The following is a 288,358-nucleotide window of genomic DNA, read 5'->3' as shown; positions in this document are numbered from 1 at the left end:
CCCACTTGGTTCTCCAAATTTCGTTCTTCTATGTTGAAGCGTTCGTTTCCAGTAACAGTTTCCATTCTGGCATTTCACTCTGTTTTCTCCTATATTGATAGATGTATTTGGAACTCTAAATCAAACACAGTTTGTGCTAGCTTCTTGAAACTTGACACAGTAAAGCAGTTTCACATTCTAACTCTATGTTTTGTTTCCTTTTCTTGTAGCCCTAAGCAGTGACGGGCGAGAAACACTTTCATTGAAAGGGGTTGCAAGCTTCCAAAAATTACTAGTCTCCAGAAATCTCAGCAAATATATTTTCACCCAAACTGGATGATACTTTCAGGTAATGATCAGTACACTTGGCCCACTTGGTTCTCCATATTTCGTTCTTCTATGTTGAAGCGTTCGTTTACACTAACAGTTTCCACTCTGGCATTTCACTCTGTTTTCTCCTATATTGATAGATGTATTTGGAACTCTAAATCAAACACGGTTTGTGCTAGCTTCTTGAAACTTGACACAGTAAAGCAGTTTCACAATCTAACTCTATGTTTTGTTTCTTTTTCATGTAGCCCTAAGCAGTGACTGGCGAGAAACACTTTCATTGAAAGGGGTTGCAAGCTTCCAAAAATTACGAGTCTCCAGAAATCTCAGCAAATATTTTTTCACCCAAACTGCATGATACTTTCAGGTAATGATCAGTACACTAAGCCCACTTGGTTCCCCAAATTTCGTTCTTCTATGTTGAATCGTTCGTTTCCAGTAACAGTTTGAATTTTTGCGTTTCACTCTGTTTTCTCCTATATTGATAGATGTATTTGGAACTCTAAATCAAACACGGTTTGTGCTAGCTTCTTGAAACTTGACACAGTAAAGCAGTTTCACATTGTAACTCTATGTTTTGTTTCCTTTTCATGTAGCTTTAAGCAGTGACTGGCGAGAAACACCTTCATTGAAAGGGGTTGCAAGCTTCCAAAAATCATGAGTCTCCAGAAATCTCAGCAAATATTTTTTCACCCAAACTGGATGATACTTTCAGGTAATGATCAGTACACTTGGCCCACTTGGTTCTCCATATTTCGTTCATCTATGTTGAAGCGTTCGTTTACAGTAACAGTTTCCACTCTGGCATTACACTCTGTTTTCTCCTATATTGATAGATGTATTTGGAACTCTAAATCAAACACGGTTTGTGCTAGCTTCTTGAAACTTGACACAGTAATGCAGTTTCACATTCTAACAATATGTTTTGTTTCCTTTTCATGTAGCCCTAAGCAGTGACTGGCGAGAAACACTTTCATTGAAAGGGGTTGCAAGCTTCCAAAAATTACGAGTCTCCAGAAATCTCAGCAAATATTTTTTCACCCAAGCTGCATGATACTTTCAGGTAATGATCAGTACACTAAGCCCACGTGGTTCCCCAAATTTCGTTCTTCTATGTTGAAGCGTTCGTTTCCAGTAACAGTTTCCATTCTGGCATTTCACTCTGTTTTCTCCTATATTGATAGATGTATTTGGAACTCTAAATCAAACACGGTTTGTGCTAGCTTCTTGAAACTTGACACAGTAAAGCAGTTTCACATTCTAAATCTATGTTTTGTTTCTTTTTCATGTAGCCCTAAGCAGTGACTGGCGAGAAACAGTTTCATTGAAAGGGGTTGCAAGCTTCCAAAAATTACGAGTCTCCAGAAATCTCAGCAAATATTTTTTCACCCAAACTGCATGATACTTTCAGGTAATGATCAGTACACTAAGCCCACTTGGTTCCCCAAATTTCGTTCTTCTATGTTGAAGCGTTCGTTTCCAGTAACAGTTTGAATTTTTGCGTTTCACTCTGTTTTCTCCTATATTGATAGATGTATTTGGAACTCTAAATCAAACATGGTTTGTGCTAGCTTCTTGAAACTTGACACAGTAAAGCAGTTTCACATTCTAACTCTATGTTTTGTTTCCTTTTCATGTAGCCCTAAGCAGTGACTGGCGAGAAACACTTTCATTGAAAGGGGTTGCAAGCTTCCAAAAATTACGAGTCTCCAGAAATCTCAGCAAATATTTTTTCACCCAAACTAGATGATACTTTCAGGTAATGATCAGTACACTAAGCCCTCTTGGTTCCCAAAATTTCTTTCTTCTATGTTGAAGCGTTCGTTTCCAGTAACAGTTTGAATTTTGTCGTTTCACTCTGTTTTCTCCTATATTGATAGATGTATTTGGAACTCTAAATCAAACACGGTTTGTGCTAGCTTCTTGAAACTTGACACAGTAAAGCAGTTTCACATTCTAACTCTATGTTTTGTTTCCTTTTCATGTAGCTTTAAGCAGTGACTGGCGAGAAACACTTTCATTGAAAGGGGTTGCAAGCTTCCAAAAATTACGAGTCTCCAGAAATCTCAGCAAATATTTTTTCACCCAAACTGGATGATACTTTCAGGTAATGATCAGTACACTAAGCCCACTTGGTTCTCCAAATTTCATTCTTCTATGTTGAAGCGTTCGTTTCCAGTAACAGTTTCCATTCTGGCATTTCACTCTGTTTTCTCCTATATTGATAGATGTATTTGGAACTCTAAATCAAACACGGTTTGTGCTAGCTTCTTGAAACTTGACACAGTAAAGCAGTTTCACATTCTAACTCTATGTTTTGTTTCCTTTTCTTGTAGCCCTAAGCAGTGACTGGCGAGAAACACTTTCATTGAAAGGGGTTGCAAGCTTCCAAAAATTACTAGTCTCCAAAAATCTCAGCAAATATATTTTCACCCATACTGGATGATACTTTCAGGTAATGATCAGTACACTTGGCCCACTTGGTTCTCCATATTTCGTTCTTCTATGTTGAAGCGTTCGTTTACACTAACAGTTTCCACTCTGGCATTTCACTCTGTTTTCTCCTATATTGATAGATGTATTTGGAACTCTAAATCAAACACGGTTTGTGCTAGCTTCTTGAAACTTGACACAGTAAAGCAGTTTCACATTCTAACTCTATGTTTTGTTTCTTTTTCATGTAGCCCTAAGCAGTGACTGGCGAGAAACACTTTCATTGAAAGGGGTTGCAAGCTACCAAAAATTACGAGTCTCCAGAAATCTCAGCAAATATTTTTTCACCCAAACTGCATGATACTTTCAGGTAATGATCAGTACACTAAGCCCACTTGGTTCCCCAAATTTCGTTCTTCTATGTTGAAGCGTTCGTTTCCAGTAACAGTTTGAATTTTTGTGTTTCACTCTGTTTTCTCCTATATTGATAGATGTATTTGGAACTCTAAATCAAACACGGTTTGTGCTAGCTTCTTGAAACTTGACACAGTAAAGCAGTTTCACATTCTAACAATATGTTTTGTTTCCTTTTCATGTAGCCCTAAGCAGTGACTGGCGAGAAACACTTTCATTGAAAGGGGTTGCAAGCTTCCAAAAATTACGAGTCTCCAGAAATCTCAGCAAATATTTTTTCACCCAAGCTGCATGATACTTTCAGGTAATGATCAGTACACTAAGCCCACTGGTTCCCCAAATTTCGTTCTTCTATGTTGAAGCGTTCGTTTCCAGTAACATTTAGAATTTTGGCGTTTCACTCTGTTTTCTCCTATATTGATAGATGTATTTGGAACTCTAAATCAAACACGGTTTGTGCTAGCTTCTTGAAACTTGACACAGTAAAGCAGTTTCACATTCTAACTCTAAGTTTTGTTTCCTTTTCATGTAGCCCTAAGCAGTGACTGGCGAGAAACACTTTCATTGAAAGGGGTTGCAAGCTTCCAAAAATTACGAGTCTCCAGAAATCTCAGCAAATATTTTTTCACCCAAACTGGATGATACTTTCAGGTAATGATCAGTACACTAAGCCCACTTGGTTCTCCAAATTTCGTTCTTCTATGTTGAAGCGTTCGTTTCCAGTAATAGTTTGAATTTTGTCGTTTCACTCTGTTTTCTCCTATATTGATAGATGTATTTGGAACACTAAATCAAACACGGTTTGTGCTAGCTTCTTGAAACTTGACACAGTAAAGCAGTTTCACATTCTAACTCTATGTTTTGTTTCCTTTTCATGTAGCTTTAAGCAGTGACTGGCAAGAAACACCTTCATTGAAAGGGGTTGCAAGCTTCCAAAAATCACGAGTCTTCAGAAATCTCAGCAAATATTTTTTCACCCAAACTGGATGATACTTTCAGGTAATGATCAGTACACTTGGCCCACTTGGTTCTCCATATTTCGTTCTTCTATGTTGAAGCGTTCGTTTACAGTAACAGTTTCCACTCTGGCATTACACTCTGTTTTCTCCTATATTGATAGATGTATTTGGAACTCTAAATCAAACACGGTTTGTGCTAGCTTCTTGAAACTTGACACAGTAATGCAGTTTCACATTCTAACAATATGTTTTGTTTCCTTTTCATGTAGCCCTAAGCAGTGACTGGCGAGAAACACTTTCATTGAAAGGGGTTGCAAGCTTCCAAAAATTACGAGTCTCCAGAAATCTCAGCAAATATTTTTTTCACCCAAACTGGATGATACTTTCAGGTAATGATCAGTACACTAAGCCCACTTGGTTCCCCAAATTTCGTTCTTCTATGTTGAAGCGTTCGTTTCCAGTAACAGTTTGAATTTTGTCGTTTCACTCTGTTTTCTCCTATATTGATAGATGTATTTGGAACACTAAATCAAACACGGTTTGTGCTAGCTTCTTGAAACTTGACACAGTAAAGCAGTTTCACATTCTAACTCTATGTTTTGTTTCCTTTTCATGTAGCTTTAAGCAGTGACTGGCGAGAAACACCTTCATTGAAAGGGGTTGCAAGCTTCCAAAAATCACGAGTCTCCAGAAATCTCAGCAAATATTTTTTCACCCAAACTGGATGATTCTTTCAGGTAATGATCAGTACACTTGGCCCACTTGGTTCTCCATATTTCGTTCTTCTATGTTGAAGCGTTCGTTTACAGTAACAGTTTCCACTCTGGCATTACACTCTGTTTTCTCCTATATTGATAGATGTATTTGGAACTCTAAATCAAACACGGTTTGTGCTAGCTTCTTGAAACTTGACACAGTAATGCAGTTTCACATTCTAACAATATGTTTTGTTTCCTTTTCATGTAGCCCTAAGCAGTGACTGGCGAGAAACACTTTCATTTAAAGGGGTTGCAAGCTTCCAAAAATTACGAGTCTCCAGAAATCTCAGCAAATATTTTTTCACCCAAACTGGATGATACTTTCAGGTAATGATCAGTACACTTGGCCCACTTGGTTCTCCATATTTCGTTGTTCTATGTTGAAGCGTTCGTTTCCACTAACAGTTTCCACTCTGGCATTTCACTCTGTTTTCTCCTATATTGATAGATGTATTTGGAACTCTAAATCAAACACGGTTTGTGCTAGCTTCTTGAAACTTGACACAGTAAAGCAGTTTCACATTGTAACTCTATGTTTTGTTTCCTTTTCATGTAGCTTTAAGCAGTGACTGGCGAGAAACACTTTCATTGAAAGGGGTTGCAAGCTTCCAAAAATTACGAGTCTCCAGAAATCTCAGCAAATATTTTTTCACCCAAACTGGATGATACTTTCAGGTAATGATCAGTACACTAAGCCCACTTGGTTCTCCAAATTTCATTCTTCTATGTTGAAGCGTTCGTTTCCAGTAACAGTTTCCATTCTGGCATTTCACTCTGTTTTCTCCTATATTGATAGATGTATTTGGAACTCTAAATCAAACACGGTTTGTGCTAGCTTCTTGAAACTTGACACAGTAAAGCAGTTTCACATTCTAACTCTATGTTTTGTTTCCTTTTCATGTAGCTTTAAGCAGTGACTGGCGAGAAACACTTTCATTGAAAGGGGTTGCAAGCTTCCAAAAATTACGAGTCTCCAGAAATCTCAGCAAATATTTTTTCACCCAAACTGGATGATACTTTCAGGTAATGATTAGTACACTAAGCCCACTTGGTTCTCCAAATTTCGTTCTTCTATGTTGAAGCGTTCATTTCTAGTAACAATTTGAATTTTGTCGTTTCACTCTGTTTTCTCCTATATTGATAGATGTATTTGGAACTCTAAATCAAACACGGTTTGTGCTAGCTTCTTGAAACTTGACACAGTAAAGCAGTTTCACATTCTAACTCTATGTTTTGTTTCCTTTTCATGTAGCCCTAAGCAGTGACTGGCGAGAAACACTTTCATTGAAAGGGGTTGCAAGCTTCCAAAAATTACGAGTCTTCAGAAATCTCAGCAAATATTTTTTCACCCAAACTAGATGATACTTTCAGGTAATGATCAGTACACTAAGCCCTCTTGGTTCCCCAAATTTCGATCTTCTATGTTGAAGCGTTCGTTTCCAGTAACAGTTTGAATTTTTGCGTTTCACTCTGTTTTCTCCTATATTGATAGATGTATTTGGAACTCTAAATCAAACACGGTTTGTGCTAGCTTCTTGAAACTTGACACAGTAAAGCAGTTTCAGATTCTAACTCTATGTTTTGTTTCCTTTTCATGTAGCTTTAAGCAGTGACTGGCGAGAAACACTTTCATTGAAAGGGGTTGCAAGCTTCCAAAAATTACGAGTCTCCAGAAATCTCAGCAAATATTTTTTCACCCAAACTGGATGATACTTTCAGGTAATGATCAGTACACTAAGCCCACTTGGTTCTCCAAATTTCATTCTTCTATGTTGAAGCGTTCGTTTCCAGTAACAGTTTCCATTCTGGCATTTCACTCTGTTTTCTCCTATATTGATAGATGTATTTGGAACTCTAAATCAAACACGGTTTGTGCTAGCTTCTTGAAACTTGACACAGTAAAGCAGTTTCACATTGTAACTCTATGTTTTGTTTCCTTTTCATGTAGCTTTAAGCAGTGACTGGCGAGAAACACTTTCATTGAAAGGGGTTGCAAGCTTCCAAAAATTACGAGTCTCCAGAAATCTCAGCAAATATTTTTTCACCCAAACTGGATGATACTTTCAGGTAATGATCAGTACACTAAGCCCACTTGGATCCCCAAATTTCGTTCTTCTATGTTGAAGCGTTCGTTTCCAGTAACAGTTTGAATTTTGTCGTTTCACTCTGTTTTCTCCTATATTGATAGATGTATTTGGAACACTAAATCAAACACGGTTTGTGCTAGCTTCTTGAAACTTGACACAGTAAAGCAGTTTCACATTCTAACTCTATGTTTTGTTTCCTTTTCATGTAGCCCTAAGCAGTGACTGGCGAGAAACACTTTCATTGAAAGGGGTTGCAAGCTTCCAAAAATTACGAGTCTCCAGAAATCTCAGCAAATATTTTTTCACCCAAACTGGATGATAGTTTCAGGTAATGATCAGAACACTAAGCCCACTTGGTTCTCCAAATTTCGTTCTTCTATGTTGAAGCGTTCGTTTCCAGTAATAGTTTCCTTTCTGGCATTTCACTCTGTTTTCTCCTATATTGATAGATGTATTTGGAACTCTAAATCAAACACAGTTTGTGCTAGCTTCTTGAAACTTGACACAGTAAAGCAGTTTCACATTCTAACTCTATGTTTTGTTTCCTTTTCTTGTAGCCCTAAGCAGTGACGGGCGAGAAACACTTTCATTGAAAGGGGTTGCAAGCTTCCAAAAATTACTAGTCTCCAGAAATCTCAGCAAATATATTTTCACCCAAACTGGATGATACTTTCAGGTAATGATCAGTACACTTGGCCCACTTGGTTCTCCATATTTCGTTCTTCTATGTTGAAGCGTTCGTTTACAGTAACAGTTTCCACTCTGGCATTACACTCTGTTTTCTCCTATATTGATAGATGTATTTGGAACTCTAAATCAAACACGGTTTGTGCTAGCTTCTTGAAACTTGACACAGTAATGCAGTTTCACATTCTAACAATATGTTTTGTTTCCTTTTCATGTAGCCCTAAGCAGTGACTGGCGAGAAACACTTTCATTGAAAGGGGTTGCAAGCTTCCAAAAATTACGAGTCTCCAGAAATCTCAGCAAATATTTTTTTCACCCAAACTGGATGATACTTTCAGGTAATGATCAGTACACTAAGCCCACTTGGTTCCCCAAATTTCGTTCTTCTATGTTGAAGCGTTCGTTTCCAGTAACAGTTTGAATTTTGTCGTTTCACTCTGTTTTCTCCTATATTGATAGATGTATTTGGAACACTAAATCAAACACGGTTTGTGCTAGCTTCTTGAAACTTGACACAGTAAAGCAGTTTCACATTCTAACTCTATGTTTTGTTTCCTTTTCATGTAGCTTTAAGCAGTGACTGGCGAGAAACACCTTCATTGAAAGGGGTTGCAAGCTTCCAAAAATCACGAGTCTCCAGAAATCTCAGCAAATATTTTTTCACCCAAACTGGATGATACTTTCAGGTAATGATCAGTACACTTGGCCCACTTGGTTCTCCATATTTCGTTCTTCTATGTTGAAGCGTTCGTTTACAGTAACAGTTTCCACTCTGGCATTACACTCTGTTTTCTCCTATATTGATAGATGTATTTGGAACTCTAAATCAAACACGGTTTGTGCTAGCTTCTTGAAACTTGACACAGTAATGCAGTTTCACATTCTAACAATATGTTTTGTTTCCTTTTCATGTAGCCCTAAGCAGTGACTGGCGAGAAACACTTTCATTTAAAGGGGTTGCAAGCTTCCAAAAATTACGAGTCTCCAGAAATCTCAGCAAATATTTTTTCACCCAAACTGGATGATACTTTCAGGTAATGATCAGTACACTTGGCCCACTTGGTTCTCCATATTTCGTTGTTCTATGTTGAAGCGTTCGTTTCCACTAACAGTTTCCACTCTGGCATTTCACTCTGTTTTCTCCTATATTGATAGATGTATTTGGAACTCTAAATCAAACACGGTTTGTGCTAGCTTCTTGAAACTTGACACAGTAAAGCAGTTTCACATTGTAACTCTATGTTTTGTTTCCTTTTCATGTAGCTTTAAGCAGTGACTGGCGAGAAACACTTTCATTGAAAGGGGTTGCAAGCTTCCAAAAATTACGAGTCTCCAGAAATCTCAGCAAATATTTTTTCACCCAAACTGGATGATACTTTCAGGTAATGATCAGTACACTAAGCCCACTTGGTTCTCCAAATTTCATTCTTCTATGTTGAAGCGTTCGTTTCCAGTAACAGTTTCCATTCTGGCATTTCACTCTGTTTTCTCCTATATTGATAGATGTATTTGGAACTCTAAATCAAACACGGTTTGTGCTAGCTTCTTGAAACTTGACACAGTAAAGCAGTTTCACATTCTAACTCTATGTTTTGTTTCCTTTTCATGTAGCTTTAAGCAGTGACTGGCGAGAAACACTTTCATTGAAAGGGGTTGCAAGCTTCCAAAAATTACGAGTCTCCAGAAATCTCAGCAAATATTTTTTCACCCAAACTGGATGATACTTTCAGGTAATGATTAGTACACTAAGCCCACTTGGTTCTCCAAATTTCGTTCTTCTATGTTGAAGCGTTCATTTCTAGTAACAATTTGAATTTTGTCGTTTCACTCTGTTTTCTCCTATATTGATAGATGTATTTGGAACTCTAAATCAAACACGGTTTGTGCTAGCTTCTTGAAACTTGACACAGTAAAGCAGTTTCACATTCTAACTCTATGTTTTGTTTCCTTTTCATGTAGCCCTAAGCAGTGACTGGCGAGAAACACTTTCATTGAAAGGGGTTGCAAGCTTCCAAAAATTACGAGTCTTCAGAAATCTCAGCAAATATTTTTTCACCCAAACTAGATGATACTTTCAGGTAATGATCAGTACACTAAGCCCTCTTGGTTCCCCAAATTTCGATCTTCTATGTTGAAGCGTTCGTTTCCAGTAACAGTTTGAATTTTGTCGTTTTACTCTGTTTTCTCCTATATTGATAGATGTATTTGGAACTCTAAATCAAACACGGTTTGTGCTAGCTTCTTGAAACTTGACACAGTAAAGCAGTTTCACATTCTAACTCTATGTTTTGTTTCCTTTTCATGTAGCTTTAAGCAGTGACTGGCGAGAAACACTTTCATTGAAAGGGGTTGCAAGCTTCCAAAAATTACGAGTCTCCAGAAATCTCAGCAAATATTTTTTCACCCAAACTGGATGATAGTTTCAGGTAATGATCAGAACACTAAGCCCACTTGGTTCTCCAAATTTCGTTCTTCTATGTTGAAGCGTTCGTTTCCAGTAATAGTTTCATTTCTGGCATTTCACTCTGTTTTCTCCTATATTGATAGATGTATTTGGAACTCTAAATCAAACACAGTTTGTGCTAGCTTCTTGAAACTTGACACAGTAAAGCAGTTTCACATTCTAACTCTATGTTTTGTTTCCTTTTCTTGTAGCCCAAAGCAGTGACGGGCGAGAAACACTTTCATTGAAAGGGGTTGCAAGCTTCCAAAAATTACTAGTCTCCAGAAATCTCAGCAAATATATTTTCACCCAAACTGGATGATACTTTCAGGTAATGATCAGTACACTTGGCCCACTTGGTTCTCCATATTTCGTTCTTCTATGTTGAAGCGTTCGTTTACACTAACAGTTTCCATTCTGGCATTTCACTCTGTTTTCTCCTATATTGATAGATGTATTTGGAACTCTAAATCAAACACGGTTTGTGCTAGCTTCTTGAAACTTGACACAGTAAAGCAGTTTCACATTCTAACTCTATGTTTTGTTTCTTTTTCATGTAGCCCTAAGCAGTGACTGGCGAGAAACACTTTCATTGAAAGGGGTTGCAAGCTTCCAAAAATTACGAGTCTCCAGAAATCGCAGCAAATATTTTTTCACCCAAACTGCATGATACTTTCAGGTAATGATCAGTACACTAAGCCCACTTGGTTCCCCAAATTTCGTTCTTCTATGTTGAAGTGTTCGTTTCCAGTAACAGTTTGAATTTTTGCGTTTCACTCTGTTTTCTCCTATATTGATAGATGTATTTGGAACTCTAAATCAAACACGGTTTGTGCTATCTTCTTGAAACTTGACACAGTAAAGCAGTTTCACATTCTAACTCTATGTTTTGTTTCCTTTTCATGTAGCCCTAAGCAGTGACTGGCGAGAAACACTTTCATTGAAAGGGGTTGCAAGCTTCCAAAAATTACGAGTCTTCAGAAATCTCAGCAAATATTTTTTCACCCAAACTAGATGATACTTTCAGGTAATGATCAGTACACTAAGCCCTCTTGGTTCCCCAAATTTCGTTCTTCTATGTTGAAGCGTTCGTTTCCACTAACAGTTTCCACTCTGGCATTTCACTCTGTTTTCTCCTATATTGATAGATGTATTTGGAACTCTAAATCAAACACGGTTTGTGCTAGCTTCTTGAAACTTGACACAGTAAAGCTGTTTCACATTGTAACTCTATGTTTTGTTTCCTTTTCATGTAGCTTTAAGCAGTGACTGGCGAGAAACACTTTCATTGAAAGGGGTTGCAAGCTTCCAAAAATTACGAGTCTCCAGAAATCTCAGCAAATATTTTTTCACCCAAACTGGATGATACTTTCAGGTAATGATCAGTACACTAAGCCCACTTGGTTCTCCAAATTTCATTCTTCTATGTTGAAGCGTTCGTTTCCAGTAACAGTTTCCATTCTGGCATTTCACTCTGTTTTCTCCTATATTGATAGATGTATTTGGAACTCTAAATCAAACACGGTTTGTGCTAGCTTCTTGAAACTTGACACAGTAAAGCAGTTTCACATTCTAACTCTATGTTTTGTTTCCTTTTCTAGTAGCCCTAAGCAGTGACTGGCGAGAAACACTTTCATTGAAAGGGGTTGCAAGCTTCCAAAAATTACGAGTCTCCAGAAATCTCAGCAAATATTTTTTCACCCAAACTGGATGATACTTTCAGGTAATGATCAGTACACTAAGCCCACTTGGTTCCCCAAATTTCGTTCTTCTATGTTGAAGCGTTCGTTTCCAGTAACAGTTTGAATTTTGTCGTTTCACTCTGTTTTCTCCTATATTGATAGATGTATTTGGAACACTAAATCAAACACGGTTTGTGCTAGCTTCTTGAAACTTGACACAGTAAAGCAGTTTCACATTCTAACTCTATGTTTTGTTTCCTTTTCATGTAGCTTTAAGCAGTGACTGGCGAGAAACACCTTCATTGAAAGGGGTTGCAAGCTTCCAAAAATCACGAGTCTCCAGAAATCCCAGCAAATATTTTTTCACCCAAACTGGATGATACTTTCAGGTAATGATCAGTACACTTGGCCCACTTGGTTCTCCATATTTCATTCTTCTATGTTGAAGCGTTCGTTTACAGTAACAGTTTCCACTCTGGCATTACACTCTGTTTTCTCCTATATTGATAGATGTATTTGGAACTCTAAATCAAACACGGTTTGTGCTAGCTTCTTGAAACTTGACACAGTAATGCAGTTTCACATTCTAACAATATGTTTTGTTTCCTTTTCATGTAGCCCTAAGCAGTGACTGGCGAGAAACACTTTCATTGAAAGGGGTTGCAAGCTTCCAAAAATTACGAGTCTCCAGAAATCTCAGCAAATATTTTTTCACCCAAGCTGCATGATACTTTCAGGTAATGATCAGTACACTAAGCCCACTTGGTTCCCCAAATTTCGTTCTTCTATGTTGAAGCGTTCGTTTCCAGTAACAGTTAGAATTTTGGCGTTTCACTCTGTTTTCTCCTATATTGATAGATGTATTTGGAACTCTAAATCAAACACGGTTTGTGCTAGCTTCTTGAAACTTGACACAGTAAAGCAGTTTCACATTCTAACTCTATGTTTTGTTTCCTTTTCATGTAGCTTTAAGCAGTGACTGGCGAGAAACACCTTCATTGAAAGGGGTTGCAAGCTTCCAAAAATCACGAGTCTCCAGAAATCTCAGCAAATATTTTTTCACCCAAACTGGATGATACTTTCAGGTAATGATCAGTACACTTGGCCCACTTGGTTCTCCATATTTCGTTCTTCTATGTTGAAGCGTTCGTTTACAGTAACAGTTTCCACTCTGGCATTACACTCTGTTTTCTCCTATATTGATAGATGTATTTGGAACTCTAAATCAAACACGGTTTGTGCTAGCTTCTTGAAACTTGACACAGTAATGCAGTTTCACATTCTAACAATATGTTTTGTTTCCTTTTCATGTAGCCCTAAGCAGTGACTGGCGAGAAACACTTTCATTGAAAGGGGTTGCAAGCTTCCAAAAATTACGAGTCTCCAGAAATCTCAGCAAATATTTTTTCACCCAAGCTGCATGATACTTTCAGGTAATGATCAGTACACTAAGCCCACTTGGATCCCCAAATTTCGTTCTTCTATGTTGAAGCGTTCGTTTCCAGTAACAGTTAGAATTTTGGCGTTTCACTCTGTTTTCTCCTATATTGATAGATGTATTTGGAACTCTAAATCAAACACGGTTTGTGCTAGCTTCTTGAAACTTGACACAGTAAAGCAGTTTCACATTCTAACTCTATTTTTTGATTCCTTTTCATGTAGCCCTAAGCAGTGACTGGCGAGAAACACTTTCATTGAAAGGGGTTGCAAGCTTCCAAAAATTACGAGTCTCCAGAAATCTCAGCAAATATTTTTTCACCCAAACTGGATGATAGTTTCAGGTAATGATCAGAACACTAAGCCCACTTGGTTCTCCAAATTTCGTTCTTCTATGTTGAAGCGTTCGTTTCCAGTAACAGTTTCCATTCTGGCATTTCACTCTGTTTTCTCCTATATTGATAGATGTATTTGGAACTCTAAATCAAACACGGTTTGTGCTAGCTTCTTGAAACTTGACACAGTAAAGCAGTTTCACATTCTAACTCTATGTTTTGTTTCTTTTTCATGTAGCCCTAAGCAGTGACTGGCGAGAAACACTTTCATTGAAAGGGGTTGCAAGCTTCCAAAAATTACGAGTCTCCAGAAATCTCAGCAAATATTTTTTCACCCAAACTGCATGATACTTTCAGGTAATGATCAGTACATTAAGCCCACTTGGTTCCCCAAATTTCGTTCTTCTATGTTGAAGCGTTCGTTTCCAGTAACAGTTTGAATTTTTGCGTTTCACTCTGTTTTCTCCTATATTGATAGATGTATTTGGAACTCTAAATCAAACACGGTTTGTGCTAGCTTCTTGAAACTTGACACAGTAAAGCAGTTTCACATTCTAACTCTATGTTTTGTTTCCTTTTCATGTAGCCCTAAGCAGTGACTGGCGAGAAACACTTTCATTGAAAGGGGTTGCAAGCTTCCAAAAATTACGAGTCTCCAGAAATCTCAGCAAATATTTTTTCACCCAAACTAGATGATACTTTCAGGTAATGATCAGTACACTAAGCCCTCTTGGTTCCCCAAATTTCGTTCTTCTATGTTGAAGCGTTCGTTTCCAGTAACAGTTTGAATTTTGTCGTTTCACTCTGTTTTCTCCTATATTGATAGATGTATTTGGAACTCTAAATCAAACACGGTTTGTGCTAGCTTCTTGAAACTTGACACAGTAAAGCAGTTTCACATTGTAACTCTATGTTTTGTTTCCTTTTCATGTAGCTTTAAGCAGTGACTGGCGAGAAACACTTTCATTGAAAGGGGTTGCAAGCTTCCAAAAATTACGAGTCTCCAGAAATCTCAGCAAATATTTTTTCACCCAAACTGGATGATACTTTCAGGTAATGATCAGTACACTAAGCCCACTTGGTTCTCCAAATTTCATTCTTCTATGTTGATGCATTCGTTTCCAGTAACAGTTTCCATTCTGGCATTTCACTCTGTTTTCTCCTATATTGATAGATGTATTTGGAACTCTAAATCAAACACGGTTTGTGCTAGCTTCTTGAAACTTGACACAGTAAAGCAGTTTCACATTCTAACTCTATGTTTTGTTTCCTTTTCATGTAGCCCTAAGCAGTGACTGGCGAGAAACACTTTCATTGAAAGGGGTTGCAAGCTTCCAAAAATTACGAGTCTCCAGAAATCTCAGCAAATATTTTTTCACCCAAACTGGATGATACTTTCAGGTAATGATCAGTACATTAAGCCCACTTGGTTCCCCAAATTTCGTTCTTCTATGTTGAAGCATTCGTTTCCAGTAACAGTTTGAATTTTGTCGTTTCACTCTGTTTTCTCCTATATTGATAGATGTATTTGGAACACTAAATCAAACACGGTTTGTGCTAGCTTCTTGAAACTTGACACAGTAAAGCAGTTTCACATTCTAACTCTATGTTTTGTTTCCTTTTCATGTAGCTTTAAGCAGTGACTGGCGAGAAACACCTTCATTGAAAGGGGTTGCAAGCTTCCAAAAATCACGAGTCTCCAGAAATCTCAGCAAATATTTTTTCACCCAAACTGGATGATACTTTCAGGTAATGATCAGTACACTTGGCCCACTTGGTTCTCCATATTTCGTTCATCTATGTTGAAGCGTTCGTTTACAGTAACAGTTTCCACTCTGGCATTACACTCTCTTTTCTCCTATATTGATGGATGTATTTGGAACTCTAAATCAAACACGGTTTGTGCTAGCTTCTTGAAACTTCACACAGTAATGCAGTTTCACATTCTAACAATATGTTTTGTTTCCTTTTCATGTAGCCCTAAGCAGTGACTGGCGAGAAACACTTTCATTGAAAGGGGTTGCAAGCTTCCAAAAATTACGAGTCTCCAGAAATCTCAGCAAATATTTTTTCACCCAAGCTGCATGATACTTTCAGGTAATGATCAGTACACTAAGCCCACGTGGTTCCCCAAATTTCGTTCTTCTGTGTTGAAGCGTTCGTTTCCAGTAACAGTTTCCATTCTGGCATTTCACTCTGTTTTCTCCTATATTGATAGATGTATTTGGAACTCTAAATCAAACACGGTTTGTGCTAGCTTCTTGAAACTTGACACAGTAAAGCAGTTTCACATTCTAAATCTATGTTTTGTTTCTTTTTCATGTAGCCCTAAGCAGTGACTGGCGAGAAACAGTTTCATTGAAAGGGGTTGCAAGCTTCCAAAAATTACGAGTCTCCAGAAATCTCAGCAAATATTTTTTCACCCAAACTGCATGATACTTTCAGGTAATGATCAGTACACTAAGCCCACTTGGTTCCCCAAATTTCGTTCTTCTATGTTGAAGCGTTCGTTTCCAGTAACAGTTTGAATTTTTGCGTTTCACTCTGTTTTCTCCTATATTGATAGATGTATTTGGAACTCTAAATCAAACATGGTTTGTGCTAGCTTCTTGAAACTTGACACAGTAAACCAGTTTCACATTCTAACTCTATGTTTTGTTTCCTTTTCATGTAGCCCTAAGCAGTGACTGGCGAGAAACACTTTCATTGAAAGGGGTTGCAAGCTTCCAAAAATTACGAGTCTCCAGAAATCTCAGCAAATATTTTTTCACCCAAACTAGATGATACTTTCAGGTAATGATCAGTACACTAAGCCCTCTTGGTTCCCCAAATTTCTTTCTTCTATGTTGAAGCGTTCGTTTCCAGTAACAGTTTGAATTTTGTCGTTTCACTCTGTTTTCTCCTATATTGATAGATGTATTTGGAACTCTAAATCAAACACGGTTTGTGCTAGCTTCTTGAAACTTGACACAGTAAAGCAGTTTCACATTGTAACTCTATGTTTTGTTTCCTTTTCATGTAGCTTTAAGCAGTGACTGGCGAGAAACACTTTCATTGAAAGGGGTTGCAAGCTTCCAAAAATTACGAGTCTCCAGAAATCTCAGCAAATATTTTTTCACCCAAACTGGATGATACTTTCAGGTAATGATCAGTACACTAAGCCCACTTGGTTCTCCAAATTTCATTATTCTATGTTGAAGCGTTCGTTTCCAGTAACAGTTTCCATTCTGGCATTTCACTCTGTTTTCTCCTATATTGATAGATGTATTTGGAACTCTAAATCAAACACGGTTTGTGCTAGCTTCTTGAAACTTGACACAGTAAAGCAGTTTCACATTCTAACTCTATGTTTTGTTTCCTTTTCATGTAGCCCTAAGCAGTGACTGGCGAGAAACACTTTCATTGAAAGGGGTTGCAAGCTTCCAAAAATTACGAGTCTCCAGAAATCTCAGCAAATATTTTTTCACCCAAACTGGATGATACTTTCAGGTAATGATCAGTACACTAAGCCCACTTGGTTCCCCAAATTTCGTTCTTCTATGTTGAAGCGTTCGTTTCCAGTAACAGTTTGAATTTTGTCGTTTCACTCTGTTTTCTCCTATATTGATAGATGTATTTGGAACTCTAAATCAAACACGGTTTGTGCTAGCTTCTTGAAACTTGACACACTAATGCAGTTTCACATTCTAACAATATGTTTTGTTTCGTTTTCATGTAGCCCTAAGCAGTGACTGGCGAGAAACACTTTCATTGAAAGGGGTTGCAAGCTTCCAAAAATTACGAGTCTCCAGAAATCTCAGCAAATATTTTTTCACCCAAACTGGATGATACTTTCAGGTAATGATCAGTACACTAAGCCCACTTGGTTCCCCAAATTTCGTTCTTCTATGTTGAAGCGTTCGTTTCTAGTAACAATTTGAATTTTGTCGTTTCACTCTGTTTTCTCCTATATTGATAGATGTATTTGGAACTCTAAATCAAACACGGTTTGTGCTAGCTTCTTGAAACTTGACACAGTAAAGCAGTTTCACATTCTAACTCTATGTTTTGTTTCCTTTTCATGTAGCCCTAAGCAGTGACTGGCGAGAAACACTTTCATTGAAAGGGGTTGCAAGCTTCCAAAAATTACGAGTCTCCAGAAATCTCAGCAAATATTTTTTCACCCAAACTGGATGATAGTTTCAGGTAATGATCAGAACACTAAGCCCACTTGGTTCTCCAAATTTCGTTCTTCTATGTTGAAGCGTTCGTTTCCAGTAACAGTTTCCATTCTGGCATTTCACTCTGTTTTCTCCTATATTGATAGATGTATTTGGAACTCTAAATCAAACACAGTTTGTGCTAGCTTCTTGAAACTTGACACAGTAAAGCAGTTTCACATTCTAACTCTATGTTTTGTTTCCTTTTCTTGTAGCCCTAAGCAGTGACGGGCGAGAAACACTTTCATTGAAAGGGGTTGCAAGCTTCCAAAAATTACTAGTCTCCAGAAATCTCAGCAAATATATTTTCACCCAAACTGGATGATACTTTCAGGTAATGATCAGTACACTTGGCCCACTTGGTTCTCCATATTTCGTTCTTCTATGTTGAAGCGTTCGTTTACACTAACAGTTTCCACTCTGGCATTTCACTCTGTTTTCTCCTATATTGATAGATGTATTTGGAACTCTAAATCAAACACGGTTTGTGCTAGCTTCTTGAAACTTGACACAGTAAAGCAGTTTCACAATCTAACTCTATGTTTTGTTTCTTTTTCATGTAGCCCTAAGCAGTGACTGGCGAGAAACACTTTCATTGAAAGGGGTTGCAAGCTTCCAAAAATTACGAGTCTCCAGAAATCTCAGCAAATATTTTTTCACCCAAACTGCATGATACTTTCAGGTAATGATCAGTACACTAAGCCCACTTGGTTCCCCAAATTTCGTTCTTCTATGTTGAAGCGTTCGTTTCCAGTAATAGTTTGAATTTTGTCGTTTCACTCTGTTTTCTCCTATATTGATAGATGTATTTGGAACACTAAATCAAACACGGTTTGTGCTAGCTTCTTGAAACTTGACACAGTAAAGCAGTTTCACATTCTAACTCTATGTTTTGTTTCCTTTTCATGTAGCTTTAAGCAGTGACTGGCGAGAAACACCTTCATTGAAAGGGGTTGCAAGCTTCCAAAAATCACGAGTCTTCAGAAATCTCAGCAAATATTTTTTCACCCAAACTGGATGATACTTTCAGGTAATGATCAGTACACTTGGCCCACTTGGTTCTCCATATTTCGTTCTTCTATGTTGAAGCGTTCGTTTACAGTAACAGTTTCCACTCTGGCATTACACTCTGTTTTCTCCTATATTGATAGATGTATTTGGAACTCTAAATCAAACACGGTTTGTGCTAGCTTCTTGAAACTTGACACAGTAATGCAGTTTCACATTCTAACAATATGTTTTGTTTCCTTTTCATGTAGCCCTAAGCAGTGACTGGCGAGAAACACTTTCATTGAAAGGGGTTGCAAGCTTCCAAAAATTACGAGTCTCCAGAAATCTCAGCAAATATTTTTTTCACCCAAACTGGATGATACTTTCAGGTAATGATCAGTACACTAAGCCCACTTGGTTCCCCAAATTTCGTTCTTCTATGTTGAAGCGTTCGTTTCCAGTAACAGTTTGAATTTTGTCGTTTCACTCTGTTTTCTCCTATATTGATAGATGTATTTGGAACACTAAATCAAACACGGTTTGTGCTAGCTTCTTGAAACTTGACACAGTAAAGCAGTTTCACATTCTAACTCTATGTTTTGTTTCCTTTTCATGTAGCTTTAAGCAGTGACTGGCGAGAAACACCTTCATTGAAAGGTGTTGCAAGCTTCCAAAAATCACGAGTCTCCAGAAATCTCAGCAAATATTTTTTCACCCAAACTGGATGATACTTTCAGGTAATGATCAGTACACTTGGCCCACTTGGTTCTCCATATTTCGTTCTTCTATGTTGAAGCGTTCGTTTACAGTAACAGTTTCCACTCTGGCATTACACTCTGTTTTCTCCTATATTGATAGATGTATTTGGAACTCTAAATCAAACACGGTTTGTGCTAGCTTCTTGAAACTTGACACAGTAATGCAGTTTCACATTCTAACAATATGTTTTGTTTCCTTTTCATGTAGCCCTAAGCAGTGACTGGCGAGAAACACTTTCATTTAAAGGGGTTGCAAGCTTCCAAAAATTACGAGTCTCCAGAAATCTCAGCAAATATTTTTTCACCCAAACTGGATGATACTTTCAGGTAATGATCAGTACACTTGGCCCACTTGGTTCTCCATATTTCGTTCTTCTATGTTGAAGCGTTCGTTTCCACTAACAGTTTCCACTCTGGCATTTCACTCTGTTTTCTCCTATATTGATAGATGTATTTGGAACTCTAAATCAAACACGGTTTGTGCTAGCTTCTTGAAACTTGACACAGTAAAGCAGTTTCACATTGTAACTCTATGTTTTGTTTCCTTTTCATGTAGCTTTAAGCAGTGACTGGCGAGAAACACTTTCATTGAAAGGGGTTGCAAGCTTCCAAAAATTACGAGTCTCCAGAAATCTCAGCAAATATTTTTTCACCCAAACTGGATGATACTTTCAGGTAATGATCAGTACACTAAGCTCACTTGGTTCTCCAAATTTCATTCTTCTATGTTGAAGCGTTCGTTTCCAGTAACAGTTTCCATTCTGGCATTTCACTCTGTTTTCTCCTATATTGATAGATGTATTTGGAACTCTAAATCAAACACGGTTTGTGCTAGCTTCTTGAAACTTGACACAGTAAAGCAGTTTCACATTCTAACTCTATGTTTTGTTTCCTTTTCATGTAGCTTTAAGCAGTGACTGGCGAGAAACACTTTCATTGAAAGGGGTTGCAAGCTTCCAAAAATTACGAGTCTCCAGAAATCTGAGCAAATATTTTTTCACCCAAACTGCATGATACTTTCAGGTAATGATCAGTACACTAAGCCCACTTGGTTCCCCAAATTTCGTTCTTCTATGTTGAAGCGTTCGTTTCCAGTAACAGTTTGAATTTTTGCGTTTCACTCTGTTTTCTCCTATATTGATAGATGTATTTGGAACTCTAAATCAAACACGGTTTGTGCTAGCTTCTTGAAACTTGACACAGTAAAGCAGTTTCACATTCTAACTCTATGTTTTGTTTCCTTTTCATGTAGCCCTAAGCAGTGACTGGCGAGAAACACTTTCATTGAAAGGGGTTGCAAGCTTCCAAAAATTACGAGTCTTCAGAAATCTCAGCAAATATTTTTTCACCCAAACTAGATGATACTTTCAGGTAATGATCAGTACACTAAGCCCTCTTGGTTCCCCAAATTTCGATCTTCTATGTTGAAGCGTTCGTTTCCAGTAACAGTTTGAATTTTGTCGTTTCACTCTGTGTTCTCCTATATTGATAGATGTATTTGGAACTCTAAATCAAACACGGTTTGTGCTAGCTTCTTGAAACTTGACACAGTAAAGCAGTTTCACATTCTAACTCTATGTTTTGTTTCCTTTTCATGTAGCTTTAAGCAGTGACTGGCGAGAAACACTTTCATTGAAAGGGGTTGCAAGCTTCCAAAAATTACGAGTCTCCAGAAATCTCAGCAAATATTTTTTCACCCAAACTGGATGATACTTTCAGGTAATGATTAGTACACTAAGCCCACTTGGTTCTCCAAATTTCGTTCTTCTATGTTGAAGCGTTCATTTCTAGTAACAATTTGAATTTTGTCGTTTCACTCTGTTTTCTCCTATATTGATAGATGTATTTGGAACTCTAAATCAAACACGGTTTGTGCTAGCTTCTTGAAACTTGACACAGTAAAGCAGTTTCACATTCTAACTCTATGTTTTGTTTCCTTTTCTTGTAGCCCTAAGCAGTGACGGGCGAGAAACACTTTCATTGAAAGGGGTTGCAAGCTTCCAAAAATTACGAGTCTCCAGAAATCTCAGCAAATATTTTTTCACCCAAACTGGATGATACTTTCAGGTAATGATCAGTACACTAAGCCCACTTGGTTCCCCAAATTTCGTTCTTCTATGTTGAAGCGTTCGTTTCCAGTAACAGTTTGAATTTTGTCGTTTCACTCTGTTTTCTCCTATATTGATAGATGTATTTGGAACACTAAATCAAACACGGTTTGTGCTAGCTTCTTGAAACTTGACACAGTAAAGCAGTTTCACATTCTAACTCTATGTTTTGTTTCCTTTTCATGTAGCCCTAAGCAGTGACTGGCGACAAACACTTTCATTGAAAGGGGTTGCAAGCTTCCAAAAATTACGAGTCTCCAGAAATCTCAGCAAATATTTTTTCACCCAAACTGGATGATAGTTTCAGGTAATGATCAGAACACTAAGCCCACTTGGTTCTCCAAATTTCTTTCTTCTATGTTGAAGCGTTCGTTTCCAGTAATAGTTTGAATTTTGTCGTTTCACTCTGTTTTCTCCTATATTGATAGATGTATTTGGAACACTAAATCAAACACGGTTTGTGCTAGCTTCTTGAAACTTGACACAGTAAAGCAGTTTCACATTCTAACTCTATGTTTTGTTTCCTTTTCATGTAGCTTTAAGCAGTGACTGGCGAGAAACACCTTCATTGAAAGGGGTTGCAAGCTTCCAAAAATCACGAGTCTTCAGAAATCTCAGCAAATATTTTTTCACCCAAACTGGATGATACTTTCAGGTAATGATCAGTACACTTGGCCCACTTGGTTCTCCATATTTCGTTCTTCTATGTTGAAGCGTTCGTTTACAGTAACAGTTTCCACGCTGGCATTACACTCTGTTATCTCCTATATTGATAGATGTATTTGGAACTCTAAATCAAACACGGTTTGTGCTAGCTTCTTGAAACTTGACACAGTAAAGCAGTTTCACATTCTAACTCTATGTTTTGTTTCCTTTTCATGTAGCCCTAAGCAGTGACTGGCGAGAAACACTTTCATTGAAAGGGGTTGCAAGCTTCCAAAAATTACGAGTCTCCAGAAATCTCAGCAAATATTTTTTCACCCAAACTGGATGATAGTTTCAGGTAATGATCAGAACACTAAGCCCACTTGGTTCTCCAAATTTCGTTCTTCTATGTTGAAGCGTTCGTTTCCAGTAATAGTTTGAATTTTGTCGTTTCACTCTGTTTTCTCCTATATTGATAGATGTATTTGGAACACTAAATCAAACACGGTTTGTGCTAGCTTCTTGAAACTTGACACAGTAAAGCAGTTTCACATTCTAACTCTATGTTTTGTTTCCTTTTCATGTAGCCCTAAGCAGTGACTGGCGAGAAACACTTTCATTGAAAGGGGTTGCAAGCTTCCAAAAATTACGAGTCTCCAGAAATCTCAGCAAATATTTTTTCACCCAAACTGGATGATACTTTCAGGTAATGATCAGTACACTAAGCCCACTTGGTTCCCCAAATTTCGTTCTTCTATGTTGAAGCGTTCGTTTCCAGTAACAGTTTGAATTTTGTCGTTTCACTCTGTTTTCTCCTATATTGATAGATGTATTTGGAACACTAAATCAAACACGGTTTGTGCTAGCTTCTTGAAACTTGACACAGTAAAGCAGTTTCACATTCTAACTCTATGTTTTGTTTCCTTTTCATGTAGCCCTAAGCAGTGACTGGCGAGAAACACTTTCATTGAAAGGGGTTGCAAGCTTCCAAAAATTACGAGTCTCCAGAAATCTCAGCAAATATTTTTTCACCCAAACTGGATGATAGTTTCAGGTAATGATCAGAACACTAAGCCCACTTGGTTCTCCACATTTCGTTCTTCTATGTTGAAGCGTTCGTTTCCAGTAATAGTTTCCTTTCTGGCATTTCACTCTGTTTTCTCCTATATTGATAGATGTATTTGGAACTCTAAATCAAACACAGTTTGTGCTAGCTTCTTGAAACTTGACACAGTAAAGCAGTTTCACATTCTAACTCTATGTTTTGTTTCCTTTTCTTGTAGCCCTAAGCAGTGACGGGCGAGAAACACTTTCATTGAAAGGGGTTGCAAGCTTCCAAAAATTACTAGTCTCCAGAAATCTCAGCAAATATATTTTCACCCAAACTGGATGATACTTTCAGGTAATGATCAGTACACTTGGCCCACTTGGTTCTCCATATTTCGTTCTTCTATGTTGAAGCGTTCGTTTACACTAACAGTTTCCATTCTGGCATTTCACTCTGTTTTCTCCTATATTGATAGATGTATTTGGAACTCTAAATCAAACACGGTTTGTGCTAGCTTCTTGAAACTTGACACAGTAAAGCAGTTTCACATTCTAACTCTATGTTTTGTTTCTTTTTCATGTAGCCCTAAGCAGTGACTGGCGAGAAACACTTTCATTGAAAGGGGTTGCAAGCTTCCAAAAATTACGAGTCTCCAGAAATCGCAGCAAATATTTTTTCACCCAAACTGCATGATACTTTCAGGTAATGATCAGTACACTAAGCCCACTTGGTTCCCCAAATTTCGTTCTTCTATGTTGAAGTGTTCGTTTCCAGTAACAGTTTGAATTTTTGCGTTTCACTCTGTTTTCTCCTATATTGATAGATGTATTTGGAACTCTAAATCAAACACGGTTCGTGCTATCTTCTTGAAACTTGACACAGTAAAGCAGTTTCACATTCTAACTCTATGTTTTGTTTCCTTTTCATGTAGCCCTAAGCAGTGACTGGCGAGAAACACTTTCATTGAAAGGGGTTGCAAGCTTCCAAAAATTACGAGTCTTCAGAAATCTCAGCAAATATTTTTTCACCCAAACTAGATGATACTTTCAGGTAATGATCAGTACACTAAGCCCTCTTGGTTCCCCAAATTTCGATCTTCTATGTTGAAGCGTTCGTTTCCAGTAACAGTTTGAATTTTGTCGTTTCACTCTGTTTTCTCCTATATTGATAGATGTATTTGGAACTCTAAATCAAACACGGTTTGTGCTAGCTTCTTGAAACTTGACACAGTAAAGCAGTTTCACATTCTAACTCTATGTTTTGTTTCCTTTTCATGTAGCTTTAAGCAGTGACTGGCGAGAAACACTTTCATTGAAAGGGGTTGCAAGCTTCCAAAAATTACGAGTCTCCAGAAATCTCAGCAAATATTTTTTCACCCAAACTGGATGATACTTTCAGGTAATGATCAGTACACTAAGCCCACTTGGTTCTCCAAATTTCATTCTTCTATGTTGAAGCGTTCGTTTCCAGTAACAGTTTCCATTCTGGCATTTCACTCTGTTTTCTCCTATATTGATAGATGTATTTGGAACTCTAAATCAAACACGGTTTGTGCTAGCTTCTTGAAACTTGACACAGTAAAGCAGTTTCACATTCTAACTCTATGTTTTGTTTCCTTTTCATGTAGCCCTAAGCAGTGACTGGCGAGAAACACTTTCATTGAAAGGGGTTGCAAGCTTCCAAAAATTACGAGTCTCCAGAAATCTCAGCAAATATTTTTTCACCCAAACTGGATGATACTTTCAGGTAATGATCAGTACACTAAGCCCACTTGGTTCCCCAAATTTCGTTCTTCTATGTTGAAGCGTTCGTTTCCAGTAACAGTTTGAATTTTGTCGTTTCACTCTGTTTTCTCCTATATTGATAGATGTATTTGGAACACTAAATCAAACACGGTTTGTGCTAGCTTCTTGAAACTTGACACAGTAAAGCAGTTTCACATTCTAACTCTATGTTTTGTTTCCTTTTCATGTAGCCCTAAGCAGTGACTGGCGAGAAACACTTTCATTGAAAGGGGTTGCAAGCTTCCAAAAATTACGAGTCTCCAGAAATCTCAGCAAATATTTTTTCACCCAAATTGGATGATAGTTTCAGGTAATGATCAGAACACTAAGCCCACTTGGTTCTCCAAATTTCGTTCTTCTATGTTGAAGCGTTCGTTTCCAGTAATAGTTTCCTTTCTGGCATTTCACTCTGTTTTCTCCTATATTGATAGATGTATTTGGAACTCTAAATCAAACACAGTTTGTGCTAGCTTCTTGAAACTTGACACAGTAAAGCAGTTTCACATTCTAACTCTATGTTTTGTTTCCTTTTCTTGTAGCCCTAAGCAGTGATGGGCGAGAAACACTTTCATTAAAAGGGGTTGCAAGCTTCCAAAAATTACTAGTCTCCAGAAATCTCAGCAAATATATTTTCACCCAAACTGGATGATACTTTCAGGTAATGATCAGTACACTTGGCCCACTTGGTTCTCCATATTTCGTTCTTCTATGTTGAAGCGTTCGTTTACACTAACAGTTTCCATTCTGGCATTTCACTCTGTTTTCTCCTATATTGATAGATGTATTTGGAACTCTAAATCAAACACGGTTTGTGCTAGCTTCTTGAAACTTGACACAGTAAAGCAGTTTCACATTCTAACTCTATGTTTTGTTTCTTTTTCATGTAGCCCTAAGCAGTGACTGGCGAGAAACACTTTCATTGAAAGGGGTTGCAAGCTTCCAAAAATTACGAGTCTCCAGAAATCGCAGCAAATATTTTTTCACCCAAACTGCATGATACTTTCAGGTAATGATCAGTACACTAAGCCCACTTGGTTCCCCAAATTTCGTTCTTCTATGTTGAAGTGTTCGTTTCCAGTAACAGTTTGAATTTTTGCGTTTCACTCTGTTTTCTCCTATATTGATAGATGTATTTGGAACTCTAAATCAAACACGGTTTGTGCTATCTTCTTGAAACTTGACACAGTAAAGCAGTTTCACATTCTAACTCTATGTTTTGTTTCCTTTTCATGTAGCCCTAAGCAGTGACTGGCGAGAAACACTTTCATTGAAAGGGGTTGCAAGCTTCCAAAAATTACGAGTCTTCAGAAATCTGAGCAAATATTTTTTCACCCAAACTAGATGATACTTTCAGGTAATGATCAGTACACTAAGCCCTCTTGGTTCCCCAAATTTCGTTCTTCTATGTTGAAGCGTTCGTTTCCACTAACAGTTTCCACTCTGGCATTTCACTCTGTTTTCTCCTATATTGATAGATGTATTTGGAACTCTAAATCAAACACGGTTTGTGCTAGCTTCTTGAAACTTGACACAGTAAAGCAGTTTCACATTGTAACTCTATGTTTTGTTTCCTTTTCATGTAGCTTTAAGCAGTGACTGGCAAGAAACACTTTCATTGAAAGGGGTTGCAAGCTTCCAAAAATTACGAGTCTCCAGAAATCTCAGCAAATATTTTTTCACCCAAACTGGATGATACTTTCAGGTAATGATCAGTACACTAAGCCCACTTGGTTCTCCAAATTTCATTCTTCTATGTTGAAGCGTTCGTTTCCAGTAACAGTTTCCATTCTGGCAATTCACTCTGTTTTCTCCTATATTGATAGATGTATTTGGAACTCTAAATCAAACACGGTTTGTGCTAGCTTCTTGAAACTTGACACAGTAAAGCAGTTTCACATTCTAACTCTAAGTTTTGTTTCCTTTTCATGTAGCCCTAAGCAGTGACTGGCGAGAAACACCTTCATTGAAAGGGGTTGCAAGCTTCCAAAAATTACGAGTCTCCAGAAATCTCAGCAAATATTTTTTCACCCAAACTGGATGATACTTTCAGGTAATGATCAGTACACTAAGCCCACTTGGTTCTCCAAATTTTCGTTCTTCTATGTTGAAGCGTTCGTTTCCAGTAACAGTTTGAATTTTGTCGTTTCACTCTGTTTTCTCCTATATTGATAGATGTATTTGGAACACTAAATCAAACACGGTTTGTGCTAGCTTCTTGAAACTTGACACAGTAAAGCAGTTTCACATTCTAACTCTATGTTTTGTTTCCTTTTCATGTAGCTTTAAGCAGTGACTGTCGAGAAACACCTTCATTGAAAGGGGTTGCAAGCTTCCAAAAATCACGAGTCTCCAGAAATCTCAGCAAATATTTTTTCACCCAAACTGGATGATACTTTCAGGTAATGATCAGTACACTTGGCCCACTTGGTTCTCCATATTTCGTTCTTCTATGTTGAAGCGTTCGTTTACAGTAACTGTTTCCACTCTGGCATTACACTCTGTTTTCTCCTATATTGATAGATGTATTTGGAACTCTAAATCAAACACGGTTTGTGCTAGCTTCTTGAAACTTGACACAGTAATGCAGTTTCACATTCTAACAATATGTTTTGTTTCCTTTTCATGTAGCCCTAAGCAGTGACTGGCGAGAAACACTTTCATTGAAAGGGGTTGCAAGCTTCCAAAAATTACGAGTCTCCAGAAATCTCAGCAAATATTTTTTCACCCAAGCTGCATGATACTTTCAGGTAATGATCAGTACACTAAGCCCACTTGGATCCCCAAATTTCGTTCTTCTATGTTGAAGCGTTCGTTTCCAGTAACAGTTAGAATTTTGGCGTTTCACTCTGTTTTCTCCTATATTGATAGATGTATTTGGAACTCTAAATCAAACACGGTTTGTGCTAGCTTCTTGAAACTTGACACAGTAAAGCAGTTTCACATTCTAACTCTATGTTTTGATTCCTTTTCATGTAGCCCTAAGCAGTGACTGGCGAGAAACACTTTCATTGAAAGGGGTTGCAAGCTTCCAAAAATTACGAGTCTCCAGAAATCTCAGCAAATATTTTTTCACCCAAACTGGATGATAGTTTCAGGTAATGATCAGAACACTAAGCCCACTTGGTTCTCCAAATTTCGTTCTTCTATGTTGAAGCGTTCGTTTCCAGTAACAGTTTCCATTCTGGCATTTCACTCTGTTTTCTCCTATATTGATAGATGTATTTGGAACTCTAAATCAAACACGGTTTGTGCTAGCTTCTTGAAACTTGACACAGTAAAGCAGTTTCACATTCTAACTCTATGTTTTGTTTCTTTTTCATGTAGCCCTAAGCAGTGACTGGCGAGAAACACTTTCATTGAAAGGGGTTGCAAGCTTCCAAAAATTACGAGTCTCCAGAAATCTCAGCAAATATTTTTTCACCCAAACTGCATGATACTTTCAGGTAATGATCAGTACATTAAGCCCACTTGGTTCCCCAAATTTCGTTCTTCTATGTTGAAGCGTTCGTTTCCAGTAACAGTTTGAATTTTTGCGTTTCACTCTGTTTTCTCCTATATTGATAGATGTATTTGGAACTCTAAATCAAACACGGTTTGTGCTAGCTTCTTGAAACTTGACACAGTAAAGCAGTTTCACATTCTAACTCTATGTTTTGTTTCCTTTTCATGTAGCCCTAAGCAGTGACTGGCGAGAAACACTTTCATTGAAAGGGGTTGCAAGCTTCCAAAAATTACGAGTCTCCAGAAATCTCAGCAAATATTTTTTCACCCAAACTAGATGATACTTTCAGGTAATGATCAGTACACTAAGCCCTCTTGGTTCCCCAAATTTCGTTCTTCTATGTTGAAGCGTTCGTTTCCAGTAACAGTTTGAATTTTGTCGTTTCACTCTGTTTTCTCCTATATTGATAGATGTATTTGGAACACTAAATCAAACACGGTTTGTGCTAGCTTCTTGAAACTTGACACAGTAAAGCAGTTTCACATTGTAACTCTATGTTTTGTTTCCTTTTCATGTAGCTTTAAGCAGTGACTGGCGAGAAACACTTTCATTGAAAGGGGTTGCAAGCTTCCAAAAATTACGAGTCTCCAGAAATCTCAGCAAATATTTTTTCACCCAAGCTGCATGATACTTTCAGGTAATGATCAGTACACTAAGCCCACTTGGTTCCCCAAATTTCGTTCTTCTATGTTGAAGCGTTCGTTTCCAGTAACAGTTAGAATTTTGGCGTTTCACTCTGTTTTCTCCTATATTGATAGATGTATTTGGAACTCTAAATCAAACACGGTTTGTGCTAGCTTCTTGAAACTTGACACAGTAAAGCAGTTTCACATTCTAACTCTAAGTTTTGTTTCCTTTTCATGTAGCCCTAAGCAGTGACTGGCGAGAAACACCTTCATTGAAAGGGGTTGCAAGCTTCCAAAAATTACGAGTCTCCAGAAATCTCAGCAAATATTTTTTCACCCAAACTGGATGATACTTTCAGGTAATGATCAGTACACTAAGCCCACTTGGTTCTCCAAATTTTCGTTCTTCTATGTTGAAGCGTTCGTTTCCAGTAACAGTTTGAATTTTGTCGTTTCACTCTGTTTTCTCCTATATTGATAGATGTATTTGGAACACTAAATCAAACACGGTTTGTGCTAGCTTCTTGAAACTTGACACAGTAAAGCAGTTTCACATTCTAACTCTATGTTTTGTTTCCTTTTCATGTAGCTTTAAGCAGTGACTGTCGAGAAACACCTTCATTGAAAGGGGTTGCAAGCTTCCAAAAATCACGAGTCTCCAGAAATCTCAGCAAATATTTTTTCACCCAAACTGGATGATACTTTCAGGTAATGATCAGTACACTTGGCCCACTTGGTTCTCCATATTTCGTTCTTCTATGTTGAAGCGTTCGTTTACAGTAACTGTTTCCACTCTGGCATTACACTCTGTTTTCTCCTATATTGATAGATGTATTTGGAACTCTAAATCAAACACGGTTTGTGCTAGCTTCTTGAAACTTGACACAGTAATGCAGTTTCACATTCTAACAATATGTTTTGTTTCCTTTTCATGTAGCCCTAAGCAGTGACTGGCGAGAAACACTTTCATTGAAAGGGGTTGCAAGCTTCCAAAAATTACGAGTCTCCAGAAATCTCAGCAAATATTTTTTCACCCAAGCTGCATGATACTTTCAGGTAATGATCAGTACACTAAGCCCACTTGGATCCCCAAATTTCGTTCTTCTATGTTGAAGCGTTCGTTTCCAGTAACAGTTAGAATTTTGGCGTTTCACTCTGTTTTCTCCTATATTGATAGATGTATTTGGAACTCTAAATCAAACACGGTTTGTGCTAGCTTCTTGAAACTTGACACAGTAAAGCAGTTTCACATTCTAACTCTATGTTTTGATTCCTTTTCATGTAGCCCTAAGCAGTGACTGGCGAGAAACACTTTCATTGAAAGGGGTTGCAAGCTTCCAAAAATTACGAGTCTCCAGAAATCTCAGCAAATATTTTTTCACCCAAACTGGATGATAGTTTCAGGTAATGATCAGAACACTAAGCCCACTTGGTTCTCCAAATTTCGTTCTTCTATGTTGAAGCGTTCGTTTCCAGTAACAGTTTCCATTCTGGCATTTCACTCTGTTTTCTCCTATATTGATAGATGTATTTGGAACTCTAAATCAAACACGGTTTGTGCTAGCTTCTTGAAACTTGACACAGTAAAGCAGTTTCACATTCTAACTCTATGTTTTGTTTCTTTTTCATGTAGCCCTAAGCAGTGACTGGCGAGAAACACTTTCATTGAAAGGGGTTGCAAGCTTCCAAAAATTACGAGTCTCCAGAAATCTCAGCAAATATTTTTTCACCCAAACTGCATGATACTTTCAGGTAATGATCAGTACATTAAGCCCACTTGGTTCCCCAAATTTCGTTCTTCTATGTTGAAGCGTTCGTTTCCAGTAACAGTTTGAATTTTTGCGTTTCACTCTGTTTTCTCCTATATTGATAGATGTATTTGGAACTCTAAATCAAACACGGTTTGTGCTAGCTTCTTGAAACTTGACACAGTAAAGCAGTTTCACATTCTAACTCTATGTTTTGTTTCCTTTTCATGTAGCCCTAAGCAGTGACTGGCGAGAAACACTTTCATTGAAAGGGGTTGCAAGCTTCCAAAAATTACGAGTCTCCAGAAATCTCAGCAAATATTTTTTCACCCAAACTAGATGATACTTTCAGGTAATGATCAGTACACTAAGCCCTCTTGGTTCCCCAAATTTCGTTCTTCTATGTTGAAGCGTTCGTTTCCAGTAACAGTTTGAATTTTGTCGTTTCACTCTGTTTTCTCCTATATTGATAGATGTATTTGGAACACTAAATCAAACACGGTTTGTGCTAGCTTCTTGAAACTTGACACAGTAAAGCAGTTTCACATTGTAACTCTATGTTTTGTTTCCTTTTCATGTAGCTTTAAGCAGTGACTGGCGAGAAACACTTTCATTGAAAGGGGTTGCAAGCTTCCAAAAATTACGAGTCTCCAGAAATCTCAGCAAATATTTTTTCACCCAAACTGGATGATACTTTCAGGTAATGATCAGTACACTAAGCCCACTTGGTTCTCCAAATTTCATTCTTCTATGTTGATGCGTTCGTTTCCAGTAACAGTTTCCATTCTGGCATTTCACTCTGTTTTCTCCTATATTGATAGATGTATTTGGAACTCTAAATCAAACACGGTTTGTGCTAGCTTCTTGAAACTTGACACAGTAAAGCAGTTTCACATTCTAACTCTATGTTTTGTTTCCTTTTCATGTAGCCCTAAGCAGTGACTGGCGAGAAACACTTTCATTGAAAGGGGTTGCAAGCTTCCAAAAATTACGAGTCTCCAGAAATCTCAGCAAATATTTTTTCACCCAAACTGGATGATACTTTCAGGTAATGATCAGTACATTAAGCCCACTTGGTTCCCCAAATTTCGTTCTTCTATGTTGAAGCATTCGTTTCCAGTAACAGTTTGAATTTTGTCGTTTCACTCTGTTTTCTCCTATATTGATAGATGTATTTGGAACACTAAATCAAACACGGTTTGTGCTAGCTTCTTGAAACTTGACACAGTAAAGCAGTTTCACATTCTAACTCTATGTTTTGTTTCCTTTTCATGTAGCTTTAAGCAGTGACTGGCGAGAAACACCTTCATTGAAAGGGGTTGCAAGCTTCCAAAAATCACGAGTCTCCAGAAATCTCAGCAAATATTTTTTCACCCAAGCTGCATGATACTTTCAGGTAATGATCAGTACACTAAGCCCACTTGGATCCCCAAATTTCGTTCTTCTATGTTGAAGCGTTCGTTTCCAGTAACAGTTAGAATTTTGGCGTTTCACTCTGTTTTCTCCTATATTGATAGATGTATTTGGAACTCTAAATCAAACACGGTTTGTGCTAGCTTCTTGAAACTTGACACAGTAAAGCAGTTTCACATTCTAACTCTATGTTTTGATTCCTTTTCATGTAGCCCTAAGCAGTGACTGGCGAGAAACACTTTCATTGAAAGGGGTTGCAAGCTTCCAAAAATTACGAGTCTCCAGAAATCTCAGCAAATATTTTTTCACCCAAACTGGATGATAGTTTCAGGTAATGATCAGAACACTAAGCCCACTTGGTTCTCCAAATTTCGTTCTTCTATGTTGAAGCGTTCGTTTCCAGTAACAGTTTCCATTCTGGCATTTCACTCTGTTTTCTCCTATATTGATAGATGTATTTGGAACTCTAAATCAAACACGGTTTGTGCTAGCTTCTTGAAACTTGACACAGTAAAGCAGTTTCACATTCTAACTCTATGTTTTGTTTCTTTTTCATGTAGCCCTAAGCAGTGACTGGCGAGAAACACTTTCATTGAAAGGGGTTGCAAGCTTCCAAAAATTACGAGTCTCCAGAAATCTCAGCAAATATTTTTTCACCCAAACTGCATGATACTTTCAGGTAATGATCAGTACATTAAGCCCACTTGGTTCCCCAAATTTCGTTCTTCTATGTTGAAGCGTTCGTTTCCAGTAACAGTTTGAATTTTTGCGTTTCACTCTGTTTTCTCCTATATTGATAGATGTATTTGGAACTCTAAATCAAACACGGTTTGTGCTAGCTTCTTGAAACTTGACACAGTAAAGCAGTTTCACATTCTAACTCTATGTTTTGTTTCCTTTTCATGTAGCCCTAAGCAGTGACTGGCGAGAAACACTTTCATTGAAAGGGGTTGCAAGCTTCCAAAAATTACGAGTCTCCAGAAATCTCAGCAAATATTTTTTCACCCAAACTAGATGATACTTTCAGGTAATGATCAGTACACTAAGCCCTCTTGGTTCCCCAAATTTCGTTCTTCTATGTTGAAGCGTTCGTTTCCAGTAACAGTTTGAATTTTGTCGTTTCACTCTGTTTTCTCCTATATTGATAGATGTATTTGGAACACTAAATCAAACACGGTTTGTGCTAGCTTCTTGAAACTTGACACAGTAAAGCAGTTTCACATTGTAACTCTATGTTTTGTTTCCTTTTCATGTAGCTTTAAGCAGTGACTGGCGAGAAACACTTTCATTGAAAGGGGTTGCAAGCTTCCAAAAATTACGAGTCTCCAGAAATCTCAGCAAATATTTTTTCACCCAAACTGGATGATACTTTCAGGTAATGATCAGTACACTAAGCCCACTTGGTTCTCCAAATTTCATTCTTCTATGTTGATGCGTTCGTTTCCAGTAACAGTTTCCATTCTGGCATTTCACTCTGTTTTCTCCTATATTGATAGATGTATTTGGAACTCTAAATCAAACACGGTTTGTGCTAGCTTCTTGAAACTTGACACAGTAATGCAGTTTCACATTCTAACAATATGTTTTGTTTCCTTTTCATGTAGCCCTAAGCAGTGACTGGCGAGAAACACTTTCATTGAAAGGGGTTGCAAGCTTCCAAAAATTACGAGTCTCCAGAAATCTCAGCAAATATTTTTTCACCCAAGCTGCATGATACTTTCAGGTAATGATCAGTACACTAAGCCCACTTGGTTCTCCAAATTTCATTATTCTATGTTGAAGCGTTCGTTTCCAGTAACAGTTTCCATTCTGGCATTTCACTCTGTTTTCTCCTATATTGATAGATGTATTTGGAACTCTAAATCAAACACGGTTTGTGCTAGCTTCTTGAAACTTGACACGGTAAAGCAGTTTCACATTCTAACTCTACGTTTTGTTTCCTTTTCATGTAGCCCTAAGCAGTGACTGGCGAGAAACACTTTCATTGAAAGGGGTTGCAAGCTTCCAAAAATTACGAGTCTCAAGAAATCTCAGCAAATATTTTTTCACCCAAACTGGATGATACTTTCAGGTAATGATCAGTACACTAAGCCCACTTGGTTCCCCAAATTTCGTTCTTCTATGTTGAAGCGTTCGTTTCCAGTAACAGTTTGAATTTTGTCGTTTCACTCTGTTTTCTCCTATATTGATAGATGTATTTGGAACTCTAAATCAAACACGGTTTGTGCTAGCTTCTTGAAACTTGACACACTAATGCAGTTTCACATTCTAACAATATGTTTTGTTTCCTTTTCATGTAGCCCTAAGCAGTGACTGGCGAGAAACACTTTCATTAAAAGGGGTTGCAAGCTTCCAAAAATTACGAGTCTCCAGAAATCTCAGCAAATATTTTTTCACCCAAACTGGATGATACTTTCAGGTAATGATCAGTACACTAAGCCCACTTGGTTCCCCAAATTTCGTTCTTCTATGTTGAAGCGTTCGTTTCTAGTAACAATTTGAATTTTGTCGTTTCACTCTGTTTTCTCCTATATTGATAGATGTATTTGGAACTCTAAATCAAACACGGTTTGTGCTAGCTTCTTGAAACTTGACACAGTAAAGCAGTTTCACATTCTAACTCTATGTTTTGTTTCCTTTTCATGTAGCCCTAAGCAGTGACTGGCGAGAAACACTTTCATTGAAAGGGGTTGCAAGCTTCCAAAAATTACGAGTCTCCAGAAATCTCAGCAAATATTTTTTCACCCAAACTGGATGATAGTTTCAGGTAATGATCAGAACACTAAGCCCACTTGGTTCTCCAAATTTCGTTCTTCTATGTTGAAGCGTTCGTTTCCAGTAACAGTTTCCATTCTGGCATTTCACTCTGTTTTCTCCTATATTGATAGATGTATTTGGAACTCTAAATCAAACACAGTTTGTGCTAGCTTCTTGAAACTTGACACAGTAAAGCAGTTTCACATTCTAACTCTATGTTTTGTTTCCTTTTCTTGTAGCCCTAAGCAGTGACGGGCGAGAAACACTTTCATTGAAAGGGGTTGCAAGCTTCCAAAAATTACTAGTCTCCAGAAATCTCAGCAAATATATTTTCACCCAAACTGGATGATACTTTCAGGTAATGATCAGTACACTTGGCCCACTTGGTTCTCCATATTTCGTTCTTCTATGTTGAAGCGTTCGTTTACACTAACAGTTTCCACTCTGGCATTTCACTCTGTTTTCTCCTATATTGATAGATGTATTTGGAACTCTAAATCAAACACGGTTTGTGCTAGCTTCTTGAAACTTGACACAGTAAAGCAGTTTCACAATCTAACTCTATGTTTTGTTTCTTTTTCATGTAGCCCTAAGCAGTGACTGGCGAGAAACACTTTCATTGAAAGGGGTTGCAAGCTTCCAAAAATTACGAGTCTCCAGAAATCTCAGCAAATATTTTTTCACCCAAACTGGATGATACTTTCAGGTAATCATCAGTACACTTGGCCCACTTGGTTCTCCATATTTCGTTCATCTATGTTGAAGCGTTCGTTTACAGTAACAGTTTCCACTCTGGCATTACACTCTGTTTTCTCCTATATTGATAGATGTATTTGGAACTCTAAATCAAACACGGTTTGTGCTAGCTTCTTGAAACTTGACACAGTAATGCAGTTTCACATTCTAACAATATGTTTTGTTTCCTTTTCATGTAGCCCTAAGCAGTGACTGGCGAGAAACACTTTCATTGAAAGGGGTTGCAAGCTTCCAAAAATTACGAGTCTCCAGAAATCTCAGCAAAGAATTTTTTCACCCAAGCTGCATGATACTTTCAGGTAATGATCAGTACACTAAGCCCACGTGGTTCCCCAAATTTCGTTCTTCTATGTTGAAGCGTTCGTTTCCAGTAACAGTTTCCATTCTGGCATTTCACTCTGTTTTCTCCTATATTGATAGATGTATTTGGAACTCTAAATCAAACACGGTTTGTGCTAGCTTCTTGAAACTTGACACAGTAAAGCAGTTTCACATTCTAAATCTATGTTTTGTTTCTTTTTCATGTAGCCCTAAGCAGTGACTGGCGAGAAATAGTTTCATTGAAAGGGGTTGCAAGCTTCCAAAAATTACGAGTCTCCAGAAATCTCAGCAAATATTTTTTCACCCAAACTGCATGATACTTTCAGGTAATGATCAGTACACTAAGCCCACTTGGTTCCCCAAATTTCGTTCTTCTATGTTGAAGCGTTCGTTTCCAGTAACAGTTTGAATTTTTGCGTTTCACTCTGTTTTCTCCTATATTTATAGATGTATTTGGAACTCTAAATCAAACATGGTTTGTGCTATCTTCTTGAAACTTGACACACTAATGCAGTTTCACATTCTAACAATATGTTTTGTTTCCTTTTCATGTAGCCCTAAGCAGTGACTGGCGAGAAACACTTTCATTGAAAGGGGTTGCAAGCTTCCAAAAATTACGAGTCTCCAGAAATCTCAGCAAATATTTTTTCACCCAAACTAGATGATACTTTCAGGTAATGATCAGTACACTAAGCGCTCTTGGTTCCCCAAATTTCTTTCTTCTATGTTGAAGCGTTCGTTTCCAGTAACAGTTTGAATTTTGTCGTTTCACTCTGTTTTCTCCTATATTGATAGATGTATTTGGAACTCTAAATCAAACACGGTTTGTGCTAGCTTCTTGAAACTTGACACAGTAAAGCAGTTTCACATTGTAACTCTATGTTTTGTTTCCTTTTCATGTAGCTTTAAGCAGTGACTGGCGAGAAACACTTTCATTGAAAGGGGTTGCAAGCTTCCAAAAATTACGAGTCTCCAGAAATCTCAGCAAATATTTTTTCACCCAAACTGGATGATACTTTCAGGTAATGATCAGTACACTAAGCCCACTTGGTTCTCCAAATTTCATTATTCTATGTTGAAGCGTTCGTTTCCAGTAACAGTTTCCATTCTGGCATTTCACTCTGTTTTCTCCTATATTGATAGATGTATTTGGAACTCTAAATCAAACACGGTTTGTGCTAGCTTCTTGAAACTTGACACAGTAAAGCAGTTTCACATTCTAACTCTATGTTTTGTTTCCTTTTCTTGTAGCCCTAAGCAGTGACGGGCGAGAAACACTTTCATTGAAAGGGGTTGCAAGCTTCCAAAAATTACTAGTCTCCAAAAATCTCAGCAAATATATTTTCACCCAAACTGGATGATACTTTCAGGTAATGATCAGTACACTTGGCCCACGTGGTTCTCCATATTTCGTTCTTCTATGTTGAAGCGTTCGTTTACACTAACAGTTTCCACTCTGGCATTTCACTCTGTTTTCTCCTATATTGATAGATGTATTTGGAACTCTAAATCAAACACGGTTTGTGCTAGCTTCTTGAAACTTGACACAGTAATGCAGTTTCACATTCTAACAATATGTTTTGTTTCCTTTTCATGTAGCCCTAAGCAGTGACTGGCGAGAAACACTTTCATTGAAAGGGGTTGCAAGCTTCCAAAAATTACGAGTCTCCAGAAATCTCAGCAAATATTTTTTCACCCAAGCTGCATGATACTTTCAGGTAATGATCAGTACACTAAGCCCACTTGGTTCCCCAAATTTCGTTCTTCTATGTTGAAGCGTTCGTTTCCAGTAACAGTTAGAATTTTGGCGTTTCACTCTGTTTTCTCCTATATTGATAGATGTATTTGGAACTCTAAATCAAACACGGTTTGTGCTAGCTTCTTGAAACTTGATACAGTAAAGCAGTTTCACATTCTAACTCTAAGTTTTGTTTCCTTTTCATGTAGCCCTAAGCAGTGACTGGCGAGAAACACTTTCATTGAAAGGGGTTGCAAGCTTCCAAAAATTACGAGTCTCCAGAAATCTCAGCAAATATTTTTTCACCCAAACTGCATGATACTTTCAGGTAATGATCAGTACACTAAGCCCACTTGGTTCTCCAAATTTCGTTCTTCTATGTTGAAGCGTTCGTTTCCAGTAATAGTTTGAATTTTGTCGTTTCACTCTGTTTTCTCCTATATTGATAGATGTATTTGGAACACTAAATCAAACACGGTTTGTGCTAGCTTCTTGAAACTTGACACAGTAAAGCAGTTTCACATTCTAACTCTATGTTTTGTTTCCTTTTCATGTAGCTTTAAGCAGTGACTGGCGAGAAACACCTTCATTGAAAGGGGTTGCAAGCTTCCAAAAATCACGAGTCTTCAGAAATCTCAGCAAATATTTTTTCACCCAAACTGGATGATACTTTCAGGTAATGATCAGTACACTTGGCCCACTTGGTTCTCCATATTTCGTTCTTCTATGTTGAAGCGTTCGTTTACAGTAACAGTTTCCACTCTGGCATTACACTCTGTTTTCTCCTATATTGATAGATGTATTTGGAACTCTAAATCAAACACGGTTTGTGCTAGCTTCTTGAAACTTGACACAGTAATGCAGTTTCACATTCTAACAATATGTTTTGTTTCCTTTTCATGTAGCCCTAAGCAGTGACTGGCGAGAAACACTTTCATTGAAAGGGGTTGCAAGCTTCCAAAAATTACGAGTCTCCAGAAATCTCAGCAAATATTTTTTTCACCCAAACTGGATGATACTTTCAGGTAATGATCAGTACACTAAGCCCACTTGGTTCCCCAAATTTCGTTCTTCTATGTTGAAGCGTTCGTTTCCAGTAACAGTTTGAATTTTGTCGTTTCACTCTGTTTTCTCCTATATTGATAGATGTATTTGGAACACTAAATCAAACACGGTTTGTGCTAGCTTCTTGAAACTTGACACAGTAAAGCAGTTTCACATTCTAACTCTATGTTTTGTTTCCTTCTCATGTAGCTTTAAGCAGTGACTGGCGAGAAACACCTTCATTGAAAGGGGTTGCAAGCTTCCAAAAATCACGAGTCTCCAGAAATCTCAGCAAATATTTTTTCACCCAAACTGGATGATACTTTCAGGTAATGATCAGTACACTTGGCCCACTTGGTTCTCCATATTTCGTTCTTCTATGTTGAAGCGTTCGTTTACAGTAACAGTTTCCACTCTGGCATTACACTCTGTTTTCTCCTATATTGATAGATGTATTTGGAACTCTAAATCAAACACGGTTTGTGCTAGCTTCTTGAAACTTGACACAGTAATGCAGTTTCACATTCTAACAATATGTTTTGTTTCCTTTTCATGTAGCCCTAAGCAGTGACTGGCGAGAAACACTTTCATTTAAAGGGGTTGCAAGCTTCCAAAAATTACGAGTCTCCAGAAATCTCAGCAAATATTTTTTCACCCAAACTGGATGATACTTTCAGGTAATGATCAGTACACTAAGCCCACTTGGTTCCCCAAATTTCGTTCTTCTATGTTGAAGCGTTCGTTTCTAGTAACAATATGAATTTTGTCGTTTCACTCTGTTTTCTCCTATATTGATAGATGTATTTGGAACTCTAAATCAAACACGGTTTGTGCTAGCTTCTTGAAACTTGACACAGTAAAGCAGTTTCACATTCTAACTCTATGTTTTGTTTCCTTTTCTTGTAGCCCTAAGCAGTGACTGGCGAGAAACACTTTCATTGAAAGGGGTTGCAAGCTACCAAAAATTACGAGTCTCCAGAAATCTCAGCAAATATTTTTTCACCCAAACTGCATGATACTTTCAGGTAATGATCAGTACACTAAGCCCACTTGGTTCCCCAAATTTCGTTCTTCTATGTTGAAGCGTTCGTTTCCAGTAACAGTTTGAATTTTTGCGTTTCACTCTGTTTTCTCCTATATTGATAGATGTATTTGGAACTCTAAATCAAACACGGTTTGTGCTAGCTTCTTGAAACTTGACACAGTAAAGCAGTTTCACATTCTAACAATATGTTTTCTTTCCTTTTCATGTAGCCCTAAGCAGTGACTGGCGAGAAACACTTTCATTGAAAGGGGTTGCAAGCTTCCAAAAATTACGAGTCTCCAGAAATCTCAGCAAATATTTTTTCACCCAAGCTGCATGATACTTTCAGGTAATGATCAGTACACTAAGCCCACTTGGTTCCCCAAATTTCGTTCTTCTATGTTGAAGCGTTCGTTTCCAGTAACAGTTAGAATTTTGGCGTTTCACTCTGTTTTCTCCTATATTGATAGATGTATTTGGAACTCTAAATCAAACACGGTTTGTGCTAGCTTCTTGAAACTTGACACAGTAAAGCAGTTTCACATTCTAACTCTAAGTTTTGTTTCCTTTTCATGTAGCCCTAAGCAGTGACTGGCGAGAAACACTTTCATTGAAAGGGGTTGCAAGCTTCCAAAAATTACGAGTCTCCAGAAATCTCAGCAAATATTTTTTCACCCAAACTGGATGATACTTTCAGGTAATGATCAGTACACTAAGCCCACTTGGTTCTCCAAATTTCGTTCTTCTATGTTGAAGCGTTCGTTTCCAGTAATAGATTGAATTTTGTCGTTTCACTCTGTTTTCTCCTATATTGATAGATGTATTTGGAACACTAAATCAAACACGGTTTGTGCTAGCTTCTTGAAACTTGACACAGTAAAGCAGTTTCACATTCTAACTCTATGTTTTGTTTCCTTTTCATGTAGCTTTAAGCAGTGACTGGCGAGAAACACCTTCATTGAAAGGGGTTGCAAGCTTCCAAAAATCACGAGTCTTCAGAAATCTCAGCAAATATTTTTTCACCCAAACTGGATGATACTTTCAGGTAATGATCAGTACACTTGGCCCACTTGGTTCTCCATATTTCGTTCTTCTATGTTGAAGCGTTCGTTTACAGTAACAGTTTCCACTCTGGCATTACACTCTGTTTTCTCCTATATTGATAGATGTATTTGGAACTCTAAATCAAACACGGTTTGTGCTAGCTTCTTGAAACTTGACACAGTAATGCAGTTTCACATTCTAACAATATGTTTTGTTTCCTTTTCATGTAGCCCTAAGCAGTGACTGGCGAGAAACACTTTCATTTAAAGGGGTTGCAAGCTTCCAAAAATTACGAGTCTCCAGAAATCTCAGCAAATATTTTTTCACCCAAACTGGATGATACTTTCAGGAAATGATCAGTACACTAAGCCCACTTGGTTCCCCAAATTTCGTTCTTCTATGTTGAAGCGTTCGTTTCTAGTAACAATATGAATTTTGTCGTTTCACTCTGTTTTCTCCTATATTGATAGATGTATTTGGAACTCTAAATCAAACACGGTTTGTGCTAGCTTCTTGAAACTTGACACAGTAAAGCAGTTTCACATTCTAACTCTATGTTTTGTTTCCTTTTCATGTAGCCCTAAGCAGTGACTGGCGAGAAACACTTTCATTGAAAGGGGTTGCAAGCTTCCAAAAATTACTAGTCTCCAAAAATCTCAGCAAATATATTTTCACCCAAACTGGATGATACTTTCAGGTAATGATCAGTACACTTGGCCCACTTGGTTCTCCATATTTCGTTCTTCTATGTTGAAGCGTTCGTTTACACTAACAGTTTCCACTCTGGCATTTCACTCTGTTTTCTCCTATATTGATAGATGTATTTGGAACTCTAAATCAAACACGGTTTGTGCTAGCTTCTTGAAACTTGACACAGTAAAGCAGTTTCACATTCTAACTCTATGTTTTGTTTCTTTTTCATGTAGCCCTAAGCAGTGACTGGCGAGAAACACTTTCATTGAAAGGGGTTGCAAGCTACCAAAAATTACGAGTCTCCAGAAATCTCAGCAAATATTTTTTCACCCAAACTGCATGATACTTTCAGGTAATGATCAGTACACTAAGCCCACTTGGTTCCCCAAATTTCGTTCTTCTATGTTGAAGCGTTCGTTTCCAGTAACAGTTTGAATTTTTGCGTTTCACTCTGTTTTCTCCTATATTGATAGATGTATTTGGAACTCTAAATCAAACACGGTTTGTGCTAGCTTCTTGAAACTTGACACAGTAAAGCAGTTTCACATTCTAACTCTATGTTTTGTTTCCTTTTCATGTAGCCCTAAGCAGTGACTGGCGAGAAACACTTTCATTGAAAGGGGTTGCAAGCTTCCAAAAATTACGAGTCTTCAGAAATCTCAGCAAATATTTTTTCACCCAAACTAGATGATACTTTCAGGTAATGATCAGTACACTAAGCCCTCTTGGTTCCCCAAATTTCGTTCTTCTATGTTGAAGCGTTCGTTTACACTAACAGTTTCCACTCTGGCATTTCACTCTGTTTTCTCCTATATTGATAGATGTATTTGGAACTCTAAATCAAACACGGTTTGTGCTAGCTTCTTGAAACTTGACACAGTAAAGCAGTTTCACATTCTAACTCTATGTTATGTTTCCTTTTCATGTAGCCCTAAGCAGTGACTGGCGAGAAACACTTTCATTGAAAGGGGTTGCAAGCTTCCAAAAATTACGAGTCTCCAGAAATCTCAGCAAATATTTTTTCACCCAAACTGGATGATACTTTCAGGTAATGATCAGTACACTAAGCCCACTTGGTTCTCCAAATTTCATTCTTCTATGTTGAAGCGTTCGTTTCCAGTAACAGTTTCCATTCTGGCATTTCACTCTGTTTTCTCCTATATTGATAGATGTATTTGGAACTCTAAATCAAACACGGTTTGTGCTAGCTTCTTGAAACTTGACACAGTAAAGCAGTTTCACATTCTAACTCTATGTTTTGTTTCCTTTTCATGTAGCCCTAAGCAGTGACTGGCGAGAAACACTTTCATTGAAAGGGGTTGCAAGCTTCCAAAAATTACGAGTCTCCAGAAATCTCAGCAAATATTTTTTCACCCAAACTGGATGATACTTTCAGGTAATGATCAGTACACTAAGCCCACTTGGTTCCCCAAATTTCGTTCTTCTATGTTGAAGCGTTCGTTTCCAGTAACAGTTTGAATTTTGTCGTTTCACTCTGTTTTCTCCTATATTGATAGATGTATTTGGAACACTAAATCAAACACGGTTTGTGCTAGCTTCTTGAAACTTGACACAGTAATGCAGTTTCACATTCTAACAATATGTTTTGTTTCCTTTTCATGTAGCCCTAAGCAGTGACTGGCGAGAAACACTTTCATTGAAAGGGGTTGCAAGCTTCCAAAAATTACGAGTCTCCAGAAATCTCAGCAAATATTTTTTCACCCAAGCTGCATGATACTTTCAGGTAATGATCAGTACACTAAGGCCACTTGGTTCCCCAAATTTCGTTCTTCTATGTTGAAGCGTTCGTTTCCAGTAACAGTTAGAATTTTGGCGTTTCACTCTGTTTTCTCCTATATTGATAGATGTATTTGGAACTCTAAATCAAACACGGTTTGTGCTAGCTTCTTGAAACTTGACACAGTAAAGCAGTTTCACATTCTAACTCTAAGTTTTGTTTCCTTTTCATGTAGCCCTAAGCAGTGACTGGCGAGAAACACTTTCATTGAAAGGGGTTGCAAGCTTCCAAAAATTACGAGTCTCCATAAATCTCAGCAAATATTTTTTCACCCAAACTGGATGATACTTTCAGGTAATGATCAGTACACTAAGCCCACTTGGTTCTCCAAATTTCGTTCTTCTATGTTGAAGCGTTCGTTTCCAGTAACAGTTTGAATTTTGTCGTTTCACTCTGTTTTCTCCTATATTGATAGATGTATTTGGAACACTAAATCAAACACGGTTTGTGCTAGCTTCTTGAAACTTGACACAGTAAAGCAGTTTCACATTCTAACTCTATGTTTTGTTTCCTTTTCATGTAGCTTTAAGCAGTTACTGGCGAGAAACACCTTCATTGAAAGGGGTTGCAAGCTTCCAAAAATCACGAGTCTCCAGAAATCTCAGCAAATATTTTTTCACCCAAACTGGATGATACTTTCAGGTAATGATCAGTACACTTGGCCCACTTGGTTCTCCATATTTCGTTCTTCTATGTTGAAGCGTTCGTTTACAGTAACAGTTTCCACTCTGGCATTACACTCTGTTTTCTCCTATATTGATAGATGTATTTGGAACTCTAAATCAAACACGGTTTGTGCTAGCTTCTTGAAACTTGACAAAGTAATGCAGTTTCACATTCTAACAATATGTTTTGTTTCCTTTTCATGTAGCCCTAAGCAGTGACTGGCGAGAAACACTTTCATTGAAAGGGGTTGCAAGCTTCCAAAAATTACGAGTCTCCAGAAATCTCAGCAAATATTTTTTCACCCAAGCTGCATGATACTTTCAGGTAATGATCAGTACACTAAGCCCACTTGGTTCCCCAAATTTCGTTCTTCTATGTTGAAGCGTTCGTTTCCAGTAACAGTTAGAATTTTGGCGTTTCACTCTGTTTTCTCCTATATTGATAGATGTATTTGGAACTCTAAATCAAACACGGTTTGTGCTAGCTTCTTGAAACTTGACACAGTAAAGCAGTTTCACATTCTAACTCTATGTTTTGTTTCCTTTTCATGTAGCTTTAAGCAGTTACTGGCGAGAAACACCTTCATTGAAAGGGGTTGCAAGCTTCCAAAAATTACGAGTCTCCAGAAATCTCAGCAAATATTTTTTCACCCAAACTGGATGATAGTTTCAGGTAATGATCAGAACACTAAGCCCACTTGGTTCTCCAAATTTCGTTCTTCTATGTTGAAGCGTTCGTTTCCAGTAACAGTTTCCATTCTGGCATTTCACTCTGTTTTCTCCTATATTGATAGATGTATTTGGAACTCTAAATCAAACACAGTTTGTGCTAGCTTCTTGAAACTTGACACAGTAAAGCAGTTTCACATTCTAACTCTACGTTTTGTTTCCTTTTCTTGTAGCCCTAAGCAGTGACGGGCGAGAAAAACTTTCATTGAAAGGGGTTGCAAGCTTCCAAAAATTACTAGTCTCAAGAAATCTCAGCAAATATTTTTTCACCCAAACTGGATGATACTTTCAGGTAATGATCAGTACACTTGGCCCACTTGGTTCTCCATATTTCGTTCTTCTATGTTGAAGCGTTCGTTTACACTAACAGTTTCCACTCTGGCATTTCACTCTGTTTTCTCCTATATTGATAGATGTATTTGGAACTCTAAATCAAACACGGTTTGTGCTAGCTTCTTGAAACCTGACACAGTAAAGCAGTTTCACATTCTAACTCTATGTTTTGTTTCCTTTTCATGTAGCCCTAAGCAGTGACTGGCGAGAAACACTATCATTGAAAGGGGTTGCAAGCTTCCAAAAATTACGAGTCTCCAGAAATCTCAGCAAATATTTTTTCACCCAAGCTGCATGATACTTTCAGGTAATGATCAGTACACTAATCCCTCTTGGTTCCCCAAATTTCGTTCTATTATGTTGAAGCGTTCGTTTCCAGTAACAGTTTGAATTTTGTCGTTTCACTCTGTTTTCTCCTATATTGATAGATGTATTTGGAACACTAAATCAAACACGGTTTGTGCTAGCTTCTTGAAACTTGACACAGTAAAGCAGTTTCACATTCTAACTCTAAGTTTTGTTTCCTTTTCATGTAGCTTTAAGCAGTGACTGGCGAGAAACACTTTCATTGAAAGGGGTTGCAAGCTTCCAAAAATTACGAGTCTCCAGAAATCTCAGCAAATATTTTTTCACCCAAACTGGATGATTTTCAGGTAATGATTAGTACACTAAGCCCACTTGGTTCTCCAAATTTCGTTCTTCTATGTTGAAGCGTTCGTTTCTAGTAACAGTTTGAATTTTGTCGTTTGACTCTGTTTTCTCCTATATTGATAGATGTATTTGGAACTCTAAATCAAACACGGTTTGTGCTAGCTTCTTGAAACTTGACACAGTAAAGCAGTTTCACATTCTAACTCTATGTTTTGTTTCCTTTTCATGTAGCCCTAAGCAGTGACTGGCGAGAAACACTTTCATTGAAAGGGGTTGCAAGCTTCCAAAAATTACGAGTCTCCAGAAATCTCAGCAAATATTTTTTCACCCAAACTGGATGATAGTTTCAGGTAATGATCAGAACACTAAGCCCACTTGGTTCTCCAAATTTCGTTCTTCTATGTTGAAGCGTTCGTTTCCAGTAACAGTTTCCATTCTGGCATTTCACTCTGTTTTCTCCTATATTGATAGATGTATTTGGAACTCTAAATCAAACACAGTTTGGGCTAGCTTCTTGAAACTTGACACAGTAAAGCAGTTTCACATTCTAACTCTATGTTTTGTTTCCTTTTCTTGTAGCCCTAAGCAGTGACGGGCGAGAAACACTTTCATTGAAAGGGGTTGCAAGCTTCCAAAAATTACGAGTCTCCAGAAATCTCAGCAAATATTTTTTCACCCAAGCTGCATGATACTTTCAGGTAATGATCAGTACACTAAGCCCACTTGGTTCCCCAAATTTCGTTCTTCTATGTTGAAGCGTTCGTTTCCAGTAACAGTTAGAATTTTGGCGTTTCACTCTGTTTTCTCCTATATTGATAGATGTATTTGGAACTCTAAATCAAACACGGTTTGTGCTAGCTTCTTGAAACTTGACACAGTAAAGCAGTTTCACATTCTAACTCTAAGTTTTGTTTCCTTTTCATGTAGCCCTAAGCAGTGACTGGCGAGAAACACTTTCATTGAAAGGGGTTGCAAGCTTCCAAAAATTACGAGTCTCCAGAAATCTCAGCAAATATTTTTTCACCCAAACTGGATGATACTTTCAGGTAATGATCAGTACACTAAGCCCACTTGGTTCTCCAAATTTCGTTCTTCTATGTTGAAGCGTTCGTTTCCAGTAACAGTTTGAATTTTGTCGTTTCACTCTGTTTTCTCCTATATTGATAGATGTATTTGGAACACTAAATCAAACACGGTTTGTGCTAGCTTCTTGAAACTTGACACAGTAAAGCAGTTTCACATTCTAACTCTATGTTTTGTTTCCTTTTCATGTAGCTTTAAGCAGTGACTGGCGAGAAACACCTTCATTGAAAGGGGTTGCAAGCTTCCAAAAATCACGAGTCTCCAGAAATCTCAGCAAATATTTTTTCACCCAAACTGGATGATACTTTCAGGTAATGATCAGTACACTTGGCCCACTTGGTTCTCCATATTTCGTTCTTCTATGTTGAAGCGTTCGTTTACAGTAACAGTTTCCACTCTGGCATTACACTCTGTTTTCTCCTATATTGATAGATGTATTTGGAACTCTAAATCAAACACGGTTTGTGCTAGCTTCTTGAAACTTGACACAGTAATGCAGTTTCACATTCTAACAATATGTTTTGTTTCCTTTTCATGTAGCCCTAAGCAGTGACTGGCGAGAAACACTTTCATTGAAAGGGGTTGCAAGCTTCCAAAAATTACGAGTCTCCAGAAATCTCAGCAAATATTTTTTCACCCAAGCTGCATGATACTTTCAGGTAATGATCAGTACACTAAGCCCACTTGGTTCCCCAAATTTCGTTCTTCTATGTTGAAGCGTTCGTTTCCAGTAACAGTTAGAATTTTGGCGTTTCACTCTGTTTTCTCCTATATTGATAGATGTATTTGGAACTCTAAATCAAACACGGTTTGTGCTAGCTTCTTGAAACTTGACACAGTAAAGCAGTTTCACATTCTAACTCTATGTTTTGTTTCCTTTTCATGTAGCTTTAAGCGGTTACTGGCGAGAAACACCTTCATTGAAAGGGGTTGCAAGCTTCCAAAAATTACGAGTCTCCAGAAATCTCAGCAAATATTTTTTCACCCAAACTGGATGATAGTTTCAGGTAATGATCAGAACACTAAGCCCACTTGGTTCTCCAAATTTCGTTCTTCTATGTTGAAGCGTTCGTTTCCAGTAACAGTTTCCATTCTGGCATTTCACTCTGTTTTCTCCTATATTGATAGATGTATTTGGAACTCTAAATCAAACACAGTTTGTGCTAGCTTCTTGAAACTTGACACAGTAAAGCAGTTTCACATTCTAACTCTATGTTTTGTTTCCTTTTCTTGTAGCCCTAAGCAGTGACGGGCGAGAAAAACTTTCATTGAAAGGGGTTGCAAGCTTCCAAAAATTACTAGTCTCAAGAAATCTCAGCAAATATTTTTTCACCCAAACTGGATGATACTTTCAGGTAATGATCAGTACACTTGGCCCACTTGGTTCTCCATATTTCGTTCTTCTATGTTGAAGCGTTCGTTTACACTAACAGTTTCCACTCTGGCATTTCACTCTGTTTTCTCCTATATTGATAGATGTATTTGGAACTCTAAATCAAACACGGTTTGTGCTAGCTTCTTGAAACCTGACACAGTAAAGCAGTTTCACATTCTAACTCTATGTTTTGTTTCCTTTTCATGTAGCCCTAAGCAGTGACTGGCGAGAAACACTTTCATTGAAAGGGGTTGCAAGCTTCCAAAAATTACGAGTCTCCAGAAATCTCAGCAAATATTTTTTCACCCAAACTAGATGATACTTTCAGGTAATGATCAGTACACTAAGCCCTCTTGGTTCCCCAAATTTTGTTCTTTTATGTTGAAGCGTTCGTTTCCAGTAACAGTTTGAATTTTGTCGTTTCACTCTGTTTTCTCCTATATTGATAGATGTATTTGGAACACTAAATCAAACACGGTTTGTGCTAGCTTCTTGAAACTTGACACAGTAAAGCAGTTTCACATTGTAACTCTATGTTTTGTTTCCTTTTCATGTAGCTTTAAGCAGTGACTGGCGAGAAACACTTTCATTGAAAGGGGTTGCAAGCTTCCAAAAATTACTAGTCTCAAGAAATCTCAGCAAATATTTTTTCACCCAAACTGGATGATACTTTCAGGTAATGATTAGTACACTAAGCCCACTTGGTTCTCCAAATTTCGTTCTTCTATGTTGAAGCGTTCGTTTCTAGTAAAAGTTTGAATTTTGTCGTTTGACTCTGTTTTCTCCTATATTGATAGATGTATTTGGAACTCTAAATCAAACACGGTTTGTGCTAGCTTCTTGAAACTTGACACAGTAAAGCAGTTTCACATTCTAACTCTATGTTTTGTTTCCTTTTCATGTAGCCCTAAGCAGTGACTGGCGAGAAACACTTTCATTGAAAGGGTTGCAAGCTTCCAAAAATTACGAGTCTCCAGAAATCTCAGCAAATATTTTTTCACCCAAACTGGATGATAGTTTCAGGTAATGATCAGAACACTAAGCCCACTTGGTTCTCCAAATTTCGTTCTTCTATGTTGAAGCGTTCGTTTCCAGTAACAGTTTCCATTCTGGCATTTCACTCTGTTTTCTCCTATATTGATAGATGTATTTGGAACTCTAAATCAAACACGGTTTGTGCTAGCTTCTTGAAACTTGACACAGTAAAGCAGTTTCACATTCTAACTCTATGTTTTGTTTCTTTTTCATGTAGCCCTAAGCAGTGACTGGCGAGAAACACTTTCATTGAAAGGGGTTGCAAGCTTCCAAAAATTACGAGTCTCCAGAAATCTCAGCAAATATTTTTTCACCCAAACTGCATGATACTTTCAGGTAATGATCAGTACACTAAGCCCACTTGGTTCCCCAAATTTCGTTCTTCTATGTTGAAGCGTTCGTTTCCAGTAACAGTTTCCATTCTGGCATTTCACTCTGTTTTCTCCTATATTGATAGATGTATTTGGAACTCTAAATCAAACACAGTTTGTGCTAGCTTCTTGAAACTTGACACAGTAAAGCAGTTTCACATTCTAACTCTATGTTTTGTTTCGTTTTCTTGTAGCCCTAAGCAGTGACGGGCGAGAAACACTTTCATTGAAAGGGGTTGCAAGCTTCCAAAAATTACTAGTCTCCAGAAATCTCAGCAAATATTTTTTCACCCAAACTGGATGATACTTTCAGGTAATGATCAGTACACTTGGCCCACTTGGTTCTCCATATTTCGTTCTTCTATGTTGAAGCGTTCGTTTACACTAACAGTTTCCACTCTGGCATTTCACTCTGTTTTCTCCTATATTGATAGATGTATTTGGAACTCTAAATCAAACACAGTTTGTGCTAGCTTCTTGAAACTTGACACAGTAAAGCAGTTTCACATTCTAACTCTTTGTTTTGTTTCCTTTTCATGTAGCCCTAAGCAGTGACTGGCGAGAAACACTTTCATTGAAAGGGGTTGCAAGCTTCCAAAAATTACGAGTCTCCAGAAATCTCAGCAAATATTTTTTCACCCAAACTGGATGATACTTTCAGGTAATGATCAGTACACTTGGCCCACTTGGTTCTCCATATTTTGTTCTTCTATGTTGAAGCGTTCGTTTACACTAACAGTTTCCACTCTGGCATTTCACTCTGTTTTCTCCTATATTGATAGATGTTTTTGGAACTCTAAATCAAACACGGTTTGTGCTAGCTTCTTGAAACTTGACACAGTAAAGCAGTTTCACATTCTAACTCTATGTTTTGTTTCTTTTTCATGTAGCCCTAAGCAGTGACTGGCGAGAAACACTTTCATTGAAAGGGGTTGCAAGCTTCCAAAAATTACGAGTCTCCAGTAATCTCAGCAAATATTTTTTCACCCAAACTGCATGATACTTTCAGGTAATGATCAGTACACTAAGCCCACTTGGTTCCCCAAATTTCGTTCTTCTATGTTGAAGCGTTCGTTTCCAGTAACAGTTTGAATTTTTGCGTTTCACTCTGTTTTCTCCTATATTGATAGATGTATTTGGAACTCTAAATCAAACACGGTTTGTGCTAGCTTCTTGAAACTTGACACAGTAAAGCAGTTTCACATTCTAACTCTATGTTTTGTTTCCTTTTCATGTAGCCCTAAGCAGTGACTGGCGAGAAACACTTTCATTGAAAGGGGTTGCAAGCTTCCAAAAATTACGAGTCTCCAGAAATCTCAGCAAATATTTTTTCACCCAAACTAGATGATACTTTCAGGTAATGATCAGTACACTAAGCCCTCTTGGTTCCCCAAATTTCGTTCTTCTATGTTGAAGCGTTCGTTTCCAGTAACAGTTTGAATTTTGTCTTTTCACTCTGTTTTCTCCTATATTGATAGATGTATTTGGAACTCTAAATCAAACACGGTTTGTGCTAGCTTCTTGAAACTTGACACAGTAAAGCAGTTTCACATTGTAACTCTATGTTTTGTTTCCTTTTCATGTAGCTTTAAGCAGTGACTGGCGAGATACACTTTCATTGAAAGGGGTTGCAAGCTTCCAAAAATTACGAGTCTCCAGAAATCTCAGCATATATTTTTTCACCCAAACGGGATGATACTTTCAGGTAATGATTAGTACACTAAGCCCACTTGGTTCTCCAAATTTCGTTCTTCTATGTTGAAGCGTTCGTTTCTAGTAACAGTTTGAATTTTGTCGTTTCACTCTGTTTTCTCCTATATTGATAGATGTATTTGGAACTCTAAATCAAACACGGTTTGTGCTAGCTTCTTGAAACTTGACACCGTAAAGCAGTTTCACATTCTAACACTATATTTTGTTTCCTTTTCATGTAGCCCTAAGCAGTGACTGGCGAGAAACACTTTCATTGAAAGGGGTTGCAAGCTTCCAAAAATTACGAGTCTCCAGAAATCTCAGCAAATATTTTTTCACCCAAACTGGATGATAGTTTCAGGTAATGATCAGAACACTAAGCCCACTTGGTTCTCCAAATTTCGTTCTTCTATGTTGAAGTGTTCGTTTCCAGTAATAGTTTCCATTCTGGCATTTCACTCTGTTTTCTCCTATATTGATAGATGTATTTGGAACTCTAAATCAAACACAGTTTGTGCTAGCTTCTTGAAACTTGACACAGTAAAGCAGTTTCACATTCTAACTCTATGTTTTGTTTCCTTTTCTTGTAGCCCTAAGCAGTGACGGGCGAGAAACACTTTCATTGAAAGGGGTTGCAAGCTTCCAAAAATTACGAGTCTCCAGAAATCTCAGCAAATATTTTTTCACCCAAAATGCATGATACGTTCAGGTAATGATCAGTACATTAAGCCCACTTGGTTCCCCAAATTTCGATCTTCTATGTTGAAGCGTTCGTTTCCAGTAACAGTTTCCATTCTGGCATTTCACTCTGTTTTCTCCTATATTGATAGATGTATTTGGAACTCTAAATCAAACACGGTTTGTGCTAGCTTCTTGAAACTTGACACAGTAATGCAGTTTCACATTCTAACAATATGTTTTGTTTCTTTTCCATGTAGCCCTAAGCAGTGACTGGCGAGAAACACTTTCATTGAAAGGGGTTGCAAGATTCCAAAAATTACGAGTCTCCAGAAATCTCAGCAAATATTTTTTCACCCAAACTGGATGATACTTTCAGGTAATTATCAGTACACTAAGCCCACTTGGTTTCCCAAATTTCGATCTTCTATGTTGAAGTGTTCGTTTCCAGTAACAGTTTCCATTCTGGCATTTCACTCTGTTTTCTCCTATATTGATAGATGTATTTGGAACTCTAAATCAAACACGGTTTGTGCTAGCTTCTTGAAACTTGACACAGTAAAGCAGTTTCACATTCTAACTCTATGTTTTGTTTCCTTTTCATGTAGCCCTAAGCAGTGACTGGCGAGAAACACTTTCATTGAAAGGGGTTGCAAGCTTCCAAAAATTACGAGTCTCCAGAAATCTCAGCAAATATTTTTTCACCCAAGCTGCATGATACTTTCAGGTAATGATCAGTACACTAAGCCCACTTGGTTCCCCAAATTTCGTTCTTCTATGTTGAAGCGTTCGTTTCCAGTAACAGTTAGAATTTTGGCGTTTCACTCTGTTTTCTCCTATATTGATAGATGTATTTGGAACTTTAAATCAAACACGGTTTGTGCTAGCTTCTTGAAACTTGACACAGTAAAGCAGTTTCACATTCTAACTCTATGTTTTGTTTCCTTTTCATGTAGCTTTAAGCAGTTACTGGCGAGAAACACCTTCATTGAAAGGCGTTGCAAGCTTCCAAAAATTACGAGTCTCCAGAAATCTCAGCAAATATTTTTTCACCCAAACTGGATGATAGTTTCAGGTAATGATCAGAACACTAAGCCCACTTGGTTCTCCAAATTTCGTTCTTCTATGTTGAAGCGTTCGTTTCCAGTAACAGTTTCCATTCTGGCATTTCACTCTGTTTTCTCCTATATTGATAGATGTATTTGGAACTCTAAATCAAACACGGTTTGTGCTAGCTTCTGGAAACTTGACACAGTAAAGCAGTTTCACATTCTAACTCTATGTTTTGTTTCCTTTTCATGTAGCCCTAAGCAGTGACTGGCGAGAAACACTTTCATTGAAAGGGGTTGCAAGCTTCCAAAAATTACGAGTCTCCAGAAATCTCAGCAAATATTTTTTCACCCAAACTGGATGATACTTTCAGGTAATGATCAGTACACTAAGCCCACTTGGTTCTCCAAATTTCGTTCTTCTATGTTGAAGCGTTCGTTTCCAGTAACAGTTTGAATTTTGTCGTTTCACTCTGTTTTCTCCTATATTGATAGATGTATTTGGAACACTAAATCAAACACGGTTTGTGCTAGCTTCTTGAAACTTGACACAGTAAAGCAGTTTCACATTCTAACTCTATGTTTTGTTTCCTTTTCATGTAGCTTTAAGCAGTGACTGGCGAGAAACACCTTCATTGAAAGGGGTTGCAAGCTTCCAAAAATCACGAGTCTCCAGAAATCTCAGCAAATATTTTTTCACCCAAACTGGATGATACTTTCAGGTAATGATCAGTACACTTGGCCCACTTGGTTCTCCATATTTCGTTCTTCTATGTTGAAGCGTTCGTTTACAGTAACAGTTTCCACTCTGGCATTACACTCTGTTTTCTCCTATATTGATAGATGTATTTGGAACTCTAAATCAAACACGGTTTGTGCTAGCTTCTTGAAACTTGACACAGTAATGCAGTTTCACATTCTAACAATATGTTTTGTTTCCTTTTCATGTAGCCCTAAGCAGTGACTGGCGAGAAACACTTTCATTGAAAGGGGTTGCAAGCTTCCAAAAATTACGAGTCTCCAGAAATCTCAGCAAATATTTTTTCACCCAAGCTGCATGATACTTTCAGGTAATGATCAGTACACTAAGCCCACTTGGTTCCCCAAATTTCGTTCTTCTATGTTGAAGCGTTCGTTTCCAGTAACAGTTAGAATTTTGGCGTTTCACTCTGTTTTCTCCTATATTGATAGATGTATTTGGAACACTAAATCAAACACGGTTTGTGCTAGCTTCTTGAAACTTGACACAGTAAAGCAGTTTCACATTCTAACTCTATGTTTTGTTTCCTTTTCTTGTAGCCCTAAGCAGTGACGGGCGAGAAAAACTTTCATTGAAAGGGGTTGCAAGCTTCCAAAAATTACTAGTCTCAAGAAATCTCAGCAAATATTTTTTCACCCAAACTGGATGATACTTTCAGGTAATGATCAGTACACTTGGCCCACTTGGTTCTCCATATTTCGTTCTTCTATGTTGAAGCGTTCGTTTACACTAACAGTTTCCACTCTGGCATTTCACTCTGTTTTCTCCTATATTGATAGATGTATTTGGAACTCTAAATCAAACACGGTTTGTGCTAGCTTCTTGAAACCTGACACAGTAAAGCAGTTTCACATTCTAACTCTATGTTTTGTTTCCTTTTCATGTAGCCCTAAGCAGTGACTGGCGAGAAACACTATCATTGAAAGGGGTTGCAAGCTTCCAAAAATTACGAGTCTCCAGAAATCTCAGCAAATATTTTTTCACCCAAACTAGATGATACTTTCAGGTAATGATCAGTACACTAAGCCCTCTTGGTTCTCCAAATTTCGTTCTATTATGTTGAAGCGTTCGTTTCCAGTAACAGTTTGAATTTTGTCGTTTCACTCTGTATTCTCCTATATTGATAGATGTATTTGGAACACTAAATCAAACACGGTTTGTGCTAGCTTCTTGAAACTTGACACAGTAAAGCAGTTTCACATTCTAACTCTAAGTTTTGTTTCCTTTTCATGTAGCTTTAAGCAGTGACTGGCGAGAAACACTTTCATTGAAAGGGGTTGCAAGCTTCCAAAAATTACGAGTCTCCAGAAATCTCAGCAAATATTTTTTCACCCAAACTGGATGATACTTTCAGGTAATGATTAGTACACTAAGCCCACTTGGTTCTCCAAATTTCGTTCTTCTATGTTGAAGCGTTCGTTTCTAGTAACAGTTTGAATTTTGTCGTTTGACTCTGTTTTCTCCTATATTGATAGATGTATTTGGAACTCTAAATCAAACACGGTTTGTGCTAGCTTCTTGAAACTTGACACAGTAAAGCAGTTTCACATTCTAACTCTATGTTTTGTTTCCTTTTCATGTAGCCCTAAGCAGTGACTGGCGAGAAACACTTTCATTGAAAGGGGTTGCAAGCTTCCAAAAATTACGAGTCTCCAGAAATCTCAGCAAATATTTTTTCACCCAAACTGGATGATAGTTTCAGGTAATGATCAGAACACTAAGCCCACTTGGTTCTCCAAATTTCGTTCTTCTATGTTGAAGCGTTCGTTTCCAGTAACAGTTTCCATTCTGGCATTTCACTCTGTTTTCTCCTATATTGATAGATGTATTTGGAACTCTAAATCAAACACAGTTTGTGCTATCTTCTTGAAACTTGACACAGTAAAGCAGTTTCACATTCTAACTCTATGTTTTGTTTCCTTTTCTTGTAGCCCTAAGCAGTGACGGGCGAGAAACACTTTCATTGAAAGGGGTTGCAATCTTCCAAAAATTACGAGTCTCCAGAAATCTCAGCAAATATTTTTTCACCCAAGCTGCATGATACTTTCAGGTCATGATCAGTACACTAAGCCCACTTGGTTCCCCAAATTTCGTTCTTCTATGTTGAAGCGTTCGTTTCCAGTAACAGTTAGAATTTTGGCCTTTCACTCTGTTTTCTCCTATATTGATAGATGTATTTGGAACTCTAAATCAAACACGGTTTGTGCTAGCTTCTTGAAACTTGACACAGTAAAGCAGTTTCACATTCTAACTCTAAGTTTTGTTTCCTTTTCATGTAGCCCTAAGCAGTGACTGGCGAGAAACACTTTCATTGAAAGGGGTTGCAAGCTTCCAAAAATTACGAGTCTCCAGAAATCTCAGCAAATATTTTTTCACCCAAACTGGATGATACTTTCAGGTAATGATCAGTACACTAAGCCCACTTGGTTCTCCAAATTTCGTTCTTCTATGTTGAAGCGTTCGTTTCCAGTAACAGTTTGAATTTTGTCGTTTCACTCTGTTTTCTCCTATATTGATAGATGTATTTGGAACACTAAATCAAACACGGTTTGTGCTAGCTTCTTGAAACTTGACACAGTAAAGCAGTTTCACATTCTAACTCTATGTTTTGTTTCCTTTTCATGTAGCTTTAAGCAGTGACTGGCGAGAAACACCTTCATTGAAAGGGGTTGCAAGCTTCCAAAAATCACGAGTCTCCAGAAATCTCAGCAAATATTTTTTCACCCAAACTGGATGATACTTTCAGGTAATGATCAGTACACTTGGCCCACTTGGTTCTCCATATTTCGTTCTTCTATGTTGAAGCGTTCGTTTACAGTAACAGTTTCCACTCTGGCATTACACTCTGTTTTCTCCTATATTGATAGATGTATTTGGAACTCTAAATCAAACACGGTTTGTGCTAGCTTCTTGAAACTTGACACAGTAATGCAGTTTCACATTCAAACAATATGTTTTGTTTCCTTTTCATGTAGCCCTAAGCAGTGACTGGCGAGAAACACTTTCATTGAAAGGGGTTGCAAGCTTCCAAAAATTACGAGTCTCCAGAAATCTCAGCAAATATTTTTTCACCCAAGCTGCATGATACTTTCAGGTAATGATCAGTACACTAAGCCCACTTGGTTCCCCAAATTTCGTTCTTCTATGTTGAAGCGTTCGTTTCCAGTAACAGTTAGAATTTTGGCGTTTCACTCTGTTTTCTCCTATATTGAGAGATGTATTTGGAACTCTAAATCAAACACGGTTTGTGCTAGCTTCTTGAAACTTGACACAGTAAAGCAGTTTCACATTCTAACTCTATGTTTTGTTTCCTTTTCATGTAGCTTTAAGCAGTTACTGGCGAGAAACACCTTCATTGAAAGGGGTTGCAAGCTTCCAAAAATTACGAGTCTCCAGAAATCTCAGCAAATATTTTTTCACCCAAACTGGATGATAGTTTCAGGTAATGATCAGAACCCTAAGCCCACTTGGTTCTCCAAATTTCGTTCTTCTATGTTGAAGCGTTCGTTTCCAGTAACAGTTTCCATTCTGGCATTTCACTCTGTTTTCTCCTATATTGATAGATGTATTTGGAACTCTAAATCAAACACAGTTTGTGCTAGCTTCTTGAAACTTGACACAGTAAAGCAGTTTCACATTCTAACTCTATGTTTTGTTTCCTTTTCTTGTAGCCCTAAGCAGTGCCGGGCGAGAAAAACTTTCATTGAAAGGGGTTGCAAGCTTCCAAAAATTACTAGTCACAAGAAATCTCAGCAAATATTTTTTCACCCAAACTGGATGATACTTTCAGGTAATGATCAGTACACTTGGCCCACTTGGTTCTCCATATTTCGTTCTTCTATGTTGAAGCGTTCGTTTACACTAACAGTTTCCACTCTGGCATTTCACTCTGTTTTCTCCTATATTGATAGATGTATTTGGAACTCTAAATCAAACACGGTTTGTGCTAGCTTCTTGAAACCTGACACAGTAAAGCAGTTTCACATTCTAACTCTATGTTTTGTTTCCTTTTCATGTAGCCCTAAGCAGTGACTGGCGAGAAACACTTTCATTGAAAGGGGTTGCAAGCTTCCAAAAATTACGAGTCTCCAGAAATCTCAGCAAATATTTTTTCACCCAAACTAGATGATACTTTCAGGTAATGATCAGTACACTAAGCCCTCTTGGTTCCCCAAATTTCGTTCTATTATGTTGAAGCGTTCGTTTCCAGTAACAGTTTGAATTTTGTCGTTTCACTCTGTTTTCTCCTATATTGATAGATGTATTTGGAACACTAAATCAAACACGGTTTGTGCTAGCTTCTTGAAACTTGACACAGTAAAGCAGTTTCACATTGTAACTCTATGTTTTGTTTCCTTTTCATGTAGCTTTAAGCAGTGACTGGCGAGAAACACTTTCATTGAAAGGGGTTGCAAGCTTCCAAAAATTACGAGTCTCCAGAAATCTCAGCAAATATTTTTTCACCCAAACTGGATGATACTTTCAGGTAATGATTAGTACACTAAGCCCACTTGGTTCTCCAAATTTCGCTCTTCTATGTTGAAGCGTTCGTTTCTAGTAACAGTTTGAATTTTGTCGTTTGACTCTGTTTTCTCCTATATTGATAGATGTATTTGGAACTCTAAATCAAACACGGTTTGTGCTAGCTTCTTGAAACTTGACACAGTAAAGCAGTTTCACATTCTATCTCTATGTTTTGTTTCCTTTTCATGTAGCCCTAAGCAGTGACTGGCGAGAAACACTTTCATTGAAAGGGGTTGCAAGCTTCCAAAAATTACGAGTCTCCAGAAATCTCAGCAAATATTTTTTCACCCAAACTGGATGATAGTTTCAGGTAATGATCAGAACACTAAGCCCACTTGGTTCTCCAAATTTCGTTCTTCTATGTTGAAGCGTTCGTTTCCAGTAACAGTTTCCATTCTGGCATTTCACTCTGTTTTCTCCTATATTGATAGATGTATTTGGAACTCTAAATCAAACACAGTTTGTGCTAGCTTCTTGAAACTTGACACAGTAAAGCAGTTTCACATTCTAACTCTATGTTTTGTTTCCTTTTCTTGTAGCCCTAAGCAGTGACGGGCGAGAAACACTTTCATTGAAAGGGGTTGCAAGCTTCCAAAAATTACGAGTCTCCAGAAATCTCAGCAAATATTTTTTCACCCAAACTGGATGATACTTTCAGGTAATGATCAGTACACTTGGCCCACTTGGTTCTCCATATTTCGTTCTTCTATGTTGAAGCGTTCGTTTACACTAACAGTTTCCACTCTGGCATTTCACTCTGTTTTCTCCTATATTGATAGATGTATTTGGAACTCTAAATCAAACACGGTTTGTGCTAGCTTCTTGAAACTTGACACAGTAAAGCAGTTTCACATTCTAACTCTATGTTTTGTTTCTTTTTCATGTAGCCCTAAGCAGTGACTGGCGAGAAACACTTTCATTGAAAGGGGTTGCAAGCTTCCAAAAATTACGAGTCTCCAGAAATCTCAGCAAATATTTTTTCACCCAAACTGCATGATACTTTCAGGTAATGATCAGTACACTAAGCCCACTTGGTTCCCCAAATTTCGTTCTTCTATGTTGAAGCGTTCGTTTCCAGTAACAGTTTCCATTCTGGCATTTCACTCTGTTTTCTCCTATATTGATAGATGTATTTGGAACTCTAAATCAAACACAGTTTGTGCTAGCTTCTTGAAACTTGACACAGTAAAGCAGTTTCACATTCTAACTCTTTGTTTTGTTTCCTTTTCATGTAGCCCTAAGCAGTGACTGGCGAGAAACACTTTCATTGAAAGGGGTTGCAAGCTTCCAAAAATTACGAGTCTCCAGAAATCTCAGCAAATATTTTTTCACCCAAACTGGATGATAGTTTCAGGTAATGATCAGAACACTAAGCCCACTTGGTTCTCCAAATTTCGTTCTTCTATGTTGAAGCGTTCGTTTACACTAACAGTTTCCATTCTGGCATTTCACTCTGTTTTCTCCTATATTGATAGATGTATTTGGAACTCTAAATCAAACACGGTTTGTGCTAGCTTCTTGAAACTTGACACAGTAAAGCAGTTTCACATTCTAACTCTATGTTTTGTTTCTTTTTCATGTAGCCCTAAGCAGTGACTGGCGAGAAACACTTTCATTGAAAGGGGTTGCAAGCTTCCAAAAATTACGAGTCTCCAGAAATCTCAGCAAATATTTCTTCACCCAAACTGCATGATACTTTCAGGTAATGATCAGTACATTAAGCCCACTTGGTTCCCCAAATTTCGTTCTTCTATGTTGAAGCGTTCGTTTCCAGTAACAGTTTGAATTTTTGCGTTTCACTCTGTTTTCTCCTATATTGATAGATGTATTTGGAACTCTAAATCAAACACGGTTTGTGCTAGCTTCTTGAAACTTGACACAGTAAAGCAGTTTCACATTCTAACTCTATGTTTTGTTTCCTTTTCATGTAGCCCTAAGCAGTGACTGGCGAGAAACACTTTCATTGAAAGGGGTTGCAAGCTTCCAAAAATTACGAGTCTCCAGAAATCTCAGCAAATATTTTTTCACCCAAACTGGATGATAGTTTCACGTAATGATCAGAACACTAAGCCCACTTGGTTCTCCAAATTTCGTTCTTCTATGTTGAAGCGTTCGTTTCCAGTAACAGTTTCCATTCTGGCATTTCACTCTGTTTTCTCCTATATTGATAGATGTATTTGGAACTCTAAATCAAACACAGTTTGTGCTAGCTTCTTGAAACTTGACACAGTAAAGCAGTTTCACATTCTAACTCTATGTTTTGTTTCCTTTTCTTGTAGCCCTAAGCAGTGACGGGCGAGAAACACTTTCATTGAAAGGGGTTGCAAGCTTCCAAAAATTACGAGTCTCCAGAAATCTCAGCAAATATTTTTTCACCCAAGCTGCATGATACTTTCAGGTAATGATCAGTACACTAAGCCCACTTGGTTCCCCAAATTTCGTTCTTCTATGTTGAAGCGTTCGTTTCCAGTAACAGTTAGAATTTTGGCGTTTCACTCTGTTTTCTCCTATATTGATAGATGTATTTGGAACTCTAAATCAAACACGGTTTGTGCTAGCTTCTTGAAACTTGACACAGTAAAGCAGTTTCACATTCTAACTCTAAGTTTTGTTTCCTTTTCATGTAGCCCTAAGCAGTGACTGGCGAGAAACACTTTCATTGAAAGGGGTTGCAAGCTTCCAAAAATTACGAGTCTCCAGAAATCTCAGCAAATATTTTTTCACCCAAACTGGATGATACTTTCAGGTAATGATCAGTACACTAAGCCCACTTGGTTCTCCATATTTCGTTCTTCTATGTTGAAGCGTTCGTTTCCAGTAACAGTTTGAATTTTGTCGTTTCACTCTGTTTTCTCCTATATTGATAGATGTATTTGGAACACTAAATCAAACACGGTTTGTGCTAGCTTCTTGAAACTTGACACAGTAAAGCAGTTTCACATTCTAACTCTATGTTTTGTTTCCTTTTCATGTAGCTTTAAGCAGTGACTGGCGAGAAACACCTTCATTGAAAGGGGTTGCAAGCTTCCAAAAATCACGAGTCTCCAGAAATCTCAGCAAATATTTTTTCACCCAAACTGGATGATACTTTCAGGTAATGATCAGTACACTTGGCCCACTTGGTTCTCCATATTTCGTTCTTCTATGTTGAAGCGTTCGTTTACAGTAACAGTTTCCACTCTGGCATTACACTCTGTTTTCTCCTATATTGATAGATGTATTTGGAACTCTCAATCAAACACGGTTTGTGCTAGCTTCTTGAAACTTGACACAGTAATGCAGTTTCACATTCTAACAATATGTTTTGTTTCCTTTTCATGTAGCCCTAAGCAGTGACTGGCGAGAAACACTTTCATTGAAAGGGGTTGCAAGCTTCCAAAAATTACGAGTCTCCAGAAATCTCAGCAAATATTTTTTCACCCAAGCTGCATGATACTTTCAGGTAATGATCAGTACACTAAGCCCACTTGGTTCCCCAAATTTCGTTCTTCTATGTTGAAGCGTTCGTTTCCAGTAACAGTTAGAATTTTGGCGTTTCACTCTGTTTTCTCCTATATTGATAGATGTATTTGGAACTCTAAATCAAACACAGTTTGTGCTAGCTTCTTGAAACTTGACACAGTAAAGCAGTTTCACATTCTAACTCTATGTTTTGTTTCCTTTTCTTGTAGCCCTAAGCAGTGACGGGCGAGAAAAACTTTCATTGAAAGGGGTTGCAAGCTTCCAAAAATTACTAGTCTCAAGAAATCTCAGCAAATATTTTTTCACCCAAACTGGATGATACTTTCAGGTAATGATCAGTACACTTGGCCCACTTGGTTCTCCATATTTCGTTCTTCTATGTTGAAGCGTTCGTTTACACTAACAGTTTCCACTCTGGCATTTCACTCTGTTTTCTCCTATATTGATAGATGTATTTGGAACTCTAAATCAAACACGGTTTGTGCTAGCTTCTTGAAACCTGACACAGTAAAGCAGTTTCACATTCTAACTCTATGTTTTGTTTCCTTTTCATGTAGCCCTAAGCAGTGACTGGCGAGAAACACTATCATTGAAAGGGGTTGCAAGCTTCCAAAAATTACGAGTCTCCAGAAATCTCAGCAAATATTTTTTCACCCAAACTAGATGATACTTTCAGGTAATGATCAGTACACTAAGCCCTCTTGGTTCCCCAAATTTCGTTCTTCTATGTTGAAGCGTTCGTTTCCAGTAACAGTTAGAATTTTGGCGTTTCACTCTGTTTTCTCCTATATTGATAGATGTATTTGGAACTCTAAATCAAACACGGTTTGTGCTAGCTTCTTGAAACTTGACACAGTAAAGCAGTTTCACATTCTAACTCTAAGTTTTGTTTCCTTTTCATGTAGCCCTAAGCAGTGACTGGCGAGAAACACTTTCATTGAAAGGGGTTGCAAGCTTCCAAAAATTACGAGTCTCCAGAAATCTCAGCAAATATTTTTTCACCCAAACTGGATGATACTTTCAGGTAATGATCAGTACACTAAGCCCACTTGGTTCTCCAAATTTCGTTCTTCTATGTTGAAGCGTTCGTTTCCAGTAACAGTTTGAATTTTGTCGTTTCACTCTGTTTTCTCCTATATTGATAGATGTATTTGGAACACTAAATCAAACACGGTTTGTGCTAGCTTCTTGAAACTTGACACAGTAAAGCAGTTTCACATTCTAACTCTATGTTTTGTTTCCTTTTCATGTAGCTTTAAGCAGTGACTGGCGAGAAACACCTTCATTGAAAGGGGTTGCAAGCTTCCAAAAATCACGAGTCTCCAGAAATCTCAGCAAATATTTTTTCACCCAAACTGGATGATACTTTCAGGTAATGATCAGTACACTTGGCCCACTTGGTTCTCCATATTTCGTTCTTCTATGTTGAAGCGTTCGTTTACAGTAACAGTTTCCACTCTGGCATTACACTCTGTTTTCTCCTATATTGATAGATGTATTTGGAACTCTAAATCAAACACGGTTTGTGCTAGCTTCTTGAAACTTGACACAGTAATGCAGTTTCACATTCTAACAATATGTTTTGTTTCCTTTTCATGTAGCCCTAAGCAGTGACTGGCGAGAAACACTTTCATTGAAAGGGGTTGCAAGCTTCCAAAAATTACGAGTCTCCAGAAATCTCAGCAAATATTTTTTCACCCAAGCTGCATGATACTTTCAGGTAATGATCAGTACACTAAGCCCACTTGGTTCCCCAAATTTCGTTCTTCTATGTTGAAGCGTTCGTTTCCAGTAACAGTTAGAATTTTGGCGTTTCACTCTGTTTTCTCCTATATTGATAGATGTATTTGGAACTCTAAATCAAACACGGTTTGTGCTAGCTTCTTGAAACTTGACACAGTAAAGCAGTTTCACATTCTAACTCTATGTTTTGTTTCCTTTTCATGTAGCTTTAAGCAGTTACTGGCGAGAAACACCTTCATTGAAAGGGGTTGCAAGCTTCCAAAAATTACGAGTCTCCAGAAATCTCAGCAAATATTTTTTCACCCAAACTGGATGATAGTTTCACGTAATGATCAGAACACTAAGCCCACTTGGTTCTCCAAATTTCGTTCTTCTATGTTGAAGCGTTCGTTTCCAGTAACAGTTTCCATTCTGGCATTTCACTCTGTTTTCTCCTATATTGATAGATGTATTTGGAACTCTAAATCAAACACAGTTTGTGCTAGCTTCTTGAAACTTGACACAGTAAAGCAGTTTCACATTCTAACTCTATGTTTTGTTTCCTTTTCTTGTAGCCCTAAGCAGTGACGGGCGAGAAACACTTTCATTGAAAGGGGTTGCAAGCTTCCAAAAATTACGAGTCTCCAGAAATCTCAGCAAATATTTTTTCACCCAAGCTGCATGATACTTTCAGGTAATGATCAGTACACTAAGCCCACTTGGTTCCCCAAATTTCGTTCTTCTATGTTGAAGCGTTCGTTTCCAGTAACAGTTAGAATTTTGGCGTTTCACTCTGTTTTCTCCTATATTGATAGATGTATTTGGAACTCTAAATCAAACACGGTTTGTGCTAGCTTCTTGAAACTTGACACAGTAAAGCAGTTTCACATTCTAACTCTAAGTTTTGTTTCCTTTTCATGTAGCCCTAAGCAGTGACTGGCGAGAAACACTTTCATTGAAAGGGGTTGCAAGCTTCCAAAAATTACGAGTCTCCAGAAATCTCAGCAAATATTTTTTCACCCAAACTGGATGATACTTTCAGGTAATGATCAGTACACTAAGCCCACTTGGTTCTCCAAATTTCGTTCTTCTATGTTGAAGCGTTCGTTTCCAGTAACAGTTTGAATTTTGTCGTTTCACTCTGTTTTCTCCTATATTGATAGATGTATTTGGAACACTAAATCAAACACGGTTTGTGCTAGCTTCTTGAAACTTGACACAGTAAAGCAGTTTCACATTCTAACTCTATGTTTTGTTTCCTTTTCATGTAGCTTTAAGCAGTGACTGGCGAGAAACACCTTCATTGAAAGGGGTTGCAAGCTTCCAAAAATCACGAGTCTCCAGAAATCTCAGCAAATATTTTTTCACCCAAACTGGATGATACTTTCAGGTAATGATCAGTACACTTGGCCCACTTGGTTCTCCATATTTCGTTCTTCTATGTTGAAGCGTTCGTTTACAGTAACAGTTTCCACTCTGGCATTACACTCTGTTTTCTCCTATATTGATAGATGTATTTGGAACTCTCAATCAAACACGGTTTGTGCTAGCTTCTTGAAACTTGACACAGTAATGCAGTTTCACATTCTAACAATATGTTTTGTTTCCTTTTCATGTAGCCCTAAGCAGTGACTGGCGAGAAACACTTTCATTGAAAGGGGTTGCAAGCTTCCAAAAATTACGAGTCTCCAGAAATCTCAGCAAATATTTTTTCACCCAAGCTGCATGATACTTTCAGGTAATGATCAGTACACTAAGCCCACTTGGTTCCCCAAATTTCGTTCTTCTATGTTGAAGCGTTCGTTTCCAGTAACAGTTAGAATTTTGGCGTTTCACTCTGTTTTCTCCTATATTGATAGATGTATTTGGAACTCTAAATCAAACACAGTTTGTGCTAGCTTCTTGAAACTTGACACAGTAAAGCAGTTTCACATTCTAACTCTATGTTTTGTTTCCTTTTCTTGTAGCCCTAAGCAGTGACGGGCGAGAAAAACTTTCATTGAAAGGGGTTGCAAGCTTCCAAAAATTACTAGTCTCAAGAAATCTCAGCAAATATTTTTTCACCCAAACTGGATGATACTTTCAGGTAATGATCAGTACACTTGGCCCACTTGGTTCTCCATATTTCGTTCTTCTATGTTGAAGCGTTCGTTTACACTAACAGTTTCCACTCTGGCATTTCACTCTGTTTTCTCCTATATTGATAGATGTATTTGGAACTCTAAATCAAACACGGTTTGTGCTAGCTTCTTGAAACCTGACACAGTAAAGCAGTTTCACATTCTAACTCTATGTTTTGTTTCCTTTTCATGTAGCCCTAAGCAGTGACTGGCGAGAAACACTATCATTGAAAGGGGTTGCAAGCTTCCAAAAATTACGAGTCTCCAGAAATCTCAGCAAATATTTTTTCACCCAAACTAGATGATACTTTCAGGTAATGATCAGTACACTAAGCCCTCTTGGTTCCCCAAATTTCGTTCTTCTATGTTGAAGCGTTCGTTTCCAGTAACAGTTAGAATTTTGGCGTTTCACTCTGTTTTCTCCTATATTGATAGATGTATTTGGAACTCTAAATCAAACACGGTTTGTGCTAGCTTCTTGAAACTTGACACAGTAAAGCAGTTTCACATTCTAACTCTAAGTTTTGTTTCCTTTTCATGTAGCCCTAAGCAGTGACTGGCGAGAAACACTTTCATTGAAAGGGGTTGCAAGCTTCCAAAAATTACGAGTCTCCAGAAATCTCAGCAAATATTTTTTCACCCAAACTGGATGATACTTTCAGGTAATGATCAGTACACTAAGCCCACTTGGTTCTCCAAATTTCGTTCTTCTATGTTGAAGCGTTCGTTTCCAGTAACAGTTTGAATTTTGTCGTTTCACTCTGTTTTCTCCTATATTGATAGATGTATTTGGAACACTAAATCAAACACGGTTTGTGCTAGCTTCTTGAAACTTGACACAGTAAAGCAGTTTCACATTCTAACTCTATGTTTTGTTTCCTTTTCATGTAGCTTTAAGCAGTGACTGGCGAGAAACACCTTCATTGAAAGGGGTTGCAAGCTTCCAAAAATCACGAGTCTCCAGAAATCTCAGCAAATATTTTTTCACCCAAACTGGATGATACTTTCAGGTAATGATCAGTACACTTGGCCCACTTGGTTCTCCATATTTCGTTCTTCTATGTTGAAGCGTTCGTTTACAGTAACAGTTTCCACTCTGGCATTACACTCTGTTTTCTCCTATATTGATAGATGTATTTGGAACTCTAAATCAAACACGGTTTGTGCTAGCTTCTTGAAACTTGACACAGTAATGCAGTTTCACATTCTAACAATATGTTTTGTTTCCTTTTCATGTAGCCCTAAGCAGTGACTGGCGAGAAACACTTTCATTGAAAGGGGTTGCAAGCTTCCAAAAATTACGAGTCTCCAGAAATCTCAGCAAATATTTTTTCACCCAAGCTGCATGATACTTTCAGGTAATGATCAGTACACTAAGCCCACTTGGTTCCCCAAATTTCGTTCTTCTATGTTGAAGCGTTCGTTTCCAGTAACAGTTAGAATTTTGGCGTTTCACTCTGTTTTCTCCTATATTGATAGATGTATTTGGAACTCTAAATCAAACACGGTTTGTGCTAGCTTCTTGAAACTTGACACAGTAAAGCAGTTTCACATTCTAACTCTATGTTTTGTTTCCTTTTCATGTAGCTTTAAGCAGTTACTGGCGAGAAACACCTTCATTGAAAGGGGTTGCAAGCTTCCAAAAATTACGAGTCTCCAGAAATCTCAGCAAATATTTTTTCACCCAAACTGGATGATAGTTTCAGGTAATGATCAGAACACTAAGCCCACTTGGTTCTCCGAATTTCGTTCTTCTATGTTGAAGCGTTCGTTTCCAGTAACAGTTTCCATTCTGGCATTTCACTCTGTTTTCTCCTATATTGATAGATGTATTTGGAACTCTAAATCAAACACAGTTTGTGCTAGCTTCTTGAAACTTGACACAGTAAAGCAGTTTCACATTCTAACTCTATGTTTTGTTTCCTTTTCTTGTAGCCCTAAGCAGTGACGGGCGAGAAAAACTTTCATTGAAAGGGGTTGCAAGCTTCCAAAAATTACTAGTCTCAAGAAATCTCAGCAAATATTTTTTCACCCAAACTGGATGATACTTTCAGGTAATGATCAGTACACTTGGCCCACTTGGTTCTCCATATTTCGTTCTTCTATGTTGAAGCGTTCGTTTACACTAACAGTTTCCACTCTGGCATTTCACTCTGTTTTCTCCTATATTGATAGATGTATTTGGAACTCTAAATCAAACACGGTTTGTGCTAGCTTCTTGAAACCTGACACAGTAAAGCAGTTTCACATTCTAACTCTATGTTTTGTTTCCTTTTCATGTAGCCCTAAGCAGTGACTGGCGAGAAACACTATCATTGAAAGGGGTTGCAAGCTTCCAAAAATTACGAGTCTCCAGAAATCTCAGCAAATATTTTTTCACCCAAACTAGATGATACTTTCAGGTAATGATCAGTACACTAAGCCCTCTTGGTTCCCCAAATTTCGTTCTATTATGTTGAAGCGTTCGTTTCCAGTAACAGTTTGAATTTTGTCGTTTCACTCTGTTTTCTCCTATATTGATAGATGTATTTGGAACACTAAATCAAACACGGTTTGTGCTAGCTTCTTGAAACTTGACACAGTAAAGCAGTTTCACATTCTAACTCTAAGTTTTGTTTCCTTTTCATGTAGCTTTAAGCAGTGACTGGCGAGAAACACTTTCATTGAAAGGGGTTGCAAGCTTCCAAAAATTACGAGTCTCCAGAAATCTCAGCAAATATTTTTTCACCCAAACTGGATGATACTTTCAGGTAATGATTAGTACACTAAGCCCACTTGGTTCTCCAAATTTCGTTCTTCTATGTTGAAGCGTTCGTTTCTAGTAACAGTTTGAATTTTGTCGTTTGACTCTGTTTTCTCCTATATTGATAGATGTATTTGGAACTCTAAATCAAACACGGTTTGTGCTAGCTTCTTGAAACTTGACACAGTAAAGCAGTTTCACATTCTAACTCTATGTTTTGTTTCCTTTTCATGTAGCCCTAAGCAGTGACTGGCGAGAAACACTTTCATTGAAAGGGGTTGCAAGCTTCCAAAAATTACGAGTCTCCAGAAATCTCAGCAAATATTTTTTCACCCAAACTGGATGATAGTTTCAGGTAATGATCAGAACACTAAGCCCACTTGGTTCTCCAAATTTCGTTCTTCTATGTTGAAGCGTTCGTTTCCAGTAACAGTTTCCATTCTGGCATTTCACTCTGTTTTCTCCTATATTGATAGATGTATTTGGAACTCTAAATCAAACACAGTTTGTGCTAGCTTCTTGAAACTTGACACAGTAAAGCAGTTTCACATTCTAACTCTATGTTTTGTTTCCTTTTCTTGTAGCCCTAAGCAGTGACGGGCGAGAAACACTTTCATTGAAAGGGGTTGCAAGCTTCCAAAAATTACGAGTCTCCAGAAATCTCAGCAAATATTTTTTCACCCAAGCTGCATGATACTTTCAGGTCATGATCAGTACACTAAGCCCACTTGGTTCCCCAAATTTCGTTCTTCTATGTTGAAGCGTTCGTTTCCAGTAACAGTTAGAATTTTGGCGTTTCACTCTGTTTTCTCCTATATTGATAGATGTATTTGGAACTCTAAATCAAACACGGTTTGTGCTAGCTTCTTGAAACTTGACACAGTAAAGCAGTTTCACATTCTAACTCTAAGTTTTGTTTCCTTTTCATGTAGCCCTAAGCAGTGACTGGCGAGAAACACTTTCATTGAAAGGGGTTGGAAGCTTCCAAAAATTACGAGTCTCCAGAAATCTCAGCAAATATTTTTTTACCCAAACTGGATGATACTTTCAGGTAATGATCAGTACACTAAGCCCACTTGGTTCTCCAAATTTCGTTCTTCTATGTTGAAGCGTTCGTTTCCAGTAACAGTTTGAATTTTGTCGTTTCACTCTGTTTTCTCCTATATTGATAGATGTATTTGGAACACTAAATCAAACACGGTTTGTGCTAGCTTCTTGAAACTTGACACAGTAAAGCAGTTTCACATTCTAACTCTATGTTTTGTTTCCTTTTCATGTACCTTTAAGCAGTGACTGGCGAGAAACACCTTCATTGAAAGGGGTTGCAAGCTTCCAAAAATCACGAGTCTCCAGAAATCTCAGCAAATATTTTTTCACCCAAACTGGATGATACTTTCAGGTAATGATCAGTACACTTGGCCCACTTGGTTCTCCATATTTCGTTCTTCTATGTTGAAGCGTTCGTTTACAGTAACAGTTTCCACTCTGGCATTACACTCTGTTTTCTCCTATATTGATAGATGTATTTGGAACTCTAAATCAAACACGGTTTGTGCTAGCTTCTTGAAACTTGACACAGTAATGCAGTTTCACATTCTAACAATATGTTTTGTTTCCTTTTCATGTAGCCCTAAGCAGTGACTGGCGAGAAACACTTTCATTGAAAGGGGTTGCAAGCTTCCAAAAATCACGAGTCTCCAGAAATCTCAGCAAATATTTTTTCACCCAAGCTGCATGATACTTTCAGGTAATGATCAGTACACTAAGCCCACTTGGTTCCCCAAATTTCGTTCTTCTATGTTGAAGCGTTCGTTTCCAGTAACAGTTAGAATTTTGGCGTTTCACTCTGTTTTCTCCTATATTGAGAGATGTATTTGGAACTCTAAATCAAACACGGTTTGTGCTAGCTTCTTGAAACTTGACACAGTAAAGCAGTTTCACATTGTAACTCTATGTTTTGTTTCCTTTTCATGTAGCTTTAAGCAGTTACTGGCGAGAAACACCTTCATTGAAAGGGGTTGCAAGCTTCCAAAAATTACGAGTCTCCAGAAATCTCAGCAAATATTTTTTCACCCAAACTGGATGTTAGTTTCAGGTAATGATCAGAACACTAAGCCCACTTGGTTCTCCAAATTTCGTTCTTCTATGTTGAAACGTTCGTTTCCAGTAACAGTTTCCATTCTGGCATTTCACTCTGTTTTCTCCTATATTGATAGATGTATTTGGAACTCTAAATCAAACACAGTTTGTGCTAGCTTCTTGAAACTTGACACAGTAAAGCAGTTTCACATTCTAACTCTATGTTTTGTTTCCTTTTCTTGTAGCCCTAAGCAGTGACGGGCGAGAAAAACTTTCATTGAAAGGGGTTGCAAGCTTCCAAAAATTACTAGTCTCAAGAAATCTCAGCAAATATTTTTTCACCCAAACTGGATGATACTTTCAGGTAATGATCAGTACACTTGGCCCACTTGGTTCTCCATATTTCGTTCTTCTATGTTGAAGCGTTCGTTTACACTAACAGTTTCCACTCTGGCATTTCACTCTGTTTTCTCCTATATTGATAGATGTATTTGGAACTCTAAATCAAACACGGTTTGTGCTAGCTTCTTGAAACCTGACACAGTAAAGCAGTTTCACATTCTAACTCTATGTTTTGTTTCCTTTTCATGTAGCCCTAAGCAGTGACTGGCGAGAAACACTTTCTTTGAAAGGGGTTGCAAGCTTCCAAAAATTACGAGTCTCCAGAAATCTCAGCAAATATTTTTTCACCCAAACTAGATGATACTTTCAGGTAATGATCAGTACACTAAGCCCTCTTGGTTCCCCAAATTTCGTTCTATTATGTTGAAGCGTTCGTTTCCAGTAACAGTTTGAATTTTGTCGTTTCACTCTGTTTTCTCCTATATTGATAGATGTATTTGGAACACTAAATCAAACACGGTTTGTGCTAGCTTCTTGAAACTTGACACAGTAAAGCAGTTTCACATTGTAACTCTATGTTTTGTTTCCTTTTCATGTAGCTTTAAGCAGTGACTGGCGAGAAACACTTTCATTGAAAGGGGTTGCAAGCTTCCAAAAATTACGAGTCTCCAGAAATCTCAGCAAATATTTTTTCACCCAAACTGGATGATACTTTCAGGTAATGATTAGTACACTAAGCCCACTTGGTTCTCCAAATTTCGTTCTTCTATGTTGAAGCGTTCGTTTCTATTAACAGTTTGAATTTTGTCGTTTGACTCTGTTTTCTCCTATATTGATAGATGTATTTGGAACTCTAAATCAAACACGGTTTGTGCTAGCTTCTTGAAACTTGACACAGTAAAGCAGTTTCACATTCTAACTCTATGTTTTGTTTCCTTTTCATGTAGCCCTAAGCAGTGACTGGCGAGAAACACTTTCATTGAAAGGGGTTGCAAGCTTCCAAAAATTACGAGTCTCCAGAAATCTCAGCAAATATTTTTTCACCCAAACTGGATGATAGTTTCAGGTAATGATCAGAACACTAAGCCCACTTGGTTCTCCAAATTTCGTTCTTCTATGTTGAAGCATTCGTTTCCAGTAACAGTTTCCATTCTGGCATTTCACTCTGTTTTCTCCTATATTGATAGATGTATTTGGAACTCTAAATCAAACACAGTTTGTGCTAGCTTCTTGAAACTTGACACAGTAAAGCAGTTTCACATTCTAACTCTATGTTTTGTTTCCTTTTCTTGTAGCCCTAAGCAGTGACGGGCGAGAAACACTTTCATTGAAAGGGGTTGCAAGCTTCCAAAAATTACTAGTCTCCAGAAATCTCAGCAAATATTTTTTCACCCAAACTGGATGATACTTTCAGGTAATGATCAGTACACTTGGCCCACTTGGTTCTCCATATTTCGTTCTTCTATGTTGAAGCGTTCGTTTACACTAACAGTTTCCACTCTGGCATTTCACTCTGTTTTCTCCTATATTGATAGATGTATTTGGAACTCTAAATCAAACACGGTTTGTGCTAGCTTCTTGAAACTTGACACAGTAAAGCAGTTTCACATTCTAACTCTATGTTTTGTTTCTTTTTCATGTAGCCCTAAGCAGTGACTGGCGAGAAACACTTTCATTGAAAGGGGTTGCAAGCTTCCAAAAATTACGAGTCCCAGAAATCTCAGCAAATATTTTTTCACCCAAACTGCATGATACTTTCAGGTAATGATCAGTACACTAAGCCCACTTGGTTCCCCAAATTTCGTTCTTCTATGTTGAAGCGTTCGTTTCCAGTAACAGTTTCCATTCTGGCATTTCACTCTGTTTTCTCCTATATTGATAGATGTGTTTGGAACTCTAAATCAAACACAGTTTGTGCTAGCTTCTTGAAACTTGACACAGTAAAGCAGTTTCACATTCTAACTTTATGTTTTGTTTCGTTTTCTTGTAGCCCTAAGCAGTGACGGGCGAGAAACACTTTCATTGAAAGGGGTTGCAAGCTTCCAAAAATTACTAGTCTCCAGAAATCTCAGCAAATATTTTTTCACCCAAACTGGATGATACTTTCAGGTAATGATCAGTACACTTGGCCCACTTGGTTCTCCATATTTTGTTCTTCTATGTTGAAGCGTTCGTTTACACTAACAGTTTCCACTCTGGCATTTCACTCTGTTTTCTCCTATATTGATAGATGTATTTGGAACTCTAAATCAAACACAGTTTGTGCTAGCTTCTTGAAACTTGACACAGTAAAGCAGTTTCACATTCTAACTCTTTGTTTTGTTTCCTTTTCATGTAGCCCTAAGCAGTGACTGGCGAGAAACACTTTCATTGAAAGGGGTTGCAAGCTTCCAAAAATTACGAGTCTCCAGAAATCTCAGCAAATATTTTTTCACCCAAACTGGATGATACTTTCAGGTAATGATCAGTACACTTGGCCCACTTGGTTCTCCATATTTTGTTCTTCTATGTTGAAGCGTTCGTTTACACTAACAGTTTCCACTCTGGCATTTCACTCTGTTTTCTCCTATATTGATAGATGTATTTGGAACTCTAAATCAAACACGGTTTGTGCTAGCTTCTTGAAACTTGACACAGTAAAGCAGTTTCACATTCTAACTCTATGTTTTGTTTCTTTTTCATGTAGCCCTAAGCAGTGACTGGCGAGAAACACTTTCATTGAAAGGGGTTGCAAGCTTCCAAAAATTACGAGTCTCCAGAAATCTCAGCAAATATTTTTTCACCCAAACTGCATGATACTTTCAGGTAATGATCAGTACACTAAGCCCACTTGGTTCCCCAAATTTCGTTCTTCTATGTTGAAGCGTTCGTTTCCAGTAACAGTTTGAATTTTGGCGTTTCACTCTGTTTTCTCCTATATTGATAGATGTATTTGGAACTCTAAATCAAACACGGTTTGTGCTAGCTTCTTGAAACTTGACACAGTAAAGCAGTTTCACATTCTAACTCTATGTTTTGTTTCCTTTTCATGTAGCCCTAAGCAGTGACTGGCGAGAAACACTTTCATTGAAAGGGGTTGCAAGCTTCCAAAAATTACGAGTCTCCAGAAATCTCAGCAAATATTTTTTCACCCAAACTGGATGATACTTTCAGGTAATGATCAGTACACTAAGCCCTCTTGGTTCCCCAAATTTCGTTCTTCTATGTTGAAGCGTTCGTTTCCAGTAACAGTTTGAATTTTGTCGTTTCACTCTGTTTTCTCCTATATTGATAGATGTATTTGGAACACTAAATCAAACACGGTTTGTGCTAGCTTCTTGAAACTTGACACAGTAAAGCAGTTTCACATTCTAACTCTATGTTTTGTTTCCTTTTCATGTACCTTTAAGCAGTGACTGGCGAGAAACACCTTCATTGAAAGGGGTTGCAAGCTTCCAAAAATCACGAGTCTCCAGAAATCTCAGCAAATATTTTTTCACCCAAACTGGATGATACTTTCAGGTAATGATCAGTACACTTGGCCCACTTGGTTCTCCATATTTCGTTCTTCTATGTTGAAGCGTTCGTTTACAGTAACAGTTTCCACTCTGGCATTACACTCTGTTTTCTCCTATATTGATAGATGTATTTGGAACTCTAAATCAAACACGGTTTGTGCTAGCTTCTTGAAACTTGACACAGTAATGCAGTTTCACATTCTAACAATATGTTTTGTTTCCTTTTCATGTAGCCCTAAGCAGTGACTGGCGAGAAACACTTTCATTGAAAGGGGTTGCAAGCTTCCAAAAATTACGAGTCTCCAGAAATCTCAGCAAATATTTTTTCACCCAAGCTGCATGATACTTTCAGGTAATGATCAGTACACTAAGCCCACTTGGTTCCCCAAATTTCGTTCTTCTATGTTGAAGCGTTCGTTTCCAGTAACAGTTAGAATTTTGGCGTTTCACTCTGTTTTCTCCTATATTGAGAGATGTATTTGGAACTCTAAATCAAACGCGGTTTGTGCTAGCTTCTTGAAACTTGACACAGTAAAGCAGTTTCACATTGTAACTCTATGTTTTGTTTCCTTTTCATGTAGCTTTAAGCAGTTACTGGCGAGAAACACCTTCATTGAAAGGGGTTGCAAGCTTCCAAAAATTACGAGTCTCCAGAAATCTCAGCAAATATTTTTTCACCCAAACTGGATGTTAGTTTCAGGTAATGATCAGAACACTAAGCCCACTTGGTTCTCCAAATTTCGTTCTTCTATGTTGAAGCGTTCGTTTCCAGTAACAGTTTCCATTCTGGCATTTCACTCTGTTTTCTCCTATATTGATAGATGTATTTGGAACTCTAAATCAAACACAGTTTGTGCTAGCTTCTTGAAACTTGACACAGTAAAGCAGTTTTACATTCTAACTCTATGTTTTGTTTCCTTTTCTTGTAGCCCTAAGCAGTGACGGGCGAGAAAAACTTTCATTGAAAGGGGTTGCAAGCTTCCAAAAATTACTAGTCTCAAGAAATCTCAGCAAATATTTTTTCACCCAAACTGGATGATACTTTCAGGTAATGATCAGTACACTTGGCCCACTTGGTTCTCCATATTTCGTTCTTCTATGTTGAAGCGTTCGTTTACACTAACAGTTTCCACTCTGGCATTTCACTCTGTTTTCTCCTATATTGATAGATGTATTTGGAACTCTAAATCAAACACGGTTTGTGCTAGCTTCTTGAAACCTGACACAGTAAAGCAGTTTCACATTCTAACTCTATGTTTTGTTTCCTTTTCATGTAGCCCTAAGCAGTGACTGGCGAGAAACACTTTCATTGAAAGGGGTTGCAAGCTTCCAAAAATTACGAGTCTCCAGAAATCTCAGCAAATATTTTTTCACCCAAACTAGATGATACTTTCAGGTAATGATCAGTACACTAAGCCCTCTTGGTTCCCCAAATTTCGTTCTATTATGTTGAAGCGTTCGTTTCCAGTAACAGTTTGAATTTTGTCGTTTCACTCTGTTTTCTCCTATATTGATAGATGTATTTGGAACACTAAATCAAACACGGTTTGTGCTAGCTTCTTGAAACTTGACACAGTAAAGCAGTTTCACATTGTAACTCTATGTTTTGTTTCCTTTTCATGTAGCTTTAAGCAGTGACTGGCGAGAAACACTTTCATTGAAAGGGGTTGCAAGCTTCCAAAAATTACGAGTCTCCAGAAATCTCAGCAAATATTTTTTCACCCAAACTGGATGATACTTTCAGGTAATGATTAGTACACTAAGCCCACTTGGTTCTCCAAATTTCGTTCTTCTATGTTGAAGCGTTCGTTTCTATTAACAGTTTGAATTTTGTCGTTTGACTCTGTTTTCTCCTATATTGATAGATGTATTTGGAACTCTAAATCAAACACGGTTTGTGCTAGCTTCTTGAAACTTGACACAGTAAAGCAGTTTCACATTCTAACTCTATGTTTTGTTTCCTTTTCATGTAGCCCTAAGCAGTGACTGGCGAGAAACACTTTCATTGAAAGGGGTTGCAAGCTTCCAAAAATTACGAGTCTCCAGAAATCTCAGCAAATATTTTTTCACCCAAACTGGATGATAGTTTCAGGTAATGATCAGAACACTAAGCCCACTTGGTTCTCCAAATTTCGTTCTTCTATGTTGAAGCATTCGTTTCCAGTAACAGTTTCCATTCTGGCATTTCACTCTGTTTTCTCCTATATTGATAGATGTATTTGGAACTCTAAATCAAACACAGTTTGTGCTAGCTTCTTGAAACTTGACACAGTAAAGCAGTTTCACATTCTAACTCTATGTTTTGTTTCGTTTTCTTGTAGCCCTAAGCAGTGACGGGCGAGAAACACTTTCATTGAAAGGGGTTGCAAGCTTCCAAAAATTACTAGTCTCCAGAAATCTCAGCAAATATTTTTTCACCCAAACTGGATGATACTTTCAGGTAATGATCAGTACACTTGGCCCACTTGGTTCTCCATATTTCGTTCTTCTATGTTGAAGCGTTCGTTTACACTAACAGTTTCCACTCTGGCATTTCACTCTGTTTTCTCCTATATTGATAGATGTATTTGGAACTCTAAATCAAACACGGTTTGTGCTAGCTTCTTGAAACTTGACACAGTAAAGCAGTTTCACATTCTAACTCTATGTTTTGTTTCTTTTTCATGTAGCCCTAAGCAGTGACTGGCGAGAAACACTTTCATTGAAAGGGGTTGCAAGCTTCCAAAAATTACGAGTCCCAGAAATCTCAGCAAATATTTTTTCACCCAAACTGCATGATACTTTCAGGTAATGATCAGTACACTAAGCCCACTTGGTTCCCCAAATTTCGTTCTTCTATGTTGAAGCGTTCGTTTCCAGTAACAGTTTCCATTCTGGCATTTCACTCTGTTTTCTCCTATATTGATAGATGTGTTTGGAACTCTAAATCAAACACAGTTTGTGCTAGCTTCTTGAAACTTGACACAGTAAAGCAGTTTCACATTCTAACTTTATGTTTTGTTTCGTTTTCTTGTAGCCCTAAGCAGTGACGGGCGAGAAACACTTTCATTGAAAGGGGTTGCAAGCTTCCAAAAATTACTAGTCTCCAGAAATCTCAGCAAATATTTTTTCACCCAAACTGGATGATACTTTCAGGTAATGATCAGTACACTTGGCCCACTTGGTTCTCCATATTTTGTTCTTCTATGTTGAAGCGTTCGTTTACACTAACAGTTTCCACTCTGGCATTTCACTCTGTTTTCTCCTATATTGATAGATGTATTTGGAACTCTAAATCAAACACAGTTTGTGCTAGCTTCTTGAAACTTGACACAGTAAAGCAGTTTCACATTCTAACTCTTTGTTTTGTTTCCTTTTCATGTAGCCCTAAGCAGTGACTGGCGAGAAACACTTTCATTGAAAGGGGTTGCAAGCTTCCAAAAATTACGAGTCTCCAGAAATCTCAGCAAATATTTTTTCACCCAAACTGGATGATACTTTCAGGTAATGATCAGTACACTTGGCCCACTTGGTTCTCCATATTTTGTTCTTCTATGTTGAAGCGTTCGTTTACACTAACAGTTTCCACTCTGGCATTTCACTCTGTTTTCTCCTATATTGATAGATGTTTTTGGAACTCTAAATCAAACACGGTTTGTGCTAGCTTCTTGAAACTTGACACAGTAAAGCAGTTTCACATTCTAACTCTATGTTTTGTTTCTTTTTCATGTAGCCCTAAGCAGTGACTGGCGAGAAACACTTTCATTGAAAGGGGTTGCAAGCTTCCAAAAATTACGAGTCTCCAGAAATCTCAGCAAATATTTTTTCACCCAAACTGCATGATACTTTCAGGTAATGATCAGTACACTAAGCCCACTTGGTTCCCCAAATTTCGTTCTTCTATGTTGAAGCGTTCGTTTCCAGTAACAGTTTGAATTTTTGCGTTTCACTCTGTTTTCTCCTATATTGATAGATGTATTTGGAACTCTAAATCAAACACGGTTTGTGCTAGCTTCTTGAAACTTGACACAGTAAAGCAGTTTCACATTCTAACTCTATGTTTTGTTTCCTTTTCATGTAGCCCTAAGCAGTGACTGGCGAGAAACACTTTCATTGAAAGGGGTTGCAAGCTTCCAAAAATTACGAGTCTCCAGAAATCTCAGCAAATATTTTTTCACCCAAACTGGATGATACTTTCAGGTAATGATCAGTACACTAAGCCCTCTTGGTTCCCCAAATTTCGTTCTTCTATGTTGAAGCGTTCGTTTTCAGTAACAGTTTGAATTTTGTCGTTTCACTCTGTTTTCTCCTATATTGATAGATGTATTTGGAACTCTAAATCAAACACGGTTTGTGCTAGCTTCTTGAAACTTGACACAGTAAAGCAGTTTCACATTGTAACTCTATGTTTTGTTTCCTTTTCATGTAGCTTTAAGCAGTGACTGGCGAGAAACACTTTCATTGAAAGGGGTTGCAAGCTTCCAAAAATTACGAGTCTCCAGAAATCTCAGCAAATATTTTTTCACCCAAACTGGATGATACGTTCAGGTAATGATCAGTACACTAAGCCCACTTGGTTCTCCAAATTTCGTTCTTCTATGTTGAAGCGTTCGTTTCCAGTAATAGTTTCCATTCTGGCATTTCACTCTGTTTTCTCCTATATTGATAGATATATTTGGAACTCTAAATCAAACACAGTTTGTGCTAGCTTCTTGAAACTTGACACAGTAAAGCAGTTTCACATTCTAACTCTATGTTTTGTTTCCTTTTCATGTAGCCCTAAGCAGTGACGGGCGAGAAACACTTTCATTGAAAGGGGTTGCAAGCTTCCAAAAATTACGAGTCTCCAGAAATCTCAGCAAATATTTTTTCACCCAAACTGCATGATACGTTCAGGTAATGATCAGTACACTAAGCCCACTTGGTTCCCCAAATTTCGATCTTCTATGTTGAAGCGTTCGTTTCCAGTAACAGTTTCCATTCTGGCATTTCACTCTGTTTTCTCCTATATTGATAGATGTATTTGGAACTCTAAATCAAACACGGTTTGTGCTAGCTTCTTGAAACTTGACACAGTAATGCAGTTTCACATTCTAACAATATGTTTTGTTTCTTTTCCATGTAGCCCTAAGCAGTGACTGGCGAGAAACACTTTCATTGAAAGGGGTTGCAAGATTCCAAAAATTACGAGTCTCCAGAAATCTCAGCACATATTTTTTCACCCAAACTGGATGATAATTTCAGGTAATGATCAGTACACTAAGCCCACTCGGTTCTCCAAATTTCATTCTTCTATGTTGAAGCGTTCGTTTCCAGTAACAGTTTCCTTTCTGGCATTTCACTCTGTTTTCTCCTATATTTAGATGTATTTGGAACTCTAAATCAAACACGGTTTGTGCTAGCTTCTTGAAACTTGACACAGTAAAGCAGTTTCACATTCTAACTCTATGTTTTGTTTCCTTTTCTTGTAGCCCTAAGCAGAGACTGGCGAGAAACACTTTCATTGAAAGGGGTTGCAAGCTTCTAAAAATTACGAGTCTCCAGAAATCTCAGCAAATATTTTTTCACCCAAACTGGATGATACTTTCAGGTAATGATCAGTATACTTGGCCCACTTGGTTCTCCATATTTCGTTCTTCTATGTTGAAGCGTTCGTTTACACTAACAGTTTCCACTCTGGCATTTCACTCTGTTTTCTCCTATATTGATAGATGTATTTGGAACTCTAAATCAAACACGGTTTGTGCTAGCTTCTTAAAACATGACACAGTAAAGCAGTTTCACATTCTAACTCTATGTTTTGTTTCCTTTTCATGTAGCCCTAAGCAGTGACTGGCGAGAAACACTTTCATTGAAAGGGGTTGCAAGCTTCCAAAAATTACGAGTCTCCAGAAATCTCAGCAAATATTTTTTCACCCAAACTAGATGATACTTTCAGGTAATGATCAGTACACTCAGCCCACGTGGTTCCCCAAATTTCGTTCTTCTATGTTGAAGCGTTCGTTTCCAGTAACAGTTTGAATTTTGTCGTTTCACTCTGTTTTCTCCTATATTGATAGATGTATTTGGAACTCTAAATCAAACACGGTTTGTGCTAGCTTCTTGAAACTTGACACAGTAAAGCAGTTTCACATTGTAACTCTATGTTTTGTTTCCTTTTCATGTAGCTTTAAGCAGTGACTGGCGAGAAACACTTTCATTGAAAGGGGTTGCAAGCTTCCAAAAATTACGAGTCTCCAGAAATCTCAGCAAATATTTTTTCACCCAAACTGGATGATACTTTCAGGTAATGATCAGTACACTAAGCCCACTTGGTTCTCCAAATTTCATTCTTCTATGTTGAAGCGTTCGTTTCCAGTAACAGTTTCCATTCTGGCATTTCACTCTGTTTTCTCCTATATTGATAGATGTATTTGGAACTCTAAATCAAACACGGTTTGTGCTAGCTTCTTGAAACTTGACACAGTAAAGCAGTTTCACATTCTAACTCTATGTTTTGTTTCCTTTTCATGTAGCCCTTAGCAGTGACTGGCGAGAAACACTTTCATTGAAAGGGGTTGCAAGCTTCCAAAAATTACGAGTCTTCAGAAATCTCAGCAAATATTTTTTCACCCAAACTAGATGATACTTTCAGGTAATGATCAGTACACTAAGCCCTCTTGGTTCCCCAAATTTCGTTCTTCTATGTTGAAGCGTTCGTTTCCAGTAACAGTTTGAATTTTGTCGTTTCACTCTGTTTTCTCCTATATTGATAGATGTATTTGGAACTCTAAATCAAACACGGTTTGTGCTAGCTTCTTGAAACTTGACACAGTAAAGCAGTTTCACATTGTAACTCTATGTTTTGTTTCCTTTTCATGTAGCTTTAAGCAGTGACTGGCGAGAAACACTTTCATTGAAAGGGGTTGCAAGCTTCCAAAAATTACGAGTCTCCAGAAATCTCAGCAAATATTTTTTCACCCAAACTGGATGATACTTTCAGGTAATGATCAGTACACTAAGCCCACTTGGTTCTCCAAATTTCATTCTTCTATGTTGAAGCGTTCGTTTCCAGTAACAGTTTCCATTCTGGCATTTCACTCTGTTTTCTCCTATATTGATAGATGTATTTGGAACTCTAAATCAAACACGGTTTGTGCTAGCTTCTTGAAACTTGACAGAGTAAAGCAGTTTCACATTCTAACTCTATGTTTTGTTTCCTTTTCATGTAGCCCTAAGCAGTGACTGGCGAGAAACACTTTCATTGAAAGGGGTTGCAAGCTTCCAAAAATTACGAGTCTCCAGAAATCTCAGCAAATATTTTTTCACCCAAACTGGATGATACTTTCAGGTAATGATCAGTACACTAAGCCCACTTGGTTCCCCAAATTTCGTTCTTCTATGTTGAAGCGTTCGTTTCCAGTAACAGTTTGAATTTTGTCGTTTCACTCTGTTTTCTCCTATATTGATAGATGTATTTGGAACACTAAATCAAACACGGTTTGTTCTAGCTTCTTGAAAGTAGACACAGTAAAGCAGTTTCACATTCTAACTCTATGTTTTGTTTCCTTTTCATGTAGCTTTAAGCAGTTACTGGCGAGAAACACCTTCATTGAAAGGGGTTGCAAGCTTCCAAAAATTACGAGTCTCCAGAAATCTCAGCAAATATTTTTTCACCCAAACTGGATGATACTTTCAGGTAATGATCAGTACACTAAGCCCACTCGGTTCTCCAAATTTCATTCTTCTATGTTGAAGCGATCGTTTCCAGTAACAGTTTCCATTCTGGCATTTCACTCTGTTTTCTCCTATATTGATAGATGTATTTGGAACTCTAAATCAAACACGGTTTGTGCTAGCTTCTTGAAACTTGACACAGTAAATCAGTTTCACATTCTAACTCTATGTTTTGTTTCCTTTTCTTGTAGCCCTAAGCAGAGACTGGCGAGAAACACTTTCATTGAAAGGGGTTGCAAGCTTCTAAAAATTACGAGTCTCCAGAAATCTCAGCAAATATTTTTTCACCCAAGCTGCATGATACTTTCAGGTAATGATCAGTACACTAAGCCCACTTGGTTCCCCAAATTTCGTTCTTCTATGTTGAAGCGTTCGTTTCCAGTAACAGTTTGAATTTTGGCGTTTCACTCTGTTTTCTCCTATATTGATAGATGTATTTGGAACTCTAAATCAAACACGGTTTGTGCTAGCTTCTTGAAACTTGACACAGTAAAGCAGTTTCACATTCTAACTCTAAGTTTTGTTTCCTTTTAATGTAGCCCTAAGCAGTGACTGGCGAGAAACACTTTCATTGAAAGGGGTTGCAAGCTTCCAAAAATTACGAGTCTCCAGAAATCTCAGCAAATATTTTTTCACCCAAACTGGATGATACTTTCAGGTAATGATCAGTACACTAAGCCCACTTGGTTCTCCAAATTTCGTTCTTCTATGTTGAAGCGTTCGTTTCCAGTAACAGTTTGAATTTTGTCGTTTCACTCTTTTTTCTCCTATATTGATAGATGTATTTGGAACTCTAAATCAAACACGGTTTGTGCTAGCTTCTTTAAACTTGACACAGTAAAGCAGTTTCAGATTGTAACTCTATGTTTTGTTTCCTTTTCATGTAGCTTTAAGCAGTGACTGGCGAGAAACACTTCCATTGAAAGGGGTTGCAAGCTTCCAAAAATTACGAGTCTCCAGAAATCTCAGCAAATATTTTTTCACCCAAACTGGATGATAGTTTCAGGTAATGATCAGAACACTAAGCCCACTTGGTTCTCCAAATTTCGTTCTTCTATGTTGAAGCGTTCGTTTCCAGTAACAGTTTCCATTCTGGCATTTCACTCTGTTTTCTCCTATATTGATAGATGTATTTGGAACTCTAAATCAAACACGGTTTGTGCTAGCTTCTTGAAACTTGACACAGTAAAGCAGTTTCACATTCTAACTCTATGTTTTGTTTCCTTTTCATGTAGTCCTAAGCAGTGACTGGCGAGAAACACTTTCATTGAAAGGGGTTGCAAGCTTCCAAAAATTACGAGTCTCCAGAAATCTCAGCAAATATTTTTTCACCCAAACTGGATGATACTTTCAGGTAATGATCAGTACACTAAGCCCACGTGGTTCCGCAAATTTCGTTCTTCTATGTTGAAGCGTTTGTTTCCAGTAACAGTTTGAATTTTTGCGTTTCACTCTGTTTTCTCCTATATTGATAGATGTATTTGGAACTCTAAATCAAACACGGTTTGTGCTAGCTTCTTGAAACTTGACACAGTAAAGCAGTTTCACATTCTAACTCTATGTTTTGTTTCCTTTTCATGTAGCCCTAAGCAGTGACTGGCGAGAAACACTTTCATTGAAAGGGGTTGCAAGCTTCCAAAAATTACGAGTCTCCAGAAATCTCAGCAAATATTTTTTCACCCAAACTAGATGATACTTTCAGGTAATGATCAGTACATTAAGCCCTCTTGGTTCCCCAAATTTCGTTCTTCTATGTTGAAGCGTTCGTTTCCAGTAACAGTTTGAATTTTGTCGTTTCACTCTGTTTTCTCCTATATTGATAGATGTATTTGGAACTCTAAATCAAACACGGTTTGTGCTAGCTTCTTGAAACTTGACACAGTAAAGCAGTTTCACATTCTAACAATATGTTTTGTTTCCTTTTCATGTAGCCCTAAGCAGTGACTGGCGAGAAACACTTTCATTGAAAGGGGTTGCAAGCTTCCAAAAATTACGAGTCTCCAGAAATCTCAGCAAATATTTTTTCACCCAAACTGGATGATACTTTCAGGTAATGATCAGTACACTAAGCCCACTTGGTTCTCCAAATTTCATTCTTCTATGTTGAAGCGTTCGTTTCCAGTAACAGTTTCCATTCTGGCATTTCACTCTGTTTTCTCCTATATTGATAGATGTATTTGGAACTCTAAATCAAACACGGTTTGTGCTAGCTTCTTGAAGCTTGACACAGTAATGCAGTTTCACATTCTAACAATATGTTTTGTTTCCTTTTCATGTAGCCCTAAGCAGTGACTGGCGAGAAACACTTTCATTGAAAGGGGTTGCAAGCTTCCAAAAATTACGAGTCTCCAGAAATCTCAGCAAATATTTTTTCACCCAAGCTGCATGATACTTTCAGGTAATGATCAGTACACTAAGCCCACTTGGTTCCCCAAATTTCGTTCTTCTATGTTGAAGCGTTCGTTTCCAGTAACAGTTAGAATTTTGGCGTTTCACTCTGTTTTCTCCTATATTGATAGATGTATTTGGAACTCTAAATCAAACACGGTTTGTGCTAGCTTCTTGAAACTTGACACAGTAAAGCAGTTTCACATTCTAACTCTAAGTTTTGTTTCCTTTTCATGTAGCCCTAAGCAGTGACTGGCGAGAAACACTTTCATTGAAAGGGGTTGCAAGCTTCCAAAAATTACGAGTCTCCAGAAATCTCAGCAAATATTTTTTCACCCAAACTGGATGATACTTTCCGGTAATGATCAGTACACTAAGCCCACTTGGTTCTCCAAATTTCGTTCTTCTATGTTGAAGCGTTCGTTTCCAGTAACAGTTTGAATTTTGTCGTTTCACTCTTTTTTCTCCTATATTGATAGATGTATTTGGAACTCTAAATCAAACACGGTTTGTGCTAGCTTCTTGAAACTTGACACAGTAAAGCAGTTTCAGATTGTGACTCTATGTTCTGTTTCCTTTTCATGTAGCTTAAAGCAGTGACTGGCGAGAAACACTTTCATTGAAAGCGGTGGCAAGCTTCCAAAAATTACGAGTCACCAGAAATCTCAGCAAATATTTTTTCACCCAAACTGGATGATACTTTCAGGTAATGATTAGTACACTAAGCCCACTTGGTTCTCCAAATTTCGTTCTTCTATGTTGAAGCGTTCGTTTCTTGTAACAGTTTGAATTTTGTCGTTTCACTCTGTTTTCTCCTATATTGATAGATGTATTTGGAACTCTAAATCAAACACGGTTTGTGCTAGCTTCTTGAAACTTGACACCGTGAAGCAGTTTCACATTCTAACTCTATGTTTTGTTTCCTTTTCATGTAGCCCTAAGCAGTGACTGGCGAGAAACACTTTCATTGAAAGGGGTTGCAAGCTTCCAAAAATTACGAGTCTCCAGAAATCTCAGCAAATATTTTTTCACCCAAACTGGATGATAGTTTCAGGTAATGATCAGAACACTAAGCCCACTTGGTTCTCCAAATTTCGTTCTTCTATGTTGAAGCGTTCGTTTCCAGTAACAGTTTCCATTCTGGCATTTCACTCTGTTTTCTCCTATATTGATAGATGTATTTGGAACTCTAAATCAAACACAGTTTGTGCTAGCTTCTTGAAACCTGACACAGTAAAGCAGTTTCACATTCTAACTCTATGTTTTGTTTCCTTTTCTTGTAGCCCTAAGCAGTGACGGGCGAGAAACACTGTCATTGAAAGGGGTTGCAAGCTTCCAAAAATTACGAGTCTCCAGAAATCTCAGCAAATATTTTTTCACCCAAACTGCATGATACTTTCAGGTAATGATCAGTACACTAAGCCCTCTTGGTTTCCCAAATTTCGATCTTCTATGTTGAAGCGTTCGTTTCCAGTAACAGTTTCCATTCTGGCATTTCACTCTGTTTTCTCCTATATTGATAGATGTATTTGGAACTCTAAATCAAACACGGTTTGTGCTAGCTTCTTGAAACTTGACACAGTAAAGCAGTTTCAGATTGTAACTCTATGTTTTGTTTCCTTTTCATGTAGCTTTAAGCAGTGACTGGCGAGAAACACTTTCATTGAAAGGGGTTGCAAGCTTCCAAAAATTACGAGTCTCCAGAAATCTCAGCAAATATTTTTTCACCCAAACTGGATGATACTTTCAGGTAATGATTAGTACACTAAGCCCACTTGGTTCTCCAAATTTCGTTCTTCTATGTTGAAGCATTCGTTTCTAGTAACAGTTTAAATTTTGTCGTTTCACTCTGTTTTCTCCTATATTGATAGATGTATTTGGAACTCTAAATCAAACACGGTTTGTGCTAGCTTCTTGAAACTAGACACAGTAAAGCAGTTTCACATTCTAACTCTATGTTTTGTTTCCTTTTCATGTAGCCCTAAGCAGTGACTGGCGAGAAACACTTACATTGAAAGGGGTTGCAAGCTTCCAAAAATTACGAGTCTCCAGAAATCTCAGCAAATATTTTTTCACCCAAACTGGATGATAGTTTCAGGTAATGATCAGAACACTAAGCCCACTTGGTTCTCCAAATTTCGTTCTACTATGTTGAAGCGTTCGTTTCCAGTAACAGTTTCCATTCTGGCATTTCACTCTGTTTTCTCCTATATTGATAGATGTATTTGGAACTCTAAATCAAACACGGTTTGTGCTAGCTTCTTGAAACTTGACACAGTAAAGCAGTTTCACATTCTAACTCTATGTTTTGTTTCCTTTTCATGTAGTCCTAAGCAGTGACTGGCAAGAAACACTTTCATTGAAAGGGGTTGCAAGCTTCCAAAAATTACGAGTCTCCAGAAATCTCAGCAAATATTTTTTCACCCAAACTGGATGATACTTTCAGGTAATGATCAGTACACTAAGCCCACGTGGTTCCCCAAATTTCGTTCTTCTATGTTGAAGCGTTCGTTTCCAGTAACAGTTTGAATTTTTGCGTTTCACTCTGTTTTCTCCTATATTGATAGATGTATTTGGAACTCTAAATCAAACACGGTTTGTGCTAGCTTCATGAAACTTGACACAGTAAAGCAGTTTCACATTCTAACTCTATGTTTTGTTTCCTTTTCATGTAGCTTTAAGCAGTGACTGGCGAGAAACACTTTCATTGAAAGGGGTTGCAAGCTTCCAAAAATTACGAGTCTCCAGAAATCTCAGCAAATATTTTTTCACCCAAACTGGATGATACTTTCTGGTAATGATCAGTACACTAAGCCCACTTGGTTCCCCAAATTTCATTCTTCTATGTTGAAGCGTTCGTTTCCAGTAACAGTTTCCATTCTGGCATTTCACTCTGTTTTCTCCTATATTGATAGATGTATTTGGAACTCTAAATCAAACACGGTTTGTGCTAGCTTCTTGAAGCTTGACACAGTAATGCAGTTTCACATTCTAACAATATGTTTTGTTTCCTTTTCATGTAGCCCTAAGCAGTGACTGGCGAGAAACACTTTCATTGAAAGGGGTTGCAAGCTTCCAAAAATTACGAGTCTCCAAATCTCAGCAAATATTTTTTCACCCAAGCTGCATGATACTTTCAGGTAATGATCAGTACACTAAGCCCACTTGGTTCCCCAAATTTCGTTCTTCTATGTTGAAGCGTTCGTTTCCATAAACAGTTAGAATTTTGGCGTTTCACTCTGTTTTCTCCTATATTGATAGATGTATTTGGAACTCTAAATCAAACACGGTTTGTGCTAGCTTCTTGAAACTTGACACAGTAAAGCAGTTTCACATTCTAACTCGATGTTTTGTTTCCTTTTCATGTAGCCCTAAGCAGTGACTGGCGAGAAACACATTCATTGAAAGGGGTTGCAAGCTTCCAAAAATTACGAGTCTCCAGAAATCTCAGCAAATATTTTTTCACCCAAACTGGATGATACTTTCCGGTAATGATCAGTACACTAAGCCCACTTGGTTCTCCAAATTTCGTTCTTCTATGTTGAAGCGTTCGTTTCCAGTAACAGTTTGAATTTTGTCGTTTCACTCTTTTTTCTCCTATATTGATAGATGTATTTGGAACTCTAAATCAAACACGGTTTGTGCTAGCTTCTTGAAACTTGACACAGTAAAGCAGTTTCAGATTGTAACTCTATGTTTTGTTTCCTTTTCATGTAGCTTTAAGCAGTGACTGGCGAGAAACACTTTCATTGAAAGCGGTGGCAAGCTTCCAAAAATTACGAGTCACCAGAAATCTCAGCAAATATTTTTTCACCCAAACTGGATGATACTTTCAGGTAATGATTAGTACACTAAGCCCACTTGGTTCTCCAAATTTCGTTCTTCTATGTTGAAGCGTTCGTTTCTAGTAACAGTTTGAATTTTGTCGTTTCACTCTGTTTTCTCCTATATTGATAGATGTATTTGGAACTCTAAATCAAACACGGTTTGTGCTAGCTTCTTGAAACTTGACACCGTAAAGCAGTTTCACATTCTAACTCTATGTTTTGTTTCCTTTTAATGTAGCCCTAAGCAGTGACTGGCGAGAAACACTTTCATTGAAAGGGGTTGCCAGCTTCCAAAAATTACGAGTCTCCAGAAATCTCAGCAAATATTTTTTCACCCAAACTGGATGATAGTTTCAGGTAATGATCAGAACACTAAGCCCACTTGGTTCTCCAAATTTTGTTCTTCTATGTTGAAGCGTTCGTTTCCAGTAACAGTTTCCATTCTGGCATTTCACTCTGTTTTCTCCTATATTGATAGATGTATTTGGAACTCTAAATCAAACACAGTTTGTGCTAGCTTCTTGAAACTTGACACAGTAAAGCAGTTTCACATTCTAACTCTATGTTTTGTTTCCTTTTCTTGTAGCCCTAAGCAGTGACGGGCGAGAAACACTTTCATTGAAAGGGGTTGCAAGCTTCCAAAAATTACGAGTCTCCAGAAATCTCAGCAAATATTTTTTCACCCAAACTGCATGATACTTTCAGGTAATGATCAGTACACTAAGCCCACTTGGTTTCCCAAATTTCGATCTTCTATGTTGAAGCGTTCGTTTCCAGTAACAGTTTCCATTCTGGCATTTCACTCTGTTTTCTCCTATATTGATAGATGTATTTGGAACTCTAAATCAAACACGGTTTGTGCTAGCTTCTTGAAACTTGACACAGTAATGCAGTTTCACATTCTAACAATATGTTTTGTTTCCTTTTCATGTAGCCCTAAGCAGTGACTGGCGAGAAACACTTTCATTGAAAGGGGTTGCAAGATTCCAAAAATTACGAGTCTCCAGAAATCTCAGCAAATATTTTTTCACCCAAACTGGATGATACTTTCAGGTAATTATCAGTACACTAAGCCCACTTGGTTCCCCAAATTTCGATCTTCTATGTTGAAGTGTTCGTTTCCAGTAACAGTTTCCATTCTGGCATTTCACTCTGTTTTCTCCTATATTGATAGATGTATTTGGAAATCTAAATCAAACACGGTTTGTGCTAGCTTCTTGAAACTTGACACAGTAAAGCAGTTTCACATTCTAACAATATGTTTTGTTTCCTTTTCATGTAGCCCTAAGCAGTGACTGGCGAGAAACACTTTCATTGAAAGGGGTTGCAAGCTTCTAAAAATTACGAGTCTCCAGAAATCTCAGCAAATATTTTTTCACCAAAACTGGATGATACTTTCACGTAATGATCAGTACACTTGGCCCACTTGGTTCTCCAAATTTCGTTCTTCTATGTTGAAGCGTTCGTTTCCAGTAACAGTTTCCATTCTGGCATTTCACTCTGTTTTCTCCTATATTGATAGATGTATTTGGAACTCTAAATCAAACACGGTTTGTGCTAGATTCTTGAAACTTGACACAGTAATGCAGTTTCAGATTCTAACTCTATGTTTTGTTTCCTTTTCATGTAGCCCTAAGCAGTGACTGGCGAGAAAAACTTTCATTGAAAGGGGTTGCAAGCTTCCAAAAATTACGAGTCTCCAGAAATCTCAGCAAATATTTTTTCACCCAAACTGGATGATACTTTCAGGTAATGATCAGTACACTAAGCCCACTCGGTTCTCCAAATTTCATTCTTCTATGTTGAAGCGTTCGTTTCCAGTAACAGTTTCCATTCTGGCATTTCACTCTGTTTTCTCCTATATTTAGATGTATTTGGAACTCTAAATCAAACACGGTTTGTGCTAGCTTCTTGAAACTTGACACAGTACAGCAGTTTCACATTCTAACTCTATGTTTTGTTTCCTTTTCATGTAGCTTTAAGCAGTGACTGGCGAGAAACACCTTCATTGAAAGGGGTTGCAAGCTTCCAAAAATCATGAGTCTCCAGAAATCCGAGCAAATATTTTTTCACCCAAACTGCATGATACTTTCAGGTAATGATCAGTACACTAAGCCCACTTGGTTCCCCAAATTTCGTTCTTCTATGTTGAAGCGTTCGTTTCCAGTAACAGTTTGAATTTTTGCGTTTCACTCTGTTTTCTCCTATATTGATAGATGTATTTGGAACTCTAAATCAAACACGGTTTGTGCTAGCTTCTTGAAACTTGACACAGTAATGCAGTTTCACATTCTAACAATATGTTTTGTTTCCTTTTCATGTAGCCCTAAGCAGTGACTGGCGAGAAACACTTTCATTGAAAGGGGTTGCAAGCTTCTAAAAATTACGAGTCTCCAGAAATCTCAGCAAATATTTTTTCACCCAAACTGGATGATACTTTCACGTAATGATCAGTACACTTGGCCCACTTGGTTCTCCAAATTTCGTTCTTCTATGTTGAAGCGTTCGTTTACAGTAACAGTTTCCATTCTGGCATTTCACTCTGTTTTCTCCTATATTGATAGATGTATTTGGAACTCTAAATCAAACACGGTTTGTGCTAGCTTCTTGAAACTTGACACAGTAATGCAGTTTCAGATTCTAACTCTATGTTTTGTTTCCTTTTCGTGTAGCTTTAAGCAGTGACTGGCGAGAAACACTTTCATTGAAAGGGGTTGCAAGCTTCCAAAAATTACGAGTCTCCAGAAATCTCAGCAAATATTTTTTCACCCAAACTGGATGATACTTTCAGGTAATGATCAGTACACTAAGCCCACTCGGTTCTCCAAATTTCATTCTTCTATGTTGAAGCGTTCGTTTCCAGTAACTGTTTCCATTCTGGCATTTCACTCTGTTTTCTCCTATATTTAGATGTATTTGGAACTCTAAATCAAACACGGTTTGTGCTAGCTTCTTGAAACTTGACACAGTAAAGCAGTTTCACATTCTAACTCTATGTTTTGTTTCCTTTTCTTGTAGCCCTAAGCAGAGACTGGCGAGAAACACTTTCATTGAAAGGGGTTGCAAGCTTCTAAAAATTACGAGTCTCCAGAAATCTCAGCAAATATTTTTTCACCCAAACTGGATGATACTTTCAGGTAATGATCAGTACACTTGGCCCACTTGGTTCTCCATATTTCGTTCTTCTATGTTGAAGCGTTCGTTTACACTAACAGTTTCCACTCTGGCATTTCACTCTGTTTTCTCCTATATTGAGAGATGTATTTGGAACTCTAAATCAAACACGGTTTGTGCTAGCTTCTTAAAACATGACACAGTAAAGCAGTTTCACATTCTAACTCTATGTTTTGTTTCTTTTTCATGTAGCCCTAAGCAGTGACTGGCGAGAAACACTTTCATTGAAAGGGGTTGCAAGCTTCCAAAAATTACGAGTCTCCAGAAATCTCAGCAAATATTTTTTCACCCAAACTGCATGATACTTTCAGGTAATGATCAGTACACTAAGCCCACGTGGTTCCCCAAATTTCGTTCTTCTATGTTGAAGCGTTCGTTTCCAGTAACAGTTTGAATTTTTGCCTTTCACTCTGTTTTCTCCTATATTGATAGATGTATTTGGAACTCTAAATCAAACACGGTTTGTGCTAGCTTCTTGAAACTTGACACAGTAAAGCAGTTTCACATTCTAACTCTATGTTTTGTTTCCTTTTCATGTAGCCCTAAGCAGTGACTTGCGAGAAACACTTTCATTGAAAGGGGTTGCAAGCTTCCAAAAATTACGAGTCTCCAGAAATCTCAGCAAATATTTTTTCACCCAAACTAGATGATACTTTCAGGTAATGATCAGTACACTAAGCCCTCTTGGTTCCCCAAATTTCGTTCTTCTATGTTGAAGCGTTCGTTTCCAGTAACAGTTTGAATTTTGTCGTTTCACTCTTTTTTCTCCTATATTGATAGATGTATTTGGAACTCTAAATCAAACACGGTTTGTGCTAGCTTCTTTAAACTTGACACAGTAAAGCAGTTTCAGATTGTAACTCTATGTTTTGTTTCCTTTTCATGTAGCTTTAAGCAGTGACTGGCGAGAAACACTTCCATTGAAAGGGGTTGCAAGCTTCCAAAAATTACGAGTCTCCAGAAATCTCAGCAAATATTTTTTCACCCAAACTGGATGATACTTTCAGGTAATGATTAGTACACTAAGCCCACTTGGTTCTCCAAATTTCGTTCTTCTATGTTGAAGCGTTCGTTTCTAGTAACAGTTTGAATTTTGTCGTTTCACTCTGTTTTCTCCTATATTGATAGATGTATTTGGAACTCTAAATCAAACACGGTTTGTGCTAGCTTCTTGAAACTTGACACAGTAAAGCAGTTTCACATTCTAACTCGATGTTTTGTTTCCTTTTCATGTAGCCCTAAGCAGTGACTGGCGAGAAACACTTTCATTGAAAGGGGTTGCAAGCTTCCAAAAATTACGAGTCTCCAGAAATCTCAGCAAATATTTTTTCACCCAAACTGGATGATAGTTTCAGGTAATGATCAGAACACTAAGCCCACTTGGTTCTCCAAATTTCGTTCTTCTATGTTGAAGCGTTCGTTTCCAGTAACAGTTTCCATTCTGGCATTTCACTCTGTTTTCTCCTATATTGATAGATGTATTTGGAACTCTAAATCAAACACGGTTTGTGCTAGCTTCTTGAAACTTGACACAGTAAAGCAGTTTCACATTCTAACTCTATGTTTTGTTTCCTTTTCATGTAGTCCTAAGCAGTGACTGGCGAGAAACACTTTCATTGAAAGGGGTTGCAAGCTTCCAAAAATTACGAGTCTCCAGAAATCTCAGCAAATATTTTTTCACCCAAACTGGATGATACTTTCAGGTAATGATCAGTACACTAAGCCCACGTGGTTCCGCAAATTTCGTTCTTCTATGTTGAAGCGTTTGTTTCCAGTAACAGTTTGAATTTTTGCGTTTCACTCTGTTTTCTCCTATATTGATAGATGTATTTGGAACTCTAAATCAAACACGGTTTGTGCTAGCTTCTTGAAACTTGACACAGTAAAGCAGTTTCACATTCTAACTCTATGTTTTGTTTCCTTTTCATGTAGCCCTAAGCAGTGACTGGCGAGAAACACTTTCATTGAAAGGGGTTGCAAGCTTCCAAAAATTACGAGTCTCCAGAAATCTCAGCAAATATTTTTTCACCCAAACTAGATGATACTTTCAGGTAATGATCAGTACATTAAGCCCTCTTGGTTCCCCAAATTTCGTTCTTCTATGTTGAAGCGTTCGTTTCCAGTAACAGTTTGAATTTTGTCGTTTCACTCTGTTTTCTCCTATATTGATAGATGTATTTGGAACTCTAAATCAAACACGGTTTGTGCTAGCTTCTTGAAACTTGACACAGTAAAGCAGTTTCACATTCTAACAATATGTTTTGTTTCCTTTTCATGTAGCCCTAAGCAGTGACTGGCGAGAAACACTTTCATTGAAAGGGGTTGCAAGCTTCCAAAAATTACGAGTCTCCAGAAATCTCAGCAAATATTTTTTCACCCAAACTGGATGATACTTTCAGGTAATGATCAGTACACTAAGCCCACTTGGTTCTCCAAATTTCATTCTTCTATGTTGAAGCGTTCGTTTCCAGTAACAGTTTCCATTCTGGCATTTCACTCTGTTTTCTCCTATATTGATAGATGTATTTGGAACTCTAAATCAAACACGGTTTGTGCTAGCTTCTTGAAGCTTGACACAGTAATGCAGTTTCACATTCTAACAATATGTTTTGTTTCCTTTTCATGTAGCCCTAAGCAGTGACTGGCGAGAAACACTTTCATTGAAAGGGGTTGCAAGCTTCCAAAAATTACGAGTCTCCAGAAATCTCAGCAAATATTGTTTCACCCAAGCTGCATGATACTTTCAGGTAATGATCAGTACACTAAGCCCACTTGGTTCCCCAAATTTCGTTCTTCTATGTTGAAGCGTTCGTTTCCAGTAACAGTTAGAATTTTGGCGTTTCACTCTGTTTTCTCCTATATTGATAGATGTATTTGGAACTCTAAATCAAACACGGTTTGTGCTAGCTTCTTGAAACTTGACACAGTAAAGCAGTTTCACATTCTAACTCTAAGTTTTGTTTCCTTTTCATGTAGCCCTAAGCAGTGACTGGCGAGAAACACTTTCATTGAAAGGGGTTGCAAGCTTCCAAAAATTACGAGTCTCCAGAAATCTCAGCAAATATTTTTTCACCCAAACTGGATGATACTTTCCGGTAATGATCAGTACACTAAGCCCACTTGGTTCTCCAAATTTCGTTCTTCTATGTTGAAGCGTTCGTTTCCAGTAACAGTTTGAATTTTGTCGTTTCACTCTTTTTTCTCCTATATTGATAGATGTATTTGGAACTCTAAATCAAACACGGTTTGTGCTAGCTTCTTGAAACTTGACACAGTAAAGCAGTTTCAGATTGTGACTCTATGTTCTGTTTCCTTTTCATGTAGCTTAAAGCAGTGACTGGCGAGAAACACTTTCATTGAAAGCGGTGGCAAGCTTCCAAAAATTACGAGTCACCAGAAATCTCAGCAAATATTTTTTCACCCAAACTGGATGATACTTTCAGGTAATGATTAGTACACTAAGCCCACTTGGTTCTCCAAATTTCGTTCTTCTATGTTGAAGCGTTCGTTTCTTGTAACAGTTTGAATTTTGTCGTTTCACTCTGTTTTCTCCTATATTGATAGATGTATTTGGAACTCTAAATCAAACACGGTTTGTGCTAGCTTCTTGAAACTTGACACCGTGAAGCAGTTTCACATTCTAACTCTATGTTTTGTTTCCTTTTCATGTAGCCCTAAGCAGTGACTGGCGAGAAACACTTTCATTGAAAGGGGTTGCAAGCTTCCAAAAATTACGAGTCTCCAGAAATCTCAGCAAATATTTTTTCACCCAAACTGGATGATAGTTTCAGGTAATGATCAGAACACTAAGCCCACTTGGTTCTCCAAATTTCGTTCTTCTATGTTGAAGCGTTCGTTTCCAGTAACAGTTTCCATTCTGGCATTTCACTCTGTTTTCTCCTATATTGATAGATGTATTTGGAACTCTAAATCAAACACAGTTTGTGCTAGCTTCTTGAAACCTGACACAGTAAAGCAGTTTCACATTCTAACTCTATGTTTTGTTTCCTTTTCTTGTAGCCCTAAGCAGTGACGGGCGAGAAACACTGTCATTGAAAGGGGTTGCAAGCTTCCAAAAATTACGAGTCTCCAGAAATCTCAGCAAATATTTTTTCACCCAAACTGCATGATACTTTCAGGTAATGATCAGTACACTAAGCCCACTTGGTTTCCCAAATTTCGATCTTCTATGTTGAAGCGTTCGTTTCCAGTAACAGTTTCCATTCTGGCATTTCACTCTGTTTTCTCCTATATTGATAGATGTATTTGGAACTCTAAATCAAACACGGTTTGTGCTAGCTTCTTGAAACTTGACACAGTAATGCAGTTTCACATTCTAACAATATGTTTTGTTTCCTTTTCATGTAGCCCTAAGCAGTGACTGGCGAGAAACACTTTCATTGAAAGGGGTTGCAAGCTTCCAAAAATTACGAGTCTCCAGAAATCTCAGCAAATATTTTTTCACCCAAACTGGATGATACTTTCCGGTAATGATCAGTACACTAAGCCCACTTGGTTCTCCAAATTTCGTTCTTCTATGTTGAAGCGTTCGTTTCCAGTAACAGTTTGAATTTTGTCGTTTCACTCTTTTTTCTCCTATATTGATAGATGTATTTGGAACTCTAAATCAAACACGGTTTGTGCTAGCTTCTTGAAACTTGACACAGTAAAGCAGTTTCAGATTGTAACTCTATGTTTTGTTTCCTTTTCATGTAGCTTTAAGCAGTGACTGGCGAGAAACACTTTCATTGAAAGGGGTTGCAAGCTTCCAAAAATTACGAGTCTCCAGAAATCTCAGCAAATATTTTTTCACCCAAACTGGATGATACTTTCAGGTAATGATTAGTACACTAAGCCCACTTGGTTCTCCAAATTTCGTTCTTCTATGTTGAAGCATTCGTTTCTAGTAACAGTTTAAATTTTGTCGTTTCACTCTGTTTTCTCCTATATTGATAGATGTATTTGGAACTCTAAATCAAACACGGTTTGTGCTAGCTTCTTGAAACTAGACACAGTAAAGCAGTTTCACATTCTAACTCTATGTTTTGTTTCCTTTTCATGTAGCCCTAAGCAGTGACTGGCGAGAAACACTTACATTGAAAGGGGTTGCAAGCTTCCAAAAATTACGAGTCTCCAGAAATCTCAGCAAATATTTTTTCACCCAAACTGGATGATAGTTTCAGGTAATGATCAGAACACTAAGCCCACTTGGTTCTCCAAATTTCGTTCTACTATGTTGAAGCGTTCGTTTCCAGTAACAGTTTCCATTCTGGCATTTCACTCTGTTTTCTCCTATATTGATAGATGTATTTGGAACTCTAAATCAAACACGGTTTGTGCTAGCTTCTTGAAACTTGACACAGTAAAGCAGTTTCACATTCTAACTCTATGTTTTGTTTCCTTTTCATGTAGTCCTAAGCAGTGACTGGCAAGAAACACTTTCATTGAAAGGGGTTGCAAGCTTCCAAAAATTACGAGTCTCCAGAAATCTCAGCAAATATTTTTTCACCCAAACTGGATGATACTTTCAGGTAATGATCAGTACACTAAGCCCACGTGGTTCCCCAAATTTCGTTCTTCTATGTTGAAGCGTTCGTTTCCAGTAACAGTTTGAATTTTTGCGTTTCACTCTGTTTTCTCCTATATTGATAGATGTATTTGGAACTCTAAATCAAACACGGTTTGTGCTAGCTTCTTGAAACTTGACACAGTAAAGCAGTTTCACATTCTAACTCTATGTTTTGTTTCCTTTTCATGTAGCTTTAAGCAGTGACTGGCGAGAAACACTTTCATTGAAAGGGGTTGCAAGCTTCCAAAAATTACGAGTCTCCAGAAATCTCAGCAAATATTTTTTCACCCAAACTGGATGATACTTTCTGGTAATGATCAGTACACTAAGCCCACTTGGTTCCCCAAATTTCATTCTTCTATGTTGAAGCGTTCGTTTCCAGTAACAGTTTCCATTCTGGCATTTCACTCTGTTTTCTCCTATATTGATAGATGTATTTGGAACTCTAAATCAAACACGGTTTGTGCTAGCTTCTTGAAGCTTGACACAGTAATGCAGTTTCACATTCTAACAATATGTTTTGTTTCCTTTTCATGTAGCCCTAAGCAGTGACTGGCGAGAAACACTTTCATTGAAAGGGGTTGCAAGCTTCCAAAAATTACGAGTCTCCAAATCTCAGCAAATATTTTTTCACCCAAGCTGCATGATACTTTCAGGTAATGATCAGTACACTAAGCCCACTTGGTTCCCCAAATTTCGTTCTTCTATGTTGAAGCGTTCGTTTCCATAAACAGTTAGAATTTTGGCGTTTCACTCTGTTTTCTCCTATATTGATAGATGTATTTGGAACTCTAAATCAAACACGGTTTGTGCTAGCTTCTTGAAACTTGACACAGTAAAGCAGTTTCACATTCTAACTCTAAGTTTTGTTTCCTTTTCATGTAGCCCTAAGCAGTGACTGGCGAGAAACACTTTCATTGAAAGGGGTTGCAAGCTTCCAAAAATTACGAGTCTCCAGAAATCTCAGCAAATATTTTTTCACCCAAACTGGATGATACTTTCCGGTAATGATCAGTACACTAAGCCCACTTGGTTCTCCAAATTTCGTTCTTCTATGTTGAAGCGTTCGTTTCCAGTAACAGTTTGAATTTTGTCGTTTCACTCTTTTTTCTCCTATATTGATAGATGTATTTGGAACTGTAAATCAAACACGGTTTGTGCTAGCTTCTTGAAACTTGACACAGTAAAGCAGTTTCAGATTGTAACTCTATGTTTTGTTTCCTTTTCATGTAGCTTTAAGCAGTGACTGGCGAGAAACACTTTCATTGAAAGCGGTGGCAAGCTTCCAAAAATTACGAGTCACCAGAAATCTCAGCAAATATTTTTTCACCCAAACTGGATGATACTTTCAGGTAATGATTAGTACACTAAGCCCACTTGGTTCTCCAAATTTCGTTCTTCTATGTTGAAGCGTTCGTTTCTAGTAACAGTTTGAATTTTGTCGTTTCACTCTGTTTTCTCCTATATTGATAGATGTATTTGGAACTCTAAATCAAACACGGTTTGTGCTAGCTTCTTGAAACTTGACACCGTAAAGCAGTTTCACATTCTAACTCTATGTTTTGTTTCCTTTTAATGTAGCCCTAAGCAGTGACTGGCGAGAAACACTTTCATTGAAAGGGGTTGCCAGCTTCCAAAAATTACGAGTCTCCAGAAATCTCAGCAAATATTTTTTCACCCAAACTGGATGATAGTTTCAGGTAATGATCAGAACACTAAGCCCACTTGGTTCTCCAAATTTTGTTCTTCTATGTTGAAGCGTTCGTTTCCAGTAACAGTTTCCATTCTGGCATTTCACTCTGTTTTCTCCTATATTGATAGATGTATTTGGAACTCTAAATCAAACACAGTTTGTGCTAGCTTCTTGAAACTTGACACAGTAAAGCAGTTTCACATTCTAACTCTATGTTTTGTTTCCTTTTCTTGTAGCCCTAAGCAGTGACGGGCGAGAAACACTTTCATTGAAAGGGGTTGCAAGCTTCCAAAAATTACGAGTCTCCAGAAATCTCAGCAAATATTTTTTCACCCAAACTGCATGATACTTTCAGGTAATGATCAGTACACTAAGCCCACTTGGTTTCCCAAATTTCGATCTTCTATGTTGAAGCGTTCGTTTCCAGTAACAGTTTCCATTCTGGCATTTCACTCTGTTTTCTCCTATATTGATAGATGTATTTGGAACTCTAAATCAAACACGGTTTGTGCTAGCTTCTTGAAACTTGACACAGTAATGCAGTTTCACATTCTAACAATATGTTTTGTTTCCTTTTCATGTAGCCCTAAGCAGTGACTGGCGAGAAACACTTTCATTGAAAGGGGTTGCAAGATTCCATAAATTACGAGTCTCCAGAAATCTCAGCAAATATTTTTTCACCCAAACTGGATGATACTTTCAGGTAATTATCAGTACACTAAGCCCACTTGGTTCCCCAAATTTCGATCTTCTATGTTGAAGTGTTCGTTTCCAGTAACAGTTTCCATTCTGGCATTTCACTCTGTTTTCTCCTATATTGATAGATGTATTTGGAAATCTAAATCAAACACGGTTTGTGCTAGCTTCTTGAAACTTGACACAGTAAAGCAGTTTCACATTCTAACAATATGTTTTGTTTCCTTTTCATGTAGCCCTAAGCAGTGACTGGCGAGAAACACTTTCATTGAAAGGGGTTGCAAGCTTCTAAAAATTACGAGTCTCCAGAAATCTCAGCAAATATTTTTTCACCCAAACTGGATGATACTTTCACGTAATGATCAGTACACTTGGCCCACTTGGTTCTCCAAATTTCGTTCTTCTATGTTGAAGCGTTCGTTTCCAGTAACAGTTTCCATTCTGGCATTTCACTCTGTTTTCTCCTATATTGATAGATGTATTTGGAACTCTAAATCAAACACGGTTTGTGCTAGATTCTTGAAACTTGACACAGTAATGCAGTTTCAGATTCTAACTCTATGTTTTGTTTCCTTTTCATGTAGCTTTAAGCAGTGACTGGCGAGAAAAACTTTCATTGAAAGGGGTTGCAAGCTTCCAAAAATTACGAGTCTCCAGAAATCTCAGCAAATATTTTTTCACCCAAACTGGATGATACTTTCAGGTAATGATCAGTACACTAAGCCCACTCGGTTCTCCAAATTTCATTCTTCTATGTTGAAGCGTTCGTTTCCAGTAACAGTTTCCATTCTGGCATTTCACTCTGTTTTCTCCTATATTTAGATGTATTTGGAACTCTAAATCAAACACGGTTTGTGCTAGCTTCTTGAAACTTGACACAGTACAGCAGTTTCACATTCTAACTCTATGTTTTGTTTCCTTTTCATGTAGCTTTAAGCAGTGACTGGCGAGAAACACCTTCATTGAAAGGGGTTGCAAGCTTCCAAAAATCATGAGTCTCCAGAAATCCCAGCAAATATTTTTTCACCCAAACTGGATGATACTTTCAGGTAATAATCAGTACACTTGGCCCACTTGGTTCTCCATATTTCGTTCTTCTATGTTGAAGCGTTCGTTTACAGTAACAGTTTCCACTCTGGCATTACACTCTGTTTTCTCCTATATTGATAGATGTATTTGGAACTCTAAATCAAACACGGTTTGTGCTAGCTTCTTGAAACTTGACACAGTAAAGCAGTTTCACATTCTAACTCTATGTTTTGTTTCTTTTTCATGTAGCTTTAAGCAGTGACTTGCGAGAAACACTTTCATTGAAAGGGGTTGCAAGCTTCCAAAAATTACGAGTCTCCAGAAATCTCAGCAAATATTTTTTCACCCAAACTGGATGATACTTTCCGGTAATGATCAGTACACTAAGCCCACTTGGTTCTCCAAATTTCGTTCTTCTATGTTGAAGCGTTCGTTTCCAGTAACAGTTTGAATTTTGTCGTTTCACTCTTTTTTCTCCTATATTGATAGATGTATTTGGAACTCTAAATCAAACACGGTTTGTGCTAGCTTCTTGAAACTTGACACAGTAAAGCAGTTTCAGATTGTAACTCTATGTTTTGTTTCCTTTTCATGTAGCTTTAAGCAGTGACTGGCGAGAAACACTTTCATTGAAAGGGGTTGCAAACTTCCAAAAATTACGAGTCTCCAGAAATCTCAGCAAATATTTTTTCACCCAAACTGGATGATACTTTCAGGTAATGATAAGTACACTAAGCCCACTTGGTTCTCCAAATTTCGTTCTTCTATGTTGAAGCGTTCGTTTCTAGTAACAGTTTAAATTTTGTCGTTTCACTCTGTTTTCTCCTATATTGATAGATGTATTTGGAACTCTAAATCAAACACGGTTTGTGCTAGCTTCTTGAAACTTGACACCGTAAACCAGTTTCACATTCTAACTCTATGTTTTGTTTCCTTTTCATGTAGCCCTAAGCAGTGACTGGCGAGAAACACTTACATTGAAAGGGGTTGCAAGCTTCCAAAAATTACGAGTCTCCAGAAATCTCAGCAAATATTTTTTCACTCAAACTGGATGATACTTTCAGGTAATGATCAGAACACTAAGCCAACTTGGTTCTCCAAATTTCGTTCTTCTATGTTGAAGCGTTCGTTTCCAGTAACAGTTTCCATTCTGGCATTTCACTCTGTTTTCTCCTATATTGATAGATGTATTTGGAACTCTAAATCAAACACAGTTTGTGCTAGCTTCTTGAAACTTGACACAGTAAAGCAGTTTCACATTCTAACTCTATGTTTTGTTTCCTTTTCTTGTAGCCCTAAGCAGTGACGGGCGAGAAACACTTTCATTGAAAGGGGTTGCAAGCTTCCAAAAATTACGAGTCTCCAGAAATCTCAGCAAATATTTTTTCACCCAAACTGCATGATACTTTCAGGTAATGATCAGTACACTAAGCCCACTTGGTTCCCCAAATTTCGATCTTCTATGTTGAAGCGTTCGTTTCCAGTAACAGTTTCCATTCTGGCATTTCACTCTGTTTTCTCCTATATTGATAGATGTATTTGGAACTCTAAATCAAACACGGTTTGTGCTAGCTTCTTGAAACTTGACACAGTAATGCAGTTTCACATTCTAACAATATGTTTTGTTTCCTTTTCATGTAGCCCTAAGCAGTGACTGGCGAGAAACACTTTCATTGAAAGGGGTTGCAAGCTTCTAAAAATTACGAGTCTCCAGAAATCTCAGCAAATATTTTTTCACCCAAACTGGATGATACTTTCACGTAATGATCAGTACACTTGGCCCACTTGGTTCTCCAAATTTCGTTCTTCTATGTTGAAGCGTTCGTTTCCAGTAACAGTTTCCATTCTGGCATTTCACTCTGTTTTCTCCTATATTGATAGATGTATTTGGAACTCTAAATCAAACACGGTTTGTGCTAGCTTCTTGAAACTTGACACAGTAATGCAGTTTCAGATTCTAACTCTATGTTTTGTTTCCTTTTCGTGTAGCTTTAAGCAGTGACTGGCGAGAAACACTTTCATTGAAAGGGGTTGCAAGCTTCCAAAAATTACGAGTCTCCAGAAATCTCAGCAAATATTTTTTCACCCAAACTGGATGATACTTTCAGGTAATGATCAGTACACTAAGCCCACTCGGTTCTCCAAATTTCATTCTTCTATGTTGAAGCGTTCGTTTCCAGTAACTGTTTCCATTCTGGCATTTCACTCTGTTTTCTCCTATATTTAGATGTATTTGGAACTCTAAATCAAACACGGTTTGTGCTAGCTTCTTGAAACTTGACACAGTAAAGCAGTTTCACATTCTAACTCTATGTTTTGTTTCCTTTTCTTGTAGCCCTAAGCAGAGACTGGCGAGAAACACTTTCATTGAAAGGGGTTGCAAGCTTCTAAAAATTACGAGTCTCCAGAAATCTCAGCAAATATTTTTTCACCCAAACTGGATGATACTTTCAGGTAATGATCAGTACACTTGGCCCACTTGGTTCTCCATATTTCGTTCTTCTATGTTGAAGCGTTCGTTTACACTAACAGTTTCCACTCTGGCATTTCACTCTGTTTTCTCCTATATTGAGAGATGTATTTGGAACTCTAAATCAAACACGGTTTGTGCTAGCTTCTTAAAACATGACACAGTAAAGCAGTTTCACATTCTAACTCTATGTTTTGTTTCTTTTTCATGTAGCCCTAAGCAGTGACTGGCGAGAAACACTTTCATTGAAAGGGGTTGCAAGCTTCCAAAAATTACGAGTCTCCAGAAATCTCAGCAAATATTTTTTCACCCAAACTGCATGATACTTTCAGGTAATGATCAGTACACTAAGCCCACGTGGTTCCCCAAATTTCGTTCTTCTATGTTGAAGCGTTCGTTTCCAGTAACAGTTTGAATTTTTGCCTTTCACTCTGTTTTCTCCTATATTGATAGATGTATTTGGAACTCTAAATCAAACACGGTTTGTGCTAGCTTCTTGAAACTTGACACAGTAAAGCAGTTTCACATTCTAACTCTATGTTTTGTTTCCTTTTCATGTAGCCCTAAGCAGTGACTTGCGAGAAACACTTTCATTGAAAGGGGTTGCAAGCTTCCAAAAATTACGAGTCTCCAGAAATCTCAGCAAATATTTTTTCACCCAAACTAGATGATACTTTCAGGTAATGATCAGTACACTAAGCCCTCTTGGTTCCCCAAATTTCGTTCTTCTATGTTGAAGCGTTCGTTTCCAGAAACAGTTTGAATTTTGTCGTTTCACTCTGTTTTCTCCTATATTGATAGATGTATTTGGAACTCTAAATCAAACACGGTTTGTGCTAGCTTCTTGAAACTTGACACAGTAAAGCAGTTTCACATTGTAACTCTATGTTTTGTTTCCTTTTCATGTAGCTTTAAGCAGTGACTGGCGAGAAACACTTTCATTGAAAGGGGTTGCAAGCTTCCAAAAATTACGAGTCTCCAGAAATCTCAGCAAATATTTTTTCACCCAAACTGGATGATACTTTCAGGTAATGATCAGTACACTAAGCCCACTTGGTTCTCCAAATTTCATTCTTCTATGTTGAAGCGTTCGTTTCCAGTAACAGTTTCCATTCTGGCATTTCACTCTGTTTTCTCCTATATTGATAGATGTATTTGGAACTCTAAATCAAACACGGTTTGTGCTAGCTTCTTGAAACTTGACACAGTAAAGCAGTTTCACATTCTAACTCTATGTTTTGTTTCCTTTTCATGTAGTCCTAAGCAGTGACTGGCGAGAAACACTTTCATTGAAAGGGGTTGCAAGCTTCCAAAAATTACGAGTCTCCAGAAATCTCAGCAAATATTTTTTCACCCAAACTGGATGATACTTTCAGGTAATGATCAGTACACTAAGCCCACTTGGTTCCCCAAATTTCGTTCTTCTATGTTGAAGCGTTCGTTTCCAGTAACAGTTTGAATTTTGTCGTTTCACTCTGTTTTCTCCTATATGGATAGATGTATTTGGAACACTAAATCAAACACGGTTTGTGCTAGCTTCTTGAAACTTGACACAGTAATGCAGTTTCACATTCTAACAATATGTTTTGTTTCCTTTTCATGTAGCTTTAAGCAGAGACTGGCGAGAAACACTTTCATTGAAAGGGGTTGCAAGCTTCCAAAAATTACGAGTCTCCAGAAATCTCAGCAAATATTTTTTCACCCAAACTGGATGATACTTTCAGGTAATGATCAGTACACTAAGCCCACTTGGTTCTCCAAATTTCATTCTTCTATGTTGAAGCGTTCGTTTCCAGTAACAGTTTCCATTCTGGCATTTCACTCTGTTTTCTCCTATATTGATAGATGTATTTGGAACTCTAAATCAAACACGGTTTGTGCTAGCTTCTTGAAACTTGACACAGTAAAGCAGTTTCACATTCTAACTCTATGTTTTGTTTCCTTTTCTTGTAGCCCTAAGCAGAGACTGGCGAGAAACACTTTCATTGAAAGGGGTTGCAAGCTTCTAAAAATTACGAGTCTCCAGAAATCTCAGCAAATATTTTTTCACCCAAACTGGATGATACTTTCAGGTAATGATCAGTACACTTGGCCCACTTGGTTCTCCATATTTCGTTCTTCTATGTTGACGCGTTCGTTTACACTAACAGTTTCCACTCTGGCATTTCACTCTGTTTTCTCCTATATTGATAGATGTATTTGGAACTCTAAATCAAACACAGTTTGTGCTAGCTTCTTGAAACTTGACACAGTAAAGCAGTTTCACATTCTAACTCTATGTTTTGTTTCTTTTTCATGTAGCCCTAAGCAGTGACTGGCGAGAAACACTTTCATTGAAAGGGGTTGCAAGCTTCCAAAAATTACGAGTCTCCAGAAATCTCAGCAAATATTTTTTCACCCAAACTGCATGATACTTTCAGGTAATGATCAGTACACTAAGCCCACTTGGTTCCCCAAATTTCGTTCTTCTATGTTGAAGCGTTCGTTTCCAGTAACAGTTTGAATTTTTGCGTTTCACTCTGTTTTCTCCTATATTGAGAGATGTATTTGGAACTCTAAATCAAACACGGTTTGTGCTAGCTTCTTGAAACTTGTCACAGTAAAGCAGTTTCACATTCTAACTCTATGTTTTGTTTCCTTTTCTTGTAGCCCTAAGCAGTGACGGGCGAGAAACAGTTTCATTGAAAGGGGTTGCAAGCTTCCAAAAATTACTAGTCTCCAGAAATCTCAGCAAATATTTTTTAACCCAAACTGGATGATACTTTCAGGTAATGATCAGTACACTTGGCCCACTTGGTTCTTCATATTTTGTTCTTCTATGTTGAAGCGTTCGTTTACACTAACAGTTTCCACTCTGGCATTTCACTCTGTTTTCTCCTATATTGATAGATGTATTTGGAACTCTAAATCAAACACGGTTTGTGCTAGCTTCTTGAAACATGACACAGTAATGCAGTTTCAGATTCTAACTCTATGTTTTGTTTCCTTTTCATGTAGCTTTAAGCAGTGACTGGCGAGAAACACTTTCATTGAAAGGGGTTGCAAGCTTCCAAAAATTACGAGTCTCCAGAAATCTCAGCAAATATTTTTTCACCCAAACTGGATGATACTTTCAGGTAATGATCAGTACACTAAGCCCACTCGGTTCTCCAAATTTCATTCTTCTATGTTGAAGCGTTCGTTTCCAGTAACAGTTTCCATTCTGGCATTTCACTCTGTTTTCTCCTATATTGATAGATGTATTTGGAACTCTAAATCAAACACGGTTTGTGCTAGCTTCTTGAAACTTGACACAGTAATGCAGTTTCAGATTCTAACTCTATGTTTTGTTTCCTTTTCATGTAGCTTTAAGCAGAGAGTGGCGAGAAACACTTTCATTGAAAGGGGTTGCAAGCTTCCAAAAATTACGAGTCTCCAGAAATCTCAGCAAATATTTTTTCACCCAAACTGGATGATACTTTCAGGTAATGATCAGTACACTAAGCCCACTCGGTTCTCCAAATTTCATTCTTCTATGTTGAAGCGTTCGTTTCCAGTAACAGTTTCCATTCTGGCATTTCACTCTGTTTTCTCCTATATTGATAGATGTATTTGGAACTCTAAATCAAACACGGTTTGTGCTAGCTTCTTGAAACTTGACACAGTAAAGCAGTTTCACATTCTAACTCTATGTTTTGTTTCCTTTTCTTGTAGCCCTAAGCAGAGACTGGCGAGAAACACTTTCATTGAAAGGGGTTGCAAGCTTCTAAAAATTACGAGTCTCCAGAAATCTCAGCAAATATTTTTTCACCCAAACTGGATGATACTTTCAGGTAATGATCAGTACACTTGGCCCACTTGGTTCTCCATATTTCGTTCTTCTATGTTGAAGCGTTCGTTTACACTAACAGTTTCCACTCTGGCATTTCACTCTGTTTTCTCCTATATTGATAGATGTATTTGGAACTCTAAATCAAACACGGTTTGTGCTAGCTTCTTGAAACTTGACACAGTAAAGCAGTTTCACATTCTAACTCTATGTTTTGTTTCTTTTTCATGTAGCCCTAAGCAGTGACTGGCGAGAAACACTTACATTGAAAGGGGTTGCAAGCTTCCAAAAATTACGAGTCTCCAGAAATCTCAGCAAATATTTTTTCACCCAAACTGCATGATACTTTCAGGTAATGATCAGTACACTAAGCCCACTTGGTTCCCCAAATTTCGTTCTTCTATGTTGAAGCGTTCGTTTCCAGTAACAGTTTGAATTTTTGCGTTTCACTCTGTTTTCTCCTATATTGAGAGATGTATTTGGAACTCTAAATCAAACACGGTTTGTGCTAGCTTCTTGAAACTTGTCACAGTAAAGCAGTTTCACATTCTAACTCTATGTTTTGTTTCCTTTTCTTGTAGCCCTAAGCAGTGACGGGCGAGAAACAGTTTCATTGAAAGGGGTTGCAAGCTTCCAAAAATTACTAGTCTCCAGAAATCTCAGCAAATATTTTTTCACCCAAACTGGATGATACTTTCAGGTAATGATCAGTACACTTGGCCCACTTGGTTCTTCATATTTTGTTCTTCTATGTTGAAGCGTTCGTTTACACTAACAGTTTCCACTCTGGCATTTCACTCTGTTTTCTCCTATATTGATAGATGTATTTGGAACTCTAAATCAAACACGGTTTGTGCTAGCTTCTTGAAACTTGACACAGTAATGCAGTTTCAGATTCTAACTCTATGTTTTGTTTCCTTTTCATGTAGCTTTAAGCAGTGACTGGCGAGAAACACTTTCATTGAAAGGGGTTGCAAGCTTCCAAAAATTACGAGTCTCCAGAAATCTCAGCAAATATTTTTTCACCCAAACTGGATGATACTTTCAGGTAATGATCAGTACACTAAGCCCACTCGGTTCTCCAAATTTCATTCTTCTATGTTGAAGCGTTCGTTTCCAGTAACAGTTTCCATTCTGGCATTTCACTCTGTTTTCTCCTATATTGATAGATGTATTTGGAACTCTAAATAAAACACGGTTTGTGCTAGCTTCTTGAAACTTGACACAGTAAAGCAGTTTCACATTCTAACTCTAAGTTTTGTTTCCTTTTCTTGTAGCCCTAAGCAGAGACTGGCGAGAAACACTTTCATTGAAAGGGGTTGCAAGCTTCTAAAAATTACGAGTCTCCAGAAATCTCAGCAAATATTTTTTCACCCAAACTGGATGATACTTTCAGGTAATGATCAGTACACTTGGCCCACTTGGTTCTCCATATTTCGTTCTTCTATGTTGACGCGTTCGTTTACACTAACAGTTTCCACTCTGGCATTTCACTCTGTTTTCTCCTATATTGATAGATGTATTTGGAACTCTAAATCAAACACGGTTTGTGCTAGCTTCTTGAAACTTGACACAGTAAAGCAGTTTCACATTCTAACTCTATGTTTTGTTTCTTTTTCATGTAGCCCTAAGCAGTGACTGGCGAGAAACACTTACATTGAAAGGGGTTGCAAGCTTCCAAAAATTACGAGTCTCCAGAAATCTCAGCAAATATTTTTTCACCCAAACTGCATGATACTTTCAGGTAATGATCAGTACACTAAGCCCACTTGGTTCCCCAAATTTCGTTCTTCTATGTTGAAGCGTTCGTTTCCAGTAACAGTTTGAATTTTTGCGTTTCACTCTGTTTTCTCCTATATTGAGAGATGTATTTGGAACTCTAAATCAAACACGGTTTGTGCTAGCTTCTTGAAACTTGTCACAGTAAAGCAGTTTCACATTCTAACTCTATGTTTTGTTTCCTTTTCTTGTAGCCCTAAGCAGTGACGGGCGAGAAACAGTTTCATTGAAAGGGGTTGCAAGCTTCCAAAAATTACTAGTCTCCAGAAATCTCAGCAAATATTTTTTCACCCAAACTGGATGATACTTTCAGGTAATGATCAGTACACTTGGCCCACTTGGTTCTTCATATTTTGTTCTTCTATGTTGAAGCGTTCGTTTACACTAACAGTTTCCACTCTGGCATTTCACTCTGTTTTCTCCTATATTGATAGATGTATTTGGAACTCTAAATCAAACACGGTTTGTGCTAGCTTCTTGAAACTTGACACAGTAATGCAGTTTCAGATTCTAACTCTATGTTTTGTTTCCTTTTCATGTAGCTTTAAGCAGTGACTGGCGAGAAACACTTTCATTGAAAGGGGTTGCAAGCTTCCAAAAATTACGAGTCTCCAGAAATCTCAGCAAATATTTTTTCACCCAAACTGGATGATACTTTCAGGTAATGATCAGTACACTAAGCCCACTCGGTTCTCCAAATTTCATTCTTCTATGTTGAAGCGTTCGTTTCCAGTAACAGTTTCCATTCTGGCATTTCACTCTGTTTTCTCCTATATTGATAGATGTATTTGGAACTCTAAATAAAACACGGTTTGTGCTAGCTTCTTGAAACTTGACACAGTAAAGCAGTTTCACATTCTAACTCTAAGTTTTGTTTCCTTTTCTTGTAGCCCTAAGCAGAGACTGGCGAGAAACACTTTCATTGAAAGGGGTTGCAAGCTTCTAAAAATTACGAGTCTCCAGAAATCTCAGCAAATATTTTTTCACCCAAACTGGATGATACTTTCAGGTAATGATCAGTACACTTGGCCCACTTGGTTCTCCATATTTCGTTCTTCTATGTTGACGCGTTCGTTTACACTAACAGTTTCCACTCTGGCATTTCACTCTGTTTTCTCCTATATTGATAGATGTATTTGGAACTCTAAATCAAACACGGTTTGTGCTAGCTTCTTGAAACTTGACACAGTAAAGCAGTTTCACATTCTAACTCTATGTTTTGTTTCTTTTTCATGTAGCCCTAAGCAGTGACTGGCGAGAAACACTTTCATTGAAAGGGGTTGCAAGCTTCCAAAAATTACGAGTCTCCAGAAATCTCAGCAAATATTTTTTCACCCAAACTGCATGATACTTTCAGGTAATGATCAGTACACTAAGCCCACTTGGTTCCCCAAATTTCGTTCTTCTATGTTGAAGCGTTCGTTTCCAGTAACAGTTTGAATTTTTGCGTTTCACTCTGTTTTCTCCTATATTGAGAGATGTATTTGGAACTCTAAATCAAACACGGTTTGTGCTAGCTTCTTGAAACTTGTCACAGTAAAGCAGTTTCACATTCTAACTCTATGTTTTGTTTCCTTTTCTTGTAGCCCTAAGCAGTGACGGGCGAGAAACAGTTTCATTGAAAGGGGTTGCAAGCTTCCAAAAATTACTAGTCTCCAGAAATCTCAGCAAATATTTTTTCACCCAAACTGGATGATACTTTCAGGTAATGATCAGTACACTTGGCCCACTTGGTTCTTCATATTTTGTTCTTCTATGTTGAAGCGTTCGTTTACACTAACAGTTTCCACTCTGGCATTTCACTCTGTTTTCTCCTATATTGATAGATGTATTTGGAACTCTAAATCAAACACGGTTTGTGCTAGCTTCTTGAAACTTGACACAGTAATGCAGTTTCAGATTCTAACTCTATGTTTTGTTTCCTTTTCATGTAGCTTTAAGCAGTGACTGGCGAGAAACACTTTCATTGAAAGGGGTTGCAAGCTTCCAAAAATTACGAGTCTCCAGAAATCTCAGCAAATATTTTTTCACCCAAACTGGATGATACTTTCAGGTAATGATCAGTACACTAAGCCCACTCGGTTCTCCAAATTTCATTCTTCTATGTTGAAGCGTTCGTTTCCAGTAACAGTTTCCATTCTGGCATTTCACTCTGTTTTCTCCTATATTGATAGATGTATTTGGAACTCTAAATAAAACACGGTTTGTGCTAGCTTCTTGAAACTTGACACAGTAAAGCAGTTTCACATTCTAACTCTAAGTTTTGTTTCCTTTTCTTGTAGCCCTAAGCAGAGACTGGCGAGAAACACTTTCATTGAAAGGGGTTGCAAGCTTCTAAAAATTACGAGTCTCCAGAAATCTCAGCAAATATTTTTTCACCCAAACTGGATGATACTTTCAGGTAATGATCAGTACACTTGGCCCACTTGGTTCTCCATATTTCGTTCTTCTATGTTGAAGCGTTCGTTTACACTAACAGTTTGAATTTTGTCGTTTCACTCTGTTTTCTCCTATATTGATAGATGTATTTGGAACACTAAATCAAACACGGTTTGTGCTAGCTTCTTGAAACTTGACACAGTAAATCAGTTTCACATTCTAACAATATGTTTTGTTTCCTTTTCATGTAGCCCTAAGCAGTGACTGGCGAGAAACACTTTCATTGAAAGGGGTTGGAAGCTTCTAAAAATTACGAGTCTTCAGAAATCTCAGCAAATATTTTTTCACTCAAACTGGATGATACTTTCAGGTAATGATCAGTACACTAAGCCCACTTGGTTCCCCAAATTTCGATCTTCTATGTTGAAGCGTTCGTTTCCAGTAACAGTTTCCATTCTGGCATTTCACTCTGTTTTCTCCTATATTGATAGATGTATTTGGAACTCTAAATCAAACACGGTTTGTGCTAGCTTCTTGAAACTTGACACAGTAATGCAGTTTCACATTCTAACAATATGTTTTGTTTCCTTTTCATGTAGCCCTAAGCAGTGACTGGCGAGAAACACTTTCATTGAAAGGGGTTGCAAGCTTCCAAAAATTACGAGTCTCCAGAAATCTCAGCAAATATTTTTTCACACAAACTGGATGATACTTTCAGGTAATTATCAGTACACTAAGCCCACTTGGTTTCCCAAATTTCGATCTTCTATGTTGAAGTGTTCGTTTCCAGTAACAGTTTCCATTCTGGCATTTCACTCTGTTTTCTCCTATATTGATAGATGTATTTGGAACTCTAAATCAAACACGGTTTGTGCTAGCTTCTTGAAACTTGACACAGTAAAGCAGTTTCACATTCTAACAATATGTTTTGTTTCCTTTTCATGTAGCCCTAAGCAGTGACTGGCGAGAAACACTTTCATTGAAAGGGGTTGGAAGCTTCTAAAAATTACGAGTCTTCAGAAATCTCAGCAAATATTTTTTCACTCAAACTGGATGATACTTTCACGTAATGATCAGTACACTTGGCCCACTTGGTTCTCCAAATTTCGTTCTTCTATGTTGAAGCGTTCGTTTCCAGTAACAGTTTCCATTCTGGCATTTCACTCTGTTTTCTCCTATATTGATAGATGTATTTGGAACTCTAAATCAAACACGGTTTGTGCTAGCTTCTTGAAACTTGACACAGTAATGCAGTTTCAGATTCTAACTCTATGTTTTGTTTCCTTTTCATGTAGCTTTAAGCAGAGAGTGGCGAGAAACACTTTCATTGAAAGGGGTTGCAAGCTTCCAAAAATTACGAGTCTCCAGAAATCTCAGCAAATATTTTTTCACCCAAACTGGATGATACTTTCAGGTAATGATCAGTACACTAAGCCCACTCGGTTCTCCAAATTTCATTCTTCTATGTTGAAGCGTTCGTTTCCAGTAACAGTTTCCATTCTGGCATTTCACTCTGTTTTCTCCTATATTGATAGATGTATTTGGAACTCTAAATCAAACACGGTTTGTGCTAGCTTCTTGAAACTTGACACAGTAAAGCAGTTTCACATTCTAACTCTATGTTTTGTTTCCTTTTCTTGTAGCCCTAAGCAGAGACTGGCGAGAAACACTTTCATTGAAAGGGGTTGCAAGCTTCTAAAAATTACGAGTCTCCAGAAATCTCAGCAAATATTTTTTCACCCAAACTGGATGATACTTTCAGGTAATAATCAGTACACTTGGCCCACTTGGTTCTCCATATTTCGTTCTTCTATGTTGAAGCGTTCGTTTACACTAACAGTTTCCACTCTGGCATTTCACTCTGTTTTCTCCTATATTGATAGATGTATTTGGAACTCTAAATCAAACACGGTTTGTGCTAGCTTCTTGAAACTTGACACAGTAAAGCAGTTTCACATTCTAACTCTATGTTTTGTTTCTTTTTCATGTAGCCCTAAGCAGTGACTGGCGAGAAACACTTACATTGAAAGGGGTTGCAAGCTTCCAAAAATTACGAGTCTCCAGAAATCTCAGCAAATATTTTTTCACCCAAACTGCATGATACTTTCAGGTAATGATCAGTACACTAAGCCCACTTGGTTCCCCAAATTTCGTTCTTCTATGTTGAAGCGTTCGTTTCCAGTAACAGTTTGAATTTTTGCGTTTCACTCTGTTTTCTCCTATATTGAGAGATGTATTTGGAACTCTAAATCAAACACGGTTTGTGCTAGCTTCTTGAAACTTGTCACAGTAAAGCAGTTTCACATTCTAACTCTATGTTTTGTTTCCTTTTCTTGTAGCCCTAAGCAGTGACGGGCGAGAAACAGTTTCATTGAAAGGGGTTGCAAGCTTCCAAAAATTACTAGTCTCCAGAAATCTCAGCAAATATTTTTTCACCCAAACTGGATGATACTTTCAGGTAATGATCAGTACACTTGGCCCACTTGGTTCTCCATATTTTGTTCTTCTATGTTGAAGCGTTCGTTTACACTAACAGTTTCCACTCTGGCATTTCACTCTGTTTTCTCCTATATTGATAGATGTATTTGGAACTCTAAATCAAACACGGTTTGTGCTAGCTTCTTGAAACTTGACACAGTAAAGCAGTTTCACATTCTAACTCTATGTTTTGTTTCTTTTTCATGTAGCCCTAAGCAGTGACTGGCGAGAAACACTTTCATTGAAAGGGGTTGCAAGCTTCCAAAAATTACGAGTCTCCAGAAATCTCAGCAAATATTTTTTCACCCAAACTGCATGATACTTTCAGGTAATGATCAGTACACTAAGCCCACTTGGTTCCCCAAATTTCGTTCTTCTATGTTGAAGCGTTCGTTTCCAGTAACAGTTTGAATTTTTGCGTTTCACTCTGTTTTCTCCTATATTGATAGATGTATTTGGAACTCTAAATCAAACACGGTTTGTGCTAGCTTCTTGAAACTTGACACAGTAAAGCAGTTTCACATTCTAACTCTATGTTTTGTTTCCTTTTCATGTAGCCCTAAGCAGTGACTGGCGAGAAACACTTTCATTGAAAGGGGTTGCAAGCTTCCAAAAATTACGAGTCTCCAGAAATCTCAGCAAATATTTTTTCACCCAAACTAGATGATACTTTCAGGTAATGATCAGTACACTAAGCCCTCTTGGTTCCCCAAATTTCGTTCTTCTATGTTGAAGCGTTCGTTTCCAGTAACAGTTTGAATTTTGTCGTTCCACTCTGTTTTCTCCTATATTGATAGATGTATTTGGAACTCTAAATCAAACACGGTTTGTGCTAGCTTCTTGAAACTTGACACAGTAAAGCAGTTTCACATTGTAACTCTATGTTTTGTTTCCTTTTCATGTAGCTTTAAGCAGTGACTGGCGAGAAACACTTTCATTGAAAGGGGTTGCAAGCTTCCAAAAATTACGAGTCTCCAGAAATCTCAGCAAATATTTTTTCACCCAAACTGGATGATACTTTCAGGTAATGATTAGTACACTAAGCCCACTTGGTTCTCCAAATTTCGTTCTTCTATGTTGAAGCGTTCGTTTCTAGTAACAGTTTGAATTTTGTCGTTTCACTCTGTTTTCTCCTATATTGATAGATGTATTTGGAACTCTAAATCAAACACGGTTTGTGCTAGCTTCTTGAAACTTGACACCGTAAAGCAGTTTCACATTCTAACACTATATTTTGTTTCCTTTTCATGTAGCCCTAAGCAGTGACTGGCGAGAAACACTTTCATTGAAAGGGGTTGCAAGCTTCCAAAAATTACGAGTCTCCAGAAATCTCAGCAAATATTTTTTCACCCAAACTGGATGATAGTTTCAGGTAATGATCAGAACACTAAGCCCACTTGGTTCTCCAAATTTCGTTCTTCTATGTTGAAGCGTTCGTTTCCAGTAATAGTTTTCATTCTGGCATTTCACTCTGTTTTCTCCTATATTGATAGATGTATTTGGAACTCTAAATCAAACACAGTTTGTGCTAGCTTCTTGAAACTTGACACATTAAAGCAGTTTCACATTCTAACTCTATGTTTTGTTTCCTTTTCTTGTAGCCCTAAGCAGTGACGGGTGAGAAACACTTTCATTGAAAGGGGTTGCAAGCTTCCAAAAATTACGAGTCTCCAGAAATCTCAGCAAATATTTTTTCACCCAAACTGCATGATACTTTCAGGTAATTATCAGTACACTAAGCCCACTTGGTTCCCCAAATTTCGATCTTCTATGTTGAAGCGTTCGTTTCCAGTAACAGTTTCCATTCTGGCATTTCACTCTGTTTTCTCCTATATTGATAGATGTATTTGGAACTCTAAATCAAACACGGTTTGTGCTAGCTTCTTGAAACTTGACACAGTAATGCAGTTTCACATTCTAACAATATGTTTTGTTTCCTTTTCATGTAGCCCTAAGCAGTGACTGGCGAGAAACACTTTCATTGAAAGGGGTTGCAAGCTTCCAAAAATTACGAGTCTCCAGAAATCTCAGCTAATATTTTTTCACCCAAACTGGATGATACTTTCAGGTAATTATCAGTACACTAAGCCCACTTGGTTTCCCAAATTTCGATCTTCTATGTTGAAGTGTTCGTTTCCAGTAACAGTTTTCATTCTGGCATTTCACTCTGTTTTCTCCTATATTGATAGATGTATTTGGAACTCTAAATCAAACACGGTTTGTGCTAGCTTCTTGAAACTTGACACAGTAAAGCAGTTTCACATTCTAACAATATGTTTTGTTTCCTTTTCATGTAGCCCTAAGCAGTGACTGGCGAAAAACACTTTCATTGAAAGGGGTTGGAAGCTTCTAAAAATTACGAGTCTTCAGAAATCTCAGCAAATATTTTTTCACTCAAACTGGATGATACTTTCACGTAATGATCAGTACACTTGGCCCACTTGGTTCTCCAAATTTCGTTCTTCTATGTTGAAGCGTTCGTTTCCAGTAACAGTTTCCATTCTGGCATTTCACTCTGTTTTCTCCTATATTGATAGATGTATTTGGAACTCTAAATCAAACACGGTTTGTGCTAGCTTCTTGAAACTTGACACAGTAATGCAGTTTCAGATTCTAACTCTATGTTTTGTTTCCTTTTCATGTAGCTTTAAGCAGAGACTGGCGAGAAACACTTTCATTGAAAGGGGTTGCAAGCTTCCAAAAATTACGAGTCTCCAGAAATCTCAGCAAATATTTTTTCACCCAAACTGGATGATACTTTCAGGTAATGATCAGTACACTAAGCCCACTCGGTTCTCCAAATTTCATTCTTCTATGTTGAAGCGTTCGTTTCCAGTAACAGTTTCCATTCTGGCATTTCACTCTGTTTTCTCCTATATTGATAGATGTATTTGGAACTCTAAATCAAACACGGTTTGTGCTAGCTTCTTGAAACTTGACACAGTAAAGCAGTTTCACATTCTAACTCTATGTTTTGTTTCCTTTTCTTGTAGCCCTAAGCAGAGACTGGCGAGAAACACTTTCATTGAAAGGGGTTGCAAGCTTCTAAAAATTACGAGTCTCCAGAAATCTCAGCAAATATTTTTTCACCCAAACTGGATGATACTTTCAGGTAATGATCAGTACACTTGGCCCACTTGGTTCTCCATATTTCGTTCTTCTATGTTGAAGCGTTCGTTTACACTAACAGTTTCCACTCTGGCATTTCACTCTGTTTTCTCCTATATTGATAGATGTATTTGGAACTCTAAATCAAACACGGTTTGTGCTAGCTTCTTCAAACTTGACACAGTAAAGCAGTTTCACATTCTAACTCTATGTTTTGTTTCTTTTTCATGTAGCCCTAAGCAGTGACTGGCGAGAAACACTTTCATTGAAAGGGGTTGCAAGCTTCCAAAAATTACGAGTCTTCAGAAATCTCAGCAAATATTTTTTCACCCAAACTGGATGATACTTTCACGTAATGATCAGTACACTTGGCCCACTTGGTTCTCCAAATTTCGTTCTTCTATGTTGAAGCGTTCGTTTCCAGTAACAGTTTCCATTCTGGCATTTCACTCTGTTTTCTCCTATATTGATAGATGTATTTGGAACTCTAAATCAAACACGGTTTGTGCTAGCTTCTTGAAACTTGACACAGTAATGCAGTTTCAGATTCTAACTCTATGTTTTGTTTCCTTTTCATGTAGCTTTAAGCAGTGACTGGCGAGAAACACTTTCATTGAAAGGGGTTGCAAGCTTCCAAAAATTACGAGTCTCCAGAAATCTCAGCAAATATTTTTTCACCCAAACTGGATGATACTTTCAGGTAATGATCAGTACACTAAGCCCACTCGGTTCTCCAAATTTCATTCTTCTATGTTGAAGCGTTCGTTTCCAGTAACTGTTTCCATTCTGGCATTTCACTCTGTTTTCTCCTATATTTAGATGTATTTGGAACTCTAAATCAAACACGGTTTGTGCTAGCTTCTTGAAACTTGACACAGTAAAGCAGTTTCACATTCTAACTCTATGTTTTGTTTCCTTTTCTTGTAGCCCTAAGCAGAGACTGGCGAGAAACACTTTCATTGAAAGGGGTTGCAAGCTTCTAAAAATTACGAGTCTCCAGAAATCTCAGCAAATATTTTTTCACCCAAACTGGATGATACTTTCAGGTAATGATCAGTACACTTGGCCCACTTGGTTCTCCATATTTCGTTCTTCTATGTTGAAGCGTTCGTTTACACTAACAGTTTCCACTCTGGCATTTCACTCTGTTTTCTCCTATATTGAGAGATGTATTTGGAACTCTAAATCAAACACGGTTTGTGCTAGCTTCTTAAAACATGACACAGTAAAGCAGTTTCACATTCTAACTCTATGTTTTGTTTCTTTTTCATGTAGCCCTAAGCAGTGACTGGCGAGAAACACTTTCATTGAAAGGGGTTGCAAGCTTCCAAAAATTACGAGTCTCCAGAAATCTCAGCAAATATTTTTTCACCCAAACTGCATGATACATTCAGGTAATGATCAGTACACTAAGCCCACGTGGTTCCCCAAATTTCGTTCTTCTATGTTGAAGCGTTCGTTTCCAGTAATAGTTTTCATTCTGGCATTTCACTCTGTTTTCTCCTATATTGAGAGATGTATTTGGAACTCTAAATCAAACACAGTTTGTGCTAGCTTCTTGAAACTTGACACAGTAAAGCAGTTCAACATTCTAACTCTATGTTTTCTTTCCTTTTCTTGTAGCCCTAAGCAGTGACGGGTGAGAAACACTTTCATTGAAAGGGTTTGCAAGCTTCCAAAAATTACGAGTCTCCAGAAATCTCAGCAAATATTTTTTCACCCAAACTGCATGATACTTTCAGGTAATGATCAGTACACTAAGCCCACTTGGTTCCCCAAATTTCGATCTTCTATGTTGAAGCGTTCGTTTCCAGTAACAGTTTCCATTCTGGCATTTCACTCTGTTTTCTCCTATATTGATAGATGTATTTGGAACTCTAAATCAAACACGGTTTGTGCTAGCTTCTTGAAACTTGACACAGTAAAGCAGTTTCACATTGTAACTCTATGTTTTGTTTCCTTTTCATGTAGCCCTAAGCAGTGACTGGCGAGAAACACTTTCATTGAAAGGGGTTGCAAGCTTCCAAAAATTACGAGTCTCCAGAAATCTCAGCAAATATTTTTTCACCCAAACTGGATGATACTTTCAGGTAATGATCAGTACACTAAGCCCACTTGGTTCTCCGAATTTCATTCTTCTATGTTGAAGCGTTCGTTTCCAGTAACAGTTTCCATTCTGGCATTTCACTCTGTTTTCTCCTATATTGATAGATGTATTTGGAACTCTAAATCAAACACGGTTTGTGCTAGCTTCTTGAAACTTGACACAGTAAAGCAGTTTCACATTCTAACTCTATGTTTTGTTTCTTTTTCATGTAGCCCTAAGCAGTGACTGGCGAGAAACACTTTCATTGAAAGGGGTTGCAAGCTTCCAAAAATTACGAGTCTCCAGAAATCTCAGCAAATATTTTTTCACCCAAACTGCATGATACTTTCAGGTAATGATCAGTACACTAAGCCCACTTGGTTCCCCAAATTTCGTTCTTCTATGTTGAAGCGTTCGTTTCCAGTAACAGTTTGAATTTTTGCGTTTCACTCTGTTTTCTCCTATATTGATAGATGTATTTGGAACTCTAAATCAAACACGGTTTGTGCTAGCTTCTTGAAACTTGACACAGTAAAGCAGTTTCACATTCTAACTCTATGTTTTGTTTCCTTTTCATGTAGCTCTAAGCAGTGACTGGCGAGAAACACTTTCATTGAAAGGGGTTGCAAGCTTCCAAAAATTACGAGTCTCCAGAAATCTCAGCAAATATTTTTTCACCCAAACTAGATGATACTTTCAGGTAATGATCAGTACACTAAGCCCTCTTGGTTCCCCAAATTTCGTTCTTCTATGTTGAAGCGTTCGTTTCCAGTAACAGTTTGAATTTTGTCGTTTCACTCTGTTTTCTCCTATATTGATAGATGTATTTGGAACTCTAAATCAAACACGGTTTGTGCTAGCTTCTTGAAACTTGACACAGTAAAGCAGTTTCACATTGTAACTCTATGTTTTGTTTCCTTTTCATGTAGCTTTAAGCAGTGACTGGCGAGAAACACTTTCATTGAAAGGGGTTGCAAGCTTCCAAAAATTACGAGTCTCCAGAAATCTCAGCAAATATTTTTTCACCCAAACTGGATGATACTTTCAGGTAATGATCAGTACACTAAGCCCACTTGGTTCTCCAAATTTCATTCTTCTATGTTGAAGCGTTCGTTTCCAGTAACAGTTTCCATTCTGGCATTTCACTCTGTTTTCTCCTATATTGATAGATGTATTTGGAACTCTAAATCAAACACGGTTTGTGCTAGCTTCTTGAAACTAGACACAGTAAAGCAGTTTCACATTCTAACTCTGTGTTTTGTTTCCTTTTCACGTAGCTTTAAGCAGTGACTGGCGAGAAACACCTTCATTGAAAGGGGTTGCAAGCTTCCAAAAATCACGAGTCTCCAGAAATCTCAGCAAATATTTTTTCACCCAAACTGGATGATACTTTCAGGTAATGATCAGTACACTAAGCCCACTTGGTTCTCCAAATTTCATTCTTCTATGTTGAAGCGTTCGTTTCCAGTAACAGTTTCCATTCTGGCATTTCACTCTGTTTTCTCCTATATTGATAGATGTATTTGGAACTCTAAATCAAACACGGTTTGTGCTAGCTTCTTGAAACTTGACACAGTAAATCAGTTTCACATTCTAACTCTATGTTTTTTTTCCTTTTCTTGTAGCCCTAAGCAGAGACTGGCGAGAAACACTTTCATTGAAAGGGGTTGCAAGCTTCTAAAAATTACGAGTCTCCAGAAATCTCAGCAAATATTTTTTCACCCAAACTGGATGATACTTTCAGGTAATGATCAGTACTCTTGGCCCACTTGGTTCTCCATATTTCGTTCTTCTATGTTGAAGCGTTCGTTTACAGTAACAGTTTCCACTCTGGCATTACACTCTGTTTTCTCCTATATTGATAGATGTATTTGGAACTCTAAATCAAACACGGTTTGTGCTAGCTTCTTGAAACTTGACACAGTAATGCAGTTTCACATTCTAACAGTATGTTTTGTTTCCTTTTCATGTAGCCCTAAGCAGTGACTGGCGAGAAACACTTTCATTGAAAGGGGTTGCAAGCTTCCAAAAATTACGAGTCTCATGAAATCTCAGCAAATATTTTTTCACCCAAGCTGCATGATACTTTCAGGTAATGATCAGTACACTAAGCCCACTTGGTTCCCCAAATTTCGTTCTTCTATGTTGAAGCGTTCGTTTCCAGTAACAGTTAGAATTTTGGCGTTTCACTCTGTTTTCTCCTATATTGATAGATGTATTTGGAACTCTAAATCAAACATGGTTTGTGCTAGCTTCTTGAAACTTGACACAGTAAAGCAGTTTCACATTCTAACTCTAAGTTTTGTTTCCTTTTCATGTAGCCCTAAGCAGTGACTGGCGAGAAACACTTTCATTGAAAGGGGTTGCAAGCTTCCAAAAATTACGAGTCTCCAGAAATCTCAGCAAATATTTTTTCACCCAAACTGGATGATACTTTCAGGTAATGATCAGTACACTAAGCCCACTTGGTTCTCCAAATTTCGTTCTTCTATGTTGAAGCGTTCGTTTCCAGTAACAGTTTGAATTTTTGCGTTTCACTCTGTTTTCTCCTATATTGATAGATGTATTTGGAACTCTAAATCAAACACGGTTTGTGCTAGCTTCTTGAAACTTGACACAGTAAAGCAGTTTCACATTCTGACTCTATGTTTTGTTTCCTTTTCATGTAGCCCTAAGCAGTGACTGGCGAGAAACACTTTCATTGAAAGGGGTTGCAAGCTTCCAAAAATTACGAGTCTCCAGAAATCTCAGCAAATATTTTTTCACCCAAACTAGATGATACTTTCAGGTAATGATCAGTACACTAAGCCCTCTTGGTTCCCCAAATTTCGTTCTTCTATGTTGAAGCGTTCGTTTCCAGTAACAGTTTGAATTTTGTCGTTTCACTCTGTTTTCTCCTATATTGATAGATGTATTTGGAACTCTAAATCAAACACGGTTTGTGCTAGCTTCTTGAAACTTGACACAGTAAAGCAGTTTCACATTGTAACTCTATGTTTTGTTTCCTTTTCATGTAGCTTTAAGCAGTGACTGGCGAGAAACACTTTCATTGAAAGGGGTTGCAAGCTTCCAAAAATTACGAGTCTCCAGAAATCTCAGCAAATATTTTTTCACCCAAACTGGATGATACTTTCAGGTAATGATCAGTACACTAAGCCCACTTGGTTCTCCAAATTTCATTCTTCTATGTTGAAGCGTTCGTTTCCAGTAACAGTTTCCATTCTGGCATTTCCCTCTGTTTTCTCCTATATTGATAGATGTATTTGGAACTCTAAATCAAACACGGTTTGTGCTAGCTTCTTGAAACTTGACACAGTAAAGCAGTTTCACATTCTAACTCTATGTTTTGTTTCCTTTTCATGTAGCCCTAAGCAGTGACTGGCGAGAAACACTTTCATTGAAAGGGGTTGCAAGCTTCCAAAAATTACGAGTCTCCAGAAATCTCAGCAAATATTTTTTCACCCAAACTGGATGATACTTTCAGGTAATGATCAGTACACTAAGCCCACTTGGTTCTCCAAATTTCGTTCTTCTATGTTGAAGCGTTCGTTTCTAGTAACAGTTTGAATTTTGTCGTTTCACTCTGTTTTCTCCTATATTGATAGATGTATTTGGAACTCTAAATCAAACACGGTTTGTGCTAGCTTCTTGAAACTTGACACAGTAAAGCAGTTTCACATTCTAACTCTATGTTTTGTTTCCTTTTCATGTAGCCCTAAGCAGTGACTGGCGAGAAACACTTTCATTGAAAGGGGTTGCAAGCTTCCAAAAATTACGAGTCTCCAGAAATCTCAGCAAATATTTTTTCACCCAAACTGGATGATACTTTCAGGTAATGATCAGTACACTAAGCTCACTTGGTTCTCCAAATTTCGTTCTTCTATGTTGAAGCGTTCGTTTCCAGTAACAGTTTCCATTCTGGCATTTCACTCTGTTTTCTCCTATATTCATAGATGTATTTGGAACTCTAAATCAAACACGGTTTGTGCTAGCTTCTTGAAACTTGACACAGTAAAGCAGTTTCAGATTGTAACTCTATGTTTTGTTTCCTTTTCATGTAGCTTTAAGCAGTGACTGGCGAGAAACTCTTTCATTGAAAGGGGTTGCAAGCTTCCAAAAATTACGAGTCTCCAGAAATCTCAGCAAATATTTTTTCACCCAAACTGGATGATACTTTCAGGTAATGATCAGTACACTAAGCCCACTTGGTTCCCCAAATTTCGTTCTTCTATGTTGAATTGTTCGTTTTCAGTAACAGTTTGAATTTTGTCGTTTCACTCTGTTTTCTCCTATATTGATAGATGTATTTGGAACTCTAAATCAAACATGGTTTGTGCTAGCTTCTTGAAACTTGACACAGTAAAGCAGTTTCACATTCTAACTCTATGTTTTGTTTCCTTTTCATGTAGCCCTAAGCAGTGACTGGCGAGAAACACTTTCATTGAAAGGGGTTGCAAGCTTCCAAAAATTACGAGTCTCCAGAAATCTCAGCAAATATTTTTTCACCCAAACTGGATGATACTTTCAGGTAATGATCAGTACACTAAGCCCACTTGGTTCTCCAAATTTCGTTCTTCTATGTTGAAGCGTTCGTTTCCAGTAACAGTTTCCATTTTGGCGTTTCACTCTGTTTTCTCCTATATTGATAGATGTATTTGGAACTCTAAATCAAACACGGTTTGTGCTAGCTTCTTGAAACTTGACACAGTAAAGCAGTTTCACATTCTAACTCTATGTTTTGTTTCCTTTTCATGTAGCCCTAAGCAGTGACTGGCGAGAAACACTTTCATTGAAAGGGGTTGCAAGCTTCCAAAAATTACGAGTCTCCAGAAATCTCAGCAAATATTTTTTCACCCAAACTGGATGATACTTTCAGGTAATGATCAGTACACTAAGCCCACTTGGTTCTCCAAATTTCGTTCTTCTATGTTGAAGCGTTCGTTTCCAGTAACAGTTTCCATTCTGGCATTTCACTCTGTTTTCTCCTATATTGATAGATGTATTTGGAACTCTCAATCAAACACGGTTTGTGCTAGCTTCTTGAAACTTGACACAGTAAAGCAGTTTCAGATTGTAACTCTATGTTTTGTTTCCTTTTAATGTAGCTTTAAGCAGTGACTGGCGAGAAACTCTTTCATTGAAAGGGGTTGCAAGCTTCCAAAAATTACGAGTCTCCAGAAATCTCAGCAAATATTTTTTCACCCAAACTGGATGATACTTTCAGGTAATGATCAGTACACTAAGCCCACTTGGTTCCCCAAATTTCGTTCTTCTATGTTGAAGCGTTCGTTTCCAGTAACAGTTTCCATTTTGGCGTTTCACTCTGTTTTCTCCTATATTGATAGATGTATTTGGAACTCTAAATCAAACACGGTTTGTGCTAGCTTCTTGAAACTTGACACAGTAAAGCAGTTTCACATTCTAACTCTATGTTTTGTTTCCTTTTCATGTAGCCCTAAGCAGTGACTGGCGAGAAACACTTTCATTGAAAGGGGTTGCAAGCTTCCAAAAACTGCGAGTCTCCAGAAATCTCAGCAAATATTTTTTCACCCAAACTGGATGATACTTTCAGGTAATGATCAGTACACTAAGCCCACTTGGTTCTCCAAATTTCGTTCTTCTATGTTGAAGCGTTCGTTTCCAGTAACAGTTTCCATTCTGGCATTTCACTCTGTTTTCTCCTATATTCATAGATGTATTTGGAACTCTCAATCAAACACGGTTTGTGCTAGCTTCTTGAAACTTGACACAGTAAAGCAGTTTCAGATTGTAACTCTATGTTTTGTTTCCTTTTAATGTAGCTTTAAGCAGTGACTGGCGAGAAACTCTTTCATTGAAAGGGGTTGCAAGCTTCCAAAAATTACGAGTCTCCAGAAATCTCAGCAAATATTTTTTCACCCAAACTGGATTATACTTTCAGGTAATGATCAGTACACTAAGCCCACTTGGTTCCCCAAATTTCGTTCTTCTATGTTGAATTGTTCGTTTTCAGTAACAGTTTAAATTTTGGCGTTTCACTCTGTTTTCTCCTATATTGATAGATGTATTTGGAACTCTAAATCAAACACGGTTTGTGCTAGCTTCTTGAAACTTGACACAGTAAAGATGTTTCACATTCTAACTCTATGTTTTGTTTCCTTTTCATGTAGCCCTAAGCAGTGACTGGCGAGAAACACTTTCATTTAAAGGGGTTGCAAGCTTCCAAAAACTGCGAGTCTCCAGAAATCTCAGCAAATATTTTTTCACCCAAACTGGATGATACTTTCAGGTAATGATTAGTACACTATGCCCACTTGGTTCTCCATATTTCGTTGTTCTATGTTGAAGCGTTCGTTTCTAGTAACAGTTTGAATTTTGTCGTTTCACTCTGTTTTCTCCTATATGATTGATGTATTTGGAACTCTAAATCAAGCACGGTTTGTGCTAGCTTCTTGAAACTTGACACAGTAAAGCAGTTTCACATTCTAACTCTATGTTTTGTTTCCTTTTCATGTAGCACTAAGCAGTGACTGGCGAAGAACACTTTCATTGAAAGGGGTTGCAAGCTTCCAAAAATTACGAGTCTCCAGAAATCTCAGCAAATATTTTTTCACCCAAGCTGCATGATACTTTCAGGTAATGATCAGTACACTAAGCCCACTTGGTTCCCCCAATTTCGTTCTTCTATGTTGAAGCGTTCGTTTCCAGTAACAGTTTGAATTTTGTCGTTTCACTCTGTTATCTCCTATATTGATAGATGTATTTGCAACTCTAAATCAAACACGGTTTGTGCTAGCTTCTTGAAACTTTACACAGTAAAGCAGTTTCACATTCTAACTCTATGTTTTGTTTCCTATTCTTGTAGCCCTAATCAGAGACTGACGATAAACACTTTCATTGAAAGGGGTTGCAAGCTTCTAAAAATTACGAGTCTCCAGAAATCTCAGCAAATATTTTTTCACCCAAACTGGATGATACTTTCAGGTAATGATCAGTACACTTGGCCCACTCGGTTCTCCATATTTCGTTCTTCTATGTTGAAGCGTTCGTTTACACTAACAGTTTCCACTCTGGCATTTCACTCTGTTTTCTCCTATATTGATAGATGTATTTGAAACTCTAAATCAAACACGGTTTGTGCTAGCTTCTTGAAACTTGACACAGTAAAGCAGTTTCACATTCTAACACTATGTTTTGTTTCTTTTTCATGTAGCCCTAAGCAGTGACTGGCGAGAAACACTTTCATTGAAAGGGGTTGCAAGCTTCCAAAAATTACGAGTCTCCAGAAATCTCAGCAAATATTTTTTCACCCAAACTGGATGATACTTTCAGGTAATGATCAGTACACTAAGCCCACTTGGTTCTCCAAATTTCGTTCTTCTATGTTGAAGCGTTCGTTTCCAGTAACAGTTTCCATTTTGGCGTTTCACTCTGTTTTCTCCTATATTGATAGATGTATTTGGAACTCTAAATCAAACACGGTTTGTGCTAGCTTCTTGAAACTTGACACAGTAAAGCAGTTTCACATTCTAACTCTATGTTTTGTTTCCGTTTCATGTAGCCCTAAGCAGTGACTGGCTAGAAACACTTTCATTGAAAGGGGTTGCAAGCTTCCAAAAATTACGAGTCTCCAGAAATCTCAGCAAATATTTTTTCACCCAAACTGCATGATACTTTCAGGTAATGATCAGTACAGTAAGCCCACTTGGTTCTCCAAATTTCGTTCTTCTATGTTGAAGCGTTCGTTTCCAGTAACAGTTTGAATTTTGTCGTTTCACTCTGTTTTCTCCTATATTGATAGATGTATTTGGAACTCTAAATCAAACACGGTTTGTGCTAGCTTCTTGAAACTTGACACAGTAAAGCAGTTTCAGATTGTAACTCTATGTTTTGTTTCCTTTTCATGTACCTTTAAGCAGTGACTGGCGAGAATCACTTTCATTTAAAGGGGTTGCAAGCTTCCAAAAACTGCGAGTCTCCAGAAATCTCAGCAAATATTTTTTCACCCAAACTGGATGATACTTTCAGGTAATGATTAGTACACTAAGCCCACTTGGTTCTCCAGATTTCGTTCTTCTATGTTGAAGCGTTCGTTTCTAGTAACAGTTTGAATTTTGTCGTTTCACTCTGTTTTCTCCTATATTGATAGATGTATTTGGAACTCTAAATCAAACACGGTTTGTGCTAGCTTCTTGAAACTTGACACAGTAAAGCAGTTTCACATTCTAACTCTATGTTTTGTTTCCTTTTCATGTAGCCCTAAGCAGTGACTGGCGAGAAACACTTTCATTGAAAGGGGTTGCAAGCTTCCAAAAATTACGAGTCTCCAGAAATCTCAGCAAATATTTTTTCACCCAAACTGGATGATACTTTCAGGTAATGATCAGTACACTAAGCTCACTTGGTTCTCCAAATTTCGTTCTTCTATGTTGAAGCGTTCGTTTCCAGTAACAGTTTCCATTCTGGCATTTCACTCTGTTTTCTCCTATATTCATAGATGTATTTGGAACTCTAAATCAAATACGGTTTGTGCTAGCTTCTTGAAACTTGACACAGTAAAGCAGTTTCAGATTGTAACTCTATGTTTTGTTTCCTTTTCATGTAGCTTTAAGCAGTGACTGGCGAGAAACTCTTTCATTGAAAGGGGTTGCAAGCTTCCAAAAATTACGAGTCTCCAGAAATCTCAGCAAATATTTTTTCACCCAAACTGGATGATACTTTCAGGTAATGATCAGTACACTAAGCCCACTTGGTTCCCCAAATTTCGTTCTTCTATGTTGAATTGTTCGTTTTCAGTAACAGTTTGAATTTTGGCGTTTCACTCTGTTTTCTCCTATATTGATAGATGTATTTGGAACTCTAAATCAAACACGGTTTGTGCTAGCTTCTTGAAACTTGACACAGTAAAGCAGTTTCACATTCTAACTCTATGTTTTGTTTCCTTTTCATGTAGCCCTAAGCAGTGACTGGCGAGAAACACTTTCATTGAAAGGGGTTGCAAGCTTCCAAAAATTACGAGTCTCCAGAAATCTCAGCAAATATTTTTTCACCCAAACTGGATGATACTTTCAGGTAATGATCAGTACACTAAGCCCACTTGGTTCTCCAAATTTCGTTCTTCTATGTTGAAGCGTTCGTTTCCAGTAACAGTTTCCATTTTGGCGTTTCACTCTGTTTTCTCCTATATTGATAGATGTATTTGGAACTGTAAATCAAACACGGTTTGTGCTAGCTTCTTGAAACTTGACACAGTAAAGCAGTTTCACATTCTAACTCTATGTTTTGTTTCCTTTTCTTGTAGCCCTAAGCAGTGACGGGCGAGAAACACTTTCATTGAAAGGGGTTGCAAGCTTCCAAAAACTGCGAGTCTCCAGAAATCTCAGCAAATATTTTTTCACCCAAACTGGATGATACGTTCAGGTAATGATCAGTACACTAAGCCCACTTGGTTCCCCAAATTTCGTTTTTCGATGTTGAATTGTTCGTTTTCAGTAACAGTTTGAATTTTGGCGTTTCACTCTGTTTTCTCCTATATTGATAGATGTATTTGGAACTCTAAATCAAACACGGTTTGTGCTAGCTTCTTGAAACTTGACACAGTAAAGCAGTTTCACATTCTAACTCTATGTTTTGTTTCCTATTCTTGTAGCCCTAAGCAGAGACTGACGATAAACACTTTCATTGAAAGGGGTTGCAAGCTTCTAAAAATTACGAGTCTCCAGAAATCTCAGCAAATATTTTTTCACCCAAACTGGATGATACTTTCAGGTAATGATCAGTACACTAAGCTCACTTGGTTCTCCATATTTCGTTCTTCTATGTTGAAGCGTTCGTTTACACTAACAGTTTCCACTCTGGCATTTCACTCTGTTTTCTCCTATATTGATAGATGTATTTGAAACTCTAAATCAAACACGGTTTGTGCTAGCTTCTTGAAACTTGCCACAGTAAAGCAGTTTCACATTCTAACTCTATGTTTTGTTTCTTTTTCATGTAGCCCTAAGCAGTGACTGGCGAGAAACACTTTCATTGAAAGGGGTTGCAAGCTTCCAAAAATTACGAGTCTCCAGAAATCTCAGCAAATATTTTTTCACCCAAACTGCATGATACTTTCAGGTAATGATCAGTACACTAAGCCCACTTGGTTCCCCAAATTTCGTTCTTCTATGTTGAAGCGTTCGTTTCCAGTAACAGTTTGAATTTTTGCGTTTCACTCTGTTTTCTCCTATATTGATAGATGTATTTGGAACTCTAAATCAAACACGGTTTGTGCTAGCTTCTTGAAACTTGACACAGTAAAGCAGTTTCAGATTGTAACTCTATGTTTTGTTTCCTTTTCATGTACCTTTAAGCAGTGACTGGCGAGAAACACTTTCATTGAAAGGGGTTGCAAGCTTCCAAAAACTGCGAGTCTCCAGAAATCTCAGCAAATATTTTTTCACCCAAACTGGATGATACTTTCAGGTAATGATTAGTACACTAAGCCCACTTGGTTCTCCAAATTTCGTTCTTCTCTGTTGAAGTGTTCGTTTCTAGTAACAGTTTGAATTTTGTCGTTTCACTCTGTTTTCTCCTATATGATTGATGTATTTGGAACTCTAAATCAAGCACGGTTTGTGCTAGCTTCTTGAAACTTGACACAGTAAAGCAGTTTCACATTCTAACTCTATGTTTTGTTTCCTTTTCTTGTAGCCCTAAGCAGTGACGGGCGAGAAACACTTTCATTGAAAGGGGTTGCAAGCTTCCAAAAATTACGAGTCTCCAGAAATCTCAGCAAATATTTTTTCACCCAAACTGGATGATACTATCAAGTAATGATCAGAACACGAAGCCCACTTGGTTCCCCAAATTTCGATCTTCTATGTTGAAGCGTTCGTTTCCAGTAACAGTTTCCATTCTGGCATTTCACTCTGTTTTCTCCTATATTGATAGATGTATTTGGAACTCTAAATCAAACACGGTTTGTGCTAGCTTCTTGAAACTTGACACAGTAAAGCAGTTTCAGATTGTAACTCTATGTTTTGTTTCCTTTTCATGTAGCTTTAAGCAGTGACTGGCGAGAAACTCTTTCATTGAAAGGGGTTGCAAGCTTCCAAAAATTACGAGTCTCCAGAAATCTCAGCAAATATTTTTTCACCCAAACTGGATGATACTTTCAGGTAATGATCAGTACACTAAGCCCACTTGGTTCTCCAAATTTCGTTCTTCTATGTTGAAGCGTTCGTTTCCAGTAACAGTTTCCATTCTGGCATTTCACTCTGTTTTCTTCTATATTGATAGATGTATTTGGAACTCTAAATCAAACACGGTTTGTGCTAGCTTCTTGAAACTTGACAGAGTAAAGCAGTTTCACATTCTAACTCTATGTTTTGTTTCCTTTTCTTGTAGCCCTAAGCAGTGACGGGCGAGAAACACTTTCATTGAAAGAGGTTGCAAGCTTCCAAAAATTACGAGTCTCCAGAAATCTCAGCAAATATTTTTTCACCCAAACTGGATGATACTATCAAGTAATGATCAGAACACGAAGATCACTTGGTTCCCCAAATTTCGATCTTCTATGTTGAAGCGTTCGTTTCCAGTAACAGTTTCCATTCTGGCATTTCACTCTGTTTTCTCCTATATTGATAGATGTATTTGGAACTCTAAATCAAACACGGTTTGTGCTAGCTTCTTGAAACTTGACACAGTAAAGCAGTTTCAGATTGTAACTCTATGTTTTGTTTCCTTTTCATGTAGCTTTAAGCAGTGACTGGCGAGAAACTCTTTCATTGAAAGGGGTTGCAAGCTTCCAAAAATTACGAGTCTCCAGAAATCTCAGCAAATATTTTTTCACCCAAACTGCATGATACTTTCAGGTAATGATCAGTACACTAAGCCCACTTGGTTCTCCAAATTTCGTTCTTCTATGTTGAAGCGTTCGTTTCCAGTAACAGTTTCCATTCTGGCATTTCACTCTGTTTTCTCCTATATTGATAGATGTATTTGGAACTCTAAATCAAACATGGTTTGTGCTAGCTTCTTGAAACTTGACACAGTAAAGCAGTTTCACATTCTAACTCTATGTTTTGTTTCCTTTTCATGTAGCCCTAAGCAGTGACTGGCGAGAAACACTTTCATTGAAAGGGGTTGCAAGCTTCCAAAAATTACGAGTCTCCAGAAATCTCAGCAAATATTTTTTCACCCAAACTGGATGATACTTTCAGGTAATGATCAGTACACTAAGCTCACTTGGTTCTCCAAATTTCGTTCTTCTATGTTGAAGCGTTCGTTTCCAGTAACAGTTTCCATTCTGGCATTTCACTCTGTTTTCTCCTATATTCATAGATGTATTTGGAACTCTAAATCAAACACGGTTTGTGCTAGCTTCTTGAAACTTGACACAGTAAAGCAGTTTCACATTCTAACTCTATGTTTTGTTTCCTTTTCTTGTAGCCCTAAGCAGTGACGGGCGAGAAACACTTTCATTGAAAGGGGTTGCAAGCTTCCAAAAACTGCGAGTCTCCAGAAATCTCAGCAAATATTTTTTCACCCAAACTGGATGACACTTTCAGGTAATGATCAGTACACTAAGCCCACTTGGTTCTCCAAATTTCGTTCTTCTATGTTGAAGCGTTCGTTTCTAGTAACAGTTTGAATTTTGTCGTTTCACTCTGTTTTCTCCTATATTGATAGATGTATTTGGAACTCTAAATCAAACACGGTTTGTGCTAGCTTCTTGAAACTTGACACAGTAAAGCAGTTTCACATTCTAACTCTATGTTTTGTTTCCTTTTCATGTAGCCCTAAGCAGTGACTGGCGAGAAACACTTTCATTGAAAGGGGTTGCAAGCTTCCAAAAATTACGAGTCTCCAGAAATCTCAGCAAATATTTTTTCACCCAAACTGGATGATACTTTCAGGTAATGATCAGTACACTAAGCTCACTTGGTTCTCCAAATTTCGTTCTTCTATGTTGAAGCGTTCGTTGCCAGTAACAGTTTCCATTCTGGCATTTCACTCTGTTTTCTCCTATATTCATAGATGTATTTGGAACTCTAAATCAAACACGGTTTGTGCTAGCTTCTTGAAACTTGACACAGTAAAGCAGTTTCACATTCTAACTCTATGTTTTGTTTCCTTTTCTTGTAGCCCTAAGCAGTGACGGGCGAGAAACACTTTCATTGAAAGGGGTTGCAAGCTTCCAAAAACTGCGAGTCTCCAGAAATCTCAGCAAATATTTTTTCACCCAAACTGGATGATACGTTCAGGTAATGATCAGTACACTAAGCCCACTTGGTTCCCCAAATTTCGTTTTTCTATGTTGAATTGTTCGTTTTCAGTAACAGTTTGAATTTTGGCGTTTCACTCTGTTTTCTCCTATATTGATAGATGTATTTGGAACTCTAAATCAAACACGGTTTGTGCTAGCCTCTTGAAACTTGACACAGTAAAGCAGTTTCACATTCTAACTCTATGTTTTGTTTCCTATTCTTGTAGCCCTAAGCAGAGACTGACGATAAACACTTTCATTGAAAGGGGTTGCAAGCTTCTAAAAATTACGAGTCTCCAGAAATCTCAGCAAATATTTTTTCACCCAAACTGGATGATACTTTCAGGTAATGATCAGTACACTTGGCCCACTTGGTTCTCCATATTTCGTTCTTCTATGTTGAAGCATTCGTTTACACTAACAGTTTCCACTCTGGCATTTCACTCTGTTTTCTCCTATATTGATAGATGTATTTGGAACTCTAAATCAAACACGGTTTGTGCTAGCTTCTTGAAACTTGACACAGTAAAGCAGTTTCACATTCTAACTCTATGTTTTGTTTCTTTTTCATGTAGCCCTAAGCAGTGACTGGCGAGAAACACTTTCATTGAAAGGGGTTGCAAGCTTCCAAAAATTATGAGTCTCCAGAAATCTCAGCAAATATTTTTTCACCCAAACTGCATGATACTTTCAGGTAATGATCAGTACACTAAGCCCACTTGGTTCCCCAAATTTCGTTCTTCTATGTTGAAGCGTTCGTTTCCAGTAACAGTTTGAATTTTTGCGTTTCACTCTGTTTTCTCCTATATTGATAGATGTATTTGGAACTCTAAATCAAACACGGTTTGTGCTAGCTTCTTGAAACTTGACACAGTAAAGAAGTTTCACATTCTAACTCTATGTTTTGTTTCCTTTTCTTGTAGCCCTAAGCAGTGACGGGCGAGAAACACTTTCATTGAAAGGGGTTGCAAGCTTCCAAAAATTACGAGTCTCCAGAAATCTCAGAAAATATTTTTTCACCCAAACTGGATGATACTATCAAGTAATGATTAGATCACTAAGCCCACTTGGTTCCCCAAATTTCGATCTTCTATGTTGAAGCGTTCGTTTCCAGTAACAGTTTCCATTCTGGCATTTCACTCTGTTTTCTCCTATATTGATAGATGTATTTGGAACTCTAAATCAAACACGGTTTGTGCTAGCTTCTTGAAACTTGACACAGTAATGCAGTTTCACATTCTAACAATATGTTTTGTTTCCTTTTTGTGTAGCCCTAAGCAGTGACTGGCAAGAAACACTTTCATTGAAAGGGGTTCCAAGCTTCCAAAAATTACGAGTCTCCAGAAATCTCAGCAAATATTTTTTCACCCAAACTGCATGATACTTTCAGGTAATGATCAGTATACTAAGCCCACTTGGTTCTCCAAATTTCGTTCTTCTATGTTGAAGTGTTCATTTCCAGTAACAGTTTCCATTCTGGCATTGCACTCTGTTTTCTCCTATATTGATAGATGTATTTGGAACTCTAAATCAAACACGGTTTGTGCTAGCTTCTTGAAACTTGACTCAGTAAAGCAGTTTCACATTCTAACTCTATGTTTTGTTTCCTTTTCATGTAGCCCTAAGCAGTGACTGGCGAGAAACACTTTCATTGAAAGGGGTTGCAAGCTTCCAAAAATTACGAGTCTCCAGAAATCTCAGCAAATATTTTTTCACCCAAACTGGATGATACTTTCAGGTAATGATCAGTACACTAAGACAACTTGGTTCTCCAAATTTCGTTCTTCTATGTTGAAGCGTTCGTTTCCAGTAACAGTTTCCATTCTGGCATTTCACTCTGTTTTCTCCTATATTGATAGATGTATTTGGAACTCTAAATCAAACACGGTTTGTGCTAGCTTCTTGAAACTTGACACAGTAAAGCAGTTTCACATTCTAACTCTATGTATTCTTTCCTCTTCTTGTAGCCCTAAGCAGAGACTGGCGAGAAACACTTTCATTGAAAGGGATTGCAAGCTTCTAAAAATTACGAGTCTCCAGAAATCTCAGCAAATATTTTTTCACCCAAACTGGATGATACTTTCAGGTAATGATCAGTACACTTGGCCCACTTGGTTCTCCATATTTCGTTCTTCTATGTTGAAGCGTTCGTTTACAGTAACAGTTTCCACTCTGGCATTACACTCTGTTTTCTCCTATATTGATAGATGTATTTGGAACTCTAAATCAAACACGGTTTGTGCTAGCTTCTTGAAACTTGACACAGTAAAGCAGTTTCAGATTGTAACTCTATGTTTTGTTTCCTTTTCATGTACCTTTAAGCAGTGACTGGCGAGAAACACTTTCATTGAAAGGGGTTGCAAGCTTCCAAAAATTACGAGTCTCCAGAAATCTCAGCAAATATTTTTTCACCCAAACTGCATGATACTTTCAGGTAATGATCAGTACACTAAGCCCACTTGGTTCCCCCAATTTCGTTCTTCTATGTTGAAGCGTTCGTTTCCAGTAACAGTTAGAATTTTGGCGTTTCACTCTGTTTTCTCCTATATTGATAGATGTATTTGGAACTCTAAATCAAACACGGTTTGTGCTAGCTTCTTGAAACTTGACACAGTAAAGCAGTTTCACATTCTAACTCTATGTTTTGTTTCCTTTTCATGTAGCCCTAAGCAGTGACTGGCGAGAAACACTTTCATTGAAAGGGGTTGCAAGCTTCCAAAAATTACGAGTCTCCAGAAATCTCAGCAAATATTTTTTCACCCAAACTGCATGATACGTTCAGGTAATGATCAGTACACTAAGCCCACTTGGTTCCCCAAATTTCGTTTTTCTATGTTGAATTGTTCGTTTTCAGTAACAGTTTGAATTTTGGCGTTTCACTCTGTTTTCTCCTATATTGATAGATGTATTTGGAACTCTAAATCAAACACGGTTTGTGCTAGCCTCTTGAAACTTGACACAGTAAAGCAGTTTCACATTCTAACTCTATGTTTTGTTTCCTATTCTTGTAGCCCTAAGCAGAGACTGACGATAAACACTTTCATTGAAAGGGGTTGCAAGCTTCTAAAAATTACGAGTCTCCAGAAATCTCAGCAAATATTTTTTCACCCAAACTGGATGATACTTTCAGGTAATGATCAGTACACTTGGCCCACTTGGTTCTCCATATTTCGTTCTTCTATGTTGAAGCGTTCGTTTACACTAACAGTTTCCACTCTGGCATTTCACTCTGTTTTCTCCTATATTGATAGATGTATTTGGAACTCTAAATCAAACACGGTTTGTGCTAGCTTCTTGAAACTTGACACAGTAAAGCAGTTTCACATTCTAACTCTATGTTTTGTTTCTTTTTCATGTAGCCCTAAGCAGTGACTGGCGAGAAACACTTTCATTGAAAGGGGTTGCAAGCTTCCAAAAATTATGAGTCTCCAGAAATCTCAGCAAATATTTTTTCACCCAAACTGCATGATACTTTCAGGTAATGATCAGTACACTAAGCCCACTTGGTTCCCCAAATTTCGTTCTTCTATGTTGAAGCGTTCGTTTCCAGTAACAGTTTGAATTTTTGCGTTTCACTCTGTTTTCTCCTATATTGATAGATGTATTTGGAACTCTGAATCAAACACGGTTTGTGCTAGCTTCTTGAAACTTGACACAGTAAAGAAGTTTCACATTCTAACTCTATGTTTTGTTTCCTTTTCTTGTAGCCCTAAGCAGTGACGGGCGAGAAACACTTTCATTGAAAGGGGTTGCAAGCTTCCAAAAATTACGAGTCTCCAGAAATCTCAGAAAATATTTTTTCACCCAAACTGGATGATACTATCAAGTAATGATTAGATCACTAAGCCCACTTGGTTCCCCAAATTTCGATCTTCTATGTTGAAGCGTTCGTTTCCAGTAACAGTTTCCATTCTGGCATTTCACTCTGTTTTCTCCTATATTGATAGATGTATTTGGAACTCTAAATCAAACACGGTTTGTGCTAGCTTCTTGAAACTTGACACAGTAATGCAGTTTCACATTCTAACAATATGTTTTGTTTCCTTTTTGTGTAGCCCTAAGCAGTGACTGGCAAGAAACACTTTCATTGAAAGGGGTTCCAAGCTTCCAAAAATTACGAGTCTCCAGAAATCTCAGCAAATATTTTTTCACCCAAACTGCATGATACTTTCAGGTAATGATCAGTATACTAAGCCCACTTGGTTCTCCAAATTTCGTTCTTCTATGTTGAAGTGTTCATTTCCAGTAACAGTTTCCATTCTGGCATTGCACTCTGTTTTCTCCTATATTGATAGATGTATTTGGAACTCTAAATCAAACACGGTTTGTGCTAGCTTCTTGAAACTTGACTCAGTAAAGCAGTTTCACATTCTAACTCTATGTTTTGTTTCCTTTTCATGTAGCCCTAAGCAGTGACTGGCGAGAAACACTTTCATTGAAAGGGGTTGCAAGCTTCCAAAAATTACGAGTCTCCAGAAATCTCAGCAAATATTTTTTCACCCAAACTGGATGATACTTTCAGGTAATGATCAGTACACTAAGACAACTTGGTTCTCCAAATTTCGTTCTTCTATGTTGAAGCGTTCGTTTCCAGTAACAGTTTCCATTCTGGCATTTCACTCTGTTTTCTCCTATATTGATAGATGTATTTGGAACTCTAAATCAAACACGGTTTGTGCTAGCTTCTTGAAACTTGACACAGTAAAGCAGTTTCACATTCTAACTCTATGTATTCTTTCCTCTTCTTGTAGCCCTAAGCAGAGACTGGCGAGAAACACTTTCATTGAAAGGGATTGCAAGCTTCTAAAAATTACGAGTCTCCAGAAATCTCAGCAAATATTTTTTCACCCAAACTGGATGATACTTTCAGGTAATGATCAGTACACTTGGCCCACTTGGTTCTCCATATTTCGTTCTTCTATGTTGAAGCGTTCGTTTACAGTAACAGTTTCCACTCTGGCATTACACTCTGTTTTCTCCTATATTGATAGATGTATTTGGAACTCTAAATCAAACACGGTTTGTGCTAGCTTCTTGAAACTTGACACAGTAAAGCAGTTTCAGATTGTAACTCTATGTTTTGTTTCCTTTTCATGTACCTTTAAGCAGTGACTGGCGAGAAACACTTTCATTGAAAGGGGTTGCAAGCTTCCAAAAATTACGAGTCTCCAGAAATCTCAGCAAATATTTTTTCACCCAAACTGCATGATACTTTCAGGTAATGATCAGTACACTAAGCCCACTTGGTTCCCCCAATTTCGTTCTTCTATGTTGAAGCGTTCGTTTCCAGTAACAGTTAGAATTTTGGCGTTTCACTCTGTTTTCTCCTATATTGATAGATGTATTTGGAACTCTAAATCAAACACGGTTTGTGCTAGCTTCTTGAAACTTGACACAGTAAAGCAGTTTCAGATTGTAACTCTTTGTTTTGTTTCCTTTTCATGTACCTTTAAGCAGTGACTGGCGAGAAACACTTTCATTGAAAGGGGTTGCAAGCTTCCAAAAACTGCGAGTCTCCAGAAATCTCAGCAAATATTTTTTCACCCAAACTGGATGATACTTTCAGGTAATGATTAGTACACTAAGCCCACTTGGTTCTCCAAATTTCGTTCTTCTATGTTGAAGCGTTCGTTTCTAGTAACAGTTTGAATTTTGTCGTTTCACTCTGTTTTCTCCTATATGATTTATGTTTTTGGAACTCTAAATCAAGCACGGTTTGTGCTAGCTTCTTGAAACTTGACACAGTAAAGCCGTTTCATATTCTAACTCTATGTTTTGTTTCCTTTTCATGTAGCCCTAAGCAGTGACTGGTGAGAAACACTTTCATTGAAAGGGGTTGCAAGCTTCCAAAAATTACGAGTCTCCAGAAATCTCAGCAAATATTTTTTCAACCAAACTGGATGATACTTTCAGGTAATGATCAGTACACTAAGCCCACTTGGTTCTCCAAATTTCGATCTTCTATGTTGAAGCGTTCGTTTCCAGTATCAGTTTCCATTCTGGCATTTCACTCTGTTTTCTCCTATATTGATAGATGTATTTGGAACTCTAAATCAAACACGGTTTGTGCTAGCTTCTTGAAACTTGACACAGTAAAGCAGTTTCACATTCTAACTCTATGTTTTGTTTCCTTTTCTTGTAGCCCTAAGCAGTGACGGGCGAGAAACACTTTCATTGAAAGGGGTTGCAAGCTTCCAAAAATTACGAGTCTCCAGAAATCTCAGCAAATATTTTTTCACCCAAACTGGATGATACTATCAAGTAATGATCAGAACACTAAGCCCACTTGGTTCCCCAAATTTCGATCTTCTATGTTGAAGCGTTCGTTTCCAGTAACAGTTTCCATTCTGGCATTTCACTCTGTTTTCTCCTATATTGATAGATGTATTTGGAACTCTAAATCAAACACGGTTTGTGATAGCCTCTTGAAACTTGACACAGTTATGCAGTTTCACATTCTAACAATATGTTTTGTTTCCTTTTCGTGTAGCCCTAAGCAGTGACTGGCGAGAAACACTTTCATTGAAAGGGGTTGCAAGCTTCCAAAAATTACGAGTCTCCAGAAATCTCAGCAAATATTTTTTCACCCAAACTGGATGATACTTTCAGGTAATGATCAGTACACTAAGCCCACTTGGTTCTCCAAATTTCGTTCTTCTATGTTGAAGCGTTCGTTTCCAGTAACAGTTTCCATTCTGGCATTTCACTCTGTTTTCTCCTATATTGATAGATGTATTTGGAACTCTAAATCAAACACGGTTTGTGCTAGCTTCTTGAAACTTGACACAGTAAAGCAGTTTCACATTCCAACTCTATGTTTTGTTTCCTTTTCTTGTAGCCCGAAGCAGTGACGGGCGAGAAACACTTTCATTGAAAGGGGTTGCAAGCTTCCAAAAATTACGAGTCTCCAGAAATCTCAGCAAATATTTTTTCACCCAAATTGGATGATACTATCAAGTAATGATCAGAACACTAAGCCCACTTGGTTCCCCAAATTTCGATCTTCTATGTTGAAGCGTTCGTTTCCAGTAACAGTTTCCATTCTGGCATTTCACTCTGTTTTCTCCTATATTGATAGATGTATTTGGAACTCTAAATCAAACACGGTTTGTGATAGCTTCTTGAAACTTGACACAGTAATGCAGTTTCACATTCTAACAATATGTTTTGTTTCCTTTTCGTGTAGCCCTAAGCAGTGACTGGCGAGAAACACTTTCATTGAAAGGGGTTGCAAGCTTCCAAAAATTACGAGTCTCCAGAAATCTCAGCAAATATTTTTTCACCCAAACTGCATGATACTTTCAGGTAATGATCAGTACACTAAGCCCACTTGGTTCTCCAAATTTCGTTCTTCTATGTTGAAGTGTTCATTTCCAGTAACAGTTTCCATTCTGGCATTTCACTCTGTTTTCTCCTATATTGATAGATGTATTTGGAACTCTAAATCAAACACGGTTTGTGCTAGCTTCTTGAAACTTGACACAGTAAAGCAGTTTCACATTCTAACTCTATGTTTTGTTTCCTTTTCATGTAGCCCTAAGCAGTGACTGGCGAGAAACACTTTCATTGAAAGGGGTTGCAAGCTTCCAAAAATTACGAGTCTCCAGAAATCTCAGCAAATATTTTTTCACCCAAGCTGCATGATACTTTCAGGTAATGATCAGTACACTAAGCCCACTTGGTTCCCCCAATTTCGTTCTTCTATGTTGAAGCGTTCGTTTCCAGTAACAGTTTGAATTTTGTCGTTTCACTCTTTTATCTCCTATATTGATAGATGTATTTGCAACTCTAAATCAAACACGGTTTGTGCTAGCTTCTTGAAACTTGACACAGTAAAGCAGTTTCACATTCTAACTCTATGTTTTGTTTCCTTTTCATGTAGCCCTAAGCAGTGACTGGCGAGAAACACTTTCATTGAAAGGGGTTGCAAGCTTCCAAAAATTACGAGTCTCCAGAAATCTCAGCAAATATTTTTTCACCCAAACTGGATGATACTTTCAGGTAATGATCAGTACACTAAGCCCACTTGGTTCTCCAAATTTCGTTCTTCTATGTTGAAGCGTTCGTTTCAAGTAACAGTTTCCATTCTGGCATTTCACTCTGTTTTCTCCTATATTGATAGATGTATTTGGAACTCTAAGTCAAACACGGTTTGTGCTAGCTTCTTGAAACTTGACACAGTAAAGCAGTTTCACATTCTAACTCTATGTTTTGTTTCCTTTTCATGTAGCCCTAAGCAGTGACTGGCGAGAAACACTTTCATTGAAAGGGGTTGCAAGCTTCCAAAAATTACGAGTCTCCAGAAATCTCAGCAAATATTTTTTCACCCAAACTGGATGATACTTTCAGGTAATGATCAGTACACTAAGCCCACTTGGTTCTCCAAATTTCGTTCTTCTATGTTGAAGCGTTCGTTTCCAGTAACAGTTTCCATTCTGGCATTTCACTCTGTTTTCTCCTATATTGATAGATGTATTTGGAACTCTAAATCAAACACGGTTTGTGCTAGCTTCTTGAAACTTGACACAGTAAAGCAGTTTCACATTCTAACTCTATGTTTTGTTTCCTTTTCATGTAGCCCTAAGCAGTGACTGGCGAGAAACACTTTCATTGAAAGTGGTTGCAAGCTTCCAAAAATTACGAGTCTCCAGAAATCTCAGCAAATATTTTTTCACCCAAACTGGATGATACTTTCAGGTAATGATCAGTACACTAAGCCCACTTGGTTCTCCAAATTTCGTTCTTCTATGTTGAAGCGTTCGTTTCCAGTAACAGTTAGAATTTTGGCGTTTCACTCTGTTTTCTCCTATATTGATAGATGTATTTGGAACTCTAAATAAAACACGGTTTGTGCTAGCTTCTTGAAACTTGACACAGTAAAGCAGTTTCAGATTCTAACTCTATGTTTTGTTTCCTTTTCATGTAGCTTTAAGCAGTGACTTGCGAGAAACACTTTCATTGAAAGGGGTTGCAAGCTTCCAAAAATTACGAGTCTCCAGAAATCTCAGCAAATATTTTTTCACCCAAACTGCATGATACTTTCAGGTAATGATCAGTACACTAAGCCCACTTGGTTCCCCAAATTTCGATCTTCTATGTTGAAGCGTTCGTTTCCAGTAACAGTTTCCATTCTGGCATTTCACTCTGTTTTCTCCTATATTGATCGATGTATTTGGAACTCTAAATCAAACACGGTTTGTGCTAGCTTCTTGAAACTTGCACAGTAATGCAGTTTCACATTCTAACAATACGTTTTGTTTCCTTTTCGTGTAGCCCTAAGCAGTGACTGGCGAGAAACACTTTCATTGAAAGGGGTTCCAAGCTTCCAAAAATTACGAGTCTCCAGAAATCTCAGCAAATATTTTTTCACCCAAACTGCATGATACTTTCAGGTAATGATCAGTACACTAAGCCCACTTGGTTCTCCAAATTTCGTTCTTCTATGTTGAAGTGTTCATTTCCAGTAACAGTTTCCATTCTGGCATTTCACTCTGTTTTCTCCTATATTGATAGATGTATTTGGAACTCTAAATCAAACACAGTTTGTGCTAGCTTCTTGAAACTTGACTCAGTAAAGCAGTTTCAGATTCTAACTCTATGTTTTGTTTCCTTTTCATGTAGCTTTAAGCAGTGACTTGCGAGAAACACTTTCATTGAAAGGGGTTGCAAGCTTCCAAAAATTACGAGTCTCCAGAAATCTCAGCAAATATTTTTTCACCCAAACTGCATGATACTTTCAGGTAATGATCAGTACACTAAGCCCACTTGGTTCCCCAAATTTCGATCTTCTATGTTGAAGCGTTCGTTTCCAGTAACAGTTTCCATTCTGGCATTTCACTCTGTTTTCTCCTATATTGATCGATGTATTTGGAACTCTAAATCAAACACGGTTTGTGATAGCTTCTTGAAACTTGACACAGTAAAGCAGTTTCAGATTCTAACTCTATGTTTTGTTTCCTTTTCATGTAGCTTTAAGCAGTGACTGGCGAGAAACACTTTCATTGAAAGGGGTTGCAAGCTTCCAAAAATTACGAGTCTCCAGAAATCTCAGCAAATATTTTTTCACCCAAACTGGATGATACTTTCAGGTAATGATCAGTACACTAAGCCCACTCGGTTCTCCAAATTTCATTCTTCTATGTTGAAGCGTTCATTTCCAGTAACAGTTTCCATTCTGGCATTTCACTCTGTTTTCTCCTATATTGATAGATGTATTTGGAACTCTAAATCAAACACGGTTTGTGCTAGCTTCTTGAAACTTGACACAGTAAAGCAGTTTCACATTCTAACTCTATGTTTTGTATCCTTTTCATGTAGCCCTAAGCAGTGACTGGCGAGAAACACTTTCATTGAAAGGGGTTGCAAGCTTCCAAAAATTACGAGTCTCCAGAAATCTCAGCAAATATTTTTTCACCCAAACTGGATGATACTTTCAGGTAATGATCAGTACACTAAGTCCACTTGCTTCCCCAAATTTCGTTCTTCTATGTTGAAGCGTTCGTTTCCAGTAAAAGTTTCCATTCTGGCATTTCACTCTGTTTTCTCCTATAGTGATAGATGTATTTGGAACTCTAAATCAAACACAGTTTGTGCTAGCTTCTTGAAACTTGACACAGTAAAGCAGTTTCACATTCTAACTCTATGTTTTGTTTCCTTTTCATGTAGCTTTAAGCAGTGACTGGCGAGAAACACTTTCATTGAAAGGGGTTGCAAGCTTCCAAAAATTACGAGTCTCCAGAAATCTCAGCAAATATTTTTTCACCCAAACTGCATGATACTTTCAGGTAATGATCAGTACACAAAGCCCACTTGGTTCCCCAAATTTCGATCTTCTATGTTGAAGCGTTCGTTTCCAGTAACAGTTTCCATTCTGGCATTTCACTCTGTTTTCTCCTATATTGATAGATGTATTTGGAACTCTAAATCAAACACGGTTTGTGCTAGCTTCTTGAAACTTGACACAGTAATGCAGTTTCACATTCTAACAATATGTTTTGTTTCCTTTTCATGTAGCCCTAAGCAGTGACTGGCGAGAAACACTTTCATTGAAAGGGGTTGCAAGCTTCCAAAAATTACGAGTCTCCAGAAATCTCAGCAAATATTTTTTCACCCAAACTGGATGATACTTTCAGGTAATGATCAGTACACTAAGACAACTTGGTTCTCCAAATTTCGATCTTCTATGTTGAAGCGTTCGTTTCCAGTATCAGTTTCCATTCTGGCATTTCACTCTGTTTTCTCCTATATTGATAGATGTATTTGGAACTCTAAATCAAACACGGTTTGTGCTAGCTTCTTGAAACTTGACACAGTAATGCAGTTTCACATTCTAACAATATGTTTTGTTTCCTTTTCATGTAGCCCTAAGCAGTGACTGGCGAGAAACACTTTCATTGAAAGGGGTTGCAAACTTCAAAAAATTACGAGTCTCCAGAAATCTCAGCAAATATTTTTTTCACCCAAACTGGATGATACTTTCAGGTAATGATCAGTACACTAAGCCCACTCGGTTCTCCAAATTTCATTCTTCTATGTTGAAACGTTCGTTTCCAGTAACAGTTTCCATTCTGGCATTTCACTCTGTTTTCTCCTATATTGATAGATGTATTTGGAACTCTAAATCAAACACGGTTTGTGCTAGCTTCTTGAAACTTGACACAGTAAAGCAGTTTCACATTCTAACTCTATGTTTTGTTTCCTTTTCATGTAGCCCTAAGCAGTGACTGGCGAGAAACACTTTCATTGAAAGGGGTTGCAAGCTTCCAAAAATTACGAGTCTCCAGAAATCTCAGCAAATATTTTTTCACCCAAACTGGATGATACTTTCAGGTAATGATCAGTACACTAAGACAACTTGGTTCTCCAAATTTCGATCTTCTATGTTGAAGCGTTCGTTTCCAGTATCAGTTTCCATTCTGGCATTTCACTCTGTTTTCTCCTATATTGATAGATGTATTTGGAACTCTAAATCAAACACGGTTTGTGCTAGCTTCTTGAAACTTGACACAGTAATGCAGTTTCACATTCTAACAATATGTTTTGTTTCCTTTTCATGTAGCCCTAAGCAGTGACTGGCGAGAAACACTTTCATTGAAAGGGGTTGCAAACTTCCAAAAATTACGAGTCTCCAGAAATCTCAGCAAATATTTTTTTCACCCAAACTGGATGATACTTTCAGGTAATGATCAGTACACTAAGCCCACTCGGTTCTCCAAATTTCATTCTTCTATGTTGAAACGTTCGTTTCCAGTAACAGTTTCCATTCTGGCATTTCACTCTGTTTTCTCCTATATTGATAGATGTATTTGGAACTCTAAATCAAACACGGTTTGTGCTAGCTTCTTGAAACTTGACACAGTAAAGCAGTTTCACATTCTAACTCTATGTTTTGTTTCCTTTTCATGTAGCCCTAAGCAGTGACTGGCGAGAAACACTTTCATTGAAAGGGGTTGCAAGCTTCCAAAAATTACGAGTCTCCAGAAATCTCAGCAAATATTTTTTCACCCAAACTGCATGATACTTTCAGGTAATGATCAGTACACTAAGCCCACTTGGTTCCCCAAATTTCGTTCTTCTATGTTGAAGCGTTCGTTTCCAGTAACAGTTTGAATTTTTGCATTTCACTCTGTTTTCTCCTATATTGATAGATGTATTTGGAACTCTAAATCAAACACGGTTTGTGCTAGCTTCTTGAAACTTGACACAGTAAAGCAGTTTCACATTCTAACTCTATGTTTTGTTTCCTTTTCATGTAGCCCTAAGCAGTGACTGGCGAGAAACACTTTCATTGAAAGGGGTTGCAAGCTTCCAAAAATTACGAGTCTCCAGAAATCTCAGCAAATATTTTTTCACCCAAACTGGATGATACTTTCAGGTAATGATCAGTACACTAAGTCCACTTGCTTCCCCAAATTTCGTTCTTCTATGTTGAAGCGTTCGTTTCCAGTAACAGTTTGAATTTTGTCGTTTCATTCTGTTTTCTCCTATATTGATAGATGTATTTGGAACTCTAAATCAAACATGGTTTGCGCTAGCTTCTTGAAACTTGACACAGTAAAGCAGTTTCAGATTCTAACTCTATGTTTTGTTTCCTTTTCATGTAGCCCTAAGCAGTGACTGGCGAGAAACACTTTCATTGAAAGGGGTTGCAAGCTTCCAAAAATTACGAGTCTCCAGAAATCTAAGCAAACATTTTTTCACCCAAACTGGATGATACTTTCAGGTAATAATCAGTACACTAAGCCCACTTGGTTCCCCAAATTTCGATCTTCTATGTTGAAGCGTTCGTTTCCAGTAAAAGTTTCCATTCTGGCATTTCACTCTGTTTTCTCCTATATTGATAGATGTATTTGGAACTCTAAATCAAACACGGTTTGTGCTAGCTTCTTGAAACTTGACACAGTAATGCAGTTTCACATTCTAACAATATGTTTTGTTTCCTTTTCATGTAGCCCTAAGCAGTGACTGGCGAGAAACACTTTCATTGAAAGGGGTTGCAAGCTTCCAAAAATTACGAGTCTCCAGAAATCTCAGCAAATATTTTTTCACCCAAACTGGATGATACTTTCAGGTAATGATCAGTACACTAAGCCCTCTTGGTTCCCCAAATTTCGTTCTTCTATGTTGAAGCGTTCGTTTCCAGTAACAGTTTGAATTTTGTCGTTTCACTCTGTTTTCTCCTATATTGATAGATGTATTTGGAACTCTAAATCAAACACGGTCTGTGCTAGCTTCTTGAAACTTGACACAGTAAAGCAGTTTCACATTCTAACTCTATGTTTTGTTTCTTTTTCATGTAGCCCTAAGCAGTTACTGGCGAGAAACACTTTCATTGAAAGGGGTTGCAAGCTTCCAAAAATTACGAGTCTCCAGAAATCTCAGCAAATATTTTTTCACCCAAACTGGATGATACTTTCAGGTAATGATCAGTACACTAAGTCCACTTGCTTCCCCAAATTTCGTTCTTCTATGTTGAAGCGTTCGTTTCCAGTAACAGTTTGAATTTTGTCGTTTCATTCTGTTTTCTCCTATTTTGATAGATGTATTTGGAACTCTAAATCAAACACGGTTTGCGCTAGCTTCTTGAAACTTGACACAGTAAAGCAGTTTCAGATTCTAACTCTATGTTTTGTTTCCTTTTCATGTAGCCCTAAGCAGTGACTGGCGAGAAACACTTTCATTGAAAGGGGTTGCAAGCTTCCAAAAATTACGAGTCTCCAGAAATCTAAGCAAACATTTTTTCACCCAAACTGGATGATACTTTCAGGTAATAATCAGTACACTAAGCCCACTTGGTTCTCCAAATTTCGTTCTTCTATGTTGAAGCGTTCGTTTCCAGTAACAGTTTCCTTTCTGGCATTTCACTCTGTTTTCTCCTATATTGATAGATGTATTTGGAACTCTAAATCAAACACGGTTTGTGCTAGCTTCTTGAAACTTGACACAGTAAAGCAGTTTCACATTCTAACTCTATGTTTTGTTTCCTTTTCATGTAGCCCTAAGCAGTGACTGGCGAGAAACACTTTCATTGAAAGGGGTTGCAAGCTTCCAAAAATTACGAGTCTCCAGAAATCTCAGCAAATATTTATTCACCCAAACTGGATGATACTTTCAGGTAATGATCAGTACACTAAGTCCACTTGCTTCCCCAAATTTCGATCTTCTATGTTGAAGCGTTCGTTTCCAGTAACAGTTTGAATTTTGTCGTTTCATTCTGTTTTCTCCTATATTGATAGATGTATTTGGAACTCTAAATCAAACACGGTTTGCGCTAGCTTCTTGAAACTTGACACAGTAAAGCAGTTTCAGATTCTAACTCTATGTTTTGTTTCCTTTTCATGTAGCCCTAAGCAGTGACTGGCGAGAAACACTTTCATTGAAAGGGGTTGCAAGCTTCCAAAAATTACGAGTCTCCAGAAATCTAAGCAAACATTTTTTCACCCAAACTGGATGATACTTTCAGGTAATAATCAGTACACTAAGCCCACTTGGTTCTCCAAATTTCGTTCTTCTATGTTGAAGCGTTCGTTTCCAGTAATGTTTCCATTCTGGCATTTCACTCTGTTTTCTCCTATATTGATAGATGTATTTGGAACTCTAAATCAAACACGGTTTGTGCTAGCTTCTTGAAACTTGACACAGTAAAGCAGTTTCAGATTCTAACTCTATGTTTTGTTTCCTTTTCATGTAGCTTTAAGCAGTGACTGGCGAGAAACACTTTCATTGAAAGGGGTTGCAAGCTTCCAAAAATTACGAGTCTCCAGAAATCTCAGCAAATATTTTTTCACCCAAACTGGATGGTACTTTCAGGTAATGATCAGTACACTAAGCCCACTCGGTTCTCCAAATTTCATTCTTCTATGTTGAAGCGTTCATTTCCAGTAACAGTTTCCATTCTGGCATTTCACTCTGTTTTCTCCTATATTGATAGATGTATTTGGAACTCTAAATCAAACACGGTTTGTGCTAGCTTCTTGAAACTTGACACAGTAAAGCAGTTTCAGATTCTAACACTATGTTTTGTTTCCTTTTCATGTAGCTTTAAGCAGTGACTGGCGAGAAACACTTTCATTGAAAGGGGTTGCAAGCTTCCAAAAATTACGAGTCTCCAGAAATCTCAGCAAATATTTTTTCACCCAAACTGGATGATACTTTCAGGTAATGATCAGTACACTTGGCCCACTTGGTTCTCCAAATTTCGTTCTTCTATGTTGAAGCGTTCGTTTCCAGTAACAGTTTGAATTTTGTCGTTTCACTCTGTTTTCTCCTATATTGATAGATGTATTTGGAACTCTAAATCAAACACGGTTTGTGCTAGCTTCTTGAAACTTGACACAGTAAAGCAGTTTCACATTCTAACTCTATGTTTTGTTTCTTTTTCATGTAGCCCTAAGCAATGACTGGCGAGAAACACTTTCATTGAAAGGGGTTGCAAGCTTCCAAAAATTACGAGTCTCCAGAAATCTCAGCAAATATTTTTTCACCCAAACTGCATGATACTTTCAGGTAATGATCAGTACAATAAGCCCACTTGGTTCTCCAAATTTCGTTCTTCTATGTTGAAGCGTTCGTTTCCAGTAACAGTTTGAATTTTGTCGTTTCACTCTGTTTTCTCCTATATTGATAGATGTATTTGGAACTCTAAATCTAACACGGTCTGTGCTAGCTTCTTGAAACTTGACACAGTAAAGCAGTTTCACATTCTAACTCTATGTTTTGTTTCTTTTTCATGTAGCCCTAAGCAGTTACTGGCGAGAAACACTTTCATTGAAAGGGGTTGCAAGCTTCCAAAAATTACGAGTCTCCAGAAATCTCAGCAAATATTTTTTCACCCAAACTGGATGATACTTTCAGGTAATGATCAGTACACTAAGTCCACTTGCTTCCCCAAATTTCGTTCTTCTATGTTGAAGCGTTCGTTTCCAGTAACAGTTTGAATTTTGTCGTTTCATTCTGTTTTCTCCTATTTTGATAGATGTATTTGGAACTCTAAATCAAACACGGTTTGCGCTAGCTTCTTGAAACTTGACACAGTAAAGCAGTTTCAGATTCTAACTCTATGTTTTGTTTCCTTTTCATGTAGCCCTAAGCAGTGACTGGCGAGAAACACTTTCATTGAAAGGGGTTGCAAGCTTCCAAAAATTACGAGTCTCCAGAAATCTAAGCAAACATTTTTTCACCCAAACTGGATGATACTTTCAGGTAATAATCAGTACACTAAGCCCACTTGGTTCTCCAAATTTCGTTCTTCTATGTTGAAGCGTTCGTTTCCAGTAACAGTTTCCTTTCTGGCATTTCACTCTGTTTTCTCCTATATTGATAGATGTATTTGGAACTCTAAATCAAACACGGTTTGTGCTAGCTTCTTGAAACTTGACACAGTAAAGCAGTTTCACATTCTAACTCTATGTTTTGTTTCCTTTTCATGTAGCCCTAAGCAGTGACTGGCGAGAAACACTTTCATTGAAAGGGGTTGCAAGCTTCCAAAAATTACGAGTCTCCAGAAATCTCAGCAAATATTTATTCACCCAAACTGGATGATACTTTCAGGTAATGATCAGTACACTAAGTCCACTTGCTTCCCCAAATTTCGTTCTTCTATGTTGAAGCGTTCGTTTCCAGTAACAGTTTGAATTTTGTCGTTTCATTCTGTTTTCTCCTATATTGATAGATGTATTTGGAACTCTAAATCAAACACGGTTTGCGCTAGCTTCTTGAAACTTGACACAGTAAAGCAGTTTCAGATTCTAACTCTATGTTTTGTTTCCTTTTCATGTAGCCCTAAGCAGTGACTGGCGAGAAACACTTTCATTGAAAGGGGTTGCAAGCTTCCAAAAATTACGAGTCTCCAGAAATCTAAGCAAACATTTTTTCACCCAAACTGGATGATACTTTCAGGTAATAATCAGTACACTAAGCCCACTTGGTTCCCCAAATTTCGTTCTTCTATGTTGAAGCGTTCGTTTCCAGTAACAGTTTGAATTTTGTCGTTTCACTCTGTTTTCTCCTATATTGATAGATGTATTTGGAACTCTAAATCAAACACGGTTTGTGCTAGCTTCTTGAAACTTGACACAGTAATGCAGTTTCACATTCTAACAATATGTTTTGTTTCCTTTTCATGTAGCCCTAAGCAGTGACTGGCGAGAAACACTTTCATTGAAAGGGGTTGCAAGCTTCCAAAAATTACGAGTCTCCAGAAATCTCAGCAAATATTTTTTCACCCAAACTGGATGATACTTTCAGGTAATGATCAGTACACTAAGCCCTCTTGGTTCCCCAAATTTCGTTCTTCTATGTTGAAGCGTTCGTTTCCAGTAACAGTTTGAATTTTGTCGTTTCACTCTGTTTTCTCCTATATTGATAGATGTATTTGGAACTCTAAATCAAACACGGTCTGTGCTAGCTTCTTGAAACTTGACACAGTAAAGCAGTTTCACATTCTAACTCTATGTTTTGTTTCTTTTTCATGTAGCCCTAAGCAGTTACTGGCGAGAAACACTTTCATTGAAAGGGGTTGCAAGCTTCCAAAAATTACGAGTCTCCAGAAATCTCAGCAAATATTTTTTCACCCAAACTGGATGATACTTTCAGGTAATGATCAGTACACTAAGTCCACTTGCTTCCCCAAATTTCGTTCTTCTATGTTGAAGCGTTCGTTTCCAGTAACAGTTTGAATTTTGTCGTTTCATTCTGTTTTCTCCTATTTTGATAGATGTATTTGGAACTCTAAATCAAACACGGTTTGCGCTAGCTTCTTGAAACTTGACACAGTAAAGCAGTTTCAGATTCTAACTCTATGTTTTGTTTCCTTTTCATGTAGCCCTAAGCAGTGACTGGCGAGAAACACTTTCATTGAAAGGGGTTGCAAGCTTCCAAAAATTACGAGTCTCCAGAAATCTAAGCAAACATTTTTTCACCCAAACTGGATGATACTTTCAGGTAATAATCAGTACACTAAGCCCACTTGGTTCCCCAAATTTCGATCTTCTATGTTGAAGCGTTCGTTTCCAGTAAAAGTTTCCATTCTGGCATTTCACTCTGTTTTCTCCTATATTGATAGATGTATTTGGAACTCTAAATCAAACACGGTTTGTGCTAGCTTCTTGAAACTTGACACAGTAATGCAGTTTCACATTCTAACAATATGTTTTGTTTCCTTTTCATGTAGCCCTAAGCAGTGACTGGCGAGAAACACTTTCATTGAAAGGGGTTGCAAGCTTCCAAAAATTACGAGTCTCCAGAAATCTCAGCAAATATTTTTTCACCCAAACTGGATGATACTTTCAGGTAATGATCAGTACACTAAGCCCTCTTGGTTCCCCAAATTTCGTTCTTCTATGTTGAAGCGTTCGTTTCCAGTAACAGTTTGAATTTTGTCGTTTCACTCTGTTTTCTCCTATATTGATAGATGTATTTGGAACTCTAAATCAAACACGGTCTGTGCTAGCTTCTTGAAACTTGACACAGTAAAGCAGTTTCACATTCTAACTCTATGTTTTGTTTCTTTTTCATGTAGCCCTAAGCAGTTACTGGCGAGAAACACTTTCATTGAAAGGGGTTGCAAGCTTCCAAAAATTACGAGTCTCCAGAAATCTCAGCAAATATTTTTTCACCCAAACTGGATGATACTTTCAGGTAATGATCAGTACACTAAGTCCACTTGCTTCCCCAAATTTCGTTCTTCTATGTTGAAGCGTTCGTTTCCAGTAACAGTTTGAATTTTGTCGTTTCATTCTGTTTTCTCCTATTTTGATAGATGTATTTGGAACTCTAAATCAAACACGGTTTGCGCTAGCTTCTTGAAACTTGACACAGTAAAGCAGTTTCAGATTCTAACTCTATGTTTTGTTTCCTTTTCATGTAGCCCTAAGCAGTGACTGGCGAGAAACACTTTCATTGAAAGGGGTTGCAAGCTTCCAAAAATTACGAGTCTCCAGAAATCTAAGCAAACATTTTTTCACCCAAACTGGATGATACTTTCAGGTAATAATCAGTACACTAAGCCCACTTGGTTCTCCAAATTTCGTTCTTCTATGTTGAAGCGTTCGTTTCCAGTAACAGTTTCCTTTCTGGCATTTCACTCTGTTTTCTCCTATATTGATAGATGTATTTGGAACTCTAAATCAAACACGGTTTGTGCTAGCTTCTTGAAACTTGACACAGTAAAGCAGTTTCACATTCTAACTCTATGTTTTGTTTCCTTTTCATGTAGCCCTAAGCAGTGACTGGCGAGAAACACTTTCATTGAAAGGGGTTGCAAGCTTCCAAAAATTACGAGTCTCCAGAAATCTCAGCAAATATTTATTCACCAAAACTGGATGATACTTTCAGGTAATGATCAGTACACTAAGTCCACTTGCTTCCCCAAATTTCGATCTTCTATGTTGAAGCGTTCGTTTCCAGTAACAGTTTGAATTTTGTCGTTTCATTCTGTTTTCTCCTATATTGATAGATGTATTTGGAACTCTAAATCAAACACGGTTTGCGCTAGCTTCTTGAAACTTGACACAGTAAAGCAGTTTCAGATTCTAACTCTATGTTTTGTTTCCTTTTCATGTAGCCCTAAGCAGTGACTGGCGAGAAACACTTTCATTGAAAGGGGTTGCAAGCTTCCAAAAATTACGAGTCTCCAGAAATCTAAGCAAACATTTTTTCACCCAAACTGGATGATACTTTCAGGTAATAATCAGTACACTAAGCCCACTTGGTTCTCCAAATTTCGTTCTTCTATGTTGAAGCGTTCGTTTCCAGTAATGTTTCCATTCTGGCATTTCACTCTGTTTTCTCCTATATTGATAGATGTATTTGGAACTCTAAATCAAACACGGTTTGTGCTAGCTTCTTGAAACTTGACACAGTAAAGCAGTTTCAGATTCTAACTCTATGTTTTGTTTCCTTTTCATGTAGCTTTAAGCAGTGACTGGCGAGAAACACTTTCATTGAAAGGGGTTGCAAGCTTCCAAAAATTACGAGTCTCCAGAAATCTCAGCAAATATTTTTTCACCCAAACTGGATGATACTTTCAGGTAATGATCAGTACACTAAGCCCACTCGGTTCTCCAAATTTCATTCTTCTATGTTGAAGCGTTCATTTCCAGTAACAGTTTCCATTCTGGCATTTCACTCTGTTTTCTCCTATATTGATAGATGTATTTGGAACTCTAAATCAAACACGGTTTGTGCTAGCTTCTTGAAACTTGACACAGTAAAGCAGTTTCAGATTCTAACACTATGTTTTGTTTCCTTTTCATGTAGCTTTAAGCAGTGACTGGCGAGAAACACTTTCATTGAAAGGGGTTGCAAGCTTCCAAAAATTACGAGTCTCCAGAAATCTCAGCAAATATTTTTTCACCCAAACTGGATGATACTTTCAGGTAATGATCAGTACACTTGGCCCACTTGGTTCTCCAAATTTCGTTCTTCTATGTTGAAGCGTTCGTTTCCAGTAACAGTTTGAATTTTGTCGTTTCACTCTGTTTTCTCCTATATTGATAGATGTATTTGGAACTCTAAATCAAACACGGTTTGTGCTAGCTTCTTGAAACTTGACACAGTAAAGCAGTTTCACATTCTAACTCTATGTTTTGTTTCTTTTTCATGTAGCCCTAAGCAATGACTGGCGAGAAACACTTTCATTGAAAGGGGTTGCAAGCTTCCAAAAATTACGAGTCTCCAGAAATCTCAGCAAATATTTTTTCACCCAAACTGCATGATACTTTCAGGTAATGATCAGTACAATAAGCCCACTTGGTTCTCCAAATTTCGTTCTTCTATGTTGAAGCGTTCGTTTCCAGTAACAGTTTGAATTTTGTCGTTTCACTCTGTTTTCTCCTATATTGATAGATGTATTTGGAACTCTAAATCAAACACGGTCTGTGCTAGCTTCTTGAAACTTGACACAGTAAAGCAGTTTCACATTCTAACTCTATGTTTTGTTTCTTTTTCATGTAGCCCTAAGCAGTTACTGGCGAGAAACACTTTCATTGAAAGGGGTTGCAAGCTTCCAAAAATTACGAGTCTCCAGAAATCTCAGCAAATATTTTTTCACCCAAACTGGATGATACTTTCAGGTAATGATCAGTACACTAAGTCCACTTGCTTCCCCAAATTTCGTTCTTCTATGTTGAAGCGTTCGTTTCCAGTAACAGTTTGAATTTTGTCGTTTCATTCTGTTTTCTCCTATTTTGATAGATGTATTTGGAACTCTAAATCAAACACGGTTTGCGCTAGCTTCTTGAAACTTGACACAGTAAAGCAGTTTCAGATTCTAACTCTATGTTTTGTTTCCTTTTCATGTAGCCCTAAGCAGTGACTGGCGAGAAACACTTTCATTGAAAGGGGTTGCAAGCTTCCAAAAATTACGAGTCTCCAGAAATCTAAGCAAACATTTTTTCACCCAAACTGGATGATACTTTCAGGTAATAATCAGTACACTAAGCCCACTTGGTTCTCCAAATTTCGTTCTTCTATGTTGAAGCGTTCGTTTCCAGTAACAGTTTCCTTTCTGGCATTTCACTCTGTTTTCTCCTATATTGATAGATGTATTTGGAACTCTAAATCAAACACGGTTTGTGCTAGCTTCTTGAAACTTGACACAGTAAAGCAGTTTCACATTCTAACTCTATGTTTTGTTTCCTTTTCATGTAGCCCTAAGCAGTGACTGGCGAGAAACACTTTCATTGAAAGGGGTTGCAAGCTTCCAAAAATTACGAGTCTCCAGAAATCTCAGCAAATATTTATTCACCCAAACTGGATGATACTTTCAGGTAATGATCAGTACACTAAGTCCACTTGCTTCCCCAAATTTCGATCTTCTATGTTGAAGCGTTCGTTTCCAGTAACAGTTTGAATTTTGTCGTTTCATTCTGTTTTCTCCTATATTGATAGATGTATTTGGAACTCTAAATCAAACACGGTTTGCGCTAGCTTCTTGAAACTTGACACAGTAAAGCAGTTTCAGATTCTAACTCTATGTTTTGTTTCCTTTTCATGTAGCCCTAAGCAGTGACTGGCGAGAAACACTTTCATTGAAAGGGGTTGCAAGCTTCCAAAAATTACGAGTCTCCAGAAATCTAAGCAAACATTTTTTCACCCAAACTGGATGATACTTTCAGGTAATAATCAGTACACTAAGCCCACTTGGTTCTCCAAATTTCGTTCTTCTATGTTGAAGCGTTCGTTTCCAGTAATGTTTCCATTCTGGCATTTCACTCTGTTTTCTCCTATATTGATAGATGTATTTGGAACTCTAAATCAAACACGGTTTGTGCTAGCTTCTTGAAACTTGACACAGTAAAGCAGTTTCAGATTCTAACTCTATGTTTTGTTTCCTTTTCATGTAGCTTTAAGCAGTGACTGGTGAGAAACACTTTCATTGAAAGGGGTTGCAAGCTTCCAAAAATTACGAGTCTCCAGAAATCTCAGCAAATATTTTTTCACCCAAACTGGATGATACTTTCAGGTAATGATCAGTACACTAAGCCCACTCGGTTCTCCAAATTTCATTCTTCTATGTTGAAGCGTTCATTTCCAGTAACAGTTTCCATTCTGGCATTTCACTCTGTTTTCTCCTATATTGATAGATGTATTTGGAACTCTAAATCAAACACAGTTTGTGCTAGCTTCTTGAAACTTGACACAGTAAAGCAGTTTCAGATTCTAACACTATGTTTTGTTTCCTTTTCATGTAGCTTTAAGCAGTGACTGGCGAGAAACACTTTCATTGAAAGGGGTTGCAAGCTTCCAAAAATTACGAGTCTCCAGAAATCTCAGCAAATATTTTTTCACCCAAACTGGATGATACTTTCAGGTAATGATCAGTACACTTGGCCCACTTGGTTCTCCAAATTTCGTTCTTCTATGTTGAAGCGTTCGTTTCCAGTAACAGTTTGAATTTTGTCGTTTCACTCTGTTTTCTCCTATATTGATAGATGTATTTGGAACTCTAAATCAAACACGGTTTGTGCTAGCTTCTTGAAACTTGACACAGTAAAGCAGTTTCACATTCTAACTCTATGTTTTGTTTCTTTTTCATGTAGCCCTAAGCAATGACTGGCGAGAAACACTTTCATTGAAAGGGGTTGCAAGCTTCCAAAAATTACGAGTCTCCAGAAATCTCAGCAAATATTTTTTCACCCAAACTGCATGATACTTTCAGGTAATGATCAGTACACTAAGCCCACTTGGTTCTCCAAATTTCGTTCTTCTATGTTGAAGCGTTCGTTTCCAGTAACAGTTTCCATTCTGGCATTTCACTCTGTTTTCTCCTATATTGATAGATGTATTTGGAACCCTAAATCAAACACGGTTTGTGCTAGCTACTTGAAACTTGACACAGTAAAGCAGTTTCAGATTGTAACTCTATGTTTTGTTTCCTTTTCATGTAGCTTTAAGCAGTGACTGGCGAGAAACTCTTTCATTGAAAGGGGTTGCAAGCTTCCAAAAATTACGAGTCTCCAGAAATCTCAGCAAATATTTTTTCACCCAAACTGGATGATACTTTCAGGTAATGATCAGTACACTAAGCCCACTTGGTTCCCCAAATTTCGTTCTTCTATGTTGAATTGTTCGTTTTCAGTAACAGTTTGAATTTTGGCGTTTCACTCTGTTTTCTCCTATATTGATAGATGTATTTGGAACTCTAAATCAAACACGGTTTGTGCTAGCTTCTTGAAACTTGACACAGTAAAGCAGTTTCAGATTGTAACTCTATGTTTTGTTTCCTTTTCATGTAGCCCTAAGCAGTGACTGGCGAAAAACACTTTCATTGAAAGGGGTTGCAAGCTTCCAAAAATTACGAGTCTCCAGAAATCTAAGCAAACATTTTTTCACCCAAACTGGATGATACTTTCAGGTAATAATCAGTACACTAAGCCCAATTGGTTCCCCAAATTTCGATCTTCTATGTTGAAGCGTTCGTTTCCAGTAAAAGTTTCCATTCTGGCCTTTCACTCTGTTTTCTCCTATATTGATAGATGTATTTGGAACTCTAAATCAAACACAGTTTGTGCTAGCTTCTTGAAACTTGACACAGTAAAGCAGTTTCACATTCTAACTCTATGTTTTGTTTCCTTTTCATGTAGCTTTAAGCAGTGACTGGCGAGAAACACTTTCATTGAAAGGGGTTGCAAGCTTCCAAAAATTACGAGTCTCCAGAAATCTCAGCAAATATTTTTTCACCCAAACTGCATGATACTTTCAGGTAATGATCAGTACACTAAGTCCACTTGCTTCCCCAAATTTCGTTCTTCTATGTTGAAGCGTTCGTTTCCAGTAACAGTTTGAATTTTGTCGTTTCATTCTGTTTTCTCCTATATTGATAGATGTATTTGGAACTCTAAATCAAACACGGTTTGCGCTAGCTTCTTGAAACTTGACACAGTAAAGCAGTTTCAGATTCTAACTCTATGTTTTGTTTCCTTTTCATGTAGCCCTAAGCAGTGACTGGCGAAAAACACTTTCATTGAAAGGGGTTGCAAGCTTCCAAAAATTACGAGTCTCCAGAAATCTAAGCAAATATTTTTTCACCCAAACTGCATGATACTTTCAGGTAATGATCAGTACACTAAGCCCACTTGGTTCCCCAAATTTCGATCTTCTATGTTGAAAAGTTCGTTTCCAGTAACAGTTTCCATTCTGGCATTTCACTCTGTTTTCTCCTATATTGATAGATGTATTTGGAACTCTAAATCAAACACGGTTTGTGCTAGCTTCTTGAAACTTGCACAGTAATGCAGTTTCACATTCTAACAATACGTTTTGTTTCCTTTTCGTGTAGCCCTAAGCAGTGACTGGCGAGAAACACTTTCATTGAAAGGGGTTCCAAGCTTCCAAAAATTACGAGTCTCCAGAAATCTCAGCAAATATTTTTTCACCCAAACTGCATGATACTTTCAGGTAATGATCAGTACACTAAGCCCACTTGGTTCTCCAAATTTCGTTCTTCTATGTTGAAGTGTTCATTTCCAGTAACAGTTTCCATTCTGGCATTTCACTCTGTTTTCTCCTATATTGATAGATGTATTTGGAACTCTAAATCAAACACGGTTTGTGCTAGCTTCTTGAAACTTGACTCAGTAAAGCAGTTTCACATTCTAACTCTATGTTTTGTTTCCTTTTCATGTAGCCCTAAGCAGTGACTGGCGAGAAACACTTTCATTGAAAGGGGTTGCAAGCTTCCAAAAATTACGAGTCTCCAGAAATCTCAGCAAATATTTTTTCACCCAAGCTGCATGATACTTTCAGGTAATGATCAGTACACTAAGCCCACTTGGTTCCCCCAATTTCGTTCTTCTATGTTGAAGCGTTCGTTTCCAGTAACAGTTTGAATTTTGTCGTTTCACTCTGTTATCTCCTATATTTATAGATGTATTTGCAACTCTAAATAAAACACGGTTTGTGCTAGCTTCTTGAAACTTGACACAGTAAAGCAGTTTCAGATTCTAACTCTATGTTTTGTTTCCTTTTCATGTAGCTTTAAGCAGTGACTTGCGAGAAACACTTTCATTGAAAGGGGTTGCAAGCTTCCAAAAATTACGAGTCTCCAGAAATCTCAGCAAATATTTTTTCACCCAAACTGCATGATACTTTCATGTAATGATCAGTACACTAAGCCCACTTGGTTCCCCAAATTTCGATCTTCTATGTTGAAGCGTTCGTTTCCAGTAACAGTTTCCATTCTGGCATTTCACTCTGTTTTCTCCTATATTGATAGATGTATTTGGAACTCTAAATCAAACACGGTTTGTGCTAGCTTCTTGAAACATGCACAGTAATGCAGTTTCACATTCTAACAATACGTTTTGTTTCCTTTTCGTGTTGCCCTAAGCAGTGACTGGCGAGAAACACTTTCATTGAAAGGGGTTCCAAGCTTCCAAAAATTACGAGTCTCCAGAAATCTCTGCAAATATTTTTTCACCCAAACTGCATGATACTTTCAGGTAATGATCAGTACACTAAGCCCACTTGGTTCTCCAAATTAGGTTCTTCTATGTTGAAGTGTTCATTTCCAGTAACAGTTTCCATTCTGGCATTTCACTCTGTTTTCTCCTATATTGATAGATGTATTTGGAACTCTAAATCAAACACGGTTTGTGCTAGCTTCTTGAAACTTGACTCAGTAAAGCAGTTTCACATTCTAACTCTATGTTTTGTTTCCTTTTCATGTAGCCCTAAGCAGTGACTGGCGAGAAACACTTTCATTGAAAGGGGTTGCAAGCTTCCAAAAATTACGAGTCTCCAGAAATCTCAGCAAATATTTTTTCACCCAAACTGGATGATACTTTCAGGTAATGATCAGTACACTAAGCCCACTTGGTTCCCCCAATTTCGTTCTTCAATGTTGAAGCGTTCGTTTCCAGTAACAGTTTGAATTTTGTCGTTTCACTCTGTTATCTCCTATATTGATAGATGTATTTGCAACTCTAAATCAAACACGGTTTGTGCTAGCTTCTTGAAACTTGACACAGTAAAGCAGTTTCACATTCTAACTCTATGTTTTGTTTCCTTTTCATGTAGCCCTAAGCAGTGACTGGCGAGAAACACTTTCATTGAAAGGGGTTGCAAGCTTCCAAAAATTACGAGTCTCCAGAAATCTCAGCAAATATTTTTTCACCCAAACTGGATGATACTTTCAGGTAATGATCAGTACACTAAGACAACTTGGTTCTCCAAATTTCGTTCTTCTATGTTGAAGCGTTCGTTTCCAGTAACAGTTTCCATTCTGGCATTTCACTCTGTTTTCTCCTATATTGATAGATGTATTTGGAACTCTAAATCAAACACGGTTTGTGCTAGCTTCTTGAAACTTGACACAGTAAAGCAGTTTCACATTCTAACTCTATGTATTCTTTCCTCTTCTTGTAGCCCTAAGCAGAGACTGGCGAGAAACACTTTCATTGAAAGGGATTGCAAGCTTCTAAAAATTACGAGTCTCCAGAAATCTCAGCAAATATTTTTTCACCCAAACTGGATGATACTTTCAGGTAATGATCAGTACACTTGGCCCACTTGGTTCTCCATATTTCGTTTTTCTATGTTGAAGCGTTCGTTTACAGTAACAGTTTCCACTCTGGCATTACACTCTGTTTTCTCCTATATTGATAGATGTATTTGGAACTCTAAATCAAACACGGTTTGTGCTAGCTTCTTGAAACTTGACACAGTAAAGCAGTTTCACATTCTAACTCTATGTTTTGTTTCTTTTTCATGTAGCTTTAAGCAGTGACTGGCGAGAAACACTTTCATTGAAAGGGGTTGCAAGCTTCCAAAAATTACGAGTCTCCAGAAATCTCAGCAAATATTTTTTCACCCAAACTGCATGATACTTTCAGGTAATGATCAGTACACTAAGCCCACTTGGTTCCCCCAATTTCGTTCTTCTATGTTGAAGCGTTCGTTTCCAGTAACAGTTAGAATTTTGGCGTTTCACTCTGTTTTCTCCTATATTGATAGATGTATTTGGAACTCTAAATAAAACACGGTTTGTGCTAGCTTCTTGAAACTTGACACAGTAAAGCAGTTTCACATTCTAACTCTAAGTTTTGTTTCCTTTTCATGTAGCCCTAAGCAGTGACTGGCGAGAAACACTTTCATTGAAAGGGGTTGCAAGCTTCCAAAAATTACGAGTCTCCAGAAATCTCAGCAAATATTTTTTCACCCAAACTGGATGATACTTTCAGGTAACGATCAGTACACTAAGCCCACTTGCTTCCCCAAATTTCGTTCTTCTATGTTGAAGCGTTCGTTTCCAGTAACAGTTTGAATTTTGTCGTTTCACTCTGTTTTCTCCTATATTGATAGTTGTATTTGGAACTCTAAATAAAACACGGTTTGTGCTAGCTTCTTGAAACTTGACACAGTAAAGCAGTTTCAGATTCTAACACTATGTTTTGTTTCCTTTTCATGTAGCTTTAAGCAGTGACTGGCGAGAAACACTTTCATTGAAAGGGGTTGCAAGCTTCCAAAAATTACGAGTCTCCAGAAATCTCAGCAAATATTTTTTCACCCAAACTGGATGATACTTTCAGGTAATGATCAGTACAATAAGCCCACTTGGTTCTCCAAATTTCGTTCTTCTATGTTGAAGCGTTCGTTTCTAGTAACAGTTTGAATTTTGTCGTTTCACTCTGTTTTCTCCTATATTGATAGATGTATTTGGAACTCTAAATCAAACACGGTTTGTGCTAGCTTCTTGAAACTTGACACAGTAAAGCAGTTTCACATTCTAACTCTATGTTTTGTTTCCTTTTCATGTAGCCCTAAGCAGTGACTGGCGAGAAACACTTTCATTGAAAGGGGTTGCAAGCTTCCAAAAATTACGAGTCTCCAGAAATCTCAGCAAATATTTTTTCACCCAAACTGGATGATACTTTCAGGTAATGATCAGTACACTAAGCCCACTTGGTTCTCCAAATTTCGTTCTTCTATGTTGAAGCGTTCGTTTCCAGTAACAGTTTCCATTCTGGCATTTCACTCTGTTTTCTCCTATATTGATAGATGTATTTGGAACCCTAAATCAAACACGGTTTGTGCTAGCTTCTTGAAACTTGACACAGTAAAGCAGTTTCAGATTGTAACTCTATGTTTTGTTTCCTTTTCATGTAGCTTTAAGCGGTGACTGGCGAGAAACTCTTTCATTGAAAGGGGTTGCAAGCTTCCAAAAATTACGAGTCTCCAGAAATCTCAGCAAATATTTTTTCACCCAAACTAGATGATACTTTCAGGTAATGATCAGTACACTAAGCCCACTTGGTTCCCCAAATTTCGTTCTTCTATGTTGAATTGTTCATTTTCAGTAACAGTTTGAATTTTGGCGTTTCACTCTGTTTTCTCCTATATTGATAGATGTATTTGGAACTCTAAATCAAACACGGTTTGTGCTAGCTTCTTGAAACTTGACACAGTAAAGCAGTTTCACATTCTAACTCTATGTTTTGTTTCCTTTTCATGTAGCCCTAAGCAGTGACTGGCGAGAAACACATTCATTGAAAGGGGTTGCAAGCTTCCAAAAATTACGAGTCTCCAGAAATCTCAGCAAATATATTTTCACCCAAACTGGAAGATACTTTCAGGTAATGATCCGTACACTAAGCCCACTTGGTTCTCCAAATTTCGTTCTTCTATGTTGAAGCGTTCGTTTCCAGTAACAGTTTCCATTTTGGCGTTTCACTCTGTTTTCTCCTATATTGATAGATGTATTTGGAACTCTAAATCAAACACGGTTTGTGCTAGCTTCTTGAAACTTGACACAGTAAAGCAGTTTCACATTCTAACTCTATGTTTTGTTTCCTTTTCTTGTAGCCCTGAGCAGTGACGGGCGAGAAACTCTTTCATTGAAAGGGGTTGCAAGCTTCCAAAAATTACGAGTCTCCAGAAATCTCAGCAAATATTTTTTCACCCAAACTGGATGATACGTTCAGGTAATGATCAGTACACTAAGCCCACTTGGTTCCCCAAATTTCGTTTTTCTATGTTGAATTGTTCGTTTTCAGTAACAGTTTGAATTTTGGCGTTTCACTCTGTTTTCTCCTATATTGATAGATGTATTTGGAACTCTAAATCAAACACGGTTTGTGCTAGCTTCTTGAAACTTGACACAGTAAAGCAGTTTCACATTCTAACTCTATGTTTTGTTTCCTATTCTTGTAGCCCTAAGCAGAGACTGACGATAAACACTTTCATTGAAAGGGGTTGCAAGCTTCTAAAAATTACGAGTCTCCAGAAATCTCAGCAAATATTTTTTCACCCAAACTGGATGATACTTTCAGGTAATGATCAGTACACTTGGCCCACTTGGTTCTCCATATTTCGTTCTTCTATGTTGAAGCGTTCGTTTACACTAACAGTTTCCACTCTGGCATTTCACTCTGTTTTCTCCTATATTGATAGATGTATTTGAAACTCTAAATCAAACACGGTTTGTGCTAGCTTCTTGAAACTTGACCCAGTAAAGCAGTTTCACATTCTAACTCTATGTTTTGTTTCTTTTTCATGTAGCCCTAAGCAGTGACTGGCGAGAAACACTTTCATTGAAAGGGGTTGCAAGCTTCCAAAAATTACGAGTCTCCAGAAATCTCAGCAAATATTTTTTCACCCAAACAGCATGATACTTTCAGGTAATGATCAGTACACTAAGCCCACTTGGTTCCCCAAATTTCGTTCTTCTATGTTGAAGCGTTCGTTTCTAGTAACAGTTTGAATTTTTGCGTTTCACTCTGTTTTCTCCTATATTAATAGATGTATTTGGAACTCTAAATCAAACACAGTTTGTGCTAGCTTCTTGAAACTTGACACAGTAAAGCAGTTTCACATTCTAACTCTATGTTTTGTTTCCTTTTCATGTAGCCCTAAGCAGTGACTCGCGAGAAACACTTTCATTGAAAGGGGTTGCAAGCTTCCAAAAATTACGAGTCTCCAGAAATCTCAGCAAATATTTTTTCACCCAAACTGGATGATACTTTCAGGTAATGATCAGTACAGTAAGCCCACTTGGTTCTCCAAATTTCGTTCTTCTATGTTGAAGCGTTCGTTTCCAGTAACAGTTTGAATTTTGTCGTTTCACTCTGTTTTCTCCTATATTGATAGATGTATTTGGAACTCTAAATCAAACACGGTTTGTGCTAGCTTCTTGAAACTTGACACAGTAAAGCAGTTTCAGATTGTAACTCTATGTTTTGTTTCCTTTTCATGTACCTTTAAGCAGTGACTGGCGAGAAACACTTTCATTGAAAGGGGTTGCAAGCTTCCAAAAACTGCGAGTCTCCAGAAATCTCAGCAAATATTTTTTCACCCAAACTGGATGATACTTTCAGGTAATGATTAGTACACTAAGCCCACTTGGTTCTCCAAATTTCGTTCTTCTATGTTGAAGCGTTCGTTTCTAGTAACAGTTTGAATTTTGTCGTTTCACTCTGTTTTCTCCTATATGATTTATGTATTTGGAACTCTAAATCAAGCACGGTTTGTGCTAGCTTCTTGAAACTTGACACAGTAAAGTCGTTTCACATTCTAACTCTATGTTTTGTTTCCTTTTCATGTAGCCCTAAGCAGTGACTGGTGAGAAACACTTTCATTGAAAGGGGTTGCAAGCTTCCAAAAATTACGAGTCTCCAGAAATCTCAGCAAATATTTTTTCACCCAAACTGGATGATAGTTTCAGGTAATGATCAGTACACTAAGCCCACTTGGTTCTCCAAATTTCGTTCTTCTATGTTGAAGCGTTCGTTTCCAGTAACAGTTTCCATTCTGGCATTTCACTCTGTTTTCTCCTATATTGATAGATGTATTTGGAACTCTAAATCAAACACGGTTTGTGCTAGCTTCTTGAAACTTGACACAGTAAAGCAGTTTCAGATTGTAACTCTATGTTTTGTTTCCTTTTCATGTAGCTTTAAGCAGTGACTGGCGAGAAACTCTTTCATTGAAAGGGGTTGCAAGCTTCCAAAAATTACGAGTCTCCAGAAATCTCAGCAAATATTTTTTCACCCAAACTGGATGATACTTTCAGGTAATGATCAGTACACTAAGCCCACTTGGTTCTCCAAATTTCGTTCTTCTATGTTGAAGCGTTCGTTTCCAGTAACAGTTTCCATTCTGGCATTTCACTCTGTTTTCTCCTATATTGATAGATGTATTTGGAACTCTAAATCAAACACGGTTTGTGCTAGCTTCTTGAAACTTGACACAGTAAAGCAGTTTCACATTCTAACTCTATGTTTTGTTTCCTTTTCTTGTAGCCCTAAGCAGTGACGGGCGAGAAACACTTTCATTGAAAGGGGTTGCAAGATTCCAAAAATTACGAGTCTCCAGAAATCTCAGCAAATATTTTTTCACCCAAACTGGATGATACTATCAAGTAATGATCAGAACACTAAGCCCACTTGGTTCCCCAAATTTCGATCTTCTATGTTGAAGCGTTCGTTTCCAATAACAGTTTCCATTCTGGCATTTCACTCTGTTTTCTCCTATATTGATAGATGTATTTGGAACTCTAAATCAAACACGGTTTGTGATAGCTTCTTGAAACTTGACACAGTAATGCAGTTTCACATTCTAACAATATGTTTTGTTTCCTTTTCGTGTAGCCCTAAGCAGTGACTGGAGAGAAACACTTTCATTGAAAGGGGTTGCAAGCTTCCAAAAATTACGAGTCTCCAGAAATCTCAGCAAATATTTTTTCACCCAAACTGCATGATACTTTCAGGTAATGATCAGTACACTAAGCCCACTTGGTTCTCCAAATTTCGTTCTTCTATGTTGAAGTGTTCATTTCCAGTAACAGTTTCCATTGTGGCATTTCACTCTGTTTTCTCCTATATTGATAGATGTATTTGGAACTCTAAATCAAACACGGTTTGTGCTAGCTTCTTGAAACTTGACACAGTAAAGCAGTTTCACATTCTAACTCTATGTTTTGTTTCCTTTTCATGTAGCCCTAAGCAGTGACTGGCGAGAAACACTTTCATTGAAAGGGGTTGCAAGCTTCCAAAAATTACGAGTCTCCAGAAATCTCAGCAAATATTTTTTCACCCAAACTGGATGATACTTTCAGGTAATGATCAGTACACTAAGCCCACTTGGTTCTCCAAATTTCGTTCTTCTATGTTGAAGCGTTCATTTCCAGTAACAGTTTGAATTTTGTCGTTTCACTCTGTTATCTCCTATATTGATAGATGTATTTGCAACTCTAAATCAAACACGGTTTGTGCTAGCTTCTTGAAACTTGACACAGTAAAGCAGTTTCAGATTGTAACTCTATGTTTTGTTTCCTTTTCATGTAGCTTTAAGCAGTGACTGGCGAGAAACTCTTTCATTGAAAGGGGTTGCAAGCTTCCAAAAATTACGAGTCTCCAGAAATCTCAGCAAATATTTTTTCACCCAAACTGGATGATACTTTCAGGTAATGATCAGTACACTAAGCCCACTTGGTTCTCCAAATTTCGTTCTTCTATGTTGAATTGTTCGTTTTCAGTAACAGTTTCCATTTTGGCGTTTCACTCTGTTTTCTCCTATATTGATAGATGTATTTGGAACTCTAAATCAAACACGGTTTGTGCTAGCTTCTTGAAACTTGACACAGTAAAGCAGTTTCACATTCTAACTCTATGTTTTGTTTCCTTTTCATGTAGCCCTAAGCAGTGACTGGCGAGAAACACATTCATTGAAAGGGGTTGCAAGCTTCCAAAAATTACGAGTCTCCAGAAATCTCAGCAAATATTTTTTCACCCAAACTGGATGATACTTTCAGGTAATGATCCGTACACTAAGCCCACTTGGTTCTCCAAATTTCGTTCTTCTATGTTGAAGCGTTCGTTTCCAGTAACAGTTTCCATTTTGGCGTTTCACTCTGTTTTCTCCTATATTGATAGATGTATTTGGAACTCTAAATCAAACACGGTTTGTGCTAGCTTCTTGAAACTTGACACAGTAAAGCAGTTTCACATTCTAACTCTATGTTTTGTTTCCTTTTCTTGTAGCCCTGAGCAGTGACGGTCGAGAAACTCTTTCATTGAAAGGGGTTGCAAGCTTCCAAAAATTACGAGTCTCCAGAAATCTCAGCAAATATTTTTTCACCCAAACTGGATGATACGTTCAGGTAATGATCAGTACACTAAGCCCACTTGGTTCCCCAAATTTCGTTTTTCTATGTTGAATTGTTCGTTTTCAGTAACAGTTTGAATTTTGGCGTTTCACTCTGTTTTCTCCTATATTGATAGATGTATTTGGAACTCTAAATCAAACACGGTTTGTGCTAGCTTCTTGAAACTTGACACAGTAAAGCAGTTTCACATTCTAACTCTATGTTTTGTTTCCTATTCTTGTAGCCCTAAGCAGAGACTGACGATAAACACTTTCATTGAAAGGGGTTGCAAGCTTCTAAAAATTACGAGTCTCCAGAAATCTCAGCAAATATTTTTTCACCCAAACTGGATGATACTTTCAGGTAATGATCAGTACACTTGGCCCACTTGGTTCTCCATATTTCGTTCTTCTATGTTGAAGCGTTCGTTTACACTAACAGTTTCCACTCTGGCATTTCACTCTGTTTTCTCCTATATTGATAGATGTATTTGAAACTCTAAATCAAACACGGTTTGTGCTAGCTTCTTGAAACTTGACCCAGTAAAGCAGTTTCACATTCTAACTCTATGTTTTGTTTCTTTTTCATGTAGCCCTAAGCAGTGACTGGCGAGAAACACTTTCATTGAAAGGGGTTGCAAGCTTCCAAAAATTACGAGTCTCCAGAAATCTCAGCAAATATTTTTTCACCCAAACAGCATGATACTTTCAGGTAATGATCAGTACACTAAGCCCACTTGGTTCCCCAAATTTCGTTCTTCTATGTTGAAGCGTTCGTTTCTAGTAACAGTTTGAATTTTTGCGTTTCACTCTGTTTTCTCCTATATTGATAGATGTATTTGGAACTCTAAATCAAACACAGTTTGTGCTAGCTTCTTGAAACTTGACACAGTAAAGCAGTTTCACATTCTAACTCTATGTTTTGTTTCCTTTTCATGTAGCCCTAAGCAGTGACTCGCGAGAAACACTTTCATTGAAAGGGGTTGCAAGCTTCCAAAAATTACGAGTCTCCAGAAATCTCAGCAAATATTTTTTCACCCAAACTGGATGATACTTTCAGGTAATGATCAGTACAGTAAGCCCACTTGGTTCTCCAAATTTCGTTCTTCTATGTTGAAGCGTTCGTTTCCAGTAACAGTTTGAATTTTGTCGTTTCACTCTGTTTTCTCCTATATTGATAGATGTATTTGGAAACCTAAATCAAACACGGTTTGTGCTAGCTTCTTGAAACTTGACACAGTAAAGCAGTTTCAGATTGTAACACTATGTTTTGTTTCCTTTTCATGTACCTTTAAGCAGTGACTGGCGAGAAACACTTTCATTGAAAGGGGTTGCAAGCTTCCAAAAACTGCGAGTCTCCAGAAATCTCAAAAATATTTTTTCACCCAAACTGGATGATACTTTCAGGTAATGATTAGTACACTAAGCCCACTTGGTTCTCCAAATTTCGTTCTTCTATGTTGAAGCGTTCGTTTCTAGTAACAGTTTGAATTTTGTCGTTTCACTCTGTTTTCTCCTATATGATTTATGTATTTGGAACTCTAAATCAAGCACGGTTTGTGCTAGCTTCTTGAAACTTGACACAGTAAAGTCGTTTCACATTCTAACTCTATGTTTTGTTTCCTTTTCATGTAGCCCTAAGCAGTGACTGGTGAGAAACACTTTCATTGAAAGGGGTTGCAAGCTTCCAAAAATTACGAGTCTCCAGAAATCTCAGCAAATATTTTTTCACCCAAACTGGATGATAGTTTCAGGTAATGATCAGTACACTAAGCCCACTTGGTTCTCCAAATTTCGTTCTTCTATGTTGAAGCGTTCGTTTCCAGTAACAGTTTCCATTCTGGCATTTCACTCTGTTTTCTCCTATATTGATAGATGTATTTGGAACTCTAAATCAAACACGGTTTGTGCTAGCTTCTTGAAACTTGACACAGTAAAGCAGTTTCAGATTGTAACTCTATGTTTTGTTTCCTTTTCATGTAGCTTTAAGCAGTGACTGGCGAGAAACTCTTTCATTGAAAGGGGTTGCAAGCTTCCAAAAATTACGAGTCTCCAGAAATCTCAGCAAATATTTTTTCACCCAAACTGGATGATACTTTCAGGTAATGATCAGTACACTAAGCCCACTTGGTTCTCCAAATTTCGTTCTTCTATGTTGAAGCGTTCGTTTCCAGTAACAGTTTCCATTCTGGCATTTCACTCTGTTTTCTCCTATATTGATAGATGTATTTGGAACTCTAAATCAAACACGGTTTGTGCTAGCTTCTTGAAACTTGACACAGTAAAGCAGTTTCACATTCTAACTCTATGTTTTGTTTCCTTTTCTTGTAGCCCTAAGCAGTGACGGGCGAGAAACACTTTCATTGAAAGGGGTTGCAAGATTCCAAAAATTACGAGTCTCCAGAAATCTCAGCAAATATTTTTTCACCCAAACTGGATGATACTATCAAGTAATGATCAGAACACTAAGCCCACTTGGTTCCCCAAATTTCGATCTTCTATGTTGAAGCGTTCGTTTCCAATAACAGTTTCCATTCTGGCATTTCACTCTGTTTTCTCCTATATTGATAGATGTATTTGGAACTCTAAATCAAACACGGTTTGTGATAGCTTCTTGAAACTTGACACAGTAATGCAGTTTCACATTCTAACAATATGTTTTGTTTCCTTTTCGTGTAGCCCTAAGCAGTGACTGGAGAGAAACACTTTCATTGAAAGGGGTTGCAAGCTTCCAAAAATTACGAGTCTCCAGAAATCTCAGCAAATATTTTTTCACCCAAACTGCATGATACTTTCAGGTAATGATCAGTACACTAAGCCCACTTGGTTCTACAAATTTCGTTCTTCTATGTTGAAGTGTTCATTTCCAGTAACAGTTTCCATTGTGGCATTTCACTCTGTTTTCTCCTATATTGATAGATGTATTTGGAACTCTAAATCAAACACGGTTTGTGCTAGCTTCTTGAAACTTGACACAGTAAAGCAGTTTCACATTCTAACTCTATGTTTTGTTTCCTTTTCATGTAGCCCTAAGCAGTGACTGGCGAGAAACACTTTCATTGAAAGGGGTTGCAAGCTTCCAAAAATTACGAGTCTCCAGAAATCTCAGCAAATATTTTTTCACCCAAACTGCATGATACTTTCAGGTAATGATCAGTACACTAAGCCCACTTGGTTCTCCAAATTTCGTTCTTCTATGTTGAAGCGTTCATTTCCAGTAACAGTTTGAATTTTGTCGTTTCACTCTGTTATCTCCTATATTGATAGATGTATTTGCAACTCTAAATCAAACACGGTTTGTGCTAGCTTCTTGAAACTTGACACAGTAAAGCAGTTTCACATTCTAACTCTATGTTTTGTTTCCTTTTCATGTAGCCGTAAGCAGTGACTGGCGAGAAACACTTTCATTGAAAGGGGTTGCAAGCTTCCAAAAATTACGAGTCTCCAGAAATCTCAGCAAATATTTTTTCACCCAAACTGGATGATACTTTCAGGTAATGATCAGTACACTAAGCCCACTTGGTTCTCCAAATTTCGTTCTTCTATGTTGAAGCGTTCGTTTCCAGTAACAGTTTCCATTCTGGCATTTCACTCTGTTTTCTCCTATATTGATACATGTATTTGGAACTCTAAATCAAACACGGTTTGTGCTAGCTTCTTGAAACTTGACACAGTAAAGCAGTTTCAGATTGTAACTCTATGTTTTGTTTCCTTTTCATGTAGCTTTAAGCAGTGACTGGCGAGAAACTCTTTCATTGAAAGGGGTTGCAAGCTTCCAAAAATTACGAGTCTCCAGAAATCTCAGCAAATATTTTTTCACCCAAACTGGATGATACTTTCAGGTAATGATCAGTACACTAAGCCCACTTGGTTCTCCAAATTTCGTTCTTCTATGTTGAAACGTTCGTTTCCAGTAACAGTTTCCATTCTGGCATTTCACTCTGTTTTCTCCTATATTGATAGATGTATTTGGAACTCTAAATCAAACACGGTTTGTGCTAGCTTCTTGAAACTTGACACAGTAAAGCAGTTTCAGATTGTAACTCTATGTTTTGTTTCCTTTTCATGTAGCTTTAAGCAGTGACTGGCGAGAAACTCTTTCATTGAAAGGGGTTGCAAGCTTCCAAAAATTACGAGTCTCCAGAAATCTCAGCAAATATTTTTTCACCCAAACTGGATGATACTTTCAGGTAATGATCAGTACACTAAGCCCACTTGGTTCTCCAAATTTCGTTCTTCTATGTTGAATTGTTCGTTTTCAGTAACAGTTTCCATTTTGGCGTTTCACTCTGTTTTCTCCTATATTGATAGATGTATTTGGAACTCTAAATCAAACACGGTTTGTGCTAGCTTCTTGAAACTTGACACAGTAAAGCAGTTTCACATTCTAACTCTATGTTTTGTTTCCTTTTCATGTAGCCCTAAGCAGTGACTGGCGAGAAACACATTCATTGAAAGGGGTTGCAAGCTTCCAAAAATTACGAGTCTCCAGAAATCTCAGCAAATATTTTTTCACCCAAACTGGATGATACTTTCAGGTAATGATCCGTACACTAAGCCCACTTGGTTCTCCAAATTTCGTTCTTCTATGTTGAAGCGTTCGTTTCCAGTAACAGTTTCCATTTTGGCGTTTCACTCTGTTTTCTCCTATATTGATAGATGTATTTGGAACTCTAAATCAAACACGGTTTGTGCTAGCTTCTTGAAACTTGACACAGTAAAGCAGTTTCACATTCTAACTCTATGTTTTGTTTCCTTTTCTTGTAGCCCTGAGCAGTGACGGGCGAGAAACTCTTTCATTGAAAGGGGTTGCAAGCTTCCAAAAATTACGAGTCTCCAGAAATCTCAGCAAATATTTTTTCACCCAAACTGGATGATACGTTCAGGTAATGATCAGTACACTAAGCCCACTTGGTTCCCCAAATTTCGTTTTTCTATGTTGAATTGTTCGTTTTCAGTAACAGTTTGAATTTTGGCGTTTCACTCTGTTTTCTCCTATATTGATAGATGTATTTGGAACTCTAAATCAAACACGGTTTGTGCTAGCTTCTTGAAACTTGACACAGTAAAGCAGTTTCACATTCTAACTCTATGTTTTGTTTCCTATTCTTGTAGCCCTAAGCAGAGACTGACGATAAACACTTTCATTGAAAGGGGTTGCAAGCTTCTAAAAATTACGAGTCTCCAGAAATCTCAGCAAATATTTTTTCACCCAAACTGGATGATACTTTCAGGTAATGATCAGTACACTTGGTCCACTTGGTTCTCCATATTTCGTTCTTCTATGTTGAAGCGTTCGTTTACACTAACAGTTTCCACTCTGGCATTTCACTCTGTTTTCTCCTATATTGATAGATGTATTTGAAACTCTAAATCAAACACGGTTTGTGCTAGCTTCTTGAAACTTGACCCAGTAAAGCAGTTTCACATTCTAACTCTATGTTTTGTTTCTTTTTCATGTAGCCCTAAGCAGTGACTGGCGAGAAACACTTTCATTGAAAGGGGTTGCAAGCTTCCAAAAATTACGAGTCTCCAGAAATCTCAGCAAATATTTTTTCACCCAAACAGCATGATACTTTCAGGTAATGATCAGTACACTAAGCCCACTTGGTTCCCCAAATTTCGTTCTTCTATGTTGAAGCGTTCGTTTCTAGTAACAGTTTGAATTTTTGCGTTTCACTCTGTTTTCTCCTATATTGATAGATGTATTTGGAACTCTAAATCAAACACAGTTTGTGCTAGCTTCTTGAAACTTGACACAGTAAAGCAGTTTCACATTCTAACTCTATGTTTTGTTTCCTTTTCATGTAGCCCTAAGCAGTGACTCGCGAGAAACACTTTCATTGAAAGGGGTTGCAAGCTTCCAAAAATTACGAGTCTCCAGAAATCTCAGCAAATATTTTTTCACCCAAACTGGATGATACTTTCAGGTAATGATCAGTACAGTAAGCCCACTTGGTTCTCCAAATTTCGTTCTTCTATGTTGAAGCGTTCGTTTCCAGTAACAGTTTGAATTTTGTCGTTTCACTCTGTTTTCTCCTATATTGATAGATGTATTTGGAAACCTAAATCAAACACGGTTTGTGCTAGCTTCTTGAAACTTGACACAGTAAAGCAGTTTCAGATTGTAACTCTATGTTTTGTTTCCTTTCATGTACCTTTAAGCAGTGACTGGCGAGAAACACTTTCATTGAAAGGGGTTGCAAGCTTCCAAAAACTGCGAGTCTCCAGAAATCTCAAAAATATTTTTTCACCCAAACTGGATGATACTTTCAGGTAATGATTAGTACACTAAGCCCACTTGGCTCTCCAAATTTCGTTCTTCTATGTTGAAGCGTTCGTTTCTAGTAACAGTTTGAATTTTGTCGTTTCACTCTGTTTTCTCCTATATGATTTATGTATTTGGAACTCTAAATCAAGCACGGTTTGTGCTAGCTTCTTGAAACTTGACACAGTAAAGTCGTTTCACATTCTAACTCTATGTTTTGTTTCCTTTTCATGTAGCCCTAAGCAGTGACTGGTGAGAAACACTTTCATTGAAAGGGGTTGCAAGCTTCCAAAAATTACGAGTCTCCAGAAATCTCAGCAAATATTTTTTCACCCAAACTGGATGATAGTTTCAGGTAATGATCAGTACACTAAGCCCACTTGGTTCTCCAAATTTCGTTCTTCTATGTTGAAGCGTTCGTTTCCAGTAACAGTTTCCATTCTGGCATTTCACTCTGTTTTCTCCTATATTGATAGATGTATTTGGAACTCTAAATCAAACACGGTTTGTGCTAGCTTCTTGAAACTTGACACAGTAAAGCAGTTTCAGATTGTAACTCTATGTTTTGTTTCCTTTTCATGTAGCTTTAAGCAGTGACTGGCGAGAAACTCTTTCATTGAAAGGGGTTGCAAGCTTCCAAAAATTACGAGTCTCCAGAAATCTCAGCAAATATTTTTTCACCCAAACTGGATGATACTTTCAGGTAATGATCAGTACACTAAGCCCACTTGGTTCTCCAAATTTCGTTCTTCTATGTTGAAGCGTTCGTTTCCAGTAACAGTTTCCATTCTGGCATTTCACTCTGTTTTCTCCTATATTGATAGATGTATTTGGAACTCTAAATCAAACACGGTTTGTGCTAGCTTCTTGAAACTTGACACAGTAAAGCAGTTTCACATTCTAACTCTATGTTTTGTTTCCTTTTCTTGTAGCCCTAAGCAGTGACGGGCGAGAAACACTTTCATTGAAAGGGGTTGCAAGATTCCAAAAATTACGAGTCTCCAGAAATCTCAGCAAATATTTTTTCACCCAAACCGGATGATACTATCAAGTAATGATCAGAACACTAAGCCCACTTGGTTCCCCAAATTTCGATCTTCTATGTTGAAGCGTTCATTTCCAATAACAGTTTCCATTCTGGCATTTCACTCTGTTTTCTCCTATATTGATAGATGTATTTGGAACTCTAAATCAAACACGGTTTGTGATAGCTTCTTGAAACTTGACACAGTAATGCAGTTTCACATTCTAACAATATGTTTTGTTTCCTTTTCGTGTAGCCCTAAGCAGTGACTGGAGAGAAACACTTTCATTGAAAGGGGTTCCAAGCTTCCAAAAATTACGAGTCTCCAGAAATCTCAGCAAATATTTTTTCACCCAAACTGCATGATACTTTCAGGTAATGATCAGTACACTAAGCCCACTTGGTTCTACAAATTTCGTTCTTCTATGTTGAAGTGTTCATTTCCAGTAACAGTTTCCATTGTGGCATTTCACTCTGTTTTCTCCTATATTGATAGATGTATTTGGAACTCTAAATCAAACACGGTTTGTGCTAGCTTCTTGAAACTTGACACAGTAAAGCAGTTTCACATTCTAACTCTATGTTTTGTTTCCTTTTCATGTAGCCCTAAGCAGTGACTGGCGAGAAACACTTTCATTGAAAGGGGTTGCAAGCTTCCAAAAATTACGAGTCTCCAGAAATCTCAGCAGATATTTTTTCACCCAAACTGGATGATACTTTCAGGTAATGATCAGTACACTAAGCCCACTTGGTTCTCCAAATTTCGTTCTTCTATGTTGAAGCGTTCATTTCCAGTAACAGTTTGAATTTTGTCGTTTCACTCTGTTATCTCCTATATTGATAGATGTATTTGCAACTCTAAATCAAACACGGTTTGTGCTAGCTTCTTGAAACTTGACACAGTAAAGCAGTTTCACATTCTAACTCTATGTTTTGTTTTCTTTTCATGTAGCCCTAAGCAGTGACTGGCGAGAAACACTTTCATTGAAAGGGGTTGCAAGCTTCCAAAAATTACGAGTCTCCAGAAATCTCAGCAAATATTTTTTCACCCAAACTGGATGATACTTTCAGGTAATGATCAGTACACTAAGCCCACTTGGTTCTCCAAATTTCGTTCTTCTATGTTGAAGCGTTCGTTTCCAGTAACAGTTTCCATTCTGGCATTTCACTCTGTTTTCTCCTATATTGATACATGTATTTGGAACTCTAAATCAAACACGGTTTGTGCTAGCTTCTTGAAACTTGACACAGTAAAGCAGTTTCAGATTGTAACTCTATGTTTTGTTTCCTTTTCATGTAGCTTTAAGCAGTGACTGGCGAGAAACTCTTTCATTGAAAGGGGTTGCAAGCTTCCAAAAATTACGAGTCTCCAGAAATCTCAGCAAATATTTTTTCACCCAAACTGGATGATACTTTCAGTTAATGATCAGTACACTAAGCCCACTTGGTTCTCCAAATTTCGTTCTTCTATGTTGAATTGTTCGTTTTCAGTAACAGTTTGAATTTTGGCGTTTTACTCTGTTTTCTCCTATATTGATAGATGTATTTGGAACTCTAAATCAAACACGGTTTGTGCTAGCTTCTTGAAACTTGACACAGTAAAGCAGTTTCACATTCTAACTCTATGTTTTGTTTCCTTTTCATGTAGCCCTAAGCAGTGACTGGCGAGAAACACTTTCATTGAAAGGGGTTGCAAGCTTCCAAAAATTACGAGTCTCCAGAAATCTCAGCAAATATTTTTTCACCCAAACTGGATGATACTTTCAGGTAATTATCAGTACACTAAGCCCACTTGGTTCTCCAAATTTCGTTCTTCTATGTTGAAGCGTTCGTTTTCAGTAACAGTTTGAATTTTGGCGTTTCACTCTGTTTTCTCCTATATTGATAGATGTATTTGGAACTCTAAATCAAACACGGTTTGTGCTAGCTTCTTGAAACTTGACACAGTAAAGCAGTTTCACATTCCAACTATATGTTTTGTTTCCTTTTCTTGTAGCCCTAAGCAGTGACGGGCGAGAAACACTTTCATTGAAAGGGGTTGCAAGCTTCCAAAAATTACGAGTCTCCAGAAATCTCAGCAAATATTTTTTCACCCAAACTGGATGATACTATCAAGTAATGATCAGAACACTAAGCCCACTTGGTTCCCCAAATTTCGATCTTCTATGTTGAAGCGTTCGTTTCCAGTAACAGTTTCCATTCTGGCATTTCACTCTGTTTTCTCCTATATTGATAGATGTATTTGGAACTCTAAATCAAACACGGTTTGTGATAGCTTCTTGAAACTTGACACAGTAATGCAGTTTCACATTCTAACAATATGTTTTGTTTCCTTTTCGTGTTTTCCTAAGCAGTGACTGGCGAGAAACACTTTCATTGAAAGGGGTTGCAAGCTTCCAAAAATTACGAGTCTCCAGAAATCTCAGCAAATATTTTTTCACCCAAACTGCATGATACTTTCCTGTAATGATCAGTACACTAAGCCCACTTGGTTCTCCAAATTTCGTTCTTCTATGTTGAAGTGTTCATTTCCAGTAACAGTTTCCATTCTGGCATTTCACTCTGTTTTCTCCTATATTGATAGATGTATTTGGAACACTAAATCAAACACGGTTTGTGCTAGCTTCTTGAAACTTGACACAGTAAAGCAGTTTCACATTCTAACTGTATGTTTTGTTTCCTTTTCATGTAGCCCTAAGCAGTGACTGGCGAGAAACACTTTCATTGAAAGGGGTTGCAAGCTTCCAAAAATTACGAATCTCCAGAAATCTCAGCAAATATTTTTTCACCCAAGCTGCATGATACTTTCAGGTAATGATCAGTACACTAAGCCCACTTGGTTCCCCCAATTTCGTTCTTCTATGTTGAAGCGTTCGTTTCCAGTAACAGTTTGAATTTTGTCGTTTCACTCTGTTATCTCCTATATTGATAGATGTATTTGCAACTCTAAATCAAACACGGTTTGTGCTAGCTTCTTGAAACTTGACACAGTAAAGCAGTTTCACATTCTAACTCTATGTTTTGTTTCCTTTTCATGTAGCCCTAAGCAGTGACGGGCGAGAAACACTTTCATTGAAAGGGGTTGCAAGCTTCCAAAAATTACGAGTCTCCAGAAATCTCAGCAAATATTTTTTCACCCAAACTGGATGATACTTTCAGGTAATGATCAGTACACTAAGCCCACTTGGTTCTCCAAATTTCGTTCTTCTATGTTGAAGCGTTCGTTTCCAGTAACAGTTTCCATTCTGGCATTTCACTCTGTTTTCTCCTATATTGATAGATGTATTTGGAACTCTAAATCAAACACGGTTTGTGCTAGCTTCTTGAAAGTTGACACAGTAAAGCAGTTTCAGATTGTAACTCTATGTTTTGTTTCCTTTTCATGTAGCTTTAAGCAGTGACTGGCGAGAAACACTTTCATTGAAATGGGTTGCAAGCTTCCAAAAATTACGAGTCTCCAGAAATCTCAGCAAATATTTTTTCACCCAAACTGGATGATACTTTCAGGTAATGATCAGTACACTAAGCCCACTTGGTTCTCCAAATTTCGTTCTTCTATGTTGAATTGTTCGTTTCTAGTAACAGTTTGAATTTTGGCGTTTCACTCTCTTTTCTCCTATATTGATAGATGTATTTGGAACTCTAAATCAAACACGGTTTGTGCTAGCTTCTTGAAACTTGACACAGTAAAGCAGTTTCACATTCTAACTCTATGTTTTGTTTCCTTTTCATGTAGCCCTAAGCAGTGACTGGCGAGAAACACTTTCATTGAAAGGGGTTGCAAGCTTCCAAAAATTACGAGTCTCCAGAAATCTCAGCAAATATTTTTTCACCCAAACTGGATGATACTTTCAGGTAATGATCAGTACACTAAGCCCACTTGGTTCTCCAAATTTCGTTCTTCTATGTTGAAGCGTTCGTTTCCAGTAACATTTTCCATTCTGGCAATTCACTCTGTTTTCTCCTATATTGATAGATGTATTTGGAACTCTAAATCAAACACGGTTTGTGCTAGCTTCTTGAAACTTGACACAGTAAAGCAGTTTCACATTCTAACTCTATGTTTTGTTTCCTTTTCTTGTAGCCCTAAGCAGTGACGGGCGAGAAACACTTTCATTGAAAGGGGTTGCAAGCTTCCAAAAATTACGAGTCTCCAGAAATCTCAGCAAATATTTTTTCACCCAAACTGCATGATACTTTCAGGTAATGATCAGTACACTAAGCCCACTTGGTTCCCCAAATTTCGTTCTTCTATGTTGAAGCGTTCGTTTCCAGTAACTGTTTGAATTTTGTCGTTTCACTCTGTTTTCTCCTATATTGATAGATGTATTTGGAACTCTAAATCAAACACGGTTTGTGCTAGCTTCTTGAAACTTGACACAGTAAAGCAGTTTCACATTCTAACTCTATGTTTTGTTTCCTTTTCTTGTAGCCCTAAGCAGTGACGGGCGAGAAACACTTTCATTGAAAGGGGTTGCAAGCTTCCAAAAATTACGAGTCTCCAGAAATCTCAGCAAAGGTTTTTTCACCCAAACTGCATGATACTATCAAGTAATGATCAGAACACTAAGCCCACTTGGTTCCCCAAATTTCGATCTTCTATGTTGAAGCGTTCGTTTCCAGTAACAGTTTCCATTCTGGCATTTCACTCTGTTTTCTCCTATATTGATAGATGTATTTGGAACTCTAAATCAAACACGGTTTGTGCTAGCTTCTTGAAACTTGACACAGTAAAGCAGTTTCACATTCTAACTCTATGTATTCTTTCCTCTTCTTGTAGCCCTAAGCAGAGACTGGCGAGAAACACTTTCATTGAAAGGGATTGCAAGCTTCTAAAAATTACGAGTCTCCAGAAATCTCAGCAAATATTTTTTCACCCAAACTGGATGATACTTTCAGGTAATGATCAGTACACTTGGCCCACTTGGTTCTCCATATTTCGTTCTTCTATGTTGAAGCGTTCGTTTACAGTAACAGTTTCCACTCTGGCATTACACTCTGTTTTCTCCTATATTGATAGATGTATTTGGAACTCTAAATCAAACACGGTTTGTGCTAGCTTCTTGAAACTTGACACAGTAAAGCAGTTTCACATTCTAACTCTATGTTTTGTTTCCTTTTCATGTAGCTTTAAGCAGTGACTGGCGAGAAACACTTTCATTGAAAGGGGTTGCAAGCTTCCAAAAATTACGAGTCTCCAGAAATCTCAGCAAATATTTTTTCACCCAAACTGCATGATACTTTCAGGTAATGATCAGTACACTAAGCCCACTTGGTTCTCCAAATTTCGTTCTTCTATGTTGAAGCGTTCGTTTCCAGTAACAGTTAGAATTTTCGCGTTTCACTCTGTTTTCTCCTATATTGATATATGTATTTGGAACTCTAAATCAAACACGGTTTGTGCTAGCTTCTTGAAACTTGACACAGTAAAGCAGTTTCACATTCTAACTCTAAGTTTTGTTTCCTTTTCATGTAGCCCTAAGCAGTGACTGGCGAGAAACACTTTCATTGAAAGGGGTTGCAAGCTTCCAAAAATTACGAGTCTCCAGAAATCTCAGCAAATATTTTTTCACCCAAACTGGATGATACTTTCAGGTAATGATAAGTACACTAAGCCTACTTGCTTCCCCAAATTTCGTTCTTCTATGTTGAAGCGTTCGTTTCCAGTAACAGTTTGAATTTTGTCGTTTCACTCTGTTTTCTCCTATATTGATAGATGTATTTGGAACTCTAAATCAAACACGGTTTGTGCTAGCTTCTTGAAACTTGACACAGTAAAGCAGTTTCAGATTGTAACTCTATGTTTTGTTTCCTTTTCATGTAGCTTTAAGCAGTGACTGGCGAGAAACTCTTTCATTGAAAGGGGTTGCAAGCTTCCAAAAATTATGAGTCTCCAGAAATCTCAGCAAATATTTTTTCACCCAAACTGGATGATACTTTCAGGTAATGATCAGTACACTAAGCCCACTTGGTTCCCCAAATTTCGTTCTTCTATGTTGAATTGTTCGTTTTCAGTAACAGTTTGAATTTTGGCGTTTCACTCTGTTTTCTCCTATATTGATAGATGTATTTGGAACTCTAAATCAAACACGGTTTGTGCTAGCTTCTTGAAACTTGAGACAGTAAAGCAGTTTCACATTCTAACTCTATGTTTTGTTTCCTTTTCATGTAGCCCTAAGCAGTGACTGGCGAGAAACACTTTCATTGAAAGGGGTTGCAAGCTTCCAAAAATTACGAGTCTCCAGAAATCTCAGCAAATATTTTTTCACCCAAACTGGATGATACTTTCAGGTAATGATCCGTACACTAAGCCCACTTGGTTCTCCAAATTTCGTTCTTCTATGTTGAAGCGTTCGTTTCCAGTAACAGTTTCCATTTTGGCGTTTCACTCTGTTTTCTCCTATATTGATAGATGTATTTGGAACTCTAAATCAAACACGGTTTGTGCTAGCTTCTTGAAACTTGACACAGTAAAGCAGTTTCACATTCTAACTCTATGTTTTGTTTCCTTTTCTTGTAGCCCTAAGCAGTGACGTGCGAGAAACACTTTCATTGAAAGGGGTTGCAAGCTTCCAAAAATTACGAGTCTCCAGAAATCTCAGCAAATATTTTTTCACCCAAACTGGATGATACGTTCAGGTAATGATCAGTACACTAAGCCCACTTGGTTCCCCAAATTTCGTTCTTCTATGTTGAATTGTTCGTTTTCAGTAACAGTTTGAATTTTGGCGTTTCTCTCTGTTTTCTCCTATATTGATAGATGTATTTGGAACTCTAAATCAAACACGGTTTGTGCTAGCTTCTTGAAACTTGACACAGTAAAGCAGTTTCACATTCTAACTCTATGTTTTGTTTCCTTTTCATGTAGCCCTAAGCAGTGACTGGCGAGAAACACTTTCATTGAAAGGGGTTGCAAGCTTCCAAAAATTACGAGTCTCCAGAAATCTCAGCAAATATTTTTTCACCCAAACTGGATGATACTTTCAGGTAATGATTAGTACACGAAGCCCACTTGGTTCTCCAAATTTCGTTCTTCTATGTTGAAGCGTTCGTTTCTAGTAACAGTTTGAATTTTGTCGTTTCACTCTGTTTTCTCCTATATGATTGATGTATTTGGAACTCTAAATCAAGCACGGTTTGTGCTAGCTTCTTGAAACTTGACACAGTAAAGCAGTTTCACATTCTAACTCTATGTTTTGTTTCCTTTTCATGTAGCTTTAAGCAGTGACTGGCGAGAAACTCTTTCATTGAAAGGGGTTGCAAGCTTCCAAAAATTACGAGTCTCCAGAAATCTCAGCAAATATTTTTTCACCCAAACTGGATGATACTTTCAGGTAATGATCAGTACACTAAGCCCACTTGGTTCTCCAAATTTCGTTCTTCTATGTTGAAGCGTTCGTTTCCAGTAACAGTTTCCATTCTGGAATTTCACTCTGTTTTGTCCTATATTGATAGATGTATTTGGAACTCTAAATCAAACACGGTTTGTGCTAGCTTCTTGAAACTTGACACAGTAAAGCAGTTTCACATTCTAACTCTATGTTTTGTTTCCTTTTCTTGTAGCCCTAAGCAGTGACGTGCGAGAAACACTTTCATTGAAAGGGGTTGCAAGCTTCCAAAAATTACGAGTCTCCAGAAATCTCAGCAAATATTTTTTCACCCAAACTGGATGATACGTTCAGGTAATGATCAGTACACTAAGCCCACTTGGTTCCCCAAATTTCATTCTTCTATGTTGAATTGTTCGTTTTCAGTAACAGTTTGAATTTTGGCGTTTCTCTCTGTTTTCTCCTATATTGATAGATGTATTTGGAACTCTAAATCAAACACGGTTTGTGCTAGCTTCTTGAAACTTGACACAGTAAAGCAGTTTCACATTCTAACTCTATGTTTTGTTTCCTTTTCATGTAGCCCTAAGCAGTGACTGGCGAGAAACACTTTCATTGAAAGGGGTTGCAAGCTTCCAAAAATTACGAGTCTCCAGAAATCTCAGCAAATATTTTTTCACCCAAACTGGATGATACTTTCAGGTAATGATTAGTACACGAAGCCCACTTGGTTCTCCAAATTTCGTTCTTCTATGTTGAAGCGTTCGTTTCTAGTAACAGTTTGAATTTTGTCGTTTCACTCTGTTTTCTCCTATATGATTGATGTATTTGGAACTCTAAATCAAGCACGGTTTGTGCTAGCTTCTTGAAACTTGACACAGTAAAGCAGTTTCACATTCTAACTCTATGTTTTGTTTCCTTTTCATGTAGCTTTAAGCAGTGACTGGCGAGAAACTCTTTCATTGAAAGGGGTTGCAAGCTTCCAAAAATTACGAGTCTCCAGAAATCTCAGCAAATATTTTTTCACCCAAACTGGATGATACTTTCAGGTAATGATCAGTACACTAAGCCCACTTGGTTCTCCAAATTTCGTTCTTCTATGTTGAAGCGTTCGTTTCCAGTAACAGTTTCCATTCTGGAATTTCACTCTGTTTTGTCCTATATTGATAGATGTATTTGGAACTCTAAATCAAACACGGTTTGTGCTAGCTTCTTGAAACTTGACACAGTAAATCAGGTTCACATTCTAAGTCTATGTTTTGTTTCCTCTTCTTGTAGCCCTAAGCAGAGACTGGCGAGAAAAACTTTCATTGAAAGGGATTGCAAGCTTCTAAAAATTACGAGTCTCCAGAAATCTCAGCAAATATTTTTTCACCCAAACTGGATGATACTTTCAGGTAATGATCAGTACACTTGGCCCACTTGGTTCTCCATATTTCGTTCTTCTATGTTGAATTGTTCGTTTTCAGTAACAGTTTGAATTTTGGCGTTTCACTCTGTTTTCTCCTATATTGATAGATGTATTTGGAACTCTAAATCAAACACGGTTTGTGCTAGCTTCTTGAAACTTGACACAGTAAAGCAGTTTCACATTCTAACTCTATGTTTTGTTTCCTTTTCTTGTAGCCCTAAGCAGTGACGGGCGAGAAACACTTTCATTGAAAGGGGTTGCAAGCTTCCAAAAATTACGAGTCTCCAGAAATCTCAGCAAATATTTTTTCACCCAAACTGGATGATACTTTCAGGTAATGATCAGTACACTTGGCACACTTGGTTCTCCATATTTCGTTCTTCTATGTTGAAGCGTTCGTTTACACTAACAGTTTCCACTCTGGCATTTCACTCTGTTTTCTCCTATATTGATAGATGTATTTGGAACTCTAAATCAAACACGGTTTGTGCTAGCTTCCTGAAACTTGACACAGTAAAGCAGTTTCACATTCTAACTCTATGTTTTGTTTATTTTTCATGTAGCCCTAAGCAGTGACTGGCGAGAAACACTTTCATTGAAAGGGGTTGCAAGCTTCCAAAAATTACGAGTCTCCAGAAATCTCAGCAAATATTTTTTCACCCAAACTGGATGATACGTTCAGGTAATGATCACTACACTAAGCCCACTTGGTTCTCCAAATTACGTTCTTCTATGTTGAAGCGTTCGTTTCCAGTAACAGTTTCCATTCTGGCATTTCACTCTGTTTTCCCCTATATTGATAGATGTATTTGGAACTCTAAATCAAACACGGTTTGTGCTAGCTTCTTGAAACTTGACACAGTAAAGCAGTTTCACATTCTAACTCTATGTTTTGTTTCCTTTTCTTGTAGCCCTAAGCAGTGATGGGCGAGAAACACTTTCATTGAAAGGGGTTGCAAGCTTCCAAAAATTACGAGTCTCCAGAAATCTCAGCAAATATTTTTTTCACCCAAACTGCATGATACTATCAAGTAATGATCAGAACACTAAGTCCACTTGGTTCCCCAAATTTCGATCTTCTATGTTGAAGCGTTCGTTTCCAGTAACAGTTTCCATTCTGGCATTTCACTCTGTTTTCTCCTATATTGATAGATGTATTTGGAACTCTAAATCAAACACGGTTTGTGCTAGCTTCTTGAAACTTGACACATTAATGCAGTTTCACATTCTAACAATATGTTTTGTTTCCTTTTCGTGTAGCCCTAAGCAGTGACTGGCGAGAAACACTTTCATTGAAAGGGGTTGCAAGCTTCCAAAAATTACGAGTCTCCAGAAATCTCAGCAAATATTTTTTCACCCAAACTGGATGATACTTTCAGGTAATGATCAGTACACTAAGCCCACTTGGTTCTCCAAATTTCGTTCTTCTATGTTGAATTGTTCGTTTTCAGTAACAGTTTGAATTTTGGCGTTTCACTCTGTTTTCTCCTATATTGATAGATGTATTTGGAACTCTAAATCAAACACGGTTTGTGCTAGCTTCTTGAAACTTGACACAGTAAAGCAGTTTCACATTCCAACTCTATGTTTTGTTTCCTTTTCATGTAGCCCTAAGCAGTGACGGGCGAGAAACACTTTCATTGAAAGGGGTTGCAAGCTTCCAAAAATTACGAGTCTCCAGAAATCTCAGCAAATATTTTTTCACCCAAACTGGATGATACTTTCAGGTAATGATCAGTACACTAAGCCCACTTGGTTCTCCAAATTTCGTTCTTCTATGTTGAAGCGTTCGTTTCCAGTAACAGTTTCCATTCTGGCATTTCACTCTGTTTTCTCCTATATTGATAGATGTATTTGGAACTCTAAATCAAACACGGTTTGTGTTAGCTTCTTGAAACTTGACACAGTAAAGCAGTTTCACATTCTAACTCTATGTTTTGTTTCCTTTTCTTGTATCCCTAAGCAGTGACGGGCGAGAAACACTTTCATTGAAAGGGGTTGCAAGCTTCCAAAAATTACGAGTCTCCAGAAATCTCAGCAAATATTTTTTCACCCAAACTGGATGATACGTTCAGGTAATGATCAGTACACTAAGCCCACTTGCTTCTCCAAATTACGTTCTTCTATGTTGAAGCGTTCGTTTCCAGTAACAGTTTCCATTCTGGCATTTCACTCTGTTTTCTCCTATATTGATAGATGTATTTGGAACTCTAAATCAAACACGGTTTGTGCTAGCTTCTTGAAACTTGACACAGTAAAGCAGTTTCACATTCTATCTCTATGTTTTGTTTCCTTTTCTTGTAGCCCTAAGCAGTGACGGGCGAGAAACACTTTCATTGAAAGGGGTTGCAAGCTTCCAAAAATTACGAGTCTCCAGAAATCTCAGCAAATGTTTTTTCACCCAAACTGCATGATACTATCAAGTAATGATCAGAACACTAAGCCCACTTGGTTCCCCAAATTTCGATCTTCTATGTTGAAGCGTTCGTTTCCAGTAACAGTTTCCATTCTGGCATTTCACTCTGTTTTCTCCTATATTGATAGATGTATTTGGAACTCTAAATCAAACACGGTTTGTGCTAGCTTCTTGAAACTTGACACAGTAAAGCAGTTTCACATTCTAACTCTATGTATTCTTTCCTCTTCTTGTAGCCCTAAGCAGAGACTGGCGAGAAACACTTTCATTGAAAGGGATTGCAAGCTTCTAAAAATTACGAGTCTCCAGAAATCTCAGCAAATATTTTTTCACCCAAACTGGATGATACTTTCAGGTAATGATCAGTACACTTGGCCCACTTGGTTCTCCATATTTCGTTCTTCTATGTTGAAGCGTTCGTTTACAGTAACAGTTTCCACTCTGGCATTACACTCTGTTTTCTCCTATATTGATAGATGTATTTGGAACTCTAAATCAAACACGGTTTGTGCTAGCTTCTTGAAACTTGACACAGTAAAGCAGTTTCACATTCTAACTCTATGTTTTGTTTCCTTTTCATGTAGCTTTATGCAGTGACTGGCGAGAAACACTTTCATTGAAAGAGGTTGCAAGCTTCCAAAAATTACGAGTCTCCAGAAATCTCAGCAAATATTTTTTCACCCAAACTGTATGATACTTTCAGGTAATGATCAGTACACGAAGCCCACTTGGTTCTCCAAATTTCGTTCTTCTATGTTGAAGCGTTCGTTTCCAGTAACAGTTAGAATTTTCGCGTTTCACTCTGTTTTCTCCTATATTGATATATGTATTTGGAACTCTAAATCAAACACGGTTTGTGCTAGCTTCTTGAAACTTGACACAGTAAAGCAGTTTCACATTCTAACTCTAAGTTTTGTTTCCTTTTCATGTAGCCCTAAGCAGTGACTGGCGAGAAACACTTTCATTGAAAGGGGTTGCAAGCTTCCAAAAATTACGAGTCTCCAGAAATCTCAGCAAATATTTTTTCACCCAAACTGGATGATACTTTCAGGTAATGATAAGTACACTAAGCCCACTTGGTTCTCCAAATTTCGTTCTTCTATGTTGAAGCGTTCGTTTCCAGTAACAGTTTGAATTTTGTCGTTTCACTCTGTTTTCTCCTATATTGATAGATGTATTTGGAACTCTAAATCAAACACGGTTTGTGCTAGCTTCTTGAAACTTGACACAGTAAAGCAGTTTCAGATTGTAACTCTATGTTTTGTTTCCTTTCATGTAGCTTTAAGCAGTGACTGGCGAGAAACTCTTTCATTGAAAGGGGTTGCAAGCTTCCAAAAATTACGAGTCTCCAGAAATCTCAGAAAATATTTTTTCACCCAAACTGGATGATACTTTCAGGTAATGATCAGTACACTAAGCCCACTTGGTTCCCCAAATTTCGTTCTTCTATGTTGAATTGTTCGTTTTCAGTAACAGTTTGAATTTTGGCGTTTCACTCTGTTTTCTCCTATATTGATAGATGTATTTGGAACTCTAAATCAAACACGGTTTGTGCTAGCTTCTTGAAACTTGAGACAGTAAAGCAGTTTCACATTCTAACTCTATGTTTTGTTTCCTTTTCATGTAGCCCTAAGCAGTGACTGGCGAGAAACACTTTCATTGAAAGGGGTTGCAAGCTTCCAAAAATTATGAGTCTCCAGAAATCTCAGCAAATATTTTTTCACCCAAACTGGATGATACTTTCAGGTAATGATCCGTACACTAAGCCCACTTGGTTCTCCAAATTTCGTTCTTCTATGTTGAAGCGTTCGTTTCCAGTAACAGTTTCCATTCTGGAATTTCACTCTGTTTTGTCCTATATTGATAGATGTATTTGGAACTCTAAATCAAACACGGTTTGTGCTAGCTTCTTGAAACTTGACACAGTAAATCAGGTTCACATTCTAAGTCTATGTTTTGTTTCCTCTTCTTGTAGCCCTAAGCAGAGACTGGCGAGAAACACTTTCATTGAAAGGGATTGCAAGCTTCTAAAAATTACGAGTCTCCAGAAATCTCAGCAAATATTTTTTCACCCAAACTGGATGATACTTTCAGGTAATGATCAGTACACTTGGCCCACTTGGTTCTCCATATTTCGTTCTTCTATGTTGAATTGTTCGTTTTCAGTAACAGTTTGAATTTTGGCGTTTCACTCTGTTTTCTCCTATATTGATAGATGTATTTGGAACTCTAAATCAAACACGGTTTGTGCTAGCTTCTTGAAACTTGACACAGTAAAGCAGTTTCACATTCTAACTCTATGTTTTGTTTCCTTTTCTTGTAGCCCTAAGCAGTGACGGACGAGAAACACTTTCATTGAAAGGGGTTGCAAGCTTCCAAAAATTACGAGTCTCCAGAAATCTCAGCAAATATTTTTTCACCCAAACTGGATGATACTTTCAGGTAATGATCAGTACACTTGGCCCACTTGGTTCTCCATATTTCGTTCTTCTATGTTGAAGCGTTCGTTTACACTAACAGTTTCCACTCTGGCATTTCACTCTGTTTTCTCCTATATTGATAGATGTATTTGGAACTCTAAATCAAACACGGTTTGTGCTAGCTTCCTGAAACTTGACACAGTAAAGCAGTTTCACATTCTAACTCTATGTTTTGTTTATTTTTCATGTAGCCCTAAGCAGTGACTGGCGAGAAACACTTTCATTGAAAGGGGTTGCAAGCTTCCAAAAATTACGAGTCTCCAGAAATCTCAGCAAATATTTTTTCACCCAAACTGGATGATACGTTCAGGTAATGATCACTACACTAAGCCCACTTGGTTCTCCAAATTACGTTCTTCTATGTTGAAGCGTTCGTTTCCAGTAACAGTTTCCATTCTGGCATTTCACTCTGTTTTCCCCTATATTGATAGATGTATTTGGAACTCTAAATCAAACACGGTTTGTGCTAGCTTCTTGAAACTTGACACAGTAAAGCAGTTTCACATTCTAACTCTATGTTTTGATTCCTTTTCTTGTAGCCCTAAGCAGTGATGGGCGAGAAACACTTTCATTGAAAGGGGTTGCAAGCTTCCAAAAATTACGAGTCTCCAGAAATCTCAGCAAATATTTTTTTCACCCAAACTGCATGATACTATCAAGTAATGATCAGAACACTAAGTCCACTTGGTTCCCCAAATTTCGATCTTCTATGTTGAAGCGTTCGTTTCCAGTAACAGTTTCCATTCTGGCATTTCACTCTGTTTTCTCCTATATTGATAGATGTATTTGGAACTCTAAATCAAACACGGTTTGTGCTAGCTTCTTGAAACTTGACACAGTAATGCAGTTTCACATTCTAACAATATGTTTTGTTTCCTTTTCGTGTAGCCCTAAGCAGTGACTGGCGAGAAACACTTTCATTGAAAGGGGTTGCAAGCTTCCAAAAATTACGAGTCTCCAGAAATCTCAGCAAATATTTTTTCACCCAAACTGGATGATACTTTCAGGTAATGATCAGTACACTAAGCCCACTTGGTTCTCCAAATTTCGTTCTTCTATGTTGAATTGTTCGTTTTCAGTAACAGTTTGAATTTTGGCGTTTCACTCTGTTTTCTCCTATATTGATAGATGTATTTGGAACTCTAAATCAAACACGGTTTGTGCTAGCTTCTTGAAACTTGACACAGTAAAGCAGTTTCACATTCTAACTCTATGTTTTGTTTCCTTTTCATGTAGCCCTAAGCAGTGACTGGCGAGAAACACTTTCATTGAAAGGGGTTGCAAGCTTCCAAAAATTACGAGTCTCCAGAAATCTCAGCAAATATTTTTTCACCCAAACTGGATGATACTTTCAGGTAATGATCAGTACACTAAGCCCACTTGGTTCTCCAAATTTCGTTCTTCTATGTTGAAGCGTTCGTTTCCAGTAACAGTTTCCATTCTGGCATTTCACTCTGTTTTCTCCTATATTGATAGATGTATTTGGAACTCTAAATCAAACACGGTTTGTGTTAGCTTCTTGAAACTTGACACAGTAAAGCAGTTTCACATTCTAACTCTATGTTTTGTTTCCTTTTCTTGTATCCCTAAGCAGTGACGGGCGAGAAACACTTTCATTGAAAGGGGTTGCAAGCTTCCAAAAATTACGAGTCTCCAGAAATCTCAGCAAATATTTTTTCACCCAAACTGGATGATACGTTCAGGTAATGATCAGTACACTAAGCCCACTTGCTTCTCCAAATTACGTTCTTCTATGTTGAAGCGTTCGTTTCCAGTAACAGTTTCCATTCTGGCATTTCACTCTGTTTTCTCCTATATTGATAGATGTATTTGGAACTCTAAATCAAACACGGTTTGTGCTAGCTTCTTGAAACTTGACACAGTAAAGCAGTTTCACATTCTATCTCTATGTTTTGTTTCCTTTTCTTGTAGCCCTAAGCAGTGACGGGCGAGAAACACTTTCATTGAAAGGGGTTGCAAGCTTCCAAAAATTACGAGTCTCCAGAAATCTCAGCAAATGTTTTTTCACCCAAACTGCATGATACTATCAAGTAATGATCAGAACACTAAGCCCACTTGGTTCCCCAAATTTCGATCTTCTATGTTGAAGCGTTCGTTTCCAGTAACAGTTTCCATTCTGGCATTTCACTCTGTTTTCTCCTATATTGATAGATGTATTTGGAACTCTAAATCAAACACGGTTTGTGCTAGCTTCTTGAAACTTGACACAGTAAAGCAGTTTCACATTCTAACTCTATGTATTCTTTCCTCTTCTTGTAGCCCTAAGCAGAGACTGGCGAGAAACACTTTCATTGAAAGGGATTGCAAGCTTCTAAAAATTACGAGTCTCCAGAAATCTCAGCAAATATTTTTTCACCCAAACTGGATGATACTTTCAGGTAATGATCAGTACACTTGGCCCACTTGGTTCTCCATATTTCGTTCTTCTATGTTGAAGCGTTCGTTTACAGTAACAGTTTCCACTCTGGCATTACACTCTGTTTTCTCCTATATTGATAGATGTATTTGGAACTCTAAATCAAACACGGTTTGTGCTAGCTTCTTGAAACTTGACACAGTAAAGCAGTTTCACATTCTAACTCAATGTTTTGTTTCTTTTTCATGTAGCTTTATGCAGTGACTGGCGAGAAACACTTTCATTGAAAGAGGTTGCAAGCTTCCAAAAATTACGAGTCTCCAGAAATCTCAGCAAATATTTTTTCACCCAAACTGCATGATACTTTCAGGTAATGATCAGTACACGAAGCCCACTTGGTTCTCCAAATTTCGTTCTTCTATGTTGAAGCGTTCGTTTCCAGTAACAGTTAGAATTTTCGCGTTTCACTCTGTTTTCTCCTATATTGATATATGTATTTGGAACTCTAAATCAAACACGGTTTGTGCTAGCTTCTTGAAACTTGACACAGTAAAGCAGTTTCACATTCTAACTCTAAGTTTTGTTTCCTTTTCATGTAGCCCTAAGCAGTGACTGGCGAGAAACACTTTCATTGAAAGGGGTTGCAAGCTTCCAAAAATTACGAGTCTCCAGAAATCTCAGCAAATATTTTTTCACCCAAACTGGATGATACTTTCAGGTAATGATAAGTACACTAAGCCCACTTGGTTCTCCAAATTTCGTTCTTCTATGTTGAAGCGTTCGTTTCCAGTAACAGTTTGAATTTTGTCGTTTCACTCTGTTTTCTCCTATATTGATAGATGTATTTGGAACTCTAAATCAAACACGGTTTGTGCTAGCTTCTTGAAACTTGACACAGTAAAGCAGTTTCAGATTGTAACTCTATGTTTTGTTTCCTTTCATGTAGCTTTAAGCAGTGACTGGCGAGAAACTCTTTCATTGAAAGGGGTTGCAAGCTTCCAAAAATTACGAGTCTCCAGAAATCTCAGCAAATATTTTTTCACCCAAACTGGATGATACTTTCAGGTAATGATCAGTACACTAAGCCCACTTGGTTCCCCAAATTTCGTTCTTCTATGTTGAATTGTTCGTTTTCAGTAACAGTTTGAATTTTGGCGTTTCACTCTGTTTTCTCCTATATTGATAGATGTATTTGGAACTCTAAATCAAACACGGTTTGTGCTAGCTTCTTGAAACTTGAGACAGTAAAGCAGTTTCACATTCTAACTCTATGTTTTGTTTCCTTTTCATGTAGCCCTAAGCAGTGACTGGCGAGAAACACTTTCATTGAAAGGGGTTGCAAGCTTCCAAAAATTATGAGTCTCCAGAAATCTCAGCAAATATTTTTTCACCCAAACTGGATGATACTTTCAGGTAATGATCCGTACACTAAGCCCACTTGGTTCTCCAAATTTCGTTCTTCTATGTTGAAGCGTTCGTTTCCAGTAACAGTTTCCATTTTGGCGTTTCACTCTGTTTTCTCCTATATTGATAGATGTATTTGGAACTCTAAATCAAACACGGTTTGTGCTAGCTTCTTGAAACTAGACACAGTAAAGCAGTTTCACATTCTAACTCTATGTTTTGTTTCCTTTTCTTGTAGCCCTAAGCAGTGACGTGCGAGAAACACTTTCATTGAAAGGGGTTGCAAGCTTCCAAAAATTACGAGTCTCCAGAAATCTCAGCAAATATTTTTTCACCCAAACTGGATGATACGTTCAGGTAATGATCAGTACACTAAGCCCACTTGGTTCCCCAAATTTCGTTTTTCTATGTTGAATTGTTCGTTTTCAGTAACAGTTTGAATTTTGGCGTTTCACTCTGTTTTCTCCTATATTGATAGATGTATTTGGAACTCTAAATCAAACATGGTTTGTGCTAGCTTCTTGAAACTTGACACAGTAAAGCAGTTTCACATTCTAACTCTATGTTTTGTTTCCTTTTCATGTAGCCCTAAGCAGTGACTGGCGAGAAACACTTTCATTGAAAGGGGTTGCAAGCTTCCAAAAATTACGAGTCTCCAGATCTCAGCAAATATTTTTTCACCCAAACTGGATGATACTTTCAGGTAATGATTAGTACACGAAGCCCACTTGGTTCTCCAAATTTCGTTCTTCTATGTTGAAGCGTTCGTTTCTAGTAACAGTTTGAATTTTGTCGTTTCACTCTGTTTTCTCCTATATGATTGATGTATTTGGAACTCTAAATCAAGCACGGTTTGTGCTAGCTTCTTGAAACTTGACACAGTAAAGCAGTTTCACATTCTAACTCTATGTTTTGTTTCCGTTTCATGTAGCTTTAAGCAGTGACTGGCGAGAAACTCTTTCATTGAAAGGGGTTGCAAGCTTCCAAAAATTACGAGTCTCCAGAAATCTCAGCAAATATTTTTTCACCCAAACTGGATGATACTTTCAGGTAATGATCAGTACACTAAGCCCACTTGGTTCTCCAAATTTCGTTCTTCTATGTTGAAGCGTTCGTTTCCAGTAACAGTTTCCATTCTGGAATTTCACTCTGTTTTGTCCTATATTGATAGATGTATTTGGAACTCTAAATCAAACACGGTTTGTGCTAGCATCTTGAAACTTGACACAGTAAATCAGTTTCACATTCTAAGTCTATGTTTTGTTTCCTCTTCTTGTAGCCATAAGCAGAGACTGGCGAGAAACACTTTCATTGAAAGGGATTGCAAGCTTCTAAAAATTACGAGTCTCCAGAAATCTCAGCAAATATTTTTTCACCCAAACTGGATGATACTTTCAGGTAATGATCAGTACACTTGGCCCACTTGGTTCTCCATATTTCGTTCTTCTATGTTGAATTGTTCGTTTTCAGTAACAGTTTGAATTTTGGCGTTTCACTCTGTTTTCTCCTATATTGATAGATGTATTTGGAACTCTAAATCAAACACGGTTTGTGCTAGCTTCTTGAAACTTGACACAGTAAAGCAGTTTCACATTCTAACTCTATGTTTTGTTTCTTTTTCATGTAGCCCTAAGCAGTGACTGGCGAGAAACACTTTCATTGAAAGGGGTTGCAAGCTTCCAAAAATTGCGAGTCTCCAGAAATCTCAGCAAATATTTTTTCACCCAAACTGGATGATACGTTCAGGTAATGATCACTACACTAAGCCCACTTGGTTCTCCAAATTACATTCTTCTATGTTGAAGCGTTCGTTTCCAGTAACAGTTTCCATTCTGGCATTTCACTCTGTTTTCCCCTATATTGATAGATGTATTTGGAACTCTAAATCAAACACGGTTTGTGCTAGCTTCTTGAAACTTGACACAGTAAAGCAGTTTCACATTCTAACTCTATGTTTTGTTTCCTTTTCTTGTAGCCCTAAGCAGTGATGGGCGAGAAACACTTTCATTGAAAGGGGTTGCAAGCTTCCAAAAATTACGAGTCTCCAGAAATCTCAGCAAATATTTTTTTCACCCAAACTGCATGATACTATCAAGTAATGATCAGAACACTAAGTCCACTTGGTTCCCCAAATTTCGATCTTCTATGTTGAAGCGTTCGTTACCAGTAACAGTTTCCATTCTGGCATTTCACTCTGTTTTCTCCTATATTGATAGATGTATTTGGAACTCTAAATCAAACACGGTTTGTGCTAGCTTCTTGAAACTTGACACAGTAATGCAGTTTCACATTCTAACAATATGTTTTGTTTCCTTTTCGTGTAGCCCTAAGCAGTGACTGGCGAGAAACACTTTCATTGAAAGGGGTTGCAAGCTTCCAAAAATTACGAGTCTCCAGAAATCTCAGCAAATATTTTTTCACCCAAACTGCATGATACTTTCAGGTAATGATCAGTACAATAAGCCCACTTGGTTCCCCAAATTTCGTTCTTCTATGTTGAAGCGTTCGTTTCCAGTAACTGTTTGAATTTTGTCGTTTCACTCTGTTTTCTCCTATATTGATAGATGTATTTGGAACTCTAAATCAAACACGGTTTGTGCTAGCTTCTTGAAACTTGACACAGTAAAGCAGTTTCACATTCTAACTCTATGTTTTGTTTCCTTTTCATGTAGCCCTAAGCAGTGACTGGCGAGAAACACTTTCATTGAAAGGGGTTGCAAGCTTCCAAAAATTACGAGTCTCCAGAAATCTCAGCAAATATTTTTTCACCCAAACTGGATGATACTTTCAGGTAATGATCAGTACACTAAGCCCACTTGGTTCTCCAAATTTCGTTCTTCTATGTTGAAGCGTTCGTTTCCAGTAACAGTTTCCATTCTGGCATTTCACTCTGTTTTCTCCTATATTGATAGATGTATTTGGAACTCTAAATCAAACACGGTTTGTGCTAGCTTCTTGAAACTTGACACAGTAAAGCAGTTTCAGATTGTAACTCTATGTTTTGTTTCCTTTTCATGTAGCTTTAAGCAGTGACTGGCGAGAAACTCTTTCATTGAAAGGGGTTGCAAGCTTCCAAAAATTACGAGTCTCCAGAAATCTCAGCAAATATTTTTTCACCCAAACTGCATGATACTTTCAGGTAATGATCAGTACACTAAGCCCACTTGGTTCCCCAAATTTCGTTCTTCTATGTTGAATTGTTCGTTTTCAGTAACAGTTTGAATTTTGGCGTTTCACTCTGTTTTCTCCTATATTGATAGATGTATTTGGAACTCTAAATCAAACACGGTTTGTGCTAGCTTCTTGAAACTTGACACAGTAAAGCAGTTTCACATTCTAACTCTATGTTTTTTTTTCCTTTTCATGTAGCCCTAAGCAGTGACTGGCGAGAAACACTTACATTCAAAGGGGTTGCAAGCTTCCAAAAATTACGAGTCTCCAGAAATCTCAGCAAATATTTTTTCACCCAAACTGGATGATACTTTCAGGTAATGATCAGTACACTAAGCCCACTTGGTTCTCCAAATTTCGTTCTTCTATGTTGAAGCGTTCGTTTCCAGTAACAGTTTCCATTCTGGCATTTCACTCTGTTTTCTCCTATATTGATAGATGTATTTGGAACTCTAAATCAAACACGGTTTGTGCTAGCTTCTTGAAACTTGACACAGTAAAGCAGTTTCAGATTGTAACTCTATGTTTTGTTTCCTTTTCATGTAGCTTTAAGCAGTGACTGGCGAGAAACTCTTTCATTGAAAGGGGTTGCAAGCTTCCAAAAATTACGAGTCTCCAGGAATCTCAGCAGATATTTTTTCACCCAAACTGGATGATACTTTCAGGTAATGATCAGTACACTAAGCCCACTTGGTTCCCCAAATTTCGTTCTTCTATGTTGAATTGTTCGTTTTCAGTAACAGTTTGAATTTTGGCGTTTCACTCTGTTTTCTCCTATATTGATAGATGTATTTGGAACACTAAATCAAACACGGTTTGTGCTAGCTTCTTGAAACTTGACACAGTAAAGCAGTTTCACATTCTAACTCTATGTTTTGTTTCCTTTTCATGTAGCCCTAAGCAGTGACTGGCGAGAAACACTTACATTGAAAGGGGTTGCAAGCTTCCAAATTTACGAGTCTCCAGAAATCTCAGCAAATATTTTTTCACCCAAAGTGGATGATACTTTCAGGTAATGATCAGTACACTAAGCCCACTTGGTTCTCCAAATTTCGTTCTTCTATGTTGAAGCGTTCTTTTCCAGTAACAGTTTCCATTCTGGCATTTCACTCTGTTTTCTCCTATATTGATAGATGTATTTGGAACTCTAAATCAAACACGGTTTGTGCTAGCTTCTTGAAACTTGACACAGTAAAGCAGTTTCACATTCTAACTCTATGTTTTGTTTCCTTTTCTTGTAGCCCTAAGCAGTGACGGGCGAGAAACACTTTCATTGAAAGGGGTTGCAAGCTTCCAAAAATTACGAGTCTCCAGAAATCTCAGCAAATATTTTTTCACCCAAGCTGCATGATACTTTCAGGTAATGATCAGTACACTAAGCCCACTTGGTTCCCCCAATTTCGTTCTTCTATGTTGAAGCGTTCGTTTCCAGTAACAGTTTGAATTTTGTCGTTTCACTCTGTTATCTCCTATATTGATAGATGTATTTGGAACTCTAAATCAAACACGGTTTGTGCTAGCTTCTTGAAACTTGACACAGTAAAGCAGTTTCACATTCTAACTCTATGTTTTGTTTCCTTTTCATGTAGCCCTAAGCAGTGACTGGCGAGAAACACTTTCATTGAAAGGGGTTGCAAGCTTCCAAAAATTACGAGTCTCCAGAAATCTCAGCAAATATATTTTCACCCAAACTGGATGATACTTTCAGGTAATGATCAGTACACTAAGCCCACTTGGTTCTCCAAATTTCGTTCTTCTATGTTGAATTGTTCGTTTTCAGTAACAGTTTGAATTTTGGCGTTTCACTCTGTTTTCTCCTATATTGATAGATGTATTTGGAACTCTAAATCAAACACGGTTTGTGCTAGCTTCTTGAAACTTGACACAGTAAAGCAGTTTCAGATTGTAACTCTATGTTTTGTTTCCTTTTCATGTAGCCCTAAGCAGTGACTGGCGAGAAACACTTACATTGAAAGGGGTTGCAAGCTTCCAAAAATTACGAGTCTCCAGAAATCTCAGCAAATATTTTTTCACCCAAACTGGATGATACTTTCAGGTAATGATCAGTACACTAAGCCCACTTGGTTCTCCAAATTTCGTTCTTCTATGTTGAAGCGTTCGTTTCTAGTAACAGTTTGAATTTTGTCGTTTCACTCTGTTTTCTCCTATATTGATAGATGTATTTGGAACTCTAAATCAAACACGGTTTGTGCTAGCTTCTTGAAACTTGACACAGTAAAGCAGTTTCACACTCTAACTCTATGTTTTGTTTCCTTTTCATGTAGCCCTAAACAGTGACTGGCGAGAAACACTTTCATTGAAAGGGGTTGCAAGCTTCCAAAAATTACGAGTCTCCAGAAATCTCAGCAAATATTTTTTCACCCAAACTGGATGATACTTTCAGGTAATGATCAGTACAGTAAGCCCACTTGGTTCTCCAAATTTCGTTCTTCTATGTTGAAGCGTTCGTTTCCAGTAACAGTTTGAATTTTGTCGTTTCACTCTGTTTTCTCCTATATTGATAGATGTATTTGGAACTCTAAATCAAACACGGTTTGTGCTAGCTTCTTGAAACTTGACACAGTAAAGCAGTTTCAGATTGTAACTCTATGTTTTGTTTCCTTTTCATGTAGCTTTAAGCAGTGACTGGCGAGAAACTCTTTCATTGAAAGGGGTTGCAAGCTTCCAAAAATTACGAGTCTCCAGAAATCTCAGCAAATATTTTTTCACCCAAACTGCATGATACTTTCAGGTAATGATCAGTACACTAAGCCCACTTGGTTCCCCAAATTTCGTTCTTCTATGTTGAATTGTTCGTTTTCAGTAACAGTTTGAATTTTGGCGTTTCACTCTGTTTTCTCCTATATTGATAGATGTATTTGGAACTCTAAATCAAACACGGTTTGTGCTAGCTTCTTGAAACTTGACACAGTAAAGCAGTTTCACATTCTAACTCTATGTTTTTTTTTCCTTTTCATGTAGCCCTAAGCAGTGACTGGCGAGAAACACTTACATTCAAAGGGGTTGCAAGCTTCCAAAAATTACGAGTCTCCAGAAATCTCAGCAAATATTTTTTCACCCAAACTGGATGATACTTTCAGGTAATGATCAGTACACTAAGCCCACTTGGTTCTCCAAATTTCGTTCTTCTATGTTGAAGCGTTCGTTTCCAGTAACAGTTTCCATTCTGGCATTTCACTCTGTTTTCTCCTATATTGATAGATGTATTTGGAACTCTAAATCAAACACGGTTTGTGCTAGCTTCTTGAAACTTGACACAGTAAAGCAGTTTCAGATTGTAACTCTATGTTTTGTTTCCTTTTCATGTAGCTTTAAGCAGTGACTGGCGAGAAACTCTTTCATTGAAAGGGGTTGCAAGCTTCCAAAAATTACGAGTCTCCAGGAATCTCAGCAGATATTTTTTCACCCAAACTGGATGATACTTTCAGGTAATGATCAGTACACTAAGCCCACTTGGTTCCCCAAATTTCGTTCTTCTATGTTGAATTGTTCGTTTTCAGTAACAGTTTGAATTTTGGCGTTTCACTCTGTTTTCTCCTATATTGATAGATGTATTTGGAACACTAAATCAAACACGGTTTGTGCTAGCTTCTTGAAACTTGACACAGTAAAGCAGTTTCACATTCTAACTCTATGTTTTGTTTCCTTTTCATGTAGCCCTAAGCAGTGACTGGCGAGAAACACTTACATTGAAAGGGGTTGCAAGCTTCCAAATTTACGAGTCTCCAGAAATCTCAGCAAATATTTTTTCACCCAAAGTGGATGATACTTTCAGGTAATGATCAGTACACTAAGCCCACTTGGTTCTCCAAATTTCGTTCTTCTATGTTGAAGCGTTCTTTTCCAGTAACAGTTTCCATTCTGGCATTTCACTCTGTTTTCTCCTATATTGATAGATGTATTTGGAACTCTAAATCAAACACGGTTTGTGCTAGCTTCTTGAAACTTGACACAGTAAAGCAGTTTCACATTCTAACTCTATGTTTTGTTTCCTTTTCTTGTAGCCCTAAGCAGTGACGGGCGAGAAACACTTTCATTGAAAGGGGTTGCAAGCTTCCAAAAATTACGAGTCTCCAGAAATCTCAGCAAATATTTTTTCACCCAAGCTGCATGATACTTTCAGGTAATGATCAGTACACTAAGCCCACTTGGTTCCCCCAATTTCGTTCTTCTATGTTGAAGCGTTCGTTTCCAGTAACAGTTTGAATTTTGTCGTTTCACTCTGTTATCTCCTATATTGATAGATGTATTTGGAACTCTAAATCAAACACGGTTTGTGCTAGCTTCTTGAAACTTGACACAGTAAAGCAGTTTCACATTCTAACTCTATGTTTTGTTTCCTTTTCATGTAGCCCTAAGCAGTGACTGGCGAGAAACACTTTCATTGAAAGGGGTTGCAAGCTTCCAAAAATTACGAGTCTCCAGAAATCTCAGCAAATATATTTTCACCCAAACTGGATGATACTTTCAGGTAATGATCAGTACACTAAGCCCACTTGGTTCCCCCAATTTCGTTCTTCTATGTTGAAGCGTTCGTTTCTAGTAACAGTTTGAATTTTGTCGTTTCACTCTGTTTTCTCCTATATTGATAGATGTATTTGGAACTCTAAATCAAACACGGTTTGTGCTAGCTTCTTGAAACTTGACACAGTAAAGCAGTTTCACACTCTAACTCTATGTTTTGTTTCCTTTTCATGTAGCCCTAAACAGTGACTGGCGAGAAACACTTTCATTGAAAGGGGTTGCAAGCTTCCAAAAATTACGAGTCTCCAGAAATCTCAGCAAATATTTTTTCACCCAAACTGGATGATACTTTCAGGTAATGATCAGTACAGTAAGCCCACTTGGTTCTCCAAATTTCGTTCTTCTATGTTGAAGCGTTCGTTTCCAGTAACAGTTTGAATTTTGTCGTTTCACTCTGTTTTCTCCTATATTGATAGATGTATTTGGAACTCTAAATCAAACACGGTTTGTGCTAGCTTCTTGAAACTTGACACAGTAAAGCAGTTTCAGATTGTAACTCTATGTTTTGTTTCCTTTTCATGTAGCTTTAAGCAGTGACTGGCGAGAAACTCTTTCATTGAAAGGGGTTGCAAGCTTCCAAAAATTACGAGTCTCCAGAAATCTCAGCAAATATTTTTTCACCCAAACTGCATGATACTTTCAGGTAATGATCAGTACACTAAGCCCACTTGGTTCCCCAAATTTCGTTCTTCTATGTTGAATTGTTCGTTTTCAGTAACAGTTTGAATTTTGGCGTTTCACTCTGTTTTCTCCTATATTGATAGATGTATTTGGAACTCTAAATCAAACACGGTTTGTGCTAGCTTCTTGAAACTTGACACAGTAAAGCAGTTTCACATTCTAACTCTATGTTTTTTTTTCCTTTTCATGTAGCCCTAAGCAGTGACTGGCGAGAAACACTTACATTCAAAGGGGTTGCAAGCTTCCAAAAATTACGAGTCTCCAGAAATCTCAGCAAATATTTTTTCACCCAAACTGGATGATACTTTCAGGTAATGATCAGTACACTAAGCCCACTTGGTTCTCCAAATTTCGTTCTTCTATGTTGAAGCGTTCGTTTCCAGTAACAGTTTCCATTCTGGCATTTCACTCTGTTTTCTCCTATATTGATAGATGTATTTGGAACTCTAAATCAAACACGGTTTGTGCTAGCTTCTTGAAACTTGACACAGTAAAGCAGTTTCAGATTGTAACTCTATGTTTTGTTTCCTTTTCATGTAGCTTTAAGCAGTGACTGGCGAGAAACTCTTTCATTGAAAGGGGTTGCAAGCTTCCAAAAATTACGAGTCTCCAGGAATCTCAGCAGATATTTTTTCACCCAAACTGGATGATACTTTCAGGTAATGATCAGTACACTAAGCCCACTTGGTTCCCCAAATTTCGTTCTTCTATGTTGAATTGTTCGTTTTCAGTAACAGTTTGAATTTTGGCGTTTCACTCTGTTTTCTCCTATATTGATAGATGTATTTGGAACACTAAATCAAACACGGTTTGTGCTAGCTTCTTGAAACTTGACACAGTAAAGCAGTTTCACATTCTAACTCTATGTTTTGTTTCCTTTTCATGTAGCCCTAAGCAGTGACTGGCGAGAAACACTTACATTGAAAGGGGTTGCAAGCTTCCAAATTTACGAGTCTCCAGAAATCTCAGCAAATATTTTTTCACCCAAAGTGGATGATACTTTCAGGTAATGATCAGTACACTAAGCCCACTTGGTTCTCCAAATTTCGTTCTTCTATGTTGAAGCGTTCTTTTCCAGTAACAGTTTCCATTCTGGCATTTCACTCTGTTTTCTCCTATATTGATAGATGTATTTGGAACTCTAAATCAAACACGGTTTGTGCTAGCTTCTTGAAACTTGACACAGTAAAGCAGTTTCACATTCTAACTCTATGTTTTGTTTCCTTTTCTTGTAGCCCTAAGCAGTGACGGGCGAGAAACACTTTCATTGAAAGGGGTTGCAAGCTTCCAAAAATTACGAGTCTCCAGAAATCTCAGCAAATATTTTTTCACCCAAGCTGCATGATACTTTCAGGTAATGATCAGTACACTAAGCCCACTTGGTTCCCCCAATTTCGTTCTTCTATGTTGAAGCGTTCGTTTCCAGTAACAGTTTGAATTTTGTCGTTTCACTCTGTTATCTCCTATATTGATAGATGTATTTGGAACTCTAAATCAAACACGGTTTGTGCTAGCTTCTTGAAACTTGACACAGTAAAGCAGTTTCACATTCTAACTCTATGTTTTGTTTCCTTTTCATGTAGCCCTAAGCAGTGACTGGCGAGAAACACTTTCATTGAAAGGGGTTGCAAGCTTCCAAAAATTACGAGTCTCCAGAAATCTCAGCAAATATATTTTCACCCAAACTGGATGATACTTTCAGGTAATGATCAGTACACTAAGCCCACTTGGTTCTCCAAATTTCGTTCTTCTATGTTGAATTGTTCGTTTTCAGTAACAGTTTGAATTTTGGCGTTTCACTCTGTTTTCTCCTATATTGATAGATGTATTTGGAACTCTAAATCAAACACGGTTTGTGCTAGCTTCTTGAAACTTGACACAGTAAAGCAGTTTCAGATTGTAACTCTATGTTTTGTTTCCTTTTCATGTAGCCCTAAGCAGTGACTGGCGAGAAACACTTACATTGAAAGGGGTTGCAAGCTTCCAAAAATTACGAGTCTCCAGAAATCTCAGCAAATATTTTTTCACCCAAACTGGATGATACTTTCAGGTAATGATCAGTACACTAAGCCCACTTGGTTCTCCAAATTTCGTTCTTCTATGTTGAAGCGTTCGTTTCTAGTAACAGTTTGAATTTTGTCGTTTCACTCTGTTTTCTCCTATATTGATAGATGTATTTGGAACTCTAAATCAAACACGGTTTGTGCTAGCTTCTTGAAACTTGACACAGTAAAGCAGTTTCACACTCTAACTCTATGTTTTGTTTCCTTTTCATGTAGCCCTAAACAGTGACTGGCGAGAAACACTTTCATTGAAAGGGGTTGCAAGCTTCCAAAAATTACGAGTCTCCAGAAATCTCAGCAAATATTTTTTCACCCAAACTGGATGATACTTTCAGGTAATGATCAGTACAGTAAGCCCACTTGGTTCTCCAAATTTCGTTCTTCTATGTTGAAGCGTTCGTTTCCAGTAACAGTTTGAATTTTGTCGTTTCACTCTGTTTTCTCCTATATTGATAGATGTATTTGGAACTCTAAATCAAACACGGTTTGTGCTAGCTTCTTGAAACTTGACACAGTAAAGCAGTTTCAGATTGTAACTCTATGTTTTGTTTCCTTTTCATGTAGCCCTAAGCAGTGACTGGCGAGAAACTCTTTCATTGAAAGGGGTTGCAAGCTTCCAAAAATTACGAGTCTCCAGGAATCTCAGCAAATATTTTTTCACCCAAACTGCATGATACTTTCAGGTAATGATCAGTACACTAAGCCCACTTGGTTCCCCAAATTTCGTTCTTCTATGTTGAATTGTTCGTTTTCAGTAACAGTTTGAATTTTGGCGTTTCACTCTGTTTTCTCCTATATTGATAGATGTATTTGGAACTCTAAATCAAACACGGTTTGTGCTAGCTTCTTGAAACTTGACACAGTAAAGCAGTTTCACATTCTAACTCTATGTTTTTTTTTCCTTTTCATGTAGCCCTAAGCAGTGACTGGCAAGAAACACTTACATTGAAAGGGGTTGCAAGCTTCCAAAAATTACGAGTCTCCAGAAATCTCAGCAAATATTTTTTCACCCAAACTGGATGATACTTTCAGGTAATGATCAGTACACTAAGCCCACTTGGTTCTCCAAATTTCGTTCTTCTATGTTGAAGCGTTCGTTTCCAGTAACAGTTTCCATTCTGGCATTTCACTCTGTTTTCTCCTATATTGATAGATGTATTTGGAACTCTAAATCAAACACGGTTTGTGCTAGCTTCTTGGAACTTGACACAGTAAAGCAGTTTCAGATTGTAACTCTATGTTTTGTTTCCTTTTCATGTAGCTTTAAGCAGTGACTGGCGAGAAACTCTTTCATTGAAAGGGGTTGCAAGCTTCCAAAAATTACGAGTCTCCAGGAATCTCAGCAGATATTTTTTCACCCAAACTGGATGATACTTTCAGGTAATGATCAGTACACTAAGCCCACTTGGTTCCCCAAATTTCGTTCTTCTATGTTGAATTGTTCGTTTTCAGTAACAGTTTGAATTTTGGCGTTTCACTCTGTTTTCTCCTATATTGATAGATGTATTTGGAACACTAAATCAAACACGGTTTGTGCTAGCTTCTTGAAACTTGACACAGTAAAGCAGTTTCACATTCTAACTCTATGTTTTGTTTCCTTTTCATGTAGCCCTAAGCAGTGACTGGCGAGAAACACTTACATTGAAAGGGGTTGCAAGCTTCCAAAAATTACGAGTCTCCAGAAATCTCAGCAAATATTTTTTCACCCAAGCTGCATGATACTTTTAGGTAATGATCAGTACACTAAGCCCACTTGGTTCCCCCAATTTCGTTCTTCTATGTTGAAGCGTTCGTTTCCAGTAACAGTTTGAATTTTGTCGTTTCACTCTGTTATCTCCTATATTGATAGATGTATTTGGAACTCTAAATCAAACACGGTTTGTGCTAGCTTCTTGAAACTTGACACAGTAAAGCAGTTTCACATTCTAACTCTATGTTTTGTTTCCTTTTCATGTAGCCCTAAGCAGTGACTGGCGAGAAACACTTTCATTGAAAGGGGTTGCAAGCTTCCAAAAATTACGAGTCTCCAGAAATCTCAGCAAATATATTTTCACCCAAACTGGATGATACTTTCAGGTAATGATCAGTACACTAAGCCCACTTGGTTCTCCAAATTTCGTTCTTCTATGTTGAATTGTTCGTTTTCAGTAACAGTTTGAATTTTGGCGTTTCACTCTGTTTTCTCCTATATTGATAGATGTATTTGGAACTCTAAATCAAACACGGTTTGTGCTAGCTTCTTGAAACTTGACACAGTAAAGCAGTTTCAGATTGTAACTCTATGTTTTGTTTCCTTTTCATGTAGCCCTAAGCAGTGACTGGCGAGAAACACTTACATTGAAAGGGGTTGCAAGCTTCCAAAAATTACGAGTCTCCAGAAATCTCAGCAAATATTTTTTCACCCAAACTGGATGATACTTTCAGGTAATGATCAGTACACTAAGCCCACTTGGTTCTCCAAATTTCGTTCTTCTATGTTGAAGCGTTCGTTTCTAGTAACAGTTTGAATTTTGTCGTTTCACTCTGTTTTCTCCTATATTGATAGATGTATTTGGAACTCTAAATCAAACACGGTTTGTGCTAGCTTCTTGAAACTTGACACAGTAAAGCAGTTTCACACTCTAACTCTATGTTTTGTTTCCTTTTCATGTAGCCCTAAACAGTGACTGGCGAGAAACACTTTCATTGAAAGGGGTTGCAAGCTTCCAAAAATTACGAGTCTCCAGAAATCTCAGCAAATATTTTTTCACCCAAACTGGATGATACTTTCAGGTAATGATCAGTACAGTAAGCCCACTTGGTTCTCCAAATTTCGTTCTTCTATGTTGAAGCGTTCGTTTCCAGTAACAGTTTGAATTTTGTCGTTTCACTCTGTTTTCTACTATATTGATAGATGTATTTGGAACTCTAAATCAAACACGGTTTGTGCTAGCTTCTTGAAACTTGACACAGTAAAGCAGTTTCAGATTGTAACTCTATGTTTTGTTTCCTTTTCATGTAGCCCTAAGCAGTGACTGGCGAGAAACTCTTTCATTGAAAGGGGTTGCAAGCTTCCAAAAATTACGAGTCTCCAGGAATCTCAGCAAATATTTTTTCACCCAAACTGCATGATACTTTCAGGTAATGATCAGTACACTAAGCCCACTTGGTTCCCCAAATTTCGTTCTTCTATGTTGAATTGTTCGTTTTCAGTAACAGTTTGAATTTTGGCGTTTCACTCTGTTTTCTCCTATATTGATAGATGTATTTGGAACTCTAAATCAAACACGGTTTGTGCTAGCTTCTTGAAACTTGACACAGTAAAGCAGTTTCACATTCTAACTCTATGTTTTTTTTTCCTTTTCATGTAGCCCTAAGCAGTGACTGGCGAGAAACACTTACATTGAAAGGGGTTGCAAGCTTCCAAAAATTACGAGTCTCCAGAAATCTCAGCAAATATTTTTTCACCCAAACTGGATGATACTTTCAGGTAATGATCAGTACACTAAGCCCACTTGGTTCTCCAAATTTCGTTCTTCTATGTTGAAGCGTTCGTTTCCAGTAACAGTTTCCATTCTGGCATTTCACTCTGTTTTCTCCTATATTGATAGATGTATTTGGAACTCTAAATGAAACACGGTTTGTGCTAGCTTCTTGAAACTTGACACAGTAAAGCAGTTTCAGATTGTAACTCTATGTTTTGTTTCCTTTTCATGTAGCTTTAAGCAGTGACTGGCGAGAAACTCTTTCATTGAAAGGGGTTGCAAGCTTCCAAAAATTACGAGTCTCCAGGAATCTCAGCAGATATTTTTTCACCCAAACTGGATGATACTTTCAGGTAATGATCAGTACACTAAGCCCACTTGGTTCCCCAAATTTCGTTCTTCTATGTTGAATTGTTCGTTTTCAGTAACAGTTTGAATTTTGGCGTTTCACTCTGTTTTCTCCTATATTGATAGATGTATTTGGAACACTAAATCAAACACGGTTTGTGCTAGCTTCTTGAAACTTGACACAGTAAAGCAGTTTCACATTCTAACTCTATGTTTTGTTTCCTTTTCATGTAGCCCTAAGCAGTGACTGGCGAGAAACACTTACATTGAAAGGGGTTGCAAGCTTCCAAATTTACGAATCTCCAGAAATCTCAGCAAATATTTTTTCACCCAAAGTGGATGATACTTTCAGGTAATGATCAGTACACTAAGCCCACTTGGTTCTCCAAATTTCGTTCTTCTATGTTGAAGCGTTCTTTTCCAGTAACAGTTTCCATTCTGGCATTTCACTCTGTTTTCTCCTATATTGATAGATGTATTTGGAACTCTAAATCAAACACGGTTTGTGCTAGCTTCTTGAAACTTGACACAGTAAAGCAGTTTCACATTCTAACTCTATGTTTTGTTTCCTTTTCTTGTAGCCCTAAGCAGTGACGGGCGAGAAACACTTTCATTGAAAGGGGTTGCAAGCTTCCAAAAATTACGAGTCTCCAGAAATCTCAGCAAATATTTTTTCACCCAAGCTGCATGATACTTTCAGGTAATGATCAGTACACTAAGCCCACTTGGTTCCCCCAATTTCGTTCTTCTATATTGAAGCGTTCGTTTCCAGTAACAGTTTGAATTTTGTCGTTTCACTCTGTTATCTCCTATATTGATAGATGTATTTGGAACTCTAAATCAAACACGGTTTGTGCTAGCTTCTTGAAACTTGACACAGTAAAGCAGTTTCACATTCTAACTCTATGTTTTGTTTCCTTTTCATGTAGCCCTAAGCAGTGACTGGCGAGAAACACTTTCATTGAAAGGGGTTGCAAGCTTCCAAAAATTATGAGTCTCCAGAAATCTCAGCAAATATATTTTCACCCAAACTGGATGATACTTTCAGGTAATGATCAGTACACTAAGCCCACTTGGTTCTCCAAATTTCGTTCTTCTATGTTGAATTGTTCGTTTTCAGTAACAGTTTGAATTTTGGCGTTTCACTCTGTTTTCTCCTATATTGATAGATGTATTTGGAACTCTAAATCAAACACGGTTTGTGCTAGCTTCTTGAAACTTGACACAGTAAAGCAGTTTCAGATTGTAACTCTATGTTTTGTTTCCTTTTCATGTAGCCCTAAGCAGTGACTGGCGAGAAACACTTACATTGAAAGGGGTTGCAAGCTTCCAAAAATTACGAGTCTCCAGAAATCTCAGCAAATATTTTTTCACCCAAACTGGATGATACTTTCAGGTAATGATCAGTACACTAAGCCCACTTGGTTCTCCAAATTTCGTTCTTCTATGTTGAAGCGTTCGTTTCTAGTAACAGTTTGAATTTTGTCGTTTCACTCTGTTTTCTCCTATATTGATAGATGTATTTGGAACTCTAAATCAAACACGGTTTGTGCTAGCTTCTTGAAACTTGACACAGTAAAGCAGTTTCACACTCTAACTCTATGTTTTGTTTCCTTTTCATGTAGCCCTAAACAGTGACTGGCGAGAAACACTTTCATTGAAAGGGGTTGCAAGCTTCCAAAAATTACGAGTCTCCAGAAATCTCAGCAAATATTTTTTCACCCAAACTGGATGATACTTTCAGGTAATGATCAGTACAGTAAGCCCACTTGGTTCTCCAAATTTCGTTCTTCTATGTTGAAGCGTTCGTTTCCAGTAACAGTTTGAATTTTGTCGTTTCACTCTGTTTTCTCCTATATTGATAGATGTATTTGGAACTCTAAATCAAACACGGTTTGTGCTAGCTTCTTGAAACTTGACACAGTAAAGCAGTTTCAGATTGTAACTCTATGTTTTGTTTCCTTTTCATGTAGCCCTAAGCAGTGACTGGCGAGAAACTGTTTCATTGAAAGGGGTTGCAAGCTTCCAAAAATTACGAGTCTCCAGAAATCTCAGCAAATATTTTTTCACCCAAACTGCATGATACTTTCAGGTAATGATCAGTACACTAAGCCCACTTGGTTCCCCAAATTTCGTTCTTCTATGTTGAATTGTTCGTTTTCAGTAACAGTTTGAATTTTGGCGTTTCACTCTGTTTTCTCCTATATTGATAGATGTATTTGGAACTCTAAATCAAACACGGTTTGTGCTAGCTTCTTGAAACTTGACACAGTAAAGCAGTTTCACATTCTAACTCTATGTTTTTTTTTCCTTTTCATGTAGCCCTAAGCAGTGACTGGCGAGAAACACTTACATTGAAAGGGGTTGCAAGCTTCCAAAAATTACGAGTCTCCAGAAATCTCAGCAAATATTTTTTCACCCAAACTGGATGATACTTTCAGGTAATGATCAGTACACTAAGCCCACTTGGTTCTCCAAATTTCGTTCTTCTATGTTGAAGCGTTCGTTTCCAGTAACAGTTTCCATTCTGGCATTTCACTCTGTTTTCTCCTATATTGATAGATGTATTTGGAACTCTAAATCAAACACGGTTTGTGCTAGCTTCTTGAAACTTGACACAGTAAAGCAGTTTCAGATTGTAACTCTATGTTTTGTTTCCTTTTCATGTAGCTTTAAGCAGTGACTGGCGAGAAACTCTTTCATTGAAAGGGGTTGCAAGCTTCCAAAAATTACGAGTCTCCAGGAATCTCAGCAGATATTTTTTCACCCAAACTGGATGATACTTTCAGGTAATGATCAGTACACTAAGCCCACTTGGTTCTCCAAATTTCGTTCTTCTATGTTGAAGCGTTCTTTTCCAGTAACAGTTTCCATTCTGGCATTTCACTCTGTTTTCTCCTATATTGATAGATGTATTTGGAACTCTAAATCAAACACGGTTTGTGCTAGCTTCTTGAAACTTGACACAGTAAAGCAGTTTCACATTCTAACTCTATGTTTTGTTTCCTTTTCTTGTAGCCCTAAGCAGTGACGGGCGAGAAACACTTTCATTGAAAGGGGTTGCAAGCTTCCAAAAATTACGAGTCTCCAGAAATCTCAGCAAATATTTTTTCACCCAAGCTGCATGATACTTTCAGGTAATGATCAGTACACTAAGCCCACTTGGTTCCCCCAATTTCGTTCTTCTATGTTGAAGCGTTCGTTTCCAGTAACAGTTTGAATTTTGTCGTTTCACTCTGTTATCTCCTATATTGATAGATGTATTTGGAACTCTAAATCAAACACGGTTTGTGCTAGCTTCTTGAAACTTGACACAGTAAAGCAGTTTCACATTCTAACTCTATGTTTTGTTTCCTTTTCATGTAGCCCTAAGCAGTGACTGGCGAGAAACACTTTCATTGAAAGGGGTTGCAAGCTTCCAAAAATTACGAGTCTCCAGAAATCTCAGCAAATATTTTTTCACCCAAACTGGATGATACTTTCAGGTAATGATCAGTACACTAAGCCCACTTGGTTCTCCAAATTTCGTTCTTCTATGTTGAAGCGTTCGTTTCTAGTAACAGTTTGAATTTTGTCGTTTCACTCTGTTTTCTCCTATATTGATAGATGTATTTGGAACTCTAAATCAAACACGGTTTGTGCTAGCTTCTTGAAACTTGACACAGTAAAGCAGTTTCACACTCTAACTCTATGTTTTGTTTCCTTTTCATGTAGCCCTAAACAGTGACTGGCGAGAAACACTTTCATTGAAAGGGGTTGCAAGCTTCCAAAAATTACGAGTCTCCAGAAATCTCAGCAAATATTTTTTCACCCAAACTGGATGATACTTTCAGGTAATGATCAGTACAGTAAGCCCACTTGGTTCTCCAAATTTCGTTCTTCTATGTTGAAGTGTTCGTTTCCAGTAACAGTTTGAATTTTGTCGTTTCACTCTGTTTTCTCCTATATTGATAGATGTATTTGGAACTCTAAATCAAACACGGTTTGTGCTAGCTTCTTGAAACTTGACACAGTAAAGCAGTTTCACATTCTAACTCTATGTTTTGTTTCCTTTTCATGTAGCCCTAAGCAGTGACTGGCGAGAAACACTTTCATTGAAAGGGGTTGCAAGCTTCCAAAAATTACGAGTCTCCAGAAATCTCAGCAAATATTTTTTCACCCAAACTGCATGATACTTTCAGGTAATGATCAGTACACTAAGCCCACTTGGTTCCCCAAATTTCGTTCTTCTATGTTGAATTGTTCGTTTTCAGTAACAGTTTGAATTTTGGCGTTTCACTCTGTTTTCTCCTATATTGATAGATGTATTTGGAACTCTAAATCAAACACGGTTTGTGCTAGCTTCTTGAAACTTGACACAGTAAAGCAGTTTCACATTCTAACTCTATGTTTTTTTTTTCCTTTTCATGTAGCCCTAAGCAGTGACTGGCGAGAAACACTTACATTGAAAGGGGTTGCAAGCTTCCAAAAATTACGAGTCTCCAGGAATCTCAGCAGATATTTTTTCACCCAAACTGGATGATACTTTCAGGTAATGATCAGTACACTAAGCCCACTTGGTTCTCCAAATTTCGTTCTTCTATGTTGAAGCGTTCGTTTCCAGTAACAGTTTCCATTCTGGCATTTCACTCTGTTTTCTCCTATATTGATAGATGTATTTGGAACTCTAAATCAAACACGGTTTGTGCTAGCTTCTTGAAACTTGACACAGTAAAGCAGTTTCAGATTGTAACTCTATGTTTTGTTTCCTTTTCATGTAGCTTTAAGCAGTGACTGGCGAGAAACTCTTTCATTGAAAGGGGTTGCAAGCTTCCAAAAATTACGAGTCTCCAGGAATCTCAGCAGATATTTTTTCACCCAAACTGGATGATACTTTCAGGTAATGATCAGTACACTAAGCCCACTTGGTTCCCCAAATTTCGTTCTTCTATGTTGAATTGTTCGTTTTCAGTAACAGTTTGAATTTTGGCGTTTCACTCTGTTTTCTCCTATATTGATAGATGTATTTGGAACACTAAATCAAACACGGTTTGTGCTAGCTTCTTGAAACTTGACACAGTAAAGCAGTTTCACATTCTAACTCTATGTTTTGTTTCCTTTTCTTGTAGCCCTAAGCAGTGACGGGCGAGAAACACTTTCATTGAAAGGGGTTGCAAGCTTCCAAAAATTACGAGTCTCCAGAAATCTCAGCAAATATTTTTTCACCCAAGCTGCATGATACTTTCAGGTAATGATCAGTACACTAAGCCCACTTGGTTCCCCCAATTTCGTTCTTCTATGTTGAAGCGTTCGTTTCCAGTAACAGTTTGAATTTTGTCGTTTCACTCTGTTATCTCCTATATTGATAGATGTATTTGGAACTCTAAATCAAACACGGTTTGTGCTAGCTTCTTGAAACTTGACACAGTAAAGCAGTTTCACATTCTAACTCTATGTTTTGTTTCCTTTTCATGTAGCCCTAAGCAGTGACTGGCGAGAAACACTTTCATTGAAAGGGGTTGCAAGCTTCCAAAAATTACGAGTCTCCAGAAATCTCAGCAAATATATTTTCACCCAAACTGGATGATACTTTCAGGTAATGATCAGTACACTAAGCCCACTTGGTTCTCCAAATTTCGTTCTTCTATGTTGAATTGTTCGTTTTCAGTAACAGTTTGAATTTTGGCGTTTCACTCTGTTTTCTCCTATATTGATAGATGTATTTGGAACTCTAAATCAAACACGGTTTGTGCTAGCTTCTTGAAACTTGACACAGTAAAGCAGTTTCAGATTGTAACTCTATGTTTTGTTTCCTTTTCATGTAGCCCTAAGCAGTGACTGGCGAGAAACACTTACATTGAAAGGGGTTGCAAGCTTCCAAAAATTACGAGTCTCCAGAAATCTCAGCAAATATTTTTTCACCCAAACTGGATGATACTTTCAGGTAATGATCAGTACACTAAGCCCACTTGGTTCTCCAAATTTCGTTCTTCTATGTTGAAGCGTTCGTTTCCAGTAACAGTTTCCATTCTGGCGTTTCACTCTGTTTTCTCCTATATTGATAGATGTATTTGGAACTCTAAATCAAACACGGTTTGTGCTAGCTTCTTGAAACTTGACACAGTAAAGCAGTTTCAGATTGTAACTCTATGTTTTGTTTCCTTTTCATGTAGCTTTAAGCAGTGACTGGCGAGAAACTCTTTCATTGAAAGGGGTTGCAGCTTCCAAAAATTACGAGTCTCCAGGAATCTCAGCAGATATTTTTTCACCCAAACTGGATGATACTTTCAGGTAATGATCAGTACACTAAGCCCACTTGGTTCCCCAAATTTCGTTCTTCTATGTTGAATTGTTCGTTTTCAGTAACAGTTTGAATTTTGGCGTTTCACTCTGTTTTCTCCTATATTGATAGATGTATTTGGAACACTAAATCAAACACGGTTTGTGCTAGCTTCTTGAAACTTGACACAGTAAAGCAGTTTCACATTCTAACTCTATGTTTTGTTTCCTTTTCATGTAGCCCTAAGCAGTGACTGGCGAGAAACACTTACATTGAAAGGGGTTGCAAGCTTCCAAAAATTACGAATCTCCAGAAATCTCAGCAAATATTTTTTCACCCAAAGTGGATGATACTTTCAGGTAATGATCAGTACACTAAGCCCACTTGGTTCTCCAAATTTCGTTCTTCTATGTTGAATTGTTCGTTTTCAGTAACAGTTTGAATTTTGGCGTTTCACTCTGTTTTCTCCTATATTGATAGATGTATTTGGAACTCTAAATCAAACACGGTTTGTGCTAGCTTCTTGAAACTTGACACAGTAAAGCAGTTTCAGATTGTAACTCTATGTTTTTTTTGCCTTTTCATGTAGCCCTAAGCAGTGACTGGCGAGAAACACTTACATTGAAAGGGGTTGCAAGCTTCCAAAAATTACGAGTCTCCAGAAATCTCAGCAAATATTTTTTCACCTAAACTGGATGATACTTTCAGGTAATGATCAGTACACTAAGCCCACTTGGTTCTCCAAATTTCGTTCTTCTATGTTGAAGCGTTCGTTTCCAGTAACAGTTTCCATTCTGGCATTTCACTCTGTTTTCTCCTATATTGATAGATGTATTTGGAACTCTAAATCAAACACGGTTTGTGCTAGCTTCTTGAAACTTGACACAGTAAAGCAGTTTCAGATTGTAACTCTATGTTTTGTTTCCTTTTCATGTAGCTTTAAGCAGTGACTGGCGAGAAACTCTTTCATTGAAAGGGGTTGCAAGCTTCCAAAAATTACGAGTCTCCAGGAATCTCAGCAGATATTTTTTCACCCAAACTGGATGATACTTTCAGGTAATGATCAGTACACTAAGCCCACTTGGTTCCCCAAATTTCGTTCTTCTATGTTGAATTGTTCGTTTTCAGTAACAGTTTGAATTTTGGCGTTTCACTCTGTTTTCTCCTATATTGATAGATGTATTTGGAACACTAAATCAAACACGGTTTGTGCTAGCTTCTTGAAACTTGACACAGTAAAGCAGTTTCACATTCTAACTCTATGTTTTGTTTCCTTTTCATGTAGCCCTAAGCAGTGACTGGCGAGAAACACTTACATTGAAAGGGGTTGCAAGCTTCCAAAAATTACGAGTCTCCAGAAATCTCAGCAAATATTTTTTCACCCAAAGTGGATGATACTTTCAGGTAATGATCAGTACACTAAGCCCACTTGGTTCTCCAAATTTCGTTCTTCTATGTTGAAGCGTTCTTTTCCAGTAACAGTTTCCATTCTGGCATTTCACTCTGTTTTCTCCTATATTGATAGATGTATTTGGAACTCTAAATCAAACACGGTTTGTGCTAGCTTCTTGAAACTTGACACAGTAAAGCAGTTTCACATTCTAACTCTATGTTTTGTTTCCTTTTCTTGTAGCCCTAAGCAGTGACGGGCGAGAAACACTTTCATTGAAAGGGGTTGCAAGCTTCCAAAAATTACGAGTCTCCAGAAATCTCAGCAAATATTTTTTCACCCAAGCTGCATGATACTTTCAGGTAATGATCAGTACACTAAGCCCACTTGGTTCCCCCAATTTCGTTCTTCTATGTTGAAGCGTTCGTTTCCAGTAACAGTTTGAATTTTGTCGTTTCACTCTGTTATCTCCTATATTGATAGATGTATTTGGAACTCTAAATCAAACACGGTTTGTGCTAGCTTCTTGAAACTTGACACAGTAAAGCAGTTTCACATTCTAACTCTATGTTTTGTTTCCTTTTCATGTAGCCCTAAGCAGTGACTGGCGAGAAACACTTTCATTGAAAGGGGTTGCAAGCTTCCAAAAATTATGAGTCTCCAGAAATCTCAGCAAATATATTTTCACCCAAACTGGATGATACTTTCAGGTAATGATCAGTACACTAAGCCCACTTGGTTCTCCAAATTTCGTTCTTCTATGTTGAATTGTTCGTTTTCAGTAACAGTTTGAATTTTGGCGTTTCACTCTGTTTTCTCCTATATTGATAGATGTATTTGGAACTCTAAATCAAACACGGTTTGTGCTAGCTTCTTGAAACTTGACACAGTAAAGCAGTTTCAGATTGTAACTCTATGTTTTGTTTCCTTTTCATGTAGCCCTAAGCAGTGACTGGCGAGAAACACTTACATTGAAAGGGGTTGCAAGCTTCCAAAAATTACGAGTCTCCAGAAATCTCAGCAAATATTTTTTCACCCAAACTGGATGATACTTTCAGGTAATGATCAGTACACTAAGCCCACTTGGTTCTCCAAATTTCGTTCTTCTATGTTGAAGCGTTCGTTTCTAGTAACAGTTTGAATTTTGTCGTTTCACTCTGTTTTCTCCTATATTGATAGATGTATTTGGAACTCTAAATCAAACACGGTTTGTGCTAGCTTCTTGAAACTTGACACAGTAAAGCAGTTTCACACTCTAACTCTATGTTTTGTTTCCTTTTCATGTAGCCCTAAGCAGTGACTGGCGAGAAACACTTTCATTGAAAGGGGTTGCAAGCTTCCAAAAATTACGAGTCTCCAGAAATCTCAGCAAATATTTTTTCACCCAAACTGGATGATACTTTCAGGTAATGATCAGTACACTAAGCCCACTTGGTTCTCCAAATTTCGTTCTTCTATGTTGAAGCGTTCGTTTCTAGTAACAGTTTGAATTTTGTCGTTTCACTCTGTTTTCTCCTATATTGATAGATGTATTTGGAACTCTAAATCAAACACGGTTTGTGCTAGCTTCTTGAAACTTGACACAGTAAAGCAGTTTCACATTCTAACTCTATGTTTTGTTTCCTTTTCATGTAGCCCTAAGCAGTGACTGGCGAGAAACACTTTCATTGAAAGGGGTTGCAAGCTTCCAAAAATTACGAGTCTCCAGAAATCTCAGCAAATATTTTTTCACCCAAACTGGATGATACTTTCAGGTAATGATCAGTACACTAAGACCACTTGGTTCTCCAAATTTCGTTCTTCTATGTTGAAGCGTTTGTTTCCAGTAACAGTTTCCATTCTGGCATTTCACTCTGTTTTCTCCTATATTCATAGATGTATTTGGAACTCTAAATCAAACACGGTTTGTGCTAGCTTCTTGAAACTTGACACAGTAAAGCAGTTTCAGATTGTAACTCTATGTTTTGTTTCCTTTTCATGTAGCTTTAAGCAGTGACTGGCGAGAAACACTTTCATTGAAAGGGGTTGCAAGCTTCCAAAAATTACGAGTCTCCTGAAATCTCAGCAAATATTTTTTCACCCAAACTGCATGATACTTTCAGGTAATGATCAGTACACTAAGCCCACTTGGTTCCCCAAATTTCGTTCTTCTATGTTGAATTGTTCGTTTTCAGTAACAGTTTGAATTTTGGCGTTTCACTCTGTTTTCTCCTATATTGATAGATGTATTTGGAACTCTAAATCAAACACGGTTTGTGCTAGCTTCTTGAAACTTGACACAGTAAAGCAGTTTCACATTCTAACTCTATGTTTTGTTTCCTTATCTTGTAGCCCTAAGCAGAGACTGACGATAAACACTTTCATTGAAAGGGGTTGCAAGCTTCTAAAAATTACGAGTCTCCAGAAATCTCAGCAAATATTTTTTCACCCAAACTGGATGATACATTCAGGTAATGATCAGTACACTTGGCCAACTTGGTTCTCCATATTTCGTTCTTCTATGTTGAAGCGTTCGTTTACACTAACAGTTTCCACTCTGGCATTTCACTCTGTTTTCTCCTATATTGATAGATGTATTTGGAACTCTAAATCAAACACGGTTTGTGCTAGCTTCTTGAAACTTGACACAGTAAAGCAGTTTCAGATTGTAACTCTATGTTTTGTTTCCTTTTCATGTAGCTTTAAGCAGTGACTGGCGAGAAACTCTTTCATTGAAAGGGGTTGCAAGCTTCCAAAAATTACGAGTCTCCAGAAATATCAGCAAATATTTTTTCACTCAAACTGGATTATACTTTCAGGTAATGATCAGTACACTAAGCCCACTTGGTTCTCCAAATTTCGTTCTTCTATGTTGAAGCGTTCGTTTTCAGTAACAGTTTGAATTTTGGCGTTTCACTCTGTTTTCTCCTATATTGATAGATGTATTTGGAACTATAAATCAAACACGGTTTGTGCTAGCTTCTAGAAACTTGACACAGTAAAGCAGTTTCACATTCTAACTCTATGTTTTGTTTCCTTTTCTTGTAGCCCTAAGCAGAGACTGACGATAAACACTTTCATTGAAAGGGGTTGCAAGCTTCTAAAAATTACGAGTCTCCAGAAATCTCAGCAAATATTTTTTCACCCAAACTGGATGATACTTTCAGGTAATGATCAGTACACAAAGCCCACTTGGTTCTCCACATTTCGTTCTTCTATGTTGAAGCGTTCGTTTACACTAACAGTTTCCACTCTGGCATTTCACTCTGTTTTCTCCTATATTGATAGATGTATTTGAAACTCTAAATCAAACACGGTTTGTGCTAGCTTCTTGAATCTTGACACAGTAAAGCAGTTTCACATTCTAACTCTATGTTTTGTTTCTTTTTCATGTAGCCCTAAGCAGTGACTGGCGAGAAACACTTTCATTGAAAGGGGTTGCAAGCTTCCAAAAATTACGAGTCTCCAGAAATCTCAGCAAATATTTTTTCACCCAAACTGCATGATACTTTCAGGTAATGATCAGTACACTAAGCCCACTTGGTTCCCCAAATTTCGTTCTTCTATGTTGAAGCGTTCGTTTCCAGTAACTGTTTGAATTTTTGCGTTTCACTCTGTTTTCTCCTATATTGATAGATGTATTTGGAACTCTAAATCAAACACGGTTTGTGCTAGCTTCTTGAAACTTGACACAGTAAAGCAGTTTCACATTCTACCTCTATGTTTTGTTTCCTTTTCATGTAGCCCTAAGCAGTGACTGGCGAGAAACACTTTCATTGAAAGGGGTTGCAAGCTTCCAAAAATTACGAGTCTCCAGAAATCTCAGCAAATATTTTTTCACCCAAACTGCATGATACTTTCAGGTTTGATCAGTACAGTAAGCCCACTTGGTTCTCCAAATTTCGTTCTTCTATGTTGAAGCGTTCGTTTCCAGTAACAGTTTGAATTTTGTCGTTTCACTCTGTTTTCTCCTATATTGATAGATGTATTTGGAACTCTAAATCAAACACGGTTTGTGCTAGCTTCTTGAAACTTGACACAGTAAAGCAGTTTCAGATTGTAACTCTATGTTTTGTTTCCTTTTCATGTAGCCCTAAGCAGTGACTGGCGAGAAACACTTTCATTGAAAGGGGTTGCAAGCTTCCAAAAATTACGAGTCTCCAGAAATCTCAGCAAATATTTTTTCACCCAAACTGCATGATACTTTCAGGTAATGAACAGTACACTAAGCCCACTTGGTTCTCCAAATTTCGTTCTTCTATGTTGAAGCGTTCGTTTCTAGTAACAGTTTGAATTTTGTCGTTTCACTCTGTTTTCTTCTATATTGATAGATGTATTTGGAACTCTAAATCAAACACGGTTTGTGCTAGCTTCTTGAAACTTGACACAGTAAAGCAGTTTCACATTCTAACTCTATGTTTTGTTTCCTTTTCATGTAGCCCTAAGCAGTGACTGGCGAGAAACACTTTAATTGAAAGGGGTTGCAAGCTTCCAAAAATTACGAGTCTCCAGAAATCTCAGCAAATATTTTTTCACCCAAACTGGATGATACTTTCAGGTAATGATCAGTACACTAAGACCACTTGGTTCTCCAAATTTCATTCTTCTATGTTGAAGCGTTCGTTTCCAGTAACAGTTTCCATTCTGGCATTTCACTCTGTTTTCTCCTATATTCATAGATGTATTTGGAACTCTAAATCAAACACGGTTTGTGCTAGCTTCTTGAAACTTGACACAGTAAAGCAGTTTAAGATTGTAACTCTATGTTTTGTTTCCTTTTCATGTAGCTTTAAGCAGTGACTGGCGAGAAACTCTTTCATTGAAAAGGGTTGCAAGCTTCCAAAAATTACGAGTCTCCAGAAATCTCAGCAAATATTTTTTCACCCAAACTGGATGATACTTTCAGGTAATGATCAGTACACTAAGCCCACTTGGTTCCCCAAATTTCGTTCTTCTATGTTGAATTGTTCGTTTTCAGTAACAGTTTGAATTTTGGCGTTTCACTCTCTTTTCTCCTATATTGATAGATGTATTTGGAACTCTAAATCAAACACGGTTTGTGCTAGCTTCTTGAAACTTGACACAGTAAAGCAGTTTCACATTCTAACTCTATGTTTTGTTTCCTTTTCATGTAGCCCTAAGCAGTGACTGGCGAGAAACACTTTCATTGAAAGGGGTTGCAAGCTTCCAAAAATTACGAGTCTCCAGAAATCTCAGCAAATATTTTTTCACCCAAACTGGATGATACTTTCAGGTAATGATCAGTACACTAAGCCCACTTGGTTCTCCAAATTTCGTTCTTCTATGTTGAAGCGTTCGTTTCCAGTAACAGTTTCCATTTTGGCGTTTCACTCTGTTTTCTCCTATATTGATAGATGTATTTGGAACTCTAAATCAAACACGGTTTGTGCTAGCTTCTTGAAACTTGACACAGTAAAGCAGTTTCAGATTGTAACTCTATGTTTTGTTTCCTCTTCATGTAGCTTTAAGCAGTGACTGGCGAGAAACTCTTTCATTGAAAGGAGTTGCAAGCTTCCAAAAATTACGAGTCTCCAGAAATCTCAGCAAATATTTTTTCACTCAAACTGGATTATACTTTCAGGTAATGATCAGTACACTAAGCCCACTTGGTTCTCCAAATTTCGTTCTTCTATGTTGAAGCGTTCGTTTCTAGTAACAGTTTGAATTTTGTCGTTTCACTCTGTTTTCTCCTATATGATTGATGTATTTGGAACTCTAAATCAAGCACGGTTTGTGCTAGCTTCTTGAAACTTGACACAGTAAAGCAGTTTCACATTCTAACTCTATGTTTTGTTTCCTTTTCATGTAGCCCTAAGCAGTGACTGGCGAGAAACACTTTCATTGAAAGGGGTTGCATGCTTCCAAAAATTACGAGTCTCCAGAAATCTCAGCAAATATTTTTTCACCCAAACTGGATGATACTTTCAGGTAATGATCAGTACACTAAGCCCACTTGGTTCTCCAAATTTCGTTCTTCTATGTTGAAGCGTTCGTTTCCAGTAACAGTTTCCATTTTGGCGTTTCACTCTGTTTTCTCCTATATTGATAGATGTATTTGGAACTCTAAATCAAACACGGTTTGTGCTAGCTTCTTGAAACTTGACACAGTAAAGCAGTTTCAGATTGTAACTCTATGTTTTGTTTCCTCTTCATGTAGCTTTAAGCAGTGACTGGCGAGAAACTCTTTCATTGAAAGGAGTTGCAAGCTTCCAAAAATTACGAGTCTCCAGAAATCTCAGCAAATATTTTTTCACTCAAACTGGATTATACTTTCAGGTAATGATCAGTACACTAAGCCCACTTGGTTCTCCAAATTTCGTTCTTCTATGTTGAAGCGTTCGTTTCTAGTAACAGTTTGAATTTTGTTGTTTCACTCTGTTTTCTCCTATATGATTGATGTATTTGGAACTCTAAATCAAGCACGGTTTGTGCTAGCTTCTTGAAACTTCACACAGTAAAGCAGTTTCACATTCTAACTCTATGTTTTGTTTCCTTTTCATGTAGCCCTAAGCAGTGACTGGCGAGAAACACTTTCATTGAAAGGGGTTGCAAGCTTCCAAAAATTACGAGTCTCCAGAAATCTCAGCAAATATTTTTTCACCCAAACTGGATGATACTTTCAGGTAATGATCAGTACACTAAGCCCACTTGGTTCTCCAAATTTCGTTCTTCTATGTTGAAGCGTTCGTTTCCAGTAACAGTTTCCATTTTGGCGTTTCACTCTGTTTTCTCCTATATTGATAGATGTATTTGGAACTCTAAATCAAACACGGTTTGTGCTAGCTTCTTGAAACTTGACACAGTAAAGCAGTTTCAGATTGTAACTCTATGTTTTGTTTCCTCTTCATGTAGCTTTAAGCAGTGACTGGCGAGAAACTCTTTCATTGAAAGGAGTTGCAAGCTTCCAAAAATTACGAGTCTCCAGAAATCTCAGCAAATATTTTTTCACTCAAACTGGATTATACTTTCAGGTAATGATCAGTACACTAAGCCCACTTGGTTCTCCAAATTTCGTTCTTCTATGTTGAAGCGTTCGTTTCTAGTAACAGTTTGAATTTTGTCGTTTCACTCTGTTTTCTCCTATATGATTGATGTATTTGGAACTCTAAATCAAGCACGGTTTGTGCTAGCTTCTTGAAACTTGACACAGTAAAGCAGTTTCACATTCTAACTCTATGTTTTGTTTCCTTTTCATGTAGCCCTAAGCAGTGACTGGCGAGAAACACTTTCATTGAAAGGGGTTGCATGCTTCCAAAAATTACGAGTCTCCAGAAATCTCAGCAAATATTTTTTCACCCAAACTGGATGATACTTTCAGGTAATGATCAGTACACTAAGCCCACTTGGTTCTCCAAGTTTCGTTCTTCTATGTTGAAGCGTTCGTTTCCAGTAACAGTTTCCATTTTGGCGTTTCACTCTGTTTTCTCCTATATTGATAGATGTATTTGGAACTCTAAATCAAACACGGTTTGTGCTAGCTTCTTGAAACTTGACACAGTAAAGCAGTTTCAGATTGTAACTCTATGTTTTGTTTCCTCTTCATGTAGCTTTAAGCAGTGACTGGCGAGAAACTCTTTCATTGAAAGGAGTTGCAAGCTTCCAAAAATTACGAGTCTCCAGAAATCTCAGCAAATATTTTTTCACTCAAACTGGATTATACTTTCAGGTAATGATCAGTACACTAAGCCCACTTGGTTCTCCAAATTTCGTTCTTCTATGTTGAAGCGTTCGTTTCTAGTAACAGTTTGAATTTTGTCGTTTCACTCTGTTTTCTCCTATATGATTGATGTATTTGGAACTCTAAATCAAGCACGGTTTGTGCTAGCTTCTTGAAACTTGACACAGTAAAGCAGTTTCAGATTGTAACTCTATGTTTTGTTTCCTTTTCATGTAGCTTTAAGCAGTGACTGGCGAGAAACTCTTTCATTGACAGGGGTTGCAAGCTTCCAAAAATTACGAGTCTCCAGAAATCTCAGCAAATATTTTTTCACCCAAACTGGATGATACTTTCAGGTAATGATCAGTACACTAAGCCCACTTGGTTCTCCAAATTTCGTTCTTCTATGTTGAAGCGTTCGTTTCCAGTAACAGTTTCCATTTTGGCGTTTCACTCTGTTTTCTCCTATATTGATAGATGTATTTGGAACTCTAAATCAAACACGGTTTGTGCTAGCTTCTTGAAACTTGACACAGTAAAGCAGTTTCAGATTGTAACTCTATGTTTTGTTTCCTTTTCATGTAGCTTTAAGCAGTGACTGGCGAGAAACTCTTTCATTGAAAGGGGTTGCAAGCTTCCAAAAATTACGAGTCTCCAGAAATCTCAGCAAATATTTTTTCACTCAAACTGGATTATACTTTCAGGTAATGATCAGTACACTAAGCCCACTTGGTTCCCCAAATTTCGATCTTCTATGTTGAAGCGTTCGTTTCCAGTAACAGTTTCCATTCTGGCATTTCACTCTATTTTCTCCTATATTGATAGATGTATTTGGAACTCTAAATCAAACACGGTTTGTGATAGCTTCTTGAAACTTGACACAGTAATGCAGTTTCACATTCTAACAATATGTTTTGTTTCCTTTTCGTGTAGCCCTAAGCAGTGACTGGCGAGAAACACTTTCATTGAAAGGGGTTGCAAGCTTCCAAAAATTACGAGTCTCCAGAAATCTCAGCAAATATTTTTTCACCCAAACTGCATGATACTTTCAGGTAATGATCAGTACACTAAGCCCACTTGGTTCTCCAAATTTCGTTCTTCTATGTTGAAGTGTTCATTTCCAGTAACAGTTTCCATTCTGGCATTACACTCTGTTTTCTCCTATATTGATAGATGTATTTGGAACTCTAAATCAAACACGGTTTGTGCTAGCTTCTTGAAACTTGACACAGTAAAGCAGTTTCACATTCTAACTGTATGTTTTGTTTCCTTTTCATGTAGCCCTAAGCAGTGACTGGCGAGAAACACTTTCATTGAAAGGGGTTGCAAGCTTCCAAAAATTACGAATCTCCAGAAATCTCAGCAAATATTTTTTCACCCAAGCTGCATGATACTTTCAGGTAATGATCAGTACACTAATCCCACTTGGTTCCCCCAATTTCGTTCTTCTATGTTGAAGCGTTCGTTTCCAGTAACAGTTTGAATTTTGTCGTTTCACTCTGTTATCTCCTATATTGATAGATGTATTTGCAACTCTAAATCAAACACGGTTTGTGCTAGCTTCTTGAAACTTGACACAGTAAAGCAGTTTCACATTCTAACTCTATGTTTTGTTTCCTTTTCATGTAGCCCTAAGCAGTGACGGGCGAGAAACACTTTCATTGAAAGGGGTTGCAAGCTTCCAAAAATTACGAGTCTCCAGAAATCTCAGCAAATATTTTTTCACCCAAACTGGATGATACTTTCAGGTAATGATCAGTACACTAAGCCCACTTGGTTCTCCAAATTTCGTTCTTCTATGTTGAAGCGTTCGTTTCCAGTAACAGTTTCCATTCTGGCATTTCACTCTGTTTTCTCCTATATTGATAGATGTTTGGAACTCTAAATCAAACACGGTTTGTGCTAGCTTCTTGAAACTTGACACAGTAAAGCAGTTTCACATTCTAACTCTATGTTTTGTTTCCTTTTCATGTAGCCCTAAGCAGTGACTGGCGAGAAACACTTTCATTGAAAGGGGTTGCAAGCTTCCAAAAATTACGAGTCTCCAGAAATCTCAGCAAATATTTTTTCACCCAAACTGGATGATACTTTCAGGTAATGATCAGTACACTAAGCCCACTTGGTTCTCCAAATTTCGTTCTTCTATGTTGAAGCGTTCGTTTCCAGTAACAGTTTCCATTCTGGCATTTCACTCTGTTTTCTCCTATATTGATAGATGTATTTGGAACTCTAAATCAAACACGGTTTGTGCTAGCTTCTTGAAACTTGACACAGTAAAGCAGTTTCACATTCTAACTCTATGTTTTGTTTCCTTTTCTTGTAGCCCTAAGCAGTGACGGGCGAGAAACACTTTCATTGAAAGGGGTTGCAAGCTTCCAAAAATTACGAGTCTCCAGAAATCTCAGCAAATATTTTTTCACCCAAACTGGATGATACGTTCAGGTAATGATCAGTACACTAAGCCCACTTGCTTCTCCAAATTTCGTTCTTCTATGTTGAAGCGTTCGTTTCCAGTAACAGTTTCCATTCTGGCATTTCACTCTGTTTTCCCCTATATTGATAGATGTATTTGGAACTCTAAATCAAACACGGTTTGTGCTAGCTTCTTGAAACTTGACACAGTAAAGCAGTTTCACATTCTATCTCTATGTTTTGTTTCCTTTTCTTGTAGCCCTAAGCAGTGATGGGCGAGAAACACTTTCATTGAAAGGGGTTGCAAGCTTCCAAAAATTACGAGTCTCCAGAAATCTCAGCAAATATTTTTTTCACCCAAACTGCATGATACTATCAAGTAATGATCAGAACACTAAGCCCACTTGGTTCCCCAAATTTCGATCTTCTATGTTGAAGCGTTCGTTTCCAGTAACAGTTTCCATTCTGGCATTTCACTCTGTTTTCTCCTATATTGATAGATGTATTTGGAACTCTAAATCAAACACGGTTTGTGCTAGCTTCTTGAAACTTGACACAGTAAAGCAGTTTCACATTCTAACTCTATGTATTCTTTCCTCTTCTTGTAGCCCTAAGCAGAGACTGGCGAGAAACACTTTCATTGAAAGGGATTGCAAGCTTCTAAAAATTACGAGTCTCCAGAAATCTCAGCAAATATTTTTTCACCCAAACTGGATGATACTTTCAGGTAATGATCAGTACACTTGGCCCACTTGGTTCTCCATATTTCGTTCTTCTATGTTGAAGCGTTCGTTTACAGTAACAGTTTCCACTCTGGCATTACACTCTGTTTTCTCCTATATTGATAGATGTATTTGGAACTCTAAATCAAACACGGTTTGTGCTAGCTTCTTGAAACTTGACACAGTAAAGCAGTTTCACATTCTAACTCTATGTTTTGTTTCTTTTTCATGTAGCTTTAAGCAGTGACGGGCGAGAAACACTTTCATTGAAAGGGGTTGCAAGCTTCCAAAAATTACGAGTCTCCAGAAATCTCAGCAAATATTTTTTGACCCAAACTGCATGATACTTTCAGGTAATGATCAGTACACTAAGCCCACTTGGTTCTCCAAATTTCGTTCTTCTATGTTGAAGCGTTCGTTTCCAGTAACAGTTAGAATTTTCGCGTTTCACTCTGTTTTCTCCTATATTGATATATGTATTTGGAACTCTAAATCAAACACGGTTTGTGCTAGCTTCTTGAAACTTGACACAGTAAAGCAGTTTCACATTCTAACTCTAAGTTTTGTTTCCTTTTCATGTAGCCCTAAGCAGTGACTGGCGAGAAACACTTTCATTGAAAGGGGTTGCAAGCTTCCAAAAATTACGAGTCTCCAGAAATCTCAGCAAATATTTTTTCACCCAAACTGGATGATACTTTCAGGTAATGATCAGTACACTAAGCCCACTTGCTTCCCCAATTTTCGTTCTTCTATGTTGAAGCGTTCGTTTCCAGTAACAGTTTGAATTTTGTCGTTTCACTCTGTTTTCTCCTATATTGATAGATGTATTTGGAACTCTAAATCAAACACGGTTTGTGCTAGCTTCTTGAAACTTGACACAGTAAAGCAGTTTCAGATTGTAACTCTATGTTTTGTTTCCTTTTCATGTAGCTTTAAGCAGTGACTGGCGAGAAACTCTTTCATTGAAAGGGATTGCAAGCTTCTAAAAATTACGAGTCTCCAGAAATCTCAGCAAATATTTTTTCACCCAAACTGGATGATACTTTCAGGTAATGATCAGTACACTTGGCCCACTTGGTTCTCCATATTTCGTTCTTCTATGTTGAATTGTTCGTTTTCAGTAACAGTTTGAATTTTGGCGTTTCACTCTGTTTTCTCCTATATTGATAGATGTATTTGGAACTCTAAATCAAACACGGTTTGTGCTAGCTTCTTGAAACTTGACACAGTAAAGCAGTTTCACATTCTATCTCTATGTTTTGTTTCCTTTTCTTGTAGCCCTAAGCAGTGATGGGCGAGAAACACTTTCATTGAAAGGGGTTGCAAGCTTCCAAAAATTACGAGTCTCCAGAAATCTCAGCAAATATTTTTTTCACCCAAACTGCATGATACTATCAAGTAATGATCAGAACACTAAGCCCACTTGGTTCCCCAAATTTCGATCTTCTATGTTGAAGCGTTCGTTTCCAGTAACAGTTTCCATTCTGGCATTTCACTCTGTTTTCTCCTATATTGATAGATGTATTTGGAACTCTAAATCAAACACGGTTTGTGCTAGCTTCTTGAAACTTGACACAGTAAAGCAGTTTCACATTCTAACTCTATGTATTCTTTCCTCTTCTTGTAGCCCTAAGCAGAGACTGGCGAGAAACACTTTCATTGAAAGGGATTGCAAGCTTCTAAAAATTACGAGTCTCCAGAAATCTCAGCAAATATTTTTTCACCCAAACTGGATGATACTTTCAGGTAATGATCAGTACACTTGGCCCACTTGGTTCTCCATATTTCGTTCTTCTATGTTGAAGCGTTCGTTTACAGTAACAGTTTCCACTCTGGCATTACACTCTGTTTTCTCCTATATTGATAGATGTATTTGGAACTCTAAATCAAACACGGTTTGTGCTAGCTTCTTGAAACTTGACACAGTAAAGCAGTTTCAGATTGTAACTCTATGTTTTGTTTCCTTTTCATGTAGCTTTAAGCAGTGACTGGCGAGAAACTCTTTCATTGAAAGGGATTGCAAGCTTCTAAAAATTACGAGTCTCCAGAAATCTCAGCAAATATTTTTTCACCCAAACTGGATGATACTTTCAGGTAATGATCAGTACACTTGGCCCACTTGGTTCTCCATATTTCGTTCTTCTATGTTGAATTGTTCGTTTTCAGTAACAGTTTGAATTTTGGCGTTTCACTCTGTTTTCTCCTATATTGATAGATGTATTTGGAACTCTAAATCAAACACGGTTTGTGCTAGCTTCTTGAAACTTGACACAGTAAAGCAGTTTCACATTCTAACTCTATGTTTTGTTTCCTTTTCTTGTAGCCCTAAGCAGTGACGGGCGAGAAACACTTACATTGAAAGGGGTTGCAAGCTTCCAAAAATTACGAGTCTCCAGAAATCTCAGCAAATATTTTTTCACCCAAACTGGATGATACTTTCAGGTAATGATCAGTACACTTGGCCCACTTGGTTCTCCATATTTCGTTCTTCTATGTTGAAGCGTTCGTTTACACTAACAGTTTCCACTCTGGCATTTCACTCTGTTTTCTCCTATATTGATAGATGTATTTGAAACTCTAAATCAAACACGGTTTGTGCTAGCTTCCTGAAACTTGACACAGTAAAGCAGTTTCACATTCTAACTCTATGTTTTGTTTCTTTTTCATGTAGCCCTAAGCAGTGACTGGCGAGAAACACTTTCATTGAAAGGGGTTGCAAGCTTCCAAAAATTACGAGTCTCCAGAAATCTCAGCAAATATTTTTTCACCCAAACTGCATGATACTTTCAGGTAATGATCACTACACTAAGCCCACTTGGTTCTCCAAATTACGTTCTTCTATGTTGAAGCGTTCGTTTCCAGTAACAGTTTCCATTCTGGCATTTCACTCTGTTTTCCCCTATATTGATAGATGTATTTGGAACTCTAAATCAAACACGGTTTGTGCTAGCTTCTTGAAACTTGACACAGTAAAGCAGTTTCACATTCTAACTCTATGTTTTGTTTCCTTTTCATGTAGCCCTAAGCAGTGACGGGCGAGAAACACTTTCATTGAAAGGGGTTGCAAGCTTCCAAAAATTACGAGTCTCCAGAAATCTCAGCAAATATTTTTTTCACCCAAACTGCATGATACTATCAAGTAATGATCAGAACACTAAGTCCACTTGGTTCCCCAAATTTCGATCTTCTATGTTGAAGCGTTCGTTTCCAGTAACAGTTTCCATTCTGGCATTTCACTCTGTTTTCTCCTATATTGATAGATGTATTTGGAACTCTAAATCAAACACGGTTTGTGCTAGCTTCTTGAAACTTGACACAGTAATGCAGTTTCACATTCTAACAATATGTTTTGTTTCCTTTTCGTGTAGCCCTAAGCAGTGACTGGCTAGAAACACTTTCATTGAAAGGGGTTGCAAGCTTCCAAAAATTACGAGTCTCCAGAAATCTCAGCAAATATTTTTTCACCCAAACTGCATGATACTTTCAGGTAATGATCAGTACAATAAGCCCACTTGGTTCCCCAAATTTCGTTCTTCTATGTTGAAGCGTTCGTTTCCAGTAACTGTTTGAATTTTGTCGTTTCACTCTGTTTTCTCCTATATTGATAGATGTATTTGGAACTCTAAATCAAACACGGTTTTTGCTAGCTTCTTGAAACTTGACACAGTAAAGCAGTTTCACATTCTAACTCTATGTTTTGTTTCCTTTTCATGTAGCCCTAAGCAGTGACTGGCGAGAAACACTTTCATTGAAAGGGGTTGCAAGCTTCCAAAAATTACGAGTCTCCAGAAATCTCAGCAAATATTTTTTCACCCAAACTGGATGATACTTTCAGGTAATGATCAGTACACTAAGCCCACTTGGTTCTCCAAATTTCGTTCTTCTATGTTGAAGTGTTCATTTCCAGTAACAGTTTCCATTCTGGCATTTCACTCTGTTTTCTCCTATATTGATAGATGTATTTGGAACTCTAAATCAAACACGGTTTGTGCTAGCTTCTTGAAACTTGACACAGTAAAGCAGTTTCACATTCTAACTCTATGTTTTGTTTCCTTTTCATGTAGCCCTAAGCAGTGACTGGCGAGAAACCCTTTCATTGAAAGGGGTTGCAAGCTTCCAAAAATTACGAGTCTCCAGAAATCTCAGCAAATATTTTTTCACCCAAGCTGCATGATACTTTCAGGTAATGATCAGTACACTAAGCCCACTTGGTTCCCCCAATTTCGTTCTTCTATGTTGAAGCGTTCGTTTCCAGTAACAGTTTGAATTTTGTCGTTTCACTCTGTTATCTCCTATATTGATAGAGGTATTTGCAACTCTAAATCAAACACGGTTTGTGCTAGCTTCTTGAAACTTGACACAGTAAAGCAGTTTCATATTCTAACTCTATGTTTTGTTTTCTTTTCATGTAGCCCTAAGCAGTGACTGGCGAGAAACACTTTCATTGAAAGGGGTTGCAAGCTTCCAAAAATTACGAGTCTCCAGAAATCTCAGCAAATATTTTTTCACCCAAACTGGATGATACTTTCAGGTAATGATCAGTACACTAAGCCCACCTGGTTCTCCCAATTTCATTCTTCTATGTTGAAGTGTTCGTTTCTAGTAACAGTTTGAATTTTGTCGTTTCACTCTGTTTTCTCCTATATTGATAGATGTATTTGGAACTCTAAATCAAACACGGTTTGTGCTAGCTTCTTGAAACTTGACACAGTAAAGCAGTTTCACACTCTAACTCTATGTTTTGTTTCCTTTTCATGTAGCCCTAAACAGTGACTGGCGAGAAACACTTTCATTGAAAGGGGTTGCAAGCTTCCAAAAATTACGAGTCTCCAGAAATCTCAGCAAATATTTTTTCACCCAAACTGGATGATACTTTCAGGTAATGATCAGTACACTAAGCCCACTTGGTTTTCCAAATTTCGTTCTTCTATGTTGAAGCGTTCGTTTCCAGTAACAGTTTCCATTCTGGCATTTCACTCTGTTTTCTCCTATATTGATAGATGTATTTGGAACTCTAAATCAAACACGGTTTGTGCTAGCTTCTTGAAAGTTGACACAGTAAAGCAGTTTCAGATTGTAACTCTATGTTTTGTTTCCTTTTCATGTAGCTTTAAGCAGTGACTGGCGAGAAACTCTTTCATTGAAAGGGGTTGCAAGCTTCCAAAAATTACGAGTCTCCAGAAATCTCAGCAAATATTTTTTCACCCAAACTGGATGATACTTTCAGGTAATGATCAGTACACTTGGCCCACTTGGTTCTCCATATTTCGTTCTTCTATGTTGAATTGTTCGTTTTCAGTAACAGTTTGAATTTTGGCGTTTCACTCTGTTTTCTCCTATATTGATAGATGTATTTGGAACTCTAAATCAAACACGGTTTGTGCTAGCTTCTTGAAACTTGACACAGTAAAGCAGTTTCACATTCTAACTCTATGTTTTTTTTTCCTTTTCATGTAGCCCTAAGCAGTGACTGGCGAGAAACACTTACATTGAAAGGGGTTGCAAGCTTCCAAAAATTACGAGTCTCCAGAAATCTCAGCAAATATTTTTTCACCCAAACTGGATGATACTTTCAGGTAATGATCAGTACACTTGGCCCACTTGGTTCTCCATATTTCGTTCTTCTATGTTGAAGCGTTCGTTTACACTAACAGTTTCCACTCTGGCATTTCACTCTGTTTTCTCCTATATTGATAGATGTATTTGAAACTCTAAATCAAACACGGTTTGTGCTAGCTTCCTGAAACTTGACACAGTAAAGCAGTTTCACATTCTAACTCTATGTTTTGTTTCTTTTTCATGTAGCCCTAAGCAGTGACTGGCGAGAAACACTTTCATTGAAAGGGGTTGCAAGCTTCCAAAAATTACGAGTCTCCAGAAATCTCAGCAAATATTTTTTCACCCAAACTGCATGATACTTTCAGGTAATGATCACTACACTAAGCCCACTTGGTTCTCCAAATTACGTTCTTCTATGTTGAAGCGTTCGTTTCCAGTAACAGTTTCCATTCTGGCATTTCACTCTGTTTTCCCCTATATTGATAGATGTATTTGGAACTCTAAATCAAACACGGTTTGTGCTAGCTTCTTGAAACTTGACACAGTAAAGCAGTTTCACATTCTAACTCTATGTTTTGTTTCCTTTTCATGTAGCCCTAAGCAGTGACGGGCGAGAAACACTTTCATTGAAAGGGGTTGCAAGCTTCCAAAAATTACGAGTCTCCAGAAATCTCAGCAAATATTTTTTTCACCCAAACTGCATGATACTATCAAGTAATGATCAGAACACTAAGTCCACTTGGTTCCCCAAATTTCGATCTTCTATGTTGAAGCGTTCGTTTCCAGTAACAGTTTCCATTCTGGCATTTCACTCTGTTTTCTCCTATATTGATAGATGTATTTGGAACTCTAAATCAAACACGGTTTGTGCTAGCTTCTTGAAACTTGACACAGTAATGCAGTTTCACATTCTAACAATATGTTTTGTTTCCTTTTCGTGTAGCCCTAAGCAGTGACTGGCTAGAAACACTTTCATTGAAAGGGGTTGCAAGCTTCCAAAAATTACGAGTCTCCAGAAATCTCAGCAAATATTTTTTCACCCAAACTGCATGATACTTTCAGGTAATGATCAGTACAATAAGCCCACTTGGTTCCCCAAATTTCGTTCTTCTATGTTGAAGCGTTCGTTTCCAGTAACTGTTTGAATTTTGTCGTTTCACTCTGTTTTCTCCTATATTGATAGATGTATTTGGAACTCTAAATCAAACACGGTTTTTGCTAGCTTCTTGAAACTTGACACAGTAAAGCAGTTTCACATTCTAACTCTATGTTTTGTTTCCTTTTCATGTAGCCCTAAGCAGTGACTGGCGAGAAACACTTTCATTGAAAGGGGTTGCAAGCTTCCAAAAATTACGAGTCTCCAGAAATCTCAGCAAATATTTTTTCACCCAAACTGGATGATACTTTCAGGTAATGATCAGTACACTAAGCCCACTTGGTTCTCCAAATTTCGTTCTTCTATGTTGAAGTGTTCATTTCCAGTAACAGTTTCCATTCTGGCATTTCACTCTGTTTTCTCCTATATTGATAGATGTATTTGGAACTCTAAATCAAACACGGTTTGTGCTAGCTTCTTGAAACTTGACACAGTAAAGCAGTTTCACATTCTAACTCTATGTTTTGTTTCCTTTTCATGTAGCCCTAAGCAGTGACTGGCGAGAAACCCTTTCATTGAAAGGGGTTGCAAGCTTCCAAAAATTACGAGTCTCCAGAAATCTCAGCAAATATTTTTTCACCCAAGCTGCATGATACTTTCAGGTAATGATCAGTACACTAAGCCCACTTGGTTCCCCCAATTTCGTTCTTCTATGTTGAAGCGTTCGTTTCCAGTAACAGTTTGAATTTTGTCGTTTCACTCTGTTATCTCCTATATTGATAGAGGTATTTGCAACTCTAAATCAAACACGGTTTGTGCTAGCTTCTTGAAACTTGACACAGTAAAGCAGTTTCACATTCTAACTCTATGTTTTGTTTTCTTTTCATGTAGCCCTAAGCAGTGACTGGCGAGAAACACTTTCATTGAAAGGGGTTGCAAGCTTCCAAAAATTACGAGTCTCCAGAAATCTCAGCAAATATTTTTTCACCCAAACTGGATGATACTTTCAGGTAATGATCAGTACACTAAGCCCACCTGGTTCTCCCAATTTCATTCTTCTATGTTGAAGTGTTCGTTTCTAGTAACAGTTTGAATTTTGTCGTTTCACTCTGTTTTCTCCTATATTGATAGATGTATTTGGAACTCTAAATCAAACACGGTTTGTGCTAGCTTCTTGAAACTTGACACAGTAAAGCAGTTTCACACTCTAACTCTATGTTTTGTTTCCTTTTCATGTAGCCCTAAACAGTGACTGGCGAGAAACACTTTCATTGAAAGGGGTTGCAAGCTTCCAAAAATTACGAGTCTCCAGAAATCTCAGCAAATATTTTTTCACCCAAACTGGATGATACTTTCAGGTAATGATCAGTACACTAAGCCCACTTGGTTTTCCAAATTTCGTTCTTCTATGTTGAAGCGTTCGTTTCCAGTAACAGTTTCCATTCTGGCATTTCACTCTGTTTTCTCCTATATTGATAGATGTATTTGGAACTCTAAATCAAACACGGTTTGTGCTAGCTTCTTGAAAGTTGACACAGTAAAGCAGTTTCAGATTGTAACTCTATGTTTTGTTTCCTTTTCATGTAGCTTTAAGCAGTGACTGGCGAGAAACTCTTTCATTGAAAGGGGTTGCAAGCTTCCAAAAATTACGAGTCTCCAGAAATCTCAGCAAATATTTTTTCACCCAAACTGGATGATACTTTCAGGTAATGATCAGTACACTAAGCCCACTTGGTTCCCCAAATTTCGTTCTTCTATGTTGAATTGTTCGTTTTCAGTAACAGTTTGAATTTTGGCGTTTCACTCTGTTTTCTCCTATATTGATAGATGTATTTGGAACTCTAAATCAAACACGGTTTGTGCTAGCTTCTTGAAACTTGACACAGTAAAGCAGTTTCACATTCTAACTCTATGTTTTTTTTTCCTTTTCATGTAGCCCTAAGCAGTGACTGGCGAGAAACACTTACATTGAAAGGGGTTGCAAGCTTCCAAAAATTACGAGTCTCCAGAAATCTCAGCAAATATTTTTTCACCCAAACTGGATGATACTTTCAGGTAATGATCACTACACTAAGCCCACTTGGTTCTCCAAATTTCGTTCTTCTATGTTGAAGCGTTCGTTTCCAGTAACAGTTTCCATTCTGGCATTTCACTCTGTTTTCTCCTATATTGATAGATGTATTTGGAACTCTAAATCAAACACGGTTTGTGCTAGCGTCTTGAAACTTGACACAGTAAAGCAGTTTCAGATTGTAACTCTATGTTTTGTTTCCTTTTCATGTAGCTTTAAGCAGTGACTGGCGAGAAACTCTTTCATTGAAAGGGGTTGCAAGCTTCCAAAAATTACGAGTCTCCAGGAATCTCAGCAGATATTTTTTCACCCAAACTGGATGATACTTTCAGGTAATGATCAGTACACTAAGCCCACTTGGTTCCCCAAATTTCGTTCTTCTATGTTGAATTGTTCGTTTTCAGTAACAGTTTGAATTTTGGCGTTTCACTCTGTTTTCTCCTATATTGATAGATGTATTTGGAACACTAAATCAAACACGGTTTGTGCTAGCTTCTTGAAACTTGACACAGTAAAGCAGTTTCACATTCTAACTCTATGTTTTGTTTCCTTTTCATGTAGCCCTAAACAGTGACTGGCGAGAAACACTTACATTGAAAGGGGTTGCAAGCTTCCAAAAATTACGAGTCTCCAGAAATCTCAGCAAATATTTTTTCACCCAAAGTGGATGATACTTTCAGGTAATGATCAGTACACTAAGCCCACTTGGTTCTCCAAATTTCGTTCTTCTATGTTGAAGCGTTCTTTTCCAGTAACAGTTTCCATTCTGGCATTTCACTCTGTTTTCTCCTATATTGATAGATGTATTTGGAACTCTAAATCAAACACGGTTTGTGCTAGCTTCTTTAAACTTGACACAGTAAAGCAGTTTCACATTCTAACTCTATGTTTTGTTTCCTTTTCTTGTAGCCCTAAGCAGTGACGGGCGAGAAACACTTTCATTGAAAGGGGTTGCAAGCTTCCAAAAATTACGAGTCTCCAGAAATATCAGCAAATATTTTTTCACCCAAGCTGCATGATACTTTCAGGTAATGATCAGTACACTAAGCCCACTTGGTTCCCCCAATTTCGTTCTTCTATATTGAAGCGTTCGTTTCCAGTAACAGTTTGAATTTTTTCGTTTCACTCTGTTATCTCCTATATTGATAGATGTATTTGGAACTCTAAATCAAACACGGTTTGTGCTAGCTTCTTGAAACTTGACACAGTAAAGCAGTTTCACATTCTAACTCTATGTTTTGTTTCCTTTTCATGTAGCCCTAAGCAGTGACTGGCGAGAAACACTTTCATTGAAAGGGGTTGCAAGCTTCCAAAAATTACGAGTCTCCAGAAATCTCAGCAAATATTTTTTCACCCAAACTGGATGATACTTTCAGGTAATGATCAGTACACTAAGCCCACTTGGTTCTCCAAATTTCGTTCTTCTATGTTGAATTGTTCGTTTTCAGTAACAGTTTGAATTTTGTCGTTTCACTCTGTTTTCTCCTATATTGATAGATGTATTTGGAACTCTAAATCAAACACGGTTTGTGCTAGCTTCTTGAAACTTGACACAGTAAAGCAGTTTCAGATTGTAACTCTATGTTTTGTTTCCTTTTCATGTAGCCCTAAGCAGTGACTGGCGAGAAACACTTTCATTGAAAGGGGTTGCAAGCTTCCAAAAATTACGAGTCTCCAGAAATCTCAGCAAATATTTTTTCACCCAAACTGGATGATACTTTCAGGTAATGATCAGTACACTAAGCCCACTTGGTTCTCCAAATTTCGTTCTTCTATGTTGAAGCGTTCGTTTCTAGTAACAGTTTGAATTTTGTCGTTTCACTCTGTTTTCTCCTATATTGATAGATGTATTTGGAACTCTAAATCAAACACGGTTTGTGCTAGCTTCTTGAAACTTGACACAGTAAAGCAGTTTCACATTCTAACTCTATGTTTTGTTTCCTTTTCATGTAGCCCTAAGCAGTGACTGGCGAGAAACACTTTCATTGAAAGGGGTTGCAAGCTTCCAAAAATTACGAGTCTCCAGAAATCTCAGCAAATATTTTTTCACCCAAACTGCATGATACTTTCAGGTAATGATCAGTACACTAAGCCCACTTGGTTCCCCAAATTTCGTTCTTCTATGTTGAATTGTTCGTTTTCAGTAACAGTTTGAATTTTGGCGTTTCACTCTCTTTTCTCCTATATTGATAGATGTATTTGGAACTCTAAATCAAACACGGTTTGTGCTAGCTTCTTGAAACTTGACACAGTAAAGCAGTTTCACATTCTAACTCTATGTTTTGTTTCCTTTTCATGTAGCCCTAAGCAGTGACTGGCGAGAAACACTTTCATTGAAAGGGGTTGCAAGCTTCCAAAAATTACGAGTCTCCAGAAATCTCAGCAAATATTTTTTCACCCAAACTGGATGATACTTTAAGGTAATGATCAGTACACTAAGCCCACTTGGTTCTCCAAATTTCGTTCTTCTATGTTGAAGCGTTCGTTTCCAGTAACAGTTTCCATTTTGGCGTTTCACTCTGTTTTCTCCTATATTGATAGATGTATTTGGAACTCTAAATCAAACACGGTTTGTGCTAGCTTCTTGAAACTTGACACAGTAAAGCAGTTTCAGATTGTAACTCTATGTTTTGTTTCCTTTTCATGTAGCTTTAAGCAGTGACTGGCGAGAAACTCTTTCATTGAAAGGGGTTGCAAGCTTCCAAAAATTACGAGTCTCCAGAAATCTCAGCAAATATTTTTTCACTCAAACTGGATTATACTTTCAGGTAATGATCAGTACACTAAGTCCACTTGGTTCTCCAAATTTCGTTCTTCTATGTTGAAGCGTTCGTTTCTAGTAACAGTTTGAATTTTGTCGTTTCACTCTGTTTTCTCCTATATGATTGATGTATTTGGAACTCTAAATCAAGCACGGTTTGTGCTAGCTTCTTGAAACTTGACACAGTAAAGCAGTTTCACATTCTAACTCTATGTTTTGTTTCCTTTTCATGTAGCCCTAAGCAGTGACTGGCGAGAAACACTTTCATTGAAAGGGGTTGCAAGCTTCCAAAAATTACGAGTCTCCAGAAATCTCAGCAAATATTTTTTCACCCAAACTGGATGATACTTTCAGGTAATGATCAGTACACTAAGCCCACTTGGTTCTCCAAATTTCGTTCTTCTATGTTGAAGCGTTCGTTTCCAGTAACAGTTTCCATTCTGGCATTTCACTCTGTTTTCTCCTATATTGATAGATGTATTTGGAACTCTAAATCAAACACGGTTTGTGCTAGCTTCTTGAAACTTGACACAGTAAAGCAGTTTCACATTCTAACTCTATGTTTTGTTTCCTTTTCTTGTAGCCCTAAGCAGTGACTGGCGAGAAACACTTTCATTGAAAGGGGTTGCAAGCTTCCAAAAATTACGAGTCTCCAGAAATCTCAGCAAATATTTTTTCACCCAAACTGGATGATACTTTCAGGTAATGATCAGTACACTAAGCCCACTTGGTTCTCCAAATTTCGTTCTTCTATGTTGAAGCGTTCGTTTCCAGTAACAGTTTCCATTCTGGCATTTCACTCTGTTTTCTCCTATATTGATAGATGTATTTGGAACTCTAAATCAAACACGGTTTGTGCTAGCTTCTTGAAACTTGACACAGTAAAGCAGTTTCACATTCTAACTCTATGTTTTGTTTCCTTTTCTTGTAGCCCTAAGCAGTGACGGGCGAGAAACACTTTCATTGAAAGGGGTTGCAAGCTTCCAAAAATTACGAGTCTCCAGAAATCTCAGCAAATATTTTTTCACCCAAACTGGATGATACTTTCAGGTAATGATCAGTACACTAAGCCCACTTGGTTCCCCAAATTTCGTTCTTCTATGTTGAATTGTTCGTTTTCAGTAACAGTTTGAATTTTGGCGTTTCACTCTGTTTTCTCCTATATTGATAGATGTATTTGGAACTCTAAATCAAACACGGTTTGTGCTAGCTTCTTGAAACTTGACACAGTAAAGCAGTTTCACATTCTAACTCTATGTTTTTTTTTCCTTTTCATGTAGCCCTAAGCAGTGACTGGCGAGAAACACTTACATTGAAAGGGGTTGCAAGCTTCCAAAAATTACGAGTCTCCAGAAATCTCAGCAAATATTTTTTCACCCAAACTGGATGATACTTTCAGGTAATGATCAGTACACTAAGCCCACTTGGTTCTCCAAATTTCGTTCTTCTATGTTGAAGCGTTCGTTTCCAGTAACAGTTTCCATTCTGGCATTTCACTCTGTTTTCTCCTATATTGATAGATGTATTTGGAACTCTAAATCAAACACGGTTTGTGCTAGCGTCTTGAAACTTGACACAGTAAAGCAGTTTCAGATTGTAACTCTATGTTTTGTTTCCTTTTCATGTAGCTTTAAGCAGTGACTGGCGAGAAACTCTTTCATTGAAAGGGGTTGCAAGCTTCCAAAAATTACGAGTCTCCAGGAATCTCAGCAGATATTTTTTCACCCAAACTGGATGATACTTTCAGGTAATGATCAGTACACTAAGCCCACTTGGTTCCCCAAATTTCGTTCTTCTATGTTGAATTGTTCGTTTTCAGTAACAGTTTGAATTTTGGCGTTTCACTCTGTTTTCTCCTATATTGATAGATGTATTTGGAACACTAAATCAAACACGGTTTGTGCTAGCTTCTTGAAACTTGACACAGTAAAGCAGTTTCACATTCTAACTCTATGTTTTGTTTCCTTTTCATGTAGCCCTAAACAGTGACTGGCGAGAAACACTTACATTGAAAGGGGTTGCAAGCTTCCAAAAATTACGAGTCTCCAGAAATCTCAGCAAATATTTTTTCACCCAAAGTGGATGATACTTTCAGGTAATGATCAGTACACTAAGCCCACTTGGTTCTCCAAATTTCGTTCTTCTATGTTGAAGCGTTCTTTTCCAGTAACAGTTTCCATTCTGGCATTTCACTCTGTTTTCTCCTATATTGATAGATATATTTGGAACTCTAAATCAAACACGGTTTGTGCTAGCTTCTTTAAACTTGACACAGTAAAGCAGTTTCACATTCTAACTCTATGTTTTGTTTCCTTTTCTTGTAGCCCTAAGCAGTGACGGGCGAGAAACACTTTCATTGAAAGGGGTTGCAAGCTTCCAAAAATTACGAGTCTCCAGAAATATCAGCAAATATTTTTTCACCCAAGCTGCATGATACTTTCAGGTAATGATCAGTACACTAAGCCCACTTGGTTCCCCCAATTTCGTTCTTCTATATTGAAGCGTTCGTTTCCAGTAACAGTTTGAATTTTGTCGTTTCACTCTGTTATCTCCTATATTGATAGATGTATTTGGAACTCTAAATCAAACACGGTTTGTGCTAGCTTCTTGAAACTTGACACAGTAAAGCAGTTTCACATTCTAACTCTATGTTTTGTTTCCTTTTCATGTAGCCCTAAGCAGTGACTGGCGAGAAACACTTTCATTGAAAGGGGTTGCAAGCTTCCAAAAATTACGAGTCTCCAGAAATCTCAGCAAATATTTTTTCACCCAAACTGGATGATACTTTCAGGTAATGATCAGTACACTAAGCCCACTTGGTTCTCCAAATTTCGTTCTTCTATGTTGAATTGTTCGTTTTCAGTAACAGTTTGAATTTTGGCGTTTCACTCTGTTTTCTCCTATATTGATAGATGTATTTGGAACTCTAAATCAAACACGGTTTGTGCTAGCTTCTTGAAACTTGACACAGTAAAGCAGTTTCAGATTGTAACTCTATGTTTTGTTTCCTTTTCATGTAGCCCTAAGCAGTGACTGGCGAGAAACACTTTCATTGAAAGGGGTTGCAAGCTTCCAAAAATTACGAGTCTCCAGAAATCTCAGCAAATATTTTTTCACCCAAACTGGATGATACTTTCAGGTAATGATCAGTACACTAAGCCCACTTGGTTCTCCAAATTTCGTTCTTCTATGTTGAAGCGTTCGTTTCTAGTAACAGTTTGAATTTTGTCGTTTCACTCTGTTTTCTCCTATATTGATAGATGTATTTGGAACTCTAAATCAAACACGGTTTGTGCTAGCTTCTTGAAACTTGACACAGTAAAGCAGTTTCACATTCTAACTCTATGTTTTGTTTCCTTTTCATGTAGCCCTAAGCAGTGACTGGCGAGAAACACTTTCATTGAAAGGGGTTGCAAGCTTCCAAAAATTACGAGTCTCCAGAAATCTCAGCAAATATTTTTTCACCCAAACTGGATGATACTTTCAGGTAATGATCAGTACACTAAGCCCACTTGGTTCCCCAAATTTCGTTCTTCTATGTTGAATTGTTCGTTTTCAGTAACAGTTTGAATTTTGGCGTTTCACTCTCTTTTCTCCTATATTGATAGATGTATTTGGAACTCTAAATCAAACACGGTTTGTGCTAGCTTCTTGAAACTTGACACAGTAAAGCAGTTTCACATTCTAACTCTATGTTTTGTTTCCTTTTCATGTAGCCCTAAGCAGTGACTGGCGAGAAACACTTTCATTGAAAGGGGTTGCAAGCTTCCAAAAATTACGAGTCTCCAGAAATCTCAGCAAATATTTTTTCACCCAAACTGGATGATACTTTAAGGTAATGATCAGTACACTAAGCCCACTTGGTTCTCCAAATTTCGTTCTTCTATGTTGAAGCGTTCGTTTCCAGTAACAGTTTCCATTTTGGCGTTTCACTCTGTTTTCTCCTATATTGATAGATGTATTTGGAACTCTAAATCAAACACGGTTTGTGCTAGCTTCTTGAAACTTGACACAGTAAAGCAGTTTCAGATTGTAACTCTATGTTTTGTTTCCTTTTCATGTAGCTTTAAGCAGTGACTGGCGAGAAACTCTTTCATTGAAAGGGGTTGCAAGCTTCCAAAAATTACGAGTCTCCAGAAATCTCAGCAAATATTTTTTCACTCAAACTGGATTATACTTTCAGGTAATGATCAGTACACTAAGTCCACTTGGTTCTCCAAATTTCGTTCTTCTATGTTGAAGCGTTCGTTTCTAGTAACAGTTTGAATTTTGTCGTTTCACTCTGTTTTCTCCTATATGATTGATGTATTTGGAACTCTAAATCAAGCACGGTTTGTGCTAGCTTCTTGAAACTTGACACAGTAAAGCAGTTTCACATTCTAACTCTATGTTTTGTTTCCTTTTCATGTAGCCCTAAGCAGTGACTGGCGAGAAACACTTTCATTGAAAGGGGTTGCAAGCTTCCAAAAATTACGAGTCTCCAGAAATCTCAGCAAATATTTTTTCACCCAAACTGGATGATACTTTCAGGTAATGATCAGTACACTAAGCCCACTTGGTTCTCCAAATTTCGTTCTTCTATGTTGAAGCGTTCGTTTCCAGTAACAGTTTCCATTCTGGCATTTCACTCTGTTTTCTCCTATATTGATAGATGTATTTGGAACTCTAAATCAAACACGGTTTGTGCTAGCTTCTTGAAACTTGACACAGTAAAGCAGTTTCACATTCTAACTCTATGTTTTGTTTCCTTTTCTTGTAGCCCTAAGCAGTGACGGGCGAGAAACACTTTCATTGAAAGGGGTTGCAAGCTTCCAAAAATTACGAGTCTCCAGAAATCTCAGCAAATATTTTTTCACCCAAACTGGATGATACGTTCAGGTAATGATCAGTACACTAAGCCCACTTGCTTCTCCAAATTTCGTTCTTCTATGTTGAAGCGTTCGTTTCCAGTAACAGTTTCCATTCTGGCATTTCACTCTGTTTTCCCCTATATTGATAGATGTATTTGGAACTCTAAATCAAACACGGTTTGTGCTAGCTTCTTGAAACTTGACACAGTAAAGCAGTTTCACATTCTATCTCTATGTTTTGTTTCCTTTTCTTGTAGCCCTAAGCAGTGACGGGCGAGAAACACTTTCATTGAAAGGGGTTGCAAGCTTCCAAAAATTACGAGTCTCCAGAAATCTCAGCAAATATTTTTTCACCCAAACTGCATGATACTATCAAGTAATGATCAGAACACTAAGCCCACTTGGTTCCCCAAATTTCGATCTTCTATGTTGAAGCGTTCGTTTCCAGTAACAGTTTCCATTCTGGCATTTCACTCTGTTTTCTCCTATATTGATAGATGTATTTGGAACTCTAAATCAAACACGGTTTGTGCTAGCTTCTTGAAACTTGACACAGTAAAGCAGTTTCACATTCTAACTCTATGTATTCTTTCCTCTTCTTGTAGCCCTAAGCAGAGACTGGCGAGAAACACTTTCATTGAAAGGGATTGCAAGCTTCTAAAAATTACGAGTCTCCAGAAATCTCAGCAAATATTTTTTCACCCAAACTGGATGATACTTTCAGGTAATGATCAGTACACTTTGCCCACTTGGTTCTCCATATTTCGTTCTTCTATGTTGAAGCGTTCGTTTACAGTAACAGTTTCCACTCTGGCATTACACTCTGTTTTCTCCTATATTGATAGATGTATTTGGAACTCTAAATCAAACACGGTTTGTGCTAGCTTCTTGAAACTTGACACAGTAAAGCAGTTTCAGATTGTAACTCTATGTTTTGTTTCCTTTTCATGTAGCTTTAAGCAGTGACTGGCGAGAAACTCTTTCATTGACAGGTGTTGCAAGCTTCCAAAAATTACGAGTCTCCAGAAATCTCAGCAAATATTTTTTCACCCAAACTGGATGATACTTTCAGGTAATGATCAGTACACTAAGCCCACTTGGTTCTCCAAATTTCGTTCTTCTATGTTGAAGCGTTCGTATCCAGTAACAGTTTCCATTCTGGCATTTCACTCTGTTTTCTCCTATATTGATAGATGTATTTGGAACTCTAAATCAAACACGGTTTGAGCAAGCTTCTTGAAACTTGACACAGTAAAGCAGTTTCACATTCTAACTCTATGTTTTGTTTCCTTTTCATGTAGCCCTAAGCAGTGACTGGTGAGAAACACTTTCATTGAAAGGGGTTGCAAGCTTCCAAAAATTACGAGTCTCCAGAAATCTCAGCAAACATTTTTTCACCCAAACTGGATGATACGTTCAGGTAATGATCAGTACACTAAGCCCACTTGGTTCCCCAAATTTCGTTCTTCTATGTTGAATTGTTCGTTTTCAGTAACAGTTTGAATTTTGGCGTTTCACTCTGTTTTCTCCTATATTGATAGATGTATTTGGAACTCTAAATCAAACACGGTTTGTGCTAGCTTCTTGAATCTTGACACAGTAATGCAGTTTCACATTCTAACAATATGTTTTGTTTCCTTTTCATGTAGCCCTAAGCAGTGACTGGCGAGAAACACCTTCATTGAAAGGGGTTGCAAGCTTCCAAAAATTACGAGTCTCCAGAAATCTCAGCAAACATTTTTTCACCCAAACTGGATGATACTTTCAGGTAATGATCAGTACACTAAGCCCACTCGGTTCTCCAAATTTCATTCTTCTATGTTGAAGCGTTCGTTTCCAGTAACAGTTTCCATTCTGGCATTTCACTCTGTTTTCTCCTATATTGATAGATGTATTTGGAACTCTAAATCAAACACGGTTTGTGCTAGCTTCTTGAAACTTGACACAGTAAATCAGTTTCACATTCTAACTCTATGTTTTGTTTCCTCTTCTTGTAGCCCTAAGCAGAGACTGGCGAGAAACACTTTCATTGAAAGGGATTGCAAGCTTCTAAAAATTACGAGTCTCCAGAAATCTCAGCAAATATTTTTTCACCCAAACTGGATGATACTTTCAGGTAATGATCAGTACACTTGGCCCACTTGGTTCTCCATATTTCGTTCTTCTATGTTGAAGCGTTCGTTTACAGTAACAGTTTCCACTCTGGCATTACACTCTGTTTTCTCCTATATTGATAGATGTATTTGGAACTCTAAATCAAACACGGTTTGTGCTAGCTTCTTGAAACTTGACACAGTAAAGCAGTTTCACATTCTAACTCTCTGTTTTGTTTCTTTTTCATGTAGCTTTAAGCAGTGACTGGCGAGAAACACTTTCATTGAAAGGGGTTGCAAGCTTCCAAAAATTACGAGTCTCCAGAAATCTCAGCAAATATTTTTTCACCCAAACTGCATGATACTTTCAGGTAATGATCAGTACACTAAGCCCACTTAGTTCCCCCAATTTCGTTCTTCTATGTTGAAGCGTTCGTTTCCAGTAACAGTTAGAATTTTGGCGTTTCACTCTGTTTTCTCCTATATTGATAGATGTATTTGGAACTCTAAATCAAACACGGTTTGTGCTAGCTTCTTGAAACTTGACACAGTAAAGCAGTTTCAGATTGTAACTCTATGTTTTGTTTCCTTTTCATGTAGCCCTAAGCAGTGACTGGCGAGAAACACTTTCATTGAAAGGGGTTGCAAGCTTCCAAAAATTACGTGTCTCCTGAAATCTCAGCAAATATTTTTTCACCCAAAGTGGATGATACTTTCAGGTAATGATCGGTACACTAAGCCCACTTGGTTCTCCAAATTTCATTCTTCTATGTTGAATTGTTCGTTTTCAGTAACAGTTTGATTTTTGGCATTTCACTCTGTTTTCTCCTATATTGATATATGTATTTGGAACTCTAAATCAAACACGGTTTGTGCTAGCTTCTTGAAACTTGACACAGTAAAGCAGTTTCACATTCTAACTCTATGTTTTGTTTCCTTTTCATGTAGCCCTAAGCAGTGACTGGCGAGAAACACTTTCATTGAAAGGGGTTGCAAGCTTCCAAAAATTACGAGTCTCCAGAAATCTCAGCAAATATTTTTTCACCCAAACTGGATGATACTTTCAGGTAATGATCAGTACACTAAGCCCACTTGCTTCCCCAAATTTCGTTCTTCTATGTTGAAGCGTTCGTTTCCAGTAACAGTTTGAATTTTGTCGTTTCACTCTGTTTTCTCCTATATTGATAGATGTATTTGGAACTCTAAATCAAACACGGTTTGTGCTAGCTTCTTGAAACTTGACACAGTAAAGCAGTTTCAGATTGTAACTCTATGTTTTGTTTCCTTTTCATGTAGCTTTAAGCAGTGACTGGCGAGAAACTCTTTCATTGAAAGGGGTTGCAAGCTTCCAAAAATTACGAGTCTCCAGAAATCTCAGCAAATATTTTTTCACCCAAACTGGATGATACTTTCAGGTAAGGATCAGTACACTAAGCCCACTTGGTTCCCCAAATTTCGTTCTTCTATGTTGAATTGTTCGTTTTCAGTAACAGTTTGAATTTTGGCGTTTCACTCTGTTTTCTCCTATATTGATAGATGTATTTGGAACTCTAAATCAAACACGGTTTGTGCTAGCTTCTTGAAACTTGAGACAGTAAAGCAGTTTCACATTCTAACTCTATGTTTTGTTTCCTTTTCATGTAGCCCTAAGCAGTGACTGGCGAGAAACACTTTCATTGAAAGGGGTTGCAAGCTTCCAAAAATTACGAGTCTCCAGAAATCTCAGCAAATATTTTTTCACCCAAACTGGATGATACTTTCAGGTAATGATCCGTACACTAAGCCCTCTTGGTTCTCCAAATTTCGTTCTTCTATGTTGAAGCGTTCGTTTCCAGTAACAGTTTCCATTTTGGCGTTTCACTCTGTTTTCTCCTATATTGATAGATGTATTTGGAACTCTAAATCAAACACGGTTTGTGCTAGCTTCTTGAAACTTGACACAGTAAAGCAGTTTCACATTCTAACTCTATGTTTTGTTTCCTTTTCTTGTAGCCCTAAGCAGTGACGTGCGAGAAACACTTTCATTGAAAGGGGTTGTAAGCTTCCAAAAATTACGAGTCTCCAGAAATCTCAGCAAATATTTTTTCACCCAAACTGGATGATACGTTCAGGTAATGATCAGTACACTAAGCCCACTTGGTTCCCCAAATTTCGTTTTTCTATGTTGAATTGTTCGTTTTCAGTAACAGTTTGAATTTTGGCGTTTCACTCTGTTTTCTCCTATATTGATAGATGTATTTGGAACTCTAAATCAAACACGGTTTGTGCTAGCTTCTTGATACTTGACACAGTAAAGCAGTTTCAGATTGTAACTCTATGTTTTGTTTCCTTTTCATGTACCTTTAAGCAGTGACTGGCGAGAAACACTTTCATTGAAAGGAGTTGCAAGCTTCCAAAAACTGCGAGTCTCCAGAAATCTCAGCAAATATTTTTTCACCCAAACTGGATGATACTTTCAGGTAATGATTAGTACACGAAGCCCACTTGGTTCTCCAAATTTCGTTCTTCTATGTTGAAGCGTTCGTTTCCAGTAACAGTTTCCATTCTGGAATTTCACTCTGTTTTGTCCTATATTGATAGATGTATTTGGAACTCTAAATCAAACACGGTTTGTGCTAGCTTCTTGAAACTTGACACAGTAAATCAGTTTCACATTCTAAGTCTATGTTTTGTTTCCTCTTCTTGTAGCCCTAAGCAGAGATTGGCGAGAAACACTTTCATTGAAAGGGATTGCAAGCTTCTAAAAATTACGAGTCTCCAGAAATCTCAGCAAATATTTTTTCACCCAAACTGGATGATACTTTCAGGTAATGATCAGTACACTTGGCCCACTTGGTTCTCCATATTTCGTTCTTCTATGTTGAATTGTTCGTTTTCAGTAACAGTTTGAATTTTGGCGTTTCACTCTGTTTTCTCCTATATTGATAGATGTATTTGGAACTCTAAATCAAACACGGTTTGTGCTAGCTTCTTGAAACTTGACACAGTAAAGCAGTTTCACATTCTAACTCTATGTTTTGTTTCCTTTTCTTGTAGCCCTAAGCAGTGACGGGCGAGAAACACTTACATTGAAAGGGGTTGCAAGCTTCCAAAAATTACGAGTCTCCAGAAATCTCAGCAAATATTTTTTCACCCAAACTGGATGATACTTTCAGGTAATGATCAGTACACTTGGCCCACTTGGTTCTCCATATTTCGTTCTTCTATGTTGAAGCGTTCGTTTACACTAACAGTTTCCACTCTGGCATTTCACTCTGTTTTCTCCTATATTGATAGATGTATTTGAAACTCTAAATCAAACACGGTTTGTGCTAGCTTCCTGAAACTTGACATAGTAAAGCAGTTTCACATTCTAACTCTATGTTTTGTTTCCTTTTCATGTAGCCCTAAGCAGTGACTGGCGAGAAACACTTTCATTGAAAGGGGTTGCAAGCTTCCAAAAATTACGTGTCTCCTGAAATCTCAGCAAATATTTTTTCACCCAAAGTGGATGATACTTTCAGGTAATGATCGGTACACTAAGCCCACTTGGTTCTCCAAATTTCGTTCTTCTATGTTGAATTGTTCGTTTTCAGTAACAGTTTGATTTTTGGCATTTCACTCTGTTTTCTCCTATATTGATATATGTATTTGGAACTCTAAATCAAACACGGTTTGTGCTAGCTTCTTGAAACTTGACACAGTAAAGCAGTTTCACATTCTAACTCTATGTTTTGTTTCCTTTTCATGTAGCCCTAAGCAGTGACTGGCGAGAAACACTTTCATTGAAAGGGGTTGCAAGCTTCCAAAAATTACGAGTCTCCAGAAATCTCAGCAAATATTTTTTCACCCAAACTGGATGATACTTTCAGGTAATGATCAGTACACTAAGCCCACTTGCTTCCCCAAATTTCGTTCTTCTATGTTGAAGCGTTCGTTTCCAGTAACAGTTTGAATTTTGTCGTTTCACTCTGTTTTCTCCTATATTGATAGATGTATTTGGAACTCTAAATCAAACACGGTTTGTGCTAGCTTCTTGAAACTTGACACAGTAAAGCAGTTTCAGATTGTAACTCTATGTTTTGTTTCCTTTTCATGTAGCCCTAAGCAGTGACTGGCGAGAAACTCTTTCATTGAAAGGGGTTGCAAGCTTCCAAAAATTACGAGTCTCCAGAAATCTCAGCAAATATTTTTTCACCCAAACTGGATGATACTTTCAGGTAAGGATCAGTACACTAAGCCCACTTGGTTCCCCAAATTTCGTTCTTCTATGTTGAATTGTTCGTTTTCAGTAACAGTTTGAATTTTGGCGTTTCACTCTGTTTTCTCCTATATTGATAGATGTATTTGGAACTCTAAATCAAACACGGTTTGTGCTAGCTTCTTGAAACTTGAGACAGTAAAGCAGTTTCACATTCTAACTCTATGTTTTGTTTCCTTTTCATGTAGCCCTAAGCAGTGACTGGCGAGAAACACTTTCATTGAAAGGGGTTGCAAGCTTCCAAAAATTACGAGTCTCCAGAAATCTCAGCAAATATTTTTTCACCCAAACTGGATGATACTTTCAGGTAATGATCCGTACACTAAGCCCTCTTGGTTCTCCAAATTTCGTTCTTCTATGTTGAAGCGTTCGTTTCCAGTAACAGTTTCCATTTTGGCGTTTCACTCTGTTTTCTCCTATATTGATAGATGTATTTGGAACTCTAAATCAAACACGGTTTGTGCTAGCTTCTTGAAACTTGACACAGTAAAGCAGTTTCACATTCTAACTCTATGTTTTGTTTCCTTTTCTTGTAGCCCTAAGCAGTGACGTGCGAGAAACACTTTCATTAAAAGGGGTTGTAAGCTTCCAAAAATTACGAGTCTCCAGAAATCTCAGCAAATATTTTTTCACCCAAACTGGATGATACGTTCAGGTAATGATCAGTACACTAAGCCCACTTGGTTCCCCAAATTTCGTTTTTCTATGTTGAATTGTTCGTTTTCAGTAACAGTTTGAATTTTGGCGTTTCACTCTGTTTTCTCCTATATTGATAGATGTATTTGGAACTCTAAATCAAACACGGTTTGTGCTAGCTTCTTGATACTTGACACAGTAAAGCAGTTTCAGATTGTAACTCTATGTTTTGTTTCCTTTTCATGTACCTTTAAGCAGTGACTGGCGAGAAACACTTTCATTGAAAGGAGTTGCAAGCTTCCAAAAACTGCGAGTCTCCAGAAATCTCAGCAAATATTTTTTCACCCAAACTGGATGATACTTTCAGGTAATGATTAGTACACGAAGCCCACTTGGTTCTCCAAATTTCGTTCTTCTATGTTGAAGCGTTCGTTTCCAGTAACAGTTTCCATTCTGGAATTTCACTCTGTTTTGTCCTATATTGATAGATGTATTTGGAACTCTAAATCAAACACGGTTTGTGCTAGCTTCTTGAAACTTGACACAGTAAATCAGTTTCACATTCTAAGTCTATGTTTTGTTTCCTCTTCTTGTAGCCCTAAGCAGAGATTGGCGAGAAACACTTTCATTGAAAGGGATTGCAAGCTTCTAAAAATTACGAGTCTCCAGAAATCTCAGCAAATATTTTTTCACCCAAACTGGATGATACTTTCAGGTAATGATCAGTACACTTGGCCCACTTGGTTCTCCATATTTCGTTCTTCTATGTTGAATTGTTCGTTTTCAGTAACAGTTTGAATTTTGGCGTTTCACTCTGTTTTCTCCTATATTGATAGATGTATTTGGAACTCTAAATCAAACACGGTTTGTGCTAGCTTCTTGAAACTTGACACAGTAAAGCAGTTTCACATTCTAACTCTATGTTTTGTTTCCTTTTCTTGTAGCCCTAAGCAGTGACGGGCGAGAAACACTTACATTGAAAGGGGTTGCAAGCTTCCAAAAATTACGAGTCTCCAGAAATCTCAGCAAATATTTTTTCACCCAAACTGGATGATACTTTCAGGTAATGATCAGTACACTTGGCCCACTTGGTTCTCCATATTTCGTTCTTCTATGTTGAAGCGTTCGTTTACACTAACAGTTTCCACTCTGGCATTTCACTCTGTTTTCTCCTATATTGATAGATGTATTTGAAACTCTAAATCAAACACGGTTTGTGCTAGCTTCCTGAAACTTGACATAGTAAAGCAGTTTCACATTCTAACTCTATGTTTTGTTTCTTTTTCATGTAGCCCTAAGCAGTGACGTGCGAGAAACACTTTCATTGAAAGGGGTTGCAAGCTTCCAAAAATTACGAGTCTCCAGAAATCTCAGCAAATATTTTTTCACCCAAACTGCATGATACTTTCAGGTAATGATCACTACACTAAGCCCACTTGGTTCTCCAAATTACGTTCTTCTATGTTGAAGCGTTCGTTTCCAGTAACAGTTTCCATTCTGGCATTTCACTCTGTTTTCCCCTATATTGATAGATGTATTTGGAACTCTAAATCAAACACGGTTAGTGCTAGCTTCTTGAAACTTGACACAGTAAAGCAGTTTCACATTCTAACTCTATGTTTTGTTTCCTTTTCTTGTATACCTAAGCAGTGACGGGCGAGAAACACTTTCATTGAAAGGGGTTGCAAGCTTCCAAAAATTACGAGTCTCCAGAAATCTCAGCAAATATTTTTTTCACCCAAACTGCATGATACTATCAAGTAATGATCAGAACACTAAGTCCACTTGGTTCCCCAAATTTCGATCTTCTATGTTAAAGCGTTCGTTTCCAGTAACAGTTTCCATTCTGGCATTTCACTCTGTTTTCTCCTATATTGATAGATGTATTTGGAACTCTAAATCAAACACGGTTTGTGCTAGCTTCTTGAAACTTGACACAGTAATGCAGTTTCACATTCTAACAATATGTTTTGTTTCCTTTTCGTGTAGCCCTAAGCAGTGACTGGCGAGAAACACTTTCATTGAAAGGGGTTGCAAGCTTCCAAAAATTACGAGTCTCCAGAAATCTCAGCAAATATTTTTTCACCCAAACTGCATGATACTTTCAGGTAATGATCAGTACAATAAGCCCACTTGGTTCCCCAAATTTCGTTCTTCTATGTTGAAGTGTTCATTTCCAGTAACAGTTTCCATTCTGGCATTTCACTCTGTTTTCTCCTATATTGATAGATGTATTTGGAACTCTAAATCAAACACGGTTTGTGCTAGCTTCTTGAAACTTGACACAGTAAAGCAGTTTCACATTCTAACTCTATGTTTTGTTTCCTTTTCATGTAGCCCTAAGCAGTGACTGGCGAGAAACCCTTTCATTGAAAGGGGTTGCAAGCTTCCAAAAATTACGAGTCTCCAGAAATCTCAGCAAATATTTTTTCACCCAAGCTGCATGATACTTTCAGGTAATGATCAGTACACTAAGCCCACTTGGTTCCCCCAATTTCGTTCTTCTATGTTGAAGCGTTTGTTTCCAGTAACAGTTTGAATTTTGTCGTTTCACTCTGTTATCTCCTATATTGATAGAGGTATTTGCAACTCTAAATCAAACACGGTTTGTGCTAGCTTCTTGAAACTTGACACAGTAAAGCAGTTTCACACTCTAACTCTATGTTTTGTTTCCTTTTCATGTAGCCCTAAACAGTGACTGGCGAGAAACACGTTCATTGAAAGGGGTTGCAAGCTTCCAAAAATTACGAGTCTCCAGAAATCTCAGCAAATATTTTTTCACCCAAACTGGATGATACTTTCAGGTAATGATCAGTACACTAAGCCCACTTGGTTCTCCAAATTTCGTTATTCTATGTTGAAGCGTTCGTTTCCAGTAACAGTTTCCATTCTGGCATTTCACTCTGTTTTCCCCTATATTGATAGATGTATTTGGAACTCTAAATCAAACACGGTTAGTGCTAGCTTCTTGAAACTTGACACAGTAAAGCAGTTTCACATTCTAACTCTATGTTTTGTTTCCTTTTCTTGTAGCCCTAAGCAGTGACGGGCGAGAAACACTTTCATTGAAAGGGGTTGCAAGCTTCCAAAAATTACGAGTCTCCAGAAATCTCAGCAAATATTTTTTCACCCAAACTGGATGATACTTTCAGGTAATGATCAGTACACTAAGCCCACTTGGTTCTCCAAATTTCGTTCTTCTATGTTGAAGCGTTCGTTTCCAGTAACAGTTTCCATTCTGGCATTTCAGTCTGTTTTCTCCTATATTGATAGATGTATTTGGAACTCTAAATCAAACACGGTTTGTGCTAGCTTCTTGAAACTTGACACAGTAAAGCAGTTTCAGATTGTAACTCTATGTTTTGTTTCCTTTTCATGTAGCTTTAAGCAGTGACTGGCGAGAAACTCTTTCATTGAAAGGGGTTGCAAGCTTCCAAAAATTACGAGTCTCCAGGAATCTCAGCAGATATTTTTTCACCCAAACTGGATGATACTTTCAGGTAATGATCAGTACACTAAGCCCACTTGGTTCCCCAAATTTCGTTCTTCTATGTTGAATTGTTCGTTTTCAGTAACAGTTTGAATTTTGGCGTTTCACTCTGTTTTCTCCTATATTGATAGATGTATTTGGAACACTAAATCAAACACGGTTCGTGCTAGCTTCTTGAAACTTGACACAGTAAAGCAGTTTCACATTCTAACTCTATGTTTTGTTTCCTTTTCATGTAGCCCTAAACAGTGACTGGCGAGAAACACTTACATTGAAAGGGGTTGCAAGCTTCCAAAAATTACGAGTCTCCAGAAATCTCAGCAAATATTTTTTCACCCAAAGTGGATGATACTTTCAGGTAATGATCAGTACACTAAGCCCACTTGGTTCTCCAAATTTCATTCTTCTATGTTGAAGCGTTCTTTTCCAGTAACAGTTTCCATTCTGGCATTTCACTCTGTTTTCTCCTATATTGATAGATGTATTTGGAACTCTAAATCAAACACGGTTTGTGCTAGCTTCTTGAAACTTGACACAGTAAAGCAGTTTCACATTCTAACTCTATGTTTTGTTTCCTTTTCTTGTAGCCCTAAGCAGTGACGGGCGAGAAACACTTTCATTGAAAGGGGTTGCAAGCTTCCAAAAATTACGAGTCTCCAGAAATCTCAGCAAATATTTTTTCACCCAAACTGGATGATACTTTCAGGTAATGATCAGTACACTAAGCCCACTTGGTTCTCCAAATTTCGTTCTTCTATGTTGAATTGTTCGTTTTCAGTAACAGTTTGAATTTTGGCGTTTCACTCTGTTTTCTCCTATATTGATAGATGTATTTGGAACTCTAAATCAAACACGGTTTGTGCTAGCTTCTTGAAACTTGACACAGTAAAGCAGTTTCAGATTGTAACTCTATGTTTTGTTTCCTTTTCATGTAGCCCTAAGCAGTGACTGGCGAGAAACACTTTCATTGAAAGGGGTTGCAAGCTTCCAAAAATTACGAGTCTCCAGAAATCTCAGCAAATATTTTTTCACCCAAACTGGATGATACTTTCAGGTAATGATCAGTACACTAAGCCCACTTGGTTCTCCAAATTTCGTTCTTCTATGTTGAAGCGTTCGTTTCTAGTAACAGTTTGAATTTTGTCGTTTCACTCTGTTTTCTCCTATATTGATAGATGTATTTGGAACTCTAAATCAAACACGGTTTGTGCTAGCTTCTTGAAACTTGACACAGTAAAGCAGTTTCACATTCTAACTCTATGTTTTGTTTCCTTTTCATGTAGCTTTAAGCAGTGACTGGCGAGAAACACTTTCATTGAAAGGTGTTGCAAGCTTCCAAATATTACGAGTCTCCAGAAATCTCAGCAAATATTTTTTCACCCAAACTGCATGATACTTTCAGGTAATGATCAGTACACTAAGCCCACTTGGTTCCCCAAATTTCGTTCTTCTATGTTGAATTGTTCGTTTTCAGTAACAGTTTGAATTTTGGCGTTTCACTCTGTTTTCTCCTATATTGATAGATGTATTTGGAACTCTAAATCAAACACGGTTTGTGCTAGCTTCTTGAAACTTGACACAGTAAAGCAGTTTCACATTCTAACTCTATGTTTTGTTTCCTTATCTTGTAGCCCTAAGCAGAGACTGACGATAAACACTTTCATTGAAAGGGGTTGCAAGCTTCTAAAAATTACGAGTCTCCAGAAATCTCAGCAAATATTTTTTCACCCAAACTGGATGATACTTTCAGGTAATGATCAGTACACTTGACCCACTTGGTTCTCCATATTTCGTTCTTCTATGTTGAAGCGTTCGTTTACACTAACAGTTTCCACTCTGGCATTTCACTCTGTTTTCTCCTATATTGATAGATGTATTTGAAACTCTAAATCAAACACGGTTTGTGCTAGCTTCTTGAAACTTGACACAGTAAAGCAGTTTCACATTCTAACTCTATGTTTTGTTTCTTTTTCATGTAGCCCTAAGCAGTGACTGGCGAGAAACACTTTCATTGAAAGGGGTTGCAAGCTTCCAAAAATTACGAGTCTCCAGAAATCTCAGCAAATATTTTTTCACCCAAACTGGATGATACTTTCAGGTAATGATGAGTACACTAAGCCCACTTGGTTCTCCAAATTTCGTTCTTCTATGTTGAAGCGTTCGTTTCTAGTAACAGTTTGAATTTTGTCGTTTCACTCTGTTTTCTCCTATATGATTGATGTATTTGGAACTCTAAATCAAGCACGGTTTGTGCTAGCTTCTTGAAACTTGACACAGTAAAGCAGTTTCACATTCTAACTCTATGTTTTGTTTCCTTTTCATGTAGCCCTAAGCAGTGACTGGCGAGAAACACTTTCATTGAAAGGGGTTGCATGCTTCCAAAAATTACGAGTCTCCAGAAATCTCAGCAAATATTTTTTCACCCAAACTGGATGATACTTTCAGGTAATGATCAGTACACTAAGCCCACTTGGTTCTCCAAATTTCGTTCTTCTATGTTGAAGCGTTCGTTTCCAGTAACTGTTTCCATTCTGGCATTTCACTCTGTTTTCTCCTATATTGATAGATGTATTTGGAACTCTAAATCAAACACGGTTTGTGCTAGCTTCTTGAAACTTGACACAGTAAAGCAGTTTCAGATTGTAACTCTATGTTTTGTTTCCTTTTCATGTAGCTTTAAGCAGTGACTGGCGAGAAACTCTTTCATTGAAAGGGGTTGCAAGCTTCCAAAAATTACGAGTCTCCAGAAATCTCAGCAAATATTTTTTCACTCAAACTGGATTATACTTTCAGGTAATGATCAGTACACTAAGCCCACTTGGTTCTCCAAATTTCGTTCTTCTATGTTGAATTGTTCGTTTTCAGTAACAGTTTGATTTTTGGCATTTCACTCTGTTTTCTCCTATATTGATATATGTATTTGGAACTCTAAATCAAACACGGTTTGTGCTAGCTTCTTGAAACTTGACACAGTAAAGCAGTTTCACATTCTAACTCTATGTTTTGTTTCCTTTTCATGTAGCCCTAAGCAGTGACTGGCGAGAAACACTTTCATTGAAAGGGGTTGCAAGCTTCCAAAAATTACGAGTCTCCAGAAATCTCAGCAAATATTTTTTCACCCAAACTGGATGATACTTTCAGGTAATGATCAGTACACTAAGCCCACTTGCTTCCCCAAATTTCGTTCTTCTATGTTGAAGCGTTCGTTTCCAGTAACAGTTTGAATTTTGTCGTTTCACTCTGTTTTCTCCTATATTGATAGATGTATTTGGAACTCTAAATCAAACACGGTTTGTGCTAGCTTCTTGAAACTTGACACAGTAAAGCAGTTTCAGATTGTAACTCTATGTTTTGTTTCCTTTTCATGTAGCTTTAAGCAGTGACTGGCGAGAAACTCTTTCATTGAAAGGGGTTGCAAGCTTCCAAAAATTACGAGTCTCCAGAAATCTCAGCAAATATTTTTTCACCCAAACTGGATGATACTTTCAGGTAAGGATCAGTACACTAAGCCCACTTGGTTCCCCAAATTTCGTTCTTCTATGTTGAATTGTTCGTTTTCAGTAACAGTTTGAATTTTGGCGTTTCACTCTGTTTTCTCCTATATTGATAGATGTATTTGGAACTCTAAATCAAACACGGTTTGTGCTAGCTTCTTGAAACTTGAGACAGTAAAGCAGTTTCACATTCTAACTCTATGTTTTGTTTCCTTTTCATGTAGCCCTAAGCAGTGACTGGCGAGAAACACTTTCATTGAAAGGGGTTGCAAGCTTCCAAAAATTACGAGTCTCCAGAAATCTCAGCAAATATTTTTTCACCCAAACTGGATGATACTTTCAGGTAATGATCCGTACACTAAGCCCACTTGGTTCTCCAAATTTCGTTCTTCTATGTTGAAGCGTTCGTTTCCAGTAACAGTTTCCATTTTGGCGTTTCACTCTGTTTTCTCCTATATTGATAGATGTATTTGGAACTCTAAATCAAACACGGTTTGTGCTAGCTTCTTGAAACTTGACACAGTAAAGCAGTTTCACATTCTAACTCTATGTTTTGTTTCCTTTTCTTGTAGCCCTAAGCAGTGACGTGCGAGAAACACTTTCATTGAAAGGAGTTGCAAGCTTCCAAAAATTACGAGTCTCCAGAAATCTCAGCAAATATTTTTTCACCCAAACTGGATGATACGTTCAGGTAATGATCAGTACACTAAGCCCACTTGGTTCCCCAAATTTCGTTTTTCTATGTTGAATTGTTCGTTTTCAGTAACAGTTTGAATTTTGTCGTTTCACTCTGTTTTCTCCTATATTGATAGATGTATTTGGAACTCTAAATCAAACACGGTTTGTGCTAGCTTCTTGATACTTGACACAGTAAAGCAGTTTCAGATTGTAACTCTATGTTTTGTTTCCTTTTCATGTACCTTTAAGCAGTGACTGGCGAGAAACACTTTCATTGAAAGGAGTTGCAAGCTTCCAAAAACTGCGAGTCTCCAGAAATCTCAGCAAATATTTTTTCACCCAAACTGGATGATACTTTCAGGTAATGATTAGTACACGAAGCCCACTTGGTTCTCCAAATTTCGTTCTTCTATGTTGAAGCGTTCGTTTCCAGTAACAGTTTCCATTCTGGAATTTCACTCTGTTTTGTCCTATATTGATAGATGTATTTGGAACTCTAAATCAAACACGGTTTGTGCTAGCTTCTTGAAACTTGACACAGTAAATCAGTTTCACATTCTAAGTCTATGTTTTGTTTCCTCTTCTTGTAGCCCTAAGCAGAGACTGGCGAGAAACACTTTCATTGAAAGGGATTGCAAGCTTCTAAAAATTACGAGTCTCCAGAAATCTCAGCAAATATTTTTTCACCCAAACTGGATGATACTTTCAGGTAATGATCAGTACACTTGGCCCACTTGGTTCTCCATATTTCGTTCTTCTATGTTGAATTGTTCGTTTTCAGTAACAGTTTGAATTTTGGCGTTTCACTCTGTTTTCTCCTATATTGATAGATGTATTTGGAACTCTAAATCAAACACGGTTTGTGCTAGCTTCTTGAAACTTGACACAGTAAAGCAGTTTCACATTCTAACTCTATGTTTTGTTTCCTTTTCTTGTAGCCCTAAGCAGTGACGGGCGAGAAACACTTACATTGCAAGGGGTTGCAAGCTTCCAAAAATTACGAGTCTCCAGAAATCTCAGCAAATATTTTTTCACCCAAACTGGATGATACTTTCAGGTAATGATCAGTACACTTGGCCCACTTGGTTCTCCATATTTCGTTCTTCTATGTTGAAGCGTTCGTTTACACTAACAGTTTCCACTCTGGCATTTCACTCTGTTTTCTCCTATATTGATAGATGTATTTGAAACTCTAAATCAAACACGGTTTGTGCTAGCTTCCTGAAACTTGACATAGTAAAGCAGTTTCACATTCTAACTCTATGTTTTCTTTCTTTTTCATGTAGCCCTAAGCAGTGACTGGCGAGAAACACTTTCATTGAAAGGGGTTGCAAGCTTCCAAAAATTACGAGTCTCCAGAAATCTCAGCAAATATTTTTTCACCCAAACTGCATGATACTTTCAGGTAATGATCACTACACTAAGCCCACTTGGTTCTCCAAATTACGTTCTTCTATGTTGAAGCGTTCGTTTCCAGTAACAGTTTCCATTCTGGCATTTCACTCTGTTTTCCCCTATATTGATAGATGTATTTGGAACTCTAAATCAAACACGGTTTGTGCTAGCTTCTTGAAACTTGACACAGTAAAGCAGTTTCACATTCTAACTCTATGTTTTGTTTCCTTTTCTTGTAGCCCTAAGCAGTGACGGGCGAGAAACACTTTCATTGAAAGGGGTTGCAAGCTTCCAAAAATTACGAGTCTCCAGAAATCTCAGCAAATATTTTTTTCACCCAAACTGCATGATACTATCAAGTAATGATCAGAACACTAAGTCCACTTGGTTCCCCAAATTTCGATCTTCTATGTTGAAGCGTTCGTTTCCAGTAACAGTTTCCATTCTGGCATTTCACTCTGTTTTCTCCTATATTGATAGATGTATTTGGAACTCTAAATCAAACACGGTTTGTGCTAGCTTCTTGAAACTTGACACAGTAATGCAGTTTCACATTCTAACAATATGTTTTGTTTCCTTTTCGTGTAGCCCTAAGCAGTGACTGGCGAGAAACACTTTCATTGAAAGGGGTTGCAAGCTTCCAAAAATTACGAGTCTCCAGAAATCTCAGCAAATATTTTTTCACCCAAACTGCATGATACTTTCAGGTAATGATCAGTACAATAAGCCCACTTGTTTCCCCAAATTTCGTTCTTCTATGTTGAAGTGTTCATTTCCAGTAACAGTTTCCATTCTGGCATTTCACTCTGTTTTCTTCTATATTGATAGATGTATTTGGAACTCTAAATCAAACACGGTTTGTGCTAGCTTCTTGAAACTTGACACAGTAAAGCAGTTTCACATTCTAACTCTATGTTTTGTTTCCTTTTCATGTAGCCCTAAGCAGTGACTGGCGAGAAACCCTTTCATTGAAAGGGGTTGCAAGCTTCCAAAAATTACGAGTCTCCAGAAATCTCAGCAAATATTTTTTCACCCAAGCTGCATGATACTTTCAGGTAATGATCAGTACACTAAGCCCACTTGGTTCCCCCAATTTCGTTCTTCTATGTTGAAGCGTTTGTTTCCAGTAACAGTTTGAATTTTGTCGTTTCACTCTGTTATCTCCTATATTGATAGAGGTATTTGCAACTCTAAATCAAACACGGTTTGTGCTAGCTTCTTGAAACTTGACACAGTAAAGCAGTTTCACATTCTAACTCTATGTTTTGTTTTCTTTTCATGTAGCCCTAAGCAGTGACTGGCGAGAAACACTTTCATTGAAAGGGGTTGCAAGCTTCCAAAAATTACGAGTCTCCAGAAATCTCAGCAAATATTTTTTCACCCAAACTGGATGATACTTTCAGGTAATGATCAGTACACTAAGCCCACCTGGTTCTCCCAATTTCATTCTTCTATGTTGAAGTGTTCGTTTCTAGTAACAGTTTGAATTTTGTCGTTTCACTCTGTTTTCTCCTATATTGATAGATGTATTTGGAACTCTAAATCAAACACGGTTTGTGCTAGCTTCTTGAAACTTGACACAGTAAAGCAGTTTCACACTCTAACTCTATGTTTTGTTTCCTTTTCATGTAGCCCTAAACAGTGACTGGCGAGAAACACTTTCATTGAAAGGGGTTGCAAGCTTCCAAAAATTACGATTCTCCAGAAATCTCAGCAAATATTTTTTCACCCAAACTGGATGATACTTTCAGGTAATGATCAGTACACTAAGCCCACTTGGTTCTCCAAATTTCGTTATTCTATGTTGAAGCGTTCGTTTCCAGTAACAGTTTCCATTCTGGCATTTCACTCTGTTTTCTCCTATATTGATAGATGTATTTGGAACTCTAAATCAAACACGGTTTGTGCTAGCTTCTTGAAACTTGACACAGTAAAGCAGTTTCAGATTGTAACTCTATGTTTTGTTTCCTTTTCATGTAGCTTTAAGCAGTGACTGGCGAGAAACTCTTTCATTGAAAGGGGTTGCAAGCTTCCAAAAATTACGAGTCTCCAGAAATCTCAGCAAATATTTTTTCACCCAAACTGCATGATACTTTCAGGTAATGATCAGTACACTAAGCCCACTTGGTTCCCCAAATTTCGTTCTTCTATGTTGAATTGTTCGTTTTCAGTAACAGTTTGAATTTTGGCGTTTCACTCTGTTTTCTCCTATATTGATAGATGTATTTGGAACTCTATATCAAACACGGTTTGTGCTAGCTTCTTGAAACTTGACACAGTAAAGCAGTTTCACATTCTAACTCTATGTTTTTTTTTCCTTTTCATGTAGCCCTAAGCAGTGACTGGCGAGAAACACTTACATTGAAAGGGGTTGCAAGCTTCCAAAAATTACGAGTCTCCAGAAATCTCAGCAAATATTTTTTCACCCAAACTGGATGATACTTTCAGGTAATGATCAGTACACTAAGCCCACTTGGTTCTCCAAATTTCGTTCTTCTATGTTGAAGCGTTCGTTTCCAGTAACAGTTTCCATTCTGGCATTTCACTCTGTTTTCTCCTATATTGATAGATGTATTTGGAACTCTAAATCAAACACGGTTTGTGCTAGCTTCTTGAAACTTGACACAGTAAAGCAGTTTCAGATTGTAACTCTATGTTTTGTTTCCTTTTCATGTAGCTTTAAGCAGTGACTGGCGAGAAACTCTTTCATTGAAAGGGGTTGCAAGCTTCCAAAAATTACGAGTCTCCAGGAATCTCAGCAGATATTTTTTCACCCAAACTGGATGATACTTTCAGGTAATGATCAGTACACTAAGCCCACTTGGTTCCCCAAATTTCGTTCTTCTATGTTGAATTGTTCGTTTTCAGTAACAGTTTGAATTTTGGCGTTTCACTCTGTTTTCTCCTATATTGATAGATGTATTTGGAACACTAAATCAAACACGGTTTGTGCTAGCTTCTTGAAACTTGACACAGTAAAGCAGTTTCACATTCTAACTCTATGTTTTGTTTCCTTTTCATGTAGCCCTAAACAGTGACTGGCGAGAAACACTTACATTGAAAGGGGTTGCAAGCTTCCAAAAATTACGAGTCTCCAGAAATCTCAGCAAATATTTTTTCACCCAAAGTGGATGATACTTTCAGGTAATGATCAGTACACTAAGCCCACTTGGTTCTCCAAATTTCGTTCTTCTATGTTGAAGCGTTCTTTTCCAGTAACAGTTTCCATTCTGGCATTTCACTCTGTTTTCTCCTATATTGATAGATGTATTTGGAACTCTAAATCAAACACGGTTTGTGCTAGCTTCTTGAAACTTGACACAGTAAAGCAGTTTCACATTCTAACTCTATGTTTTGTTTCCTTTTCTTGTAGCCCTAAGCAGTGACGGGCGAGAAACACTTTCATTGAAAGGGGTTGCAAGCTTCCAAAAATTACGAGTCTCCAGAAATCTCAGCAAATATTTTTTCACCCAAGCTGCATGATACTTTCAGGTAATGATCAGTACACTAAGCCCACTTGGTTCCCCCAATTTCGTTCTTCTATGTTGAAGCGTTCGTTTCCAGTAACAGTTTGAATTTTGTCGTTTCACTCTGTTATCTCCTATATTGATAGATGTATTTGGAACTCTAAATCAAACACGGTTTGTGCTAGCTTCTTGAAACTTGACACAGTAAAGCAGTTTCACATTCTAACTCTATGTTTTGTTTCCTTTTCATGTAGCCCTAAGCAGTGACTGGCGAGAAACACTTTCATTGAAAGGGGTTGCAAGCTTCCAAAAATTACGAGTCTCCAGAAATCTCAGCAAATATTTTTTCACCCAAACTGGATGATACTTTCAGGTAATGATCAGTACACTAAGCCCACTTGGTTCTCCAAATTTCGTTCTTCTATGTTGAATTGTTCGTTTTCAGTAACAGTTTGAATTTTGGCGTTTCACTCTGTTTTCTCCTATATTGATAGATGTATTTGGAACTCTAAATCAAACACGGTTTGTGCTAGCTTCTTGAAACTTGACACAGTAAAGCAGTTTCAGATTGTAACTCTATGTTTTGTTTCCTTTTCATGTAGCCCTAAGCAGTGACTGGCGAGAAACACTTTCATTGAAAGGGGTTGCAAGCTTCCAAAAATTACGAGTCTCCAGAAATCTCAGCAAATATTTTTTCACCCAAACTGGATGATACTTTCAGGTAATGATCAGTACACTAAGCCCACTTGGTTCTCCAAATTTCGTTCTTCTATGTTGAAGCGTTCGTTTCTAGTAACAGTTTGAATTTTGTCGTTTCACTCTGTTTTCTCCTATATTGATAGATGTATTTGGAACTCTAAATCAAACACGGTTTGTGCTAGCTTCTTGAAACTTGACACAGTAAAGCAGTTTCACATTCTAACTCTATGTTTTGTTTCCTTTTCATGTAGCCCTAAGCAGTGACTGGCGAGAAACACTTTCATTGAAAGGGGTTGCAAGCTTCCAAAAATTACGAGTCTCCAGAAATCTCAGCAAATATTTTTTCACCCAAACTGGATGATACTTTCAGGTAATGATCAGTACACTAAGACCACTTGGTTCTCCAAATTTCGTTCTTCTATGTTGAAGCGTTTGTTTCCAGTAACAGTTTCCATTCTGGCATTTCACTCTGTTTTCTCCTATATTCATAGATGTATTTGGAACTCTAAATCAAACACGGTTTGTGCTAGCTTCTTGAAACTTGACACAGTAAAGCAGTTTCAGATTGTAACTCTATGTTTTGTTTCCTTTTCATGTAGCTTTAAGCAGTGACTGGCGAGAAACACTTTCATTGAAAGGGGTTGCAAGCTTCCAAAAATTACGAGTCTCCAGAAATCTCAGCAAATATTTTTTCACCCAAACTGCATGATACTTTCAGGTAATGATCAGTACACTAAGCCCACTTGGTTCCCCAAATTTCGTTCTTCTATGTTGAATTGTTCGTTTTCAGTAACAGTTTGAATTTTGGCGTTTCACTCTGTTTTCTCCTATATTGATAGATGTATTTGGAACTCTAAATCAAACACGGTTTGTGCTAGCTTCTTGAAACTTGACACAGTAAAGCAGTTTCACATTCTAACTCTATGTTTTGTTTCCTTATCTTGTAGCCCTAAGCAGAGACTGACGATAAACACTTTCATTGAAAGGTTTTGCAAGCTTCTAAAAATTACGAGTCTCCAGAAATCTCAGCAAATATTTTTTCACCCAAACTGGATGATACTTTCAGGTAATGATCAGTACACTTGGCCCACTTGGTTCTCCATATTTCGTTCTTCTATGTTGAAGCGTTCGTTTACACTAACAGTTTCCACTCTGGCATTTCACTCTGTTTTCTCCTATATTGATAGATGTATTTGAAACTCTAAATCAAACACGGTTTGTGCTAGCTTCTTGAAACTTGACACAGTAAAGCAGTTTCAGATTGTAACTCTATGTTTTGTTTCCTTTTCTTGTAGCCCTAAGCAGTGACGGGCGAGAAACACTTTCATTGAAAGGGGTTGCAAGCTTCCAAAAATTACGAGTCTCCAGAAATCTCAGCAAATATTTTTTTCACCCAAACTGCATGATACTATCAAGTAATGATCAGAACACTAAGTCCACTTGGTTCCCCAAATTTCGATCTTCTATGTTGAAGCGTTCGTTTCCAGTAACAGTTTCCATTCTGGCATTTCACTCTGTTTTCTCCTATATTGATAGATGTATTTGGAACTCTAAATCAAACACGGTTTGTGCTAGCTTCTTGAAACTTGACACAGTAATGCAGTTTCACATTCTAACAATATGTTTTGTTTCCTTTTCGTGTAGCCCTAAGCAGTGACTGGCGAGAAACACTTTCATTGAAAGGGGTTGCAAGCTTCCAAAAATTACGAGTCTCCAGAAATCTCAGCAAATATTTTTTCACCCAAACTGCATGATACTTTCAGGTAATGATCAGTACAATAAGCCCACTTGTTTCCCCAAATTTCGTTCTTCTATGTTGAAGTGTTCATTTCCAGTAACAGTTTCCATTCTGGCATTTCACTCTGTTTTCTTCTATATTGATAGATGTATTTGGAACTCTAAATCAAACACGGTTTGTGCTAGCTTCTTGAAACTTGACACAGTAAAGCAGTTTCACATTCTAACTCTATGTTTTGTTTCCTTTTCATGTAGCCCTAAGCAGTGACTGGCGAGAAACCCTTTCATTGAAAGGGGTTGCAAGCTTCCAAAAATTACGAGTCTCCAGAAATCTCAGCAAATATTTTTTCACCCAAGCTGCATGATACTTTCAGGTAATGATCAGTACACTAAGCCCACTTGGTTCCCCCAATTTCGTTCTTCTATGTTGAAGCGTTTGTTTCCAGTAACAGTTTGAATTTTGTCGTTTCACTCTGTTATCTCCTATATTGATAGAGGTATTTGCAACTCTAAATCAAACACGGTTTGTGCTAGCTTCTTGAAACTTGACACAGTAAAGCAGTTTCACATTCTAACTCTATGTTTTGTTTTCTTTTCATGTAGCCCTAAGCAGTGACTGGCGAGAAACACTTTCATTGAAAGGGGTTGCAAGCTTCCAAAAATTACGAGTCTCCAGAAATCTCAGCAAATATTTTTTCACCCAAACTGGATGATACTTTCAGGTAATGATCAGTACACTAAGCCCACCTGGTTCTCCCAATTTCATTCTTCTATGTTGAAGTGTTCGTTTCTAGTAACAGTTTGAATTTTGTCGTTTCACTCTGTTTTCTCCTATATTGATAGATGTATTTGGAACTCTAAATCAAACACGGTTTGTGCTAGCTTCTTGAAACTTGACACAGTAAAGCAGTTTCACACTCTAACTCTATGTTTTGTTTCCTTTTCATGTAGCCCTAAACAGTGACTGGCGAGAAACACTTTCATTGAAAGGGGTTGCAAGCTTCCAAAAATTACGATTCTCCAGAAATCTCAGCAAATATTTTTTCACCCAAACTGGATGATACTTTCAGGTAATGATCAGTACACTAAGCCCACTTGGTTCTCCAAATTTCGTTATTCTATGTTGAAGCGTTCGTTTCCAGTAACAGTTTCCATTCTGGCATTTCACTCTGTTTTCTCCTATATTGATAGATGTATTTGGAACTCTAAATCAAACACGGTTTGTGCTAGCTTCTTGAAACTTGACACAGTAAAGCAGTTTCAGATTGTAACTCTATGTTTTGTTTCCTTTTCATGTAGCTTTAAGCAGTGACTGGCGAGAAACTCTTTCATTGAAAGGGGTTGCAAGCTTCCAAAAATTACGAGTCTCCAGAAATCTCAGCAAATATTTTTTCACCCAAACTGCATGATACTTTCAGGTAATGATCAGTACACTAAGCCCACTTGGTTCCCCAAATTTCGTTCTTCTATGTTGAATTGTTCGTTTTCAGTAACAGTTTGAATTTTGGCGTTTCACTCTGTTTTCTCCTATATTGATAGATGTATTTGGAACTCTATATCAAACACGGTTTGTGCTAGCTTCTTGAAACTTGACACAGTAAAGCAGTTTCACATTCTAACTCTATGTTTTTTTTTCCTTTTCATGTAGCCCTAAGCAGTGACTGGCGAGAAACACTTACATTGAAAGGGGTTGCAAGCTTCCAAAAATTACGAGTCTCCAGAAATCTCAGCAAATATTTTTTCACCCAAACTGGATGATACTTTCAGGTAATGATCAGTACACTAAGCCCACTTGGTTCTCCAAATTTCGTTCTTCTATGTTGAAGCGTTCGTTTCCAGTAACAGTTTCCATTCTGGCATTTCACTCTGTTTTCTCCTATATTGATAGATGTATTTGGAACTCTAAATCAAACACGGTTTGTGCTAGCTTCTTGAAACTTGACACAGTAAAGCAGTTTCAGATTGTAACTCTATGTTTTGTTTCCTTTTCATGTAGCTTTAAGCAGTGACTGGCGAGAAACTCTTTCATTGAAAGGGGTTGCAAGCTTCCAAAAATTACGAGTCTCCAGGAATCTCAGCAGATATTTTTTCACCCAAACTGGATGATACTTTCAGGTAATGATCAGTACACTAAGCCCACTTGGTTCCCCAAATTTCGTTCTTCTATGTTGAATTGTTCGTTTTCAGTAACAGTTTGAATTTTGGCGTTTCACTCTGTTTTCTCCTATATTGATAGATGTATTTGGAACACTAAATCAAACACGGTTTGTGCTAGCTTCTTGAAACTTGACACAGTAAAGCAGTTTCACACTCTAACTCTATGTTTTGTTTCCTTTTCATGTAGCCCTAAACAGTGACTGGCGAGAAACACTTACATTGAAAGGGGTTGCAAGCTTCCAAAAATTACGAGTCTCCAGAAATCTCAGCAAATATTTTTTCACCCAAAGTGGATGATACTTTCAGGTAATGATCAGTACACTAAGCCCACTTGGTTCTCCAAATTTCGTTCTTCTATGTTGAAGCGTTCTTTTCCAGTAACAGTTTCCATTCTGGCATTTCACTCTGTTTTCTCCTATATTGATAGATGTATTTGGAACTCTAAATCAAACACGGTTTGTGCTAGCTTCTTGAAACTTGACACAGTAAAGCAGTTTCACATTCTAACTCTATGTTTTGTTTCCTTTTCTTGTAGCCCTAAGCAGTGACGGGCGAGAAACACTTTCATTGAAAGGGGTTGCAAGCTTCCAAAAATTACGAGTCTCCAGAAATCTCAGCGAATATTTTTTCACCCAAGCTGCATGATACTTTCAGGTAATGATCAGTACACTAAGCCCACTTGGTTCCCCCAATTTCGTTCTTCTATGTTGAAGCGTTCGTTTCCAGTAACAGTTTGAATTTTGTCGTTTCACTCTGTTATCTCCTATATTGATAGATGTATTTGGAACTCTAAATCAAACACGGTTTGTGCTAGCTTCTTGAAACTTGACACAGTAAAGCAGTTTCACATTCTAACTCTATGTTTTGTTTCCTTTTCATGTAGCCCTAAGCAGTGACTGGCGAGAAACACTTTCATTGAAAGGGGTTGCAAGCTTCCAAAAATTACGAGTCTCCAGAAATCTCAGCAAATATTTTTTCACCCAAACTGGATGATACTTTCAGGTAATGATCAGTACACTAAGCCCACTTGGTTCTCCAAATTTCGTTCTTCTATGTTGAATTGTTCGTTTTCAGTAACAGTTTGAATTTTGGCGTTTCACTCTGTTTTCTCCTATATTGATAGATGTATTTGGAACTCTAAATCAAACACGGTTTGTGCTAGCTTCTTGAAACTTGACACAGTAAAGCAGTTTCAGATTGTAACTCTATGTTTTGTTTCCTTTTCATGTAGCCCTAAGCAGTGACTGGCGAGAAACACTTTCATTGAAAGGGGTTGCAAGCTTCCAAAAATTACGAGTCTCCAGAAATCTCAGCAAATATTTTTTCACCCAAACTGGATGATACTTTCAGGTAATGATCAGTACACTAAGCCCACTTGGTTCTCCAAATTTCGTTCTTCTATGTTGAAGCGTTCGTTTCTAGTAACAGTTTGAATTTTGTCGTTTCACTCTGTTTTCTCCTATATTGATAGATGTATTTGGAACTCTAAATCAAACACGGTTTGTGCTAGCTTCTTGAAACTTGACACAGTAAAGCAGTTTCACATTCTAACTCTATGTTTTGTTTCCTTTTCATGTAGCCCTAAGCAGTGACTGGCGAGAAACACTTTCATTGAAAGGGGTTGCAAGCTTCCAAAAATTACGAGTCTCCAGAAATCTCAGCAAATATTTTTTCACCCAAACTGGATGATACTTTCAGGTAATGATCAGTACACTAAGACCACTTGGTTCTCCAAATTTCGTTCTTCTATGTTGAAGCGTTTGTTTCCAGTAACAGTTTCCATTCTGGCATTTCACTCTGTTTTCTCCTATATTCATAGATGTATTTGGAACTCTAAATCAAACACGGTTTGTGCTAGCTTCTTGAAACTTGACACAGTAAAGCAGTTTCAGATTGTAACTCTATGTTTTGTTTCCTTTTCATGTAGCTTTAAGCAGTGACTGGCGAGAAACACTTTCATTGAAAGGGGTTGCAAGCTTCCAAAAATTACGAGTCTCCAGAAATCTCAGCAAATATTTTTTCACCCAAACTGCATGATACTTTCAGGTAATGATCAGTACACTAAGCCCACTTGGTTCCCCAAATTTCGTTCTTCTATGTTGAATTGTTCGTTTTCAGTAACAGTTTGAATTTTGGCGTTTCACTCTGTTTTCTCCTATATTGATAGATGTATTTGGAACTCTAAATCAAACACGGTTTGTGCTAGCTTCTTGAAACTTGACACAGTAAAGCAGTTTCACATTCTAACTCTATGTTTTGTTTCCTTATCTTGTAGCCCTAAGCAGAGACTGACGATAAACACTTTCATTGAAAGGTTTTGCAAGCTTCTAAAAATTACGAGTCTCCAGAAATCTCAGCAAATATTTTTTCACCCAAACTGGATGATACTTTCAGGTAATGATCAGTACACTTGGCCCACTTGGTTCTCCATATTTCGTTCTTCTATGTTGAAGCGTTCGTTTACACTAACAGTTTCCACTCTGGCATTTCACTCTGTTTTCTCCTATATTGATAGATGTATTTGAAACTCTAAATCAAACACGGTTTGTGCTAGCTTCTTGAAACTTGACACAGTAAAGCAGTTTCAGATTGTAACTCTATGTTTTGTTTCCTTTTCATGTAGCCCTAAGCAGTGACTGGCGAGAAACACTTTCATTGAAAGGGGTTGCAAGCTTCCAAAAATTACGAGTCTCCAGAAATCTCAGCAAATATTTTTTCACCCAAACTGGATGATACTTTCAGGTAATGATGAGTACACTAAGCCCACTTGGTTCTCCAAATTTCGTTCTTCTATGTTGAAGCGTTCGTTTCTAGTAACAGTTTGAATTTTGTCGTTTCACTCTGTTTTCTCCTATATGATTGATGTATTTGGAACTCTAAATCAAGCACGGTTTGTGCTAAATTCTTGAAACTTGACACAGTAAAGCAGTTTCACATTCTAACTCTATGTTTTGTTTCCTTTTCATGTAGCCCTAAGCAGTGACTGGCGAGAAACACTTTCATTGAAAGGGGTTGCATGCTTCCAAAAATTACGAGTCTCCAGAAATCTCAGCAAATATTTTTTCACCCAAACTGGATGATACTTTCAGGTAATGATCAGTACACTAAGCCCACTTGGTTCTCCAAATTTCGTTCTTCTATGTTGAAGCGTTCGTTTCCAGTAACAGTTTCCATTCTGGCATTTCACTCTGTTTTCTCCTATATTGATAGATGTATTTGGAACTCTAAATCAAACACGGTTTGTGCTAGCTTCTTGAAACTTGACACAGTAAAGCAGTTTCACATTCTAACTCTATGTTTTGTTTCCTTTTCATGTAGCTTTAAGCAGTGACTGGCGAGAAACTCTTTCATTGAAAGGGGTTGCAAGCTTCCAAAAATTACGAGTCTCCAGAAATCTCAGCAAATATTTTTTCACTCAAACTGGATTATACTTTCAGGTAATGATCAGTACACTAAGCCCACTTGGTTCTCCAAATTTCGTTCTTCTATGTTGAAGCGTTCGTTTTCAGTAACAGTTTGAATTTTGGCGTTTCACTCTGTTTTCTCCTATATTGATAGATGTATTTGGAACTATAAATCAAACACGGTTTGTGCTAGCTTCTAGAAACTTGACACAGTAAAGCAGTTTCACATTCTAACTCTATGTTTTGTTTCCTTTTCTTGTAGCCCTAAGCAGAGACTGACGATAAACACTTTCATTGAAAGGGGTTGCAAGCTTCTAAAAATTACGAGTCTCCAGAAATCTCAGCAAATATTTTTTCACCCAAACTGGATGATACTTTCAGGTAATGATCAGTACACTTGGCCCATTTGGTTCTCCACATTTCGTTCTTCTATGTTGAAGCGTTCGTTTACACTAACAGTTTCCACTCTGGCATTTCACTCTGTTTTCTCCTATATTGATAGATGTATTTGAAACTCTAAATCAAACACGGTTTGTGCTAGCTTCTTGAATCTTGACACAGTAAAGCAGTTTCACATTCTAACTCTATGTTTTGTTTCTTTTTCATGTAGCCCTAAGCAGTGACTGGCGAGAAACACTTTCATTGAAAGGGGTTGCAAGCTTCCAAAAATTACGAGTCTCCAGAAATCTCAGCAAATATTTTTTCACCCAAACTGCATGATACTTTCAGGTAATGATCAGTACACTAAGCCCACTTGGTTCTCCAAATTTCGTTCTTCTATGTTGAAGCGTTCGTTTCCAGTAACAGTTTGAATTTTGTCGTTTCACTCTGTTTTCTCCTATATTGATAGATGTATTTGGAACTCTAAATCAAACACGGTTTGTGCTAGCTTCTTGAAACTTGACACAGTAAAGCAGTTTCAGATTGTAACTCTATGTTTTGTTTCCTTTTCATGTAGCCCTAAGCAGTGACTGGCGAGAAACACTTTCATTGAAAGGGGTTGCAAGCTTCCAAAAATTACGAGTCTCCAGAAATCTCAGCAAATATTTTTTCACCCAAACTGCATGATACTTTCAGGTAATGATCAGTACACTAAGCCCACTTGGTTCTCCAAATTTCGTTCTTCTATGTTGAAGCGTTCGTTTCTAGTAACAGTTTGAATTTTGTCGTTTCACTCTGTTTTCTCCTATATTGATAGATGTATTTGGAACTCTAAATCAAACACGGTTTGTGCTAGCTTCTTGAAACTTGACACAGTAAAGCAGTTTCACATTCTAACTCTATGTTTTGTTTCCTTTTCATGTAGCCCTAAGCAGTGACTGGCGAGAAACACTTTCATTGAAAGGGGTTGCAAGCTTCCAAAAATTACGAGTCTCCAGAAATCTCAGCAAATATTTTTTCACCCAAACTGGATGATACTTTCAGGTAATGATCAGTACACTAAGACCACTTGGTTCTCCAAATTTCATTCTTCTATGTTGAAGCGTTCGTTTCCAGTAACAGTTTCCATTCTGGCATTTCACTCTGTTTTCTCCTATATTGATAGATGTATTTGGAACTCTAAATCAAACACGGTTTGTGCTAGCTTCTTGAAACTTGACACAGTAAAGCAGTTTCAGATTGTAACTCTATGTTTTGTTTCCTTTTCATGTAGCTTTAAGCAGTGACTGGCGAGAAACTCTTTCATTGAAAGGGGTTGCAAGCTTCCAAAAATTACGAGTCTCCAGAAATCTCAGCAAATATTTTTTCACCCAAACTGGATGATACTTTCAGGTAATGATCAGTACACTAAGCCCACTTGGTTCCCCAAATTTCGTTCTTCTATGTTGAATTGTTCGTTTTCAGTAACAGTTTGAATTTTGGCGTTTCACTCTCTTTTCTCCTATATTGATAGATGTATTTGGAACTCTAAATCAAACACGGTTTGTGCTAGCTTCTTGAAACTTGACACAGTAAAGAAGTTTCACATTCTAACTCTATGTTTTGTTTCCTTTTCATGTAGCCCTAAGCAGTGACTGGCGAGAAACACTTTCATTGAAAGGGGTTGCAAGCTTCCAAAAATTACGAGTCTCCAGAAATCTCAGCAAATATTTTTTCACCCAAACTGGATGATACTTTCAGGTAATGATCAGTACACTAAGCCCACTTGGTTCTCCAAATTTCGTTCTTCTATGTTGAAGCGTTCGTTTCCAGTAACAGTTTCCATTTTGGCGTTTCACTCTGTTTTCTCCTATATTGATAGATGTATTTGGAACTCTAAATCAAACACGGTTTGTGCTAGCTTCTTGAAACTTGACACAGTAAAGCAGTTTCAGATTGTAACTCTATGTTTTGTTTCCTTTTCATGTAGCTTTAAGCAGTGACTGGCGAGAAACTCTTTCATTGAAAGTGGTTGCAAGCTTCCAAAAATTACGAGTCTCCAGAAATCTCAGCAAATATTTTTTCACTCAAACTGGATTATACTTTCAGGTAATGATCAGTACACTAAGTCCACTTGGTTCTCCAAATTTCGTTCTTCTATGTTGAAGCGTTCGTTTCTAGTAACAGTTTGAATTTTGTCGTTTCACTCTGTTTTCTCCTATATGATTGATGTATTTGGAACTCTAAATCAAGCACGGTTTGTGCTAGCTTCTTGAAACTTGACACAGTAAAGTAGTTTCACATTCTAACTCTATGTTTTGTTTCCTTTTCTTGTAGCCCTAAGCAGAGACTGACGATAAACACTTTCATTGAAAGGGGTTGCAAGCTTCTAAAAATTACGAGTCTCCAGAAATCTCAGCAAATATTTTTTCACCCAAACTGGATGATACTTTCAGGTAATGATCAGTACACTTGGCCCACTTGGTTCTCCACATTTCGTTCTTCTATGTTGAAGCGTTCGTTTACACTAACAGTTTCCACTCTGGCATTTCACTCTGTTTTCTCCTATATTGATAAATGTATTTGAAACTCTAAATCAAACACGGTTTGTGCTAGCTTCTTGAATCTTGACACAGTAAAGCAGTTTCACATTCTAACTCTATGTTTTGTTTCCTTTTCATGTAGCCCTAAGCAGTGACTGGCGAGAAACACTTTCATTGAAAGGGGTTGCAAGCTTCCAAAAATTACGAGTCTCCAGAAATCTCAGCAAATATTTTTTCACCCAAACTGCATGATACTTTCAGGTAATGATCAGTACAGTAAGCCCACTTGGTTCTCCAAATTTCGTTCTTCTATGTTGAAGCGTTCGTTTCCAGTAACAGTTTGAATTTTGTCGTTTCACTCTGTTTTCTCCTATATTGATAGATGTATTTGGAACTCTAAATCAAACACGGTTTGTGCTAGCTTCTTGAAACTTGACACAGTAAAGCAGTTTCAGATTGTAACTCTATGTTTTGTTTCCTTTTCATGTAGCCCTAAGCAGTGACTGGCGAGAAACACTTTCATTGAAAGGGGTTGCAAGCTTCCAAAAATTATGAGTCTCCAGAAATCTCAGCAAATATTTTTTCACCCAAACTGGATGATACTTTCAGGTAATGATCAGTACACTAAGCCCACTTGGTTCTCCAAATTTCGTTCTTCTATGTTGAAGCGTTCGTTTCTAGTAACAGTTTGAATTTTGTCGTTTCACTCTGTTTTCTCCTATATTGATAGATGTATTTGGAACTCTAAATCAAACACGGTTTGTGCTAGCTTCTTGAAACTTGACACAGTAAAGCAGTTTCACATTCTAACTCTATGTTTTGTTTCCTTTTCATGTAGCCCTAAGCAGTGACTGGCGAGAAACACTTTCATTGAAAGGGGTTGCAAGCTTCCAAAAATTACGAGTCTCCAGAAATCTCAGCAAATATTTTTTCACCCAAACTGGATGATACTTTCAGGTAATGATCAGTACACTAAGACCACTTGGTTCTCCAAATTTCATTCTTCTATGTTGAAGCGTTCGTTTCCAGTAACAGTTAGAATTTTGGCGTTTCACTCTGTTTTCTCCTATATTCATAGATGTATTTGGAACTCTAAATCAAACACGGTTTGTGCTAGCTTCTTGAAACTTGACACAGTAAAGCAGTTTAAGATTGTAACTCTATGTTTTGTTTCCTTTTCATGTAGCTTTAAGCAGTGACTGGCGAGAAACACTTTCATTGAAAGGGGTTGCAAGCTTCCAAAAATTACGAGTCTCCAGAAATCTCAGCAAACATTTTCTCACCCAAACTGGATGATACGTTCAGTTAATGATCAATACACTAAGCCCACTTGGTTCCCCAAATTTCGTTCTTCTATGTTGAATTGTTCGTTTCCAGTAACAGTTTGAATTTTGGCGTTTCACTCTGTTTTCTCCTATATTGATAGATGTATTTGGAACTCTAAATCAAACACGGTTTGTGCTAGCTTCTTGAAACTTGACACAGTAAAGCAGTTTCACATTCTAACTCTATGTTTTGTTTCCTTTTCATGTAGCCCTAAGCAGTGACTGGCGAGAAACACTTTCATTGAAAGGGGTTGCAAGCTTCCAAAAATTACGAGTCTCCAGAAATCTCAGCAAATATTTTTTCACCCAAACTGCATGATACTTTCAGGTAATGATGAGTACACTAAGCCCACTTGGTTCTCCAAATTACGTTCTTCTATGTTGAAGCGTTCGTTTCCAGTAACAGTTTCCATTCTGGCATTTCACTCTGTTTTCCCCTATATTGATAGATGTATTTGGAACTCTAAATCAAACACGGTTTGTGCTAGCTTCTTGAAACTTGACACAGTAAAGCAGTTTCACATTCTAACTGTATGTTTTGTTTCCTTTTCTTGTAGCCCTAAGCAGTGACGGGCGAGAAACACTTTCATTGAAAGGGGTTGCAAGCTTCCAAAAATTACGAGTCTCCAGAAATCTCAGCAAATATTTTTTCACACAAACTGCATGATACTATCAAGTAATGATCAGAACACTAAGCCCACTTGGTTCCCAAAATTTCGATCTTCTATGTTGAAGCGTTCGTTTCCAGTAACAGTTTCCATTCTGGCATTTCACTCTGTTTTCTCCTATATTGATAGATGTATTTGGAACTCTAAATCAAACACGGTTTGTGCTAGCTTCTTGAAACTTGACACAGTAATGCAGTTTCACATTCTAACAATATGTTTTGTTTCCTTTTCGTGTAGCCCTAAGCAGTGACTGGCGAGAAACACTTTCATTGAAAGGGGTTGCAAGCTTCCAAAAATTACGAGTCTCCAGAAATCTCAGCAAATATTTTTTCACCCAAACTGCATGATACTTTCAGGTAATGATAAGTACACTAAGCCCACTTGGTTCCCCAAATTTCGTTCTTCTATGTTGAAGCGTTCGTTTCCAGTAACTGTTTGAATTTTGTCGTTTCACTCTGTTTTCTCCTATATTGATAGATGTATTTGGAACTCTAAATCAAACACGGTTTGTGCTAGCTTCTTGAAACTTGACACAGTAAAGCAGTTTCACATTCTAACTCTATGTTTTGTTTCCTTTTCATGTAGCCCTAAGCAGTGACTGGCGAGAAACACTTTCATTGAAAGGGGTTGCAAGCTTCCAAAAATTATGAGTCTCCAGAAATCTCAGCAAATATTTTTTCACCCAAACTGGATGATACTTTCAGGTAATGATCAGTACACTAAGCCCACTTGTTTCTCCAATTTCGTTCTTCTATGTTGAAGTGTTCATTTCCAGTAACAGTTTCCATTCTGGCATTTCACTCTGTTTTCTCCTATATTGATAGATGTATTTGGAACTCTAAATCAAACACGGTTTGTGCTAGCTTCTTGAAACTTGACACAGTAAAGCAGTTTCACATTCTAACTCTATGTTTTGTTTCCTTTTCATGTAGCCCTAAGCAGTGACTGGCGAGAAACACTTTCATTGAAAGGGGTTGCAAGCTTCCAAAAATTACGAGTCTCCAGAAATCTCAGCAAATATTTTTTCACCCAAACTGGATGATAATTTCAGGTAATGATCAGTACACTAAGCCCACTTGGTTCTCCAAATTTCGTTCTTCTATGTTGAAGCGTTCGTTTCTAGTAACAGTTTGAATTTTGTCGTTTCACTCTGTTTTCTCCTATATTGATAGATGTATTTGGAACTCTAAATCAAACACGGTTTGTGCTAGCTTCTTGAATCTTGACACAGTAAAGCAGTTTCACATTCTAACTCTATGTTTTGTTTCTTTTTCATGTAGCCCTAAGCAGTGACTGGCGAGAAACACTTTCATTGAAAGGGGTTGCAAGCTTCCAAAAATTACGAGTCTCCAGAAATCTCAGCAAATATTTTTTCACCCAAACTGGATGATACTATCAGGTAATGATCAGTACACTAAGCCCACTTGGTTCTCCAAATCTCGTTCTTCTATGTTGAAGCGTTCGTTTCCAGTAACAGTTTTCATTCTGGCATTTCACTCTGTTTTCTCCTATATTGATAGATGTATTTGGAACTCTAAATCAAATACGGTTTGTGCTAGCTTCTTGAAACTTGACACAGTAAAGCAGTTTCACATTCTAACTCTATGTTTTGTTTCCTTTTCATGTAGCCCTAAGCAGTGACTGGCAAGAAACACTTTCATTGAAAGGGGTTGCAAGCTTCCAAAAATTACGAGTCTCCAGAAATCTCAGCAAATATTTTTTCACCCAAACTGCATGATACTTTCAGGTAATGATCAGTACACTAAGCCCACTTGGTTCCCCAAATTTCGTTCTTCTATGTTGAAGCGTTCGTTTCCAGTAACTGTTTGAATTTTGTCGTTTCACTCTGTTTTCTCCTATATTGATAGATGTATTTGGAACTCTAAATCAAACACGGTTTGTGCTAGCTTCTTGAAACTTGACACAGTAAAGCAGTTTCAGATTGTAACTCTATGTTTTGTTTCCTTATCATGTAGCTTTAAGCAGTGACTGGCGAGAAACTCTTTCATTGAAAAAGGTTGCAAGCTTCCAAAAATTACGAGTCTCCAGAAATCTCAGCAAATATTTTTTCACCCAAACTGGATGATACTTTCAGGTAATGATCAGTACACTAAGCCCACTTGGTTCCCAAAATTTCATTCTTCTATGTTGAATTGTTCGTTTTCAGTAACAGTTTGAATTTTGGCGTTTCACTCTGTTTTCTCCTATATTGATAGATGTATTTGGAACTCTAAATCAAACACGGTTTGTGCTAGCTTCTAGAAACTTGACACAGTAAAGCAGTTTCACATTCTAACTCTATGTTTTGTTTTCTTTTCTTGTAGCCCTAAGCAGAGACTGACGATAAACACTTTCATTGAAAGGGGTTGCAAGCTTCTAAAAATTACGAGTCTCCAGAAATCTCAGCAAATATTTTTTCACCCAAACTGGATGATACTTTCAGGTAATGATCAGTACACTTGGCCCACTTGGTTCTCCATATTTCGTTGTTCTATGTTGAAGCGTTCGTTTACACTAACAGTTTCCACTCTGGCATTTCACTCTGTTTTCTCCTATATTGATAGATGTATTTGAAACTCTAAATCAAACACGGTTTGTGCTAGCTTCTTGAAACTTGACACAGTAAAGCAGTTTCACATTCTAACTCTATGTTTTGTTTCTTTTTCATGTAGCCCTAAGCAGTGACTGGCGAGAAACACTTTCATTGAAAGGGGTTGCAAGCTTCCAAAAATTACGAGTCTCCAGAAATCTCAGCAAATATTTTTTCACCCAAACTGCATGATACTTACAGGTAATGATCAGTACACTAAGCCCACTTGTTTCCCCAAATTTCGTTCTTCTATGTTGAAGCGTTCGTTTCCAGTAACAGTTTGAATTTTTGCGTTTCACTCTGTTTTCTCCTATATTGATAGATGTATTTGGAACTCTAAATCAAACACGGTTTGTGCTAGCTTCTTGAAACTTGACACAGTAAAGCAGTTTCACATTCTACCTCTATGTTTTGTTTCCTTTTCATGTAGCCCTAAGCAGTGACTGGCGAGAAACACTTTCATTGAAAGGGGTTGCAAGCTTCCAAAAATTAGAGTCTCCAGAAATCTCAGCAAATATTTTTCACCCAAACTGGATGATACTTTCAGGTAATGATCAGTACACTTAGCCCACTTGCTTCCCCAAATTTCGTTCTTCTATGTTGAAGCGTTCATTTCCAGTAACAGTTTGAATTTTGTCGTTTCACTCTGTTTTCTCCTATATGATTGATGTATTTGGAACACTAAATCAAGCACGGTTTGTGCTAGCTTCTTGAAACTTGACACAGTAAAGCAGTTTCACATTCTAACTCTATGTTTTGTTTCCTTTTCATGTAGCCCTAAGCAGTGACTGGCGAGAAACACTTTCATTGAAAGGGGTTGCAAGCTTCCAAAAATTACGAATCTCCAGAAATCTCAGCAAATATTTTTTCACCCAAACTGGATGATACTTTCAGGTAATGATTAGTACACTAAGCCCACTTGGTTCTCCAAATTTCGTTCTTCTATGTTGAAGCGTTCGTTTCTAGTAACAGTTTGAATTTTGTCGTTTCACTCTTTTTTCTCATATATGATTGATGTATTTGGAACACTAAATCAAGCACGGTTTGTGCTAGCTTCTTGAAACTTGACACAGTAAAGCAGTTTCACATTCTAACTCTATGTTTTGTTTCCTTTTCATGTAGCCCTAAGCAGTGACTGGCGAGAAACACTTTCATTGAAAGGGGTTGCAAGCTTCCAAAAATTACGAGTCTCCAGAAATCTCAGCAAATATTTTTTCACCCAAACTGGATGATACTTTCAGGTAATGATCAGTACACTAAGCCCACTTGGTTCCCAAAATTTCATTCTTCTATGTTGAATTGTTCGTTTTCAGTAACAGTTTGAATTTTGGCGTTTCACTCTGTTTTCTCCTATATTGATAGATGTATTTGGAACTCTAAATCAAACACGGTTTGTGCTAGCTTCTAGAAACTTGACACAGTAAAGCAGTTTCACATTCTAACTCTATGTTTTGTTTTCTTTTCTTGTAGCCCTAAGCAGAGACTGACGATAAACACTTTCATTGAAAGGGGTTGCAAGCTTCTAAAAATTACGAGTCTCCAGAAATCTCAGCAAATATTTTTTCACCCAAACTGGATGATACTTTCAGGTAATGATCAGTACACTTGGCCCACTTGGTTCTCCATATTTCGTTGTTCTATGTTGAAGCGTTCGTTTACACTAACAGTTTCCACTCTGGCATTTCACTCTGTTTTCTCCTATATTGATAGATGTATTTGAAACTCTAAATCAAACACGGTTTGTGCTAGCTTCTTGAAACTTGACACAGTAAAGCAGTTTCACATTCTAACTCTATGTTTTGTTTCTTTTTCATGTAGCCCTAAGCAGTGACTGGCGAGAAACACTTTCATTGAAAGGGGTTGCAAGCTTCCAAAAATTACGAGTCTCCAGAAATCTCAGCAAATATTTTTTCACCCAAACTGGATGATACTTTCAGGTAATGATCAGTACACTAAGCCCACTTGTTTCCCCAAATTTCGTTCTTCTATGTTGAAGCGTTCGTTTCCAGTAACAGTTTGAATTTTTGCGTTTCACTCTGTTTTCTCCTATATTGATAGATGTATTTGGAACTCTAAATCAAACACGGTTTGTGCTAGCTTCTTGAAACTTGACACAGTAAAGCAGTTTCACATTCTACCTCTATGTTTTGTTTCCTTTTCATGTAGCCCTAAGCAGTGACTGGCGAGAAACACTTTCATTGAAAGGGGTTGCAAGCTTCCAAAAATTAGAGTCTCCAGAAATCTCAGCAAATATTTTTCACCCAAACTGGATGATACTTTCAGGTAATGATCAGTACACTTAGCCCACTTGCTTCCCCAAATTTCGTTCTTCTATGTTGAAGCGTTCATTTCCAGTAACAGTTTGAATTTTGTCGTTTCACTCTGTTTTCTCCTATATGATTGATGTATTTGGAACACTAAATCAAGCACGGTTTGTGCTAGCTTCTTGAAACTTGACACAGTAAAGCAGTTTCACATTCTAACTCTATGTTTTGTTTCCTTTTCATGTAGCCCTAAGCAGTGACTGGCGAGAAACACTTTCATTGAAAGGGGTTGCAAGCTTCCAAAAATTACGAGTCTCCAGAAATCTCAGCAAATATTTTTTCACCCAAACTGGATGATACTTTCAGGTAATGATTAGTACACTAAGCCCACTTGGTTCTCCAAATTTCGTTCTTCTATGTTGAAGCGTTCGTTTCTAGTAACAGTTTGAATTTTGTCGTTTCACTCTGTTTTCTCCTATATGATTGATGTATTTGGAACACTAAATCAAGCACGGTTTGTGGTAGCTTCTTGAAACTTGACACAGTAAAGCAGTTTCACATTCTAACTCTATGTTTTGTTTCCTTTTCATGTAGCCCTAAGCAGTGACTGGCGAGAAACACTTTCATTGAAAGGGGTTGCAAGCTTCCAAAAATTACGAGTCTCCAGAAATCTCAGCAAATATTTTTTCACCCAAACTGGATGATACTTTCAGGTAATGATCAGTACACTAAGCCCACTTGGTTCTCCAAATTTCGTTCTTCTATGTTGAAGCGTTCGTTTCCAGTAACAGTTTCCATTCTGGCATTTCACTCTGTTTTCTCCTATATTGATAGATGTATTTGGAACTCTAAATCAAACACGGTTTGTGCTAGCTTCTTGAAACTTGACACAGTAAAGCAGTTTCAGATTGTAACTCTATGTTTTGTTTCCTTATCTTGTAGCTTTAAGCAGTGACTGGCGAGAAACTCTTTCATTGAAAAAGGTTGCAAGCTTCCAAAAATTACGAGTCTCCAGAAATCTCAGCAAATATTTTTTCACCCAAACTGGATGATACTTTCAGGTAATGATCAGTACACTAAGCCCACTTGGTTCCCAAAATTTCATTCTTCTATGTTGAATTGTTCGTTTTCAGTAACAGTTTGAATTTTGGCGTTTCACTCTGTTTTCTCCTATATTGATAGATGTATTTGGAACTCTAAATCAAACACGGTTTGTGCTAGCTTCTAGAAACTTGACACAGTAAAGCAGTTTCACATTCTAACTCTATGTTTTGTTTTCTTTTCTTGTAGCCCTAAGCAGAGACTGACGATAAACACTTTCATTGAAAGGGGTTGCAAGCTTCTAAAAATTACGAGTCTCCAGAAATCTCAGCAAATATTTTTTCACCCAAACTGGATGATACTTTCAGGTAATGATCAGTACACTTGGCCCACTTGGTTCTCCATATTTCGTTGTTCTATGTTGAAGCGTTCGTTTACACTAACAGTTTCCACTCTGGCATTTCACTCTGTTTTCTCCTATATTGATAGATGTATTTGAAACTCTAAATCAAACACGGTTTGTGCTAGCTTCTTGAAACTTGACACAGTAAAGCAGTTTCACATTCTAACTCTATGTTTTGTTTCTTTTTCATGTAGCCCTAAGCAGTGACTGGCGAGAAACACTTTCATTGAAAGGGGTTGCAAGCTTCCAAAAATTACGAGTCTCCAGAAATCTCAGCAAATATTTTTTCACCCAAACTGCATGATACTTACAGGTAATGATCAGTACACTAAGCCCACTTGTTTCCCCAAATTTCGTTCTTCTATGTTGAAGCGTTCGTTTCCAGTAACAGTTTGAATTTTTGCGTTTCACTCTGTTTTCTCCTATATTGATAGATGTATTTGGAACTCTAAATCAAACACGGTTTGTGCTAGCTTCTTGAAACTTGACACAGTAAAGCAGTTTCACATTCTACCTCTATGTTTTGTTTCCTTTTCATGTAGCCCTAAGCAGTGACTGGCGAGAAACACTTTCATTGAAAGGGGTTGCAAGCTTCCAAAAATTAGAGTCTCCAGAAATCTCAGCAAATATTTTTCACCCAAACTGGATGATACTTTCAGGTAATGATCAGTACACTTAGCCCACTTGCTTCCCCAAATTTTGTTCTTCTATGTTGAAGCGTTCATTTCCAGTAACAGTTTGAATTTTGTCGTTTCACTCTGTTTTCTCCTATATGATTGATGTATTTGGAACACTAAATCAAGCACGGTTTGTGCTAGCTTCTTGAAACTTGACACAGTAAAGCAGTTTCACATTCTAACTCTATGTTTTGTTTCCTTTTCATGTAGCCCTAAGCAGTGACTGGCGAGAAACACTTTCATTGAAAGGGGTTGCAAGCTTCCAAAAATTACGAATCTCCAGAAATCTCAGCAAATATTTTTTCACCCAAACTGGATGATACTTTCAGGTAATGATTAGTACACTAAGCCCACTTGGTTCTCCAAATTTCGTTCTTCTATGTTGAAGCGTTCGTTTCTAGTAACAGTTTGAATTTTGTCGTTTCACTCTGTTTTCTCCTATATGATTGATGTATTTGGAACACTAAATCAAGCACGGTTTGTGCTAGCTTCTTGAAACTTGACACAGTAAAGCAGTTTCACATTCTAACTCTATGTTTTGTTTCCTTTTCATGTAGCCCTAAGCAGTGACTGGCGAGAAACACTTTCATTGAAAGGGGTTGCAAGCTTCCAAAAATTACGAGTCTCCAGAAATCTCAGCAAATATTTTTTCACCCAAACTGGATGATACTTTCAGGTAATGATCAGTACACTAAGCCCACTTGGTTCCCAAAATTTCATTCTTCTATGTTGAATTGTTCGTTTTCAGTAACAGTTTGAATTTTGGCGTTTCACTCTGTTTTCTCCTATATTGATAGATGTATTTGGAACTCTAAATCAAACACGGTTTGTGCTAGCTTCTAGAAACTTGACACAGTAAAGCAGTTTCACATTCTAACTCTATGTTTTGTTTTCTTTTCTTGTAGCCCTAAGCAGAGACTGACGATAAACACTTTCATTGAAAGGGGTTGCAAGCTTCTAAAAATTACGAGTCTCCAGAAATCTCAGCAAATATTTTGTCACCCAAACTGGATGATACTTTCAGGTAATGATCAGTACACTTGGCCCACTTGGTTCTCCATATTTCGTTGTTCTATGTTGAAGCGTTCGTTTACACTAACAGTTTCCACTCTGGCATTTCACTCTGTTTTCTCCTATATTGATAGATGTATTTGAAACTCTAAATCAAACACGGTTTGTGCTAGCTTCTTGAAACTTGACACAGTAAAGCAGTTTCACATTCTAACTCTATGTTTTGTTTCTTTTTCATGTAGCCCTAAGCAGTGACTGGCGAGAAACACTTTCATTGAAAGGGGTTGCAAGCTTCCAAAAATTACGAGTCTCCAGAAATCTCAGCAAATATTTTTTCACCCAAACTGGATGATACTTTCAGGTAATGATCAGTACACTAAGCCCACTTGTTTCCCCAAATTTCGTTCTTCTATGTTGAAGCGTTCGTTTCCAGTAACAGTTTGAATTTTTGCGTTTCACTCTGTTTTCTCCTATATTGATAGATGTATTTGGAACTCTAAATCAAACACGGTTTGTGCTAGCTTCTTGAAACTTGACACAGTAAAGCAGTTTCACATTCTACCTCTATGTTTTGTTTCCTTTTCATGTAGCCCTAAGCAGTGACTGGCGAGAAACACTTTCATTGAAAGGGGTTGCAAGCTTCCAAAAATTAGAGTCTCCAGAAATCTCAGCAAATATTTTTCACCCAAACTGGATGATACTTTCAGGTAATGATCAGTACACTTAGCCCACTTGCTTCCCCAAATTTCGTTCTTCTATGTTGAAGCGTTCATTTCCAGTAACAGTTTGAATTTTGTCGTTTCACTCTGTTTTCTCCTATATGATTGATGTATTTGGAACACTAAATCAAGCACGGTTTGTGCTAGCTTCTTGAAACTTGACACAGTAAAGCAGTTTCACATTCTAACTCTATGTTTTGTTTCCTTTTCATGTAGCCCTAAGCAGTGACTGGCGAGAAACACTTTCATTGAAAGGGGTTGCAAGCTTCCAAAAATTACGAGTCTCCAGAAATCTCAGCAAATATTTTTTCACCCAAACTGGATGATACTTTCAGGTAATGATTAGTACACTAAGCCCACTTGGTTCTCCAAATTTCGTTCTTCTATGTTGAAGCGTTCGTTTCTAGTAACAGTTTGAATTTTGTCGTTTCACTCTGTTTTCTCCTATATGATTGATGTATTTGGAACACTAAATCAAGCACGGTTTGTGCTAGCTTCTTGAAACTTGACACAGTAAAGCAGTTTCACATTCTAACTCTATGTTTTGTTTCCTTTTCATGTAGCCCTAAGCAGTGACTGGCGAGAAACACTTTCATTGAAAGGGGTTGCAAGCTTCCAAAAATTACGAGTCTCCAGAAATCTCAGCAAATATTTTTTCACCCAAACTGGATGATACTTTCAGGTAATGATCAGTACACTAAGCCCACTTGGTTCTCCAAATTTCGTTCTTCTATGTTGAAGCGTTCGTTTCCAGTAACAGTTTCCATTCTGGCATTTCACTCTGTTTTCTCCTATATTGATAGATGTATTTGGAACTCTAAATCAAACACGTTTTGTGCTAGCTTCTTGAAACTTGACACAGTAAAGCAGTTTCAGATTGTAACTCTATGTTTTGTTTCCTTTTCATGTAGCTTTAAGCAGTGACTGGCGAGAAACTCTTTCATTGAAAGGGGTTGCAAGCTTCCAAAAATTACGAGTCTCCAGAAATCTCAGCAAATATTTTTTCACCCAAACTGCATGATAGTTTCAGGTAATGATCAGTACACTAAGTCCACTTGGTTCTCCAAATTTCGTTCTTCTATGTTGAAGCGTTCGTTTCCAGTAACAGTTTCCATTCTGGCATTTCACTCTGTTTTCTCCTATATTGATAGATGTATTTGGAACTCTAAATCAAACACGGTTTGTGCTAGCTTCTTGAAACTTGACACAGTAAAGCAGTTTCACATTCTAACTCTATGTTTTGTTTCCTTTTCATGTAGCCCTAAGCAGTGACTGGCGAGAAACACTTTCATTGAAAGGGGTTGCAAGCTTCCAAAAATTACGAGTCTCCAGAAATCTCAGCAAATATTTTTTCACCCAAACTGGATGATACGTTCAGGTAATGATCAGTACACTAAGCCCACTTGCTTCCCCAAATTTCGTTCTTCTATGTTGAATTGTTCGTTTTCAGTAACAGTTTGAATTTTGGCGTTTCACTCTGTTTTCTCCTATATTGATAGATGTATTTGGAACTCTAAAACAAACACGGTTTGTGCTAGCTTCATGAAACTTGACACAGTAAAGCAGTTTCACATTCTAACTCTATGTTTTGTTTCCTTTTCATGTAGCCCTAAGCAGTGACTGGCGAGAAACACTTTCATTGAAAGGGGTTGCAAGCTTCCAAAAATTACGAGTCTCCAGAAATCTCAGCAAATATTTTTTCACCCAAACTGGATGATACTTTCAGGTAATGATCAGTACACTAAGCCCACTTGGTTCTCCAAATTACGTTCTTCTATGTTGAAGCGTTCGTTTCCAGTAACAGTTTCCATTCTGGCATTTCACTCTGTTTTCCCCTATATTGATAGATGTATTTGGAACTCTAAATCAAACACGGTTTGTGCTAGCTTCTTGAAACTTGACACAGTAAAGCAGTTTCACATTCTAACTCTAAGTTTTGTTTCCTTTTCATGTAGCCCTAAGCAGTGACTGGCGAGAAACACTTTCATTGAAAGGGGTTGCAAGCTTCCAAAAATTACGAGTCTCCAGAAATCTCAGCAAATATTTTTTCACCCAAACTGCATGATACTTTCAGGTAATGATCAGTACACTAAGCCCACTTGCTTCCCCAAATTTCGTTCTTCTATGTTGAAGCGTTCGTTTCCAGTAACAGTTTGAATTTTGTCATTTCACTCTGTTTTCTCCTATATTGATAGATGTATTTGGAACTCTAAATCAAACACGGTTTGTGCTAGCTTCTTGAAACTTGACACAGTAAAGCAGTTTCACATTCTAACTCTATGTTTTGTTTCCTTTTCATGTAGCCCTAAGCAGTGACTGGCGAGAAACACTTTCATTGAAAGGGGTTGCAAGCTTCCAAAAATTACGAGTCTCCAGAAATCTCAGCAAATATTTTTTCACCCAAACTGGATGATACTTTCAGGTAATGATCAGTACACTAAGCCCACTTGGTTCTCAAATTTCGTTCTTCTATGTTGAAGCGTTCGTCTCCAGTAACAGTTTCCATTCTGGCATTTCACTCTGTTTTCTCCTATATTGATAGATGTATTTGGAACTCTAAATCAAACACAGTTTGTGCTAGCTTCTTGAAACTTGACACAGTAAAGCAGTTTCACATTCTAACTCTATGTTTTGTTTCCTTTTCTTGTAGCCCTAAGCAGTGACGGGCGAGAAACACTTTCATTGAAAGGGGTTGCAAGCTTCCAAAAATTACGAGTCTCCAGAAATCTCAGCAAATATTTTTTCACCAAAACTGCATGATACTTTCAGGTAATGATCAGTACACTAAGCCCACTTGGTTCCCCCAATTTCGTTCTTCTATGTTGAAGCGTTCGTTTCCAGTAACTGTTAGAATTTTGGCGTTTCACTCTGTTTTCTCCTATATTTATAGATGTATTTGGAACTCTAAATCAAACACGGTTTGTGCTAGCTTCTTGAAACTTGACACAGTAATGCAGTTTCACATTCTAACAATATGTTTTGTTTCCTTTTCATGTAGCCATAAGCAGTGACTGGCGAGAAACACTTTCATTGAAAGGGGTTGCAAGCTTCCAAAAATTACGAGTCTCCAGAAATCTCAGCAAATATTTTTTCACCCAAACTGGATGATACTTTCAGGTAATGATCAGTACACTAAGCCCACTCGGTTCTCCAAATTTCATTCTTCTATGTTGAAGCGTTCGTTTCCAGTAACAGTTTCCATTCTGGCATTTCACTCTGTTTTCTCCTATATTGATAGATGTATTTGGAACTCTAAATCAAACACGGTTTGTGGTAGCTTCTTGAAACTTGACACAGTAAAGCAGTTTCACATTCTAACTCTATGTTTTGTTTCCTTTTCATGTAGCCCTAAGCAGTGACTGGCGAGAAACACTTTCATTGAAAGGGGTTGCAAGCTTCCAAAAATTACGAGTCTCCAGAAATCTCAGCAAATATTTTTTCACCCAAACTGGATGATACTTTCAGGGAATGATCAGTACACTAAGCCCACTTGGTTCCCCCAATTTCGTTCTTCTATGTTGAAGCGTTTGTTTCCAGTAACAGTTAGAATTTTGGCGTTTCACTCTGTTTTCTCCTATATTGATAGATGTATTTGGAACTCTAAATCAAACACGGTTTGTGCTAGCTTCTTGAAACTTGACACAGTAAAGCAGTTTCAGATTCTAACTCTAAGTTTTGTTTCCTTTTCATGTAGCCCTATGCAGTGACTGGCGAGAAACACTTTCATTGAAAGGGGTTGCAAGCTTCCAAAAATTAGAGTCTCCAGAAATCTCAGCAAATATTTTTTCACCCAAACTGGATGATACTTTCAGGTAATGATCAGTACACTAAGCCCACTTGCTTCCCCAAATTTCGTTCTTCTATGTTGAAGCGTTCGTTTCCAGTAACAGTTTGAATTTTGTCGTTTCACTCTGTTTTCTCCTATATTGATAGATGTATTTGGAACTCTAAATCAAACACGGTTTGTGCTAGCTTCTTGAAACTTGACACAGTAAAGCAGTTTCAGATTCTAACTCTATGTTTTGTTTCCTTTTCATGTAGCTTTAAGCAGTGACTGGCGAGAAACACCTTCATTGAAAGGGGTTGCAAGCTTCCAAAGATTACGAGTCTCCAGAAATCTCAGCAAATATTTTTTCACCCAAACTGGATGATACTTTCAGGTAATGATCAGTACACTTGGCCCACTTGGTTCTCCAAATTTCGTTCTTCTATGTTGAAGCTTTCGTTTCCAGTAACAGTTTCCATTCTGGCATTTCACTCTGTTTTCTCCTATATTGATAGTATTGATAGATGTATTTGGAACTCTAAATCAAACACGGTTTGTGCTAGCTTCTTGAAACTTGACACAGTAAAGCAGTTTCACATTCTAACTCTATGTTTTGTTTCTTTTTCATGTAGCCCTAAGCAGTGACTGGCGAGAAACACTTTCATTGAAAGGGGTTGCAAGCTTCCAAAAATTACGAGTCTCCAGAAATCTCAGCAAATATTTTTTCACCCAAACTGCATGATACTTTCAGGTAATGATCAGTACACTAAGCCCTCTTGGTTCCCCAAATTTCGTTCTTCTATGTTGAAGCGTTCATTTCCAGTAACAGTTTGAATTTTGGCGTTTCACTCTGTTTTCTCCTATATTGATAGATGTATTTGGAACTCTAAATCAAACACGGTTTGTGCTAGCTTCTTGAAACTTGACACAGTAAAGCAGTTTCACATTCTAACTCTATGTTTTGTTTCCTTTTCATGTAGCCCTAAGCAGTGACTGGCGAGAAACACTTTCATTGAAAGGGGTTGCAAGCTTCCAAAAATTACAAGTCTCCAGAAATCTCAGCAAATATTTTTTCACCCAAACTGGATGATACTTTCAGGTAATGATCAGTACACTAAGCCCACTTGGTTCTCCAAATTACGTTCTTCTATGTTGAAGCGTTCGTTTCCAGTAACAGTTTCCATTCTGGCATTTCACTCTGTTTTCCCCTATATGGATAGATGTATTTGGAACTCTAAATCAAACACGGTTTGTGCTAGCTTCTTGAAACTTGACACAGTAAAGCAGTTTCACATTCTAACTCTATGTTCTGTTTCCTTTTCTTGTAGCCCTAAGCAGTGACGGGCGAGAAACACTTTCATTGAAAGGGGTTGCAAGCTTCCAAAAATTACGAGTCTCCAGAAATCTCAGCAAATATTTTTTCACCCAAACTGCATGATACTATCAAGTAATGATCAGAACACTAAGCCCACTTGGTTTCCCAAATTTCGATCTTCTATGTAGAAGCGTTCGTTTCCAGTAACAGTTTCCATTCTGGCATTTCACTCTGTTTTCTCCTATATTGATAGATGTATTTGGAACTCTAAATCAAACACGGTTTGTGCTAGCTTCTTGAAACTTGACACAGTAATGCAGTTTCACATTCTAACAATATGTTTTGTTTCCTTTTCATGTAGCCCTAAGCAGTGACTGGCGAGAAACACTTTCATTGAAAGGGGTTGCAAGCTTCCAAAAATTACGAGTCTCCAGAAATCTCAGCAAATATTTTTTCACCCAAACTGCATGATACTTTCAGGTAATGATCAGTGCACTAAGCCCACTTGGTTCCCCTAATTTCGTTCTTCTATGTTGAAGCGTTCGTTTCCAGTAACTGTTTGAATTTTGTCGTTTCACTCTGTTTTCTCCTATATTGATAGATGTATTTGGAACTCTAAATCAAATACGGTTTGTGCTAGCTTCTTGAAACTTGACACAGTAAAGCAGTTTCACATTCTAACTCTATGTTTTGTTTCCTTTTCATGTAGCTTTAAGCAGTGACTGGCGAGAAACACCTTCATTGAAAGGGGTTGCAAGCTTCCAAAAATTACGAGTCTCCAGAAATCTCAGCAAATATTTTTTCACCCAAACTGGATGATACTTTCAGGTAATGATCAGTACACTAAGCCCACTCGGTTCTCTAAATTTTATTCTTCTATGTTGAAGCGTTCTTTTCCAGTAACAGTTTCCATTCTGGCATTTCCCTCTGTTTTCTCCTATATTGATAGATGTATTTGGAACTCTAAATCAAACACGGTTTGTGCTAGCTTCTTGAAACTTGACACAGTAAAGCAGTTTCACATTCTAACTCTATGTTTTGTTTCCTTTTCATGTAGCCCTAAGCAGTGACTGGCGAGAAACACTTTCATTGAAAGGGGTTGCAAGCTTCCAAAAATTACGAGTCTCCAGAAATCTCAGCAAATATTTTTTCACCCAAACTGGATGATACTTTCAGGTAATGATCAGTACACTAAGCCCACTTGGTTCTCCAAATTACGTTCTTCTATGTTGAAGCGTTCGTTTCCAGTAACAGTTTCCATTCTGGCATTTCACTCTGTTTTCCCCTATATGGATAGATGTATTTGGAACTCTAAATCAAACACGGTTTGTGCTAGCTGCTTGAAACTTGACACAGTAAAGCAGTTTCACATTCTAACTCTATGTTTTGTTTCCTTTTCATGTAGCCCTAAGCAGTGACTGGCGAGAAACACTTTCATTGAAAGGGGTTGCAAGCTTCCAAAAATTACGAGTCTCCAGAAATCTCAGCAAATATTTTTTCACCCAAACTGGATGATACTTTCAGGTAATGATTAGTACACTAAGCCCACTTGGTTCTCCAAATTTCGTTCTTCTATGTTGAAGCGTTCGTTTCTAGTAACAGTTTGAATTTTGTCTTTTCACTCTGTTTTCTCCTATATGATTGATGTATTTGGAACACTAAATCAAGCACGGTTTGTGCTAGCTTCTTGAAACTTGACACAGTAAAGCAGTTTCACATTCTAACTCTATGTTTTGTTTCCTTTTCATGTAGCCCTAAGCAGTGACTGGCGAGAAACACTTTCATTGAAAGGGGTTGCAAGCTTCCAAAAATTACGAGTCTCCAGAAATCTCAGCAAATATTTTTTCACCCAAACTGGATGATACTTTCAGGTAATGATCAGTACACTAAGCCCACTTGGTTCTCCAAATTTCGTTCTTCTATGTTGAAGCGTTCGTTTCCAGTAACAGTTTCCATTCTGGCATTTCACTCTGTTTTCTCCTATATTGATAGATGTATTTGGAACTCTAAATCAAACACGTTTTGTGCTAGCTTCTTGAAACTTGACACAGTAAAGCAGTTTCAGATTGTAACTCTATGTTTTGTTTCCTTTTCATGTAGCTTTAAGCAGTGACTGGCGAGAAACTCTTTCATTGAAAGGGGTTGCAAGCTTCCAAAAATTACGAGTCTCCAGAAATCTCAGCAAATATTTTTTCACCCAAACTGCATGATAGTTTCAGGTAATGATCAGTACACTAAGTCCACTTGGTTCTCCAAATTTCGTTCTTCTATGTTGAAGCGTTCGTTTCCAGTAACAGTTTCCATTCTGGCATTTCACTCTGTTTTCTCCTATATTGATAGATGTATTTGGAACTCTAAATCAAACACGGTTTGTGGTAGCTTCTTGAAACTTGACACAGTAAAGCAGTTTCACATTCTAACTCTATGTTTTGTTTCCTTTTCATGTAGCCCTAAGCAGTGACTGGCGAGAAACACTTTCATTGAAAGGGGTT

This window comes from Spermophilus citellus, assembly GCF_964194105.1.
Source record: "Spermophilus citellus genome assembly, chromosome: 4".
Lineage (NCBI taxonomy): Eukaryota > Metazoa > Chordata > Mammalia > Rodentia > Sciuridae > Spermophilus > Spermophilus citellus.
The sequence above is the reverse complement of the archived record's forward strand: the minus strand, read 5'-3'. Positions refer to the sequence as shown.